General features: G+C 40.7%; 5 protein-coding genes and 1 long non-coding RNA gene across 10 annotated transcripts; 2 read left to right on the top strand and 4 right to left on the bottom strand.

Annotated features, from left to right (window-relative positions):
• Positions 1–11,653: 11,653 nt before the first annotated feature.
• Positions 11,654–48,817, top strand: LOC119731115. The gene is made up of 3 exons (XR_005271431.1): positions 11,654–12,024; positions 35,321–35,402; positions 48,250–48,817. It is a non-coding gene; the product is annotated as an uncharacterized LOC119731115 (long non-coding RNA).
• Positions 48,818–111,818: 63,001 nt separating this feature from the next.
• Positions 111,819–130,432, top strand: LOC119731354 (netrin receptor UNC5C-like). Its single transcript, XM_038204533.1, has 14 exons — positions 111,819–112,092; positions 113,129–113,248; positions 118,779–119,057; positions 120,885–121,052; positions 122,276–122,437; positions 123,355–123,462; positions 123,967–124,113; positions 124,229–124,873; positions 126,184–126,452; positions 127,262–127,498; positions 127,880–128,026; positions 128,587–128,757; positions 129,191–129,384; positions 130,114–130,432. The coding sequence occupies exons 1-14, from the start codon at positions 111,819–111,821 to the stop codon at positions 130,283–130,285; spliced, it is 3,093 nt and encodes a 1,030-aa protein (XP_038060461.1). The 3' UTR covers positions 130,286–130,432.
• An 8,625-nt stretch (positions 130,433–139,057) lies between these two features.
• Positions 139,058–141,345, bottom strand: LOC119731099 (carbohydrate sulfotransferase 3-like). The gene has a single exon (XM_038204115.1). It carries the CDS (start codon positions 140,704–140,706, stop codon positions 139,165–139,167), a length of 1,542 nt encoding a protein of 513 aa, XP_038060043.1. The 5' UTR covers positions 140,707–141,345; the 3' UTR covers positions 139,058–139,164.
• Positions 141,346–142,639: 1,294 nt separating this feature from the next.
• LOC119731098 (cell division cycle and apoptosis regulator protein 1-like) lies at positions 142,640–169,174 on the bottom strand. Of its 2 annotated transcripts, none has more exons than XM_038204113.1 (20): positions 168,991–169,174; positions 165,884–165,998; positions 165,388–165,608; positions 163,743–163,954; positions 162,152–162,266; positions 160,384–160,531; positions 159,869–160,241; positions 158,901–159,126; positions 157,657–157,937; positions 154,550–154,808; positions 152,938–153,015; positions 152,335–152,559; positions 151,449–151,637; positions 150,720–150,818; positions 149,119–149,226; positions 148,014–148,098; positions 146,861–147,054; positions 145,882–146,038; positions 144,562–144,750; positions 142,640–144,292 (listed from the first exon to the last, which is right to left on the bottom strand). In XM_038204113.1, the coding sequence occupies exons 2-20, from the start codon at positions 165,948–165,950 to the stop codon at positions 143,985–143,987; spliced, it is 3,534 nt and encodes a 1,177-aa protein (XP_038060041.1). In that variant the 5' UTR covers positions 165,951–165,998; positions 168,991–169,174; the 3' UTR covers positions 142,640–143,984. The 2 variants fall into 2 exon arrangements, with proteins under 2 accessions (XP_038060041.1, XP_038060042.1); XM_038204114.1 differs by having other exon boundaries at positions 154,562–154,808.
• Positions 169,175–172,966: 3,792 nt separating this feature from the next.
• Positions 172,967–258,693, bottom strand: LOC119731276 (neuropeptide FF receptor 2-like). Of its 3 annotated transcripts, XM_038204409.1 has the most exons (12): positions 258,340–258,693; positions 240,969–241,053; positions 226,836–226,887; positions 213,323–213,430; positions 204,061–204,141; positions 202,390–202,463; positions 181,728–182,659; positions 177,969–178,085; positions 176,508–176,821; positions 175,721–175,816; positions 174,510–174,671; positions 172,967–173,521 (listed from the first exon to the last, which is right to left on the bottom strand). In XM_038204409.1, the coding sequence occupies exons 7-12, from the start codon at positions 182,116–182,118 to the stop codon at positions 173,447–173,449; spliced, it is 1,155 nt and encodes a 384-aa protein (XP_038060337.1). In that variant the 5' UTR covers positions 182,119–182,659; positions 202,390–202,463; positions 204,061–204,141; positions 213,323–213,430; positions 226,836–226,887; positions 240,969–241,053; positions 258,340–258,693; the 3' UTR covers positions 172,967–173,446. The 3 variants fall into 3 exon arrangements, with proteins under 3 accessions (XP_038060337.1, XP_038060336.1, XP_038060338.1); XM_038204408.1 differs by lacking the exon at positions 202,390–202,463; XM_038204410.1 differs by lacking the exons at positions 202,390–202,463; positions 226,836–226,887; positions 240,969–241,053; positions 258,340–258,693 and adding an exon at positions 213,560–213,654.
• Positions 258,694–268,008: 9,315 nt separating this feature from the next.
• Positions 268,009–281,320, bottom strand: LOC119731211. 2 transcript variants are annotated; one of them, XM_038204290.1, is made up of 11 exons: positions 281,219–281,320; positions 276,113–276,276; positions 275,082–275,195; positions 274,076–274,211; positions 272,873–272,967; positions 272,490–272,606; positions 271,120–271,987; positions 270,562–270,641; positions 269,982–270,050; positions 269,756–269,830; positions 268,009–268,918 (listed from the first exon to the last, which is right to left on the bottom strand). In XM_038204290.1, the coding sequence occupies exons 1-11, from the start codon at positions 281,262–281,264 to the stop codon at positions 268,817–268,819; spliced, it is 1,866 nt and encodes a 621-aa protein (XP_038060218.1). In that variant the 5' UTR covers positions 281,265–281,320; the 3' UTR covers positions 268,009–268,816. The 2 variants fall into 2 exon arrangements, with proteins under 2 accessions (XP_038060218.1, XP_038060219.1); XM_038204291.1 differs by having other exon boundaries at positions 268,444–268,918; positions 270,562–270,638.
• Positions 281,321–288,358: the final 7,038 nt, after the last annotated feature.

Below are 288,358 nucleotides of genomic sequence, written 5' to 3'. Positions count from 1 at the left end.
TCTGGATTGGAGCGCGCCATTCAAAACCAATTATTCAAACTGTATAAAGGCCTGCAAAAACATGTTTGTTACAGGACATTATGTTCCTTTAAATTTCGTTCGGCAAAGAAAATTGAAATTTTGAAAAAGCACGTACAATGTATATACCAGCATTAAATTGTTTTTATACTCTTAACCCTTGGGGTAGTAATTCAAATCAGCTAGGGTATAAGTTGAGTTTGTAAAAACCATGGAAGACTAAATGTTTCTAAAAAAAATCACTGGGTGACTTTCTGCAGTAGGCTTACCTTATTGAAGATGTTGGTAACGTGAATTTGAAATGTAGGCTATAGGTAGTATTGTCTCGAACTAAATCTTCATTTTTGTGTGTTTAATTTAAATAGATCCTATTTGACTAGTATATTATTCTCTTTGCATGTCATTGCAGTCGCTATATACCTAATTTTGTTTCTTGGGAGTTCCAAATTGGCAACCTTTGTGCTTACATGCATACCAACCGTCAGTGTTTCCGCAACGCCTTTTGGGATGTACTGTGTAATCGGCTTTTTTTCTCCCCTCGTAACGACGCGACTAGACATCTATCACGAGTCATAAGGCCATCTCGTGTTGCGACTCCTACGTCTTATCTTTCATCTTTTAATATCCCACAACGCACAGAGATGGAGCCCCTAGTTTCCAACTGTCTTCGAGATGCTAAGTAGACACATAATATTACCTATGCGGGAACCCGCACCATAGAGCAAAGATGCCTTTTACCAATCTAATTGCTGCAATTAGGTGGAATTTGATTACTTCTGGGTTTTTATTGAATGTATATACGTATTGACCCCTTAAAAACTAAGTGAATTTGTCCATGTTTTTCTCGTAAAGGTATTTAGTTTCCTTGTTGGAAATTGGCATTGTGATGAATAAGGCCCCCACATCACAAGCTTAATCAGTTACAACAAATCTCTACGCAAAGTTCGGTGATACTCTTTACAATAATGGAACGTGCGTACTTGTGAAATGAAATCAACTCATAAGAATATCACCTAATCGCGAAAAAAAAATCTGATTATATATTTCAAACTATGATATCGTGCTTTGCCGTCAGTGAAGGAATGTAAATTGAACATTCGTGCGCTTTGAACCGGAATAACCTCGTCGTTGAGAAAAAAAAAAGTTTGCATGCAAAAAAGCCCTTGGGAATAATCAGCCATGTTCACGTGAATGAGACCGAGTGTGGTGCTCTGACTGGACTGTGTATGTTTTCACTGTGGTGAATCACTACGTCTTGGCGCCTGGCCGACTGAAGAATAGTCTGTGCCCCCAAGACACCCAGCCGTGCATCCAAGAAGCCTATGACTTAATAACCGTACTTCATTCAGAAAAATAGACCCCTACAAAACAGAATAGAACCCCAGTCCGTTCCCACATTACACGTGCATCTATAATCACGCATTTCATCACCTTTTTTCATCTCTTCCAGCTATCTGCGTCTATTATACGAGTTCACAAACCCATAACACTCTCTTGATGGCTCCCCAGTACATTGTTAAAAAGTCCCAGACGTAATTAAAATCCGAATTTAATTTTCCCATTGAATTAATAATTGCTGTCAACACATATCTCGGCGTGCCCGTGCAGGAATTCCGCTCGCGCGTCTGCTTTTTTTGCCTCTGAACTGGAACACCCAATCAGAGGACCGCTTTTACCTCTTTCACCCACAACATAGAAAAGACAAAAGGCCGCCGTGTGGTGGGCTCTGTCATCGAATCGAACTAATAGCTCGCTCGAACTTTATGCACCGGCAAATTCGGGCACCGCGGACAGACATGGAGATTAATTGCGTCGACTTCACATGGCCAGCCTCTCTAGATGCGTCTGGACGCGGCTTAGGCTCCTGCCTTTCATATACCCGAGGCTTCAGTGCAATACTACGAGCCAAAACTTTAAAGAAATGAAATGTAAAGGTGCCTCGAGATTCAAATCCTGCCTCGATTTTTTTGTCCCCCATTTTTTGAGGGGGGGGGGGAGGAGGTTAGCGAAATGTGAAGGTATGATAATTTAGTAGGTCCTACTCCGACTGAAATACAGGGTGACCCACAAAATTGGGCAAGCAGATATCCTTTGATTTCTCAAAAAAAAAATACTTAACATGAGTATTTCATCTTGATGGAGCATATTAATTATACTCTTGTGTATAATCAGTGAAAATGCCATGGAAATCCGTTCATGCAAACCAGAGCTCTAACAGATTGTAAAAGGCTATGGGTTTTTCACCCATTCCAATGGGGTTTACACAGTTAGTGATCTAGTGCATTAGATTGTCATGCATGGCATTTTCACCCTGATGTAACTTAAGTTAACTGTGTAATCCCATCCCATTGGAATGGGCTAAAACAAATGGCCTTTTATAATCAATTAGATTTCTGGTTTGCATGAACGGATTTCCATGGCATTTTTAAAGAGTATACACAAGAGTATAATTAATATGCCCCATCAAGATGAAATACTCATGTTAAGTAGTTTTTGAAAAAATAAAGGATATCTGCGTGTACAACTTTGTTTGGGCCATCCCGTAATGCGTTGTGGTTTCATCACAGGTTTTACGTCATCTGGAGAAAAAAAAGCTTCCTCAAATCTGACTTTCCATTCTTTGGCCGGTGTTGACTATTCATCAACATTTATGCAGGATATCACATTGCACTTTTGGCGCCACACCGTAAAATCTAACGGAAGTGTCAACCCGAAAATGCAAATAATTATGTCGGCTTGTTGACCTGAGCGCGTATTAATAGATTCTGCCTGGCAAGATAGTCATGATTCACTGGTGATAATCGCGGTGAAAGGATGAAATGAAAAGTCAAGCCCTTATCGTGCATGATTTTGGTATTCCGATGATTAAAATCCTTATTTATTACAAAGACTGTTCGAGTTATACCATTCGGTACGTTATGTTATAGAGAATGGACGAGGAACTGTAGATTCGTGCTAAAAATGCACGAATTTACAGTTCCGAGTCTATTCTCTGACTTAACCTATTTCTTAAAACAACAATAGTTTATGCAAATAAGATCCCTGGTTTACCACCCTGGTTTACCACATTTTGTGAATAAGTGTAGATTCGTACAATCTAGTCAACTTTGCCTGGCCCTGTGCTTGCATCGTAACAAGATCCTATTGTTAACCCTTCGGATGGGTGCATATCTTTTGTTCCATTTATCAATTGCACAGTACATTTATCCTCATGGTAAGTCACACACACACATTCACGATCAGAAGTGTTTAGTGCGAACACACTGTCTTTCCTTACTCCCAAAGCCAAATGGAGTTCGCACTTGTATGTTACACCTAGGAGATTATACCGGAAAATACTTTTTACGGGATTGGTCTGAGGAGTTTAAACACCAACCACAAGAAAACGTTGGAAAGCAACTCATTTGTGCATAGAGCTTTTTGATTTGTGGAACCACATGTCATTGGCCATTCAATCAAGAACCACATATCTTTACCTTGATGAGTAGGCGACACATCGGAATATGCCCATCTCGCTCAGCACAGGAAATAATTTTGCTTGGAAAATGATTACATTGGAATATATTCTGAGACGTTTGTGATTGGGTAAGAATCATTTGATTTCGTTAGTTATTCGTCCATTATATATGATTGTCATTTTGATAATGAAAGATGTGTACATATTCTTTAACCGAGGGGTATCCACTGATTTTTTATAATGCAAATTTAAAGACAAAAAATAAAATTGATCTTTTAGCATTAAAAACAATTCAGCATTAACATATAGATAATAATATAAAATTAAAAATAAGACTTAAAATAAAATAAAGGGAACTGCAAATAACATAAAGAGGAATATTTTACACTGCGCTTTAGGTTAAAATTTATAGTCGCCACCGTTTATTATATTAAAAAATATCAGCACGGCAAATTAAAAATCAAACGAGAACATTTTGTGTAAAAATTATAAAAAATAAGTATAGTAAGGTATTTATTAAAATCAGGTACACGTCAAATGCTTTCGGGAAAAAAACAACAAAATTCGCACATTTTTGAGTACCATTAACGTTTCTTTTTCTTTTCATTGTAATGGGCTGAAACTTAAAAAAAGAAATCTTTAGTGCCAGAATTAAACATGGAATTATACAGTGCCGGAATATACATGGAATTGTTCACAACAAAAACTGTGGATTCTTAAAATAATCTACAGTTAGGTGTGGATTCTTAACTATAATCTACAGTAAAGTGTAGATTCGTGAAAATAATCTACACTTTCAACAATAGTGTGACGTCACAGAAATAGGTTAAAAAGATATATACGCATAAGACTTGAAGAGTATGCATGATGAAAATCACTGGAAAAAGACTTGTGATGTCTCGGTCTTGCCATCTAAGACAACCCACTGACCCCACTGCTCGTAACGTCGAGTAGACAGGTGGTTCTCAGACCCAGACCGTACATAACTCCAGAAAGCGCGATTCATTGTGCAATCGGTTTGTTACTCATAGTCTATTTATATGTTTCACTACGTTACAGAGGACACATACGACGTACTTTTTTCCCGTCAATTAACATCATGCTCATTTGCTATACAACATTTGTATGGTTCAGTTTTCCTTCCGTGCATAAATTACCAAAGACGTAACTTAAACCAAACTTACACCACATTCGCCCATCTTAACACTCCTCCGACTCCGCAACATAAACGCATTCAACATTTACAACCGAATAGAAAAGAGTCCAAATGCAAAGTTCACTTACTGCGAGGATTATATGCAAAGTACCCCTCTCATGGGTTCTTTCCAAAGGTTACTTTAATTCCACACTCACCTCAAGAATGCCCAGAAGACTTCGCAGATTTTGCTTGTCGAGTTGAAAATGTACGGCTTATTATTTGCACCGTATAATTGTAGTCATAATTATATAAGGTCTCAGCAAATCTTCTCTGAATTTTTAATGTTAATGTATTGCTGCACATCAAGACATCTTCGCCGTCTTGTGTCGTGCCTTTAATATTAGTGAAACTAATGAAAGCGTCCGTGGCTTTGTTGTTGGGGATAGTCAGTTGCTTTGATTCAAACATCACGTGTTTGACCTTTGAGAAGACTTGCTTGTATCGCCGGGAGGAGAATGATAAGAAATCGCCATATAATCGCCCGGATTCACTCTAAAAGATTACCGACGATCTCTAGGTCAGTGGCTGTGTGTCTGGATACTATCGCAGCAACGGGGACCGCGAAATGCACACATCAAATTAGAATTGGAGTCTGGGCATAGAATCTTGTTACAGATAATGTAGTAAGAAAGTTTTCAAAACATTTTCTCACTTCCCAAACAGAACAGTATTGTAGCCTAGTCCATTTATTTAGGTCCTAACACGTTCTTATTTGTCCAGTACCATTCCATCACAAATCCAGGCGTCACAGCGAAACATTAAACCCTATGAAAACCTATATTTAAACTCGGGAGCCTCTTTTTTTAATAAAAATTTACAAATCAATTTGACCCACAATTTATTTATGCCAAAATAACCATACCTGTCTGTAAGATATTTTTTTTACAAGTGTTTCAGAATTAGGCCGTTTGCATGAAATTGGTTTTAGGTAACTTCATGTCGTGTACAGAACTCGAAATAAGCAATATGCTGTACCTTTTGCCACCACATGCTGAAAAATTACACGGCTTAAATACCATGAAAACCTATAATTGCCTTCATTACGAAAAACCTGTAGTTCAATTTTCATAACCAATTTATAAACACATAATAATGAAGACGGGCAGGCCTGCAGGTCATCCAGACTCGAGCCAAGTCACAAGCTATATTCAAATGAGCTTAAACAGAATCATTCCTCTGTAAGTGCTCACCCCGTGTCATTTATGGCTGGTGTCGTGAGAGGACTTGTGATGTCACATGGGACCTAACTTCATTTGTAAGTAACTCAACTACAACATATATGAGCATAACAGAGTTTTAAAAGATGATATAAAAATACATATCTGGATGGCAATACGCTTTCTTTGTATGCCAATGCTGAATGGGAATGCTGAATCATGCGTACTTCGTTCTATCAGTTGAAATTTTTCATGACATCACCGTTCCGTAGAAACATCACTTTTACTTTATGTGGAGAACACCCCTTGAGATATCCACTTTCTATGAACCGAGCAAGTCTCATGAGACTGCCGTATGCGACAAAAGGAGTGCTCTGCAACCAAGTCCAAAAATAGCTCCCCTCGAGTTCACCGGAGGTGAACAATGTTAGGAAAGTACAACTTCATTGATGACTAGATCATACTGTGATTTGCCTAACGAATGTCAAGTACCTGCTGTAAGCAGTAGGCCTGCGGTTAGGTCTTCATTGTTTGTCTACACATTATTTGGATGTAGAGTATTTTGATGTGCCGCCAAAGAACAATGTGACAATAGATCAGTAAAAGCAGTGATAGCGAACATAGTGAGGTGATTGCACTATCATAAAAAGGACGACAATTAGGTTTGGCGAGGTGAAGGGTAGGCTAGGAGTGAGGGTAGTGGGGTGAAGTGGAAAGAGAGGGTAGGTAAGGACACGTTGGAACAGGTTGGGCGAGGTATAGGGTAGGGTAGGCATGTGGGTAGTGGGGTGAAGTGGACAGAGAGGGGTACGTGGGAACAGGTTGGGAAAGCCGGAAATGTATATGGTAGGGTAGAATTGAGGGTAGTGGGTAGAGGTGGAAAGAGACGGGGTAGGAAAGGACAGGTTGGAGCATGTTAGGCAAGGTATAGGGTAGGGTAGGTATGTGGGTAGTGGAGTGAAGTTGAAAGTGAGGGTAGGTGAGATACGTTGGAACAGGTTGGGAAAGGTATAGGGTAGGCTAGGATTGAGGGTAGTGGGGTGAAGTGGAAAGAGAGGGTAGGTAAGGACACGTTTGAACAGGTCAAGCAGGGTATAGGGTTAAGGGTAGTGGGGTGAGATGGAAAGAGAAGGTAGGATAATTTACACATTGGAACAAGTCGATCAAGATGTAGGGTAGGGTAGGATTGAGGGTATGGGGCGAGGTTGAAAGATAGGGTATAGGATAAAGGACACAAATTGGAACAGGTCAGGCAAGGTATACGGGGTAGAGTAAGATTGAGGAAGTGAGCGTAGAAAGAGAGGGTAGGATTAAGGACACGGTCGGGTCGGGCAGGGTAGGGTTGGGAGGGGCAGGGTTTGGTAGAGCTGGGTAAAGTCTAATTGACTATCATAAAATCAAATGACAAATATGTTAGTAAGCTTCTAAGCTTCTAAGCTCAAACATTTGCTAAGCAAAGAGGGCATTCGTTCAGCTATATTTGGTTACCAGCACATACATTATGCTTAGCGATATCTTCTGCTGAGAGGCTCCATAAAATTGGGCCCTGGCAAATTCTAAAGAAAAAATAATATAACCAGACGAACAAGAAGCGTTCGCCATCCTCGATGTACATCATAGCTACCACAATTCCCTCGTGTCAGTCAGCGGCTCTTGAGACGGTTTTACGTGGGGCACTGTCACTCTGGCGTTGACCACTGTGATGAATTCGCAATCAAATTGTAACCATATACTCTAAAAATATGACCCTTCGGTATAATCAAGAAGTGTTGGGTTTATCATGATTGCTCTGGTTCGGTCATCAGTGGCGATCCGAGGCGGTGGCCATGCAATCTCCCATCTCCATCCAATCAGTGTTACGACTGAAGGAGTACACCTGCAAAACACTTGTATTTGATATCGATTGTCTTGTCTGCATGCGATACCTTCGCATACCTGTTTCATGTGAACGATGGGGATTTGTAAATATGGGTACTTGCCGTTTTCCTTCTTATATCTTATGAACGCTTGTGGCGCTTGTTATGATGCCGTTAGCAAAGTTGAGTTGTGGCATTCCTACTTGATTGACCATTTGTAAAGAAAAGGATTTGTAAGGACAACAGGAGCGACAAAACTGCCTATAGGCCTAGACGATGCATGGTTCATGATAACATGTAAATTGTTGCATCAGATGGAATCTTTCTGGCTTTCAAAATCTCACGAGTATTTCCAATTTCTAATATTTGTAGGGTACATTGGGGAGGGGGCTCGGCGCCTAGATTGTTGTCCCTTAAAACATAGATATCAAAAGTGGTCCGTTTTTTAGGAGATAAAAAGAATAAAATCGCTTTATCGAATGTGTCGTACGTTTTCCTAAACAAATTCGGTGAACCTCAGCTGGACCCGCGTCAAAGATCCATCCACGTAGGCCTATATCGTTAAGGCAAGATGATTAAATAGAAGTCATTAAACAACCATATAAGAAAACCAACGGTTTATAACGGAATGATGTATTGCAAATATTGCTATAGAATTAGGTTTATTAATGTAATCCTAAAATAAATATCGCCCCTGCATTTAGATTGTTAGCAAAGTATGATGCAATGATGGCGAGGAACGTGATAGTAGTTGCAACGGTGCTTTCATAAAGCCTACGTTCAAAGCACGTTTGATCCTCGAAATGTTGCACGAATGACCGCTAATAACATCGTAAAGAAATCTAATTCTTCCCCAAATGTTGACTGCTTCAGCTACCCCTCGGTGCCATTTTAGAATGATAATAATATTTCACCAACAATATAGAAAAGATTTCAGGCGAGAATCTCTCAGGAAAAACCTAGATTGGTGAAAAAACTGCGCAGCGCCGAATTCTCACGCGATTACTGCTTAACAAGGTTAGGGGGTTGTACCCGCCCGGCGAGATTTCAATTACACTATACAGCCGGCCACTTGCTCACACTGGTCTGGCAACCGACTCGATGCGAGTGTACCACATTGTCAACGACGATGCACCTATTGGGAAACACTGTCCAGGGGCCAGACGTTCGAAGACCGATAATTTTTCGTTGAGAATCTTGGTTTACTTGCATTGACGTAGGCCTATAATAGTGAAAAAAAGTATTTATTTTTTGTTGTGAAGAAGAAGCTGCGAGTTATTCATGCACAAAGTTCTGAGATAGTAAATTGTTCATATTTCCCTCAAGCATTAATTGTAAGAATTCTGCTCCAATAATCGCAAGTTCAACTGTGTCGGAGACAAGATTCTTCGTGTACTGTGCATAGCTGGGAAAAAGTATGTTGTGAGAATGTCTGAATATATATTCAATCTAATAAATGTTGCTGCTTGAAGATAGTGTCATAACTGTCATTGGAAAACAATGAAACGATTGTTTATAATGGTGCAGTGACATTTTCACTGGGCACATTGTTAAACCATACCTTATTCATATATGGAATGTGATAAGGAAACACTTTGAGCTAAGTGGGAGATGTTCACTCATGTCAACTGATGAGCAGGAGACCTCACGATCATACCTTTGTGACTTGTGTTCCTTTGTGGAGTTGCCTAGGTGCCGGTATTCAATATGGCAGACATTGGCGTCAAAATGTCGTATATTCCTCACAGCGGAGAATGTATCTAATAGATTGCTGAAAAACAAAATTGGTAACGTGATTACGTCAAGCACCTCGCATGTGCATGTTGCCTAATTTTTGCAAAAGGCTGGGCACAATATCGCCCATAACTTGCCTTGGGTTTTCAGGAATGTTGAGATTTGTTGTTACGGTTCGCCATTGATTAATGTGATTCCGAAGCCGATACAGAGACGCTTCGACATCGTGAAGTTAATAATCCCTAATAGGCGAACCGAAGGATACAGATGGGAGACATTTACAGCTGTAACTGGCGACAGCTGATTACAGACAGACAATCAAAGTTCTTGAGTACTTTCGTCAAATCAAGCGTGAAATCTAACTCTGAAATAAACCAATTAGTATACATGTGCTGCGATGTGACACCTCACTATAGGCCCATGCTTCCGGGATTAAATTGGATAATGACCTAGAACACCACCCTGTATTTTCTGTCAGAAACTTCAAATCAAAAACAGTATAAAGAAAAAAAGGAGCAAACAAACAAATTGTAGGACATATAAATGTCATGCAGTGTGGTCACACCTCTCAGTTGTGCAGTGACTGTACCAATATTCACATTATAGGTTTGCGGAGTGTTGACGAATCCATCACAAGTTATCCACTTAAAAAGTCAAGTCACAAAGTTTTCAGGATAGTCACTGTGACAAATACCGATCCACTGTTGGTTGTAACCTGTGATTTACTAAGTTACTATAACACTTGATATTTTGTTCTTAACCATACAGGTCGTTTTATTGGTACTTGTTTCCGCCTTCCAATCCCATTTCCTTGGTTCGTCCGCCGCGATGGCCAGTGTTTAATGTGTTTCTTATCAAAACCATGCTGTTTGACTTTTACATACACTTTGATTCCCAGGTTTTTTCCCTCCCATTTATAAAAACTGAAATCTTCCTTCTCTTTTAATTGAAGGCTCAGACGTACATTGCTGAACTTTGTGCTCAGTATACAGAAGATATAAATAACAAATGAATAAATAGAAATAATAAATTACAGACCCTGCCACTAACGATCGTTAAAGTGCCGTGGGCTCATTTGTTATCCATGGTTTCCTAAACAAAAAAAAGCTGGCTGGGTTTTAAGTGCATCTCCCATGACTTGGCAAGTGTTTCGCGTACAGGCCGTTTGATACTCCGCTGTCATATTATGATGAATGGCGATTGTTTGTGCAGTCGTGCGCGTTTATTCCGTCGTGCGTGGATGAGTAGCACTTTGGAATCATGAATGTATGCTTTTAGACCCTCAGAACCGGTTGAAGTCACGGTCTAGGGGCGGGAAGGTAAGTAAACGGGAGTAGAGCCATCAACCCTTGTTTCAGTACACACAAAAAAAATGTTTCATAATGCTGCCTTATTCAAAAGCAGGCACTTTACCGGAGTCCTTTCAAAATTGAGAGAATGCATGTATATGTAATTGAATTGTAGTTTTAGCAAGGTTGGAGGCAGGAGATATAAAGGCCGCGAAGAACTGAATGACACGCTCCCGAACAAGCAGGAATCAATGTGTAGCCTAGTATGCATTGTGATTCGGTTGGAAAAAAGAGTGCCGACTAGAAGTACAGCCAAAAGTACAAAATGACCTCTCTGTTTTAATTTCATCTTTTCACGATGTATAAAATGAAGTGGAACTTGTAAAGGTCGAATTTAGATGCATGTAGGCCTACCTTAAAAAATAAAATTTAGCACCGAATTGTTTACCCCTTCGGGAGCTGGAGGGATATAGAATGCAAGCTCTAACTCATTGTTTTGAGGTCCAATCAATCTTGAAACCGACTTCCTGTTGTCCCCCATTCTGAGACAAGAATAATGCTGAACATACAGACTGCAGGTTTATATTGAAAACCGTCATTCAGTTCAGCAAGACCCCAATGTACCCAAAGACATTTATGGAACAGACCGCCCACAACCCATTTCGTATGCAAACATGGCACGAGCTCTTTTCGTCTGCTCGATCGTGCATGACTTTTCTCCTTTCCAGTATCTCCCTTCTGATAAGGTGCTTACATTATTAGACTGCAGATTTCAGCAGTCACCGGCGTTTATCAGTGTTACAATGTACAGCCGCCCTTCGAGTCCCTACCAATGACCGTGAATACACGTAAGGACAAATCGTTGCTCCCTCGTCCTAATTAATGGTCAACCAGATATATTGTGGGGGCGCTCTAGATAGTCACTCAGCGGTGAAATCGGCTCAGACTCGCCGCGCAGTCGGCTCACAGCGTGCTCGACGTGAAACAGCTGGGATGCCCGCACACACCGCGCCGTTGATGAACTACGTACGGTTTGTCTATGGAGTGCTGCAGTAGATGTGAGCTGCGTTGAAAAGCGTACCAAACCGATAACCGCATTGCACGCAGCATGCTCAATTGGCCACACTGTGTCCGTGACGGCGATGTTAATACCCGCATTTGCTGCCCTCCTTGAGTACGGGGAACCTTTTGGGATTGTTAAACCGGACAAACTCTCACGAAAAATGCTCTGAGGCTGAGATTCATTGAAATTCTCGATTCGAAGACTTCATTCCTGTGGAGATACAGAACTTCAAGCCTATGGATTGTCAAAAAGGTAAGCAACCTCTTTTCCCCTCTCTGTATATTTCATTGAGCGTTGATAACGACCTGAGAGTCGTGGAAATTGGTTCTTGTGCGAGGAATGTTCGCGCTCAATGAGGCACAACCAATCTTGGAGATGATCAATCAATGACCTTGCGCTCTCCGCGGTGCTATTACGATGGCGAAAGTTGACCGGGAACTCTCTTCTTTCGTCCCCCTTCACGGACGGGGCCTCGTATTTTCATAAATAAAGAAACGCTTCTGGGACGGAACCTACTTATGGGTGATATATTGTCTGGCTTTCGTAATTATTTGTAACTGCTGTGACGCAACTGGGGCAATCTACATCGAAATGAGGGAAGGATCTATATCACATGGCTAGTTTTACCATGGTTTTCATTTGCCAGCATCACCTGTGTGATATTCGCAAGGCTACACCATCTCTAGGTGTGATCAGGCAGAAAATCTAACCCTGTCTCTTGAATGAAGGGGGGAATTCGGACCTGCTTCAGAAATGCAATCAAACCATGGCACTTACTCGGGATTACCGCGCACTTAAAGGATATCATATGCGGAGGATATTACATCTCTGGCGCTACCCGTAGCTGCCGACACTCTAAAGCCCAGAGATTTATTGGCTATGTTTCTCCTACAGCCGGGCATGTTTTACTTACAGGTAGGAGAAATCATGTCAATATTTTCTCACCTCTACTGATTAGTGCACTTCAGTAATGCCATGAACCCTGCATGTATATGTACGCGAGTTGGCAAGAACTCAATAGTCTCCGTTAATATTGAATTTAACAAAAAAAAATCGTCTTGAGTTTGATCGCGGTATAGTGTACGTATCGTAAAGCGCTGGAGAAATCATGAAATTTATTAAAAGGGAACGTGTAGTGAGAAGGAATGAGAGGACCGACAGCTTCGTAAACATTCGGGCCTTTGTCATGAGTAGCCTTAGGCGTTACATGTACCGGTGCCATTCTTCAGAGGAAAATCCTAGGCGCCACAAAAGGCTAAATAAAAAGAAAGAAAGAAGAATAAATACATATAGATACCAAATGACATTAATGGTAAACAATAAGGAGAAGACAAATGTTCTCATGGTACGGTCTATCAAACAATTACGGATCATGAAAAAAAACATGAAGTCAGCAAGCAGGCATAGGACTAGACATTAAAAAAAGACGTCAGTCTAAAGTAAAAGACATTTGCAGGGTAAAATGCAAATAGCGAAGACGTCTATAAATTAAGGGACAGACACTACGTGCAGTTGGGGACAGTATTGCCGGAATAATTAGAAGAAAGTGATAAAACACTGGGGGATGCGGTGTCAATTAACAAAAGGTTATACATGGACTGTATTGGTTAATATAGATGTACTAACCATGATAGATAAAGATCATACTTCAGTGTATAAAAGGCTATGCACACCTGCAATATGAAGGGTGAAGACTTAGATTAGAATAATGAAACAAGAAATGTTGCCATAAGAAAGAGGATTTGCAGAGGAATTTACGATAATATCCTAAATGGCCTTAAGATTGTAAACAGGAAACGGATAGTGTGTGATGTAAACAACCCGGCCAAATATTAAGGTCGGCACGACGCGATTCATGTTCTATTCCCACTTGACCACATCACCTACGGTCTCCCCTCGATTGTTATGAATTGACGGCAGATCTTTCCCCCTTCACAAGAACAGAATCGGGTAGCTCCCAACGGAGCCTTGCACGTTATACCGGAGACCCGCCCGAGGGTACGTGAAACACGAGAGAAGTATGGACCAGCCAGCTCCGTTGGGATCGTTTATGAAGAGAAGAGGGAAAATATATAGCCCGGGTGTGGTTGAAATAGCGAGGCACCGGGTAGTCTCTGCGAGAGAGTTGGGAGGAGATAATAAACCCGGCAGCCTCGGCAGAAACCCGGCAAGGTTAGGCTCCTGTGGCTCTGCCGATGATCCAAGGTTGAAAGATGATAAGTCCTCAGGTTCCGCGGGTATCCCCCCTTTTTTGTCCACCCCCCTTCACCATCGGTCAGAATTGATTGTCTACGATTTGCTTGGGTAATAGCCCGCCGTACACGCCGTCACATCGCATTATTCGCTTGTCAAATCAAAGATGACGCGGTTGAGGAAGTCGGTGCTCATTATCCGATGTCGATCCGGATTCTCGAGAAAAACCGATGGATTAAAAGCAACCCACGTTGCTTCGTTTCGTCTCTCGCTCATCCTCGCTGGATGGAGCAACTCGATCGCGGGGAATTAAACGCTCACAGTAGGGAGCGCGCGTGAAACACGCGCTTCGCCCAGTAATTACACTTGTCGTAATGTCGTTCTCTCATTAGTGTATTGTCACTATGCATTTAATGGAACTGCAGGCGCTGACGGGCGAAGGATGGGAATTAAAAACTCATTTGTCTCAATTTATTTTGGAAGTAAAGCCACACAATCCGCTATGGGTGGTGGGAGTTATTTGCTCATAATGTGCTCGGTTTGTGTTATTTTCCTGGCATGCTGTGACCAAAACATGTCTTTCATTTCCACACGGACGGTTAAAGCATTCCATTCCATTGCTTTAATTTAAAATCCTCTGGAGTTCCTTTAAAATAAAATAATGCAACGTTTCTTCGTCATATAGCACCTATAATAATACAATTTTTTATAAAGATACATGTTTTCCTGAAATGCATTATGTGCTGCAAGAAGGAAAGGATATGGCCCTATCACAACCATCAACAACAGAATATAATCACCATGAAATGATCATTAATTCAACATCATAAGTACGTTTTAATTTGTTTTTCTATTTGTCGTTTTATTTTATCAATTGTGAAATTAGTTACCAGTTGTCAAAAATATTTATCACTTGAGGCCTTTGGTTACATCACTAACCACGGAGAGTTGTACGATGCATACAACTATAAAATTCGTATAAGAACAGATAGAAACAGGTACAGAAATGTTATTCCCAATTCAGATAAAGCACTTGCTATAAATTGAAACACCCATGTGCGACGATGAGCACCACGAATCATGACATGCTCACGGGACTGTCAAGTCTTATTCTCAAGACATGATTTGCTTATTACACAATCAAGGACATCTTCAGATCCTCGCCACCTCAGAACTCCAAGACATAAATTATGAACACCATGCTTTCTTATGACCGTATAGAGGCATTTTCATTGTCCAGCCGGACGCAAACGGTCAATTACCGGCGAAAGATGTGAAAGGAATATAAAATGATGTGGTTAGATGAATAAATTATGTGATTGAATACGTGACATTTTGTCACTTTCAAAAGTCCAAGTTTATATTTTTGCTGCAAGAATGACATATTCGAATGATAAGATGTTCAGTTTTTCCTCCAAAGAAAATAGTATCAGTCCGTGTGGTAGAAATCATTGAGGCAATTGGAAAGATCAGCTGTAGTTAAGAAAACGTTAAATGCAGTTGTTGAAATATGTTCAGTTGTCTGTCATGATTGAACAAAATATCTCACCAGAATAGCCCCGAAACTCAATGACGTCACGCTTTGTTTGCATATACGCTTGCCCTCTTCCCCACAGTGGCCTCCCATAAGAAAGCGAACATGTAAACAAAGCGTGACGTCATTATGTCACAGGGCTATTGGTTTCAAGGCATCCTTCTCTAAAAAGACAAACTATGTAATTGTAACCATCACTGTATTTTATGCTAAATTTTCTCGTACATTTACTGTAAAAACAAAATAAAAACGTTCCTAAGTTGTTTTGTCATTTCGAACGCAAAACTTTGGACTTTTTGGTACAGTCACAGGTAAAATGAAAGCCTTATCCCAAGTTTCACTCGATTATTGTGCTATTCAATAATGCAACCTACTGTAAACACTTCGTTGGAAAATATGCCCCAATATTTATATAACAGATGATCCGGGGATCGAGTTCGAGCCAGGCATTTAAACGGACACCATTGAGGAAGCGGCGGGCACCAGACTAACATTTAACGTGGCATTTATACATGCTGCAAATCTCCCGGGCCGCACAATACGAGTGGGGCCGGTTATATACGCGCGCGCACTAAAGAAAAACACAAGAGCAATGGGCAAATCCGGAACTATCGCACTGGAAAATATAGGGGCCTCCGGGTGTTAACTCTGCACTTGATCTTAGCTCCGGACTATTTTTCATTAATAACTCTCCCCCTCCCTCAACTGGATTCCGAGGCTTTAATGCTCAGTTTATTCATATGTAGGGGCCGGGACATTAAATCATGCCAATCGTATACAGAGCCATTGCCTCATCGTGGATGACGTGTGCGTGTATGTTGGGCTATACATGTATAGCTGATGGACCTGAGAGCTGTTTAAGCCGCCAACACGGACGTTTGATAAATCACTCGTTAATTATCCACGATTCTTGCCAGGCTGTTTAGCGTTCTATTTAATTAGGATATAAATTCACAACTAGGGGTTTGATTGATGGCTCCTCAGTTCGAATGTTTTGAGTTATGATGTTCTTAACCACGGCATCGTTCTCGGTCCTTTGAATGATGAACACTGTTGAAACATTCAACTTTGCTCTATGTGTGCATTGATTGACAAAGATGTTTTTCCCCATCGTTTATTAAGTTGTATGCACATCACCAGAACAATTTGAATCTGAAATTGTACGCTAAATTTGCTTCACCTAGTCGTTTGTAACTTTCCTGTGTATTTGGTACTTAGGTACATGGAATCATTGAGAAAAACCATTATGACGGAAGAAGGTGGAGGAAGAAGGGCCAAGTTCTTTCACTATCGACCTAAGGAGTCAGTTTTGCGTTGTAGTTCTTCCCTCTACGTCCATCTGGACTTAGAATCCCACCCATAGGCCTACTGCGCAAGCTTGGTTGGTTAGGTTGTCCACAGTCCCTACCGTATACCGTGGGATTTCCCGAAAATATATCACACTGAGGCTTTCCTGCCACCTCTTCAACAGAGCATTGCTTGATTGCACTCGCCCTTATTATAAAAAAGGTTGTTGAGTAAAAATTCGAACATTTTTCTCATAAATGGTCTTATTAAGAAAAATTGTCTCATTAAATGGTTAATTTGAGTGAAATGGTATCAACGTTGTCAAGAATTTACTCAAATATGTAAGCACTCGATCTTTTGTTCAACGATGGTGGGCATGCGCAAGAAGTCGAACTACAATTGTTGTTGCCCTTTTTGTTTTTAAGTTTAAGCCTTCCGAGCTACCGTGTCATAATGTGCGGTTTTTTTCTTCAAGAATCCATGGATGTCATTTCCAGAGAGACGTCATTGCAAGTTCTTTCTGCTGTCATCTGTATTGTATGGCTCCCAGACTCCACGTCTGTGTGGAGCCAGCGTCATGCGTATGTCTGTCATCTGGGATAGCTTAATGTCTGTCTGATATTCTGCCGATGCTGCATGTTCTATATGGACGGGCTGCCTGTGTCTGTCTGTCCGTCGAGCTGTCTACGTTTCTATCGACTTGTGATGGCCTTGCATGTATTTTGGAGGCCAACCATTAGAGGATCAGCATCTCTTCTGAAAGTTAATTCATTTTTTCGAGGTCTGGCTTTCGTCCTTTCATCTTTACGGTAATGTATATCTTCATTCACGCAAACTCTATTTTGTTTGAAGTCTTAATCTTTCGTTGAGACATCTTCCATTTAGCAATATGACCCTATTATGCCAACTAAGAAAGGAAGTTCCTGCTGTATTTGTTCAGAAGCAAATCAAACTCCAGTTTCCTCTTTCCAAGCCCAAGCCTCCCCAACCGTTTTGTGTTGAGCCTTTTCCAGTGATCAATAACTACACAACAGTGCACACGACCAGAGTCTTAAATCAATGGCAAGCCCCATGCCTCGTTCCCAGGTCATATTATTGCAAGCACCGGGGCCTAGTATACATCCAGAACGTGCCAAGACGTTGTCAACGAAGCCTCGCCAATTCCTGATGCGATAGCACGACTGAAATTATTATCAACGCCCCGGCGATTTTGAGGCCTGTATACAGCCTATACAACTTGAAAACGTGTGCTATCAGTCTCCCAGAAAACCCATTCCAGTTATATTTCAGAGCGGAATCTCAGCATGAGATCGCCACGACCTCAGACAAAACACCCGTCCCCTGCTTGGGATTTCAAAATGCTGTCGTGTGGTGTTTTTTTTTTTTTTTTTTTGGCTCTGTCACGATTCTGTACGACATGGGCAGGTGTCTAGCGGTACATGTTTTCAGCCCCGTGTAAATCGTACCAGAACCTCAGCAGCGTAAGCAGAAATCTATCAAGGGGATTGAGAACGGCTGCTAGCGCTCGATCAGAGTTTTGATGTTTACCAAGCCATTGGCTAGTCAGTGATGCCCTGCTACTCCTCAGGGAGGCAGAGAGGACAAGAGAGGGGCTGGACGAGGCAAGTCCAAGGCAGTGTAAAGAGGCAAACGACGATGGATGGGATGCCTCGGAAAAAGGGCCTTTGCTGTAGACAGAGAGGAACTCTGATTGTTTCACGAGAGAGACTGATGACGAGAGAGGTGTATACAGAGGGCAAATAGAAGGGGAGATGAGGTACGAGAGAACTGCCCCAACGAAAGACAAACTCGACTTCGGGAGGAAACTGGAGAAAGAACAGGGCGAGACGGAGATTTGCTGAAGAGGAAAATGAGCCAAGCGTGGAGAGAGTTTCTTGGTGAAAACATCTTCCACTGGGTAATCGAAAGTTGAAGGAAATAAATCAGAAAGTACTTGAAGGAAGATGGAGTAAAACTTCTAAGAAATGGCCGGACCCCACCTCCCCCCCCCCCGACTTACGATAGATCCTTAACCCCGTGATCGAAAGCGTACATGCTTCTATTGAACTATCTTGTAATATTGAAACAAAAAGTCTACTTTCATGTTGCCATACCCATGATGAATTGATAAACACTGTGCAATACTTTCAGTTTGTTGATCATTTGCTGATTTTATTTTTGATAAAAAGAATAAATCGCTTACCATTGGAATCCACGTTTTTGCTACAAAATGCACCCAGGAAAAGTAATCCTAAAACCCTTTTATGCTGTATAGTACTATCAAACTGATACAACTATTTGCATGCATACCTCCAATTCACAGATACAACGTTTATTAGCATTTACATCAGACCGTACTAAGTGTTTGAAGTTATATTCGCTAATGCCCCTTGCATAATGCAACGAAGATCAAGCAATGAAATGATTTTAAAGATGTGGCAGATAAAACGAATGCACCAAGGAAAGCTGTAATACAACGTGGAAACTCGTTAATGTGCTTCACGTGACACAATAATGGCGTTCATAATGGCGTCCCCTATGCATGGTAAAGTAAACATTCGAATCACCTCCCTCTCAGAGTTGCTGACTAAAAATTCTAAAAATTTGTAGAGCATGATCTTGTCAGAGAAACAAAACAAGAAAGAAAATTTCACTTCGGAGCTTTTGAAAAACAAGGGAGGAATCAGCTTCTTTTGCTGGACACAAAGGTAGAAACGCGGACAAGGTCACGGGACGAACTTAATTGACCTAGATGAAGCCGAATTTGACCTTTCGGAAAATTGCGGCGCGCTTCACCTATTTTCGCTGGTATCCATGGCAACCCTTCCCTCGGCTGTACTTTTGAATTGTTGACACTTCTCTGCGTGGTTACTTCTCAATCTGCTCTCTCTTCCTGTCTCACTCTTTATCTCCAAGACTGCCCACCTTGATCCTGTGTTTAATTCCCTCATACTTTTCTGTGTTTGTCTTCTCAAGTATCAGTCAAATTATAAGAGCGCGCTTTTGACTGAATTGCTGCATTAGAACAAGAGCAAAACTGCACGAAGTCATGCGGACGCCTTGGCGTTGTATGGCCTCTGTAGGTAGCCTGAACACAGACTCACAATGGCGGACCATTTCAAATCTGATAACGGCCAACGCGTAAATTGCCAAGTTGACCTATGACGTAGGGGTCAGCCTACCAACGCTGGCACCAATATGGTGCTGCGTTAAGCGTGAAGCATGAGTGATGCGCAGAAGTGGGCCAAATCAATTTAACAGGGGGCGGCGCAGTCAAGACGCACAGCAGCCAATAAAGATATTGGAAGCGCTGGGCCATGAGGTCGGGTCTTCGGTCGGTCGAATATGTAGGTTGTAAAGCTATGACGTAACAGCACATTCAAGTGGCCGAAGCTTGCCAGTCGAGCCTCTCTCTTTCAACCAAAACCGTGCGTGCGTCCTGTGGCTATTTCGCCATAAGGCGGTAAAACACCAAACTTCAATCTGTGATATTTCTAATAAGTCCTGGGTCAGATTTGACCTGGATCCGGGTCCTATTTGGCCTGACTTTTTTCCGGGTCAAAATGACATTTTCTCGGATCAAAGTGACACTTTTTTTCGGGTCAAAAGACACTTTTGGGGTCAAAATGACCCGGACAATGAGTCTAAGAAGAGAAACTTTGACCCGGAAAACTGTTGTTATTTTGATCTGGCAAAGTGTCATTTTGACCTGGAAAAGTGACACTTTTCTGGTTCAAAGTGACCGGAAAGTGAGTCAAAGACGTGTCATTTTGACCCGGAAAAGTGTCATTTTGACCCGGCAAAGTGTCATTTTGACTCGGAGAAGCGTCAGGCCCCATAGGACCCGGATTCCGGTTCAAATTTGACCCGGAACTCTTTAGAGTGATGAATGCAAACGAATCGAGCTGGCAGGAAAGTAGCTGAGAGCTAGTTCTGATGTCTGTATGAAAAAGTCTTCACATTGACCTAGCCCCTGTTGCTACAGTTTTAACTGCTTTTTTTTATCCTGAAAATCACATTGGTTTGACCTTAATAAAGTTAGTCGGACTCGCATTTTGAACAGCTGAGGTGGGTCCGGGCGATGATAATGTAATGGAATTTGGTTGGTTAAATGAATTTGGTTTACAAATTATAACGAAGTTCATTTGAATCTTGTCAGGGAGTTGTCAGGGTACAATCTGATGTCGATGGCGCCTGTAAAGGAATGCGTATGTGATTTCTCCATTTTCATCGTACCAGCACCAACTTGGGCATGCTCAAGGGAGAATTAATCTCCATATTCCCAGCTTAACAGAAAAGTCTTCAGATTCATTGCCGTAGCGCTCACCTGACCTCAGGAATCATACAGTAAAACCCATTCACTCCTTCCGTGCATGACCACAAAAAAATTGAGAGAAAAAATATGAACTCCCATGCTTAATACATCTCCCCCTGGAGCATGCGGTAAGTGCCAAGCCTGGGCCCGGGCCTTGGTTGCTTTCTTTATCTTAGGAGAATTATATTAGAACCCATGGGCTAGAGGGATGCCGCGTCGATACAGCACGCCTGGGGAGCCTTTCATCATTAGAAGTCCAATTATACCAGCGGGGAAAAAAGGAAGGAATTGGAATATTTCCCGTCCATGTCAGTCTTTTAACTGTCCGGTGCGAGAACAGAAAAGAAGAAGGAGCAGGGGGAAGCAGCACACTCGTGTTTCTAGCCCTGGGCAAGGCGTAGGGTGCTGCATATCAAAATCCCAATGGACCAGATCGCGGTCAGCCAGTGTGTTTTTCCCCAACTAACATCGACGCGGATTACGCTCTCACATTTCGGCGGGAATCAATCATAATCGATGTTTGTTTTTTCCCTCCAACCGAACGAAAAAAATTCACTTCATTTCTGCTTGATGGATTTCCTTCACCCTGTCTTTTCCCTTAAGGAGAGTCTGGTAGAAAATTAGCGCAATTAAACGGTTCTTTTGATAATCGGCGGCTGTGTTTGTCACGGTGTGTGACAACATTTGCATTGGTATAGCGGGTGAGTCACAAAGTGTCGTCTATGGCTGGACCCGCCCTGTACGCCACCGCGCGCGAACCCGACCCTTCTGCTTTGGCGCCGAATGAAAACGGGGGTTAAATTCACCTTGAATTACGCGTTGTTTGGAGAGGACGGTTGAGCGGTGTCATCTCGCTACACAACCTCTCAGGGGACTACAGCTGATCCCTCACCGTTTTTCTTTGTCAATCCCAGATCATCATCTGCCGAGTGGTAGACGGGTGGTATCGAGCTCGGCCCTAGGCCAGATGAGCCAGTCACGCATGACGTTTTAATAAGGACGGCTTATGACGCCATATGAAAACATATGACAAACCACTTTTGCAGATTTCCTATCTGGAGCTTTGTCTACACCCATCGGCGGTGTTTAAATATCGGCATCTGGACCACGTGACCAGGGTTTTACAGGTGGCGATTTCAAGAAAAAGTTGTTTAACAACTTCACAGCCATCGTGCGTTTTACAGTGTCGCGGCGAACCAAATTATTCCAGCGATTTGAATAATGTTCGAAAGTATTAAACAGGAGCAAGGACGTCGAAAGATACACTGTCCATGCTGTCGCAATCGTTCCGACGTACTGCTATAGTACAGCAACGTGCATGAAACCAAAACGTGTTTGCATCGACTACAGTCGGAATTTTTTGTGTGTAAGCGCGATTCTGGAACGCCAGATTTAAAATCAAGGTCATGAAGAATATGCTGATGTGATGGGCCATTCGTTTAAAGCAAAATTCGCACGATAATGAGACTCGCCCGTTGTTCGTTGTTAATAATTTTTTTGTCAACCATAACAAGTAAAAAATATTCCAAATCCTTCCTCGAAATGACATTTCCTAATGCTTCTAATTGCTTCAGCGCCATTAGGTAGTAAAGAGAATCAAAGACAATTCGGCAACACTGTCTCTTCGATAGACAATGCCAATCACGTTGAACGGGCGCACAACCTGTACGATGAAGGCAAACTCACTTGCTCACGGGGGATTGTAGGTTCAGGTGCTCAAACTGTCTCCAAAAAATTGTCTTATTTAGTTTCCCAGTGCCAGCAATAATTTAAAGTACGGGCCTCTCCTCCCAAAAGAGTCTTCTTTGGTGTAACTACAGGGGAAAGCGATTTAGCTATTTACGGGCTTTTGAAGTTCTGAGTAGGCGGAAGCTCTCTTGAAAGCTGCGAACGTGATGTCTGGCCTTCCAACCTCGAGTCACGTATATCTCCCATTATTTCTGCTCTTCTACTCCCGTTCATTTCATTCGTGACCAGAGCATACATAACATGCCCCTGCTTAATGTGCAGGTATCAACGCTTGCACGCGCCATTTCTACAGCAACGGGTCCTATAGGACTTACTTATTCCTAACCCCAAACGTACAGTGCTATACCTGAAAAACAAGAAAGTGATGTATCGAGTATTACGCCTGCTGGACCATTAGTGGTTCCTGCTGGATTCGTTTAATATAAATAAATGACTTCCTCAGATCGCTTTGGCGCGAAGTTGAAAAAATGGCAATAGGTGTTGAGTACATTGCGTCAGGGCAAGAGGAGCATGACGTCAGAGCTTAAGTCGGTATTCAGACATGTCGAAACATTCAATTCTTCGGCACTGCCTCTAAACGACTTGTAGCTATAGTGCAAAATAGTGTCGGGCACAAATATGATAAACTGTGCGGTAAAATAACAGTTGATTCTCGTTGAAGTCGGAAGGTTTAAAGTATATCTAGGAAAAGAGAACGTGTATACCCATGGGCAGTAAACCTCTGCCCACAGCGCTGCGTACGTCCACGCTCATCGTCCTTTCATCGCTTTCAGCGCACACCATATACCAATTCGCGAACTTCTTGCACTTCAAAGAAATGCATGCTTAACCCGCAAGCGAGTATATACCTGAACTATACCACCCCAAACCGACTGATAAACTCCCCCTTAAATATTGAACACCGACTCCCCCAAGAACCCTCTCACTCCCCCTCCGGAAAGGAATTGTTCAAGCCGTTCTCCTGTGCATCAGCCCAAGTCGTCCGATAAGTGGCCTCTTGCCGAGGGTTGAGCCTACGCGGTAACTGCCCTTTGCGGCACTTGAGGCGAGGCTTCAGAAAGCCTCAAGAGCTTTCCACAGTCCTTGTCCGGTATTTGAAGGGTTGTGTAGCGGTAGTGCATAAGAGGGGTGGTGAACACACTTGCCACACCCTCCCCCTCTTAGCCGTTCGGTGTACGAAATTAAATGATTGGAAATCGTCGCGTGACGTCAAAGGGACCTTGTGGGTATAGTTACGAATGAGCGCCATACATAATCGTTTCACACGGGAAACGGGCCAATAAAAGAGCGAGTGCAGCGTACCAGCGAAATGTAAGCGCCCTCACTTGCCCTTGTTATCAGGCTAAAGAGCGCCCTCTTCTGTTAGGTTACGAGTGCCTGTAGTCGAGCGAGAGTCATGAAATCTTACTCCTATGAAAACTGGTCTCTTAATACGATGGACTCTCAGCTTCACACGTGACTTGTAACTGTTCTAATTCTATACTGACTGAGACATGCGCAAAACAACAAATGGGTCTATTATTTCATGAAGTCCATATGTAACTGTACACCGGCATGCTCTTCATAGTCCCCGGAATCGTTGTCACGTGATCTGTCATGTGTTTTGAGTGGCGTGTGCTGCTAATATGTTCGCTTAACATTGAATGCGAGCGTGTACGGTAATACAGTTAAGGTGATGAGCATATTTGGCCATTACTGGCGTTCTACAAACAGTCCATTTACTAACTGACCGGAAGACGGCTAAGTGTTCTCCATCAAGGCTTTTATTTCATTAAAAGACCGCGCAATTTACAAACCACGGATGACCAAGTTGCTAAGGGTTCATTACTGTGTTAACCACAAAAAAGACAGACGTATATCTGTAATAATGAATGCTGTAAGCAAAACCCGTGGTTTGTGCGAATGCTTGAATAAAATTCACGCCGTTGGTTGGAATTATTTGATCTATTTACGAGATCCAGCACAGAGCATGCCTTCTCACAGTGTACGATAATAAAAGCATATCCGTGTAGACTATTGTGCCATCATGCGGTAGTGATTTTGTACAATAGCTGGCACGATGCTTTCGCCATTAAAGGGGGCCTCTGTGACACAACTCGGCACTTGAAATCTGGGAGCGTTTTGCCGTAGTATCACTTTGCCGTATGTCACTTTCCGGTGTTTGAAGAGTTGGAGAATTGTCGATGACGTCACAATGGTGATGGTGGTGATGATGGTGGTATTTTTGCTGTTGGTGGTGGTGAAGATAATATTAATCTTGATGGCGATATAGTAATTTGTCTAACGACACTTGCATCAATGTGCAAGAGGTCGGTCGGTCTCCCTCCGACCGAATTATGACATCTGTAGAGCGGAAAACAAAATGCATTCGAACACTCCATCCACAGTTGGCCCAATAAATAACTCAAGTTCCCCCTGTTCCTTCGGTGCTGCCCCCGACGCCCTCAAATTGGCAAATTGTTCACTCTCACCGGAGCTGCGAGGCGGCCGTGTGATGTCCCCACAACGTGGGTCCGGGGACCGCAACGGCGCGGGGGAAGTCGCCGCGACTTTCCGCGGCGAAAATCGGGGTAATTGCCTAATTACAGTCGGTCTGGGTATGGGGTTACTCCATCTCCGGGGACCGACGAGTATCGAGCGGGCGTGTACTCGACATCCCACGGGTGTAAACGTAGATGCCAACCTGCCTTAACGCGAGGGCCGAAAATGAGCCCAATTATATTACCTGAACCTCTGGACCTCTTTCCCCAAACAAGATCAAGGCCGGATGCATTACTATTTTGTAACATGGGTGTTGCAGATTGTGCAGGGTCTGATACCAGAATGTCTAAGATGTGCTAAGATTTCCTTATTTATATGCAGATACCTCATGCGGTCATGCGCATTAAGGTAAGCCGACAAAACCAGCACAGATCAATTTCATCACGTCACGTTCGTAATAAGACGTCTAAGTTTAAGTCCCCTGCAGTTCGTTTTAATATTATACCACGGAGGTAGACTTGTTAAAAGGCCGGGGATAATAAATGTGTGGACATACACGTCAGGAATAGCCGACCGCGCGCCCGTACGTCTATTAACGTGATGATAAATAATAAACGCAATCTCCAAGCTGAGTGAAATGAAAACCTCGCGGCTTCTTTCATATCGCCCGCGGCGTTCATGACTCGTGGAGGAAAAAAATAAAGTGCGCGTATACAAGACGTAATAACCACAGCGTAGATGAAAACAGGCAAACATTCGAACATCAGTGTTTCTTTTACCTCAAATGAAGACCCAAGCTGTCAGTTTTCCAAAAGAACTCTTATAAGGCTGGATAATGGTCTGAGGTTTTTTTTACAAACATCTATAAACCTCCTTAAAGTCATCAAGTCACCCGTCTGGTTAGATAACGGATGTTTGTTTATCTCTTGTGAGCATCGCATATTATATGTGGATATCACGCCTTGAGTTGTCAGATGCCGAAATTGGAAACGCGCTTCGTTTGCTCAACAAATTAGAGGTTGTCGAGAATTAAAAAAAAAAGTTTTGATAAGTGTTGACTAACCAACTGATATCGTACCTGGATGGTCGCTTTCTTTATTACTTTTCAGTAACTGTAAATGAGTGATGTATTAAATTGATAATATCACAAATTATGTCTCTAGACCGGATGCTGCGAAGGTAGATTGTCTGAAGTCCCATGGGTTCAATAGTATAAGGTTGTCTGTCTTTAATGGTTCCTTAGTCTCATCATTTCTTCCGGCGCACTCTACGAGTTTATCATCCATTTCCCGTAACGCTTTTTCGAATTTGGGAACCCATTTTGTACTTTCCGACGTTGGTATCGGGGGTTTTTTGGATTGGAAAACAGAGAATGGTTGAAGCTTTTAATGAAAGAGGTACAGTGTGTGTGGAAGAGAAAAGAAACTGTAGATGAAGAAGAAAATTTAGGCCAAGTGATTTGAAAACCCTGGGGGTTTCTCAACTCAACAGTGTCACAAAAACATGTTCGATAATCCGGACGAGATAATGGATTCTAGCGCCTCTCCCCGCTTTGATGTTTGGGCAAAAAAATTGGCGGGCATCCGTTGCAGAGACCGCAGCGATATCCGGCGCTTTGGCGCGTGAACCAAAAAAAAATGCCGCGCGTAAAAACATTCAAGCGCGCGTGACACCGGCCGACGCGCACGCGGGGATTTGTGAGCTGGAACCGGTTGGGTGTTTTTGTCTTTTGCCCGGTTCACCCCTTAATCGTAGCCCAGGGGAGGGATCGCAAACGTTTAGGTTCGTGTAAGGGAACACCCCTGCCGGATTGGGCGGATAATATCCAATGTTTAAAGGGGCCCTTATTGATCCAGGGGGATGATCAGGAACTGTCGAGATTGTTTAACATCAAAATATAATACCGCTAGGCAATTTAGGGAAGATAAAAATAAGGGGGGGGGTTACTGTCTAAAGGGGGAGATTTGGTAATTTCATTTTGTACCGGCTTAGAGTGGCCGCCCGTTCTTAAAATATTGCAAGACTTGTGGTTTATGTTTGGCATTCCTGTCTGAGAATTTATAATGCAAAACCCATTACTGTAATGACTTGGTGCGGGAAAATGTACAGGGAAGGCTTGAACATGAGCTGTGAGCGCAAAATGTATTTTGTTAAACATGTACCTTAACAAAACTGCATCTAAATTCAATTCCAACTGTCAAGGAAGCATGATGAGGTTGTACATACATTAATGGCTATTTCTAAAGCTATGAATGATTTCTGTCATTAGATTTTGTTACTGTATTTATCATCGCAAAGTTTTATGATATTACTATAAAAAAATATGATATTGTAACCTCGTTGTGTCCCACAAGGCGCGCAAACGTATCTATTAATTTGTATAATGTATTATTGAGCCGGATTAATTTTGCATTTGATAAAACTCACGTTGGCGTTAAGTTTTACCTGTACTGCAGCGTACTTTTGCTATTTGTAATTGTAAACCACTAACACCAATAACGCGTTATTAATCATATTGGTCCTCACCTCGTGTCATGACATTTCGACTTAACTTGAGCGCTGTTTCGATGTGCATGTGTACGGAGGCAACGGGCTCGTTAATATTCTGCCCCGACCCCCAAACCCCGTGTCAGTGAATTAAAAATCAATCAGGAAGTTGCTCTATTGATCATTTTGGGAGGAGGAGGGGGGAAATCCAATGAATATTCTGTGGGATTTTTTTTTCATCTGTGGTACATGATCAAATAAACGCGCACGATCGCCGGTACCGCGTTTCCTGAAATCCCACGATTGCTGCGGGCTAAACTCGCATTCCTTCACTCTCTGCTAGTCTGGCTTCGGGCAGTTGAAGGCGAAAGACGTGCACGTCCGTGTAAATAGGAAACGCGTAGATGAGGCTGTATAGAGGCGGTTCAATGTCCCAGCTTCACCCTTTTAAAAATAATATTTCAGTTTCTGGTCTGTTGGCAGTTATGGTGCGATATGTTCTTCCCGAGTAAAACAATAAGAACAAACTTTGATTCTAATACCTGTATGTAACTATATAAACAAAAGCAATAAACGATGACAACAAAACCAACAATTTTCAAAACTTCCGAATTAAACAGCAAAAATATCAACAGCAAACAACTCCAACAACGGCGGATGCATACACAAAAACAACTGCTAGAGTAACAAACATCTGCTCCAAAAATGTAAACGAATGCATTATTCATTTCCAGCAAGAATTCCGAATTTTTTAAGAGCAAAATTAAAATGCATGTATAGCTTAACCAGTTAGGAGCTGCAATAAGGGAATAAATGTGTGCTTGGTCGGTTTTAAAAAGTCTATTTAAGACCGATTGGAGTCTGCTGATAATTACCCGAGCCGAAGGCGAGTGTAGTTGTCAGCATCTAGACTCCAACCGGTCAAGTTAAACAAAATGTTTAATACCGGCCAAGTACATATTTATTCCAGTTCATAAAATACCTTTTCGGTCCAAAAATCAAAACAAGTCAAAAATTACAAATTTCCCACGATTTTGTTCAACAATTATTATACCTCATGTTTTCGGGACACCCCTCTAGCTATATTATGGTATGGCTAGTCTCGCGATTATCGTAAATAACTCCTTATATGGAGATTGGCGCGCGCGTTGCGCATACTGCGCGAAGTGGCGCACAACGCAGCTGTGCCGGTGTATTGTGAGTTTATGACTATGAAATTTTGACTCACCGTTCTGGTAGTATTTCGCATATCTAGGTGAGGATTGTGAACGTTCAACTACTAAAAAGTTAAAAAGTCACCGGATTTGATATCCAAATTTCATGTGACACTGGAAAAGTGCTTAAGTCTGCAGCCAGCCGGTCTTTATCAACCGTTAAAGACCGGCCACGTGACGGGCCATCGAGCAATAGGAATTGGTAAAACTGTCTTAGGTATTTATGAATAAAGATTTAAAACGAACTCCATTTCGTCATCCTTTATAAAACGAGAAAATTATATCTCACCGTGTAGAAAAGCTGTAGACAGATCGAAAGGTGAAAACAACTTTTTTTTTCATAAAATACATCCATCAAACTGCACCCAATCTCAGCACTCAACGGAGCCCACAATACGGCGTGATGGATCGTGTACACATTAATAGATGAACGGTTCCCCTGGAAAAATACTCCGTCACGAATCCGGGTCAGCGCTGAGGGCGAGACCAAAATAGCGCACGGAAAATAATCGAGTATAATGACAAGCCAGGATATTTGGACATAAACCAACGACTTTGCATTGCGTATACTTTAGGCTATAATAAGGCAGTCATTTTGTCGAATTTGTGCGAAGCCCCAGCTTTTAGGGTAAGCATGGAAAAGTCCGTTGCTGACGGCATTGGCAGGCAAGACTTGGCATGGAAATGTCCTTTGCTGAAGGCATTATCAAGTTTAAAGTTGGCATGGATAGGTCCATTGTTGCAGGCACTAACAAGTTCAGAGTATACTCGAAATCAGTACCAAGTTCAGATTGGCATGGAAAAATCTGTCGTTGAAGGAATGACTAAGTTCAGAGTGTGCATTGAAGTCCGTTGCTGAAGGCATAGACAATCTGTACATGGAAAATTCCGTTGCAGAAGGCATAACCAAGCTCACTGTACACATGGAAAAGTCCATTGCTGTAGGCATTGTACCGAGTTCAGAGTGGGCATGGAAAAGTCCGTTTTTGAAGGCATTTCCAAGTTCAGAGTGGGGATTGGAAAGTCCGTTCCTGTGGGCATTACCAAGCTATATAATATGTACATTGAAAAGTTTGTTGGTGAAGGCATTGCCAAGTATGGGCATGGGGAAGTCCGTTGCTGAAGGCATTACCAAGTTCAGAGTGGACTTTGAAAAGTCTGTTGTTGAAAGCATTTGTTCAGCGTGTGGGCATGGGAAAGTCCAATGTTGGTGAAGTCTGCATGGAAAAACTTGGTGTAGGCATATTACCTCTCATTTCTTGGAGCTATTAGGATAGACTCTGGCGGCGCCCGTATAACTTGGCTATGGATTGAAAATGCGCATTCTTCCCGTACACACGTGTAACTGCTGGCTGTGGCCACGTAATTCGGACGCGACCATTGTTTAAACGGTGACCTTGGGTCAACACTTCCGCTTGCGCACGAGACGTGCGCACGGTATGTGTGTGCGATATCATGGCGGTAATCTATGTACCCACAATTCTCTGCGAATTCGGCGTTTCCTTCCGAATTTGCTCGTAAGAGATAGTTAACGGCAACTGGTGCTTTTGGATAAGACGGTATGAGTGCGTAAGAAATGCATTTAGCTTTCAAACACGCATGCTCAAGAAAGTTCCGTTCGTAAACACCACCACCGTGCGTGCAATGGTACGATTACACATTCATCACTGTGGCAACTACAGCTCATTACACCTGCAAGTGCAACCGGTTCACGATGTCGGTGATAATGACTCCGTCATGATCTCACCTCATTCGTGATTGCAGGGTAACGAATCACAGGGAAGAGTTAACGAAATGGACCGCGACTGTAGTCGGTATGTTCTCTAATCTGTTCAGGCATGGAGCCGTGAACATATGCCGCCGTCTCGTCATTGCCCACTGTCCTGGTATCGATCTACTTTAAAGGGCCATGAAGTTAATTTTTCATAGGAACATAATTTTGTGCAACTTTCTACTCCTCTCAAATGTATGAACAATATTTGACATCCCATTTTGGTTCATTTTATTTAAAAGTGCACTTATTTAGACATTTAAAATTGTCCATGCTTTTCCGGACAACCGAGAGCGCTGTTGCTGTGATAGCAAGCTTGTAATTTCTGGCTTTACAATAGAGGACAAACACACAAGAACAAAAGCTCCTTTCAGTCCTCGAGCGTTGGGTCTTTTGATGAAAACGTCCTCGATCGTACGGTTATGTGCTTAGTCTATGGGAGAGTGTTTCATTACAGGAACAAGGGAAACACAAAGCATTGTCCTCGGGCGCATAGACTTCAAGACTGTATGTGTTTAATTGCTAAACACATTTTTTTTCAGAGTGTTCGCTTGCTCAGCTGATGTATGTTTTGTAATTCAGCAACGAGACATGCAATGGCAGTTGCTTAATTTCTATGCAATTGAGTGAATGGAAGAAATTACCAAACAGAAAACTAACATTGGGGTTTAGATTGACCAATGGTCATGCTCATTCCGCACAGCGCGCCAATGTTATGACCGAGGTTTCCTCCGGGAAAAATTAGCTCGGCTATACATAGGCCCTTTAAGTGTTGATTACCAGGCCGGGTTTTGCGTCACAGTCCGGGGCCAACAACCTCGCCGTGCGGAGCATCGAGATGCCATTATTAATATCATGTTCCATGCTCGTGATCTAAGGCAGGCTTCGTGTTCTGTCATAATCATTAGCCTGGAAAACAACACCGGTTTGTTTACGCTGGATTGCAGATTCCGAAGTCCACACACACAAAACTGCGGAGTGGTTATTAGCCAGGGCCTTTTAGTGCACGGCAAAGGGAAAGTGTTCATCATATCGGGTTTTTTTTTTTTTAGATACCTGATTTCAATTAAAAATAGGGCCCGAGGAATACGTTTATAATCGACTTTCCTGTCTTCTAGCTTAAGGAAACGACATTTGTAGGTCTCTGTGGGTCGTGCTATGTTTATGACTGTACAGTCACAAGCTGCCTGGACGCTTTCATTCGATGAATTAGTGAAAATAGGCCTATTCCTAACCAACCTTGGGGCCTTTGCATGATGATTTCGTTTACGGGTGGGTTCGAGACACAACTGGTTCAGGGAAACAAAGTATGGGACATTATTTTACAAGCTTCTAAAATGCCATAACCGATGCCCAAATATAAACAATAAGCATGCCATACCGTATATGACTGCGTGTGCTTCGACTTCCCCACCACCTTATCCATGGTGGCCGCTAATCACCCTCACAAAAAAAACACTGTTTGGAAGGAAACGGAACACTACCTTCGCAAAACATTTTGAGTGGGTCACCTTCATTATAAATGTACGTACATTCCCCACATGCGGAAGTATTGACCCTGGGTCACTAAGTAAACAAAATCCGTCCAATGAGAGCTCAGAGAAGTTATTGCAGGTCACCAGCACCCAGGGCGGTAGATTCGGATTCATGAAGTGCGCCCTCTTTTGTCTGAAAAGCAGACAGAGACCTAAATCCCCGTTAGACTGGATACAACACACATACAAAAGGTTCTGAGAATGAGAAGATCAGAGGGATCAACTTTTGAAGTGTCTTCAATTTTCGCAGCGCACTTATCGTCACGTGTGCTCACATGACGGACTTCGATACTTGAGATACCGAAAATGTCGAGAGTCGTATAATCCTTGCCATCGAGTGATCGAAGTAAAACGAAGCCATGCAGCAAAAGGTGTCAGCGGCACGAACGACAATGAAAGGAAAACACCATCAACCCGAAAATGGTTTTCATCAGTTAGTGACAGGAGGATTAGTCCCGAACCACCTCTCAGAGCAAGCCATTCTCTTAAGAGAAATCCTCCACGGCCATTCGGCTAACACCTTCAATAAATCCTTCACTTTTCCCACCTTTTTATGGCTCTGCTGATAGCGGAACGGGATTGCAGTGTCATGTCTTGCCTGGAAACGAATGTTTTCTTCGTCGTGGATTTCATGCTTAATCTCAACTCCATTTTAGGAGGCTCTGTGGGGGAGGAAATCCGGGGCTGAATCTGTAAACACGAAAATGATTCAAATGCCTCTTGTTAGATACCAGAAGGTTTGCCGTTCAAAATACTGTGTTGACTTCTACTGAGTAGTAAACCTGTGGTTCAGTTCATATCGTGAGAACGTGTACCTAATCAGGGCTTAGCATTTGAGGTATTAATCAAAGGTATAAGAACACTGGTCGTAGTTTTTCATGCTCATGCATGCCTCGCAATTCACTTGGTCCATTTTGTTTCTTTGATTGGCATTGTATTTATCCGGATGTTGTTTGTAGCCTGAACATCCACTCGCACAAAAATAACTAAACAAATTCCTTGGTCGGAATTTGAACCAGCGACCTCCGGGGGTCGTAGGTTCAAACCCCGCTCCAGTCAATTTCTTCCTTCAACCTTAAATTCATTAAAAAGTGAGCCTAGACTCAATTTCCATCTGTAACTTGATGATCTGAATACGAACTTGTGATGTACAATGTTTGCAAGGTGGGAAGAAAAATGATTACAGGAACGACCTCGTTGGGTTTCTCTGTATCTCACCAAAGCCGTGCGCCAGCTTTTCCTTGCTCTCCTTATTTGCTCTCGTCTCTGTCGTACACGCGGACCGGTCAAACAACTGCTAGCTCTTCATCGAGCCCTAAGACAACCGCCTGGCACTCTAAAAAAAAAAAAAGCCTCGACGTTGTTGAAACACAACCAGCCCTTCGTCTGGAGAATTTATCAAGCGGAATTGAGATTGCGTGGTCGGTCGCTCGGGTCAGGTAATTCTGAAGATGGGGGCATTGTGCTGACACCAAGCGTTATGGGAGGTTTTAAAGCGATTTTGTGCAGACCAATCAATGGATAGTCCCTAGTCGTATCAAACATTACAATGCGCTCAGCTTTGTTATCAAGTTCGGTTGAAATTAAGCAGCCTGTGGGGTATCTGTCTTGCTAACAATTTCACAAAAAGACTAGTTTAAATACCGCACTCTTTCAGTTGATTATGGTAACGATGACAACGAATGGTTTACGCCAAGCTTTTGCCTGCAAAGTCTAGAAGTCAACATGAGGCCAACACAGGGCATTCAAGGGGTCCGTTCCCATCTAGCACGTACCCAGGCTGATTTTGAATCATACTCATTGCCAAGAATTAACAACTTTATGTTGACGTCACTGGCCAGCTACGACGTGATTGGTTGTCGAGCGAGCAGGTCAATGCATGAAGTTCAAGTCCCACTGACAGTCTTTGCCTCTGTCAGGGATTGAACCAAGCGTGAGCCACAAGCACTGCACTACAAAAAGCATATTTGCTTTCAATGTGACCTCAACTGGCCTTATATGGCGCCCTCTCGCGGGTCAAGACCATTTTTGTCAGGATAATGATATACTTTCCTTATAAAAGCTAATTATGCATCGACCCGAGCAAGTTAAACGCTGCATTCGTAACATCCGTTCTTTTTTCAGGGTTATGTCAAGCATTTTCTCGCCTTTTTTGGGTTTGTTTGTCCCGTGACGTAGATTCTGTTTTAAGCGCCCTTTACTTTCCTCGGATGTTGACCTTCCACTCGATACATGTCATTCGATCAGTCTGTTATTGGTTTTCAGTGCGTGAGCCGAGTTTCAATACGAAGGAATCGATACTGAGAAATGCGTTTGACGGTGTAGCATGAATTTAGGTTTTATGAAATACGGACTCATTGGTGGTATTGCTCATGCTCATGTATAGATAATTAGGAGAGGGAACGGTCACGTGAGAGGGTTTAACCAATAAAAGGGAAAAAGAGTCTGATTTTTATACGAGTCCGATTTTCACTGTGACAACGGCAGCGTTTTCTGCAGGCGTCCAGATATTTTCTACTGAGCAACCCATGATTATATTCGTATTTGTTTTCAAATTGCAGTTCACGCACAAAGCCTTGAACCTTGGAAACAAATGGAGCCAAAGCATCGCAGAGAGTATATTGTTTTCCGATATGGGTGTCAGTTAATGATGATAAGAAATCGTGTGACTCGATGAGGGCGTTACCATGATGAGTGAGCATGCGCAATCGAGGATGTTTCTTCCGAGTCCAAAGTCTATAGGGGGCGCAATTCCAAAGGCTATTAACAAACCAACAATATGTCGCCCTGTCGACGACTTCGTGTGTCGACTATAGTTAATGGATGCGTTGTTTTATGGAAATTCCAACTACATGTAGTTCCTGACCTCGTGCTTCGCCGTTGGTGGCGCTTTGGTTGCATGCCAGTTGCAGTCAAACTGACATTGATCAGCGTGAAGATATTACTAGACGTGAAAGTTTGGCTTGTTTCCTTCACCCACAGAAAAGACAGAATCCATGTAGTACAAGGAGCTTCGATCGATCTTGAAGAGCTGCAATATACCCGTATGCTATTGGGATGTGAGGTATGTATTAGTACAATTTTTTTAAGAAGTATACGTTTTTAAGAGCTAAAGTTTAGATTAAGGTGGTCTTTAAGGGACTTTCCAAGATGCGTTATTGGTGGAAGTTTAGAAAACTGCGTCGTAAACTACTGAACTTGGATTTCTTGGTGATGCAGGGAAGTCTCGATAATTTCTGAGTCTCATGCTAGGCACATTCACAGCAATATTTGCTCAGTTTTTGCCGTTATCAAAACATTGCACGACGTGATGCGACTCCCCCGACATCTATAATGCGAAAATCTCACGCAAAGTAATGAAAAAATCCCAAGATAGGCCTACTGCCGTCTGTTTTTCTGTCAGGGATGATAATAAGACAAGAAATGGACTAGCTTTTGGTACTTATCGGGTTTTTTTTCATTTGGCACGATTTCTTTACTGACGTAATTGGTTCTTCAAGTTGCTGTGGGTTTTTTTTTTCAGTAGAATCTATCATATTTCTTTTCGCGGTAATTACGCGAAAACAGCAATTTTTCAAAGTTCACTAATTTTTCTAGAAAGTCATATCTTTATGGGGGAATTTTAAAACGAAACATGACATATCCGTGCCTTATCAAGTGATTTATGATATCTTTTCATGAAATGTTTTGTTGAGGAGGGTGACCAGAAATTCTTTTTCAAAGTGAGTGACAGCTTTAATTCTAAAAGAAAAGGGGATCTTTATTTGCTTCTGTAACTCAAGAGCACCCAAGGGAGCAGCGAAACATTGACTTTTAAGTACATTATCCGGTCCACTGATCTCCAAACCATGCGTGAAGAAAACGATATGACTAGAGGTCACAGGGAACAAAAAGAGCCATGAAAGGTGTGCCAATGCTCCAAAAACTTGATACATTACCTATACAAATATCCACCCGTTTGCGGTTATTGCGAGCGTTGTTGAGGTATACCATACCGCTGAGCTATACTGTACCCGGAATACCCGAAATATAATCACCGCCCCAAACATTGGGCCGTTTGGGCCTAGAGGTGCGCTCCCAGTTCCAATCGCGGTAACTTCTGAAATCTTATCCTTGAAAGTCAAACCTCATCAAAATTGACACTATACCAGGACAATAGGGTCTTTTTTAGCGTCTGGAAACGCCGGTGCTACGCGAGGGGCTCTTGTGTTCGTTGGGAGGTATTATTTGATGACATAAAACATGCTGATGTCGCCGCGGGAGACCTTTGTTCAGAGTTAGTTTTGATCTGACGAGTTTGCCAGTTGGTGTTAAAGAGCTAACCACCTGTAGTGAAAACAAAATAACGTCTATTTCCCCCCGAAAAATTAAAATACTGATTTTCTAAAACTAAACAAAAAGTTACAATGAATACAACTAGAAAGCACTTAGAGAGCGCAAACCTACGCCAAGGCTAAACAGTTTCCCGCCATTATTGTCAGTACAACCAAAAGAAAGACTTGCATAAATGGTGAATTATCCTTTAAAACAAATCCTGGATCCAGACCTAGATCCGGATCACTTCCAGAATCTAATCGGTTTGTACTCGTACCAAGGACCCTTCCTTAAAAAAAAATCAAGCAAATCCGTCCATAACTTTTTGAGTTATCTTGTCAATAGACAAACCAAGCAATCAACCAACTAACCAAATCCGATGAAAACATAACCTCGGGATGATTTCGAATTTGTGTAAAGAGCGTACAATTTTACCTTTCAGAATATTCAAATTATTCCTGATGTTTGGATCCTAGCAGGATCTTGAAATGAGAGTGTTCCAACAATCGTCTGCGTGTCGTGAAAGACCGAATATTTTGTGCAGAAAACTGCACGGAAGGTATAAGAGCCTATGACATCACTCTGTACTTCACAACGAACATTTGCGAAAATGTCGCTGCTATATATTGATATGGGAAATCTGTAGAAAATTGTGACAGTTACAAAAGACTGAAGAAATTCTCGGGATAATGTAATTCATTCTAGAAAGAGAGAAAATGAGAAAGGATAAAAAAATTCAAGAATATATACAATTTTATTAGTATTATTACGTCAGGTCAGGAGGAACAAAAACTCCACTTAATTTGGCGAGTATTACTCCGCACCATTATTTCAATATTGAACTATTTCATTCCCAATACACTGGCTTGCATGTATACCAAGTTAGCATTCTTCGAAACTGTTTCAGTGTTGTGGAGTTTGTCAACGGTCTCAAATGTTAGCCTATCTCCCCCCCCCCCCCCCCCACCCGCCCGAGATCAGGCGAGGGTCTCGAGACCTTGCTGTGGGCTATTTGTCTAGCAGTAATTTGTGGTATTTCAGCAAACTGTAAAAACCATAATTTCAGGTGGTAACTGTCAAAACTAATCCTTTCAAGGAGACCAGAGGGTCAATTTTTTCCCGGGGGAAATTCCCAAGGGATATTAGGAGATTATTACGACTTAACACAGTGCAGGTTAACCAAGGAGAGAAAATGGGAACCACTTATTGTTGAATGAGATGGAAGAACCATTTTTGTGTGTGTGAAACCACATGTTGAAATTCAAATACCAGAAAGTTCGCCCTTTCCCGTTTCAGAAATGGACGATAAATTTAAAGGAAAGCTTTCCCGACCTACAAAAGAGTATAGTTCGCTGGCATGAATGGTAATTTTCTGGTGACTTGTAAAAACAGCTACTGATTCAGTAACTCATTAAGTCAAACAGCGACAAAATAATGTGACAGGAATATTTAGGATTGTGTGCGCATGCTTCTTGACATCAGTGCAAGCCTATGAAGGTGGTAGCTGTATATTATAAAAAGTATTGCTGGAATTAGGGTGTTTTTTTTAAATGAGGTGGAAAAATAACATACAACATTACAGAAAAGGAATATCGACAAGCAAGGACACTCAACACAAGCATTAAGTCAACGCAAACATACATCGCAAAATAATATTTAAAGGCCACAGGGTGATTGTTCGTTGTACTATGCACGCACCAAGCCGTAATACATCTTTGTAAGATTCACGTACCGATGACAACAGCATATGATAAATGACCGCGGGGGCTATTCCTCAAAAACATAAATCAAAATTAAATACTCCTTGGCCTTGTAAACTGTCGCGCAATATTGATGAATATCAACATGCAACAAAAGCGCGTCCAGATCAGTTTCTTTAAGCCGGCAGGCTTGAACTTCCGTTCTCCCTCATCGGGCTGGAACCAATTTAATTAAGTGGAACCAGAAGAGAGAAAAAAAGTAAGATTTCAAGGGCTATTTACCAGATAATGTTTTGAAATCGGAGATTTTACTGTCATGGCTTCTTCCTCTTGTTGCCATAGTGTTAAGCACGGCTTTTCTTCCATCATCATTTTCTTTTATGCGAGAGGCTTCATTTCACCTCCCCGACCACAGGGTCAAGAAAGACTGGTTATTGTTGCTCTTTTGGTGCGATTTATATTGTCAGTCTTGGAATTCCGTTGCCCGGAAACAAAGATGAAGAGATGTTTAGAAGTCGGAAAGTAATCGATTCCATCTTGCGCATCGATATCTTCCTTTTCATCATTCATGCACAAAATAGAATTCGAAAGCTTCATGACATAGTGGATAGAGTATCTCATTCTAAACTTAGTTGATAGTATCAACTAAGTTGATGCGTTCCGTGGTACGGTCACTTAGTGAATCAAGTTAACGGCCAACGTGACGGTTGAGCGCTTTGTTAATGATTACCTTGCTCACGTGAATGTGCAACTAATCACATTTAACTATAATCTCATTAAATAACATTTACGTGTACTTCTGTCATTAATCTTCTGTCATTTAGAAATATTTCGGTTTCCTTGAATCGTTATAAGACACGTTACTACAACTTGAAGGTTTTGTGTTGATATGATTTTAACGTGGCGCTTGGGGCCATGATATTGAAGACACGAACGACGAATGTGTGTGTTTTTTTCTTAATTTTACCAAATTCGCAAACGAAGAGTTTCCATTCTACATGTATTTGTTCTTTTCGTCAGACAGTTGCATATGAGTGCCAACTATTTGTTCGAACGTGCAGACGTGATAGCAACAGACGAATTTGTTTTCCGCAGTGGGGAAAAAAACTTTAATCCAAGATAATGCATGACCGAAAAAACTACGCAGCTCTGTTCTTGTTGAGTATCTTTCTCGTCGGTTCGTGCCACTGCGGCCGCGACGCCATCTTGGGCAGACACAGAGTGATTAAGAAAAGGATGGATGGGTCCAGAAATAGTTCCCTTATTTTTTTCTCTCTCTCTTGGTTTGTGTGCTCAAGAAGTTGAAATGAACACTAGTGAATGCTGATGCACGTATAACCATCGCCCTCGCAGTAATCGCAGTCCCAGCTATTACCCTCATCTGCGCTGAAATTGATTGGAGTCGTGTTGCCGACGGCTGTTGCGTGTGGGAGAAACCAGGTGTCGTAGGAAATGTCGACACCCATTAAACTCAGTCCCTTTTACACGTAACTTAATCATCCTAGCTCGCACGTGACTGCAAATTGTTAATGTTCTTGTACACCGAAACATGCGCAATACGAACGATGAGTCCTTTCAATGTGGAGTCCAACTTCCCCGACTAACCGCAGATAAAATATTTTCTTAATGTTGGATTTCTCTGATTATACATTTAACCTATATATCGTTGTAACAAAAACCTGTAACATCAACGTAATAATGTGTTAGACAGGTTTTCTGTCTCGGCATCTAAAATGGTTCAATCATGGAGGTAGTTTAATGACTTCTGATTCTACCGCCATGGTTCATTTAAGGCTACCTTTTCACGCGAGTGTAGGGTCTTCGAACAAAATTGGAACGTGTCAGCATTGAAACATGTTGACAATAACTTCAAGATTGTCTATGTGCAGTAGGCCTATACCTCTGTTGGATTTGTTGCCCTGCTCCCGAAACTAAAAAAAAAAACAATCCAATATTTAGACGTTACTGCAAGAATTACGAGATGATAAACCAAAAGTAAATTCTGTGGACAGGAAATGGCAGTATGGAGCAGGCAGCGAACTTTGTTGTGGCAGTTGGAGGCGTCACTGGGCCATCAATTTGTGGAAATGAGCCCAGCGTCCAGCAGAAGACGACTCTGAAAAGGACTGAGTTGTGACTCGTTTCTTTCCCGTGTCTCGTCCTGTATTTGCCCACCGTTACACGCCACGGTTTGGGTATTAATCAAGTTGTTTTGTAAACGGATACATTTTTTAAAGAATTGAGAGCTCGTCTTTTACAGATTTATGGGAGGACAGCATAAAATGATAATTCAGAATCACTTGGTGATTGTACAAGTTGTTTTGATAGATATTTGCCGCCGCTGAATGTAAAACTTTGTAGTAATGCAAAAAATAAATAATAATGTATCGTCTATGATTCCTTGACGCAAGATCATCTTTGTCTTCTTTTTTTATTTAACTGGCAAATTTTCACAGACTGGATATTTTCTATTTAATTCAAGTTAAGTCGTATATGCGGCCCGTGCTTCATTTATGGGGCCTGGCTATTGCCAAGGCTAGTTCAAAGCCGTATCACAAAACGTTACGAGGCCATAAAAGACGAGTTTACGACCCAACCGGCGCCCCATACCTGGCAGATTTATTAATATCTTTACCCCTGGGCTTCGCCAATGAAGTCTTTCCATACACACACGCATTCGGTTTATGGCGGGCCAGACACGGTCAATTTCGAGTAATGTGGTCAAATTGTAACATTTGACGTGTTTTACGCCCGGTGCGAGCACTGGAAATATGCGAATGTGTTGTCTGCACTTGTCTGACAAGATTTAAGATGGGGTTGGGGGACTTGTTGGTTGTCACACAGTCAGAAACACTTGAAAGCAAATGACTCCAACTTTGAAGATGTTCAAAGCAAGAAAATGCTCTTTTTAGTTTGTAAAGGGGAGTACTAGGAAAATCACAGCGTATACGACAGCATTAGAAATCACAATTTTCTGAAGATGATCTACAGTATTGCTCGAAACATCGACTGTAAGATGGGCATTATATACTTGCTTAACGCGATGTTGCCCGGCGTGCAAGTAAAAGGTAGAGTACAATGTATATCAGTTGCAGCTATCCAAAAAGTAACTGACGAAGATTCACTTCTTTAGATTTTGAACACTTTTGTTGCTTCAGACGAAAAAAAAATGCGCAAACGACAGATGATATACTCTACCTTTAATGTTGTTCAGTTGTTGAAAATCATGGATACGTGTTCCTTCGCTTGAACAAAACATGTTGCTGTCCGCATTACAGAACTCCCAAATGTAGTTTTTGATGTGAGACCATGCGATGGACCTTTTGGTTGACCAGACGTTCTGCTGGAGGGTACGATCGCCAGCTGGTTTACGGACAGCCATGAAAGGAGACCGACATTGCCTTACGTTGTGGTTTGGGTCTGAGTGAGGCTCTGATGTGAAGTGTATCGGGGGAATTAGTGTGAGCTCCGGGGTACAGTACGGTACCGTCTCCGCTTCAGATCCGTTTGTATGAATTGCTTTACAAGCCACGGGTGTATTTGGGCCGATGGAGAAAATTGTGCCTGGGAAAAGTTGCACACAGAACCACACCAATTGGCTTGGCACACTGTTTGAAAGTAAAACTCATCAAATCAAACAACAGTCAACTCGTTTAAATAATAAGAAATGATCAAACAAGTAATTAAGAATCTGCATAATGAGTTTGTATTGCGTTGTGTTAATTTAAATACATAACGTCCCCGTTGCTTAAATGACATCAATATACTTGACATTGATCATCGGTATTCTCTCCTTCTTTTTTATAACAATAAGACTAGTATTATCATCTGTTTTCAGGCGTCCAGGTGAGGCAAACGATTATTTCGTTTTAAAATATATCATCCGGAAGTTATGCAGTTTACAGCATTATTTTGATAACAAGTTTTAACCGCAGACCTATCTATTACTGAGACGATAAACAGCCCCTTATTAATCCTTACTACTGGTATCGTGAATACATCAAAATAACTACGGCACAATTTTCGAATTCCGATACGTACGGCATGCAACTATCAATATTATATACAGAAACCAAGCGTCGGAAATGAGTTACAAATAATTTATGAAACTTCACTCATGAGTGTCGCCCAATAAGTATGTAACTTGTTAGCCAGCTGGGTACCTGAAACAAAACCCAATAAACCTGTAGGTGATGGACCTTTTCCCAAGCATTCCTCTTGGTTGAAGATCTAGTGGACCATTTTCCATCACTTCGTAAAATGATAACGGTTTTTGACATAAATCGCATCACAACCATTGAACTGAAGTTGAATCCGAAGGCATGCTACGGTGGTCCCGAGGGGACATTGGAATAATGAATTTCTATCACGACATCAGGATTTGTTTTCACACGAAGAAAACTGTACTGAGAAAAAGTCCGAGCGAAATTCACGACGTCGTTCAGAGGCCTCCATGTTGTGAAATGAATCCGCGACTGCGGCGTCCCTTCGGGGCCACCGTATCATAGCGATTGATTTACCGACCACATACACCCCTGCCTCCTAGCAATTTTGCAAATTACATCAGAGTAGGGGGAAAAAAGAAGAAGAAAGGTCAGCGCTGTAAGGCCTTAGGGACTGGGGAAAGGTCGATTGACTCACCTGTGGCTGAACATGGATTTAGCCTGGATTGCGGACAAGATACCGGAACAGACAAAGTTTGTTTGGCTGAGAGTATTGGCCCAGTATTCGTCTCTTTTCCACGGTGGGACTGGTGCGTGCGTACGTACGTCAGCGATGAGGGTCCTGGAGTCGATTTGGTTTGGGGAGGGTACGCCGATTTTGATCTAGGAGCACGATTTGGGTCCGCGCTTGCACGGATCGGAGCTCGGTCACGAAAACGCCTGCTACGTGCTTCGTGCAACCGCGATCCTCTGGCGGCCCTCAATAGTCATTATTCAAATCACGAGTCGGCCATATTAAATTGCCTGAAGCGAGGTAAACTGCTCATTTTTGGAACTTTCGAGTAGAAATAAAAGCACTGAATTAAAGTTCATTACCAAGTAATACCAGTCTGCCTTGATGAATAATTAAAATTTTTGGTTAAACATATCCCACTGTTTTAAGCCACATTTAAAAAAAAAAGTTAAAAGTGAGGCTTGGAACGCACTCAAATCATAAAATAGTCTGGCGCCATCCCATTCAGCAGTTTACAATTTATAGAACAGAATCAGGGAACACGATCGAAAATGGCTTCCTCGTGAATAAGGTCTATGCACGGTCCCATAGCAATAGAGAGCTTGCACAGAGCGCCCTCACTGCATACAGGTTTTGTTGAAAATGAAAATGCAAAATCTACCATCATTATGCGTATCACAGAGGAACATTACCTATCCTCGGCGAGGGCGCTCTATGGGCGAATTGCATGGTTGGGTTGAAATAGGGGTTGCATAGGCAAGGAACGAGTAAAAACAACACACGAAACAGTCGTAGATTTGCCTCGCTGCTGCTTTTATTGTAGTAATACTGGCGATTCCGTACGAACGGCGAATTAACGAAGGAGGTCCGTGTCAAATCAATAATATTAAGAATAAAAAAAACCTATAGTTCGAATACTGTTTCCCCGTTCTCTGAGTAACCTTCAGGTAGTTCATTGCAACTTTGGAACTTAGAAAGACTAACACAAGCAATTGCCTTCAGAACTAGGAATGCTTCGTTGGTTATATTGGCGAATGACTTAAATCGTGGTCCACTTATCGCCGTTTTGCCCTCGAAGTTTTGAAGACAAACTACCCCTTGTCAATTTTTTTTGTCCGCCAGTGACCAACTAAAAAAACGAATGTAGCACTAAATGACTAACTAAAGAAACATTTGTGCATAAGCTTTCGTAGTAACAACTACTTCATCAGATGCAATGGAGAAAAACAACTTCAACCAAAGTTTATATACAGTCCTAGTGACCAACTAGACATTATAGTCTGTGAATTCATTTTCCGTTGTATTTACATGACATTGAAATATTTTGTTTATTCAGCCGTCGGAGTGTAATGTTACCCCACTGTTTCAAATATTTCCGAGTTGTGTACGTTACTAATTTCAGCTCAAGATAAAAAGTGGCCTCGAATGATATTGAGCCAATACTACCGCGGGCCGCAACGTCTGGAAGGAGTACACAAACAGTAACAATTTGCCACTTTTGCGCGCCATAATCACGTTCTAAAACAGCGGGACTAATTACTCAAATATGTAATCCATTCGCCCCCGTTGGGTGGAATAAATGAACACCCCGCCAGTGTCAACATACGGGGAAAAGTCTTCGTTACTTCATAGACTTCGAGCACACAACTTTTGTACACCAACAATTCTGTGATGATAGGACTCCAAATCGTCTCATCGGCCGCGTCAAAACTTTCGGTACGAATCCTGTGTTGTGTCTGTCAACTCAAAATTTTCACACGTTGCTTCCGGAGTGCATTGTTTTCTGTAACTTTGGGATCTTGTATGAAGGCTAAAGGGCACCAAACATTGATTTGACGCTTTCATAGAAGGTGAAGATAAAATAAACATATACCACATTTATTATGTACAAATTCAAGTGTTAGTTTGCAATTCCTGTTGGTAAACTCAGTAAACTGTTCAATGTAGTTTTTTCTTTTTCGGACCCTGTCCATATGGTATGGGTTCACTGGCAAAATATCAAGATAACTTTATAACGAACACGATTATGAGGCTGTTCCCCCCCCCCCCCCCCCAAGGATAACCTGACAATTTTACTGGTCCCAGAGGGCTAACCTATGAAGTGTCCTCAGTTATAGTGAGGACAGGGCCTATACCTGTCTCTGACTGACTGACTGACTGACTGACTCCCCGACTGATTGACTGTCACTTGTGACTTAATAACACACTGATTGTGGGCTAGTGACGATAACCAGGTACCCGTAATTGGCAACGTGTTGTGGTTTGGGGAAAAACCCAAGAAACATCAAATGCTACCGATCTGGATCCACACGCTGCAAAAGCAAACAATTGCATTGATAACGACAGTGCAATAGGAGTCGATGCGTATTTCTTACTAATAACATTTGCATGTTTTGATCACAAAATTCTTTGAAATGTGTAATGGAGTGAGTGATTACCTTCAAATAACGTTTTATGGTAGAGACTTGTAGTTTCAACAACTCCAAAAGGGGAACAATCGCGTTGCTAAGTTTTGACTCAAAATCCGACCCATTGCTTTGTGTGCATGAAAAGACTTAAAAGCCGTTTTGATGGAATAAACTTTCTGCGCTCTGGGTCCAGTTTTACTTAGCCCTGTTTTGTTATGATGAAGTCTTGCGCGAACGGCATTAAACCGTTAAAAGCATTATTGGTTTCGAAGGAAGAAGATCGTCTGTTTTCCTTCTTTTTGTAGTAAAGCGGATGTCAACCATACTCGCAGACGTATACTCATGATACTACATCCGCCGATCACGCGGCACTTTACCACCCATGGTTAACGACCTGTGCACCTAATGGGGCCGGTATGAGGCCCGGTGACAGGAAATAACCACCTGCTCGCCCCCCCCCCCCCCCCTTAAAAAAATGTCAACAGAGGAAGTACATGTACTACACTCCGATTATAATGCATGTTACAATGCACAAGATTATACGAAAAAAAGAAGATACGAAGAAAAGAATATTGTCTTTGCACAAAACCATTCCGAACCAGACACTTTAACTTAAAACGAATTAGGCCCTACGTGAAAACAATACGCTCCCTTAATTACCTGAAAAGAATTTTAAATATACTATTTTGAAAACTTTCGAAGAAACTGCATATTTTTGCAAGAAATTTGTTAACATTTTTGTATGTTCCAACACTACGATTCACATGTGCAACTATGCGAGAAATGCACACCATCGTCACAGACAATCACACACCGGCACCATCATCGGAACGTGAAATCTCTGAAGTTTGTTCCCTCGCAAAGCCAAATGGAACAGCTGTAGAAATTTAGGAAATATTAAGACAACTATTTAATTTCAACGTGAGCACATGGGATTGAGGACTTTTAAAGTGAACGATTTTGTTTACGGTGTAACTGTGTCATTGTAAACATTTTGGTGAGCTGGTCATTTTGTAAGACCATAATTATTAAGTCATTGGCCATCACTCTGCTGTCCACTCAAAATGAGGACAACGTCGAATTTTATTTTTTATCTAACTCACAGGAAATAAGTTGGTATGGAAATTGGATCTATATAACTTTTGAATGATATTCCATAAAGTTTGAATTGGCAAGTTTTTTCAATGGGTTTCTTTATTGATATGAATTAATTGGGTCTCTTGCAATTGCTTCAGTGTCTACAGGGAAGTAATGATGATATTGGTAGTACCGTGAACAGAAGAGGACCTACACAAAAGGGGAAGAAAAAGAACTAAAATACACAAACACAATGCGGTCGGATAAAACCTCTGATACGGCTGTCGATACGAAGTTTTTATCTTATCTTGTTATGATTTTGCAAAGTATTAAGTTGCCGCGTGGATTCGGAAACAATTCCGGAAGTGTTTCAGCCAGGTCGTGTTTATATAGCGGTGTCCGTCGGGACACGTTTGGTCATTGCTCAGGAATTCCAGGACAACACCGCCTTTTATCACCTACCATTAAAAATGAAACGGGGAGGCCACAGACGCAATAGGAGGAGAAAGATTTACGGCTGGAGACATTGGAGGCGATCTCATCATATGGAGCTTGTGATGTTATGGTGCATCCAGACCCTCAAAATTGATCAGAAATAAGATGGCGGCGTTTTGACCTCTGGGTCAGATCTATAAACTGGTGGTTTGTTGTCATTGCCAATTTATGCTCTGTGAAAGTACCGATTCCGCGATTCGGTTTTGCAAATAGGTTGGGAAGTTGGACAGGGTGTCTCGGATCAGCTGCCTCTGTTAGCCCTTTTACACAAACACACACAAAAATAGCAGCGAGGACCTTCCCGTGGGCCCAAACAGACGGCATTTCATTTTCAAGTTAAGACCTATCAACATCTCCCCTCCTAAGCGATCTTGGCAAACCTCTTCGTAGACAAGGGGCATTTTGTTTACTAAAAAGGAAAAATTATGAAAACATATTGGGTTGCCGCGTCATTTTGCTCCCCCAGAATTCCTTTCGAATCATTATCTCGTATTACGTTTATTTTCACATTTATCATAATAGTTATCTCTTGTTCATTTTTTTTTTGTGTGTTAAAATTCCAGTTGTGCCCAATTTATCAGTTCAGGTGGTACCGTACTGTTGTGTTGCCGACTAAAATGTCGGTAAACTTGTCTAATTTGGCGACAGGGCGTCTTAACAACTGTAAAAAGTGTCTGTGGGATTACATCAGTGATTATCCTCCATTTCGCATTTTGATAATAATTGCAAACAATTCCGTTATAGTTTACTCTCATTTTTTGTGTGCAAACGGCGCGCCATCTCGTGTTAGCTGTCTGGCGAATAAACATTGTTGAAACAACTACAAGACTACACCATTATCTGTATGGGGTTTATTGTAATCAGTAGTTTATTTACAAGTCCCTAAACCTCAATAGGTTACAGATATTGTGCAAGATAAATATACAACAGCGGGGTAGGTATAACACGCTAATATCCTCCATGTCACCAAACGATTTAGATATAATCGTTTTGATTTACATAATTGCATCAAACCCCCATCTTTTAATCGAAGAGTCTAAAAAATGTCACTGTGTCTCGCGCGTGTGCATGCGCAGTACGGTCAATTCTATTCATTCACACACACGGCGCGCCGTATTGTGTACACATTGTATATGGACTGTTCACTATGATGGGATTGTGCGCATAATATTCTCATTTTCAGAAACATCCCTGAATTTTAACTGCCAATTTTCTCGCTTTCTGTGACGCCATGCACCAGATCCTTGCTCGCCTCCGGTAGAAAAGTCCTTCGGCTAGCCTGATTGGAAAACTGGTCGTCATCCGTCCCTGGAATTTGGAGAGAACAGCCCTGGACTTTTGTTGGTACTGCGAGTGGTGGATGGAATGAGGATGAAATTACGAGGAATGCATACAGAGCGGGCTGTTGCAACCAGAACCATGGGACATACGTCGGCAGCCTGCCCCGGGAAAATGCGCCGATTGACATCAACCGTGGCTTTTTGTCTCCTGAACTGTTTAATTCCAGTGGCCTTTTCTCAAGGTAAGTTCAGTAACAAGATCATAAAATGGCAATATTCTTCTCATTTTCTCCCACCCAGTAAGCAGGCATAATCACATTTTCGTTCAGCTATAGCCAGGCTCAGCTGACTAGTTGGTTGAAATGGTTCGGCGCGTGTTGGGATTGTTCTTCCCCGAGGGCAAACAAACTCGGTTTGACGCAGTTCGAGTTTTGATATCGTCATGGAAAAAAATTGCTTCGGAATCCGAAAGGATGAAAGCTTATTCAACGAGAAAAACAGCTGATCGCCGGGAGTGGATGAAGGAAGTGTTGATCCCCGGAAATAATTTCTTCTCGGGCGGCGTTCTTTTTCCCCATTGGTTCATCTACTTCTACTGTTCTACTTCTAGGGATTTTAGAATACTTAAATTTCTTCTGCGATAACTTGAAAGTTGCAGCATTAAATACATAACTCTGAAAATATGTAACTTTCTTTTTTTGTAAATGTGAAAATGTTTGCAGTGAAGCTACACATAAATAATTTGTTGTTAATAATATGGTTCTGCCACTGATGACTATGTTTGCTTTTATAATTAAAGTTGCTCTGTACGTGCTTTCTTCGAGGTTCATCCCAAAAAGTGGAAGTTGTTTTTAAATTGCCATTTGTATTCTATAGCAGTACAAAAGGTATTGAAATTTTGAATGAGACATCTGCATAGAAATCCGCCTACGTCATGAACGTCAAGTTATGGAATAATCACATTATATCGAATTGTTTTGAGGCCGGACAATATTCAGGCATTTGTAGTTGTGTGCGTCACGGGCGTAAAAGGAAGCCAAATTAAAGTATATCGAAAACGTCCTCAATAGAAAAACCTACTTTTTTCACATAAGTAAAATATACAAATTAAAAATTCGTTAGGGGAAAAGAATCGGAACATGTGAAGTGCACGGGAAGAGAGCAACTTGGAGCAAAACATTATTTTTCTGCAGGATTTTATCTACGGTGTTTTCGTTTTCCTCGCCAGCTTGTTTGTTTAGTTCCAGTGGTATTTTCCGAAAAAGAAAAACACCAGAATCAAATCAAGCGGCTTGAGGAAACATCGGACTTCAGGCCCAAACAATCCGTGAAAACCTCCAGGCCCTGGGGCTAGGCTTGGCAAAGGCTTCCCAGACAAAACTCTGAAACCCCCTTGAAATCGGCGTGGTGTGGTTTCGCGATCGACTTTTTCAACACCTTTGTTTCCGCGCGGCGAGTCGTGAGTTAAAAAATAAAGCAAAACAAAAATCGGAGTTGTGTTGAGCGAGTTGGCCTGCGTTGCACTGCGCTGGTCCCATGAAAATTAAGGAACTGCGACCCTCTTGTCAAAATGGCGAGTCTTTCAGCGGAGGGCCGGGAACAGGAAATCTTTTCTCCCCGTGAAACGAACCATGAACCAGCCTGGGCTTGTTTTTCACCAATTAATTCTCGGCATCTGCCCCGCGACCTCACCGTGTGGTCCTGCCAAGTTCCGCCGTACTTTCTTTCACCCCGGCCCATTGGTGTATTTCTACTTTTCTAGGGCGGACTGGCCGTACAGCGTACAGGGACTGAACATTTTGTATTTGAAACGCCGCCTGCTGGTTTTCTCTGGGGATTTATTCATTGGATTTGGTGGTTGAATCAAGCTGAAAATCGCGATTGTCTCGTAACCCTATAAAACTTGAATGCTAAGTCCACAAAGAGAAGAAGTTTTTTGTCTGAGATTTCCAAGCGTGTGGTTACTTTCGTGAAATGTAATCCTCAAAAGTCTACAGCGTGACAGAGTTTTTTTGAGGATCCGGGGGAACTTCGTCTGTGCACTTTGGGGCATTGTGGCGACTTGTAACATGGCCAAAAAAAATGGTTCTTGATTTTGGGTCTAACATGGGTCTAATTACCGTGAGAAATGGAGCAGTTTTATTCAGGATTTTGGACAGTTGTTGTCAACGGCACGGCCTGGTTTTGTCAAAAAGACCACTTGTGCACTTTTCTTTTTTTACCGTCAATTTGAGTTGGCAGGTGGGTTGACGAATCGACGACCGAATACCTCAAATCCCAATTGTGTTGTACCCCTCCCAGACAAAAAAGCCACCGCCAGGTGGGCTCAAAAGGGACAGGGCATCAATCCATGTCAAAATGTACCCATAAATTGTGGGCAAGTTCGGTATAACAGGTATACTTCAAGGGCTTCGGACTTTTAACCACACTGATCAATCCATCATCGACTTCATAAAAAGCTGTTTAAATTGAGGCAATTGGTCCCACAGCAAATACTGATGGATGTATTGGTTTACCTGCAAGAGAAAATTGGTCTTGGACTAATTTGTGTCCAGTTACCTTCCAAACAAGAACGGCATTAGGTGGTTCTGATCATAGAGAAAGGACACATGATGAAACCATGTGTTCGTGACGTGGTAACACGTGTCTAGAGTGTGTTTAATTGCTCCGCGGGTGCCCCAGGAAAGCGCAAGCGGCGAACGGAAATAATTTTTGAGAAGAAACCATTTGGTCTTCATGTTCTCCGCGGTGGGTTTGAGGTCCTTTTTTGTGATTCCTTCCTCCATGCTCCAGGGAAGGACTTGGCCGTTGACAGAGCTGTTCTGTAACAGTTTTTCTTATGAAATTATAGAGTAAATACCTGGAGGGATTTTTCTTGCACTGTCAGCAGGGGTGGTGTTAGAGATGGCCTGGGCAGGCTGCAAGGAGCAAACTTCTTGCTTTTTCTCAATCTTGTTGACCGTTTGCTCTAGTCATATTATCAAATCTGGTCCCTGGATTTAACTGTGTGGTGCATACAGATTTTTCAATTAAATTTGGCTTTGCCTTATCTAAGTCTAGGGCATAAACTTTATTTTTTTACTGGTAATTTTATGTCGTTGAAAAGTGAACACTATAAAACCCTGGAATTTGCATCACGATTGTGGAAAACTTGATTTGGTTCAAGAATAATTTCAAGTCTTCTGTTGTACTTTTTATACTTCACATCATGGAGGAAAGAGTTTTTAGGAAAACAAACACTGACACATTTACAATCTTTCCCCTTTTTCATTAACAATGCCAGATAATCAATTATGAACGATTTATGAAAAGACGTTATGTGGAGTAAACCCTTAAAGCAAATAAGTTGTGAACAGAGTTGATGGGAGGGGGGAGGGCATCTGATATCTGCTTGTTAAACGGCCTTACTGGGCTTTGAAAGCCTTTAAGACCTGTTTACAAGCTCACAAGCCTGTGCCAATATTTGACTGAATTACAAAACTCAGAATGGTTGTAGGCACACACAACAGAAGAGAGATGTTGTCAGTGCATTAAGTCATAAATGGGAGCAAGTAAGCAAATATTTTGAAGGGCTGTGAGTGTGTGCATATGCCGTTTTATCTTGGAAAGTTATGAGAACTTTGGCAGGTGTGTTAAGTTGAACAAAAGTCTTAACAAGTTCAAATTTGACTGCTATGTTCCGGTAGAAATACAATTCATATTGTTATTTGCAACAGAACTAGGACAAAATTGCAGTAGCTTAGGAAAAAAGTGATTTGACAATTTTGCCTGACAAACTTGAGGTTTAAAAGTACATTGTACATGTAACAGTCTTCGGTGCACACTGTGTATGATGTTCAATCCATCAAATTCCTGTCAACTTGTCAAGGAAACAAATGGCAATTGGCAGTAAAACTTAAGCCTAAGGTAAGAATCACCAATCCTACATGGTGTACCACAGAAGGGTGATGTGTCATGTGACCTGGGACACAGACTCGGTTGGCCAATAACCATTTTGGAGTATTCTGATTGGTCCGCCATTATAAGCCACACCCCTGCCCCACAACACCAGATGCCCCTTATACCAGAAATGTCTTTGCAAAACATGTTTAAATCATGTATACCTCACAGTCTGTGTTGTTTTTTTCTGAGAAGACATTTGAGCACAGTTCAAAGAACCCTGGGCCCAGGCCCTGTGGTTAAGTTCTCAGACACTTGACCCCATACTTAAACAGCACCGCATCCGCTGTGGAATACAATTGAACACAAAGATCAAGGTATTTTGTGGATTGGTAGTGTTTGATTTCTACTTGTTTGTATCAATTTGTGCGGTGATAAGCGGCAGTTTTACTTTATCTTGTGTTTACTTTGGTTTATTGGATTCTGTGAATTATAATGACCATTAAGTTCAAGTAAGTCAGTTTGTGTATTTAGCCTCATGACATTTAATAGTGATTTCCACTTTGTTTGTATCAGTTTGTGCCCTGATAAGCTGCTGTTTTCCTTTATCTCATGTTGACTTTGGTTTATTAGATTCTGTGAATATATTATAATGATCTTTTTTCAAGTAAGTCGGTTTGTGTATTGAGCCTCATTACATTTAGAACAAATTGCTACTGAAAAATGGTAGTATTCGCAATAACCAAGATTCAATGTTAAGGTTCGTACCCAGTCATGAAACTTAGCCAGAGACAATTATCGAGGAAAACTTTCTTGCTCATTCAGCTTGCACACTGCAATCTCCACATTGGTGCTTTTTTAATGTGTGAAAATTAGTGAAAATAAAATGAGTAATCCAAATCATTCTTCATGTCATTGGCTAAAGAAATCAAATTGTGGTTACCTTCAATGTCTAAATAACATAGTCTTCACTCAAAGTGCACTGTAAGGTTTTGAATGCTTAGCCTGAATACGTGTAGGCACTTGATTTCAACAGTCGTTTGCTGTCAACTTGATTTCAACGGTCGTTTGCTGTCATAGTACTTTCCAAGATTTGCAGTTCCATTTTTTTAACTGGCAGGCCTTGCAAAGTACAAAAATTGCAAATACAGAGGAAAAATTGATAGTCTTCTGGACAGAAATACATGTACCTGCTTTGGGATATATGTGCTTACGTACCTTGCTTTCAGTTACAGTTGCCTGTGAAATATGAACTCCATGTAGCGGTTTTTGTAGCCTGTTCTTTATCTTACATTTTGTGCCAGTTTTGACACTCCTAATCCCACTGAGGATATTTCGCCACCACATAATGGCATATCTGTCTTGTGTTGGTCAGCAGAATCCCTGGAACCCAAACATTTTGGAGTTTTGTTTACACTTCCCCAAATGTTGGAAATTCTTCAACGGGGTCTGGAAAGTGTTAATAAACTTTAAAGGGGCAAGCACTATATAATAGGTCTAAAAGTTAACATTATTAATTGCAAATTAATGACTTGGACTGGACTTGGCGAGTACATACTTGGCAAATCTTAAGTTAGTGGGAGACCCAGTGACACATATTTTTTTATTATTTAATTTTTCTTTTGCTATTCCTTGTTTTAAATTTCAATTCCGATAAATATTGTCAAGTTTGGTTTGACTCATTCTTAGGCATGCAACTTTTTCTTGGAACAGCTGTATGCTATTGCAAATTGAAAATTTAAAAAAATCATTAGGAAAGTCTTGAGTAACTTTGTTATACCTTTTGTTGCCTCCCTTTATAGTATGTCGATATATGCATTAGAAAGCAACTAATAAGCTGTGTCTGAGTTGAATACTGAAATTTTGTAAGCAAGAATTTAATAAAAAAACTCCTGATCCCAATTTCAAAGAGTTGGTACTAATGTAACAGTTAGCTAAAACTTTAAAAGCACATAAAATATTTACATGCACTTACCAAAACAGGTACCAGCTGAAAATTCATGCAATGTAAAATATAATGGCTAGTGACTAGTTCTCTTTTTTGGTAAGGATGTAAAATTATAAGCACTTTTCCTGCCTTACAGATCTATGCAATTGGGCCCCAGTGTTCTACACACAGAATTAACTGCATGGGACTTGATAGGAGACATAACTTAAAGCTTATCTTGCAAATCACTCATTTGTTTCTCCCTGATGCATTCAATTATCACAAGACTTGCCCAATTCTCTGGCAGCAATAAAAACTGGTTTTATGGGCCATTAAATCACAAATATTTTCTTTACATTATCTTTATTGGGTCATCAAAGTATATTAAAAGTGAAGGTATCTTTCAGCATCGCACTCCTTGCTCCTAAATCTGCCTGCATCCTGTGGTGAATTGCTTCTATATTAAAAGCTGCTTACCTTTAGAGCAGAAGGCGATTCCATTGCTGTTTGCCTTTCTCTAAACTTTCATCTTTATGCAGGCCTTCCCATACCCGACCCAACCCTTAACTAGTCAGACAACTGATCTTTGATACTCATACTGGTATCCTTGTTCTTTTGGTAACCCCATAGCACAAATTTTTTCTCCCAAAGTTAACCAAGAAAGAAGTAAAGTGGCAATTCTGTGGAAGATTTGTCCAAGGCTGCCTCCACCCATGCCATGTGGACCAGATGGGCCATTTATTACTCACAACCTTTTACTGTGATCAACCTGAGTGATTTACGGTGATCGCAACAGATTAGAAAAGTGACTCAGGAATAAAGGGTTTTAAGAAATATCGTTAGTTTCAATGGGCTTCTACCTAATGCCCCATGACAACCAGATCACTGAATGTTAAGTGCAAGCCTTTCTGGCCACAATAAGGCAAGATTGAATATTAACCACGTTCTTAATGAATTTAGAGTCCATGAAACTTGACACCAACAGAGATGCTTTACAACACAGACACTTTATTCAATTGTCGCTCTTTTGTAGTGTAAGCCAGACCCTTAAGCTTTTTATTCAGGAAGGAAGGTGCGATAATCTGATAGGGTTGTCATCATGGACATAAAATTAGTCATGGTCTTTGTTCCCGGAGTGAAGAAAAATTGAAATTTACGAGCATTAGTGTGGAAACAAAAGCTGGGAACCATTAATGTAAGGCGACACTATAAAAGGGCTGATTCATTATTGTACCCCAACCACAGGGCCTGGTCTTATCTGCTAAAGCAATTAACTTCCACTTTGTTTCTGCCAAGGGAAGATTCTAATTTGTAATGGATGGTGGATGCATGTCTTGTGTTAATTTACAATGAAGAGCATCATGCAGACAAGGTGAAGATAAACAATCAAATTTATTAATGGAGGAAGGAACTGTAGGCTATACAAGACATGTAGTAGGCTGCTAACGCCAAAACAGGATGCATTCGACTCACAGGAACAGTGATGGCTTTTCTGCACATCAAAAGGATAAACGTCGTTCGTATCTTTGTGAATATATTTCACAAGTTGTGCAACGTTTGCGTTAAATGCGTGAATGGGCCCTCCCCTTATGAAGTGCCATGCTATGGTGGCTCTGAACAGACACAACAGAAAAAAGTTTCTGTTACACATCTTGATTATACAATGAATGTAGTTAATGATATGTTAATGATATGCTAATGATAAATACAGTGTAGTTAAAAGTACACCATTCCTACATTCGATTTCTATTGTGACATACTGACATATGGCTGGTTTTATTTGATTATTTCCCTTGTCAGTTCAGGTGAATGGGCACTCAGTCTTTTTTTCCTTATCAAAACCAAAATATTGAGATAATAACTGATCATAAGTGCAATCAGGATTCATGTATCTAAGAACACTCAACATTCCTTTGGCGTTCTGTAACCCGAAAATGTCAACCCAAACAGGATTCAGTATCATATGTTTACACTGCCAAGTGTTACATGAACGTACACACACAGTTTTTTTTTTTTCAAATAAAGAAAAGTAAAGAAGGACAGACCTGTTTAATTAAATTTTTCTGTTACCATATGCTGAGCCCCGATGATGGAATTACGTACGTGTCTGACGTTAAAAGTACGTCTTCGTTTGATACCGGCAGCTTCACTGATAATACATCATGTGAAATAATAAGGGGGCACTATGCAGGGAGATAACAGTGAAGATACGCAACTAAATATTCCGGAATTAAAGCGAGAAAGAGTTAGATGTTCAGTTCATTCAAAGGAGTTACTAATACTCGGATACTGTTTCCCAAGCCAATGAACTTTGACTCTCTGGTGGATCCAACGATTGGGTAGGCTGTATCAATTTCCATTTTTTTTTTGTATGGCTTTATTTTTTGCCATTGTTGCACTGCAGGGAATAGCTGTAGCCATAGACGTAAGTGTCCAATTAGGTTATGGCTACAAACCCCACATTGGCTGGAAGTACCATATGAAATAAAGTTGAGAGTCATTGCAATCTCTGACAATCATAAGTTGGGGGCTCCACTCTCCACTTCCCCTCCTTCACGTCCCCTCTCTCCAGAAATAAAGACAAGAATTTCCAAAGCAACGTTTAAAACAGAACTCTCTAAGTAATCGCTGCTGTTTCAAAGTCAGGTTTGTGATTTTAAGAAATGGTGTGATTCCTGGAAAGTTTGAGACCCCTTGTTTTTCATTAGCAAGATTGCATACATGTAGGGCCCATACAGCCTGTCTCAAAAAAAATGGTACAGTCGAAAACGATTTTTTTTTTTCAATATTAAATCTCAACATTAGTAAGTCGTTTTGAGCATCACATTAGAGAAAAAAGACCAGGCTTTCCAATACTTTTTGTTTCATCTCATTTGCTTTTGTCAATCCAAAGATAACTCCAGTTTACTGCGGAACACAAAAATCGAGTTTGTTTCTTTTGCCAAGTTGCAATCTTTTGTGAGCTTCAAGACAGCATGGCACAGTACTCGAAACAACTCTGCCCATGCATAAAAGTGGCACAAAATCGATTTTGGTGTATCACACTAAATTGATTAGGCCTATATCTCTGAATTGACAAAAGCAAATAAGATCAAACAAACACTATTGGAAAGCCCAGTCTTTGTTCTTTAATATTATGCCAAATAAGAATGACTTATTTTGAAATTTCATATTTAACCAATTTTTTTCTAATTGTACCATTTTTTTTGAGACAGGCTGTACATGTTCAAGATAATGTACATGCATCTGTAGAAGAGGACCTATGCACTTTTAAAAGAAATGTCTTGTGTTGATAACCTCATTGAGGCCTCTTGTACTACTCCAGCATCAATCTCCACGTCCCATTTCATCATGTGACAGAGGCTGGGATTGGATTAATTTGCATAAATGTCAAGCTCTGTTTGTGTTTGTATTTATGGTATGCATTACAGCGTCCAGAAGACCAGCTAATTTAAGTTAGCTCTGTGATGGGAATTGAGCTGCATGTTATGTGCAATCTTCCAAATCTTTCTTGTGCAGTGATTATAGTATGGCTTGTACTTTATGTGTTCTAAATGAGTAGGCGAATCCTTGGCCTTTGTGTATAATAAAAGTCCCATGGTGACCCTGCACTATATTGAACATGTGCTTTTCGGTCCATTGGGTGTACCATGTAGCTAAAAAAAGGTCTTGGTTAATTAGCCACGCGCTACACAACAATGTGGGCAAATTTGTTAGCAAGTGCACTCGTGCGTCAACCATTCCACAAGACATTACAACAGATATAGCCCACATGCTCATTAAAGAATTAATTAGGTTATTGATTCTTCTGACATATGAAAAGTGCAAGGTAAGAAGAATCTTTAACATGCATTAGTTGCTATTTTTACTCCTCAAATATTTTGAACCATATGTTATCTGGTTGGCTGCTGGTGCTAGTGCAGTGTATACTCGAAAGACGCAGTCTGTTAATCCTAAGAACCCCTTTAATGCCAAAGAAAAGCAAACACATCTGCCCGTGTGCAGACTCAAACATAAGATAGATTGCTATGACCGAAACACACAAGTAATATCTGTCGGGAGGCACACGTACTGCATGTTCATTTCAAAACGAGCTGGCCTCATTTTTCTTTTCTTCAAATTTCCATTGGTCCCCTGCTGGACCATGGCGTCTGTTCTTATTGATTTTCCTGTATCTCTGCAGTTGTTTCATGCTCTCCTGAGGTCATTTCACTGTCTTTTTCACCAAATGGATTTCGCTGTTTGTTGTTGTAATGTATGGATTTAGGAAATTTGAGAGCCAGCCTGCATGAAGGGAACATGGTAGGAATTACAAGTAGATCTCAAATGAGGTCGACCTGGTACATTGGAATTCCCTACACAGTATAGTTTGTGTGGACACTATCAAACAATATCAGCTGACAAAATGGGGAATACAGAATGTGTTTACTGATGGATGTTTGGTTAATGTTGTGGTAATGTAGTTAAATTTAAAGGGAGTGAAGTAGACTTTGTAGCTCTTTTCATTAAAAATATTTTTAAGTGAGAATTGCAGGAGTATTTTCACATTAAAAATGAATTGATATTGCTACTTTTTATGTGTGAGTGCATGTGGTAGAAAATCCAACACAAAAAAACTGATCTTTAACCAAAACTAAAATTTAATTTATTAATTTAATGTAGTATTTAATAATTTTTGACATTGCTCAAAAGGTTGATTGCTTTAACAAAATTGCATTGTATAATACTTATCATTGATCAATGTTTGTGTAATGAAATTTACAGCCATTAGAAAACCTCGTGAGGAAATTGTTAAAATGTTTTTGAGAAAAACAACTTACCACGTAATTAAGTTTAAAACTAATTACCAGAACGTCATATGAATAAATGCGTTTGGGTTGTGGGCATCTGTGTATGCATGAATATAGTTGACATGTAGTTGAAATATTAAGTAGATTTCATTGATGCATTTGCTTTTCAAGATATGAAATAAGCTGATTGAAAAATCACCCGTTTGAACGACAAATAGCCATTGGCAGTATCGGCATTGTTTGATTAGAGTAATTTACTCGTTGTGGACAGCACCAAAAGAAGCGCATTCAAAACTAGACTGTTACTCTCCGTCAAATATGATCTGATTAAAATATAAAAAAATGTAATTTAATCACTTAGCTAATAAGCTTTCATTCAGGGGGTCTGTGGAATGTGATGGAATTTATTTCAAGTGGCCTGTCGGAAGCATAAGGAGAGGAAAAAAATAAAATCATTCGCTGAAACCAAAAGCTTTGCTGGAGGGGGAGATGGGAATACACTAGCTAATCTCTGCTGGAGCCACTGGGTAAAAAGATGTTGTTTGTTGGTGTGATTGAGGTGCATTATTGTGCCAAGATGTGAATTGTGTTAAAATTGATGTCAGTGTTTTAAACCGGAAACATTGAAATTCAACTTAAATTTATGGCTTTCAAAATTGGTTGCAAGATGGAGAAAAGACGTATAATTGATGTTTTGTTTACTTTTTACAAAGTTGTAGTTTTTTTCTGTGTATTAAATTTGAAAAACAAATCATTGCCATCAGTGTGAGCAGAAGTTGAAATAAGATGCAAACGGCTGAAATAATTTATATATTATAAGTTGCTGTAGAGTGCAACATTTTGTTCACTGACATAATGCACTTATCTCTAAAAACATTTGACCAAGCACTTCTGTTCTGTTATTGTTCTTCTCACTTAAATGATAACAAATTTCTGTTTGATTCTCAAGGACCTTTCAGTTTTACATTGAGACAGAAAAAAACCACCATGGACTACTTAACAATCAGTAAATGTGGGAGGTTTTGGAAACATGAGACAAAAGTGGGCACAGGTGGTATTGGAGAAAAATGCAAAAAAAAACAGAATGGGGTGATTATATTTTTGATTTTCAGATTTAGTGATATTTGTCATCTTTGATATGTCTTCTGCACAAATTTAAAAGAAAATTTATAAAAATCATGGAATAAAGGTGTTTTTAAGGAAAACAGTTGGCACCTTTAATTTTCACGACTACAGAAGTCAAACCTTTAAAGGCCTTTTTCACAGTATTTTTTTTTTCCAACGAGTCAAAAATTGCAAACTTTGAACAGCCACAATGAACATTATTTTAAGTTAAGGAGAATTGTGTTCTCTTTTCTAATACCCACAAACCCTCATTTCAACATCTGCCCAGTTCTGTCTCATTTTCCAGATGTCTAGACCAAATTTCATTCTGGGCAAGAGCTTTTTTTTTAACCGGAATATTACAAATTTTATTTCAGTTTTGCACAGAAAGAATTGCTGAAATTTCTACCATCTTTATACTACCAGCAACAAGATCTTTATTTCCTTCAACTGTCAGTTGGCTGAACACCGAGCAGCTAGGGTGCCCTGCTTGAGTGCATGGTTTCCTAGCTGGGGGCCATGACCTGGTTGGAGTAGGCACAAGAACATGAACCAGAAGCTCTATATCTCCCTTCACCATCTCCGCTCTGTCCAGATTGTTTTGAAGGGGTTGATCTCTGTTGCCCTTATGCAAATATTTGGTAGGGTCCGGTGTTGTTGTTTGTGAATGAAAAAAAACAACCCAGACATGCTGGTTACAGGCTCAAACACTCGTGAGACATAACAATCGTCAATTTGAATGGAATTGTATTTGAAAAGCAGCTTGATCATGACACCATTTCAGTCATTTTTAGGCCCAAGAACATGCACCAGAAGACCTTCCTTCACAATCTTTTACTTAATGGAGGGAAAGAGTCCTTGGAATATTCTGAAATGCTGAACTTGGTTTACTTGCACCTGGACATTCTCAAACTGCTGTCCACCAGTGTTAAACAATCTTTACAACCCATAGAATAATAAACAGATTCTGATAGGAACAGCCCATTAAAATCCTCCAACAAAATACCAAATCTTGGTACTGATAAGAGGTGACAAATGACTGTGGTTTGCACACCTGGTGTTGGAGGATGGAGGGAGGTTAGGTTGTCTCAATTGTGGTGCCAAGGACAAGTCCCAGCCTGAGAAAAGTGCTTCAGTGGTGCAGTGTGGAAGCGTACATCAGTACGAGGCAGCTTACATGGAAATGCACTCTGTATAAAAGAGTGAAAAAAACACTCAAAAAAAAAAAAACTTGTCCGCCATAATGGCTCTTAAAAAGAGTGGAAGTTTCACTCTAGAGTGAAGTTATCATATTTTAGAGCAGTTTTTCACTATAGCCCATGGTGAATAACCACTCTAAAAGATTATTATTTCTTCTCTTTAGAGCTATATGGCGGACAACTACATGTATTTTTAGATTGTTTTCCACTCCATACATTTACAGAGTACATCTTAATTCCATGACTTAAGGTGAAGGTGACTAGTAAGTTATGAAATGTATCACCAGTATGTGAGCAGTGATTCTCCAGTCATAATATTTTTACTAAGTTCTGGGACACACCAAAACTGTTATTAATCAGCATGCAGTCTCCATGTGTATAAAGTTCCTTGTGATTCATTCAGAAAACTGTTTGAATTGACAATTTTACATATGTTTTTACTTCGAAGTGTAAGAACCAGGATGTGTTGCAATAAAATACCAAGTATGATTTCCTTGCAAATAGGCCTATATGATGCACACAGCAATTCATCTAAGCTTCAATTTCTAACAAAATATTAGGGCCAACCAAAAAGTCTCAATAAGTTCATTTATACTGAATAAAACTAAAACTCGAAAGGTTGTTCAGACTGCACTTTTAAATACCTCTTGTTACATCTGGAAGCAGATGAAATGTCTTAGAAACAAGACCCCAGAAACAAGCAGTGACCACATATGGAAAACCAGAAATGTAATAAAGTTGAGAACAGTTGTTATTAATAAGAAGAGATATGCCCAGTGTAAAGGAACTGCATCTCTTGTGGGGGCAGGATAAAGTTCCTCGGGCAAAGAACATGTAGTTCGTGATTGTGTAAAGGCCAGTGCACACTGCCAGAAGTAAACTGCTGTGCAGGGTTGATTGGAATATAAGCAAAAACAGTTGGGAAGGATATCGCATTGAGATCACATATCAATTTCATTTGTTCTGATATATTGACATGTGCTGTGAAAAGTTTGTTATATTTCAATAGAATTAATTGACAGTCGGAAATGGTGGTTCTAAAATATAACTGTGATTTTGAAGAGAGGTCAATTTAGTAAAATTTATACTTGGTTCAGACATTGATGTAAGTTATTTGAAAGTCAACCAAAATACAAAACAAATGTACATACATTTACGTAAAGCTCTTCTTACCGTTAGTGAAAAATGCATGCTTACTGTAGCAGAAACTTCTGTGCTTACGGTAAGCGTATTTCACGGGTTATCAAGGAATTCTGACTTTTGTGCATGTGTATATCCGGTACTAAGGATTTTGTGCTTACAGGGTTAGCATAGAATTTTTCTGCTAGCGCGGTTAGCACAAAATGGTGATCGTAAGCATAGCTCAGTTGATGAGGACTGGTATATCATTCAGGAGGTCCCAGGTTCGAATCCTGCACTACTTATCTATTTTCTGATTTTGACAAAGAACTGTTTTAAAAAGCATCTAATGTGTACTTAGTGAATTCAGCCCAGCCAATGGGAGCATATGGCATGGCACAAGAGTACATTCATCCATCCCACGCACTCTCTCAGAATTAATTTTTCTCCTTTTTTCCTTGGTCTTGCTTGTTTTTCTCGAAAGTCTAATGTTTTTCTGGGTCAAATCTAGCTCGGAGGGACATTGCGAGATCGTGGCAGTGTAATCTCGCATCATACTCCATCGACTGTTTACTTTTCTAAGACTTGATCAAGGGAGGATGGGAGCATTCGTGGTGGTTTGCTTTTCATGTCGTATTTATATGGTTAAACCAATAACTGGGCTTTACCCAAAAACCAATGTGCAACATTAGCTGCCAGACGGGTGTTTATAAATTCTTGACGTTTTTCCGGTTTGAGGCGGACTTGAGACTATGCAAACAGATTTGTGGGTGGTTTAGGGGGGTGTTGCCTGACCCTGCAATCCTAGGTCATGTGTGCCCATTGGCTGGGCCATGTTTTGTTCCGGAAACGGCCTGCGGGCAGCTCAAACGCCCTAATCCTGTAACCAATACACCTTCAATTTTGATAATTGGGAGGAGTACAGAGCTGGGGATCGGGCCTGGGGAATTTAGACCTGCCTAGTGAAAGGGGTGAGGGGTAGGGTTATGTGGTATGAGTGGTGGGGTAATATCATGCACATGTGGGGACTAACAGCTGGGATATGGCATTGAGATAAGAATGTAAATTGTCTGGACATAACAGGGTTAAAATTGAAGGTTTCTACATTGTTCCATGTGTGCATATATGCAGTATTCTATTTGTACACATGGTGCAGGTATTTTGTTCATGAGTGGTGGTACATGTACTTCTACAAAATAAAAGAAAATGGTTTAATTATGCCATTCTTCGATAAAGATTGAAGTATTATACTTGATGTGTATAACTGAGCAGTCACATTGACAGAAGTACATGTACACTAATATGAGTACTACCGGTAATCAGTATAATTTATTGTGTTTATATCACTGAAGCATCAATAAAACCATATAGTGGTTGTGTGGTTTTGGCCACTTCAGTGAGTAATGGGCAGGGCGGTTTGGGGTGCTACAGTGAGTAATAGGCAGGGTGGTTTTGGGCGCTACAGTGAGTAATAGGCAGGGCAATTTTGGGCGCTACAGTGAGTAATAGGCAGGGCGGTTTTGGGCACTACAGTGAGTAATAGGCCGGGCGGTTTTGGGCACTACAGTGAGTAATAGGCAGGGTAGTTTTGGGCACTACAGTGAGTAATAGGCCGGGCGGTTTTGGGCACTACAGTGAGTAATAGGCAGGGCGGTTTTGGGCGCTACAGTGGGTAATAGGCAGGGCGGTTTTCAGGCACTACAGTGAGTAATAGGTAGGGCAGTTTTGGGCACTACAGTGAGTAATGGGCAAGGCGGTTTGGGGCACTACAGTGAGTAATAGGCAGGGCGGTTTTGGGCGCTACAGTGGGTAATAGGCAGGGCGGTTTTCGGGCACTACAGTGAGTAATAGGTAGGGCAGTTTTGGGCACTACAGTGAGTAATGGGCAAGGCGGTTTGGGGCACTACAGTGAGAAATATGTAGGGTGGTTTTGGGCGCTACAGTGAGAAATAAGCAGCGCAGTTTTGGGCACTACAGTGACTAATGGGTCAAACAATACCGGTACTTCAGAACTATTTTTGGGCAAAACTTTATAATGATATTTTGGATGACATAGGCCTACATGTTTATTTTACAAATTTAATGACTTTTTTCTAAAAACTGTGTTTCAAGTGCACAGTACACAATATACCATTCAATCTCATATTACCCACAACCTCATATTATGCCCATGGTTTTCTCCTTCATTTTACTGTATACATGGCAGCTCATGGCAATTAACCTCAAAATGTCAATGGCTACATGCACTTGATGGACAATGAAAGCTTCTCGTCTTTAGAGAAAGCTCTCCATGACGAGAAGATGCATCACTAAAAGACTTTAATTTCCTTCCCCCAATCCAACTCATCCAGGGACCCAAGTTTATATTAAAAACCTGTCATATACAACAAGATGTGCTGCTTCGTGTAAGGGAAATTCTTGTTGGTGATTAACCAAAGTTTAATGATGCTAAATCCATGTAATTCCTGAGTAAAAAAAAAAAAAAAATGGTTCCCGGAAGTTGTCGTTTGAAAATGCACACAGAAAATCACCGGTAACCCATATGAGAGGGGCTGAGTCCCCTAGTCTCGCTGGGTGTATCAAGCGTTTGAACCGCGCCGAGAATGCTATTGATTCAAGCTGCGAAATGGACTTTGATGTCGCAGCCATGTAAATCACTCGAACCTAAGTATTTACTGCCGTACTTAATCAAATCTCATGCCAAACTGCGGAGAATATTGACGACAATGATTGCGGGGGATACCATCTGATGCAGATCATTTATCTTCTATACGCTGCTCGTGAGTAATACTCCAGAGTTTTTGGAGTGATTTTTGAAAGCCGGGAAGGGAGAAAGGTTTTCTCTCCGATGCTCATGTTGCATACGTGTACATGTACATCACATACCCTGAAAATGTGCGTGATGATACATGTGTGATTGAAATGTCCGTCCACCTTCATGTTCATGTAATTAGCAGGTACCGTGATCCTTCAAGTGCAGCCTGCTTAAAATAACAATTTATCTTCGCTGTAATGTGCCACCATTTCAAGTGACAGAAATAGGATAAACCTGGTGAGCGTTCAAAAGGATTAATATTTAATCCAGTCTGTTCTGACTAATGGCACTGGTTTTCCTACAACATGCACCTGTAACTGCAACCTCCTCCCCATGTAGCGGATGAGGCATAAAGCCTTTTACTCTTTAATTATGTGGAGCAAAAATCAGCTGTGATGAATCAGACGCATGCAAAACATTCCCCTTGGCTGATAATTTGTTTTGTGCTTTGCAGCTCCTTGAGAAAGCTAAAAGCCAAATATTGGAATCATGTCCATCCACAGCACACTTTTAAAAGCACCCAACTTTTCCTCGGATCAGCTGATTTCCTCGTTTTTACTGCTCATGAATGCCATAACACATTTTTTTGTACAAGTCTTGTGTGGTTTGGAGTTTCCTTGTTTTTTTCCCCTAAAAATCCCAGTTGCATGCCTGCTTTTAGAAAACCCTTTTTTTCTGTGTCAAATTGATCAAAACACATTTATGTGACTGTCAGTAAGGCAGTGAGATCAGGTGCAATGATCACCTCATACTGGGGAATTTCAACTGCTTGGAAGGCTTTAATCAAGGTGATGACCATCGTTGGAAATTGGAATTCAGATCGGTCGATAACCTCAGATCTCAACTCCAAACAGGAACAAATCAGAATACTAGGCTAAGGTTTTCATTTAAAAAAATGGCGTATTGGTAGGTTCTTTTAATGAAGGGGTAGATGATGTCATTCCTGATTTTTAACCAAAAGGACTTGATTGAGAGAAGGTAGCTGACGAGGCAAGGTATCTTTTTTGGACTGAACCCGTGACCTGCGGGGGATTCACTCCAGGTAGGAGCCAATTTGGGGAGTAGAAAGGAGGAAGGTGGTGACAGATTTTTGATTTGTTTCCCAGATTCATTTCAATTTCTTTCCCTTTTCTGTTGGTCTCGGATGACGCCAAGTCGGATCTCGCTGGTGCACTTTGCTTCTTGCAATTTTCTTAATGATGTACATGTAGCGTAGACCTGTGCGTACCATTAAAAGTAAGATGACAATTGTACATGCACATTGATGTTCCTGGTCAAAATTACACAGAAGATTTTTTTCCTTCAAATTTAACATTCAGTGTTTATAGCTTGTACTGGGAAATTCTCCAAAACAAAATCTGGTATTTTTGTGGAAATACAAGTTGTGCATTATTTTACGTAAGTCTCCTGGTTAGTAAAGCATGCAATTTCCATTGAAGAAATTAGCTTGGGTATCCCTTTAGCTACCGTATGTAATCTTGTAAATACTCTTTTTAAGGATAAATGCCTGGAAGATCTGCGGGCAGTACGAACGAGCTTCAGGCTCTTGTCGAGCCTGTACACAGGAATATCATACAAAAACACAAGTGCTTTGGTGGAATTATGAGCTGCCTGTCGACACTGAGTCTGTTGTGCCATCTGGAGAGATCCCCACGTTGTCATATTTGTTACTGGAGCAAATGTTTCAAAATCTTATTACTTTTTGCCTGCCAGTGTTCTTGAGAATTTTTTTTTAACGGAACTGCAGTGTTGCACACCAAACCTTACTGTTAGGAACCAAAGGTTGTGTTATCCCTGCAAAAATTTTAAAGAATCAATTTGCAATTCCATTACATAATACTGTACAGATGTATCATTCATAAATGTAGTGGTCAAGATCATGCATAGGTTGAACCAGTGTCAAAAGAAAAGTATGTTTTAACCCTGTCATCAAGACATTTTTACAAGGAATCTTTTAAATCCTGCCAATTTCAACACTGTTCAATAAACATGGTGACACAAGCTTTGTGGGTTTGTTCACAGTCCAGCTTTTGGCTTTCTTGTTAATGACAAAGGTCGTGTTTCGGCCAGTGAATATCACATTATTTGAACTAGTTGTGGGATTAAAATCCGGATTTTTTGAAAGTTGGTTTGAAGTGAATTTCACTATAAGGTTTTGGTTAGGCCTGTTGAATCTGGATATTCGAAACCAACCTTTAAAATATTGGGCCTTACATTTTTTATGACGCAAGCTTAAAAGATTTGCTTCATAGTCTCTGATTGTAACTGCATTAACTCTCTCTAGCAGTCATGTCATCTCGGGCCCATTCGTCTGATCAGAGAGTTCCCACCTATTTTTTTTCAACATTATTACCCTGTAGGGCATTGCATGTAGCACCATTTTGTATTTTTGTTGGAATGTGACTGTGCACTGAATGGGAACTTCAGTTTGAAAAAATTACGATATCTGGATTTTTGAATCTCTGATTTTTCCCCCACTAGTCTAGTAGTCTGAACACAGTAAGGTAGATGTTTACTTGCAAAATATTATTTCTTTGTCAGAGAGGATGGAAGGATATTTTAAAATGTAAATCAGTTTATTTTTTTAAGGATTCTCAATGTACATTCTAAAACTCAGATGAAAATGTACCCAGCATGTTTCATCTTTGGCACCATTGGATCTGCTTTACTTCTTGGACCTGTCCCTGGTTTTTCTCATCCCCAAATCCCCAGCTGTCAGTTCTCCTAATCCCTTAGCAATTACCCCCTTTGTTGGGGAATTTCTTTGGTTGATAGCGCCTCAATTCCCTTTCTTGATGTCGGGTAAATCCCAGTGTTTGTGTAGCCCATTGTGCTAGCATTGAGGTGGATGATAATGAACAGGTAATTGCTGGGTTTTAACTGTACTGTGAGAGAGAAAAGTAACAGATGCCAAGATGCCAATCTTGTCAGTTCCACTTGTCTTGTGAAGTAAGTAAGATCCATTGAATATTAACAGAAATGTGTCATGAAGATATCTGAGTGCCAAAGCTGGTCTGGTTTCTTTGAAATTTGTTAAGAGTGGCGGATTGGTTTACGAGTGCTTTTAATCATGTGGCTATTAAATTGAGAATAACAAGTTTCACAACCCTTTACTTCTGTTGTACTGGTACGTGAATCTCAAATGTGTGCTGTAATTATAGGTCTACAAAATGCACTTCTTAACAAATTCAATTCACCTTGCAATTACTTTTCTCCCAATTGCACTATTTTTTCCGTGTCCCAACCACAATACCTTAGATTCTCTGGACCGATGTTCATTTGGCAAATGGAGTTTGAAAAACAGGTCCCTATTAGGCAGGTAAAAATTACATGTCAGAGCAAGTCATGCTGCAGCAGTGTGTGATGCACTAAGTGGTATCTCAGGGAACTAATCACGTCTGCTGTTTGCCTGGGCCAACTTGAAATCTTGTCAAACTCTGGAGAAAACTTGAGGCCGTAGAGGAGGTCTCTGTTCATTAGGCCGGCCGAGACAATCTAGAGATTGTGGCATTCCCTGTCTTAATCATCACAACTGATGCTGCAAGTCATTGCTGGGGCCCTTGTTTGCTTCTTAGAGTGCCAAATATGGTCTTTTCGCCGCAATGGTCATCTACGCAACTGAGCCGGCTGGACAGTTTGTTTAACTTTGAAATTAATCCACCCCAGATGATTTTAATGAAGTGTGGCAACAATATCAGCCGCTCTGATTAAAAACCACAAAATTCTGTAGATTTCTTGCACGTTATCTACTCTCTGACCAAAAAAAACAGGTTTCCAGGCAGCATTATCTGCGGCCGTGTGCCCAATCTTTTAATTGCGGGCCCCAATTTCTAGCAAAACATTCCGGTGCGTCCGGGCAACTGGCAAGCGGTATTGTGGGATGAAACTTGCCCTGTACATTCTCTCCCAAGGAATGGCCTCATTAAACCTTATCTAATCTTGATTATTTGTACGAGATAGAAATAATGATACCGAATTAAGTGGGTGTTTGAGAGCACACATTTAAACTTGATTGACAGAAGCATATTTACATGAGGGTTTGTGTTTCCTGAATGCCTTCTAATCAAAAGAAACTTGCTGCTTGTTCAATTTGCTTCCTGGACAACATGAAATTCAGTTTAAACTCAACAAACTTTTTTTTCAAAGCCATTCATAAAAGAGGTTACAAGAATAACATTGTCAACAGAAGAATGCACAAGCCCAAGCATTATAGTCATATTTATTTAACAAGACTTTATTGTAATTAAAAATTCAAACAAAATTGACTCAGTGAATAATAAATACGTACCACGGTTCACTGAATTTATGAATTCCTAATTATACTAAGTAATTTGCTAACTACCCTTTTTTTCACAGGCTGCTTAATCAGCCATCCATGTCTTACTTACAATACATAATTCACTACAGAGAGAGACAAAGTAATGCTTTGCATTCAGTGAAATTCATTCTTTAACAATTTTTACCGTGGAATTCTAGACATGATTGATACTGCATTAAAAAAACAGGTAGATTTTTGTAATGAAACTGTTACATAAAAAGCTAACTCGAGTGAATTAAAGATTAAACTGAAACATTAACCTGCCAGTGCCGAACTCCATAGCTTGAAACAAAATTCCTGGCAGTAATAGCATTGCAACCTGGACAAATAAAGCTGGCTCAAGGGCTGTAGACACTAGGAACTGTTACCAACTGAAAACTCAATTGGTCTTAGCTGGTTAAGCCAAGGCTTTCAAAACAACCCATAGGGCAGCTTTTGTGCTAATGATTTCAGGGTACTATCAGTCAAACAATGTTCAGTGCCTGTCAGGAATTGCATACATGTACATGTAGGTCCGGACATCTAGGCCTTCAATTTTTTAGGGAGCCAAATTTTTCAGGCCCAGAATTCACATTACAGTGAAATCTTGATAAGTCAAACCTCAAGGGAACAGGTTCAAAATTTGAGTTAAGCAGAGTTTTGAGTTAAGCAGGGTTTTGTGTATCAGTGTTATACTGCTGCAGGCAATGGATTCTTGTTTGACTTAACAGTTGTTTTGAATTATCAGAGTTTGACTTATCAAGCTTTCAAAATAATTCAAATGAATGAAGTATTGCACAAATGGATCAGACGGAATGAACATTTTGGGGTCTTAAAAATGGAGAGTGTGTGGATTTTAGCCCTAACCACCCCGAATCCATCGAAATTCATACCCCGTTTTTGGAGTATTTCAGCGGATTCACGATACCTCCATATTAAAAATGGGGGAATTTTGATGGCTTGAGGATCGTAAGCCTACAGCCTAGCGTTACTGCAAGATTTTGATGGATTCAGGATACCATACTGAGCAGTCACCAACAGCAACATTTTTGTGCATGAAACAATAGGTGGATTTTGGCGGATTCAGGATACTTTCTAGTAAAGATACCCAAGGTGTTAGGGTTAAAGTACTGGATGTTTTTGAAATTTTGTAGACAATCTTACAATTTTTTTTTTATATATTTTAAGTGTTAATACATTTTCAGAAATAATAGATGTGTTTATTTTGTTTTTCAAAAATTTAGAGCTGCCCCTACGGCCTAGTTACATATTCGTATATTAAATGACAAAAGGAGTAAAAGGCTTTTGTCCGCTAAAATTATTAAAATTTCGATTTCCGCCTCACCGAGTATATAGTGCATATATTCTTTGTTAGTCTGTTTATATGTGTGCATAGAGCACACACAATCTTGCTATGTAAGCAGTACAATGAACCATCTCCCGCCAGTATGATTGACACTCGGTACCATTGATCCATCACTAACTAATCATCACCTAACAATTGCCCCCACCTCTCATTATATCACTGATCAGCTCCCAGACATAATACCTGCAGAAAATTACAAACCCCCTGTGAAAAATTACACCCGGGACATGCACCCCTGTGGGCTGAGACCTGCATTATTCTCTCCCACTGTCCCCCAAGCTGAGATTACCGGAAATTTGGCAGATGTGAATTTTTTTTTGGTATTCGTTGGAAAGAATTGGATGATTGTTCAGGGAAGCCAGGTCTTTTGTGGTGGGTTTTGGTGCCGTAGGGGGTAATAAATGTCATTGTGTCTGTGCAGTGCACCAGAAACCGGCAAATGGGGGGGGGGGGGGGGATTGGACTCTGCCGACTTGTGCTCTGTGCAGTAGGTGTGCGGTATCTACTGATTCGGGCTGTTGAAAATTATTTCGCCTGCAGTGAATTCGGTGTGTAGAGTGGGGGCTTGAGTCATTAAACACCGGCTAGGCAAATTAATTTCTCCCTAAATTGCTCCAAAATATGGCTCGTTAAGTGCCCTTAGGCGCCAATGGTAATGTTCACGCGGGTCCAACCGATTGTAGGTAGCCCGTTTGCGACAATGTGAGTCTGGATCTGTTGAGGAGAGCTCAGTCGGATCTTTGTACTTTTATGACCGCTCTTGGCTCGAGTGTGTGTCATTTGTATAAAGTTTAGGGTTTTTGTGCGCGCAGGGGGAGTTAATAATTAGCGAATGCCATTTCCGTTGTGGCTACCCTTTGTTGTCTGGTTCAGAAGCGCTTACTCGGGTCTTAATTATGCTGAGGATTGAGTGCACGAGTTAAAGAAGGAGCGTATCCATACGGTGTAATTGATTGATACACCTTTAGCAGTTTAGGGATTGTGTGGTTGTGTAGACCTGTACAATTGAAATCTCTATAAAGTGGAATATTTTAACTCAGTCATAACCCTGTACCTAGATTGCAGGTTAGCGTTCACATATATGTTGCTCATGTTGAACTGATCAGCCCCTTTTCCTTAAAGGTAGGGCCTAATATACAACATTTGCTAACATAAAAAAAAAACACTAAAAAATTATTATGAAATACCTCACTTGACTGTAAGTGAATAATAGTCTCAAGCATCCTGTGAAATTCTGGCACCTGCATGGTGACTGTGCTGTCATTTTCAAGAAAAGTGTAATTTTGTATCAAACTGCCTTTTTTTTCAAATACTGCGGCCAGTTTACCAAATTTAATTAGTCCAGATGTGTGAATTGTCAAACATTGCCCTGTTTTTTTCTGATACAGTATGCTCACATCAGCCATCAAACAACCAAAACTTGGGCCAATTCCTTTAATTGCCCCCAAAAAGAACTCTGGTAAATTACGTGTTCAAAAATGTTAACACTTGAAAAGGAGATAATTTTTGAGATAAAATATGTTTGGAAATTCAGTGTTGTTCGTGTACACATACTTAGCAGATTAATTTGCAGTATTTGACCACTCATCCAGCATGTGACCACTGTGCTAATATTGACATTTCATGGTCAATCAAGGTTTTTAATTCTGCGCTCTTTTGTCTAAGCTGTCAATCCCCGTCTCCTTGTTGACTCCAGTAATTAGGTTGCTACAATGGCAGGTAATTTCATTATGTAAACTGAAGAGGCTTACGTCTGTCTAGCCTGTTTTTTCTAAGTAATGATCTGCTTAGGTAAGGCCTTCAAGTGGCTCATTAGAATTCAAATTCTACCCAGTCTACATGTAGAACAGAGCTGGGGAAAACTGATTGGACATCTATTATGCAGCACAACAGTTTCAAGAACACTTGTAAGTTACAATTTGCATATCTCATCAATGTTTCATTAACAAAAATTCTGACTTTACAAATTTCTGATGGTTGTTGCTAGTTTGCCGTGACACAATGACGGATTGCCTGATGGCTTTATTGTCGGTTGACTTCATTCAACGGTCTATTTTGGATCAATTTTTAATTCATGCCCATTGAGCTGGTACACGAGGTCAGAAGTTGAGGGGGCTTCTCTGCACAGAAATAAACTGTTGAAAATGCATTTCAATAGGAGTTATAAAATTTCATGAAACAGGTCAGAATTAAGTTTGCTTAGCAGAGGACTTCTCTAGTCTTAGCACTGAATGAATGTGCTTAGCAAAAACAAGTAAAAGGCAAAATATCATACATGTAGAATATTCATAAGATGGAATTTTGAAGCAATGTTTGCTGCTTAGCCGTTCAAAGAATACATGTAGAATGTTTACATACATTGCTGAATTTGCTTAATTTTGCTGAGTATTATAGCAATGTTTGCTACTTAGCCGTTCAAGGAATTTGGGCCTGGTGGTTTAAGACTCTGTGTTCAATATCTGTACCATGAGTATTGTGGCCCCTGTACAGATTTTATAGCTGAAAAGTCAGATAAATGACCTCAGGAAACCTCAAAAGCAAAGCAAAGAAATTTGCTATAAAAACCCTTTTGACAAATTATCCTTTCTTTATTCCAGCAACCACCCAGGGCTGAGGTGATCGACCATCCAGTTGCCTATTTGGTAAACTGCCAGGGCCGATAACATCAAGCCGAAGCCCCCTCTATTGATCATGTGACCTTATTTTTCCATCCAATCCACTGAGAAATAAAAATTGCATTGTACCGTCAAAAGTTTATTTGTGTTCAGTTCAACTTCTTCAAGATGTCAAATAACCTGTCAAAATATAAAATAGTCACCTAACTCTCCACAGGTTTTACTACAGGTTTGGTTTTGCCAAAATAAAAAAAAAAAGCTTACAAAACATTTTCGGCAACTCTTCTCAGCACCCCTTTGGACAAAGCGGGCCGCCCAGTTTCCCCCCTCCAGGGGTTAGAACTTGGATTAGTATTCATGTAACCTTCACAATCAGATCGCAGTTGGCTTTGGCCGCGGTTTGCTTAAGGATTTGGGAGGGATTTGGCCCTATTGAAAGGCCGTGCAGTTACGCACAAATTACGGGAACAGAGGAGGGTTTATCTTAGCCCTTCGGGGAGTCTAACCTCAGTCAAGGCAGGCTGAAGTTCCTCTGTACTATTTGGGTTTTCCGTGGGTTATTGTGATGTCTGGAGAGTGCGCTTGACCTCTCCAGACAGCAGAATGTTTGTCAGTGTTTGACAAGGTCCTCAATTCCTCCAAAGTTTCAAATGATTTGTAAATATAGTTGAGGTTATATCTGCATGTAGACTTACTAGTTTTGAGTCTCTTCACATGATTGCATGAAGTAGTATTAGATCTTATAGTTTCTTCACTCAGCTATGGCAGTGTAGAAGGCTAGGAGATGACATAAAAAAGTACATGAGCATTTGTGAGAGAGGTCCACGATTCCTGTAAGGTCAGTTGGACATCATCTCTAAAAAGGTCCAGGTGTGAATACAATGTTTATTTTTCTTTCACCACAAGAATTGTAGACCTTTACTCTGGTGTTAGTTGACAACAAGAAGAATGATGCCGAGTCAAGTCACATATAATAATAATTTCACAGGAAATTCAATTTGGGCATTAAGGTGAAACAGACATTAAGGTGTAATTTTCTGTGATATTCATTTGGACATCCACTTTTATCCTTTCATGACCTCAGTTTTTCTCAGTGTGCCACGCACTTTGTTTGGAGCTTTTTTTTCTGAATGAGGTAAAATTTGTCACTGCATTCAAATTTTAAAGGAGGCGACATAAATTGTTTGAAAGCTTCATATCACAACTGTATTATAAGGCCCCCCCCCAAAAAAGTTGGTGCCTGGTCAGCGCGTGCTCTGATTTTTGGTCGTGGTAGCTACAACAGCGCCTGCTATTGCTGCACCGCCTCAAATTTTCGTCGGTAGCTCGACACGAAATGATGAAGGGCACCAAGATAAATGATAGAGAACACCAAGATAAATGATAGAGAACACCAAGGTATATGAGACACAAAAAAGCAAAATAGTACCCACCAGCTTGTCTGTACAATCCAAGCTTGAAAAAAAGCCAAAACAAATAAACCATCGCCGCATCAGTTCCGGAAAATTTGGTCTGACCGGAGACCGACCTTTTTTTTAATAGATATAGATTTAAAATCTCCAGGTTTTTTTTGTAGTGGTGCCTCAAAGCAGGATGAAAATGCTTTCAAGTGCAAATTCCCCAACCAATCAACAGTTTCATGTGTATCTGTTTCAACTTGATGCCCAAATTGAATTTCCTGTGAATTACCTGTCTTTATTTGCAGAATTACCCACAGGAAATAATAGATCAAACCATGAATATACACAATTAAAGTAAACATACAAGTCAGCTGGCACAGCTCATTGGGGATCACAACAAGTTATACAACTTGCTTTTCTGTGTTAAATATTTACGCCGTCGTTTCGTCCGTGTTTATTTTGACGGTTGTTTGACGTCAGGTGTGTAGGACTAAAGTGTCTACGGTCTTTTCATGTCGCAGAAATTCCAGAGCCTTAGACAATGATGCAATGATCTCGAGTTTTTTGGCTCTTTCAGCACTCACATAGTCACATTACAACATTTATTGAAGCATGGGCATTTCTGACAAGTGGAACTATGGTATTGTTGTACTTCTGATGAGAAAATGCTAGTGTTGATTTGATGTAAAAACTTACTTGTTTTTGACAGGCAAGCAACAAATGAGAACTGACTGTTTATTTTTGCCAAAGGTGACGCCTGCAATTAAAAAAAAATGGTCAATATCCAGGGATTTTTCTGAAACACCTATCGTGATAAAAGCCAAAAAAATGTGGCAGTACATAGTAAACATTTAACCCTATGCCGTAACGGTCCCCATCCCATCAAACTCCAACACCAGGGTTTGTTGGAATCTGTTGGAATGAGGACTGCGCTAGTAAAATGATTATGTGCTTTACATGGGGTTAGGCATACCACCAATAATGCGAGTCCAACAGTTTGGGTGTAGAGTTACCATTTTGGTGTTGGAATTTGCAGGAGTGAGGAATGTTCCTATTAAATCACTCAAGGGGGTTAGGGTTAATGTATTCAAAAACAAAAGTTGGTACATGAATTTAGAAAAACCTAACGTAAGCAGCAATCACTGTAATTGGGAACCAGTCACAAAAAAGCAAGACATTCCGACTGGTTAGCAGTTTTTGCTAAGCAAATAATGTCAGTGCTAAGCAAATACTGTCAGTGCTTAATCTGTGTTCAGCCGTGACGGTGGAATTGGCTGCTGATGTGGGTGTCGAGACTGTTGAAATAGAAATGACATAAGCGTGAAGAGATCGGTATTGCCGCATAAACCATCCCTTTAAAGATCAACAGTCAGGCAAGTCAGTCATCGCTTCCGTGAATCTGGCAGAACTTTGGGCCTGTTAGTTTAGAGGAGAAATATTGTGGCTGAAGAACTTTTCATAGGAGAGGTGATGATGGCCAGAAAAAACTGAAGGTGAGAAAACTGACGATTCCGAGGATTGGTTTCGGTCAAGCAAGTGAGAAATTGACCAATGAGACTGACAGGGTGTGAAGACATTCCAAACTGTTTGCACTTTCAGCTGTGAAAAAAAATCACAGTGAAGAAAGATGTGCTTATTGACAGAGATGGGCACTGAAACCTAAATTAAAAAAGGAAGAAACTTCAAGGTTTATGTAACATTTACTGTTGAAACTAACATGCATGTGTCCTTTCTCTATGGACGTACATGGACGTCATGTTAAAGGGGATCCCTACTTGACAAGCTCCGCTTTTTGGGGATCCCCTTCCATCATCTCTAATTTGAAAATGATGCGCCCAAAGTAAATAAATATATTTTGTAAACCAGTTCTAGTTTCTTAATATCTAAAACTACATGTATGTATTTATGCCTTGTCACTTAATGAAATGAGATGTGGTAAAAATAATGAATGAATGAATGAATGAATGAAAAATGTGCATGTGTACATGCACATCAATTTAATTTTCTTATGCAATGGACAGTACCATTTAGTGTTAGATGACACACGACCAGCCCATCCTCTCTTTAAAAACTTTTTTTAGACTTTTCCTCTGCCTTCATTAAAAAGTTTTCAAGTGTTGCACCTGTGCCTGATTCTAATGTTGGATTGAGTTGGACGTTTCCGACAATCATGTATCTAACTGCCGAGCTCAGATAGGATACAAAAAAATTGTTGGTCTCATCAATGCAAGAATGTGAGTTTAAGTACCACATGATTTATGACGGTCTTTTGTAAAAGTTCTACATTCTTGTAAAAAGTCAACGTGCAGCAAGTATCTCGGTCTTCTGAAATATGGATGGCTAATCTTTGAGATGATTCATCAAAGATGGTCTGAAATAGTTCAGCAACATTGCGATACCGTTTGGACAATAGTGTCTCGTAAATCACATCAATCTGCTGGGCGGGAATTAGATTACCGCACATGGTCTGTCGGTGTCGGTAAATGAAATACGGATTGTGATGGAGCGATTTTCTTGTCCATTCAAACTTCCTGAAATGTTCCGTTAAGTTACTTCAACTTTTTTTTCACCAAGCACCCGCCGGTGAGAATACCGGGGATGGATCTTTAGTCCGCACCATCATGAGCATATCACATGCCATTACATTCTTCGTCCCTCTTCCGAAGTCTCAGACAAGCAAAGCATGCGCCTCCGCTTTCCATATGAGACCAGAATTTGTGATGGAAAACCCACGTGGCTCCTATTTGCTACCGAGCTGTATTTTGAGGGAGATTTAGAAGCAGTTAGTCAGTTATGCCGTGGATGTTTTTTTGCAGGGGTATAAAAAAATCTGGTAAATCAAAGAACGGAAGGGAATTCTTTTCGCAGATGGGAAACGGGGCTTGGGTCTTGTTTGTTGGTGTTTTTCCAATTTTTGGGAGCAAAACATTCTTTGTCTGAGCAAAATACCTTAAGATTTAGGCATACTTGTGACTCCAAAGTGTTTTGTAGGGGCAACCTTTTTTTGGTTTTTAAAACATGCTGGTAAAGTCGTAAAGTCTGGACAACTCTTTTCTGGACTGGAAAGATACTTCCATTTCTAGACCCAAATTAGGCAGATCAGATATTATAATTTGGAAATTAATCTAAAATATATTATGTTTTTAAATAAGAATACTGGTACAAATGGAATTGACTTGTGGGTTGCAAAACTTAGTCCCATCGATAAATTTCAAATTTGCACTGAATCCAAGGGGGCCTTAGTACAGACAAACCAACCAACCAACAAATTAACCAAATCAGATGAACAGTTTTTGCTTAGCAGATGTTGGAAGAGCGTTGCAAATCTGGTTAACTGCTTTTTTCTTAAACATCTTCTGTGATGCAAGCATAAAACTGGAAAATGCAAGCTTTGCCTGTTTCTACTCATTCTCTGCATCCAGTGACACATGCCCCAGAAATGCCAGACCCAAAATGATATTGTATCATTTACTTTGATACCATATCCCACCAGCCCGTGGCAATGTCCTCCGTAGAAACTTCAGCCTGGGCTTAGATTTCAAGAAGAAAATGTATGTAAGGATTGGAGGATTGATGTCTTACAAGGCTGGAAAATGCAGTCTGTAATGCAGTGTTGGAATTCCGGTTGCGTGTCCACGTTTATACGTATCTCTCACGCGAATTCTCTGGAATAGGCTACAATTTGTATATGACTTTGTGACGTTATTAAAGTGCAAACCAGATGCTCTCCGTTAAACAAATGCTTATTTTATTAGTGCTTGTATCCTTTTAGTGTTTAATAGAAAAGTTATTTTATGGTTCTGTGCTGCAGTCCAAGCTGTTCAGACGCTCCTTTAAATTTCAACCATTTTTTCTTCCGAGATTGATAGAGTAATTTCTCTGCAATACAGTTGAGGTATTACCTTTTTATGCCTCAGTGCCTACAGTCATTAATGCCAGAGGCCATTAGATTTATTTCTCAGTATGACTTGTGTTTCCAGTCGAACCACGAGGAAATATGCGCTAATGCCGGTGAGAAGATTGTGTAGTTGTGATGGATCTGAAATACATATTCTGGCGTCAGAATCTTTGCCAATGATGAGCCAATGTATCAATTCTAAATTGACCCAATTTCATACAGCTGCCAGTGCAATACAGGGTGGTCCCAAAAAAAGTTTGCACTTTTTCAGAGGCAGATTTCTCAAAAGTAAAGAGACATGTTGAAATTGTTTTAAGATATTCCTAACTTCAAGATCTTGGTCGAATATGATGAAAACAGCGTTGAAAAGAATGCTTATAAGTTAAGAAATAGCGGCCATTTACAGAAGAATGGTCAAAAACTAGTTTGTCCATGTCTATGGCAGTCATGTAGAGCTAATTACAATTATTGCAGTTCTTTGTGCGTGCAGTGCTATTGTGTTGACCATTTCTCATAGACTTGAGTGTGGACAAACTCATTTTTGACCATCTTTTTTTAAACAATTGCTATTTCTTAACCGAGGCTTTATTTTCACGCCATTTTCACCATATATACCACAAAAATGCTGTAGTTAAGGAATATCATGAAACAATTTTAACTCGTCTCCCCAATTCCAAGAAATCCGCATCTGTAAAAGTGTAAATGTTTTTTTTTCTTTTCCGGACCACCCTGTATTGTTTATGAGGTGCTGGTTAGCAAAAATAACATATAAGCTGAGAATAAGGCATAAGATCGTATATTATTTGAAATTTGTCTCATAGCCTAGTTTGCTTTGCACATATTGTGTGCTTAACACGTTTCAAACATCTATAGGTAAATAATTACGCAAGCAAAGAGTTAAATAATATAGTTCCAACTTCCAGCTCTGCCTAACTTAAAAAGTTCAATTTTTGAGAGATCTTGTTTTAGAAACACCAGCAAATGGAGTATTAGAGCCTTAATCATCGTATCCTGAGCTTTGTTTATGCTCCTTAAAGACCACCGAGACAGAATTTGGCTTGGAAAATAAATAAGGGTTTTCACTTCCTAAACAAAGTCCCACTGGAGGTATCGAACTACAAACCAACACACAACTGAGTCCCTTTAGTCTCAGATTTGATGAAAACCATCCCTTGTCTTGGGGATTTGGTCCCTGAAAGCGTAACTTGCTCTGTGTTTTAGTAAATGTGTTCAGAACATCTGTACTCTATCAAGAGCTGAAATATGTACATAAATGTCCCTGAACAAAAACAGTAGGATAGTAATAACAGAAGTATATTTGGGCAGACAAATAAATTTTGTTTTAAAATTTTGTTATTTCATCTTTAAGAGTCTAGTTTTTATAAGCAGGTCGTACACCTTTTTACATTTGAGACCAGACCCATTGAAGAAACCTACATTGAGTATGTGTGCAATGACCTGCATGAACCACCTCAGAAATGACAGTTGATTGTGGTTGCCAGATTAATTCATATTGTTCCTGACTGCCATGCGGTTGCGTAAGTTGGCCCCCTCCCCCCTAGCTGATATCCCGGTGCCCTCCATTTAAAATTTTGAATTGTAACAAATGTAATGGTGAGATGATATCTCAACATACATTGGTTCAGCTACATAAACAAGATTGGCTAGAGAGAAGAGAGGAATGGTACATTTATGAGGAGGGGTTTGTCCAACAAAATGGATGAACTCTAGCCTGATGGTGATCATGATGATGATGATGATGAATGTATCAGCATTGTCTTCCATGCCCCCTTGAAAAAAGTTAAACGACCCCCGGGTGCCCCTCAGAAATGTAACCCTAGTTACACCACTCCTGCTATATCATTGCAACATGGAACAACAATTAAACTTTGAGAATCAAAAATTCCACCAAACCAGACATTTTCTTCTGGATTCAGGTGTCCATTCCATGCAGGTGTGATTCACTCAGTGAATGAGTCATAAGGTTAATGATTGAAAAATCTGATTTCAAAATAAAAAAAATTTCATTGAAAAAAAATGTTCAGATGTCGCAAAGGAGTTTTTGTAGACAAAACAGCAACATTGGTTTGATGCCTATGGAGGTATATGTTTGATTTGAGGAAAGAAAATGGAGTCATTTCTGGCCTGTTTAACCATCATAGGGTTAGTTGCTGGTTTTGCTAAGTTTCATTTGAAAATATTTAAATTAATTTTATAAGCACAAGTTACGCGAGCACTTAATCGATACACACAGATGTGCAGTTTCTGCACCATATTTTGTTGCTCTTAAAATGCTCTTCTGTGTTCTGCCGTCTCAGTGTTAGTGTCTTTAGTTTGGCCTTTTAGTTGGTGAAGTATGTGAACATGAATGTTTTTTTCCTACCTTCCCTCGTTTCATTGTGAGTTTCAAAACCCTCTAGAAAAGTCTGGAGTCAAATGTTCCCCTTCATGATCAGACACAGCAAAAGCTAAAAATGTAAATTTGCTACCAAGAAAAGAGAGTGATATTGTCGCAAACATATGAACCACCCCACTTAATGTAAGCATACCCCTCTTACAGTGTTACAAATTGGTTTGGGTTGGTTACTCAACACCCATTTAGGGTCAGTGGGACTCCAGAGATGCCAGTTGCTATGGCAACAAGATCCAACCGGACCCAATTGCTGCGGAGCCCGACTTGTTACAGCGAAGTAACTTGAGGTATCACATTGCTCGCCAAATGTCTTCAGATGTAATTAAGTCATCCGGGGGATTTCCGCAATTGCTCCTTATTAGACAACCCTGCCTCTTTCATCCCGGGCCCTCAGCTTTCAAACCCGTGACAACCAGAGTGGGGAAAAAATTGTCCAATTTGAACCAAAATTGGCTGGAAATCTGCTTAAGAGGTTAAGCTGATAAGTCAACTGCCCCTAGGCGACGGCTTAAAAAACAAATTCACAGTTCGTCAGCTCAGTCAGTGACATCCGTCATTTTGATAGATTCCGACAGACCAGTTAGCAGCAGTGCTGTAGAAAAGTGGAAATACTGGGAAAAGAAGTGGCGATTCATGTTCGAAGAAAGCCAACAAAATGTCAGTCTAAATTTGGATGATATCATTATGTAATGTTGCCAACACGTTTTATGTCTTTGCACATCTGTTTTGAGGGCAGAGAAATCCATTTCAAATTTCTTTTACAATTGTATTTCATTCATGTTTTTGAGTTAAAGTGTGATCTGCAGTCTTTCGGACTAACAGGTCTTAAAGAATCGGAGCGGAAACTTTCCAAAATTCCTCTGAAATGTACGGTCTCCTACTAGTCATTGAAACAGCGGGAAGCGTTGAACACCGGATGTTGTTACGAAATTGAGTGTCCTCAAACACCTGGGATTGTTTTATCCCTGGTGACCGTAGCAGCAAGGAACGTGCCCACGTAAAAACCGTTTTGGGTCCCGGCGAGATTTTTATTGGCTGCAACTGGGACAAAATATGTTGGATCAGTTGGAGGTTTGGTTGGCAGGCTGTACAACATGTTGTTGGTTTCCTGTGTGGAATTGTGGCCTGTTCAACAGATGGGATCTTGCATGAACTTGAACTACCGTGCCCTGTCTCTATTGGACCACCTGTTTGGAATATCCCCAAATTGAAGTCCACAATCAGTGAATTGTGGGAATATGGGAAACAATGAATATGGCTGTCAAGTTGTAAATCAGGGTTTTGGAGTGGACAGATCATGATAGAAAGTCCACATACAATTCAAGGAAATTGGCACTAAATAAATCAAATAAACCACAAGGATAAAACCTGACTCTGTGCTAGTTGAGATCAGTGGTTAGTGCCACATATGGCAAGGTGAAATATTTTCTGTGTTCAACTGAAAATACGTATTTATGGATTTGTGGTGTACAAGCATTTCATGGTTTTGGTTGGTTGGATGGGGGTTGATGCCCCTTTTTTCCTGGATTCAGCACCAAGCTAAGGTTGTTTACATGAACTTTTGACAGGTAATCAGTCAAGCTTTCTATTGTTGCTAGTGCTCTGATGTTTACCTCAGCAAAGGTGGGCCATTTACCAATAGATCTTGTCAACTGCATGATTGGAAATAGCAAACTATTATAGCCTGTGCTGGCCCGTCTCTGGATGTCATTCTGTGAAATGTGGAAATGTTTGTTTTATCAATGAGTCAGCCTTTGTTGCAATGATGTAGAAACACAAGAACAACAGACCGGTGCACTTCAAATCTAGCCGTCTCCACCTAGCAAAGGTTGTGCACTTTCTCGCGCTAGTTCAACCCCGCCGCACAAGTGCAACTCCGCTCTCTTATGCAAGTTTGTTCTTCGCCTGTGTGGCAAATAGCCAATTTCCTCTGTTATTAGCTTAGCCTTATATAAAATTAAACATCCTCCCACGCTTCGGTGAGCAGCAGTTCCATAGATATCATCAAGGCCGGCAATGGCAAATGTTGATATAAGAAATTACGATCGACGTTCAGAATGGTACGGGTGAATGACATCGGAGAGTATCTATGCGCAGTCAGTTGTAGAGAATCGTCAGATGATTAATTGCATTGTGAGTGATATTTCCTAGGCAGTTATACACTGGAGCAATTTCAAAAGGCCCTAGATTTGTGCATCCATGCAGGCAAGAACTTTGAATGGAAGGGTCGATCTATGCTTCAGTGATGTAGTTATATGCTCAATACTTCCCGAGGGCTTGTAAGAAATACTTCAACCTCCTGCAAGTGTTATGCCGGAACAACTTTTTAAACAGGATCACGTATATCCAATATATGAGTTACAAGTCTCTACACTAAATGCTTGAAACGTTTAGGGATTTTGCTGCCAAGACGGAGCAATAATGAGTTTTCATCTAAGGTCAACTCCACAAGTTGAGTTACGCAAGTCAAGCCGAGTCCGAGTCATCGTTATTGCTTCCTGCTAGTTAATTCTGAGTTTTAAAAAAAGGCATCTTGAGGTTTTGATAATGAGGTTGGCTTCTTTTGTTGACAAAAGGTAGTTTCAGAAAGAGACAACATGTTTACCATATGGCATGCCCTTTTTAATAGAAGTGTCCTATTTTGCGTCATGCAGCTTAATAAATGAGCTGGGCATTTCCATCAAATAATATAGACCGAACGAATGGATCCTGAGAGTTAAGCATCATCTATTTATATTAGACTTGGAAAACCACCTCATTCTTGATGTAATCCATACATCACAATCACAATGCTTCAGCTTCGTATTCTCCTAGGTCCACTTATGACATGATGAATTGCCCGACAGCGATAAACAGTTTATAGATGGAATAAATACTGGGCTCTGTAGAACTGTTACTCATTTATGAAATTTCTGAGAGGCATCATTCACGGTGCTTTTTCTTACCTCTGGATTGGAAACCGCTGTTTGTTATGTTTATCAGGGGCAATTGGTTTTGCCCAGTGTTTATCTTTAAAATGTACATTTCAAGAAAATAGGTACATTGTTTACCGATGAGTCATTGTGGAAACTGTGGTGATAACGGTACTTTATGGTTTCAGCACTCCCGCCCCATTGAAAAAAAAAGGAAGATAGATCTACATGTATGTATTCTGAGTCATTCTACTTTTGGCCAATTAGAGTTCAGCTTGCATAAGCCAATCAGTTGCTGACATTGTTAACATGTTAGGTAGACTTGGTGGATGGAGGAAGTCTGGTGTCTGACCCAGTCTAGAATGTGCAAGTATGGAAAGTTCAGGCTGATTTCCTGCACAATTGTGCGCATCACAGACTGAGACTACGGGCCTGTTTGTTTCACTTCAGATCCTGATCGAGATCATGTGATCCAGCGCCGTGCAGAAACAAATAACCATCACTCTTGTGCATCAAATCCTTTGGGCGCACGAATGTTCTCTGCTTCAGATTTTGTACGCCGAGGGCTATTTTTATGATTATCTATTAATAATTTCCAGAAAAAGTAAATTAGTCGTGGTATTTTTAATCACGAAAATGCATTCCAAAAGAATTGTGAAGATAAAATGTCACCAAAACTCATGTGATGTATCAAATCTACTAAATTCTCCGTCCGTTGCACTTGTCGCGATCTTTGATCTTGCAAATCCCCCTCACGAGCACGTTGAAACGTGATCCAGAGCAGCTATCTACCCGTCGGATCACTGATCGCGATCCGGATCTGCTGATCAGGCCCAGATAGACAACATAGGCCTATGCAGAACAGCAAATGAAGTTTATGACCCTATTATAAAATTACATGTCAAGTTTGAAAGAGGGTGGATTTTTGAACATGCCATAACCACCCTCCCCCTCAATCTCTGTTTAGTGCCTCCCATAATATTAATTAAGTTTGTTTCATAAAATGGTCACATTTTCTAAAATGTCAAGCATACATATTTGTATATTATAAGTTGGCAAACACCAAGTCTTTCTCCAAAGTGATTGCACTTGTTTCTCATTTGAGTAGACTGTTCACTTTGCCTCATATTGCTGCATAAAAGGGAGGGGGGGGGACCTTTCAAAGTTAAAATCATCAAGAAGTACAATCATTAACCACCATCACAAGTCAAGCTTCTTAATGACTCGGAGGCCTGTCATAAACACGTACTTGATCTGTGTCAGAGTACATGTGATACCGCGAAGAGCACTATACACTCGAAAAAAGAAAAAAAAATTATGCCTGTTTTACCCCGGCCTCTAATGCACCGAGAACTCAAGATATGGCTTCATTAACAATTTTGCACTAGAAAGGATCACTTAATGTCGTCCTTCAATCAGAGACCCCCTTTTAATAACATCCTTATGATGGATCACACGAATGGCCTAGATATATCCCCTATGATTTTAGTGACTGACTAATGTATTTGCTTAATATCTGCTAAGGAAGCGTAAACGTCTAAACAGCACCCCACTCCCTGAGCCATTCATGATTTTTTTTTTTCGCTCAAGAAAGGTGGGGGTTGAGTGAATTGATAGAGTCGAGGGGGTGTCTATTCTATTGTCGGGTTGCTAGCAACGCCGCGTTATCGCGTATGTTGCTACGATCAATCAACTATGAATGTTGCCGTGAGTCATTGTGCGGTGGGCAAGGGATGGAGTGCACTTGCACTTTTATTGTCTCTCGGTTTCTGTTCATCAAAGACGCTACGAGTCCCACCAACCTTCTCCCAGATTCATGTCTTTTATCCTTTTGTCTACAATGTCAATATCAACTGTCTTCCCCGGCTGTTCTGTGCCCAACTTCATGGCGCTGCTTACCACAGAATTCTGTGTTTATATGCTCACCATTTTGTGCTAACAGCGCTAGCAAAAAAATGTGCGCTTACCCAGGAAGCACAGAATCCTTATAGTTACGGGATGTATGCATGCGCAGAAGCCGAAATTCCTCACTAACCTGTGAAATTGCTTACTGTTAAGCAGGATATTTTCTGCTAGAGTAAGCAGGGAATTTTATTTTGCTAACCATAAGCAGAGTCATGAAATTGGGCCCAGGTTTGTGCTGAATAACTCAACCCTGAATCTTTGAAAATCTCCAACCTGCTCTTCCTCCTTAAAGAACTTTTAAATTATTTGCATCGGAACATTAATTCTGTTCGCACGGGGTAGACTGGTTTCCGCCCCTCGTCAGAATAGATGACGTACGGACAGGGAACCAGTGTACTTGCAGGGCGGATTTGTTTGTGCGCAAAACACAAATAATTGGTTAAAGAGCAGGGACAGCTTTTGAATAACCTGTAAAATGTTTTTATAACATTCCAAAAGACATGATGTATCAAACCAAGATGTTTGCACAGATGATCTCTCCAGATAGTTTTTTTCCTAGTTTTTTTCTACAATGATTTCCTCCTCCCAAAATAACCTTCTTGTACATGTAAGGCAGGTGTTTCAGAAAAGCATGACATAACAATGAGTTGCAAGAAACAGTATGTGCGTAATCAAAACCTTTGTTGATCTTTGAAAAATATCAAAGTAACCTTGTCTGTAAAAAAAAGTTTTCAAAAATTACAAAAAAGGGTATATTACAAGACTATTTTTAGACTACTCCAGCAAATCATCTGAGATCACTCTCCTCATCTCCCGGTGTCTTCTGCCAATTCCTTCCCCCTATACTGTCAGCGAGAATAAGACGTACCCTCCGCAAAGATGAGAGAGTTGGTTCCGCTTATTGGAAGATCTCACAGGGTGAGGACAGACGCCAGCTAAAGGAGGAATTGCATTAAAGGTATTGCCGCCTCTGCTGCAGTTCGGTGCTGTCGAATTCAAATCCTGAAGAGAAATGAAATCGTCAACTTTTTGTTTGACTGTATAAGATTGCATGTATACGGTAGAATGTATAGCTAGCATTGTGTGTTGATGTTGTTACTTTTTCAAACTTCAATATGCTTGCCCTTGGTTTCTTTTAAAGTTGCAGACACAGCTTGCAAATTATGTATTTAAGAAAGGATTCACTGTATTCATCATTGATCAATGGAAAGTCCCTTTAAGAGCAATGTCTTCATAATCGTGAGCCTGCGGTGCGTACAAACAGTTGCCCCGGATTTCTTCTCTCTGTCTTGACTTTTGGTGAAACATTGACGCAAGAATGTTCTCACCTCGGGAACATTCTCGCAGGTGATGACAAACGAGTCAAATCTCCACCAGGAGAGAAAAAAATAAGGACTAATTTTGTGAGCGTGTGATCAGCAAAACTGTGGAAGGGGGGGGGGGGGGGGGGGTTAGTGTCTGAAGATGTACTGTGGCGAGTACTTCCTCATTCCAAAACTTCATCATATCCCTTCGGATTCATTACCTCTTCAATTATCAACTGGATGAGTTGTAGGGGATTAAGGATAGGATTAGCCTTAATACCATTGTGCTAATCAGCTCCATGGAGAGGTTAATCCATTTAGCCTTATACTGATTTTCCCTGGCTGTGTTTACTAAGAGGCTAATCCCATTTGAATTGTGCTGTGTGAATGGGTTGTATGGCCAGGGCTGGGTGGATTAAGGCCAGTAATGATTTTAAGCCGCTTTAAAACCTTAAGGGGATTACAGACATAGGCTGGGTGAGGTTGAATAAATCAGCAGGGGTTTAATCAGTATTCTGAAGTGAAGATTTCTTTTGAAGCACAATGCGAAACGGAAAACACAACAGGAGAATTTCATGGTTTATTATTAAAACCACTAGTTGTTTCAATGCCTTGTTTTTTTTTTAAATGATAACATACTTTTACTTAGTGACTGTTGCTATATTTAAACTGGACACTTCATACAAAAAACATACATTTTCTTGTGTCTTCATATTTCTGTTCATATTCAGCGCAAGTTCAACTATGGTCCAATAAATTGTGACGAAGGCAAGAACCTTAACGCCACATTATACCACAAGTTTTAACAGAATCATGAGGTAGCTATTGTGTACTAGTGTTGGGATTTAACAGGATTTTTTAACATTCGGTTTGAATGTCAGTATTCGGTTTGGATTGTAGAAACCGGATATTCGAAACGGACCTTGAAAAAAAAATCAAGCCTTCCATTTTTTTGTGACACAGGCTAAAGAAAACAACTGGAACATCCTCCAATTTGCTCCATGGTCTCTGATTGCAACTGCATTCACTTGCTAGTGGTCTTCTTGGTATATGAATAGCCTGCCCATTCGACTTATCACAGAGTTCCTATCAATTTTTTTAACATTATACAGCTCTGGGATGTTTTTGTGAAGGCCCAGTGGTCACTGAATCCTTCAAACTATACCCAGTCATTGGGAGGGCATTTCATGCGGCAACTCACTCGTCACTTTTTGTTGGCTTGACTGTGAGCTGGATGGGAACTTCCAGTGAAATCAGATAACCGTTATTCCGGTTTGACAAAAAAATAAGGATAACCAGAATTAGAAATCTCTGATTTCTCCCAACACTAACCATGAGGCATGTTTAGTTCTAAACCTTAAGGGAGCAGCAATGCGTATTTAAAGCAAAAGTGGCCGGACTCTACTTCCCTGCAAAATACTTCCCAAAACCTCCTTTTAAAGTATGGGCTTGGGTTAATTTACATTTAGCAGGTTAAGGAGCACACCTTATGCACTATAGGTCTGGGCCTGCAGTCTGCACCAAAGTGTGACATGACAAATGATCTAAATGGGTTTCTGGGCCAATAAGTGATCTGAAAATAGTCTTAGATATTGTAAAAATATTCATTGAGGTAGGAAAAATGTCCGGCCGTTTCCTGGTGTGTGTACATTTTTTGGTACCCCACCACAGGAAAACTGTTTATACAGTGGTTAAACAAATGGGAGGCACTTCTCCCCGCCATCCATTATTGTGTCAGATCCCTCTTAAAGACCGAGAGCCAAATATGCCGCGGGTCAAAAAGTGCAAGCTTTGAGCCGTATTTCTCTCTACTTTTTAGTGTCTTCGATGAGTTTTTCTTTCAGAGTGAGAGATGGTGGTAAAATATGGCTGATAGAATTGAAGCAACAAATAACTGTCTTCTTGAATTGAAGTTCTTTTAGCCTTATTGCAGATTGTCATAAAATGGGACTAAACAACAATATTGAGGAATCAATCAACTTAACTATTTTAGGGGGGGGGGGTGTACATGATAAAATGCTCGTCCCCATTTTTGTCAACCCAAAGAGTCCAAAACTGTATACATAAAAGTGCTTGTTCCCATTGAATTCTTTATTAACTCAATGGCACCTGGAGGTACATATTACACTGTATTTATTAACTGAAAATTCAATAAAACCATAGAGTACTCACAGCAGTTTTGGGCAGTTTTTGTCTACAGTACAGAGAGTAATAAGCAGGACTGTTTCGGACGCTACAGTAAAAAGGGTTCACATTTTCTTCCAAAATGAACTTTATACAGTGTAGTTTTTTTGAGTGGCTGAGATTTTCTTTCAGATGTTAAAAAAAGGGGGATTTTGTCCAAGTGACCGATCTCCCAATTTGCTCTTCATCAAAAATGTAATCCAATCCTTTCAGAAGTTACAATAAAAAAACTGTTTAGTCCTTGACTTTTTTTAAATTGCTTATCCAGCACCTCAACTTCAATGGTTCAAGTTCACAGTCCCTGGGTGATAGGTTCCACAATGAAATCCATTTTAAGGTCAAGAGCCACATAGTTGTCACTGTGCTTATCTTGACATTTGACCTTTATCTGACCCTTTCTCCATGCTGGGGTCACAGTTTCAGGCAATCCTGTACCCTGGGAAAATGTCCCACAAAACAGGGTTCTTGACTTCTATTTGAACTCTTTTAAGTGTTGGGAAACTTTGTTTATCAACAACTTAACTTGTTGAACTTCCTCTGTTGATATTTCAACTTTCCCTTGCCCCCTGTGCTCTCTCTATCAAATGTTGCTTGTTATTTCGAGTGTGCAACTGAGATAAGGTTGATTTTTTAAAAGGGGTTGGAAATCAGCTGTTGGCGAACGACTCTCTTGACAGTGATTTTGATAAACAACAGGCCATTATCTACATGTAAATCATAGATGTGTCATGTGTTTCCCCCCAAATTTTTTAAAGGTCCGACCTGTGTATGTTATTTCAGTACCACATATTTGACACAAAGTTGACCTCAAATAAAAAAAAAACCTAGGTTACTCTGGATGTGTAGCATCTGAAGGGGAATACGTAGGTTTTTAGTTTTTCTGGCAGAATATGGCCTGAATTTGGGTCCCCTTTTTGCTTTTCAGTTCACATTAAATCTGAAGGTTTGTACTTACGAAACTCTTCAAAATAATTGAATTAGTTCCTTGGCAGAATTGTCACAAAGACAAGACAAACTTGTGAAGTTGCATGAATAAGAGGCCACCACTTTTCCAACTCCTCTCGGCCAACCTTCAAAGAAACAAAAGTTATCCCCCCCCCCCTACGAACCCCACTTTCGGGAACACATGACACCACTTTGGCCAATCATATAAAGCAGAATAGATGTTTGAGTAGGTCAACCTTTGGAGTGATGAACCTGTCGTGAACTGGAGACCTACTTAGCGGGTCTTAATTGCCACAGTTACCAATTCCTAATAGCCAATTTTTTCTTGCCAAATTAGCTCAGATTGCAAGTGTTTCCAAGTGTAGATTTCGCACATATCGAAGAGAGAGCCCTGCTAGATGATCACCCGCCCACGTTATTCTCATTAAAAAAAAAAGTACACCCGATGATCACGAATCATTCTTGCATGTCCCGCGAGCCGAGACCCATGTATTTGCGAGGATTCTCTCCCACTGTGATTCCAACAGAACCGTCAGAGATGGTGGCAAGTGCACTTTTTAGACAGCTCCCAGGAGATTTAGCAGCAAGGTATGGTCGATACACCCATAACGGTATAGGAGTGTTCATCGCTCGGAAAGAGCCTCGAGAACTGAACAAACAAAAGCCCGTTCCCCCCTTCACCAATCTAAACTCCACTTTATGCCCAAACACCCTTTCGGACAATTTCTAATCACAAATGCACACTGGCTTCAGATGAATCTTTATGGCAAACCTAATTGGATCATATGTATTTTATCCGCACGGACGGCGCAACTGACACCTATGTTGTGCAGATGGATAAATACGGAGGGGTTTCTTCGCAACCGTTCCGAAGCTGCAAAGCCTGAGTGCTGTCAGTGGTAGCGGATGGCGCGGACATCTTATTGATGCGGCATGTCAGAATAGAGCGTGTGACTTTTTACCTGATGGAAACCAGAATCAAGGATGGGAAGGGGCTTTCGCTGGAGAATCACACAAGAGGAGAGCGTGAGCTAATCTTGGTTGCGTCAACACATCGATCACAGGACCAATTACTTTTGGACATAGAACATCACGAACATTATGTTTATTTAAACGGGAGAGTGCAAAATGCAAAGATGAACCTGACAAAGCTGTTATTTTAAAGGACAGTGAAACTGTACATGTATATAAAAATTGATACTTTAATTAATTTATTAATAAATTAGGATTTATACTTTTTTAGTAAATTCATATTATTCCATGATGTAACAGGCATGGAAGTTTTCCTCGGATCAGCTGATTTCCTCCTTTTTTTACCTCCCATGTGGGCCATTAAAAATAGAAATACTGTAGAAAGTCTTGGAAAGATTTCAATTTCCTCTTTTTTGTGACCTCCTAGTTGAATGCCAAAGATAACTTTGAATCCTGCAACTTAAAAAAGGGGGGAAAACTGCTCAGTGGACAGAGCACTGATAGAGTATTCATAACTTGACAGGTTTTGAATCCTGCTTTGGCACTTTAAAAATGAAATTAGGCGTTATGTTTCTTCTTCTGGTGTAACAGGAAAAATTTCAAAAAAAAATAAACCTTGCAGTGGAACTTCATCTTTTAGAAGAAAAAGAATCAAATCTGTTAGTGAAAGGCGCAGCTGGTTTATTGAAGAAAAATATCATTTAATTTAGCCGACAAGCCCCGATGGTTTTTAGGGAGATTCTTGCACATGGTTTATTTTACTGTGGCTGGGATAATAATATTCTATGGTCGGCATCAAAAGAGCTCTGGTAAATCTGGTCAAGCCATTAGTAGTTAACTCTGTTTTGAAGCTTGTTTTATCCAAAATGCGATATTTTAACTCATAAAACACCTGACGGGAAATTAGAAAAAAAAAAGATGTTATTAAGTATTCTCTTTCTTGTTATTCCTATACCAATTTTCATAGGAAATTCAGACACATCCAGCTTGATTCTAGAATGTCATTCCCTCCCCAAAAGGTGTTGAACCTACCCTTTTATACTGTTGGTCGAGGCACACATCTGGAGAATTTGTTTGGACGTGCGTATGCGTATTGCAGACATCGCGTTTATGGTAGACTACTTTTAATTAAGTAGGAGAAACGGAGGTTTGGAAAAAGGATGATGAGATGCCGCCTTTAAGTGCAAGATGGAATTTGCCGACATTGTTCGACAAAGTTTCTTTGCAAACTCCAGGATGTGCTGTATTAAAAAGTCAGCAAGCTCAATTGTAACAAAAGTGAAAAGACAAACTCGCATTGAAAGTATGTTGACCAAGTCATGACGTTATTTGGCATAATCTCTGAGGTCTGGGGAAGTGTTTGTCACAGAAAAGTCATCAGTTTTAGAATTAAAAAGACAAACTCTTTAATGTTCCTCAAGACTACCATGCTATATCCAACAGAGTCCAACCGGAGTTTTCTGCTCAATCCACTGTGCCTTATTTTCAGTTGTCTGCTGAATCCAACAGAGTCCAACATGGCGTTATAATGCGGTTCAGTTGCCTGCTGAATCCAACATTTTGCATGAGGAATGTACACAAGGGGGTTTACTGCTCAATCCAACAGGCTCCATCGGGTATGTGACATACATTTGTAGTTGAATCCTGTTGGATTCAGCAGGGTTAGGGTTAAATGAAAAGTTCAGGTTTACAAAAAATATCTATGAGATAACGGCTTAAAATTCCAAGTATTAAAAGTTTACCCGCTAAATAAGTAAGTTTACTTGCCAAGTGCTGTTGTCCAATACTATATACAGCTGGAACGAAATTCCTTTCACAGCACAATCCTATTTTTTTTTTTATTTATCTCAATAATTCATGTAGTTAATAGGGATGACACACAGAAAGGGTCATATTTATTGAAAGGATTGTTTTTTCATCAGTGCCCGTAAAATATTACTGAGCTGACTGTTCATGTGGTCTTGTAGAGTAGAGCATAAAATATACTACAGACGCAAACACGAAAACAAAATCTACACAAGCTTTTCCAGCGCGATGGGGCAGAGATTTACGACCAGTGGGACCAGGGCTTGTATTTATAACTGACAAATTCACACAACTGAGAAATCTTGCAGCTCCCAGTGTAAACCGCACATCACCTGCTTTCCGTAATCACGATTTATATTTCATGAGTGAAATGCGCACAATAAACTCCAGTGATTTTTCGCTGTGACGTTCACGTGTCAAAAAGTACAGTGACTATTTCTAGCACAAGTGTGTAAAATTCTAACATTGTTTGTAGAGTTTTTGTACAGCTATTCATTTTTTTCCCTTTTTTGTGGGAGGGGGCGGAAGTTCCTGGACAATTTCCGGAAAAGCTAATATGCTTGCACTTTCTCCTACTGTTTTTGTTTGTTTGTAGTATTAAAGTAGTATTTTTTTATTATGATTGAAATCGTGTTCCCATTTGACTTTTCTTCAATCTTAAATGTATTGCAGCTCACTTTAAATAGTCCTTTCCATTATTTTTAAAGTCATTTAAGAATTAAAGTTACGATTTTAGAAGTGAATTAATATTTAAGTGGAAATTGAGGGGAACACGCATACAACATTTGCTTTTGCTGTAAATTTCAGAAATGGACAACACACCATGTGCCATGATTTTACAGGATGCTTTAGACTGTTATTCACTTACAGTCCAGTAAGGTATTTCATAATAATTTGGTAGTTTTGTTTTGTGATGTTTGCAAATGTTGTACCTTTAAGTACAAGTAGACTAAGGAGACACACATTTGACTTGTTTCTTTCGTAGTACCGCGGTTCCGTTAGTTCATGTTTTACCACACGAAGCGTCTAAGCAGCTAACTTCCGAATATGAAGACTTCCACGCCTCAGTGAAGTGGCTCTCCAAGATGCAATAAAAAATGTCCCACCAATCAATGCTTTCTATTTATGCAGCAGGATTCCAACCAAGAATCACCCTCGTAGATCCGACACCTTAGTTCTGCATCCAATTACCAAGCAATCAAATCAGACATGCTAAACACTGTAATAGTCTGGTAACACAATCAGTCCCCATCGCCTCAACTCTAATGCAAATCGCGCCTCTTTATTAAAAACCCCCCTTCTGTTTTCAATGACCAAGAATCTAATTTAATTTGCCTTTACCTGTGGCAAAGCATTAACATTCCTTCACATAACTTCCTGTGCTGTGTGAGCTGTTGGAAAACCCAAAGGCGTTGGAGTCCTTCCAGTGTAGATGGCGGGAAGAATAATCAAAGAAATAATCAAGTTCATAGGCCTAGTCGTCCCAGTTCCTTCTGGCAAAGAGAGTTGAAATGAATTTGATTTCTAGGGCTGGGCCTGTGTTTTATTTGCTGCGAGCTAAAAAGCAAGATTGCCAGTGAATTCAGATGAATGTAATACAGTATTTGTCTTTGCAATATTTGTTTAACGGAGCCCTGTAACGCTTTAAAGTGCCATGCAGATTTCAAAATTATTTTGTAAAAATAAGCGCATATATGATACGTACAAGTCACTGTGGTTCATTACCCTAATATAAGACCTGTTCTGTCAAAATCAGACTTTTCTGGGCAGCCATAAGGTCAAAATTGAGATATTTGCATATTGTTAAAATATGTACTTTTTCTTTGAATAGGCCTAGGTGGTTTATTTTTTGAAACTGGTCATTCCATAGTTATGCTATTTTGAAGTTCATCGTGTCGAAAAGTATAAAATGGAGAAAATGGCCACGAACATCACAAAAGAGACATTTCTTAAACTGATATACCAGTACCTTAACAAATTATCAAAAATACTATATTTAGAGTTCAAATTAGGGTTTCAAACTTTTATAATATATTTTAGACATGTTCAGGATTACAAATATGCAAAAATTAGAAAATTGAAAAAAATCACCCCACATCGTTTTTTTTTTTTGCCCTATCTCAATTTCAACCTCTGCCCAGAAGCCTCTGCTTTTGACAGAACAGATTACATATGTGTGTGTAAAGAGGTTTCGAGAACATTTTTGTGTGGTCAAGATGCAAAATATTTTTGTCAATTACGCACATACACTTAAATTATAAAGTTGATTGTTTCTCATTGTTAATCTGCTATAACCTCAGACACAAATTTGCACAGTGCTGCTTTTAACTCATAAAGTTGATTGTTATTCATCTCAAATCTGCTATAATCTCAGATACATTAAGTTTTAGTTTACAATTACATAGTTTCATTCAGAGTGATTCAACTTGGTTTGTCTTTTGTACTGTGAATTGGAAATCATGACGTGTGTCTTACTCAGCAAATCAAATTGTCATGAAATGAGCACGTGAATAACAAGTTACTGTTTACGTTTGCGCCAACAGTTTCTCAAGCTACATGTACATGTATGAACCCTTCTCCCCCCGCCTCCTCCCCCCCCCCCCCCCGACTTGCTTATATTTAAATCAGTGTATGCACATGTACATGTAGGTCCACAAATAGATTCTGTACATTGCAGCTACATTTGAGGTGTTCTGTATCAATACGAAAGAGATGAGTAGACCTCTTAAAAGTTAAAAGGTAAATATACAACATTTGCTTTTGCCACAATTTTCAGAAATAAATGGATTTTGGGGTTAGTATTTTATAGCAAATATTGTTACACTTACCTGTTTTTTGTGTTCAGTTCATGGATGCTGGGAAAAAAAACAAGAAAAAAATGTTGTTCCTGTATAGTCTGGTTCCCTGACCCTACTTCAGACGAAACGGAGCAAATTAACAGACATTAGGGAATTGTCAGGTCAGGGAACTAGACTAGCTGGCTTGCAACCGTTCACGGATGTGTAACCGATTGCAAACAAAATATGGACTAACTGAATTTAGTCAATTGGGGGCAGTACTTAAAAAAAGTCAGTTTTTTTTCCGACTATGGTCGGCCAACCATCGTTGGAAATTGATACAAAAATTCCACTTTTCTTAAAATGACAGCACACCGGGTGGCGTCATTTCACAGGATGCTTGAGACTATTGTTAACGTACAGTCAAGTAAGGTAGTTCATATTGGTAGTTATGTTTTTTTGATGATTGCAAATGTAGGCCTATGTTATTATTACTTAATCTTTAAGTGTCACTTAAAAAAAAAAAAAGCTTAAAGGGTTTTCTACTGAAAACAGAAATAAATGTGAAATTTACCACTTTCAGAAATCTGCCCAAACAATCTGTTAATAGAACAGACTACAGCTAGACTTGGTTGCCAATAAACTATACATGCAGCTTGCACTGACCCGTACTTTTAATAGCCAGACAACAATGAGTACCAACCATTACTCAATTTCAAATCCAACTATTCATTTTCTAAACAAAATATAACGGTGCACTTGTCTGCAGGTGTGCATGTAGATGGTAGATATCCACTTTTGGGAGAAAAACCACCTTCCCTTTGGGACAAGCAAAGCTCTCCATTAAACAGCATGATGCCTCCTCAATTTTCTCATAATTTTCTTGGAGCAATGGCTTGTGATTTGCCAGACCACACAGACAAAGTAATTCAAGTTTTGTCTGGTCCCTGCAGCAGTTCCATGGGACACCAGGCTGAACCTGTTCAATGTGGTTAACTTGAATGATGCCTTCTGTTTACAATTCACCTGTTGGCTTTCCCATGCATTTGGAGGATACCACACTTGTATATATTCACTATATGTTTCATTTATTTGGCACTTTTTTTGCTGAATTGTCATGCCTTGTGGCATTGTGTAGTTTCACTGAATTTGTGATACTGGTATTAATTATTTAAAGGGATACTGCGTGCAGGAATGAGCCCAATTGTGCTGCAAAATGCGCTTTGAACGAAATGCTGTTAATCGGAAAACACATTTAAAAGTAGGATATAAACATCCACACATCTATCCTTAAATAACCAGGCGTTTTTGTTTTATTCTTGTGTTTTGCGTATGAGAACGACTTTCAGGGCCTACTTTTGCGACCCCAACAAGTCGGGCTGTTCATGCTAGTTGTGATTCCAGCCATAAAGTGTTCGCCTTTTGCGGACGTGTAAGAAACCACATTTGTGCATTGGTGCTGTGTATAATTTTTTGTGACATTCACAACGTATATCGTACATTGACTGAAACAACAGGAAAAACGTATGCGAACTCCGTCGTGTCTGATGTAAACAACCAGGTTTTTTCTTTTCCTTTTCTCAGGAAGGGTAAGACATTAGTTTGATTTCCTTTCAACCAGATGTTTGAAATAGGATAAGTAAACAATCCACAACATACAAATTTCGTGGATTTTCAGGATGCAGTGCCCCTTTAAGCTCCAAGGATTTTTTTTATTCCTTTTGAGATAAACCATTTGGCTTCCCCAAAAGTTTGGTAAACACCTTTTTTTCTGACAAATTTCTGGTATGTACCTTCATTGGTCCAATGGATTCTGGGCAACAAAATGGACTTTAGACTTTAGTTTATTTATAGACGTACACTGACCTTTGACCTTTAAAGGGGTAGAATGTGGACCACCTTGATTCTCTTTTAGTTGAGGTTATTCACTCATCAGTCATTGCATAGGACAATTAAGGCAGTGAGGGTTGGAAGTAGTGCCCTAAGTGTTGGCAGATGGAGGCAATTCAAGTTTTAAAATTGGTTCCTTGATTGAGGTTTGCCAGAGGGGTGGGGAAAAGGTTTGACTGTGAAACTTTTGTCCATTGCTCTAATAAAAATGTTCAATATGGTAAGAAGTAGAAATTGGTGCCACACAATTTTGAAAAGTACAAAGTTCAGAAGTGACCATTTTCAACAACTGAAAATCTTGCCATTTTGAAGGTCACTTTTAACTCTTTGTAAAACCAAAGCTCTTTGGTAAAAAAAAAGCAACTCCAAAGATGTCAATTGAAATACAATTTTAAACTAAAAAAAATATGTGTCCTTCTTGTAAGACCAAATTAAAAAACAAACATGTTTTGCGTCCTGCCTAAAAAAAAGGAAGCGAGAGGCCCTCCCCCCCCCCCCTAAAATTGCCGCCCAACCTGGCTTTTTTTCAAGATGGCCGCCAGGGTTCGAAACAGTAGTAACTGAGCATCACAAGCTTGATTTGCATGAAACAAGTGTGAAACGATGCGGGGTTGAATGCGGGGTTGAAAAATCAAAAACTCAACCTGAGTGCAACCCAGGTTGAGAGGCTCTAGCGTGAAAAGGGCTTTTAAAGAGGCCAAAATGATGTCACTGTTAAACTTGTTTTTGAAAAGCCTCATTAGTTCTGTTATTTGTCCAGCAAGATTGGTATGGTTACAAACAAGATTGAGCATGCTGTCTTTAGTAAGTGTTAATAAGGTGTGAATTGAGCTTTGTGGGAGGTGTTAATATAGTCTGGTCCCAATTAATGACTACAAGGTCACCTGTTCCTGGGTCTGGTTCCATTATACACCTGTCACTCACCTGCATGTTGCTCTAGAGTTATAAGCCTGTGGAACCATGGATAGAAAATGCAGTGTGCCAATTGCTTGTCTGAAGTGAATAGACTTTTATACTGCGGTGGCTTTCTGTGAACGGTTGCACAATAACACATTCATATACATGTAGATATCTGATATTGTGCACATGCCATATCTACATTAATTAGTGCTATATGGTGCCTATATCACAAACATTCATTCATAGAGCAAGAAAGATTAATTCAACCACAGACCTGGGCTCAAAATGTGCCAGCAAATCACTCTGGCGTCAAAATTTCATCTGCAGATCAAGAGATTGCAATTTAATATTTTCCATAAAAAAAGTGCTCAAAGATCATTAGAGGTTATAAAAGCCCTGATAATTTTGAATTACCATCACAAATATGTAATTTGTTTTTCTTTATAAAACTGCCAAACAACTGTTAAGAAAAAAGGTTAAGTGGCCCACAAAAGTTTTGATAAAAACGTAACCCTAAAAACATTGTGACACCACGTGGGAGGCTGTTTTATTGGGCATCATTCAACATATTTTTAATCGCTTAAAATTCTGCCGAAGAAAGTCAACATTTCTTGAAAATAAAAAGGCATTCCAAGGATGTGTACGAGGGTAGCTGGAAATTACATTCAAACTAATCTTGTCCTGTCTCTTGGCCGGAACTACACACAGTTGACTTTTTGGGCTCTTATCTGGCAGTGCTTAGCGCCAATATTAAGTTATATCTTCCGTAACTTGATTAACCCCCCTCGCGACCCCAATCTGTTGAAAATCTTGACTCGCTCTCAAGTCGATTTGGCTGGCGGGTCGAGCTGGGGCCAATTTGGAACGTGTTTCAAATTTAGGGACCGGTTTGGCCAAACGATCCTTCAACCTTTTTCTAATTTCACGGCCTAACTTTGACAGGCGGATATATCGGAGACCTAGGTGTAAAGGGGAAAATAAGGAGAGAAAAAAGTTGTCAGTAAAACCAAGCAGTGTTGAATGACTCCCTAACTTGAGATAAGTTCTTAGCCATGTGTGTGAATGTCCGTCATTGGGTAATCAAATTCCAGGTGATCAGATTTGTCTACAGGGGGACAAAAATGCTAGTGAATCTGAAAAAGAACAATTTAAAGCATTGTCATGAGAAGTAATTATTGAAGTTTGTGACAAATGCAGTAGATGAGTGAGAAGAGAAGAAAAGTGTCTGAGGTGTGTGGAGGATGCAAGAACAATTTTCCTCAGTTTTCAATTCTTTCAGTTCTGGCAAGTACTGACGCTGTTCTGCAATTTCTCGTACAGCTACATGTACCAACATGAATGTTCACCTCCAGCCTACATTTCTGAGTTTTAATCAAGACTATAAGACATGTATCACAGGCTGGATATGGCCATGGCCTAGTAGATGCCTCCCTTTTTCGACAAACCAGGGAGACAATAATTACAACCATACTGAAACGGGGTCTGGAGATTCCTGAGAGGTGACTCTTCCGTAGACCTTGCTGGTTACAACCTCACATCAGCTCATCACCGCTGTCCCAGCCAGAAAGCCAAGGTCAAGCTCCCATCTCATCATGAAGTTCCAATTTTCATCAAGTAAATGGGACAGAAAATATGAGAATATTCCAGGTTGGAGCAAAGTAACAGATGAGAGTATAACTGTTTCTTTTCTCATGGCATAAACTAGCTAGTTTCAATTTGCGATGGGAACTTGGGAGTGGGTTTACATTTTCTTGCCATAAAACAAAGCTCTTTCTGTTCATCTCTTATTAAATTCTTACAAAACAAGCTTAACTAGCTAAACCTTGAATTCAGAGAGTGTTTATCTTTACACACAGTGTGGGTTACTCTCTTCAAAGGACTTTCGTTGAAACATTTACCATTTTCACATGAAGTGAACTGATGAGAACGGACCCTTTTTTTAAACAAAGTTAGCTGTTAGTTGTGCAGTCGCAACAACATTTAGGACTCCAATGTTTGTTTGAATAGTGAAAACACTTTCAAGATACTATTACAAGCTGCAATTTCAACAACAAACACTTTTCCCAGAGCCAAGGGTTTCTGGTTCTCTAAACAGAAACCGAAAGTTCCATGAGGCAGTGGACAAAAATACTTTTGTGTTTGAGAAAATGTGGAACAATGGGGAATACTTTTTGGTTTGGCAGAATAGATCCCACTGTTGACATTTTTGAAGAGCACTGAGAGCAGATGTTGAAAATTCATGAATGTACACTCCAATACTCAATAGTGGGAATGGAAAATCAAGGGGCTGTGAGAACATAAATTCACATCAGGGTCCATGTACTTTATTTTGTAAATAAAAGTTTTTTATTTCAACCTATCTTGAAGCAATCTTTGGCGTGAATGGATTGGCTTAGGTGTGCTCCTCACAAAAATAGCCACACACACTGATTAAGCATTATATACATCTGCAAACCACTGCTATCTGCCGGTTGTCATGAAGTGTCCCCTGTCAAGTTTTTGTGCTAGACATGTGATTTTCTCAGTATTTTTCCACCTCCACAGACTTCACTGACTTTGTGTGCGAAAGGCACGAGGGATAAGCGTGTTTAGACATCACCCAGCTCTAGGCGAACTTGAGGCAATCTTGACATCTTAACCCGTCATCCGTGCCTGTGTAGATAAACAGCCAGTGCATCTGACGCGAACTGGTTAAAAGGTTTTTAATGAAATGTTTCTGTAAAACACACCAAATACACTTATGGAGTAAATTTGTCTCAAAGCTTTCAAAATGTTTTTTTCTCCGAAATTGTATTTCTGCCTCATGCTTGCGTGTCAGTTCGTGAAAACCAAAATTATTCTAATCTATGCGTCAGTGTACAAAGTGCGCGCGCAAACCCACATTTCAGTTCGTGAAACCAAAATTATTGGTTACTCGGTTTTCACAAACAGAAAGCAGTTGGGAGGGGGGGTGGAGGGGGGGGGGGAAACATTTGATAGGCGCATAACAGTAAAAGCATTTTAGTCTGAATCATGATTTGGCTGTGGCTTTCATTATTATGCATCATATATGGAAGCCACTGCAGAAGCCAGCTCCTCATAGAATTGTGTGTTTCTGCCGGACATAATTGTAGCAAAGTAAGTTGAACTCGGCCATGAAACCTTTCTTCTCCTTCCTGACAAGTGCAACCTTGGCCCAGGATTTTCTCGTCACTGCCATTGTTGACATAGGTAATGCCCAAGAACAATACCACAACAGCCTTGGGCGGATATGTGTGGTCTGCAGTGTTGAAAGATCAAGTTTGTAGCATATGGGAGTCAATGACAGTATAACCTTATGGCTAACATCCATTGCACACAGTGTTGTGGGGCATTATGGCAAGTCAATCACAAGTCGGTCACAAGTGGGCCTGGGCTAGTACAGTACTTGGGACATGAGTAGTCAACCGAATTCCCATAAAAGCAAAAAAAATGACATAGATGTTAGTATGACGGGAATTACCTACAAGCAAATGGCATGCAAGTCACACCATAGTCTTCAGCACTAAGATCCATTTTACTTGATTTTTTTTTTTTTTTTTTTGACAAATGGAATCCTAGGGAGATAGAGGTGGAGGGAGTGATTCCCTGTTTGCAGGGGACGTATTAAGCTGTGAACCCTGAACCCCAAATTGCTACTCGCGAGTACCTGCTTCTACTCGCGTAAGAGAGGGCACTGAAGTAGATAGAAAACCACAAGCAGAACAACGGGTAGCATAAACTACTCATGAGTCACGAGTACTCGAGTAATCAAGTTACCTGCCCAGCGGTAGTCACAAGCTATCCAGTGATTCCAGTCCCCAGGCATGCAACTTTTCCTCGGATCAGCTGATTTCCTCTTTTTTCACTTCCAATGTGTGCCATTGAAAATAGAAAAACACTGTACAATGTCTTGGAAAGATTTGAATTTCCTCTTTTTTTGTGACTTCCCAGTTGCATGCCTGAGTCCCAAGTCATGTCAAATCTCGAACTTCTCATTTTTATGTAAAGAACAAAGTGACGCATTTTTGTCATTCGTGAAAGAGAAACCAGTTTTAATTTAATTGTTTTCTGCACATTTTCCTTCCTTCGTTTTATATTTATAAATGATTTCTTTCCTGAAAAAATATGCCTAACCCTAGTCCAAACGCAAGTCAGATAATAGTAAGAATAATATTGACTCAAGGGATTATAGTTGTGTAAAGCTAAAATCAATGCCAACAAACATGGCCATTGATTTGATACATAGCTGTAGTGTAGTAGTAGCGGCTGTGTACAATTATTGTATGTCCACAACAACTTGACATACAATGTGTGTATATAGGTTCTAATGGTGTAGATGTACATGTACATGTATACCACACAAAAACACAATTATTTTGCACTATATGAATGCCCTGTTTGTGTCCATAACTTCAGATTTGGGGTGATTTAAAGGTTTTGGCTTCGAATCTAGCCATACACTCTTGTGCTTACTGTCATGTAGTACATTGTACACCGTAAGCATGGGCGTTGCGAGGCCCCCCCCCCCCCCCCCCCCCCCCCCCCCCCCCCCCCCCCCCCGGTTAAAAAAAAAAGTGACAGAGAGAGAGAAACACAAAAAAAAGTGGTAGAGAAGCCATATTGCTGTTAATTTGATGGGAGGGGGGGGGGGCAAATGCTCTCCTGCTCACGCTCGGAAAAATGATAAATTGAGAATATAATGAAAAAGTTAAGGAATTTTGGGATAAAATTGCTTTGCCCCCCCCCCCCCCCCCTGGAAAAAATCCTGGCGATGCCCATGACCGTAAGGTCAACATCTTGCGATTCAATATAGTTGGCATCACATGACTACAACCTGCGATTTTTTAATAAAGGTCATCTTCTGCATTAGATCTCTTACCACCGGTGTGCTCTCAGCTCCGCTGAGAGTAACACTTCTTGAATAACACCGGACGGTACAGTAATTAACTCTCCGGCTAATTAGCCTCAATGGTAATTGGCCGCTGCGGGTGTGATTGTTACTAACGATCACCCAGCACAAATCCATAATGAGCCTTGAAACAAATAGACTCATTATATTGCACTCTGATGCGCAGTGATCCAATCAACTGAAAAGCGTGTAATTACGAAATAAATTTAATGGACTCTTCCGGCAATAGCTGACCCAATAGTAAATTTTTTCCTCTGATTTTTTCGCCCCATGAGTCGGTTCCCACAGCACCAGACACTGACAGCTTGCCAGCAGCTCAGGATGTCTGTAGCACTAGCAGTGTCCTGCCAGGCCCATCCGCCTTTATGCGATGCGATATAAAAGAAGAATTTCTTGAAATTGCTTCTTATAAGAATCAAATATCAACTTCAAAAATCTCTTTTTCCCTTCCTGAAGATTCAGTTCATGCTTTGAGAGTCATTTACCAAAACCCTTGTTGCATTTGGGCGACTTCTCTAAAACTACTCTTTATTCATTCAGAAACAGAACGCATGCATTTGAAATAAAAAAAATATACATGACTTGACACTGTGATTGGAATTGAATTTACATACCAGTCTCCACTGATTTCAAACATATTTTAGCACACGCACGTGAAGTGATTTAGAGGTCGGACACAGTTTTGGTTAATTTGACGGAATTCGGTCAGACTTCTATGTATCTCCGCGTTAGGCTCCCACTTGTCGCGATGTCTGACATCGAACTGAGCTAATCAAACACACACAGGCCTGCTGCTAACAAGCCACCGACGATGCTCCGTGCTAATTTGCTTTTCTGACGTTTGTTTATGGTAATTCGCTGGGAAATGACGGTCGTTTGTAACCAAAAATCTGACAGATCGGGCCCCAAAAATTAATAGAAAGTGAGTCAGGCTTGGTTGCCGTCAGCCTTTTTTGTTTTAGGATACTGGTCAATGAAGGCAACGTCTAACCAATTTCCCATGTTTGTATATCTTTGGAGGGTTCTGAAGGTATTACTATTCAAGTTGATTGGCCTCTGTTTTCCGTTCATTTGTCAGAATGGTGTCAGCTTTGTTAATGTAAACGTGAGTAGTAATCATTGGAAATGATAAGCCACATTGAGTAATTTTGCCTGCTTGGAGAACTTGCAATGTCCATGTTCAATGTTCAGATTGGAACTGTGTTTGTTTCTTGGTTTTTCCAGCATCTATTAACACAAAACTTTCAACGAAAGTCACAAAACTTCTTTTTTTTAAAGTCAGTGAAACAATATTTGCTACAAAATACTAACCCCAAATCCATCGATTTCTGAAAATTACAGCAAAAGCAAATGTTGTATTTTACCTTGAAGGGTTCAATATCGTACCATTAAACTTATGACTTGAAGAAATTTGTACATGCAGGTACATGCAGCATTGGCAGAAGCATAACAACACATTTTCATTTGCAAATGGAATGTATTCACATTTAAAATGCAAGTGCAATTTTTCTTCTGGATAGAAAGTCACGTCTGCATATAGCCAATAAAAATGGAAATTCTCTGAAAAGAATTTGAAAATTCAGTTATTTTTCTATTCATTTTGTTTGTTTTGAAATGGTTTTGCTGAAAGGCCGAGGGTTTGTTCGTGTGAGTAGACTTCACTTGAATACACAAGTTAATGACGTTGACAGATATAGTTTCATTGTACAGTTCATCGTCACGGAAACAAATCTGATTTGTTCAAAAATTTGCATGAAGAATGAACAGACCTCTTGTTTTCACAAAGCACGTAGCCATCAAAATTTGCATCAGGCCTTAGTTGGCTTGAATTAACAAACTTTTACAAAATGCTCGGCGATAAAAACAATTCTTGAAAATTCATATCAGTTTTCCCAACTGATGAGAATACGATGCATCAACGTGTACTGTGGCACCACTGTCACAAAAATGTAAAAGGTTCAAACCACGTTATCTATTATCTTGAAATTTCCATTATTTAAGCAAGTACAGTTTATGTGGCATGACACTGCATTTTGTATTTCCCCCAATTTACATACACCTGAAACAAAAAAATGCCTTTTTTTTAAGCATAAAACACAACTCAAGCACAGAATTTTAAGAATCTGAAAATTTTGCCAACTCCTGCATGTGTTGTGTGCGGTCATCAATTTTAAATCAGCATGCCTTGGCCTGGAAAATTCATCAAAAAAAAACCTGTGTGTTGCCCTGGGCCATTGTGTTTTTTCAAGATAATACATATTGGCCAAGCCATTAAAAACTCCTTAAGACAATCTCAAGGGCTTGCGAAAAGCCCGAGAGCTTCAGTATCAAGGGGCTGGAACAAGTGTTTTGAGGGATGGAGGGGCTAGGGACGGTCAAGAAGGGGCCACAAGATGGCAAATGCCAGAGTTGATTAGTTTGTAGCTCTCAGGGGGGAAGGGATTTGTGGGGGAGGTTCTCAAATGGGCACAGTGAGGGAAATGTTTCTCAGGGAGTAACTCAAGTTTGTTGTTAAGGTGGTAAGGCTGTTCCGAAGCTGTTCCAACTTTAAATAGGCAATTCTCCTACAGGAAAATGTGAAGAATGATTGAGCCACATCTGAAAGAGAAGAAAGCACCTTAAAGGCCCATGATCGTGGGTTCTGTTCCTTGCTCTATGAACTCTTTTTAAATATTTTTTTTTAATGAATGCAAGACATGCAGACCATGCAAAGCCTCAAATCTTACTAATGAAAAGATACAATATGTACCATTCAAACAAGAATTTCTCTCTTCCCCAAATTATGACACCAAACATGAAAAGCAAACCATTCCCCAAGCCTCTCATCTATCAAATGCTGACAGAGAATACAGGCATGCAACGTTTCCTTGGATCAGCTGATTTCCTCATTTTTAACTTCACACTTATACCATTAAAAAAAGAAAAAATACTGTATAAGTCTTTAAGTATTGTAAAGCTTGGAATTTCCTCTTTTATTGTTATTTCCCAGTTGCTGATGAGCCTGGTGTAAAATAACATTCAAGACATTGAATTTACTTAAAGTAGCTTCTTGTTTAAGGCTTCAGACATGATTTTGGAAGCCTCTTTTTAAAATCACTTTCAAATATTATACCAGGGGATCTCCCTGTTCAGTTACCTCACCTTGTCACTGGAAAACAAAAAATCCCCAAAATGCCAGGCAGCTTTAATGGCAGCAGAATGCCTGAAACCCGAATGCTGTATCGCCAGATGAGTCCTCTGTTGTTCCTTGCATATGTCCACAGTTGTGATTGACCTGCAACAGCCAGTGCTCCAAAAACCGAATCAAATTGACCAAACTTGGCCAAGCCAGGTCCCACTTGAGTCTTTCAGGATGCGCTGGACTTAAAACAAGAGCTTCATCAATGTTGACTGCCGTGGATCGGGTTGTATTTGCCCAATCATTAGGAGGGTCCTAGTCTAGGGTCTTGATCAGAATAGGCTACTTCCAGAATGGCCCACATCAAATGGTTTATTTGAAGTGCTGTTAGTGCTTATTGCAATTTGATTCAAAGTCCTGAGTTGTTTCTTTTAGCTAAACATGCCAGTCTTGACTCTCCCATCACAAACAAGACGTATGCATTGGTCAGCTAAATGTAAGAGTGTAGGTATGACCGGATTTTTTGTCTACCCCTGTCTCCCCCCCCCCCCCCCTACAAACTGTCCCCCCCCCCCCCCCCCCCCAGTAGGCCTATATCCCATGGGAAGGATTGTCCAGCCAGATCAGATATTTTGTCCCCCAAGTTTCATGTCAAATATAGACCATGCCAGACTGATCAAGATTTTAAAGTTGACTCTTTTTCAAAACGACTTATTGCGATTGGTCTACTTTAATATTTTGTGAGTGTGTAATTTTAATGGTAGCGAGAGATCTAGTTTTTGTACGCTTGAGAAAATTCCCGTGAGAATCTCTCAGCCGGACGCATAGTAGTAATCACAATGATTGTATCGGCGCAGCTTGGCCATACACGAGTGCATGGACTATACTACTATTCATCATGGCTGAAGCCAAATTGGCAACAGAAGTATGTCAACTTATGTATTACTTACATTTGCCATATAGGAGACAAAATATGGGGGACAAATCCCATGTTGAAGCAGGGGACAGAATATCCTAAAGGAGACAATATTTCCTGGGAGAAATGGCCCGGGGGGGGGGGGGGACAGAATATCCTGCCAAAACGGGGGGGGGGGGGGGACACCAGAATATCCTGGGAGACAGAATCTCTGTTCACATAGTCTTTCCAATGTCACTTCTATCGACTCCTTGCTTTGTGATATAGCGAATGGCATCACAGAATCCTGAAACTAACAGAATTAGCCCCTCAAATACATTTACACCTTAAATTTTGTAGTCTTATTTCACCTTTAGAATTTCTATATATAGAGTAATTGTGGAACCTTTTTTTGGGGGGGGGGGGTTGCAATGTTTTAACTTCATTTGTCAGGGCGGTTAAATCTGTGAATGATTGCTTGGTAGTTTGAAAATGATAAAAGATAGTTGTAAGATTTTTTCTTAATTTTGTACAAGTGCTCCGAGAGCATTGCTCGAGAGACTGTGCGCATTTCTTGAAATGTTTCGCTGTGTAGCAGAATCTCTCTCGTCATCTCACTTCAGGTCTCCTTCCTTTCCGTCATTTTTTCTCTTCCTGTCATTTCCCCACAAGTTGACTAGCCTCCTGCCTGCCCATTTATCATCAGGTCCTCCACCGCTAATCCGGCGCACACACAGTCTGCGGGACGTCAGTTGCATACCAATACTGCTGTCCTGGAATGCTAACATTTGTCCAGTACTTCTCACCACCCACACCCGACATGCATGACTGTTAAATACTGGAGGTCTTGAGTTTTTATATTATCAAACAGGAATATCTGACGCTCATGAAATATGTAAATCATATCAGCGCTCTTTTTGTAAACAAGCCAAGCATGCAAACACTGCAGAGTAAAACTGCTGATTGTGCTGTGGACTAGTAGAGATTAACTTTTAAGTTGTTGCTTAAAGGTAGAGTATATCATTTGTGCATTTTTTTTCGTTTGAAGCAACAAAAGTGCTCAAAATCTAAAGAAGGGTGCTTAAGAACTAAACTGATGAAGTTTTAGCTCTGTGAATGCTGTATATTCCGAGAAAACAATATTCAATTTCAATTCAAAAGTTGCTCAGTCTTGTTTTGAATTGTGCCCAAAATCAGCGTCCGGGACACGTTCTCATTCAGCAGTTTGCAGCTATGCAATGTCACGCACTGAACCGACAAATTATAGCAACCACGTGCACATGTGCGACGTGTCAACACTTGGCCGCACACATTCACAGCTTCGAATTAAAAACGAACTGCCTACGTGAATTTCCAAAAATGCGTCCTTACACACATCTTTGGAATTGACCTTCTTTTAGTGTTTTCTTTAAAATGACAGCATGCCAGAAAGAATAATTTCACAGGGAGGTTTAGTCCCATTACTATCTTTAAAGCAAGTATGCTTTTCAACAATAATTGCATCAGTTACTTTTTGGTTAACTGCAAATGATATACCCTACCTTATAACACATATAATTTTGGAGAAAACATTTAAAACTAATGGTTGACTGAAAAATCTGAAATAATTGAAATCTAAATGTTGAAACAATGTTTTTCATGTTCCACAAGCTCTGCTGAACTTTTGGGGTTCAACTAGCATTTTGTGAATGCTTGAAGATTTTCAATCTGGGTCATAATGGAGCACTAAGTTCCTTGAGAATACTTAGCACCTGTTTTATGGATATCGGATAAAGAACTCCAGACATCTAATCCGGAATCCTGAGGTATCATATCGCAGAGTTTAGATAACCATTAGCCTGGCCGACTTGTTGTTTTGATGTCCGATTAACTCATATTTAACGACCATCAGGATATGATACTTCAGTTGATCTGGGTATATCAAGATACCAGGGCTAACTTTGACCTTTTGGGATTAGGGGTAGGCTCGCTACTGGAAAGTGCAACAAAGCCCTTGGCTACTGTGCTATGACCTGACTCTAACCTCCTTAGTCTTTGGGAGGATCTGGTTCCTTTCATTCCTAGCTAGGAAGAGCTCAACTCAGTGATTTCAGTCTCTAAGCAAAGAGCTCTTTATCTCTCACCACGCGACTTATGGCCAAAGTTGAACTGGTGGTTAATTGCAATACCAGGGCTGTGCCGCTTAGCACAGAAATTCATTAAGCTTTGTGAACAATTTGCCGAAGGGGCACGAATTACCAGTTAAAATGTCATGTTGTGTTAGTCTGTTAGTGGTTCTCGATTTGTTTTTTGCTATACCACATAAAATTTCAGTAATTAAATGCATCACAAAATTAATGTCCAACATCAATATCTTTCACAGGATATTAATCTTTTTTTTTTTTAAAGTGCATGAATTCAGCGTCCTAACCTAGGATTTTCAGCTCAAATTTTGTATTCTTTTTCCTGAGGGGTTTGTGGCTGATAGAAATGGTATTAATCAAGAGCATCTGTCCGCTGCAGTTTAATATTATATCAACAGCCTGGTACTATCTTCCAACATGCTGTTTTCTCATTGCTGTGGCATCTTCTTCCGTGGTCCTTCAACTTGTAATTTGGCCGTTACGCTTGCCGCCCGCAGCTGCTTGCCCCTTCTTGTTCAGACAAGGCAGCGGTAGTTTTCAACATGATTACCGGCATCATTGTCTGCCCGGTCAAGCCAAAGAGTTATACCAGATTTAGAGTCTACGTATATGTGTTGGTTACTTGTTAGATGTTCATGTACATACATGTTAAGGCGAATCATGTTCTGGGTCAAAAGTCATGTTTGACGATTCTCAAATGAGACAACTCATTGGACAAAAGTTCCCCAGAGCTCATGTGCAGCCGGCAGGCGGGGGAAACATTTCAAGTTCACGTTTTCGGCGCCCGTTCATGGCTGGGTTGAATCCTCATTTTTGAGTTGGAGACAGATGTTGCGCCCTGCACCGCAATCTGTTGTGAATTAAAATCGGTTCTGAATCGACTGTCGGAGCATAGCTCTCGCCAGATGGTTAATGAATCCGAAGCTGTTTTTGCCAGATAGAAGCTTTAGTGAGTTTTGCAGTTGGGCTGAAGCTTGTATGCACATCATGAACGGATCATTTACTTTTGGTCTCTCCATGTATGTAATGTTATTAAATGAATTTTAATGACTTGCGCTGAGTGACGATTTCAGCTCTGGTCTGGTTCGTACATGTTGATTAGATTAAGGACGGATTCTGTGCAAAAGGCAGGACTTCGCGACAACAATATGGTGTTATTTCCTTGCAAGTAAAAAATTGTTGTTAAATGAATATCAGTGAATTTTGTTGAGTGACGAAACTGGGACGGGTGCTGTCTTGGACGTGGTCTAGTTTTTGCATCTTGTTTGCATTTGGAGGTTTCGTGCCCTTTTTGTGAGACATAATACAACAAGCAAAACTAATCCGGATCCGGTGACGGCTTGTTCTAGTTTAAATTTTGATCCATATTTGTATTTTGTGTCAAATACGCACATACATTTACTCACTCCCTAATCCCAGCAACCAGTTTTGCAGTCTAATTCTTTCCAGGTGCCAGATAGTAACGGGGTGGGGGGGGGGGGGGGTGGGGGGAGTAAAAAATAAACTTCTAAACTTGACTTGGTCCCAAGTCGGCAAGCCCCAGACTTTACCCTGGGCTCAAAACTAAAACTTGGTTATGGTCTTGCACATCTGATGTCTCAAGTCTGGAGGTGAATTTTGGACTGTTAAGACCTTACAAAAAGTATGTCAGAGTCTAGGGTCAAGTATGGGCTGAAGTTAGGACCCAAGTCATGTTCACACTTACACCCATTTTGTAATACACATGACCCCCCCCCCCTAAAAATTAGTGAGTAATCCTTTTGTGAATCTGTATACCCTGAAAAGTATAAGGCAACAAAAGCATACTTTTTAGGCTATTCTCACACTACTTTTTTTTTACCCACTTTTCACGGATTGTGATACACCTGCTGGAAAAAAAAATGATACACTTCTGATGCACCCTGTCAACAGTTTGACACACCAAAGCATGGCTTGATGCATCCTTCTGCGTCAAAACCGTACAAAACCTGAACTACATGCATCCTCAATGCACTATTCCTTGAGGCACAGATTTGTCTTACAATTGACAAATGCATGAGACTTGTGAAGTTTTTCTTTCATTTTGCAATGCAAAACGTCATTGTAACCATCAGTCTTCTTTCTTTACTCTTCTTAACAGAAGCACTACCAGCAACTGATTCTCCCGCCGTTCTTCCAATTTTTTCCGAGGAGCCTCAAGATGCCTACATCATCAAGAACCGACCGGTGACGCTCTCCTGCCGGGCCCAGCCGGTCATCCAGCTCTACTTCCAGTGCAACGGAGAGTGGATGGCTGCCCAGAGACTAGAGCATCATGAAACATTCGACGATATAGAAGAACAACTCATGATCATTAGCATCTGTAAGATCAAAGATTTATATTTTTTTTTAAAGCGTCCAGGGTGGTTGTATGTGGTAGTATCGGTTACACACCGATGCTCCGACACACCTATGTTCTGACACACCTATGTTCTGACACCTATGTTCTATGTTCAGACTGCTCATATTCCTAACCCTAACCCTAACCCTAAACGTGAGTAACACAATATTATATGCAGGTTGTCGGAACATACATGTACATGTAGGGGTGTCGGAACACAGAGCAGTCACCGCAATATCAGGGTGGTACTTCATTCAATCACAAATCAAACCGAAAGTCAATCACAAGTCAAATCACTCCAGAAAACACATTTTGACAATATTGAAGAGCATCTCCTGAATGATCATTGACAAGGTATCTTATTGAGATTGGAATCCAGCCGACGAAAAATGTACTAAAATGTTTCCAGTGCTTTGCCAATGTTTTAGGTTCACAGGCATCCTACGTTCTTTAGTATTAAAAATAAACCCGGAAGGCAAATCGCTCAAATACAAGGTTTTCCGTAGGGAAAAATAAAGGAATAGATTTTGATTATTTGAGTGTGTGAAAATATTCAAATGTCTAAACGTCTTGTCTTTATGACAAAGGTGGTTGCTGAGTGCACTTGATCAATAGGCTATATTCACGTGTCTGCCAAATTAAATTGAAAGCGAGGTAAAACCTTAATTTTTGGAACTTGCGAATAAAAATGACAGCAATGAAATATATAGTTAATTAAAAATGAGTATTAGTCTGCTCTGATGAATAATTTTGAAATTTCTGATTAAACATACCCTGTTGTTTTAAACCACATTAAAAAAAAATTTAAAGTGAGGCTTGGAACGCATAAAAAGTCTGGCACCATCCCATATATACAGTTAACAATTTATAAAAATGCATTCAGGGAACAAGATCAAAAATGGCTTCTTCCTGAATAAGGTCTATTTTAATGGCTCTCTACAAACAAAGAGTAAGGAGGATATTGTGTTGTAATCCTTAAAATGCGCTAAATATAGCTTGCACTGTTTCGTTGCCATAGCAATCACCAAGGAAGATGTGGAGCAATACTTTGGCGTTGAAGACTACAGCTGCCAATGCGTTGGATGGAGTGATGACGATACGCACACAACGAGTAGTAAAGGATACGTGCGTGTTGCAAGTAAGTAAATAATAGTGGCCCTGACGTGGCGCACTTGAACAAATTTTGGAAAATCCGAAGTGAACGTTTAATAACTTCTTTAAAGTTCTTCGGATAAACCATTATTATTTCCACTCACATTCACAACTACAAGTTTGTCAGAAAATCATTTTCTTATTTTTGGGGGCATTTTAAGAGATTGGGGACATTGTGCACTTTAAAATAAAAAGTGGAAAATCACGCCAAAAGCAGTTTCTCTGTTAACTTTGTAACGGGTAGGTAAACTCAAGATTTATGAAAGGGAATGTTTAGAGCTTGATGAAATTTCACTTACTGTGAAATTTGAGGAAATTTTTTTGATTTAGCAAGGCACTAAAAATAAAGTGTGCCACGTTGGGGGCCGCACCACTTTAGTGGACATCAACAATACTTTGTGCAAATATACTCAGTAAAATAGGTCCTGCAGATTTGTGCATAATCTTAAGGCAAAAAAATGTACAAACTGAGGCGACTGGGCCCTTTTCATACATTGGACCTGTTCTCTGGAATAAACTACCAGATTCTATCCGGAACATTAATTCTCACGAAATTTCAAAACAGAACTTAAGACGGTTACACCTCTATGTTCCCACACTCCTATGTTCCGACTGCACATATTCCTATTCCTAACCCTAACCCTAACCGGGAGTAACACAATCAAGGTTGTCGGAACATAGGGGTGTCGGAACATAGAGCAGTCACCCTTAAGACAATGCCATTTACACAAGCATACTGAGTCTAACTTGTTTTGTATTTGTTGATTTCCGTTTTCGCCATTTTTATCATAGTGCATGTATTGCTGTATGTGCGCTTTGTAAATCCATATATTCATTTTACAATGTCTGTCAATGAGTTCCTACTTAGAAGCACAAAATGTCCCCTAAAAAAAATTCTAACTGTGTGTAAAAAAATACCATTGTTTCTCTGTTAATCTGTTGGATTGTTATATGATACAAAATGCTTCAGAATCAGAGAACCAATGCAGATAGTCTTTCAATCATAAAGAATCAAATTTTCAAAATCAAGTTATTCCAAACTGACATTTTATGTGTGTGTGCGCACTTGAGGATTTTCTGGCAACACTTTCCGACATTCAATATCAAAATATCCCGCTAGCAGTGATCACAGACACTTCAAAATCGTCTTGACTTTCTCCATGAACCAACAGGGTCTTCACCTCGCTGTGTTATTGCTGTTTACGGACGTTTCATCGGAGTCCCAGATCTGCAGAAATGACATGCTGGTCAACCTTATCAAAACTGTACTCAATAGCCCCTTTGTGCTTCAGTTGTATACAAAATATTGTCACCCTTTCTCAGTCAAAATTTATCCTATTTAAAAGATGGCCTCTTTAGAATAGTGGGCCATTTTTTTGGGTCAGTTTTCCAAGCATTTGTTGTCCATTTTCTGGGTTCCCAGGAGGTATAGTGATCAGAAGCAATCGTTCAATACGCAGTGGATTACCATCACTTTGTGTTAATTGAAAACAGTGTCTATTTCGGGACGCTGTTTGTACGGCCGGGTCTGGTTACCCATTTTGACCACGCTGGCATTGACAGGTGGAACAATGGGCCTCCAACGGCGCGCTTCAATTAGCCGCTGAACACTGGGAAAAGTGATACCGAGCAGCTCTCGAGTGTTGGCACACTACGGAACCAGCCCAGATAGACTCCGTCCATCGCAGGAGCCGGATTGCATTTCCCTCTTTTCCATAACAATAGGTTTCCAGGAGATAGCAAGCCCTAACCCCCTCCCCAGCGAATGTGTAATCTGAAACTGTACTCAGATTTTTTTGAGGGGGGAGGGCGGGGGAAGGATGGAGGTTTACTCACAGAGCAACAGCGGAATGGCCATAGTTGAAATGAATGTGCCAGTAGGCGTGCTTGTTTTAGAGGGAGGGGCAGGAGGGTTAATCCAGGCTTAATGATTATCTGCGACCACCCCGAAATTAGCGCGGTGGATGAATAGCGTCCGAGCCAGGGAAAATATTTGAACAAGTGTATTCCATGACTCAGAGTCTATCAGACTGCGTGGTTGGGGTCTCCTGGTAGGCACGCGCGAGTAAATAAACACGGGAGTGATTGGGCCACTTACATGGGGTCCGAGGAGAAAGTGTGCGTTAATTAAGGTTTTAAAGCCGTCGGAGACACCAAGAACGAGGAATCCATTGTTCGTTTCTCAGTTGATGGACGTCGGGGGTTTGTTTGGATGGATCTCTCGCAGGAGCTGTGAGAAATCCTGCCGCGGCCTTGAAATTGAGTCCTGTAGTCCTTTTCAGTGTGCTGTGCAGCGTTCATTATGGGGACAATGAAAGCAGATACTGTTGAAATGTGCTTGGCCTGGGGCATATCACAGATCAGCGGAAGGGGGTGGGGCAACATGAGCAAAAGAAGGGGGGCTGTAGAACATCAAAAAAGGGGTGCCGGGAGAGGGGGGGGGGTAATATAATAGATTTAGACACTTTGCAATTTAGCAGCCATCTCTTTCACACAGTTGAATTTGCATTTTGACCAGTTCGCTCCCGATCATTCAGAAATGGTCGCCGATATACAAACGTTCTACGCGTACATACAGCATGCGCTGTATCGAGATTTGACACGCACTTTGGTCACGTACACGTATTGTGCTGTTCTAAAAAGGACAAATTTCCATCATGATTATATTTACAAACGTCGCGAAAAAAACTGAACTCGGTGACATTCAAAAAGTAAAACTGTATAAGTAAATCAGATAAACCATCTACCTATAAAGACGGCAACTTGTCCTTTATTGATCACCAGCCGGTCTCTCCAATATGGCTTCAAATGGCTTGCCGTACGCTATCCAGTCTTTTCATAGACATCAGTTAAGCTTATGTCCATGTGGGAAAAAAACATGTACCTCAAAGATGGCTGCAATGCAAAGAATCTGTTGCAGGCGTGCAACTGTACATGACATCACTTCCCACTTGCCCTGAAGGGCAAAACCTAATATTGATCACTTCCCTTGAAAATGTAAACGTATTCCATTCAAAATTTAAAGATGCCATATCAAAGGTTCTCACACAGCTTTTGAACATTCCTCAGTTTTTACGACCTGCAAGTTGCATGTGGAACATTCTTAACAATATGGTTGCAGAGGAGCAACATCACTTATGTGTTGGTAATTTTTAATAAGGAGGGATATGGATCTAGAAATCCCGGGCAACTAGCTGTTAATTTTGTCAATTTTCAGGCACAGGCGCCTTCTTTTTGTCTCGGAAACAACACCGTCTGCCCCTTGACAAACCTTTATCATATTTTTCTCTCCTCGTATAATACTGGAGTTCTGTAACCCCTCGAGCTCACTCGCATCGCAGTTCAACTGTGATTCCCAAAAAAAAAAACACACACATAAAAACCACAGTATATGTTTCCCATTTTCCTGGCTGCTTCAGACACTTCACGCCTCATTACTCCAGTGAAGCCAGACCCAATTATCACGGTGCAGTCAAGAAAGACATATTTTCTGATCATTTATTCATTGCGTTGGGGATAAATTGATGCTTTGACATTTAGCTTTTCACACCAGGAAAAGAAGGATGCCGAAATGTATCTGTTTGTTGTTCGTGGCCCATTTGGAAAGTGCAGAAGAAGGATGTTTTATGTAGCACTCCGATTTGACGAAAAAATCACATAAATTTGTTTGACGACAATATCTTAAAAGCATCACCATACACGTTCAGTATTGAATCCGGGGTTTTCGATGCCTTCGACACTTGTAGATATGGGGCTGTCCATTAAGTATGTACTAGAAATGCTGACTTTTTAGAACCCCCCCCCCCCCCACGCTTGCCATATGGCGTGGTTCCAACCCACCCCCCCCCCCCTACACATACGCATTTCATAAACTGATGCAAGAAAAGATACATGATGTATTGTACACTGTACGTTGCGGTGTGCGCGCACTGTAGATATTTTAATGTACATTACAAAGCGATATGAATGCCTTACGCGTGCCGGGTTATTGAAGCAGTCTTTTTATTTAGTACCATCGCGGTCTGTGGGAAGATAAATGGAAATGGCGGGGGTGAAAGTTACAGTATAAGGATTTTTCGATGCATGCAAACTGGACCTGGTATGTATGAAAGTACATTGATTTCATGACAATTTATTAAAAGCAACTTATCACTTAGCATATATGCATTGGCTTGGACCCCCCCCCCCCCATACGCATGGTTTACGCAATGTTAACACCTCCCCCCCCCCCCTTTCATGTGTACGTACTTTATGGACAGCCACAATTCTTGTGGATGTCCTCTTCACTTTTGCAGGGTGATCAGTAGCGCATGATGTAGTTATTCCAGGATTTTTTTTCCTTTTTTTGGGGGGGGGGTATCAGCTTCAGTGTAGAATATAACATATGATCTCATATCTTTTCAAGGTCGTGATGATATTTCGCCAAGTCTGACAATTTTTTTATCACCCACTTCTTCAACATTGACAATGAGGGATGAGTTGGTCAGATCATTTGACTGTCTGACCAGTCTTGCATTACCTCAATATGAACGACCTGTCAATCGCGATCAGACACCGAGGCACAGGGATATAGTAACTGAAGGGCAAAACAGGTGAAACTTTGAAAATCTATGGGCCTGGCAACAACGCCACTTGACTTACAGAGAATATTTCATCAAATTGATGGGAGCTTGGTTGTGAAAAAAAGACTTTCTTGGGTCAACTGTTTCACAAGGAACTGTTGCATCAGCGTATTTGGAAATGTAATTGGCTGACGGCGCTCAACGCTCACACGAAGACATTATTGGTTTGTGTGGATTCAGAATAAAATTGGTTGTGTGTAAGCACCGTGGATATCAGATTTTTCAATAATCGATACGGAAATCCAATATCGAGAATATTTGATATAATTATCCCATGTAAAAGTTGAAGACCATAAAGCTGACACTTTGATTTAAAAAAAAAAAATGTTAAGTCCCAATTTTCCACGGCCTCCTCTTATTGCTCAAACTTTTTAAAACAAATCTCAGCACTGACAGTTTGTCCAGAACAGGCAGTTTCTTTTTGAGCCTTTGCATTGGGGAGACTGCAAATTCCAGCAAACGCAGAGCACAAAACGATACCACTTGGCAGTTCGTGATGTTTTTATTTTAAGTCACAAGCACAAGTTGCCGCAGAGTTTAATTTCATTTTACAGCAAACGTTAAGCACAAAGTAAAACACAAATGGGAGATATATTTTGACGATAATCTAACGCATTTTCAGTATGATTCCTCAATATCAAGAATATCGATATTTCAATAAGATTAACAAATTCCTATCAGCAATATCGATATCAAAATAATATTGAATATTCGGATAATATATCTATATATCGCCGGTGCTTATATGTTGTGTGTGCTTCACATACAGGCACCAGTAAATGAAGTGGTGTGTACCCGCCCACTGGAGCTTAGGAAAGCATACTCTTCATGCACACTGGCCATTTTTTACTTTTAATAGTGACCATATGAATTTACTGTTTTATTTTGTTCCAGGCCTGAAGAGACTTTTTGACAATGAACCTCTTGGACAGCGCGTCCAGCCTCAACAGTCCATCCAGTTACTATGCCGACCGCCCTCTGGGGTCCCTGATCCAACGGTATACTGGGAGAAAAATGGCGCCCGCATCGACACGTCCGACGTGCACTTCCTGCAGACACAGGAGGGGTTGATACTGAACCAGATCAGATTGGAAGATAGCGGCAACTACACGTGTGTAGCAGAGAACATCGCGGCAAAACGAGAAAGTGAAACCGCCCAAGTGATCGTCTACGGTAAGACAGAACAGCAGATCAACTTTCACGATTTTATCTTTTTAATACCCTGCCAGATCCATGAATACCTACCAGATTTTGGAGGATTTTGTAGGATTGAGAAAGTACATACAGGGCTGGGTTTTGCGCACCATAGGTACTAGTCGCCATTGTTCCATAGGCCCTAGGCACCAGTGTGTTCTGTATGCCCTGATTAAAGCGAAATGCTGCTTAAAGTGAAATTTAAACAGCTGTAAATTGTCAATGGAATGTTCGATTGAAGTGCAACAAGCAGTAAGGAGAAGTTTAATTGTTCTTTTTCATGATACCTGCAAACCCTCGATTCGACCTCTGCCCAGTTCTGTCTCATTTGGTCAGAACGCCTCATATTTTACAATTGATTCAGTCACAAAAGGAACTATATTCCTGCTCAGCGCAAATCCGGAGCTCTGTTTTAGTGACCTGTTACAAACTACCAGCCCTGTCAATGTCATGGGAACAAATCCCTCCCAACCTCCAATGCAACAGGTGGTCAGCTGATTCCTGGCATTTGTCTTATTTCCAGAGAGGGAAAGAGAGAGAGAGTTGTTTGTCAGCGGCCAGCACCTGTGGAAATATTTCATTCCCTAATCATCCAAGGATCACAAACGGCCCCCTGAGTATCCCAAAAGTCCCTCTGATCCAGAACTTCTTTTTTTGAGAAACTTTGTTCTGGGAGATGGATAAAAGAGAGCAATTTGAGTACATGAAAATATAGTTGACAATAAGAAAGACTGACAATAATGAAAGACACTTAGCAAGTTGAATTTGTTTTATCGACTTGCATGTGTAAAACGTTCAGATTTAAAGAAGTTAAAACAGAAAAAAAATTCAACAGGCCTGATCAGCACCATTGTAAGGTTGTGCTGCCACAAGCAAACATAATCCCCTCCAATCACAGTGGAAAGTTCGGCACCAACGATTAGTGTATTTTAACTGCTCAGCAAGCATGCATCTGTGTGTTGTACATGTACTAATTGTCCCGGATCAGCTGTTCTCCAAAATTTTCACTTCATACAGCACTTAAGGCATAACTCTAGAAATAAAAAAAAATTGTTTAAAGTCTGTGTAAAGCATGAAATTTCCTCTTTTTTGGTTACTTCCAAGTTGCATGCCAAGTAAGTTACACCACAAAAAAGGCAGCCACTGTGTACAGCATTAATATTGTGACACCATGTACCAATGCCATGAAGAGTCGTGGTGCCCCCCCCCCCCCCCCCCCCCCCGCACTTTTCATATTAAACTTGCGAAGGAAAAGTTTTGGACCCACTTTTTCGAGGAACAAAACAAATTTTGGCCCCCCCCCCCTTGTGCCTGGTTGCAGTCAAGTCTATCACAAGTCCATCATAAATCCAGTCATAATTTAATGTGAATCACAGCCTGAGATCAAGTCACAGGTAACGTACTGGTAGTAGCAATGGCAAAAAATGCCTTTGACACAGTTTATTTGAATAGCTTGTGACTTGACTTGGTACTTGTGATCGGCCTGTGACAACTATCCGCTCCGTTCACAAGTACCCCCTCACCGGCAAAGAAAGTACAGTTGGGGGGTGACCGACCGACGCCATCTTGCCTGACTGCAATTTTGCCGCGACGCGCAGCCGTACCATATCACTGCGTGTATATAGTACAAATCCCCTGGTGTACGTGCAGCACACACAAGGAATGGTGTGCGTCAACCAGCTAATTGTCCCGCCCATGGGACGTCGTTGCTAGGTTTAAAGGGCGCCCTCTTTTGTTAGCGCACAGAGCCCATAGAGGTAATATTGATGGACTCATGATTGCAACACTCTCTGTCTTTTGATTTAGTTGATGGCGGCTGGACATCATGGAGTCGCTGGACAGAGTGTGACGTCACCTGCGGCACAGGACTCCGGGAACGCAGACGTTCCTGTACCAATCCGCCAAGGAAGAATGGTGGTCAACAGTGCGGCGGGCAAGACATACAGACCATCTCATGCACAGAAGATTGCCCAGGTAATAGGATGAAGGCGACCGTGGTGGTTTTAGAAATCTTGGCTTCGACTTTGGGTTTTTTGGCCTTTCTCTTGGCTTCAGAATCCACAGCATTAAATGTCTAACCAAATGGAGAAAAAAAATCAAAAACTTCAGCCTCATTTTACGGGACTTGCTATTCCTGAAGGACCTATATTGAGCCAGTTTTTCCCAAGCCAGGAGCTTAAAAATCTCCTAAAGCAGGACCTGGAGACAAAACCAACTTCTGGAATTTCCTCAAAAGAGAGTTGAGGAATACTGAAGACTATTGGTGCCGGGAGCTTCATATACCAAGTTTATGCATATTCATAAGAAAATTTGTACGTGTAATGCATTTGAACCAGAGCCCAGATTGACCTTTTTATATGGTGGACACAATACGAGGGCGCTGTTTTGTTTGGATAAACACATTTATATTTACCCAAATCAAATAGCAGCACCCTCTGTCAACCATATCGCAAAAAGGCTGATACGACAAAGCCAAGATTTTGGCAAAAAAAGCCATCTGTGTGTAATTATATCTCATATAGGAAAACCAGTGGTAGGAACTTTTTTGAAATGACATCATTGCCTGCATGTAACTCATATAGACAAAGAAAAGTGAACACCGAGGGCAGCATGTACATTTACTAATAATGCAGTTCTGTTTTTTGTTTTATTCTGTGATGTACAAAAATTATATTAACTGTTGGATAGCTTGCCCAGCATTTTTTTTTGAGAATAATACAAACAATATCTGTCCTTTCTGTACAATTACCATCGCAAGGAAGTTATATTTTCATCAGATTTTGTTGGTTGGTTGGTTGGTTGGTTTCTCTGTTAAAAAGATAACTCAAAAAGTTATGGACGGATTTGCATGAACATTTTTTGAGGGGTGTTCCTTGATTCAAGTACAAATCGATTAGATTTTGGAAGTGATCTGGATCCAGGATATTTTTCAAGGATTCTTCACCATTTATGCTACCGGTAGTATTTCTTTTGGTGTACTGACAATATGGCAGGGAATTATTTAGCATTGACGGTGGTTTGAGCTCTCTGAGTGCTTTCTAGTTTGTAATTTGAATGAATTTGCATAAATTACAAAAGATTTGTTAACGGCATGACAGTACATAGAACTAACACTGATAGAGAATACATCTAACATTGCATCTCAATGGAGCCTTTAAAATAAAATGAGTTTTGTCCTCATTTTTGTTGTTGGGCAGTTAATGGTGAATGGGGGAGATGGTCGGATTGGTCGACATGTAGTGGCAACTGTCAGCAAGTTAGGAGTCGTTACTGCGACGACCCACCGCCCAAAAATGGCGGTCAAGACTGCTTTGGCGAAAACTTTGAACGGAGGAACTGCACTGGCGGACGCTGCAGAAGTAAATATCTAAAACTTGTTCTAGAACTTCAAATTTTCAATTATAGTTAAGGCAAACTGGCACAACCCTGGCTGCCTTTATACTATCAAACATTTACCCAAATTCAACTTCTGCATTTGTGATACTCATTCTGAACCTTAGGGATACTGTCCAGCCACTGTTACCCGGCATAGCCATTATTTTTTACCTTAGTTACAAGGTAGAGCAATTGGGTAATTGCTCAATGTTGAGTTCAGGAAAATTCATGGTCAAAATTCCAAGGAGTGGGAGTTGACTCTTGATTTGGTTCAACATAAGCTGCGTTCACATTGGACTGCATTTCACATTGGACTGCATTTTGCAAAACGTCACCACAGTCAATTACGATGTCATTCTTCCTCAACCCAGTTGGCCCTGTGAAACTAACTGATGCAGACCGTAAAACTCAGAATCGACAGTCGACACTTGACAATTTGGAAGTTTGATGGCTGTCCGCACTGGACTTAATTTGGTTAAGTTGACACCAGTCTCGGTTAGTTTTACCATAAAAAGTCCAATGTGAACAAAGCTTTTGTAGTTAAGTGCAATTAGGTGGTAAAAAGGTGCCAAATGGTACCACTCCCCCCCCCCCCAAAAAAAAATGTGTTAGTTTTCCTGACACTATGGCTTAAGAATTTACATGCAGGCTTTGGTATCATATCATATTCTGGTATCTTCAGATTGATTTGATCTGTCGAAAGAATTCAGAAATAGTTCTTGCAAAGTTTGAGATTTGAAAACAAATTCAGACATTAAAGTAACAAAAGCTGTTTCAAGAATTTTAAACACGGTCCATTCTGGTGCAGATTTTGTACTTGGAACAGTCGTACAGTATTTCAAATCTGTTGAAAAAACTTTTTTAAAATTTGAAAATTTGCTGTTATTTATTTGTAATCTAGGTTTGAAAGTTTCCACAACCACCACAGCTCATCCACCTGTTGCAGCTTCAGGAACAGACAACAATGGCAAAGGCCCCCCTGTCGGTACGGTAAACGAGGACCCAAAAGGTGAGAGGTCTAACATTTGGCTGATGAAAAAGGGCATCATGAGAAATACAATTTAAAATTAATCAAATTGAATACTCTGATTTGAACAGAAGATAACTGTCCCCCAGCCAACTTTGAACATTCGTTTTAAAGTTACAGAAAAAAATGGTTGTGCCTCTTTCATAATTTTAGGTTTATAGCTACCAGTTAATACATGATTGTGTTTTTCAGGGTTTGAGGATTTTTTTTCAAGACATCTGACAAAAGGCGAGTGGTGTGGGCTTGGATTTGATTATTTCTCCTATTAAGTAGCTTTTTCAGATTCTAATAAGCAAGTTGCATTGATCCCCTCTGTGATTTTGTCGTGTGTAGTCCATTCATTTAGAGATTTTGACATGGATAACTATGGAAAACTGCACGTAGACATTGAAAGTTTCCGTAAAGCTATGCAGGTTCAGGCCTGAATATTTTGAGATTGAATGGTGCAATTTTGAAGTATATTTGTTTGTGACTTCTCTCTTCCAGTGAAAGACCCCAGTGAGGATCAGATCCCTCTGTACGTCGGTGTGGCCCTGGCGGCACTGGTTTTTCTTCTCGTCTTTGTCTTTATGATTGTCTGCATAGCAACGCGTAGGAAGAGGCAAGGATCAGGTTTCGCAGCTACAACTAGAGGTAAAGCAATATCTAAACCTGGTCAGAAATTTTTGGGTTTTGGGGTTTATTTTAAATAACAATACTTTTAAAATAGAAGGCCTTGATTCTCATTTTTTAGATTATTTTGTTCTAGATGAATGTAATTTGGCGATGCTGTCCGTTCAACCAGATCTGACGCAGTCGGCGCCTCACACCATGTGCACACACGTCACCCTCCCCAACCACAATTCAGAAAAGATCCAGATGACGCCATCGCCCATCTTCCCAACAGAGGCCTACTATGAAGACCCCAAGGACATCAAACCAAATGGGATGACGGTGACATTCTCGGCCAAAAACGGCGTGATGACCCACCTGAATGATTACTCCTCAGACTCGTCAAACTATGCCGTGCCGAACGGGAACCCAATAATTGATCCCTCCATGCACCAGTATATACCCCTTGTCGGGCCGACGCAAGACTGCTGCCGCCAGATACTCCACAACAGACCCCCCATGGACTTGCCGTGTCGCAACATCCTCCACAACGCGCCTCAGCAGCGTTGCTCTGAGCCTGACGGCGAAGACAACACCACAGCATTTCACGAGCGACGGCTCAGAGACTCGGCCGTCCATTCGTCCGAAGAGGAGAGCATCTCGCCCGGATCACCGTATGGGTCCGATCAGGGAAGGGCTCCCTCTATTGTCAGCGCGGGGATCCCATCACACATAGACTCGCACTGTATGTCATGGGGCATGGTGAGCCATCGTGGGGGGAGACTTGTCATACCTGATGCAGGTGAGATTTGGGTTTCATTTTCAGGTTAGGAGGCTTTTAGTGAAGATCTTAAAGGGAAGGTACAACATTTGCAAACATCAAAAAATGAAAAGATCAAATTATAACGAAATGCCTTACTGGATTGTTAGGGAATGACAGTCTCAAGCATCATGTAAAGTTGTGGCTCCTGGTGTGCTGGCATTTTCAAGAAAAACTGTATTTTTCCAACACTGGTCGGCTGACCAGCATTGGAAAAAACTGGCTTTTTTCAAAACGTGCTCCTAATTTTCATATGTAGTTCGTCTGCATTTTCTTTGCAATTGATTACGCATCTGTGAAGACTACAAGCCTGCTAGAGTGATTCTCTGACCTAACAATTCCTCAATGTCTATAGATTGCTCTGTTTCATCTTAAGTGGGGTCAGGGAACCAGACTACAAGAACATGATTGGTTTTCTTGGTTTTTCCAGCATCTACAAGCCCAAACGTGAAACAAGTCAGTGTAACAATTTTTGCTATAACATACTAATCTCCAAAACCATTAATTTCTGAAAACTGCAGCAAAAGCAAATGTTGTTCATTCCCTTTAAACACGTGTTTGAGACTATATTTTTCCAGATATGTGCTGAGTTCAAATTGAGTTTTACTTATGAATTATTAGGAACGACTTGAAAGATTAATTGTTTAAAAGGAATATACAACATTTGCTTTTGCTGTAATTTTCAGAAACGGATAGATTGAGGGGGTTAGTATGTTATAGCAAATATTGCTACACTGACTTGTTTGATGTTTGGGTTCTTAGATGCTGGAAAAAAAACAAGAAAAACAATCGTGTTCTTGTAGTCTGGTTCCCTGACCCCACTTAAGATGAAAAGGAGCAATTTATAGATGTCAGGGAATTCTAAGGTGAGGGAATCAGTCTAGCTGGCTGGTACCCATTCACAGGTGTGCAATCGATTGCCAAAAAAATGTGGACTAACTAAATATGATAAATTTGAAGCAGTATTTGAAGGAAAAAAAACAGTTTTTCCAACGCTGATTGGCCGACCAGTGTTGGAAATTGATACAAAAATACCACTTTCCTTGAAAATGTCAGTACACCATATGCCATGATTTTACAGGATGCTTTAGACTGTCATTCACTAACAGTCCAGTAGATATATTTCGCGATAATTTGGTAGTTTTATTTTTTGATGTTTGTAAATGTTTCATATTCCTTTTCTTCATGAATGACTCCAGGGTCTAGTCGATGGAAAATTAATTTATAAAAGTCGTGTATTTGGTACCAAACTTTCCCTACGAAGTTCATGTTGTGTCTATCCTTATCCCTAGGTATCAGTATGTTTATACCAGAAGGGGCTCTTCCAAAAGGTCACTCGGAGGACCTTTACATTGCGGTCAGTCGGGACGTCAACGACCGTCCCCGGGTCAGCGGCAAGCAGACCATTCTTAGTCCGGTGGTCATCTGCGGACCACCGGGACTGACCTTTGCTAAGCCGGTCATTATCACCACGCCACACTGCGCCAACGGGATGAGAGGGGAATGGAGATGTTCGGTGTACAGCAATATGTGCCGATCTGGAGAACAGCAAGCTTGGGAGGTTGGTTTAATCACAAGTCATCGCAAATTGATCACAAGTTAATCACTACTCAATCACAAGGCATCGCAACTCAATCACAAGTCTTACATGGGTGGCAAGTGCGTAAAGTGATCGCCACTCACCATTGTGGCACGGGTTCGATTCCCAGCTCGGACCATATGTGATTGGAGTTGTTCGTTGATTCTCTCCTGTGCCATGAGGGTTTTTCTCCAGGCTCTCTGGTTTTCCTCCCTCCGCAAAAATCAAAACTTTTGATCTCTGGCTGTGCTGTGTGATCAGACAAGGGTTGACAGTGGCTGCCTAATTATAGCCTTGACATGCATTCAACTTGACCGCATCGAAGCTGCATCCTTCGCAATTCAGCTTCTTCGCTGCGAGTAAGGATAATTAGGCCACCATAAGTCATCAGGTCGTCATTACAACTTGATCTCAAGTCAAGTTTACCTGTCAAATTTGTAAGTCGGTCCCAAGATGAATTCACCAGTCAATCAAAAGTCAGTGGCTAGTCGATCACAATTCATCCCTCGACAGATACACAAGTCATCACAAGTCAATCAACCATCGATCACAAGTCATCGTTAGTCAAGCAGAAGTCAAGCAGTAGTCAATCACAAAGCACTCACTCAGCGATTACTATTTTATATCAAGTCTTGACTCGTAAGTGAAAGAAAGGATGGTAGTATGATTGTTTTGTGTTTAGTTTGCATAGGCTTGTATATTTTCCTTATGGAGCCATGAAATTGATTCTAGGCTTAATACTGGCTTGATTTTTACGTTCTGTTTGCAATCACGGTTGATCTCTCATCCAGAAAATTGCCATAGTGGGTGAGGAGACGATCAACACGCCCATTTTCTGCCAAGTTGACAAGCGGCAGTGCTCAATGGTGACCGACCAGCTCAGCTGGTTTGCCTTCCTGGGGGAATCCCTGCCCAGCAAAGCTGCCAGTAAGGTGCTGAAAATTGCCGTGTTTGGCCCCATCCTGAGAGCCATGATGGACTACAGCATCAAGGTCTACGTCATGGAAGATACACCTGATACCTTAGAGGTAAGTGGGAAGTTAAATTTTACATTTAATATTGGATTTTTGCCTTTTTGTTAATCACTTTAGTGAATTGTGAAACCCAATATGGATTTTACATTTTGCCAAACACAAAAATATCCATCACATGTAATAAAGTGTTTCTGGTAGCAGAGAACAAGGTCCCGCAAACTGTTCAAAGTTTTGTAGGTTGGAAGCCTGACGAAATCTTAAGAGAAAAGACGGAGAAGAAATGTTCAGCTTTAAAGGTGGGAGGAAAACCTAGTATAAATGATACACCGGTAAAAAGTAGTGGTGGGAATCCAGACTCATTTTTTGGACAAGACATTTTTGTGTCTAAGATTTGATGTTCAGCACCGTTGTGTTTTTCCCCTTGTTCTTTGGCAGAATGTGATCCAGATAGAGCAGAGATTAGGCGGTCGTCTCCTGCACAGACCCAAGCAGCTTCTCTTTACAGACACTGGCCACAATCTGCGTCTGTCAATCGAGGACATCATGCCTGGCTGGCAGTGTAAAGTTGCCTCTAACTTCCAGGTAAAGGACTCTACAACCCTTCCTCTCTTTCAAAATGCAATCAAACTAACAACAGATTTGCTTGAAATTTAGAAGAAAGTTCCATCCAAGAACTGTGGCTAATTATTATTTGACAGAAGCTTCACAAAACAGTTGATTGTTATTATTATTATTATTATTATTATTTCTGGTACTGAAACCAAGGATTCCTCAAAAGCGCCCTTGGCACTGTAGCTCGAAAGTGTGAAGAAACCTGTAGAGAGGAGACAATGAGAAGAAATCACAATTTTAGAGGTGGGAGCAAAACTCCAGAAGAATATTCATGGGAAAACCCACGGAATCAAGTAGGGACTAAAAACCCAATCCACATATTGGCCACAGTGGGATTCGAACCTGGCCATATTTTTTGTGGGCCCCAAAAAAATGGGTTCTGGATCTGCCCTTGTACTAGGTTGCGTTGTCTTGTTTCATCATAAAAATACTAGATATTGAAACATAAAGGGGGGGTTCACTTGAGCACAAAGTTTGTAACACAGTCTATGATGGTGTAATTGTAACTTCATTTACTTTTATATTTGCAGGAAATCCCTTTCTACCATATTTGGAGTGGCGCGTCCAACACCTTGCACTGTGCCTTCACCCTGGGAAGGGTGGACCCCGCTATCACCATGGTGAGATGTCGCATCGAGGTCATGCAGGGGTCATCGCCCAACAACCGGCAGGTCATCGAAATATCCAGATGCGTGGATGATGTAAGTAGTGCCTACAAAAATGTGAGCGTTGAGAAAATTGTGGTACGAGCTGCAGTAGCAAATGTTCTGTCCTGAACTGGTTAAGTTAACATGTTTTTTGTTCATAATTATTATTGTTATTAATCATTTCTGGTAATGAAACCAAGGATTCCTCAAAAGGGCCCCAGGCACTGTAGCTCGCAAGCCTGAAGAAACCTGTGGAGAGAAAACAATGAGAAAAAGTTACAGTTTTAGAGGTGGGAGGAAAAGCCCAAAAGAATATTCTGGGGAAAACCCACGGAATCAGGCAGGGGCTGAAAACCCAATCCACATATTGGCCCAGGCGGGATTCGAACCCGGGTCACAGCGGTGGAAGGCAAGGAAAGTACCGCTACGCCAACCTGACTCCCCATGTTTTTTGTTCATTGACCTAATCTTTTTTTCTCTTTGTCAGATGTGTGACCACAGTCACTCGGAGCCTGACGTTGCAATCTGCACCTCTGGATATGGCTCCATGACCCTGGAAGCACCCAACAAAGCCTTCCGCTTGTCCAGACCATTCAGATCCCAGCTCTGCACGTTGCTGGACCCACCGAGAAGCAGAGGAAACGACTGGAGAATGCTGGCCTCAAAACTAGGGGTGGATGGGTAAGGTTTCAAATTCAATTCATTGAGTTTAACCGCAGCTGGCCCTTTTGTATGCAGTAATTAGCTTTGATCATCAAATCGAAGGCGCATGTTTGTCCACAGCTCATCTCACAGTATCTGGATGTTCTTTTTTCGTTGGGTCATTTGAAGCACAAATGTTCAACACCCCAATGCACACAGCATGCAGGATTTGCGTAACAGGATTCAGCGAGAAGTGGATATTTTGCGAGAAGATCTAGATACCTTGAGACGAGCTGTTAACGACATGCGCTGTCGATGTCTACTGTGTTTGAAGACGGGAGGGGGACACGTGGAGGGTCTCGGTGAATGAGGAAAAATCAGAAACTCATACCTGAAAATGTTTTACTCATGAACAAAAATCCAATGATTGAACAAAAATCTGAGTGTTCTTTAAGTTGTTATGCTCTTGTGGTATTTCACCTCGGATGTCCTCTGGCACACTGTGCGGACTTTGTTCGACATGAAAGGGTACAAACCCCAATTTTGAACCATATTTTCAAGACAATGGTGCTCAGTGATGCGTGACCCTGAATTGTCAACCAAGGTAGCATTGAAAAGCATGTACCTAATTCTGCTTTAAGATGATACCATACGTTTTACTGGTAAACGTTTAGTCTGGCCTTTTTTTTAAATGCCCGGTATTGATTCTTGGAAAGAAAAGGTTACAAAACTATTCACTCTGCCATACTGTTCTTTCCACTTTCACAGCTACATCAACTACTTTGCCATCAAGCCCAGCCCGACTGACCAAATCCTAGACCTCTGGGAGGCTAGACATCGTGAGGAGGGCGCTGTCCTAGACTTGGCAAGAGTCCTGCAAGAGATGGGCAGGCAGGACGCGCTGGCTGTGGTTGAGAAACAGTTGGGAGCCTGGATGTAATCTGAGAAGCAGGTGAGTAGGACAAGTGCAGGTGGTATCTGGAACACATGTAAGTTAGGACAGCAATAAACAGCTGTAGGTGCTCAGAGCAACTGGAACTACAAGGTGTATGGACTTGAACAGGTGCTTGGAACACATTCAGTTGCTGAGAACAAGTATCTTGAATACCAGGTGTGGTTGAGCTATAGGTACAAGAATGTAAAACTGATCAGAGGCAAGTGCAGGTGCTCAAAGCACCTGTAGTCGATTGGAAAAAATCTGTCTGGGAAACCTTCAAGTGTTGCACAGCTCTAGGTGCATGGATGTAAACTGTAGGTGGAGGTCAGAGGTGCTTTGGACCTATTCAGGTGTATGGAAGAGGGAAGATTCTATGAGCACCTGCAAAAACAACACCTGAAGGTGCTTAAAGCAACGTGACAGATGCTTTGCTACTAACTGCAAAGAAGTGGCACTGAATTAAGGTAAATGGGATTTTTCCAGGCAACTTGTAATCCCTCTGCAAGGAATTCTGGTTCAACCATATTGTTTGTTCAGCATGTTATGGAATATTGAATATACCGATGTAAATGATACTGAATTAAGTTGTCTTTTACGCGACATGACCTGCAAAGTTTGATAGGGTAAATATTTTTAAATGCTGCTAAGATATGCCTTTCATAGTGTTGTTGAATTCTGCGAAACAATAGCAGAGGATATTCATTTTTGATGTTTAAAATCGTTTTCCTTCCATTTTCCTCTTTATTTGGTTTAATTTGTTGGGTTCTGCGTTGTTCATTAACTTTTTTTGTTATTTGGTTTTGAAGCAGCTACACTGAGCTAATTCATCAGCATGTGGACGTTCTGAATTAATTTCCACTCATGTTCAAGTATTGTTGTGTCTGCAATGTTTATATTGCAAGTGCATGTAGTTGAATACATGTGTGTATTGGGCATTAGCTGTCGCTTGGCCATCAACGGCCAACTTTGGCCCAAAATATAATATCTTTATATGGGGTTTGAAATCTGTTTTCCCTTCGAAATATTCATGCTGGACAGAAGACGACCCCTACTTTTATTGAGTGCAAAACAAGCTCTCAACAAGCACTTGGAAGTAGTGATTATAAATTTTCAGTGAACGGGAAATGAATAAAATAAATAGACTTGTGCAAAGAGCAGGTAATGTCCTCAATAGCTCACCACAACTTAATTTACTATTGTAGCAAAAAAAGACAGGCAAAACATATTTTTTATGAAAATTATAGCTCCTAGTGATTTAATAGAGTCATGGTTTTACCACTATGCAACTCAAGCCGTGTACAGTATTTGTAAATATGTAAAATTGGAACAATCATATTTAATAACCAATAATCCTACAAGACGGAAAGAAAAAAGTATCTGTTAAAAGGAGTTGGAAAAGCTGAAAAAATGAGTAAAAGTGGTCCTTAAAAAAGTGAATATGTATGTAATTACAACATTAATTGTAGGTTTTTAAAATGTTTACGAGGTAATGTGTTAGAATTGATTAAAAAAAAACTGCGTGGGGAATTTTTTTACCGAAAATATTTTGAATTACACAGAATAAGTTCTAATTCACGTGAGCTTCCCAAGCATGTTCAGTTTTTTCCTCTAAATTCTCTTCACGTTAGCCAACTGAACAAAGGAAAATGTACACATTTGTAAATAATGTATTTGATTGGAAATTTATAAATCGTAGTAATTGTTCTTTACGAAAAAAAAGTAAAATAGCTCCTGTTTCCCATTACCGTAGAAATAATGAGTGATTTTTTTTCTCTGTAAGTACAACTTAATAATTACTATTTTTATATTTGACGCTTATTGTAACCATGGTTAATGTGGTGTTTTATGCGTATTGCTACCTTGACAACGATTTTGCAGTTGCTGCAAGTAAAAAAAATGAAGACAATTATGTTACACTGGACAGACTATATTCTGTATTTCACCTTTTTATTTAGTGGTGTTAATTTTTTATTTTTTTTGTAGTTGAAGAAATTTCTGACACTCCTAAAACTTTTCATGGTATTGTCTGTAATTGTATTTATCAATAGAGTGCATGAAAATAACTGTTGGTAACTTTTTGGTGAAATGTCGAACTGTGGAACATATTGGAGAGTTATATGAGAATGCCTCAGAGTTTGTTTATTTATTGAAATCTGTGTCTTTTCACATTATGTTTTGATATTAAAAGAACCGGAAGATGCCAGTGTGTTCACATTATGGTGAACCCCTCTCTGATTTGGGTTGCAAAAAAACGTAAATCAAGAAAAAAAATGCTTCTGAGCGTCCAATGGCGTCCAGGACTCTGTTGCGACTTGTAGACCATCTCTTAATTTTAAATTAGCTTTTTCTTTTGAAATTTTGGTCTTGCTTCAAAGTTCCATAATCGGCATGTAACTATAACTGAATGTTACTAGGAATGGGAGCCTATGATGACACTATAGAAAAAAATCATGTCTGTTGAAGCAGTAACTACCACGTCTGTTTATACGTGTTCTCCCAAAATGGGGTCGTTGCAGCGCCCTCGTGCACTTCAGAATAGACCTTATGCTTAGAAGCCATCTAAGAAGACAACGCCTTGTTTTGCTGGGATATGCATGAGCGAGTCTTTTGTGCATGTTACTGAATCAAAATAACAAACAATGCCCTCTACGATGGCCGCTACGCGTATGGTCTCTAAGGCCTATTTCCAAGTCACATGTACATTGCTTGTTAACATTTTGATAAACTATTATTTGAAGCATGCTAGTTGTACATTTTTGCTCTACTTTAAGTTTTGTTTTCATTGATTGTTGATAAGTTTTCTTTCGTTTCATTGTTTTTGTTAAACATTCTCTGGCTTAAAAATGATTGTATAAATGTATGAGAGTACGCAGATAACGATTATATGGTAATTTTGTTTGGAAATACATTTGTACTGTAAAAATGTCAATATAACAGGGAAATAGCTTTGATGTTTTGGGCTATCGATATCAGAATTATATTTGGTTTACACAAGCAAAATTCCAACTTTTGATTCAATTTTTTAAAAACCAAAAGTTTTTAAAATGTGGAGATCTTATCTATTAACTGCATTTTAAAGAAGGTGGCGTTGTCATAGAAATGAGGGTAAGAACGTGGCTTTGATACGTTTTAAATTCAAAGGATGCAGTTGTGTTCAACAACTTTCAGAGCCTTTACGATTTGGGCAGAATTTGTCTTGTTAATATTTTTTAAGGGCTTGTTTTGTATTCATGTTTGCTTTAAGTATTTTTAGTACATGTATGCAAAATGTGCGATTACATTTCAGTTTGTGTTCTGCTGAAATTAATTACGCTTAAAACGTTTCATTTTGTTTGTTTTATTGATGAACGCATATGCTATAGATATCAGCGTTATAAATATTCATAACTTATGAATAATGATAATCTACAATGAGCACATACTTTTTTATCAAGTGTGTTTGTTGATTGAGAATCAGTGTCTGACATAACTGCTGTAAATTATTACAAAGGAGACAACCAAACAATTATTTTAAACTTCTATTTCAATTTGGAACAAAACTATATTGGACTACTTTTGCCAAGATCAATGAATATATGTCACCATATTTGCATATTATCACCACTTTTTTTCAAGATTTGAACCACAAATTTTGTTTGAAATAAATCAGCTTTTACTTTTAAAATTTTTAAGGGTATTTTTGCCTACTTAAGTAATGGGTGTTGGTAATATTACTCGCAATAATCTTCAATATGGTTATGTATGAATATTCATGACAACGAGTGATCATGTGACAGGGCTGTAAAATATGTGGATGAGAACTTTGAAGAAATAAAAAGACGAAATAATTTAGTCATGCGTCTGATGTAACAATGTGTATGTATTGTCCAACTAATCATTTTGTTTCAGTAAATCACTTACTTTTGTTCAATCATCCAAATAATGGGTGCATGAATATTAGAACACATTCCAAATCGATTTCTGGACAGATGTGCTATTAAAGGGGAAATTTCGTCGAAAATTTCAGGTAAAATCACTCAAAATCTGCTTTCTTTTTCTAGAAAAATTGATGATTTCTGCCCGAATCTTCGAAATTGTGCGTGTAAGAGTATTGATTGATGATCCTCTTGCATCCAGAAGAATTTCTGCCTTTTTTTGAGAAAAGTCAATTTGTGGCCAATTTTGACTAAAAATGTAAGGCTAACCCCTTGTATTTTTTTCAATTTTGGCCAAAAAATGAAATTGCTTGAAAGTTGCTAGAAAGATGCTTTAAGGGCCCTAGAACACATTCCAAATCGATTTCTGGACAGATGTGCTATTAAAGGGGAAATTCTGTCGAAAATTTAAGGGTAAAATTACTCCAAAATTAATTTCTTTTTCTAGAAATATTGATGATTTTCGCCCAAATCTTCGAAATTGTGCGTGTAAAAGTATTGATTGATGATCCTTTTGCATCCAGAAGAATTTCTGCCTTGTTTTGAGAAAAGTCCATTTTTGGCCAATTTTGATTAAAAATGTAAGGCTAACCCCTTGTATTTTTTTCAATTTTGGCCAAAAAATGAAATTGCTTGAAAGTTGCTAGAAAGATGCTTGAAGGGCCCTACAACACATTCCAAATCGATTTCTGGACAGGTGTGCTATTAAAGGGGAAATTTCGTCGAAAATTTCAGGTAAAAATCACTCAAAATCTGCTTTCTTTTTCTAGAAAAATTGATGATTTCTGCCCGAATCTTCGAAATTGTACGTGTAAGAGTATTGATTGATGATCCTCTTGCATCCAGAAGAATTTCTGCCTTGTTTTGAGAAAAGTCAAATTTTTTTTACTAAAAATGTAAGAAGTCAATGCAATGTGTTGTTTTGGAGTTAATGTCTCCACAAAGAGTGTTGTATTTTGTTCATCTGACCAAAATTCAATTCAATGCTCCGATTAATTTTTGAGATAGCATGTCGTCGTGGACTATCGTTCCTGTGCAAAAGTGAGGCAAATGCTCTGTTTTGACTGCCACTGCAGCCCATCTTTAAGTGTTGCTACGTGTCGCGACACATAACACTGTTTAGGAAGAGAAAAACAATATTTCGTTTAAATCTTCTGTCTAGTTTGTCTTCTTTTCGTTACCAATCATCTGGCCAAAATTCAATTCAATGCTCCAATTAATTTTTGAGATAGCATGTCCTCCTGGACTAGTGTTCCTGTGCAAAAGTGAGGCAAATGTTCTGTTTGGACTGCCACTGCAACCCATCGCCAAGTTGTTCTCCGTGTCGCGACATAAGACACTGTTTAGGGAGAGAAAAACAATATTTCGTTTAAATCTTCTGTCTAGTTTGTCTTCTTTTCGTGACCAATCATCTGGCCAAAATTCAATTCAATGCTCCAATTATTTTTTGAGATAGCGTGTAGACGTGGACTATCGTTCCTGTGCAAAAGTGGGGCAAATGTTCTGTTTGGACTGACACTGCAGCCCATCTTTAAGTGTTGCTACGTGTCGCGACACAAAACACTGTTCAGGGAGAGAAAAACAATATTTCTTTTAAATCTTCTGTCTATTTTGTCTTCTTTTCGTGACCAATCATCTGGCCAAAATTCAATTCAATGCCCCAATTATTTTTTGAGATAGCATGTCCTCCTGGACTATTGTTCCTGTGCAAAAGTGAGGCAAATGTTCTGTTTGGACTGCCACTGCAACCCATCGCCAAGTTGTTCTCCGTGTCGCGACATAAGACACTGTTTAGGGAGAGAAAAGCAATATTTCGTTTAAATCTTCTGTCTAGTTTGTCTTCTTTTCGTGACCAATCATCTGGCCAAAATTCAATTCAATGCTCCAATTATTTTTTGAGATAGCATGTCCTCGTGGTCTATCGTTCCTGTGCAAAAGTGAGGCAAATGTTCTGTTTGGACTGCCACTGCAGCCCATCTTTAAGTGTTGCTACGTGTCGCGACACATAACACTGTTTAGGAAGAGAAAAACAATATTTCGTTTAAATCTTCTGTCTAGTTTGTCTTCTTTTCGTTACCAATCATCTGGCCAAAATTCAATTCAATGCTCCGATTAATTTTTGAGATAGCATGTCGTCGTGGACTATCGTTCCTGTGCAAAAGTGAGGCAAATGTTCTGTTTGGACTGCCACTGCAGCCCATCTTTAGGTGTTGCTACGTGTTGCGACACAAGACACTGTTTAGGGAGAGAAAAACAATAATTTTTATTTCGTTTAAATCTTCTGTCTATTTAGTCTTCTTTTCATGACCAATCATCTGGCCAAAATTCAATTTAATGCCCCAATTAATTTTTGAGATAGCATGTCCTCCTGGACTATTGTTCCTGTGCAAAAGTGAGGCAAATGTTCTGTTTGGACTGCCACTGCAACCCATCGCCAAGTTGTTCTCCGTGTCGCGACATAAGACACTGTTTAGGGAGAGAAAAACAATATTTCGTTTAAATCTTCTGTCTAGTTTGTCTTCTTTTCGTGACCAATCATCTGGCCAAAATTCAATTCAATGCTCCAATTATTTTTTGAGATAGCGTGTAGACGTGGACTATCGTTCCTGTGCAAAAGTGGGGCAAATGTTCTGTTTGGACTGACACTGCAGCCCATCTTTAAGTGTTGCTACGTGTCGCGACACAAAACACTGTTCAGGGAGAGAAAAACAATATTTCTTTTAAATCTTCTGTCTATTTTGTCTTCTTTTCGTGACCAATCATCTGGCCAAAATTCAATTCAATGCCCCAATTATTTTTTGAGATAGCATGTCCTCGTGGACTATTGTTCCTGTGCAAAAGTGAGGCAAATGTTCTGTTTGGACTGCCACTGCAACCCATCGCCAAGTTGTTCTCCGTGTCGCGACATAAGACACTGTTTAGGGAGAGAAAAGCAATATTTCGTTTAAATCTTCTGTCTAGTTTGTCTTCTTTTCGTGATCAATCATCTGGCCAAAATTCAATTCACTGCTCCAATTATTTTTTGAGATAGCATGTCCTCGTGGTCTATCGTTCCTGTGCAAAAGTGAGGCAAATGTTCTGTTTGGACTGCCACTGCAGCCCATCTTTAAGTGTTGCTACGTGTCGCGACACATAACACTGTTTAGGAAGAGAAAAACAATATTTCGTTTAAATCTTCTGTCTAGTTTGTCTTCTTTTCGTTACCAATCATCTGGCCAAAATTCAATTCAATGCTCCGATTAATTTTTGAGATAGCATGTCGTCGTGGACTATCGTTCCTGTGCAAAAGTGAGGCAAATGTTCTGTTTGGACTGCCACTGCAGCCCATCTTTAAGTGTTGCTACGTGTCGCGACACATAACACTGTTTAGGAAGAGAAAAACAATATTTCGTTTAAATCTTCTGTCTATTTAGTCTTCTTTTCGTGACCAATCATCTGGCCAAAATTCAATTCAATGCTCCAATTATTTTTTGAGATGGCATGTCCTCGTAGACTATCGTTCCTGTGCAAAAGTGAGGCAAATGTTCTGTTTGGACTGCCACTGCAGCCCATCTTTAGGTGTTGCTACGTGTTGCGACACAAGACACTGTTTAGGGAGAGAAAAACAATAATTTTTATTTCGTTTAAATCTTCTGTCTATTTTGTCTTCTTTTCGTGACCAATCATCTGGCCAAAATTCAATTCAATGCCCCAATTATTTTTTGAGATAGCATGTCCTCCTGGACTATTGTTCCTGTGCAAAAGTGAGGCAAATGTTCTGTTTGGACTGCCACTGCAACCCATCGCCAAGTTGTTCTCCGTGTCGCGACATAAGACACTGTTTAGGGAGAGAAAAGCAATATTTCGTTTAAATCTTCTGTCTAGTTTGTCTTCTTTTCGTGACCAATCATCTGGCCAAAATTCAATTCAATGCTCCAATTATTTTTTGAGATAGCATGTCCTCGTGGTCTATCGTTCCTGTGCAAAAGTGAGGCAAATGTTCTGTTTGGACTGCCACTGCAACCCATCGCCAAGTTTTGCTACGTGTTGCGACACAAGACACTGTTTAGGAAGAGAAAAACAACATTTCGTTTAAATCTTCTGTCTATTTTGTCTTCTTCTCATGACCAATCATCTGGCCACAATTCAATTCAATGCTCTAGTTCATTTTTGAGATAGCGTGTAGACGTGGACTATCGTTCCTGTGCAAAAGTGGGGCAAATGTTCTGTTTGGACTGACACTGCAGCCCATCTTTAAGTGTTGCTACGTGTCGCGACACAAAACACTGTTCAGGGAGAGAAAAACCATATTTCTTTTAAATCTTCTGTCTAGTTTGTCTTCTTTTCATGACCAATCATCCGTCCACAATTCAATTCAATACTCCAATTAATTTTTGAGATAGCGTGTAGACGTGGACTATCGTTCCTGTGCAAAAGTGAAGCAAATGTTCTGTTTGGACTGCCACTGTAGCCCATCGCCAAGTTGTTCTCCGTGTCGCGACACAAGACACTGTTTAGGGAGAGAAAAACAATATTTCGTTTAAATCTTCTGTCTATTTTGTTTTTTATTCGTGACCAATCATCTGGCCAAAATTCAATTCACTGCTCCAATTAATTTTTGAGATAGCATGTCCTCGTGGACTATGGTTCCTGTGCAAAAGTGAGGCAAAATGTTCTGTTTGGACTGCCACTGCAGCCCATCGCGAGGTTTTGCTACATGTCGCGACACAAGCAAGGGCGGATCCAGAACGTCCTTAAACAGCGTTATTTATTATTGTTGTGTGTATTTTTCGTCCACGGGCGACATGAAACCTTGTCGCCCCCCCCCCCAACTGAGATTTTTGAGTTTCTAAACAAGTTATCATTGATCTACATGACGCCCCCCCCCCCTTAAATGGTAAAAAAAACGGTTGGTTAACAAATCTTATTGTCTGCAAAATGCAAAGAAAAGTACATGTAGTGCTCCCTACTCGCCATCACGTCCAATCCTTAAAACCAGGCCCAGTCATATTTGCCGTCATCAGTTGTCGGTGGAATCGGGCCCACCAGTTCTCGAGACAAATTTCTCAAATGCCACCTGTCCACCAGGAGTTTGTACCCCATCCTCCTCATCATTCCCTCACACCGTCCAATCGTCTGGATGTCCATAGCTGTCGAGACGGGCATGGTCAGCCGCCACTTCTGGTACACCTGGCTCGATATTCTCGCTGTTGAATACGTTCCCGGTCTGTAGGACCCGGTGTTGAAGTCGATCCATTTCAGCACCGAGTCCGGAACTTGGCCTCCGCGGCCGAGAAATTGGTAAATTCTCGAGGCGGCAGTTTTCGGATCCATAGCCGCGTCCTCGTATCGCAAAAACATGTAACGGTACTTCAGTGAGGGTCGGCGGGTCCCCAGCTCCAGGTTGGCCCAGTTGTACCTGCAGTAGATGCTCAGGTCATCCTGAGCTTTCCTGGAGATTCGGGTGAGGCTTTTGCCTTCTAGGGCTCGGACTCGAGATGCTATCATGGGGCGAGGGTCTCTCGCCAAGTGTATCACCTTTAGGTTCATCCGATTCTTGTCTTCGATCATGGGAAACAGCAGATTTATGTCTGGGACGCGTATGGACTTGATCACGATGTACTTGCTCTCTTCACAAATCTCTCTCGCCATGTCCTTCGTGATCGGGCACCGCGCCTTTCGAGGATGCTGGCGCTGGTACTGGGAGCAACGACCGTAAAACCGCGGCGCAATCTTCTTTAAGTTTCGCCAAGGGTGTCTGGATAACCACTGAAGGTAAAACTCGAGGCTCTCGAAATCGCACAGAAGCAGCTTTTCCAGCATTTTCAAGTAGACGTTTTCCTGGACCGCTGGCGTCATGGTGTACCTTGCCAGAGTTTCAGAAACGCTAAGCCCCGGTTCGAAGAGATAGAAAACATCACTGTTGCTGCCGAAAAATTCCCCAACGAAAGATGAACCGGTGCGCATGCTGGCCAGTATGATCACGCGCACTTTGCTGTCGGGGGTAGATAGCACGTTGGTTTCGGTAATTTTAAGATCAGAGCTTACTCTGGATGATTGTCCAAGATCTGTTTGATTCGTCTCAGTCCCGTTCATCACACCGACCTCTTGGAGAAGGGCGTCCAAGTCTAGCTCAGTCTCTCGTGAATTCTCTCCAAATGTCAAGCCAGACTGTTGTTCAGTAACATTTTGGTTCATGACGTTGAAACGATCTGTACTCGGCGACACTGCGTTTTCAGGTGCCCATACTTCATGTGCTATAGAATCATTCACCCACCTACTCAACGAAGACTCATCGGATAATTGTAAGAGAAGTTCGGGAGTTGTCTTAGTATCAGTTCCAGCGACGTACTCTGAATCATTCCTTGTCGGATTTTCGGTTGCTCTAAATCCTGCGTCAGGCAGATCGTTCTTCCACAGCTGGACCACCTTGGATGACATCCCCACATGAGCCTCGATATAAATAAGAGCGACCCAAGCAGCAGACGACAAGACCATCCCCAGAAGAAGAAAACGGCGGTTTGATGTCATTGTGCAGCGTAGATATCCAAATGCGTTAACGCAGCATCACAAGTTATTGTCGATCCAACGTTTACGTGCTTAATACTCTTGTAAGCCTAATCCGTGAAGTACAGTATAGCTGCATGTGCGTAGATGCGGCTTACATGTACATCTTTTTACTTTGCAAGCCACTACTGCAGCTCCAGTTCTCCAGACCCATGCAGTCTCAAGAATAAAAGTTTGAGAATACGATCCTATCCGCGCCCATCATATTGAGTAAGGAAAGTGCATCCTCAGTGCAAACAAGTTCTATGTGTACACACCTTTGTTAATAATGCTCTAAACAATCAAAACACGGAGCTCCGGTCGTAGCTATAAGGGGAAGGAAAACATCTTAAGTGGGTCGACACAAAAGATGGCAATCACTGGACTTGTCACACACAGCTTCGCCATAAAGGCGATGTACATCATACTTCTTCTTTGGAGCTCAGTTTTGCATGAGTGTAACACCAACACCGAGTGTTGCCCAGTAGGTGTCCAGGACAACGGGGACGAACATTTTAAGAGAAAAAGTGGCCACCATCGTTTTACAGAATAAACATCGCACGCTCATAGCACACACTTCCCTGACGACATCCTGGACAACATGTTTCTTACGTAATGGATTACCAAGTCTACTATGAGGCAGATTAACCCCGTAGCTTGGAAAGGATTATACAAACACCGGCTCCAGACGCTCAATATAGTAAATCTCTGGATTTAGGCGGCCAGTGGAGGATCAAAGGGGTTAGGGTTTAAACCCCCCTTTCTAGGCCGCCAAAAAAGTAAATACAAAAACACATACCTGCTACCCCCTCCCCCGCCCCTCTTAAACAAAACCGGGATCCGCCCCTGGTTGAGGGTGGCAGATTTCAAAACAGGCCCTTTTGCCGGGTTCTGCATGTTTTACATTTTCCAGAGAAACCCTACAAGTTCCTTTCCTGAAATGACGTCAGACAATGAAGCGAATCTCGCTTCACTGCTTGTGGCATTTGGTACCCGTGTAGAATACAGTAATATGTTTTCCTTCCTCTTGTAAGTGACTTCAGCACAAAAGACCACTCTATTTAAAAAAAAAATCCTTAGTCCGCTGGTGTCTTCGCAACCAACACAAACAAAGCAACGACAAACACTTGGCTTCGCTCTGAGCAGGAGCATATTCTGTTGACCGTCACTGACCCCTCATATTGGGCCAGCGTCAGTTCTGACATGGTTCCGGATAATTTTGGTTTTACCAGTGAATAAGTCTTGGTACATGTAACAAGACTGATTTTGGAGGTTATACCTTTTGATACAGGGTGACCCCCCAAATAGAGCCCCGAAATATTTGCCTTTTTCAAAATCTGTGAAGTTTTCTGTTTTAGATATCAGATTAAAGCCCAGAGTTAAAGCTCTTTCAAATACTGAAGAAAAAAATCATGAAAACAGCACAGTGGTTGCTGCAGAAATGAAAAGAACATCCTTTCCAATGGTGCTTCAAAAAGCTTTCATTAATTTGTGCAATTTCTTAAATATTTTGACATATTTCTGATGCTGAAAAAGGTTATAAAATAGGGCTAAAAGGATGATACCTATTCAGGTGGAAAATAAGAGGTATTTCCATCAAATTCATTTGTGCTCGTCATATTATGTGCCGTGTTGTTTGTAAGGACTGATTTTTTCCATTCAAATCAACGTAACCAAAGCGAGACTGGAAGGAAAAATAGTCAGGTTCCTTTTTGCACAAAAAAAACACATTATCATTCAGTACTGTTATTGGATACAGGGAACATGACTGAAATGGTGGCAGCATGATAAAGGTCTATGGTCAACAGGGGAAAACTTTTCTCTACATTGGAAAAGACAACACTTTTTCAAGGCAACAAAAATCTCAAATCACAGAAACAGCACTTGACATAACCAAGACTGTTGGAACAATTCAATATTTGCATTAAAGGAACAAGAAAATGGTCGAAATTTTAATGTCATAATGCTTCACCACTTCCATTCCTATACTACATGTACAATTTTTAAATACATACATATAGAAATTTGAAGGAAAAAAATGAATTAGTTAATATGCAACGCATTAGATCAGCCACGGCTGATGATTGGTCGACACTGCCTGGACTGGTCCATCGTAGAGAATAGGTGTGCTCCAGGGAGGTTGCATTGAGTACATTCGTGATTTAAACTCATGCCGTGCTCTATATAATTTTAATATCTACATAACGTATTGTGTTTTAGTAAGTATATTTTCTTGGTCACTGGCTTTTAAGTCTCAGCGTCTGAATACTTGGCTGCGGCTTACGGTAACACACATATCTATGGAATGAGGCTGTAGCCGCTTCCATAGTGTATGTGTAATTGCAAAGCCGTACCACATAATTCAAACACAGCCTGAGAAAATCCAGCACTGCTAACAGATTAACTGGTATACCGCCTTACATAACATGATCAAGTACACAGACTGGGAACCAGTGCATACCTGCGTTGGTATGCCAAAACGTCCTGCACTGACAACACATACAAAGCCCTAACGGCAACCAGTCGAAATACTCCATATAGAGACTCAGTGTCAAAAACACATGTAATATATCCCATGAAAAGTGTATTGCAGTCATACAAAATCCGGGGCTACGTGTACAAACTGCATCTCAAACATTTTTTTTAGAACCGGAGGGGAATAAATGAACCTAATACAGGCCCACGTTAAGATGATCAACACACTACAAAGAAAACTACAAAGTGTACTATAAACATGTACAAATCGACATGAAAAGTTTTTGGTCAATGCTGTTTTTTTCACCTGATCAAAATGCAATCCATGCTAAAACAAACACGCAATGTATATTAAGCTGTCAATACAAAAAGAAAGCCCGTTATTCTTCCCCCTGAAACTTTACAGATTTTGTTTTTACAATATGAATTATGCGAGGATGGCTAAATCAATGTTGTATACCATCAATGTGCGTTGCAGTTTAAATCTTTCATCGCATTTCGAACACATTCTGTGAGTACAATTTATTCGGAAAATCTCTCTTAATTTCGGATATTCTTCAATCAATTTCCCCCCCCCCCCCACCCAAATACCAAATACAAGCACACAAATTGTAGAGACGCTCAACTTGGCTTCCGAATCTCGCAATTACTTTTTTTTTTTTCAAATTGCAACTCATGACGTTATTTTTACAAAAAAATTCTAACAGTTATTAATCAAACAGCTTTCTTCCTTTAAAACATTACAAGAGGAGTTTAAAGAATAATCACAAGAACAATCTCTAAGACAATCATTTCTCCTCTTTGACGGGTTTGGAGTCTTTCTCTTTGGTTGTTTCCGATTCTTTCTTGACCTCCGTCTTGATCTTGTCCTTGTCCGTCTCCAGTTTCTTTTCCGACAGCGCCTCGTCCAGCTTAGCAGCCACCATACTCAGCGACTTCTTGGAGGAGACGATGGTCTCCTTGTAAGCTTGGGCCTGCTTCTCAGATGCCTTGAACTGCTTCTCCGTGGTGTACAGGCGCTTGCGTATGTCATCCAGGTTGGCCACCATGCCTCGGGCGTTGGCCTCGGACGAGGTAGCGTTGGAACGAAGGTTTTCTTTTTCGGAGGAAACAAAAAATTAACAAGGGGTCATGAAGGGAGCAACTAGAAGGGAGCAACTAGAACGGGGCCGAAAATATAGACTGTTCCATCAACCACTGAATATTGGAATAGCATTTTACCAAATAGAATATTTGAAAAACGTCTCGAAAAGATCTGTCTGTGATATAAATTTATTAATATAAGTTGATTGGTTATATAGCCCTTCGTTGATAAGTGCCCCTTTCTCTGTTTTTCTTTTTGGAGAATGTTAACGAACAACTCACCAACGATGAATTCCATCTCCTCAATCTTGCGTTCGGCCGTCAGACGATCCTGGTCGCTTTTCTCCACCTTCTGCAGGAGATTGCGGACGTCGATGACGCTACCCTGGAACGTGATCAACCCTGTCTCCGACTCGGCGTCTTCCGACTTTGTCTTGGCGGACGTGTCGACCTTCAGAAGCTCGTAGTTGCCTGTTGGAGGTGGAAATAGGAGTGACGAGAATTCAAACTGGAGACTAGAGAAAGTTGGCAAGGGTAAGGTTCAGGGCCTATGGACAAGTAAAACACCTACTGGGATGGCGAAACTCTGTGACATACTGGGTTTTGCCACCGGTGAAGGGCGAAACTGATTTGTTTTGATGTAAGCATTGTTCATATATATCGTCACCGACACCACGAAGTAACACTCCATGTGTTAAACCATATGTTTTTTCGAATTTCATTGTTTTACATTTTTAAACAATATTCATCAAGGCCTACCATTACACGAAGTTTCAAAGCTTCAAGAGCTTTACTTTAATAATTACGCTAATTATTCATGGCAACTTTTGCGCAAAAGTGATTTTCGTTTTCATGAAGTAACACTGAAGTTCCATTTACCATTGTAATGCATGGCGCGCTCTCTGCTCAAATGTGAGCAAAAACTTTTTCACGAAGTAACACTCCCCTTGTATGAGCGCGCGCGCGCTGACCTGAAGTTTCACTTTCCTCGTGTTGTATACATTGAAGAGTGTTACTTCGTGAAAACGAAAATTTACAGTTTCGCAGCTTTTTCGGTTTCACGAACTAACACTCACCCTTTTTCTCTTATTTCTTGTTGATAAAATACACAAACGGGTGAAAAACAGCAGATTTAATAAATTCAATTCATCAAGTGTCCACAACGAGAAACCCAACTGAAAATACTCTGCCGTTTTGATGTAAAGTGTTGTTTTAGAAGGTGTTCTAAATATAAACAGAGCAATCCTTTGGGGAATTATAAGGTTAAAGAATCAGTCGTGCAGGCTTGTACCCCTTCATAAGTGCGTAATCAATTGCAAAGAAAATGCGGAATAACTACATATGAAATCCAGGAGCAGTTTTTGAAGGGAAAAAACAGGTTTTCCAATGCTGGTCGGCCGACCATTGTTGGAAAAATACAATTTTTCTTGAAAATGTCAGCACACCAGGAGCCACGATTTTACAGGATGCTTTAGACTGTCATTCCCTAACAATCCAGTAAGGTATCTTGTGATAATTTGATCATTTCTTTTTTTGATGTTCGCAAATTTTGTATCTTCCCTTTAAACGGGGTAATTAGGGAGAATGCAGTACTCAATTTACCCTTGGCCAACTCTGCATCCGTGGCCAGGCCATTGACCTGCTGATCGGTTTTGCTGCCCTCGCTGTCATCTTTGGATCGGTCTGTCAGCTTGCGATAGCTGAAGATCTCTCTGGACATAGAATCTCGCGAGACGACTTTCTGAACGATCTTACGCACCTGGATTAAAAGTCAAAATAACGAGAGGAATTTATCCATCGTCGCGCCGTTCCACTGCGTAATTCCAATAAAAGGCAATGGGGCGTACAAGACCCAGCACTTGGAAGATAGAATGATTATAAGCTCCGTGCATGAACAAGAGAGGGCGTGTTTGACCACTTTCGAGAGCCCGTGCAGGGTTTGACGTTAACTTTTTCTTCACGAGCCAGCGGGGCTGCTGAAACAGACTCTTAACTAACCCGCGAAATTCACTAGCCCGCATGTTTTCCAGTAATAAAGTGCCTCATAAACAACAATGTGCATACATCTAAAACGTGTATCCTGAGACAATCTTGTCAGTGTCTTTAATAAACAGATCTAATAATTTAACCCTAAACAGGTTATAAAATTAGACCCAAAATTGATACAGGTTTGCTTTCTGAATTTAATGATATATTTCGTCCTGTCCTTTCATCTTTGCCATAGCCCAAGAATTTTTGACTCGCCAGTCGGGCTACTTAAGGAATAGTTTGACTAGCCTGCGGCTGTTTTGAATAGCGTTTGGCTAGCGGGCTACCGCTTATGTCGAACCCTGCCATGGACGCGACACATGTATGATGTGAAGTGCACACGATTGTGTTCTGAGCGTGTGCAAAGCCATAGCGTCTTCGCGTGAGCGTCGGGCGTCATCGACAATGTGTCTGAATGCATGCGGTCTCCCCAACTCTCCCTTTCTTACCATTGAGGGGGTACTTCTGAACCTAGCCCATTAATTGAACTACGATCACCTCCTCCTCAGAGACCTATGGAATTTCGGAAAATAACATCCATTACTGTTTGTACCTGTGATCTGGACAGATGCAAGCCAATGCTGTGGATGATTTCCTCCACATCTCTATCGGCAAGATAGTTGGTGTGATTCTGATCAAAGTAGACGCAGGACAGGAGCAGGGTAGGGTCTATTGTCTCCAGCTTGGGACGTCTTGACTTCTTCTTGGAATCTCTCTTCCTGTCGTCTGATCGCTTCCTGTCGTCAGCTGTGATGATGGACAACAGAAAAGTTCGATTAGCAATTGTAATGGATTTTGTTATTTTTTTTTTATTTCCAATAAGAGCTATTGTCACAGATTTAATCCAGCTGTAAATTAATAGGTTAACATAAAAGCTTAATTTAAAGAAAAACTTTTTTTTTAAAAGATGAGTCACAAGACATAGCTTTTATTTTATTACTGTTAGGTGCAAACACAGATTACAGAGACCGTTCAAGTACCAGTGTCATATGGGCTCCGTGCGCCAACGAAAGAGGGCGCCCTTTTACCTAACAACGACGTCCCATGGGCGGGACATTTAGCTGGTCGACGCGCACCGTTCCTTCGCACGTACACCAGGGGATTTGTAGTATGTACACACAGTGGTGGTACGGCCGCGCGTTGCGGCAAATTTGCAGTCAGGCAAGATGGCGTCGTTCGGTAACTCCCAACTGTACTTTCTTTGCCGGTGAGGGGGTACTTGTGAACGGAGCAGATAAAATTTGGACTCTTATTAAATCTGGTTCTCTTCACATCATGGACTCTAACACTACACACGTGACCTGTCACTGTCCTAATTATCTTCACTTGGGCAACCAATGAGTCCGCATTTAATCGAGTTCAAACTTCACACAACACCAGCCCAGATCTACTTTTAAGCATATGATCCCAGCAAGTTGTTACACAGAAAGATACTGGGCTCTCTTGGGTGCACTTCTGCGACCAATTTCACCAAACAGTGCGTAACTTGTGTGTAGGATTTTCACAACAAATTTATTGCACAGCTGCGGAATCGTGCGGCAACTCTAAAAAAGTATGTCACGAGTAAAATAGCACTTAATTTACTATAGGTACAAAGTACTGTGTAAAAAAGGCTGCTGGACACTTGGACTCTGAATGAAGGTCTGGTCGCAACTTTTAAAGTAACAAGGTATTTTTACAGGTTTTTGAGATGCAGTGATACATACTGTCTTCATCTTCGTCTGCATCACTTCTCCCGTCCTCTTCATCATCATCGCCTGCATCATCATCTTCATCCATCTTCTCATCGTCCTGTTGTAAAACCAAAAAAGACAGTTGAAAAAAAAGACGGCAACACTTTTAATAACACTGGTTGAGTGTGGAGTACCTTTCCCCCAGACAAAATGCAAATAAACCCCTGCTCTTCCTCAATGTTTCCAAGGAACTTAAAGCCCGAGTCCATCATTTGCAGCTATCCAAAAAGTAACTGGCGTAATTATTGTTGAAAAACATACTTGTTTGAAAGATAGTAAGGGGACTAAACTCCCTGTGAAATTATTCTTTCTAGCAAGCTGTCTTTATGAAGAAATCAACGAAAGAAGGCCTTTCCAACGGTGCGTCTTAAGAAGCACCGTTGGAAATTTCTGTTAGTAGTTCGTTTTTTTATTCGGCGAAGTGCGCGCAAGCATTGGCACGATGCACACGTGTGCGCGCGGTTGCTATAATTCGTCGGATCAGTGCGCGACATCACGTAGCTGCTATCGGCTAGTGAGAACGTGTCTCGGACGCTGAATTCAGGCCCAATTGAAAACATGATTCAGCAACTTTTGATTTGAAATCGAAATCTTAGAATGTTGTTTTTTCGAAATATACAGCTGAAGCTGAGCTGAAACTTCATCAAGTTAGTTGTTCAGCACCCTGCTTTAGATTTGAGCACTTTTGTTGCTTCAAACGAACAAAATGCACAAATTACAAATGATGGACTATACCTTTAAAGGTAGAGTATATCATTTGCATCAGAAGGAACTGACAAAATTATTGTTCAAAACCATTCTTGGTTTAAAAGGTAGTTATGACACTAAACTCCCTGTGAAATTATTCTTTCTGGCATGCTGTCATTTTGAAGGAAACAATAAAAGAAGGTCATTTCCAAAGATGCGTCTAAATATGCAATTTTTTTAAATTTCAGGTTTTAATAGACACAATAAGCAGGAGGATTGGAGAGCTCACTGGAAGTGATTTCCGGGGCTCTTGTTGAACATTTGTGTTGTGTTCAAATCTTGGTCAATTACAAGAAAACCGGTGACTTGAAGTTCTTTTTTACGCTCTCACCTTGTCTGCTTCTCGGTCTTTCCGGTCGTCTCGCTCCTTGTCGGATTTCTCGTCGGTCGTCTTGCGTTTTTTGGCTTTGGGCTCTTCCTTGTCCTTTCTGTCCTTCTCCTGGGAAAAAAACCCCAAAATTTTGTGCAACACTTTGAGTAAGAAGTTAATAACCTTAATTAAGCCCTTTTCACACTAGACAAATATCGGGGTTGACGCAGGGTTAAAAACATGCATCGTTTCACACTTGAAGAATTTCAACCCTGCGTCAACCCTGCGTCAACCCCGAGATTGATTTCGCCCCGGGTTGAACTCAACCCTGCTCTAGACCAGGGTTTAGATTTTCAACCCGGGTTGAAATTCTTGCCAGGGTTCAAAACAGTAGTAACTGAGCATGATAAGCTTAATTTGCATAAAACAAGTGTGAAACAATGTGGGGTTGAACGCGGGGTTGAAAAATCAAAAACTCAACCTGGGGCGGCACTGGGTTCGCCCAGGGTTGAGTTCAACCCGGGTTGAGAGGCTCTAGTGTGAAAAGGGCTTTAGATAGAATTCAAACAATAGGAAATATGAAGTCAGCATCTCCAGCGGTTGCCATTTCAAGCCAATGACAGTTACAGTTAGTGAACCGGATAGGCCTTCAGTTTGTGTGGTCTTGTGACGTCATACGTTTTAAACGTATGCGTCACTTTTACTTGTGGTAAACTGTCAATTGTCACCATCATGTATGGTTTGGGTAAAAGAGGATGAATATCTGAACACGGATGTGTCATTCTTCTGTGTTTCAAAGCAAGATAGCACAAGATACGGACATAGCTGCCAGCTTTTCAAAATCCCAATTAGTAATCAACCCGCGCGGTCATTTTCAACTGCTCGTATATTAACAGCGTATGTACCAGCTTTACCAACATCGAGTACAGGTACATGGTTTACATGTACACGTACATGTGCATACCCTTCTTGTTGTGATTAATAATGTACTGTAGGCCATAGGATAATTTTAATTTTTTTTTTTTTTTTTTTTAATTAATTTTGTTTTAATACTGTCTGTATTTGTTTGTTGAAGTCAAATAAATAATAACAATAATAACATGGGCGCATATGTTTTTGAGATGCATGCTATCAATGTTGAGTTTCGAGTTTGTATCATGTTTTTACACACAATGATTTAGGGCCACCGTATGCAATAGAAATATCCCGCCAACATACCTTGCAAACTTGAAAAGTACATGTATTCAGTTCACACGACCACACATCCACGAGGTGCACACAAATGACACACCATTGAGAAATATTTTTAGTCTGGTCCTCAAGTACTCCACTGCGCACACTGCATTGATGTCTATCAGGTGCTTGACCACATTGCTTATTAGACTTGTCACCAGTCCATCCATTATCGTAACATTTTGCCAGAAGTTATCGGGAAAAAAACGATACTTTACAACTATATTTTTTTCATAAGGTACAAAATGGGAAATTCGTAATTTTTTAGAGGCAATTCGTATTTTCGTAATTAAAAAAAAAAAATTCATAATAAATTAGGAAAAATTTGTAATAGTTGACAGCACCTGTGCACGCCAATCTTTATAACAAATATTTAGACAAAAATTCACCTTATCCTTCTTCTCAGGGGCTCGGTACAGAGCCTTGTAGATGTTGAATGCAAAATCCCTCTGCAGCATTTCATTAAAGAGCTCGGCAAACAGAGAAACCTAAAAATAAGAAGACAGAAACTTTGCATAATGCACTGACAGGATGGAATGAACGAGAAATGTTAAGTGGCTTGCATGTAATGAAGCGTAACAAACTGTAGCAGTCACTACTGAAGCAAGACAGATCTCTGAGTGACATCTAGGTTATGACAACCAATCACTGTTAATACAGTATGGGCTCCGTGCGCCGACAAAAGAGGGCGCCCTTTTACCTAGCAACGACGTCCCATGGGCGGGACATTTCGCTGGTTGACGCCCACCGTTCCTTGTGTGTGACGCACGTACACCAGGGGATTTGTACTATGAACACGCAGTGGCAGCACTTCGCGGCAAATGAATTGCAGTCAGGCAAGATGGTGTTGGTCGGTCACCCCCAACTGTACTCTCTTTGCCGGTGAGGGGGTACTTGCGAACGGAGCCGATAGTAAAAACGAGCTGGGTGTGTGGGTGTGTGCGTTCATCCATTTGATCAATTGATCCATGCATTCTTTCCCAGCGAAGCAACAAGGCAGTAAAGCCTCCATGTAGCAGTAACTGCTTTGTGAGAAATTTTGGAAAAGCATAATACTTTTTACAATGTCAAAAGGCAAAAGGGAGGGAATAAAACAAATTCATGTCCAGATGACCAACCTCAAAGGAATGTTCTTTATTGTCCTCAATCCTGTAGTCCAACAGAACGCTGAGACAGACCACATTGCAGTCAAACTTGCCACTCTTGGCGGTCGCTGACGGGTGGACTAAGATCACGGGATTGTCGGGCAGAGTGGTCTTACGCTCCAGATCGCGACGTAACTTCTCGTCGCTCAGCTTTCTCTTGTCCTGAAAATCAGAAGACAATAGAAAAATCCTTACTTCAAGGGAAAATACAACATTTGCAAACATCAAAAAATAAAACTACCAAATCATTTGAAATACCTTGCTGGACTGTTAGTGAATGACAGTGTAAAGCATCTTGTAAAATCATGGCACCTGGTATACTGTCATTTTCAAGAAAAGTGGTATTTTCGTATCAATTTCCAACGCTGGTCGGCCGACCAGCGTTGGAAGAAACTGGCTTTTTTTTCAAATACTGGCCCCAATTGACCATCGCACTTGTTTGCAATCGATTACACACCTATGAACGGGTACAAGCCAGCTAGACTGGTTCCCTGGACCATACAATTCCCCAATGTATGTAAACTGCTCTGTTTCTTCTTATATGGAGTCAGGGAACCAGACTACAGGAAAATGATTGTTTTTCTTGGTTTTTATAGCATTTTCGAACCCAAAACCTCAAAAAAGTCAGTGTAACTATATTTGCTATATATTTCCAACCCCCCAATTCCATCCATTTCTGAAAATTACAGCAAAAGCAAATGATGTATATTCCCTTTAACCACTTGACGCCGGTTTTGTTCGGCCACAGACAGCTGCACTGATTAACGTCTGATTTTACCAGTGTAGCGCCGTCAATTGTCTATGAAGAATTTTTTTCTCTGGGCAGACTTAGGATAATTTGATTCCAAAACAAACTGACCTCCTTTTGTTGTTCCGTCTCCATCTCCTCATCGTCTTTGGTGTCTTTGTCCCTTGACGTCTCGTCTTTCTCGATTCCCGGGGGGCCGTCTGAGCCCCCCTCCCCCTCTTCTTCTTCCTTCTCCGCCTCCATCTTGACCGCCTTGGTCAGGCGGGCAATGAGCTGTGACTTCAGTCCCTTGGAGTTGAGACCGCGGCATTCCAGCTCATGCCGCAAGTCATTCACCTGTGTGGGGAGAGAATTCATAGACATTGGACTTTGTGTATAACATTAGGCCATCAGCCTGGGGGTTTGGTCAGTATCAAATCAGGGCATGAATGATTATAGTGCGCATGCGCAAGGTATACCGCCCCTAGAGTGGTAACAAGCATTTTGATGGACATTTTGGAAAAAAGGGTGATTACACCCAAACAGCTGCCACTGCTGCAATGCTATCACATATTTTACAATGAGTGACAAAGTGCCTTGCCCAAGGGCACACGCACCATGCCCCCGGCTGGACTCGAACCCACAACCTGCAGCTTTACCCGCAGACCACGAATCCAGTGCCCTTAACCACGAGGCCACAGCACTCCACTAAATTGATAGCAAGACCTACGTTACCTTCATTGTTTTAGGGTCCAGCAGACGATAATGTGTCGGGGTCATGTTCACTGAAGACTCAGAACCATCCTCGTCATCCTAAGAAGAAAACACAAACATAAGAATGTCAGACATCGGATCGTGGTAACATCGGAAATATACACTCAGTACAGTAGATGAACTTTTCGTGTTGGATGAAAAGTACGTATCTAAATTTTAAAACCTAACTTTAAAATAATAATTAAGAAAGTCCTGACGTAACCAGAAATATATTAAGCTTGACTAAAATTTTGTTGGTCTGACTTTGGGTCAAAAAGCCTAGGCTGTTTTGCCGATCAATGCTAGGAGTTTGTGGTAAAATAGAAATATTAAAAAAAGAAAAAATTTAAATAGTAAACTTTTAAAAAAGAAAAAATGATGCAATTTCTGAAACTGCATCCTGATCGTTCTGGTGTTTTCGTGGTATGATGGTCTTCGTTTTGTTTCCAAGAAGCCAGAGAGAGGGTTGAGCCTGTGTTTAAATCTGTGAAACGGATATAAGCGTTGAGGTTAAAGGTCACATCCCAAAGGATTATGGGATGCTTTTTTTCCGGAATCAAATCGACTTCGCTGGTTGTACTTTTTGGATTTTTTTTTCGCCTCCTTCCCTGTAGAATACCCGTTCCTTTTGAACGTACTCTGATTTTCAAAAGCCCAGTACACGATTCTGAAAATACAGAACCAGTCAGCGAATGATTGAATTGTGAAACCTTGACCCATGTGCTTGATCTCCAACAAAAAAAGAGGGTCCGTATTTTTGCTTTCAATTTAATTCTTTATTTAAAACCCAACTATGACTGTATGGGTTGGGTGGCTCTACGTAGAAGAATGATGATAATGATGGTGCACTATGAAGTGCCCCCACCCCCCCCCCCCACCCCCACCCCAAAAAAGGCAAAAATATCATTATTTTATTAATTTTTTTTTTTTTAAATGGGGAATAAATGAAGTCTTGTCGAGTTGCACAATAAGCTCCAGGTAAAAGCCATAAGCTTGGTACTCACTGCTACCGAGAAAACGCTGTTTGGATACAAAAGGGTGAAAAAGTTCAACTGGTATGGGGGGAAAAAAAGGGTTGCTGTTTTTGGTGATGTAATGCGTGTTGTAACAAACGTTATAGGTTTAATACTTGTTTGTTTTGGTGATTGTTTTTGCTGTAGATGTAGTTGTGCTTGAACTGAATATGGAAAAAATCAAATGTTGAAAATATCTCAGGAAAACTTGGTTCCAAAAACTGATTAGTTGAAACAGAAGCTGGGATGCGTACTGAATCCTCGAGTTTAGCAAATACTTTCTTTTCTGGGGTGGGCCCAGAAATTGCCGAGAAATTTCTCAACTCATTTTTAATTTTTTTTGCTGCAAGAAAATGGTGTCTCTAATGAAAGATTAAAGATGGACAAGCTGCCAGTGGGTAACACTGAAAAGCTGGTCATTTGTTGGTGAAGTTCATCTGGCAGTGGCGTTGCGAACAGCCATGGGGGAAAAAAATAAGTTTTTGAGATATATATTTTGTGTGATGAGGTGATTTGAGAATGTGTTAATGTAAGGTGGGAGGGTTGTGTTTCGGGGGTTAAAAGTGAGTCTGCAGAAATACTAGTCTCAGTGCCTGTGTGTCGCCGGCCCCGTCCCCTCCAGTGCTGGAGGATTTGCCCGGAGGCTGGCGCTCCTGCGACGCTAGTCTCTCCTCCAGCCGTTTCTTGTAGCGGGCTCCCAGCCCCTCGTACTCCGCCCTGGTGGGTAAAAGATGCCATACATCCGGAACGAAAATAACCACAGTTTCAACACTGGCGGGGACCAGTTGACCCTTGGAGATGCGCTCGGGCCGATGGTAATGGAGGTCGAGAAAGCGGTACCTGGTGGGGGTTTGAATGATAGTGCATTAACGTAAACCCGAGCCAAAGGCTGCGAGTTGGTTTAAAACCTCGAAAACCAACCACCTTAAGATGTACCATAAAAACTAGAAGTCAGGTTAGCGAGAGATGATTCATCAAGTGAGTTTACAGAAATATTAGAAAAAAAAATTATTTTGTGAGGAGGAGGTTTTAATGAAGCAATTTGAACAGATTGTGTACGACCACATGCACAGTAGGACAGAATGCAGATGGGGAGATTTTGTGAGTTTGAATACAAATCAAAATTTGGGTGTTACACTATTTAAAAAAAATTTACTAGAATTAAAGTTGAATTTAAAATCTACTGCCAAGACTCTATGCACTAATGTGAGACAGTCATGAATGGAATGCAACTTCAAATTTGAAAAGATTTTTTTTAAATGTCAATACAAATTTCCAACAATTTCACCCAAAATTATATTTCGCAAAAAAAAAATTCTTCTTTGAAATTCCCATTCCACTCCTAAATAAGAAATAAAAAAAAAACCAAATATTGAGGTTTTTCTTCCATTTTGGGTATCAATTCCATGTTTTTTTTATTTTTATCTTTTTTTCTTTTTTTTTGGCGTAACCAATTCCAGTTTGAACCAGTCTTAGGTAGTCCACTTCCTGTTTGTTGTGAACGTAAATTAAATTGTGGATTTCTGAACATAAGCTTTGAGAGGCACTCATGAATTAAAACAAAACAAAATTATCATTGCAACAAAACTGTTAGCTTCACACTACCACAACAGCAAATTGCAATTCATGGCCGAACTGTTCCCTTGTAATCATGAAAATGTATCCACAAAAAACCTACTATCTCAAAATTTGCATAAATTCTGGCCAGGTAGCGTATCTTCCAAAGGCACAACCAAATAGTTCAGACCTTTACATATTCTCAAACCTTCTAGTTTATGAAATAGCTGAGAGTTATTGTAACTAAACTGATGGAACATCAAGAATGGGACCCAAACATTCTCCCTCTTTCTAAAGAGTGTTGCCAGCGAAGGTCCACAGTGATTTGATAGATCCCAACATTACAAAACAAATTTCCCAAATGGTCATGTTCGTTACTTGTCACCTTTTAACAACAGTGATTAGCAGTGTATGCACCTCAGATACAAACTCAACTGAAATCTAGACGCACCAGCGCGTCCCCACCCCACCCCCGCACCCATCTCCGAGTCAAAGGTAAAATGTAGGGCCCTCTGGCAAAATCAGACAGAACTGCGCACAGGCCGTAATGCAGAAAAAAGCCAAAAACGGAAAGAGGGCGACTATTTTTCTCAATAGTTTAACTCCTTTTGCTATACATGTATGTTTGGTGTGCATGAGGTATATGTACTATACTGGTGGATTTTGATGGACTCAATGGTGGATTCTGATGGACTCACTGGTGGACTCTCATGGACTCAGGACACCAAAATTGTTTGCATCACAAAACTGGCTGATCTTGGCGGATTCAGGATACTTTCTCGTAAAAGTGCTCAAGAGGTTCAGGTTAAACATCCCTAACTTGTCAACGGAATGTCCCACTGAAGTGCTACAAACAGTATTGTAAGAAGAATGTTATTCTCTTTCCTAAAAACCGCAAACCCTCATTTCGACCTCTGCCCTGTTCTGTCTCATTTTGCCAGAGCGCCTCACAAATCACACCTTCATTACCGTCTCAGCTTTGAGGTATTTGGAAGTGGACACAGACTATACAAGGAACAGACAGACCCATTGGGCCATGCACGCTGCGCATGTAGGCAACCTCACGTGTGCCTCTCCAATGAAACACTGCATATTCAAAATGGTGCGCCTCACCCTCGTACGCCTCGTAATTTTCAAAACGTTGAAATGAAACCCAAATTATAAAAAAAGGACCTAACCTCACGCGATCTTCCTTTGAGTTAAACATGCATGTATAGCACAAATAATTAACCATGTTCTCAAACTTGTTTAATTTACAAAACCTTAGAAGCACCGCAGTGCTAGATTACAAGCAAGGTACAAGTACTGAGGTTTTTACTGCTGGTCTGCAGACATGCATGTAATAGGCAGGCCTCAGCTTTTGTGTAATGGCTAAACATTTAAACGGCTAACAAAAAAGTTGTGGTACATGTACATATGCACATCAATAGTGGGTTGACACTACCTGTCGCAACCCCATGCAAAAACAATCAGGAATCTCGCAGCTGATGATGTCGGATCTCGAAGGCTTATGTCCCAACTTTTATTATGAGCTCGAGAATACGTCACTGGGTCAGCGCTGTGTTGCGTTTTGACGCATCAGCGAGGGCGCCAAAGCATTTTGCTCAAGCAATTTAACAAACATGTCTATGTCAATTAAGGTTAAGCGATGTTGACTCATATTAGGTTTTGCCCTTTACCATGTTTACAGACGTATAAACACTGTGTACTCAGTGTGTTACCTCCCGAATGAAAGTTGGACAAATCACTCGGGTGGGACTCGAACCCACGACCCCCTGCTTTCTGTGAAACCACTCCATATTTACTGCCTTACCTTTCACATACAGCCAGGCTATGTCCACCAATCAAAACAAAAGTTCACAAAGGTTCTCTCAGATGCCAATTTCCTCAAAACCAATATTTCTTTATCCCCAAAGGCGCCGTGCTTTCCCCTTTTCAATATTATTAACGCAATCCTCGACCACTTACCTCCTCAACTAAGATAAACTACACACAATACAAAACTCAATATTTGAGATCTAAAATAGACTACAGTACTTATAATTTAATGATTTTAAGGATGCTCCTTGACTTAAGATTCCTGCCCGAGTTTTGATATTAAGACATGCATGAGAGATTGTAAGAGACATACCAGTGTAAGCATTCACTCAGGTCGACTCCCGTCAGTGCCTTGGTGGTGCGAATAGCCGTCTTGATCAGCACGGTGCTGTCGTTGACGGGATCGGGACCGTCTAGCGACGGGGACCAGGGACCCCCAATGGCCATGGCCTCGTTCTTGCCCTTCTGTCCCACCAGGAAGTTGATGAGACGCGTCGGGTGTTGGAAGTTTTCCCGGACGTCGCTGGCGTCCTGGGGCCGAGAGCAGCACTGCTCGTACAAGTCCTCCAGGGAGGACGATGCCATGAGCATTACCTTCAAATTGATCAAAAACAGCAGGCGTGAGTTAAACCAATAATCAGGTGTAATAATAATGTAAAGTGCTTTGATCTTAGTTAAAAGCATTTTAAAAGTACCTGTAGTTGTTATTATTACAGTAAACTCCGGCTAAACTGACATCGTACAACTCGTCAAATCCCTAATCCGTTATGCATTTAAATTGGATTTTTTATTTCTAAGTTGGCTTTTATAAGTCGCCATTTCGCTCAAGTCGTCGTGTTACTCTCGGTCCCCTTTCCATAAAAAGCATTACAAAATCCTTTGTGTAAGTCAGCATTCAACAAATCACGCATTGGCATCGACTTCCTGTACTGCGGTTGGCAAAGTGTCAAGTGAAAAGCGGTTTCGCATGGCCCGTGATTGCTGCATGCATCGGTGTCGAAAAAGGGTGTCCTACTGCATACATCGCATATGCATTGTGAGCATATCAATACCAGTACCGCCTCTCGGCTGTACGCATGCGCTCTGTCCATTTTGGGGGTCGTCGTATTGAATAACTGCTGCTGCAGTCAATGCGTGCGTGGTATATACCGGACCACGCATGCTTTTCATTCCTTACTGTGCACGTACATATGTATCGTGGTCTCCACTATCCATGCCCCAAACGTGATGATACAATTCGAGGATTAATTTGCTGGATTCAACTCAAGCATTAAGGAGATAATCCAGGGTAAATCGAAGCCAATTAGTGCGATGAATCATGTGTGCAAAAAGGCCATTCATGTAAGTCGGCAAAATGACGACTTACAGCAGATGTCAGCATTCGCGTAAGTCGTCACAAATTCTCGGGTCCCGAGAGTGCCGGTTTAGCCGGAGTTTACTGTACATGCTGAGGCTTTTGGTCATGTTGGTGTGAACGCTTATTTGAATTTCATCTATTATGGCTAATATTTCCAGGTGTGCTTTCTTGCACAGAAATGAACAGGGGGATCTGACTACCTTTGCAGAGTATTTGTAGCTTGCGTCTGCAGGCTCCAGGACTGTGTCGTTCTTGTCCAGGGCCTCGACGTCTTTGCTCATGACGTGGAAGGTGCAGCTGTTGCCGATGCCCAGGGGCCTTGAGAGAGGGAAAGCGTCCTGCCAGGTGAAGGTGGAACGGAAGAAATCGCTGGGGATGTACATGTTGTTGTAACGCTTACGCAGCTCTATCACATTGGATTGGTACCTGAATTATTAGAAATGGTAACAACACAAGAATGCTGCAGACATCTTGGTCTAGTTTCTGGAAGGCATGTACATGTACATGTATAACAATCATAATCAACTGTGTCACTATCTGGCAGTGGTGAACCAAATGGTTGTTAACCCACCTAGTCTTATGCACTTAGGCCAAAAAAAAAAAATATTCGGTCTCTGGTCAGACCAAAGTTCCGGAATTGACGCGGCGACGCGCTTTTTTTCTTTCTTCAAGCTTGGATTGTACAGACAAGGTTCGGTACTATTTTGCTTTTTTGGTGTCCTCATGAATATTGGTGTCCTCCATAACTTGCCTTAATGCTTTCGATCATTTTCCTTGGTGCAATTTCCCTTTCCTTGGTGCTCTTTGGCAAAACAAATTGAGGAGGTGCGGAAATAGAGGGCGCTGTTGGAGCTACCGCGGAACATTTTGGAGAAAAAAAAGGTCGATGCGCATGATTAAAATCAACACGCACGCTGACCAGAGACCGACTTATTATTTTGTTTGGCCTTATCTTCAGGTTTTGCAAAGACACTTTTGCCTATGGAGTTAACACCCACAGGTCAAATTCCTTCAAGGTAAGCTTCTTTGGAAAATGGAAACACTTCATATCCCTGCATAATTCTTGTGTGTGGTTAAGCTCAGGGCAAGCAGGATTAATGTAAATTTGATTAACCGTCGCCAACATACTTTTAACACTTTTGAATTTTTTTTGAAATTACACACTTACACATCCAGCGAATGTTTAGCAATCTGCACCACGTAGCGTGGGACTGGGCGACGACTCCTCTTTGGGGATCTCCGTGGGGAGTACGAGCGATGATGCACTGGGGGAGACTTCTCCCGCTCCTGACGTCTCCTCTCGCGTTCCCGATCTCTCTCCCGTTCTCGTTCCCGTTCGCGTTCCCGATCCCGTTCACGTTCGCGCTCCCGTTCGCGTTCCCGTTCGCGTTCTCGTTCTTGCTCCCGCTCCCGCCTGCGCACTTCGCGTTCTCTCTCGCGTTGGTCGTAGGATGAGCGCAGTGGGTCGGCGCGGACTGGATCCGGGCGACGCTGGACTTGGAGGGGTGGGCCTTGGGGATGGGCTAGTAAGCCTGGTCCACCTGTTGAAGGGAGCAAGAGTAAATAAAACTGGAATCCTGTTTCAGAGTAATTGTCCTTGTTTATTAACTCAACAAAGAATCTGAAATGATTCAAATTTTGGAGAGAAAAAAAACGAAGATCCGAAGGAGAGGAGCTACTCACCAGGTCCAGAGGGCGCTATCACAGGGGCCATTCCCTGCGCATGTTGGGCCAAACTGACCTGGCCTTGCATTCCCATGACTGTCGGGGGTGCCTGACCCATCAAGCCTTGGCCTGGCGGGGCCTTCAAGAGAGGAACGCTCTGCTGTTGCTGTGAAGAGAGAGGATGGAAAAAACAGTCAGGAGTTAATAACAAGGGGATAAAAGTGTGATGAAGCAGTTATAAACGTGTCAGTTTCCCGGAGTTTGTGGTTTATTTGAAAATTTGTCATAGAAAGCCATATCCTCCGTGAGTGATCCTCGTTTGCTATTTCCAAGGTTTCGTGACTTTGGGCGTGATCCCTGGCTGCATGGCATACAGGTTTATGACTTCTGACTAGCGTCCCTTGAACAAAGATATTGACAAATTGGGAAACTACCAAATAGGGCTGGATAGCTCAGTTGGTAGAGCACCGGAACGGTTATCTGGAGGTCGCAGGTTCAAGCCCGCTCCAGTCAATTTCTTTGTTCAACTTAATAAAGGGTTAAAAACCGGTGAGGGGGCCCGAGCCGAAGGCCAGGGCTATATCAGTGACCAGGCCCCTAACCGGTTTAAAACCACTCGTTTACAACTGCTCAGTTACACTTTTATCTCCATTCATATAGGGTGCAGACCAGTAAATCGGTCCGAAATTGCCTGCGCCGGCCAAATCACGATTTGCATGCCCTCAAAATCTTCGGTATTTGGGCATGCTGTGGGCCATGAACTTGAGGGTTTGTAAAAAATATGGGTGGAAGCCGTGCACAGGACTGGGAGCTTGCAGTTCTGTGTTATTTTGATGTAATTTAGACCCTAAAAGCGCTCTATTTTGCAATGGAGTGTAGACATCGTTTTCAAAATGGCGATGGCTTCAGGACTATTTTCAGCGGTGATCGTCTTCAGATGGAAATTTCTCCTAAAAGTCATCAGTTGACCCCCCGAAAATTGAAAAGAAAATGAAAGTTGATGAAATAAGCTTTAATTTGATGTGTGTCTCGAACACCTTGGAGAGTTGTGAGTATTTACCATTGGGGTCTATGGAAGTTTATTTACTGGTCTGCTACCATAAATACCTTTTTGGTTAAAAACCATAAAAAGTCGAAAAGTTGACAAAGCTCTGACGGTTTTGTGCTCCCATTTTTACTCCGTGTCCAGGACTTTTCTATGGTGCGTGTGGTGTAAGGGTGCAGACATCTCTTCTTTTATGGAGATCATATCAGTGGCTCTCAAGTTGGCGGAGCGAGGAGCGTGTACTGCGTGTATGTGGTGCAGAGCGCGGGCCCTCGTGACTGGTTTTAAACATCACTGACTGGTTTTTAACCGGCAGTTTAAAACCACCCAGGTGATGGGCTCTCAACCAATAGGAATGGGAAAACTGTCTCATGTATTTATAAATGCCCGTTTCAGAATAGCATTACAGATTTGAGCCAAACCTTGGTTGCGTTTTCCGCTGCTTTATCAGATTCGAACCAGCCAGCTGATCCCAACAAACACTGGTTGAGTGGTGAGATGTCTGAACTAGCAAGCAGGAGGTTGTGGGTTAGAATCCCACCGAGTGAGCTTGTGAATATTTTCTTGCATGCCCTTGGACAACAAGTCTAAAAGTGTGATCAAGTGATCTACCACGGTCCTTAGACTAAATGTCTTGATGCAATTGGTCTATGCGCACTGGGGTAAACCATTTTTCATCCTTTAGCTTTTGGGGAAGGATGTGAATTAGGGGTGGGGGGGTGGGGGAGGGGGTTATCTTACCTGACTTGGCAATACTTGTATCCTGGTAGCGTTCCACTTGAAGGGCATGTTGGGATTGTAGGTTGCTTCAACTAACACTCTTTCCATTACTTTGGGCATCGGGCCTTTCACTGAACTGTTTACCGGGAAAGCAGATTTGCACATTACAATTATTGTCATCATTTTGACAAAGTGACACAGCTGTCCAAAACTGAGATTTTCTGAAATCTGAGATTTTTGGATATTCTATCATTTTATGATGTCCTCTACATGATTACCAAATTTCGAGACACAACATTCCATCGTTTGTTAATTACGCTAATTGCACAAAGTGTTGAAAGTGCTACACACTAAGTTTTTCGTTTTGACTAAGTGACGGATCTCTCTGTGTCACTTCTGTCTCATTGATTTTACACGTGTGCTATTAGAAATATGAAGCCTCTATGATTTGCGTTTTGACGAAGTGACGCATCTGCGTTCTAAAATGTATAAACTTAAGTACGCGCACGCGCTGTGTACAAACACATGCCTCATTTTTGTGAAGAAGTAGATTTTCCGTTTTGACGAAGTGACGGATATCTTTAGTAATATATATTTTCTAATTAAACACGATTTTATGAACAGAGATAATTGTTTTTGGCTATTTAACTCCTGGGCTATTGTCTCAGTAACCACCAACTTCAAACGCCATTTTCTCAAAACTTGGTTTTGCATCTGCGTGCACAGATGTGTCACTTCGTCAAAACGGTGACATTATGCCTAACATGTTGAAAATTTGAACATGAAAAAAAAAAGGATTTTAGATAAAGTACAGAAGTAATTTCCAGACCTACACATTGATTTTTCCCTTCCAAATTCCAATAACCTAAGAGTTTTGTATGCAGGATGGAGCAAAACTCACAAATGTGATGGGCTGTAGTTTGTATACATGTCAATTCTTTTGGACAAAAAATAGGGAAATTAACCTTAACTCCCCAGCATGATTTACTAGGAACCATACCCATCCTGGCAAATTCCAACACCATATGGGAAACTGCGCACGCATATTTCTGACTTTTGATTCTGGAGGTGTGCCAACCCAATGTAAAAGACTGTCAGTTTAGGGGTACTGTACCCATCCTGACAGATTCCAACAAAACATGCCGTTGGGGTTTGATGGGTTGAGTTCTGTTAGGGTTAAATTTGTCATCAATAATTACAATTTTGTTGATTGCAGTATACCACTTAACATGAATATGTGCTATATACTTTTTACCCAAAGGAAGATTGTGTGAATGTAGGTCCTGTTTATATAATTTGGGTTTTGTTTAAATGTTTTGGAAAATTTGTAAATGGGTTAAGAATTTTGTTTCTTTATGAAACGTGCAACACCACACCCTTGACACTAAACACGCTATGGTGACGTCGACTCGGCACAGGCCTACGTAACTCCATGTTTAATATAGTCAGCCTGTCACAAAAATATTTTATGTAAGATGTTCAATATCAGTCCAATCTTTATTTTTTTCTTGGTAATGCTATGTAATTGGGTTATTCACATTTTTTTTTTGGGGGGGGGGTTTAATTGCGAATGATTCTTTGGAGCTGATCAAAGTTCAAAAGGTTTACTTACGTCGTCTGGAAGAACACGTCCTCATCCACAAAGCCAAACGTGTCGTGCATTTTGGTGACCGTTCCGGTGAAGACGCGCTGCTTGGGTTGGGGTGCCTGGGTGGACCGGGGGGCCGGGTAACTCACCGTCAGTTGGGTGGCCGACACGCCCACTGCGCCTTGGGAGGTCTGGGCGAGGGTGGGCGCGGCGATGTTCGATTGAAGTGCATTCATCTGGTTGAACCAGCAAATAAAATTTACTTTACAAAAAATACTTCATGAACAGCAATTTTTTTTATAAAAAACCAAGTAATTTAGAATTGAATGTCGCCTCGATTGCTCACAATCCGCTAATTAAAAGTTGATCGTGGTAAACTTTTTACATTGAAAATTTGAATTAAATTTTTGGAAGAAAAACTACCAAGCATGATAACGGTTCAATTGTATAGAAACAGCACAGAGTATTGACTGATCTACATGTAGTTACAAAACAGTTTTGATGTAAGTCAAGTGAAAGTGCTCAGGCCAAAAAAACATAATAGTTCTGCTTCCGATTACATTGCATTCGAAAATAGGGTAGGGTAGGCAGGGAATTTTTTATAATTTTTTTTGGCCAATTTTTTTGTGTTACGGTCATATGAAGGCGTCTGCGTGTAGTCAAGGGTAAAAGGTATAAAGTGATGGTTTTGGGTGTTTTTTGGTCATTTTTCCAATAAAAAAAAATAGGGTAGGGGCTGTCAAATTAGGGTAGGTAGGGAAACCGGAAGCAGAACTATAATTTTTGATGGCCGCAAAAGTCATTTTTAGGGCACTATAACAAGCTTTTTCGTAGATGTGTCATCTCGGCTTATTGTCATTGCTGCACAAAGCATTGTGGGACATGTAAGGGCAAACCGAAGGATGAAATGAATCGTTCTACTTCATGGATCTTCAAAACTCTAATAAGCTTTGGCCACAGACGTCTTAAGTAAAGTCTGTCACGAGCAAGTAAAGTCTGTCACGAGCCAGTAAAGTCTGTCATGAGCCAGGGTATATCTCTGATTTCATTTGGCATGAAATGACGGAGATAATTTCTACTCCCCCTGGATGGGATGCTGGTCCATCGCAGGTTACTCCCCAGCTAACGCCAGTACCCATTTATACTCCTTGGTGGAGAGGGGCAAGTGGGATAAAGTGGCTTGCCCAAGGACACATGGCCAGCAGCTGGATTCGAACCCCTGACCCTCTGATCATGAGTCATGAACCCTAACATCTTGGCCACACTCCCCCTCCATATACTCCCACTGGCCATGCATGTATCTGCCCCATACAATTTATACCAACTTGACATTCAGCCAGCTTTGTAATTATGAGTTATGCCTTGAGGATGGTGTTAAAACATGTGTAATCATATGCAGAATCTGGTATTTTGTGGCTTTGTCTGCTATTTTTGCAATTGCTGTTTCACAAGGGACCTACGGCTTTACATCCCATCCGAAGGACGAGGCAATTATAGTAAAGTGCCTTGCTCAAGAGCACAAGCACCGTGTTCCCACGGTCAGGATTGGAACCCATGTACCACAGCACACGAGTCAAACACCGTAACTATTGGACCACAGCACCCCATACAGCCTTTGCTGGATTTTGAAAGTCTTGCAAGAATGTTGATTACTTTTGAACTGAATTACCTGGTTGACTTGAATCTGCTGCTGTTGGGCCAGCAGCTGCTGCTGCTGCTGTTGTTGCTGTTGTTGTTGCTGCTGTTGCTGTTGCTGTATTTGATAAGCGCTGGCCTGGGATATGCTCTGGGGCACCCCTGGCCCACCGATCTGGCCGTAAACGCTGGCTGGGGCTGCTGCCTGCGGGTTACTGATTAACGCCGGTCCTTGAGCAGACATAACTGCATGACCTGGGACATAGTAAAAACACAAGACCATGCCATATTGTTGGAACACAACATAACATAACAGCGACAGCAATTTCAGGTTACGGGTTCAGCATGTAAAACTATAATAAGGCTGTGCTCAATATTTTAAAATATGTGATCATCAACTGAGTATTTGAACATTGCACTCACAAATATTCATTATTTGTTTAACATTTGCACTCATTTCGGCTTCCTTTCAAAGACCTGCTCATGTTCGGAGTATTTAAAAGTTGACGAAATTAATAGATTGTACTTACCCATGCCGGCTGCACCCAGCTGTGTCCATGGGGGGTCCTTTCGGGCTGTGGGCCCAAAATGTGCCATGTTTGCCGTATTGTTGCAGTCAAGGAACCATACGCAAGACAGCAGTCACTGCACAGTTTGAGAAGGATGAAAAAATATTTGTTTGATATTTTGAACTCATGCCCTAGTTCCCGACTCCCTTTTATCGTTCAAAATGCACTTGCGTTTACAAACGTGATCCAGTCCACTCATTATCATAATCGATGCATCATGCGCGATCGGTAACGGAATCGCACTCGGGATACGGGGACCATCGAATGAACGCTGGGCATGATGACCACATCGCAATTCCAACGCGAGTCGGAAATTTAACGTGTTAACGATCACAAGGGGAGCTCTCGGAATTGAACGGGAAATTTCACTTTTTATCCGGATCGTAAGTAAACTTCAATACAACCATCTTAATCATCGATGCCTAATTGTACCTCAGGTGGCGTATCTAGTAATTTGGAGGCCGTTTTGAGGGTGAAATCTGATGTTTTTTGGGGGGCAATGTTGGGTTTTGGGGTAAATGACAGAATTGTGTTTCTTGGCATATGAATTAGCTTGGGCCCTACTATCGCCAGACCATGTCCATGATGTCCGAATGTTAAAAAAGGCGATAAGTTGGGTCCAAGTTATTCGGACTACACTGAACTAAGCCTACAGGGGCGCATTAGGCAGTTTCAGGACTGTTTTGGGGGTGAAATCTGAAGATTTTGATAGGGGGTACGAGTGAAAATGGTCAAAATAGGTTATTGGTATCGCCATGTACTCTAAGATCCAAGGACCCTACTATCGCCTGACCATCTTCAAATGTTTAAAAAAAGGCGATTCGTAGAGTCCTAGTTACTCGAACTAAATCTGGGACTAAGAAACATTACCAGTTTTGTAAGAAATACTTAGAACATTTTCTGGACACTCCATAGACGTACAGCGGTTGTATACAAAGACAACCGCTGAAGTGTAGCATCAGGTTGCAACATTCTTTCCAACATGTCCAACATGTCCAAAATGGTAAAATACTTCAAAGTATATTTTCCCTGCTAGTGCTATTGTGCTAAATTTGACTTTTAGGACATATCACTCTCTGACGGCTGATACTAAGGTCACTGAAGAGAAAAAGTAGTGACGGCCAGATATGAGAATCTTTCCAGGTACAACTATAGAATACAGGGCCACTCCATTCTATCCGCGCATCCATGGCTGCGTGGACGCGCAGTCGGTTTTCTATAGCGCCCTCTATTTATTAAATTTACTTCATGCCCACTCCGCATCCGCGCATCCAGGCATCAAATAAAGCGCCCTCTATTGATTGAAATTAACTTCATGCCCACCCCGCATATCCACGCATCCAGGCATCCAATAAAGCGCCCTCTATTGATTAAAGTTAACTTCCACGCATCCGCGCATCCACGCATCCAAGACGGAATGAGACGGTAGGTTGGGGTTGGTTTTAAATAAAGCGCCCTCTATTGATTGAAATTAACTACATGCCCACCCCGCATTCGCACATCCAGGCATCCAATAAAGCGCCCTCTATTGATTAAAGTTAACTTCTGCGCATACGCGCATCCACACATCCAAGACAAAAAGAGAGGGAAGGTTGGGGTTGGTTTTAGATAGGGAAATAAAGCTGTGGGTCCTAGGGTAAATACAGTAGAGGGTCGTGGGGTAAATAAAGCGCCCTCTATTGATGACTTCATGCTCATCCACCCCGCATCTGCGCATCCGCACATCCACGCATCCAAGACATCCGAAGCCGTCTCACTCGGTATATTATACTACATATTTGTCAATAATTCACTCTTTATACAGCCCTCAATTTTTTTTTTATACATATCTACATTCATACCGTTCCCAAACCCACGTACGCATAGAAGTCTCATATTTCAACGTTGCTTCGCTCTCCGCCCTCTATTTTTTTTTATACATAGATCTACGTTCATACGCATAGGAGAAGTCTCATATACCAGCGTTAGTTTGTTCTCAAAAGAGTGCCATTCTACTCAACGACCCCACTCCTCACATCGCATCCAACTACAGAAAAACCCTTTTTCAGCTTGGCCCTGCATTCTATAGTTACTCCTCTTTCCAAGACGTGAGTCTGGGACTGAGAATTTTTTCCAATTTTGTAAGAAAATACAGTCGTTTTCCTAGTTCCGGATTTTTCCTAGTTCCGGATCGCTTCAAATAAAAACCTACCTCTTTTTGATTAGTCTCCAATAAAAAAATCTGATGGAGTGCATTTTGAAAAGGAAAATGTAAGCTTCTTGATACCCAAAGATCTTTTCGATAAAATCTTTAGAAAAGGAATTTTGGCCAGATTTCTGACTCGCACTCTGACATGTTTTGGACGGTTTAAAGAAAATCACGGGAGCTGCGAATCGACGATAAATTTTTTTCTCGGTATATCTCTCGTACCGTGTGGTTTGGAATATTTTTGTCATTCACTACAATCGTATAAACTCTTCCATCGAATGTTTGTTCAATCAAAATAAGTTGTAGCGTCTCTAATATTTGAAAATTCGCCAACGAATGACCGTGTGCTTTTGCCTAGTTCCAGATCACGCGTGCACATACGACCCAACTACACACGCGTTAATCAATTTTGTGTGACGTACTTCTGTGCCGTGTGCAAAGTTCTCGGTCTGTGCGGAGTTCGTGCCGTTGCACTGCAGACAAAAGTTTCAAAATTATTTACGTTAATTCTCTTTTGAAAATTTGCTGGAATCCTCTTGAATGAACTATTTTTGGAAAATTAAATAATACTTTATCAGAAAATGTGTTTGATTCGGGGTGGTTCTGGCCGAAAAATAGATTTTCACGCCCTAGGCCTATCTTCATCACTCAAGGTAAACTTTTAAACCAATGTCACTGGAATTCGTGGAGTAGTTGAGCCGAAAGCAGCCTGAATGATGTTTGCTATCCGGAACTAGGAAAACGACTGTACTTTGAAAATGCACTCGACTCTCCATAGACTTTGTACACAACCACCACAGGGCACAGAAGGAATTCCGCACAGAAGTGGCGTCCGGAATTTGGGCAACATAATGGTGCTACAAATTAATTGACTTCTTACCTCTCAACGTCCGGAACGTTTCTTTATGATTTCGAAGCGCTCTTCTGTAGCAAGACTGATCGATTAGAAAACTGATTTGTCCTCAAAATTGTGTAAAATTTGGCTCGAAACGTGACGCACTTTCACGTGAAGGCAGGTAGAACGACCATTATGCATTGTGTAGCCGGTATGCAAATTAAAGCGCAATGCATGGTGGGTAGATTGACGTTATAATTAATATTCATAAATGCAAGTTGCGTTCGATGACGTGCCATGGTATGGTGCACGTGGTCCAGTATGTTCCATTTTCTCCCCGCTTGACTAAATATAATAAACGATAAATTAAGAATCCGTTCAGAAGTCGTTTGGAATTATTTTGTCCTTAATTGGATCTTTAAAAAAACGCAGGCAATCAAAACGTCAAATTCTCGCCGCATGGCGCCCCCCCCCCCGGCCCCATTCAGTTCAGCGGCTGGCCCTTATGATTCTAGTAAAAATGATACTTGAAAAATAGAATTAGCTGTTGCAAACTACTTACCAACCAAAAGGACCTATGGTATAAATGCAAAAAAATACAAAAGTTGCAAAAATGATATTTGTAACATGTCGGAAAAAATCGTAAATGGAATGCTGAAATTCCTAAGTCCATTCTCGAATTGCCTAAGAATGAAGGAGAAAGCATATCGTAGATTTTCGGGGTGGTGGGGGGGGGGGATGTACACCTCCCCCTTGCAGGGCGTGCCTTATTTTGGTATGCCTTCACTCACCCCCCCCCCCTCCTCCCTACTTCATATCCCCCCCCCCCCCGGGTTATGAACCGATCCGCCCCTGTTCCTCACTTACTGTCATGCTGTTCATCAATTTCTTATATTTTCTTCTTGCGAATATATTACCCCCTGCCCTCTACTAATTCAATTACTTAATTATTGTCATTATTATTGTTATTATATACAAATATATTTTGGGGGTGGGTGGGCCCTGGGGTGGGTCGGGGTGGGGGTACCACGTTTGTCGTATCAGTTATATCGTCAATGCATGTTAGTACACATCACTCACTGCGTTTTAGCAACAGCGCCCCCAATCCTCCCCACATAAATGCCTAAAAAAGTTTGGTCCAGACGAAACGTACACATTCAGGGTGAATATAAAAACACAAGTGCATGGGTCAGCTTCCCCCACCCTAACCAACCCTTCCCTCAGCCAAAATATTTACGTTAACTTATAAAAACAACGAACCCACCCTTCTAAAAATGTGGAACGATATGTTTTATATTTTGTAAAATTTATAATGAAACTGTGACAGGGGAAAAAAAGACGACTGACGCGGTCTACTGTTCTTCAGAAATATCTTCTTTTAATATTTACAGTTTGTTCAAGTGCGTGACCGCAATTGCGATTTCAATATACAAGTATCATAAATAGACTAATTATACACAATGCGAATTCACAAACACGAAACACTGAAAGTCTTTTAATAAGGGTGGAGTTGCAACATGGAAAGCAATATGACCAGACACTGCCATGCACATCAATCTGAGCTGCTTCGATTGGAACAGCCTATACAGCTTTAGCTCATTGTTTGCATTATTCTATAGATCTATATATCTCTTTCTAGTTTCAACAGAGATATGGAAAGATTACGATGCTTTCTTCAAGTGTTTACGCATTCGGCAGCGGATATCAGTGATATTTTCGATATCCAGTTCAAACAAAAATGGCCAATCTCATTGTAGGCCAAGTTAAAAACGCCCTTTGCACGCTCCGCCATAAGCATGCAGAACCTCGATCTGGCAACTGTACATGATAAAAATAGCCGGTTAACCCCGACACGGGAATCACTGAACCGTCTATATTTATTGTGTAAATCTGCCCGATCTAGGCTCTGCATGCTTATGGCGGAAGCGTGCAAAGAGCGAATTCCCGGTTGATCGTCCCCGCCCGCATCCTTTTTGGAAGCCACAGGCTTCTATGTTCTATTTTTTGCTCACCTCAAAATGCACTTTTTGTCATGCTTAAAACATGCATAAATTGGGTAAAATACATAGAACGTTTTTTAACACTAAATATTTTGACTCTACTTACGTTACTAGTAAGATAGCTAATAAAACGCTTGAGGTCATTTGACCTGAAAAGTTGGCGGCCATTTTGAATTTAAATCCATGGCGGCAATCTTGGAAAAAAATTATTTTAAAAAGCCTGCATCTTCCTCTTTTTGAAGAAACCCGGACGATCAACTGGTGCGTTTTTTACTTGGCCTATAAGATTATGACTCTTCTCAAAATTGGTTTAATCGAGCTTTTCCATTTCAATATATCTTCGAACCTCGGGAAAAAGCCGTGCCGTTGATTCGTGCAGTGACCGTTGGAATTACTTGAAAGACAAATATATAAATTCTTAGGTCTGCTAATACTGTGCACCTCCTCTTGCTCGACACAATGGCATCGAAATTTCGCAAGCATTGGGAATAAAGACAAAAAGGACGAAGGTATTCAATGCCAAAAATTGAAAAGTCGTAAAACTATATACTATTCGTACATCACAAGTATGACAACTATTCAAAACGGGTTGATAAGGGGGCTTGCATTGGACAAAGGTTTAGAAAATTATCTAATTTTGCGGTGAACAATTTAATCTTTATAATGCAGAATTCCTAGTTTCTACATTCTCACTGCGGAAAAACTCAGTTTACGGAATAATTATGACATTGTTCGAACACTTTTAAACATCAAATAAACATTTTGTATTAGGAAGAACAAAGTTTCATATACGATAAAGAATCAGCCTCATAAGTAGAGTAATGAGATAGACGCCCTTTGCGGACACATAGACGCAAATAAGACAGTTTCTACACTAATTAACCTTGTGACAGAAGGCTTTGTTTTAAAAAGCTTACATTAAAAAACAACGCACACATTCACGGCCACTACACAGGTGACGTCACGTATCCGTATAGTTTCAGTCACTCGTCCCAACCGCCCTAAAATCCAAGAGCACTCGACCTTGTCCCCAGGGCCTACCTTGTTTGCATCCTCGTTTCGAATAGTAAGCTCTATAGGATTTGGACTTGCATCCTGTATCCTGATTCGATAGCACAATTAGCCGATATCGTGTAATTTGGTGCTCTTATTTCCAATGTGAATTACGTTGGGTTTTTTTGCACGTTCATTGGGGCGTGGTTGACAGAATTCGGGCGATTCACAATGCAGTTCGCCACCAAGAGTTCGCCATGGAGAGTCCATTTTTCTAGTTTACGGTCGACAAAACATGGCCCATTTGAATGAGTGTCAGTAGACAACTTGAACTATTTTGTTATACATGTAGATTGGGGCATAGCGTTCTGCCGCCTCAAAAAAAAAAAAACACATTGATAAAAAGAAAACAAAAGGGCAAACAGATACTCGAATCAATCCTTTACGAAATTACTGACTGGAAAAACGAACAATTTCAACGCTTTGAATTTGTCGACATTCTCCCACAATGCACTGGGAAAAATGAAATCTTCGTGGCAAACTCTTGGTGGCGCACTGCATTGTGAATCACCCGAAGTTTATGGTTAATTGTACATTATTTGCCTGCGTATGAGCTCACCGTTGTAACTTTCAACGTAATGTCTTCATGAACGACCGGTGATGATAAAAGGATGCATCTTAATGAGCAACTCATCAACATTATATAATACCTCGAGTATCTGCGTAATATTATTACAATATTATAGTATAAATAATTATTTTAAAGCAGGGTGATCACTAGATCATTACGTTTATCATCAAGTTACAGGCCTAGATTCAAATACTATTGAAATTCAATATACGGGCGTGTTATCAGTCACATACCTAATTGGTTTATAAATCCAAAAACGAGTTATAATTTCATCTATTTGTATTTGAAATTTTGGTGAGTTGTACAGCTTTTTCCTTTAAAAGGAAGCACGAAATATATGTTGAAGTCCTGGCGTATTCGATGCGAGAACACCTTATTTTTTCTTATTTTTTTTTTGGGGGGGGTGTCTTTTTTTTCAAGCCGTGTTCACTTCCTGAAATGTTTTTAATTCTGGCCGCATTCGTTTTTAATTTATACATTAGTCAAGAATATAAACCCTTGGTTCCCAACACCCTTTAAAATTGAGGAAAACGGCTGATGGGACAGTATAATTGTTGACAAGGGCAAAAAGAGGAAACGCCAGCAAACGAGCATTAGAATGAATGTCAGCGTATGAAAAGTGTGGCCAATCAGTTTTGTCACATTTCAAAATACCGGAGTTTCCATCAGACTTTAATAACTGGCCGAATTCCGGCCCAAAACCGCCTCAACTGTCCAAGCTGGGCCTCCGTCGTTACGGTATCCACTTGTCACATAGCACCAAATTGGTAAGACAAATACAACTAGCTTTTGCTTTCTTGTGACCAACAAAATACATCCGTTGTTCTACTGTTGTTCGTGTATTTGTCTTTCTATGCGTGGCTTGGTGTGTGTTTCATCAAAGCATGCTGGTGCTCTCTACAACGGTGCCGTCCGTTACCTGTGACGAGCAGACAGACTTATTTGGCTTCACCTACAAAACAATCAATCAATATTAACCAAACTTGATAATTATTCATGACAAAGGGACGTTCGGGGTTGTGCCATAGGCCCGCCCACCATTGTGGTTTGTGTACATTTCTTCACTGTATACGTGTGATCCAATTTCATCGAGCAGTCCTGGTCACCTGACCAAAATGTCGTGATCTAATTGGACAATGCGCAAGAAAAGGTCATGAGCACAAACAAAAGATTGATGATGAGGAACAATAGAAAATCATCGATTTACACCATAAACAAACCAGTGTGCATGTGGCTTTGTGTTTGCATTCAACCGGGGTTGAACAATAGAGGACATCATAAGGTCCACAGTTCCCGAAGGTCCACAATTGACGATCGTGTACAAACCATATGGGAGGTTTGCCTAAAATGTTAGAGTAACAAAAGAGGGACAATAGGGGGTCTACGATTGCAGGCAAATGCACACTTGTGTGTGTGTGAGCAATGCGGGCCGTCAACGCGTTATGGAGAAATGTTTGATTGTTATACAAATAAGGACCAATTTAATGGGGGACTTTCGGCAGTCCCACAGCGTCTTCGGTCCCCATAGTACAATGGGACAACTTTAACCTTGCATACTCTTTGCGGGCCCGTGAACAAAAGAGGTCCACAGAATGCATGAACGCTGTGTGGACTTGCCCACGTCCACACTAGGTTCCCCCTCTCTGGAAAACAGCTTTAGAGTCATTTTGGGTTTATCCGTCGCAAAATGAAGAGGAACACTCAAGGAAATCATGATAAAAAAAATTGGGTTGGAAGAGTGTTTACAGTGGGAGTAAATTGAGTTTTTTTTCTCCGGTTTTCTTACCAACACAAATACAAAGGAATGTCCACAGTAGATGTGTGAGGTAACGCTGTGTGTAGTCCCCACAACTACGGAACATGTGTGTTTAGCGAAGCAGAGGTTTTGCATGACTATTTTTTTTTTTTTTGCCTTTTTGTTTGATTTTTTTTTGTAATACCTGCCGTTTCTTGCCGGCGCACCACCGCCCCGTGAAAGCGTCTCGGAATCCCCGCCGGAAATTCTCGTTGAAGCCGCAGTAGACGAACGGGTTCATTGCGCTGTTTGCGTAGGCCAGCCAGGTACAGATGAACCACAGCTCCTTGGGGATGCCGTCTGCCTCCTAAAAAATTAGCATCCAAGGAAAGACACCAAGGAACGGGAAGAATCAAAGGAGGTCGGTAAATTATTGATTTCTCGGCTGTTGGAATCTCACCCATTTATGATATTATCGTAAGGTCAGTTTGGCACAGCGGTGCTTCAAGTCTTCGACTTCCACCTCTATGGCTCGGGTTTGAGTCCAACCAAGACCAACATGTGAACTAAGTTCTCAGTCCCCGCCGGGCTCCGTAGGTTTTCCTTGTAGGCCTATAGGTAATATCCTTCCAGGGGACAGTTATTTCATACCCGGGAGGGAGATATAATTATTAGATTTATAAATGTCGATCAGCAAACATCGGCCGGTTTTTTTTTTCGTTTGATGACTCATTTAAAAGTGAAGAACTTTTAATATATTACTAGAAAATGAGTGATCTAAAAAAAATATCTATATTTCGCAGTCAGGTTGATAGCGTGCCTGACGGGTACGTTTTAATATTACCATTGAGGAGTCAAGCATAATTTTATTTGTGCAAAGAATCAATGGTTAATTTTAACCCCATGCGTACGGGAAGCGGTCATGGCCGCGGCCGCTTATCCTCATTGGAACGCAGTTGCTAGCTGTGGTATGCCGTGGCAGACGGCTAGTGGGTAGTTCCACAGCTGCTGTTTTTGTGCAGTCCCGCTACCACACAAAGGCTGTGCAGTCATGCGGGCCACTTGCTCTATGTGTGGAGGAATGTCCCCATTACACCCCGTCCTTAAGGGGTTAAAAAGGGGTCGCTCTGGAACCTGATTGGCTATAGCTCGGTGATGTCAGGTAAAATTGCGCGTAAAGTCCATTTATAGCAGAGATCGCTCTGGAATTTGATCAGCTAGTCCCATAATATAGCGTGGTGATGCCAAGCATCTTGGGTACACTTGGGTACAGTACCCATTTTGTACCAGAGATCACTCTGGAATTTAATTAGCTAAAGCGCATGATTGTAAGGCTTTAATGCACAGAGCCCGCGACAGCAAGGAATCGCTCCGGAAATTGATTAGTCAGGATGGTCGTGACGTAGTAATACTTACAATATCAGGCGACCAATCCTGAATGAGATTGAGGATGTGGAAGGGCAGCCAGCACAGCGCGAAGATACTCACCACTACCACCAGCATCTTAATGACCTGTATGACAAAAAATACTGCAAGTTAAACATGCGCGATCCCCTGGCATGCTGGCAGTATTTATACAGTCAGTGTATCTTTTCAGTGTACCTAACCAAAATCAACAATGACCTCAATTGACCCCTAGATGACATTTGACCTCAAATATCTCACGTCATCTAAAGTCCCCCCACCGAAATATTATTGTCACCAAGTTTAGTTGAGAGTGAAGTCTGACTTTTCATATGACAGCACTAAACAGTTAACCTAACCAAAATGGAAGACGCAGACACACAGACAGATCGCAATACCCCCCTTTCTTGGCTTAAAAAGCCAGGGGATAACAAAACAGAACTTTAGGCTAGCTTACTTTTCAAAAAATAACTCAAGAAAACTTGTGGAATGTCGTGTCGTGAGTTCGTCTTGGTATGGACAGAATGGTGAAAGTCTTTCTCCTCGAATGAAGAACTTTTCATTCAATTCACGCAAAGATTCTTTAGGCACGCTAAATCTATAATATAGTAATATGGTCAGGAGACAGTAAGCAGTAAGCATGTAGCAATAGGCAAGCCACCTCAAAGGAATATTTGGGTTTAATAAGTGACATTACGATACAGATTTCACAATTTATCTGCCATAGTTTATTGCTGCATGTGAAAAAAATGCCATGAAACTGGGCACTGTTCGTGAAGGGATGGTTAATTCCCGGTACCTTTCTTTTGGAGCGCTCCTGCGTCGACACCTTGCCTTCCACCTTCACGCCCGGCCCGTGCGTGCTGCGTGACTTGAGCGTGCAGCCGATCCGGATATACGTGACAGACATGAGGAACAGCGGCAGCACGTACACGCCCACAAACAGCAGCGTGGTGTAGACGGCCCTGATCAACTCTTGATGGCGCCTGTCTTCCCCTTCCCAGTACTCGTAGCACCAGCTGATGACTTGGCCGTCATCCCACGTGTGGGTGGTGTGCTTCATGTTGAGGAGCATAGGGATGTTGATCAGGAAAGCTATCAGCCAGACAATGCCTGGTGGAACGGGGGCAGGGGTGGATAACAAGACAATGTAAGCCTATCAAAGATGGTCCAAGAGCCGACACAAAATTCTATTTAGGCCTAATTATTTTTTTCAGTGACTAATCGCTGGAGGTCTTTTCATACATCTGGTATACATAACGAGCAAGTATTAGCCCAATTCGTGTGAGTTATGGGGTAGTTCTTTACAATATTACTGCCCGGATCAGTCAGGCAGTAAGTCAGTGAGATGGACAGGCATACAAGGAAAACACTATTAACCTGGCCCTCTAGGACAGCAAAAAACGGTCACAAAATGTGAAAACCTTCAGTCATGGAAGTGTTACCTTACGCATTAGGCCTACTTGTGTCTGTACGGTTGGCATTAAAGTGACTGTGTCTTTTACACGCGCGCGCACCATGATTACTAGCGCCCATTGACTAAATGCTCGAGCTTCCGGTTAACTTCCAGTTCCATTTGCGCTATGCTACACCGTGTGTTGTTGAATTGAGATGACGTCACAGTAACGAACCGGCTGGTCACATTGGTTCCAATGCTACAACCGTGTGCAGTAGTTGAAATGACGTCACACTTACGAACCGGATATTAAGAACGTCTGCTGGCTCATACTAGTCAGTGTCCCCTCACTGACTGAGCAACTGAGGCCAAGTTCGGGCAAGGACCATTAGTCGACTAGTGGTTGATTTGTGAAGTACCTTATGCCTGCGCACTGATAGCAAAGTGCGAACGTCTCTAGTCAAACGCTGGTCAAAATGTCATCGCAAAACTTCTGGATCCTGGCTCTCTGCTAGCGTTATGAATGCGCGCGGCTATTGGTTACCAGAGATGCAACCAGCCCCAGTAGGTTGGTTCCAAATAGTCGACTAGCGTAGTCAACCACCGTCGACTAGAAAGAGTTCGGGCAATCGTTAGTCGAACTATGGTTAACCATTGGTCAACTATAATCCTTGCGCGAACTTGGCCAATGTCACTGACTGATGAACCCGTTTAACTTTAGGCCGTGTCCGAAACGGACTTCAGGAGCTACGGCTACGTCTACTGTCAGTGCGTCCCCGCGTATTTCAATGGGCGCAGACCTAGACCTAGCTCTAGACAGCTGATTCGGATGCAGCCTAATTTTTAAATCTGTATATCTTTTACCGATGACAAGTCCCGCGTTTCTCTTGATCACGCGAGATTTCAGCGGATGCAAAATGGCGAAGTATCGGTCGCCGGCCACCACAGTCAGTGTCAGGATACTGACATGAATTGAAACACCTGTAACAGTAAAAAGAAAGCATCAATCAATACGGGCGATTCCCAATAGTGCGCCTCCAAGAGTTTGCAACGCGTTGGCCAATCACAATGCGCAAAATCTGTCGACCCAACGCCCGTTTGGAAAAGGTCGACTGATTTCGCGCATTGTGATTGGCCAACGCGCTGCAAACTCTTGGAGGCGCACTATTGGGAATCGCCCGTATTGGAATCGGGGTTTTGTTTTTGTTATACACAGGGGGGATCCAGGAATGTGTGCAAGGGGGTTTAGGCCCGTCAGATTTAATTTTTTTATGTCCGATTGTGGCGGACAGGGGCACACAATAAAGCAGTACATTGGGTTTTTTTTGTTATTTTTTTGCGTACTATTATAGCTGCCCCACCCCTCTGGATCTGCGCCTGAATTCGGGCGATTCACAATGCATTGCGCCACCAAGAGTTTGCCATGGAGAGTCCATTTTCCAAGTTTACGGTCGACAAAACATGGCCAATTTGAATGAGTGTCAGTAGACAACTTGAGCTACTTTGTTATAGATTTGGGCATAGCGTTCTGCCGCCTTAAAAAAAACCACCATATTGATAAAAAGAAAAAAAGGGGGCAAACAGATACTCGAATCATACGCTTACGAAAAAAACTGACCGGAAAAACGAACAATTTCAAATGTCCTTCGCTGCGAATTTGTCGACCATCTCCCACAATGCACTGGGAAAAATGAACTCTCCGTGGCAAACTCTTGGTGGCGCACTGCATTGTGAATCGGCCGGTGGCAAAATGATCAAAGAATATTCGACTCAGGTTGAACATGAACCACGAACCTCTAGATCGGCAACGAAGTTAATCCGTCACAGATGTAAAAACTGAGGTTTGATTTATATAGCAGATGAATGTGAATTCGTTTGAAATCGCAAACTTTGCAGATAATAAATCAACTGGGTAAAAGCACTGCAGCTAGTTGTAATTCGAGAAAATGGAATGTGCTATACTTGACACTGATTTAATGCCAAAATATGGTCTTTCGACTTTAGTCTAGGTGTTATTAACGCAGTTCGAGCGCACATATAAACATAAATCTATCACGTGACGTACATCAGCCAACCAGCGAGGAGTGGAAGTCACGTGGTAATTGCGACAGACTTTTCAAATACTTTCTCAAGTCTTGCTCGCTTTGTTTGGAGATTGACGTTGGCTCCTTGATACTCAATCGCGCGCAATTCAAACCGTTTATCTTCTACCTTGAAATCATCTGCGCAATCTTGTCAAACGATCGGTCTGTCTTAGCGCATCCGATCCGTTTCGAGGCATCACTTTCATCATTCAGCTCAGCTAAACGGAGTATGTAAACACGTGCGCCCAGCGTGCAGGCATGCAGTTTCAGCCCTGGCCCAGATTTGTGTGTTGAGATTTCAATTAGCCTGGGCTACCGTGCCCCGATACCCGATATGTCACCCGATCGGGGCCGTCTTACAACGCGCGCCGTGGATAGGCCGTTCTGGACCCGCGGGCTCGATCCGGTCCGCGCGTCCGCTCGCTGCTCGACTATTTCACCGGATCGCCAGCCGTCCTTCGCCGCTCACGACAAATATTTACGAGGTTTTAAGCGCTGAAGCTATTGATTACGGGGAGCCAGCGTGATTCTTAGTACTCGCACGCTTTAGAAATCTGGCAGGGTTTTTTCCACTAGCATATGTCTGGAATTAACCAGATCCGGCTGTTGGGGATTTCATAGCCTTGGTATGTGATCACAACGTAGAGAAACATCGAGGACAAAAGGACACACGATGATCTAGAGGGAAATTAGCGCAGTGTAATGGGAGCCAATTTCCTGGCATGATGTTGCCACTTTGCCAAAAGAAGTACATGTATACTTGCAGGTCTTTCGGATTCTTAGGATAGTTTCAAGAGTAAAGCAATCTGCACCCCCCGCAAGAGATGCTGATCCAGGCTTCAAGTTGGCTTCGTCTTGTTCGTCTTACACAACGGGTTGGTCCAATCACGCCCGAGGCTTAAGACTGAGGAAAGTCGAGTTTTGAAAGTGCATCATCTAATTCTTGTGTTACCAAAGTTGGCTGTAGTGAAAAACTTGAGCGTGGCTTGCAGCATGTTAAAGTCAGACTGCGACAAGGCCACTGTAATAATGTAAACGAGGGAGTGGATTACTGCGTGAAATATAGATGGGATTTGACTTGTATATTGTCCTGGGGAAAATAGACATGCATCCAAGTTGTATTAATGCATTGAATTTGTTCCTTTTTTACACGAAAAAAACCCACGCTCTTTATATACAGTATGTCCACAAAAAGTGTCCGTCAGATTGGTTTTGAAATAACTACAAAACCGTGAAGTTGATTTTGAAAATGTTTGGTTGTGCAGATACTCCTTATCCTTGGCCTAAACCCCTACGAGATCACTGTAAAAATGGTGCTTAGGATTTAAACACATTTCTTAACACTTATTCTGTACCCACTTTTTCCACACGTTTAGCATCATGACATGTTTAGATGTCCTTTTTCTGTGACACGCATTATCCGTTTGACATGTTCAATAAATAATATGTTTAGCATTTAAACACCTTCCTAAGCGCATTTAGATAGACAATCCTAAGTACATGTCCAAAACGTAAACACGTTTAAGTTTCACAACATTAAAAAGTGGTAAACGTTTAGAATTGAAACACATTCCTAAACGTTTTAAACTCTAAACACGTTCTTATGTGTTTAAATGCTAAACACTGTTTTTACAGTGTAATTTCAGTCACGCATCACTACACAATTGTCAATTGATCACAACAACATTTTGGACGCTGTGACCACTTTCCATGCCTTAATCAATTTCAGTGCCATCTTATGTAAGCTTTGTAAAATCCTGCATGTTGTGAAAAATAAGACTGAAATGGTTTAGACTGGAATCAATTGCCAATTGAGCAAACTCATGTCTTGCTATGATTCCAATCTCAACCGCAGCCCTTTTCACAACATGTAGGAGTTTACACAGCTTACATTTAAAAAAAACCCTGAAATTGATTAAGACAAGGAATTTGATCACAGTGTCCAAAATGTTGGTGCGTTAAAATTGGTAGTGATGCATGACTGAAATGTAAACGAAAGTCATAGGGGTTAAGGCCGAGGATAACGAATATCTGCACAACCAAACATTTTCAAAATTGACCTCAGTGTTTTGAAGTTATTTCAAAAATTGTCAGACGGACTCTTTTGGGGGGACATACTGTATATGTACCACTGTCAATGAGTGTTTTAATATAAAGGGCCAGTAAAAGCTATAAATTGGTAACGACAACCCTATAATATAGTGTTGTGGTCAAGTCCGTCACAAGCTTTCCAATTTAAATGGGACAATTTTGTAATATCGTTGGGTTCACCACAAAGTGACGAATATGATAGTTCTGCCGCATCACTAAGTGGAGGATCGTCTATGGACTTCGTGCACACGATACGTCACTATGTGGCGCGGCAATTATCCACGAAAGGCCTATGCCACTTCGTAGTGCGACCTACGAATTGTTCACCAAACTTGTGATTGGACTTATGACTGCACTTGTGATTTACTTTGGACCGGATTTGTGATGGCCTTGTGGTTAACTTGTGCTAGACTCAACTTCGACACTGCTACCGACTAGTTAAACTCACCTTGGAGTAACGCAGAAATCTTGCACATTGCCGCTCCAAAGATCCACCTCTGCATCAGGTGGTTAGCCAACCAGGTCCACTCAGAGATGAGCGCTATGATGATGTCAGCTACCGCCAGATTCATCAGGTAGAAGTAGGTGGTGGTCCGCATGTGCTTGTTGGAGAGGATGATGGTGATGACGATGCTGTTACCTACCACGGTGATGAGGATGATCAAAGCGACAGACACGACCTTAGCGGCCAGGACTGCGGGAGGGACATACGGGGGAGTGTAGGTGTAGTACGGCATCGGCTCCATGGTGGATGACTGGTTGCCAAAATCATAGTCCGTGGAGTTTGGGTAGTCATCGCCAAGGATGGAGTAACCTGGACGACTTGATACCATACTCATTTTGAGAGTCTCACCGTTCTATTTACAGCTTATCATCATTTATCTTTCTTAAGAATAGAGCAATCGTAGCGCTTGCCTCGTGAAACAAGTGTCCAATTCACAATGAACTGCACGTTTTAGGTTCCCGAGATTAAAGCAAACATTACCCACGCGGACATCTAAGAGATACTAATCCTGTTTCTTTTAAGGACGTGGCAAACCTCCCGAGGGACGGGACATCAACAACCAGGTGCCATCACACGGGTACGAGGAGCTAGAGCGCGCCGTTAAGCACGTGCTGTCGTCGGTGGTAGCGATTGGTTCGTTGCGCCCTGCTCCACTACCACGGACCAGATGACGTTCTTTAGCTTTCCCGCCTTTTGGGGTCCGAGCTGCGATGAGGGAGATCAGGACGCCGACCAAAATGCCTCTCTCAATATCTTCGGTAAACCCTTTCGTCAAGGAGCGCGTGGCGATGACGTAAGCGTCGCGAATCTCACTCAACGCGCAAAGTGGACACCGTTCGATAATGAGAAATTACCATCCGTTAGAATTGCGAATTCTGAAAAGACAAGGGGGGAAAGAAAACCAGAAGGTGGTAAACGTACAATTGGATGTAATGAAGCAAGCTGTGTTGGATGGGCTGTATTATTGAGCTGGTTCTTGATTTGGGGTAGTCTATACTATCTGTACGAACGACACATTTAGGAGAAAATCATCTTTTAATTTTGCAGAGAAATGGTGGGATTATATCGTCACACTATGGTTCTATTAGACATGTGCACGTGAGAGACAAAAATTGGCATTTTGCTACGAAATCGTGCTGAAAGTGATGAGGAAGCATACACGCAGAGAGCACAAACGAAAACGTTCACGTCAACGTCCAAATTCAAGGTTATCGGTGTCTTCAACTCGGGAGAAGTTTGCGGACAATCCATGCATTTAAAAAATGACTAAAGCTGATGCAAGGGGCTGCTAACAAAATATATCGGCTAGCAAATTTTAACGTGCTAAGCAAAAAGCAGTCGGGAACCAGTCACAAGTACACATAACATGGCATTTCTGCTGGTAACCGATTTTTGATATTGAAAGCAAGTTGTTTCTTTGTGGTTTCAATAGGAACTCCGTGAAATTGCAATGGCCACTGGTTCCCAGACATTCGCTTCTATGTTAGAGTTTTTGGCCACGTCACATTGGGTATCCACAAACTTCTCTGAAGCTTTACTCTCCATCATGCAAAGCCTCAAAATGTTTTTATTCACATTTGCGTCAGGCTTTGTAGGAGTGCGTGCCCACAATCCTTTGCGTTTCCGTATGGGGTTGGATCAATCGAGTGGAGTGGATCAGCCGGCGGACTTGTTCCAGACTAGACCAGCCGGGCACGGACTACAGGAAGACTTTACGCACTTGTTTGGCAGACATGCAACCTGTCAATGTGTTGGGATTGATAGCCCAATGCACCACAGCAGGCCTGCGTGACCGAACTACAAAGATAATTGGCTCGCGTGTTGTCCACTGCAGATTGAGTTAGCGTTATTTAATTCCAAGCGTGTCTTCCTGTCCCAACTTGAAAGCCCCAGCCAGGCAATAATTCACGGCCGAGTGGTGGCGCAATTTGATCGTCGAGGGGCTCTTGCTAATTGGAGTACCCGTCACGTTAACGCACAACACACAAATACAGCCCTGTCAACACGAAGCCGTCAATATCCTCACTACACTCGTGAAAGTGTAGAATCGAGTATACCACACGGGGCTTCGGTTTCTGGCACAAAGGGTAGATCTTTCCAGGATCCAGGATCTACAAGTTTCGAGAGCAAATGTCCCTAGCATCACATGTGACTACCATGACCTTAGCAGCCCCAAAACAATGAAGTGAACATGCCATTATTTGGCAGTAAAAAGTTCATCGGATAATCAGGTTAGGATAAAAGCCCTAAATTTCTTCGTCCAGCCGCGCCGTGCCGAGCGGTTAGCGCCACAGGGCTCCCCAGCGCGCACTCAGGCGCGATCTCGAGGGCCCGGCACGGTACAATCATTGATCAATATAACAAATTCCACGCCAGACTGGTCAAAAGATGATAGGTGAGAGTGAGGTAATTTGAAGACAACCGGTAAATTAACATCCTTTCAGAGAAGGAAAGGAACGATGACCGACGTGTTTCCACGCTAGATTTCGTCGGGCCGTGGTTTGCTTTTGGTACGGTTGAACTAGATGATGGCGGTATGCACGTCCTGAGCCAATCTGTCAACCCATCAGTGAGTCAGGCCAGGCTACGCGGAAGACTGGGCCAAACCTCAGCTGCAAATAGATTATCTTATCGGCAAAAGGGAGAGTATGTCGATAACCCACGAATCTTATTTTCCTGGTTTGTTCTAATTATTGTAGTTTATTTTTGGGGTAATCTCATACAGTGGTTTCAAATAAGAGGGGCCTTAAGTTGTTGTTTTTAACAATGGAACAGATATCTACGTTGTTTACTGAAGATGAAAAACACAGTGATAAGTTGTCTGCCGCCCCCAAGAGTCTTTAATTTCAACGAGTTTAAGTTTCTGGGATGGTCTGCTAAGGTGCTACGTCGGTTGGAACAGTAATGGTATTCTAAAAGCAAATTTGAAGTATCATCTGTTGTTAAAGGGAATATACAACATTTGCTTTTGCTGTAATTTTCAGAAATAAATCGATTTGGGGGGGGGGTAGTATATTATAGCAAATATTGTAACAACGACTACTTGTTTGGGTTTTGTGTTCGTAGATGCTGGGAAAAACCAAGAAGCACAATCATGTTGTTGTAGTCTAGTTTCCTGACCTCACTTAAGATTAAACGGAACAATTTTTAGAAGTCGGGGAATTGTAAGGTCAGGGAATCAGTCTAGCTGGCTTGCATCCGTTCACAGATGCATAATCGATTGCAAAGAAAATGCGGACTTACTAAATATGATAAATTGGGAGTAGTATTTGAAAAAAAAAGCTTTCTCCAACGCTGGTCGCCCGACCAGCGTTGAAAATTGATACAAACATACAACTTTTCTTGAAAATGTCAGCACACCAGGTGCCATGATTGTACAAGATGCTTTAGACTGTCATTCAGTCCAGTAAGGTATTTCGTGATAATGTGGTAATGTTGTTTTTGATGTTTGCAAATGTTGTAAATTCCTTGAACTGTATGCGATTTGAAATCTTTTTTATAAAACATTTAACAATTTTTTTGTTCAGATAATGGGTAATTAACGTTACCGAATAGGTAATCTTGATTAACAGTTTGAAAAACTCACTGTATCTAAAAATTTCTTTTTAGCGATATCTGCATAGTTTGACGGGATGTGATACCCATACTTATTACAATACACCTTTACGGGTGTGCAACGTTGCCGGAAGGACGTACTATATCAAGTATACCATGCGGAAACAACTCTATACTTGTAACCTAAAGCTATACTAGACTGAAGTCTCAAAGCACCGTACGATTGAAACGAATACGCCACACAGACTTCCATAAGCATCCGTAATTCTTCTATTGATGCCTGCCGATGGAAATCTTAAACCCCATGGCGAGATGGACGCCCGTTGCGTTGCAATATATACTGGTGGCCTAATTACACATGATTATGATAATGAAGCTCACTACTGGGTGTTAAAAAAGAAAAACAAGAAACTGGATTGACTACAAAATATGACGCCCTTTACGGCAGTCTACCAAGCCTGAACAGTTCGGTTAATGTGAAATCTAAACTGTCCCACCATCGGCTTTGGCGGTGGCCGGGGCAGGGGATGGCTATTACTGGCGGTGAAAGCTGGCACACCGTTCCATTTTACGCACGGACGATTTGGATGATATATCAAATTGTCACCGGGAGAGCTTTATTATCAGAAGCGAAATGAGCTATTGCTCATTTCTAGTTCTGTTGCAATCGTGAAATATATCATTATTACCCCCACCAAGGAGGTAATGTTTTCATCGGCGTTGGTTGTTTGTTTGTTGTTGGTTGGTCTTTGTTTGAACAGGATAACTCAAAAAGATATGGATGGATTTTCATGATATTATTTTTTGGGGGTGGTCCTTGGTACAAGTACAAATCGATTATATTTTGGAAGTGATCCGGATCTGCGTCTGGATGCAGGATTTTTTTAAAGGATTCTTCACCATTTTGTATGTGCCAATATAATGTGTAGAGACCATGAACCTCTGTGTACAACTGAGCAGCTTCGTGTGCGTGCACTGACCGGCGACCCTTCACCGACCTAATCGTACCACACAGGTCAATGGACTAGACCATTTTATACAATGGGGGAGTGGAGACGTACGGCGACACAGACATTATACATGTAGACTGCAAAGATTTTAGTTCAAGGATCTGTGTTATTGAATAACTAACGATATAAAGATGCCAACATTGTTATTTTTCGATAAATTCTGAATGATGAGCACTCCTGTTGATATTTTAAATGTGCAATAAACTATGGAAGTCCAGTGGGTATATGCGAGTATTTCTTTTGAGTGTAGTGACAATTATGGCGGGAAATTGTTCAGCCTTGGCGAGGGTTTGCGCTCTCTGAGTGCTTTCTAGTTTTAGAGATCATGTTTGGAAGACATTATTTGAACAGGAGATATTGAAACTTGTGTGGCTCTATTTCCCGCACTGGATGATGTACAAATCATACTTCGATAAATCGGAATTGTACTCTTTAATTCTTTCAAACTTTGAACTTATTTGGAAGCCATTACCTGTATAAGAAGCCATTATTGTGGTGGTACACGCGCGCCTCAATATCTTATGAGCATAGATTATTTCTCTAAATTTATGAATATGAGCGCGTGCGATATGTGCGCTCGCGTGGAGTCACTTCAGTAAAATGGCGATCGTCACATTAGTCTTCCCTCTCTGCTTCCGTATGGAAATAGAAACAGAGACGAAATCAATGTAAAATCCCCAAATCCCTTTATTATTGCAAATACATAACTGCACTGTGCCGTGAAGTCCACAGATGAAATCAGAATTAATGAGCCCTCTACGCTCATTTATCATCCGCGGTTCGATGAACAAGATTTGTGATTCACGAGTCCATTTTCTGAAGATAACAGCCGCAATATTAACCATCGCCGTGCTCTGTATACCACGAAATAGAGGGCGAGCCACGGGTGAGTACTGTCATTATCTACTTGTATTATGGGGGCTTGACAAACCATTAGACATGGGGTCAATATTAAATGAAGCGGCTAATCAGAGAAATATCTGCGTAATAAGGGCAATATGTCAAGGCTATTGCCTAGTTGCTACCATATGAAGCAGTGGAGTGTGATGGCCTAGCGGTTAAGAACACTGGACTCACGTTCTGGTGTTTCAGAGGCAACAGTGACGTGGGTTCGAGCCCGCCGGCGGACACTTGTGCTCTTAAGCAAGGCACTTAACCATTATTGCTTCGTCCTTCGGATGGGACGTTAAGCCGTAGGTCCCGTGTGTTGTATAAATGCACGTAAAAGAACCCAGTAAACACTTATCGCTAAGAGAAGGGGTTTGCCCCGGTGTTTCTGGCCTCCTGTATAAACTCCCACGTGGAGTATTTAGGAGAAGAACTAACCAAGAACAAAGTTGAGCAACATTTCTCCTGCTCGACTGCTCCGTGAAATCAAATAAACCGATATCCATTAAGCCCCGCCCTAAATGGTGTTTTGACCAATCACAGCCTTGATTCATGTCCGACATGCGTGCGCAAAATCTGACACGCGTGCACGTGCTTAAAGGGGCATTACGGTCTGAAATCCCGAAAAATAACATGTTTTTACTTACTATTGTATATGTCTGGTTGAAAGGAAACAAACCGTATTCCTAGAAAGAACCCGGTTATTTGGCCCTAAACAAATGCCAAAATGAACATTGAAAATACGGTTTTAAGTACACAAAGGTGCATTTCCAAGGACTGCATCAAAAACAATTACATAACATTCTCTTTAAACACCGCAGACTTTTCCACCAGCAAAGGTTGTTTTCGAAACCGGGTCAAATCGAAGTCGGGTTTCTCACTAACGCGAAATTTCCCCCGATTGGCTTTTCATCGAGTCTTAATTTGACACTGTGTAACAGACCCGTCGCGGAAGGTGTCCAATATACTTGCAACACAATACCCTCCGCTGGTTCCCCAGCGCGATGCTGCATGTGTACCCCTTCATTTTGGCATCATAGGCTACTTGCCATTTTCCCCTTTAATTTTTGGTGACCATGTGCTCACGCGAAATACAAGATGAATTCTTGCCGTGTGCTGAATACTACCGTGCGCATCACGTTAGGGGGACCGTAGGGAACTTAATGTAATAAAGATTGGCGTATCATTCCGTTCTGAGGTGGGATGTACGCCTAAGTGAAAAGTTCAGAAAGGCCATCGGAATGAACAATAGGGAGAAGACAGAAAGGTATTTTGAACAAAAATAGACAAAGGATGCACTAACAGGCGGAAAAGAGAAATACGGCTGTACTTAGTGGCGAAAGAAAGAATGAAGAAGAAATAGACTGGAATTCAGTAACCAGATATGATGTATTCGTATGTTTTGACAAGATGTTGGGTGAAAAACACGAAAGGGAAAGGACCTAAGCGAAATATGTCTTTGCCAAAATAAAAATATTGTCGCCAGATTTCGCAACTTGGACTCAGCACCTAAGGATGCTTGCGCTGCCCCATTCGGAGATTTCCCAGGTGATGCTTACCTAAAATTTGATGCAATTATATATAAAGGGAATCTGACGCATAGAATTGAATACAATGTAGGCCTAATATTAGCTAAGTGTTGCTGGGCATTCTGCGTGCTATCGAGGATGGATCGCAAATGTAAGAAATCAGGTACTTAGCTGCACAGTTGCTATAAACACATCTTTTCAACTGTATTGACATTGCGTGCCCATACAGGAAGTCGCGAAAAGTCGACGAACTCGCAAGACGGCTCCTCGAATTACTGCAGAATCGTAAATTGCGTTATTATACGACCTTCAGATTCAATTTAAATTTCCCCGACACATCCCAAGTGGAACGTTCCCGCAATCTGCACACGTTCGAACAATATTTGACGGGAAAACACGGCAAGTTTAATACACAGTGCCCAAGGAAGGTATAACAAGTAACCTTCAAATTGGCTGAACATTTCGTTTGGCCAATGCCCGGAAATTGAAAGAGATTGTACTTCAAGATGGATTGTCTGCGCTATTTTCGCATCATTCACCCTGAAATATAGATTGTTTAAAATTGCTATTTTTTTTCTGGCAACGCGAGAGTTATTCACTTTTGAATTAGACATCGATCAAAAAACAATCTGCCCGTGGAATCCTGTATATGAGATCATACGCTGTCTGTCTGTCTGGTGTCTGTCTGTTGTCTGTGTGTCACATTTTTTTTAAAGGCCCAAGGCATGTGCGGAAGCACATATGAAAGAATTAATGGTATTCAGGTCCTATGCTCGGATTTCACTGTCCTCTGAAGTCACGGTTGGCACGTGGAAAAATATATATTTAGTTGTTTTGTTTTGTTTTGTTTTGCTTTTTAGCAAATTTGTTTCTTTGAGACTTTGAATTGTTAAATGAAAACAATCCAAAACGGATCGCTATTACGCAAAACATAACGTTGATAATGAAAAATGTGGCAAAATTGCTTCGCCGAGGTTTACCACGCCCACGTGGGGTCAACATGCAAATTGAAGTCACTGAAGTAATACATTAGTATTATGACACCACAAGTTACTTTACAAATTCTTTGCGGACGCATAATAAATCAGTTCGCGTAATCTACTACTGGTTCCCGCCCCTTTTAGACTCGATAATATGAGGTTTGGAACTAGGAATTTAATTGCGCTCAAAAGTAACCCCCCCCCCCCCCAAAAAAAAAAAAAACCCACCAGTTTTCTAACGGGGGTTTCAGACCCCCCAAACATACCAAAAAGTGGGTTTTTTCCGTTAAAAAAACCTCAAAGGTGAACATTCATTAACAGAAAGAAAAACAAATTGCTGAAGGGCACAGACAGTATTTTTTTTAAACATAGTTACGGTAACCCATGTTAACGAAGCGTCCAGAGTAAGTATTAAGAAAATTTCGTTTGATTCTAAGAAACAAGTTTAAACAGTAAGGGCGAGACAACTATAGACATTGATGCCGGGTGGAACTGTTCTTTAGAAGCACCCAAACCTATTGGCATAGCCACTTCACCAAAAATACTTGAAAAATGCTATTATGTCGTGTTACAAAAACAACTTATATACTCAACTCTCCAATCTCTGCAGAGTCTTTCCTGGAAAACCATTTTTTACGGTGCTCGAACTGATAGCTCGAGCAGGCACTCGGGAATACTTGAATTAACGGTTTCTTAGATTCACTTCGAAATAAAACCAACGAAACAGCAGTGGAGAAAGGAAATAGTTGTATAACTGATTTTCGGAATTTTCCAGAATCGTTGCGAAAACAGGACGACGAGGCACAAAGACTGGCTTCCTGAAATGAAGTCCCAGTTCAATTCATATTTCAGTGCTTCAATCGAGTTTATAATAATGAATTTTCCTTATCAGCACTCAACTATATCCATTCAAGTAATTCACCTTTAACGACAATTACCGTTCTAACACACTCTTCAAAATGGGAAAGATTTCGCACGACATACTCAAACCAATAAAAGAAAATGTCTTGTCAAAAAACTCTGTTGAATTTCTAGTCCATTTTTCAAGGACAGATTCAGCAAATCAGCATTTTGAAATTGTTGTTTTAGACATTGGTTTAGACATTGTGCACCACTATCTTCAAGTTACAAAATTAGTGTAGAAGTTACACAGAGTGTTTAAACTCTATTCTGGTCGTGTAAATAAAGGCAAGACATAACCCAGATTTTCATATATTTGTGTAGACTGAGCCATTCTTTGTTCTGAGCAGATAAACAAAAAACACTATTTGCAACACACTGAATGCCATATGTTTTGGATGTTGAATTTCCGAGCGAAGGGTACAAGTTCAATTAGCCCCTGGCAAGAGGCAAAACTGACAAAAGACGAGCACGCAGCGAAATCAAAAACCAGAAAATAATCTTATTCAACCCCGGCCAAACCTTACAGACCAGGCGGCATTTCACCGGCCCTGCTGATAAACCGGACGAATGGCGCTAGAATTAGGATTTGATTTCAATCCTTTGTGAAACCAGAGCAGAAGCGGGAAAGAGTGAGTGGACGCCGAAAAGGCGCGAAACTGGATCCGTCAATATTGTTAGAAATGGGACAAAATGCATTTGGCTCGCGAGTCTTTTTTTTTTTTTGTTTCTCCCGCCTTTTGTAAATCCTAACACGTCCTATAGAAACGTGACTTTCAACAACACGTAAAGTTGTTCTTTAACAGGGACAGATCGCAGGAATCGGTAAAATAAGTAGCGAGTTCTGAGAGCGAATCCCGCAATCAAAAAGTTTGACACACATTGGAGTCATTCATGGCTGAGAACCAAAAATAGAGTTGCACTATGATGATGGCCCGAACCGATGTAATCCGCTCTATGTTTCGACACCCCGATATTCCGAAACCCCTATGTTCCGACTGCTCAACCTATGTTCCGACAAACTTATCTTCCGACACACCTATGTTCCGACACCCCAATGTTCCGACATCCCTATGTTCCGACTGCTCAACTTATCTTTCGACACTCCTAGCCTATCGTCCAACAACCCGCACATTATATTGGGTTAGCCCGTTAGAATGGTGCGTTGGGGCCGGAGACCAGCCTCTGTTAACGTTTGTAGGGGTGTCGGAACACAGAGGTGTTGGAACATAGGTTTGTCGGAACATACACCCTAAAAACAAATTGGTTGAAATAACCAATATATCGGTAGGATTGGTAGATATGTGTCAACCAAACCGAGATTGGTTTGACACATTATCTACCAATCCTACCAATACATTGGTTATTTCAATCAATCCGTTTTTAGAGCGTAGGTGTGTAACCAATACGATTGTGTCTATTTATTTATTACAGGAGTTTAGCTCTATTCGTTTCCCGGTAGCCCTGGTTGTGAGAATTTTGTTTTTGTTTTATACCGATAGGATGTCCCATTGGAAGAACGCCTTTGTACCGATACATTACCAAAGCAAACACCTTTAGACAAATTGTACCAGATTTAAGGCAACACCATCACACCAAAACAACGGCATAAGTGCATATCCTTTATATGAGTTGTTCCTTACCCAAACATCGATATGATGGGCCGTAGTTTGTGCCAACAATTGTCCCCTTCAGGCCAAACATTTACACGGCTTCATGACAAAACCACTTACCGGTAATGATTACTGTAAGTGCTGCTGTTTTTCCCCCAACAGCTACCATAGCTCATAGTGGAAGTGGATTCGCTAAATCGTGCCTCGGGTCTGGTTCCTGGTAGCATTATCGTTATTTACAGGTCCGAGGTGGGATGGGGTGGCTGTTTAATTAAATCACGTGACTCTTGCACTTCGCGGTTGTGTGGCCACACGCAGCAACAAATTTGCGCGCGCAAAATGCACCGCTAGCATATCCTAGAAACGGCGCGGCTCGCGACTATTTTTTGAATTATGAGTGGTGCGATAATATCACTGGAAAACGATGGAGATCTTTTCCCGACCGGTTGCTGTGATTAGCTGGATCATGTTAGTCACCGTCTGCGTGTCATTAGGACACATTCAAAACACCACAAGAAAATGTTGAACAACCAATTTAAAAGAGGATTAATACGTAGCAGATTCTTGATTTGAAAGAATTTTTATTTCACTTTGTCAGACCAATTCTAGCTGTAATCTTCACACCTCAGGTCCCTACGTTTTTAAAGGTAGAGTACTGTGTGCAGCTATCCAAAAAAGTAAGTGACGAAATTATTGTTCAAAAGCTTTAGAATGACACTAAACTCCCTCTGAAATTATTTTTTCTGGCAAGCTGTCATTTTGAAGAAAACACTAAAAGAATTGCATTTCCAAAGATGCGCCAATTGACGCATTTTTTTTTTTTTTTGGAAATTTCCGTTAGCAGTTGGTTTGTATTTCGGCGAATCCGTGAATGGGTGCGCGCAAGCGTTGACAAGACGCACACGCACGCGTGGTTGTTATTATTCGTCAGTTCAGCGCGTGACATCGCGTAGCTGCAATCGGCTGAATGAGAACGTGTCCCGGACACGTTCCGGCGCAATTCAAAACATGACTCGGCAACTTTTGAATTGAAATCGAGATCCCAGAATATTGCTTTAACTCGGAATATACAACATGCACTGCGCTAAAACTTCATCAGGTGAGTTGTTAAGCACCCTTCTTTAGATTTGAGCACTTTTGACGCTTCAAACGAAAGAAAAAGCAAAAATGACAAACTATCTTCCCTACCTTAAAGGTAGAGTAGGCCTACATCTTTTGCAGCTATCCCCAAAAAACCTGACGAAATCATTGTTGAAATCATACTTTAATTAAAGATGGTTATAGGTACTAAACTCGCAATTCAAAACGTGACTCGGCAACTCTTGGATTGAAATCAAGATAATGGAATATTGCTTTAACTCGGAATATACAGCATTCACGGAGCTAGAACTTCATCAGGTTAGTTGTTAATCACCGTCTATAGATACTGAGCGCTTTTGTTGTTTCAAACGAGGAAAAAAATGCACAAATGACAAATGATCTGCCCTATCTTTAAGGCTATACAGAATCTAATACGCCACGCCGGATTACATTGGGTCCGCGGCTTACCCTGCCTACTCATTGTCTGCTGGGTTCGCAGCCAACCAGTACAGATCTGAAAACTGTCTTCACTCCCTATGATGAATCCCCCAGCCCCGGGACTAATTTCGATATCCTCTTCCAAAAAAGAAATGATCAATTCTCCATTGTCTTCTCTCCACGGGTTTCTTCAGGCTGGCGAGACAGGTAAACGCCAGGGGGCGTTTAACGGGAAACTCTAGTCTCATTATCCCGCAATACAATAATGAAATCGTAATCAGAATCCCACTGAATCTCGTCGCTACCGACGAATTGAGAGGAAAAAGGGAAATTGGAGAAAATATCAATGCACAGGAGGGGGTCATATTCTGAATACATTCGGTGAAGGATTGCGGTACCATAAACGGTGACAGACAGAGACGGGGATGCAACACTGAGGTGGGTGTAATTAACATCACAGGGGTGGTGTTGAATAAGACAATTATTTCCACAGAAATAATTTGAGAGTGAAATTGCTTGATGAAACATTCATTACCGAAAGCTCAATCAATCCTTCATTCAAACCTCTCTAGGTTTCTTCAGGCTCTGGTATGCGCTATAGTAACCCGTCGAAATAGTCCTTGAATTCACTGAATGAAAGCCTTATGTGTATGCCTATATATTGACAATAAATTGCATTATGTGCCTGATATCTTTTACCATTGTTAAGTAAGATTTGAGGCTTTGCATGGTGGAGATACTAAATAATAAAAGGTTTGCGGAATCACCATGTACGAATAATTTCTCAACTAAGAGAATGGTTCTGAAAAGAACCAGAGGTATAAACAACTTCTGGGACAGAAATGCGCATTCAATGAAAAAAAAATGAATATCTGAAAAATGAGAACTATTTTGCATACAGGGCGAGTCAAAAAAGAAAGGAAACCGATATGTCAGGACCATTTTGTTTTAATGAAGTTCTGCAAATAGCACTTTCAAAATCTAGGATATATGAAATCTCAGGTAATAAGCTTTCTTTGAGTACAAGAATCATTCAAATCATTCATACACTTTTCAAGTTAAAAAAAGGTAAGTGTTCTTTCAGCAAAACAACAAAATTCACATAGGGATGTATGTGAACTGACATGTACTTTTCACGCTACGGAATTTTGAACAAAAACCCCGTTTTAAACTTCTGTCCACGGATCACCAAAAAGGTAAGTGTTCTTTCAGCAAAACTAAAACAATTCACATCAATCACTATGGTTCTTTTACCTCTGGTTCTTTTCAGAACCATTCTCTTAGTTGAGAAATTATTCGCACATGGTGTTTCCGCAAACCTTTCATTATTTAGTATCTTCACCATGCAAAGCCTCAAATCTTACAAATCACTATGTGAATTTTGTTGTTTTGCTGAAAGAACACTTACCTTTTTTTAACTTGAAAAGTACATGAGTGATTTAAATGATTTTTGTACTACCTTGGCTTTCATATCCTAGATTTTGAAAGTGCTACATGCAGAACTTCATCAACAAAATGGTCCTGACATTTAGGTTTACCTTTTTTTTGGACTCAGCCTGTACATTCATGATCTGATAAAATAAGTTGTCAAACTCAGACTAGGGTGCGTGGAAACATGGACTGCAAGTGTTTCCTTGGGGAACTTTGAAACAGCTCAAGAGCACATTGTTTAGGCGAATCCTGGAAAAAGTAATAAATGACTACTGTTGTAGACACGAAGAATCTCCAAGAAGTTTTTATCCGTCATCCCAAGGGGACATAAAGCCAAAGTTGGTTTGCCAAATACGTAAACAACCTCGGATGAAAAATGTCCTTTTTGCTGAATACGTCAGTTCTCACTAACTACATTTTAATGGGCCGTAAGTAAAACGCAAATATATCATCCGTGTGGCAACGATTTGGCAAAGTGTTCCCCCTTTCGGGAACAACTATTGTCCCTTCAGAAAAGAAGATGTGCCTTTAGAGTGGTTGTGTAGTGGCTAATGGATAGGCGGACAGTGAAGATTTCGTCCCACCATTTGTGGCTCAACTTGCTAGGTGGTGGGGCTTTGTTACGGCAACAAAAACACAGGAGGTAAGTTGGCCGTCGGTGGGTTGGATTTCCGAAGCACTGACAAAACCTGTTTATTTTCGGTTTGTTGAATCTGATCGGTCGTATTGATTAATGGATCGGTTTGGTGGGACGGGTGGCCTTTTGCTGGTTGTCTGGTTTTCCAGATGTCATTAATCTTGTCTTATAAACGGTCCCGTTTTATACTCAAACAATTGTAGGCCTACCTGATTTTACAGATCTGTGGTTCACAAACGTTTCTATCCCACTACGCACAGAGCAGCAATAAACAACTCCACAGCGCATATCCGAGGATTTTGCGATTTTAGAATTCAGCAATTACAACCAAACATTGGAGCAATGGATGTTTCGAATTACTGTTTGATTTCTTGTACCTGTTTTTCCCGCCAATTTCGTTCGACTGTCAAAACAAGAACGTATTATATTCAAGAACACAGTGCTGTCTGTCCGTCCGTCTGTCTGTCTGTCTGTCTGTCTGTCTGTCGTGATGGACGTTCTAGCCAGACGGACTTGTGGGGTGATAGCATTGTGTTCCCATTATCCCTTTTTCTAAAGATTCCCTTCTGGGGTGATGTTTTTCCATTGTGTAAAAAGTGGGGTGATGTGTTCTGAAAGGAACATCACCCCACAAGGGTGGTCTGGTCAGAACGTTTGTCTGTCTGTCTGTCTGTCTGATGGATGTGTGTCACGTTTTTTGTAAAAGGCCTAAGGAGAGTGCGGAAGTACAAAATGCAAGGATTAGTGGAGAAACATCCAGTGTATTCTACGATTTTACTGTCGTCTAATGTCACGGTTGACACGTGAAAAAAAATGATTTCGTTGTTTTGTTTTGCTTTCTTAGCAAATTGGTTTCATTGCAACTTTGAATAGTTAAACATTACAGCTTTATCTCTATGAAAGCAATACAAGGCGTATCGCTATAACTTGGTACGTTATATTTTGGTACCCAAAATATAACGTTGATGATGAAAACTGTGGCAAAATTGTTTCACGAAGGTTTACCGGTACCACGCCAATTTGGGGTCAACATGCAAATTGAGGTCAAATTAATACATTAGTATATGACTCCACCAAGCTAGCGGGTGCCGCGCAAAGCGCGGCCTCCCGCTAGTACATGCACATAAAAAGGAATCTCTATCAGTATACATCATACATCAAGGCTCTGAGAATGTTTTCATTCAACATGATTTTCCGGTCGCTGCATTGAATGTCTTCAGTTGCCAAGAAATCTAACTACATACTGTTGACTGATCCCTTGTTTTCCAACCAAAAAGAAATAAAAACAAGGTTATTTTTAGCCCTGTTCTGACATCCGGAGTCCGTCTACAACATTCTCTCGAAGTATCGAGACTACGATTAGTAGGCCCAGGTCATCCACATGTCATCACACGGCTCCCTACCTTTTTAAAGGTACTTGACACCATTTGCAAGAACTGTGTTTTTGCCGATTCAAGGAACAATACAATGAAAGTCAGGCAGCTTATTAAGAAACTAACCTATTGAAATATTGGCTCAGTAAATATACTTTTTGAAAGAGTAAATATACTTTTTGAGAGATCTGTGAAAAATGAATCTCCATTATTTTTCTCAACGCAAAGCGTAGGTGACAGTTAAAGCGCGATGGTTTGGTCCAAACCATTGCGAGGAAGTGATAGTAATTTCTCTTTTTTTCGAAAATGACAGCATACCAAACGCAATGATTTCACAGGATGTTTGATCCTTTTATTAACTTAAATTCATAAATACTTAAAACAGTTAACCCATTCCTATTGGTCGAGAGCCCGTCGCTTGGCTGGTTTCAAACGGTTGATAAAGACACTTATAGACATTTTTTATAGACACTTTTCCAGTGCAACATGAAATTTGGACTCCTATGAAATCCAGTGCCTTTTACCACTTTATTTTTATTGAACGTTCACAATCTTCACGTTGGCATGCGAAACACGACCAGTGAGTGAGTATTTCATAGTCCTAAATTCACACTACACTGGCACAGCTGCGTTCTGCGCAACATCGGCTCGGGTAATTATCAGCATTCAGACTCCAACCGGTCTGAAACAGAGTGTTTAAAACCGGCCAAGCACACATTCATTCCCTTAATCAAGTAGGACATTTCATTATATTTTGACTGTTTCATTTTTTAATATTTGCACATGATGTCAATTACCTTTAAAATATTCCCTGGTCCGCGAGTCCCTCCCACGGATCATGATCTGCCCTTAAAACAATAATCCAGGCTTCGCCCTTCACTGCTTTGCTTGTTAGCGAAGCCTGACACATGTCGCTCGGCATATCGGATAATAAAGCGCGAGAGACACGTCCAACAGCCGTTTATGTCACCTGGGAGATGACGTTACATACATCCAAGACTGATAAATGTTACAATAAGATAAGAGTAGCTCGTCGTGCAGAAATGCCATTTTTTTCAACAACGAATTACTATGGTCGCCCTAAAGGGCCATCAAAGATGTAAATATTTGTTTTTCAAGAGATCGCAAAATATTGTATTTATTTATCATAATTTCTCAGGCAAAATATAATACAATTAAAATATATAAATATATGACGGGTTTAAAATGCAATTACATAAAACAATTACAAGACACGACAAAGATGATCAAAAGGACAAACTTCACAAATTTATGATACAAGAAACTATCAAGTCAAAACATTAAAAAAAAAAAACATTAAATTGTATCATATGCTGTCCTGAGGGATTGCCTAAAACGCTATTTAAAAATGCTTGTCAAGAGGCTCTCCAACTACAGCAGTACAGTTTGATTAGACACAGAAACAAACAAAACAAAGGACGACAAACAGACAGGCACAAGCACACAGAAATTAACAAACTAGCAAAACAAACATATTAAAAACTAAATAAAAGACAAACAATTCAGACTAATAGCAGACAAACACACAAGGCAAGACATGCATTTGGCAAAAATAGACAGATCTAGGCACATAGAATACAAACAAACAAACAAACATACAAGAAAACAGTAAGCAAAAGGCAAACAATAAACATTACGACATCACACATTTTTCCACGACATCACAAAATATTTTGCGACATGAAATTCACAACATGCATTGATGTCGTGAATTTGTTGTCGCGAATATTCTCATTTTCCCAACATGGTACCTATCCTAGCATGCACTGGCGGATCATATTTCACGTACAAAATGAATGGGTTATAGTGCGGAAGTGAAATTAAACCGTCGGGATGTCTGGACAACGGTTGACGAATATTATATAGGCCTAGCTTATATAACTATAACGCGAACTATATTGCACGAACTATAAAGCACGTGCATATACGAGCGATGGGTCTTAGTGATTTACTCACACGGCCATGGAGGAAGTATTAGTTGCACATCCACTATTAAACTACACAAGAGCAAATGTATGCTTTGAAAAACATATATTGAGCGCGCAAGGTACTGTTTAAGACTCTCTAGGGTTGAGGGAAAATATTCACGACAAAAAAAAAATATGACATGTATGCCTGCTGTGAATTTTATGTTGCGAAAAAAATTGCGTTGCATTGAAAAATTGTGTGATTCGTGAAAAAAAATTCCGATAAAATAAATTCGAAGTCGTGAAAAATAATGCGATGTCGTGAAAAAAATGATGGGATGTCGTGAAATAAATTATTTTAGTCTTTGATGTCCCTTCGGGGCCACTATATGATTACGAAAGCTTTGTGCCAGTGGAGACCACCATTCCTATTTTTCCAAGAAGAGCCTCAGAGATGGCGTCATAAATAGCGTCCAGTTACTTCCAAATGTCCACTGACTTATATTTCGGGAGTTTGAGGGAAAATTTATAATAAAAAAAAAATTACTCCGGAAATTTTACGCTTGCAAAAAAAGAATTTCGTCAATGCCGTTTATATCATAACAATATACGGAGCAACGTGCGTCTAGAAGTTTTGATATGTTGAATTTGTTTACACTGTCATGACAAGACAAGCGTTAGACAAAATGTGAGTATTTAATACGTGTTGGCTAATTTAAGACAAATGGCTGGAATTTACGCCCTTACAAGTTTCAATTGCCAGAGTGATAGAATAAAATTCAACCAACGAAATGTTTCAAAGATGCATCCCGGATCTCCCCCCCCCCCTTACGGGTGTAGACCGTTATGCACTCCCTATACTACATGCTAACTTCAACCATGCACTCACAAGCACATAACTTAACATTTTAAACACACTTATCCTTGAGACTCGAAGCTAATACGGAACGAAGAGGGAAGTGTTTATGTAAACATGTCCTCCTCTTTCTGATCCTTACAACTGAAGAAGAAGACCTTCCCAGTACACAAAAATGCTAGGATCAAAGTAATCCGCTGTAAAGGTCCTTGCTTACATATGTAATGCATTGCGTCGCACTGCTTGTACTTAGAATTCTGTTTACCTGTACTTCGAATTCCGTCTACCTTGAAAAGAGTCTTCCCCTTAAAATGACCGTCTTCGCCATCAGAGTAGTGTTTTGCCCACTCCCCAGAGATAACCTCAACATATGGAGTTCAAGATCAGATATGAGACAAATTCTGCCACAGCACTTTAGATTAGTCGATGAACTCTTTAGATACGCTCGTCCGAGCGTATCGACCAATCACTGTCTTGGTACTTTGCAGGGGGTATAGCAGATCAGTCGTTGGTGCGTGGAGGGAACGAGGTTGAAGGGTCAATATGTCTGTAGGGTCCTCCGGTTGACCCAATTCTGGCAGGGAATTTGCTACAATGTTTGTCCACTTTGATTCGCTTATTGCAAGAGCCGTGGGGTTTCATTATAGTGGGTGATACCCTATTTTCTCGGGATAACGTTGGCCTAGATCTAGGCTGAGCTCGTTCAGTTGGGAAGATTTGAAGATTTCACATCGATAAGCTGTAATTGAGCAACATTGTCAAAACAAATCCATCGAGATGGAAAGATTTCGCGGCGCAGTTACGCGACGATGGATCCAGAATTGCCCCAGTCTTCCCACATACAACACTTGCCTTCCTCTTCAATGAGTATTTATGTACAGAAACGAAAAAAAGCAAAAGGGGACTGAAATAAACTTGGAGAAGTCTACGGATATAGTTATGACAAGTTTCTGACTGTCAAACAAGATAAGCCAAGCCTGGTAAAGTAATGGCCCTAGAGACCACACAATAATGTTCATTTGAATGGCTGTTCACTGCAAATCTCTTCGTGAATCTGTGCACGCGGCGGGTATTATCTAGGTAATTCTATGCAATAGCACTGCCCGCGGTTCACAAGTGCATGAGTCAGTCAGCGAGGTAGCATAAAATAGTGAGGGTCTGCAGTGACACCTTTTGAGAAGATAATGTGTTCTGAAAAGAACGATCAGAGCATACTGATCGGAACGTCTTGTTTCTCAACCAACCGATCTTTTCAGAACCGCACATCTTCTCAAAAGAGATTCTTCCACATTGTGTAACCGCAAACCCTTACACCGCAAACCCTTTACACTACCGCCATGCAAAGTTTCAAATCTTATTTTGAGGTACAAAATAGGTTAGAGGACTATAGGCCGGCTCAGCCAAAGCAAACAAATCTCCTTGACTAGAATTTAACTATTCTTCTGATGACGGCCAGGGGCCAATTCCACGGAGTTGCTAAGCACAAAAATTTGCTTAGCACAAAAAAGTCTGGCTTATAAAAGCAGGTTACCAGCCAAAACTCCACGTGATGCATATTGCTCGTGATTAGTATTCAGCTGTTGTTTGCTTAACATGAAAATCACATGGAGTTTTGGCTGGTAACCTGCTTTTATAAACCAGACTGTTTTGTGCTAAGCAAAGTTTTCTGCTTAGCTGCGCCGTGAAATTGGGCCCAGGGCTTTATAATGCCTCTGGATATTGTCCAAGTAAAAAAGAAAAGCCTAGTAATTTTGAAGAAAGTTAGTTTATGTTTAAGTTTCCTCATTAGTTATAAAAGAACCGAAGTTGTGCAGCTGTAAAATTAGTCCTCGATTGTGTTCTCTGGGTTCTCTAGCTATGCAGTTGGCGTGCATAAACTACCTGGGGCCTAACATTAAACACTTCGATTTGAACCGAATAAGCACATGCATAGACTCGAGTTGTAAGCTCTCGTCTTCAGAGTGTGTGTGGTCAAGCTGACGTGAGGGAAATAACATTCTAATCTCAGGCACTTAGGGGGCCCTGCGTTCAGACTCAGGTGGGCGCCGCCAAACAGATGTAAAACCAACAAGTGGATTCCTGAAGGGTTTTCCTTGGGACTTCCATGGGTCCTTAAGAAAGCAAAAACCTTGTCATAGTGCGTCCGAGTCAACATTAAAAGGTTCGGTGTTGTTAAGGGCTTATTTTATCTTACTCAGTAGTACTGCTTGGGCAATTCTAATATTTTATAGTGCACGATGTACCCGATTTTACAAAACATATTTGATATACAAACATTAAGAAAAACATATTTTTTTTTTGAAAGAGAGTGCAATCCGGTCCAACCAATAAGATCATTTCAGATTTACTCGAGTATCTATTTGCAATATCAACGGTGTCGCACTTACATATAGGTTGGCAATGTCGTCCATCGAAACCAGTTCACACGACCACAGCTTTTCATTGAAGAACCTCGATCAACCTGCAGTGGAAACAGCCCACGAGACCATTATCAAACAGCTGGTTACCTTCATACGGTGAAGATGACCCTTGAATACTGCCCGAAACGTCAGTATTCCACACCACATTATATCGACATAATGCCATGAGTGGTTTGTCTGACCTACACTGGTGAGCGAATGACGTGCGCGTGGTTCTCAAATGACTTTTAAATAGGCACCAGTATAAATTGTGCGGGTACGGGATAATAATGTATGCGAAATGACTCGGAAAATGTGGCCTATTAAATCGACATTTTGTGTGATAAATACAACAGGCCCAGATATCTGCACATCTCAATATATTGATGTCAGATGTGTATTGCTGATGATGTGTTTGATAACATAACAACGCTAAATGGTGATTTAAATGGCGATTTTTTTTCCCCGAGCTGCATACGTATCACGTAGACGAACCATTTCTAATGGTAGAAAGGATGTGACAACGGGAGACGCATACGGCTGGGGGAGGTTGCTTGTTTAACGCATAGTTATTTTCACGGGTACAGTATAATGCAATTGATAGTTAACCTGGGAATGGGATATTCTAGTCACACTTTTTCTCCTCCCTGGGAATTCATTTTCATTTCACAAAGTGTGAAAACTTTCCCCACATTGGGAAAATATACCACACCTTCTCACACGCAAATACTGGGATTTGTATCCTTGTGGAGTCATTTCTTTGTTCTCGTGAACTAAAATTTTGAGTTTGAAAATGTAGTTTCAAAACACTCATATTTCAACCACAATTAATTTCCTGGGCTGAAATTCGGACTTAATATCTCTTATATAAAATACTTCAATTTGCTATAAGTCAACACACCTTGGGAATTCCTATTTTTGAGTAAAATCCATATATCTATTTCGTGATGTACCCTGTGGAGACGTATTCACCTATAGAAATTGCTCCAGTGCGGAGACGTGTATACAATCTTGTGTTGCCTATTACACACATGTCTCCACAGGGTACCGTGTACCAAATCAAATTGGAAAACATTTCACCTCTTTTCACAGTATGGAAACATTTTTCACACCTTTTCAAAAGCGGGAAACTGTTTTCGCAGGTTTTCACACAAGTGGGAAAACATGTTCACAAAATGGGAAATACGGGTGGGAATGCGAATGCTGATTCATCGCACAACATTCCCCATTCCCATTTGCAGTGTTAACTTTCAATTGCAATGTACTATACATTATGGAATTCTAGGCAATGCGCATCTTACATCAAAATGTTGAGAAGTTATGTGGGTCTGGTTTAATCACCACAAAAAAACTTGGGTTTTTTTTCATCTGTATGCCTAGGCTATTCCGCAGGCACGTTATTACTAATGGTCCCTAATGATTGAGAGGTGAACCCAAGCACCGAACCAAGTTATCAAATGTCATGATTTCTTTACCTTCATTCTCGCGTCAAACTAAAATAAATAAACGTCGCGTGCTTGGGCCAGTTTTGATTATTTTATTTTCCCCATATCCCCCTGCAATGCGAAACCTATACGATATGAGTACGCAATGGTCGGCTCTTTTGGAATTGGAAGGGAAATTATGAGTAAAGAAAAAAAATCAATTTGGAAAACTCACCTTAAGTCAAATGATCGCAGTTTGAAGGGACACCACGCGTTCGTCGAGGGACTGAAACTTGGTATCAACATCAACAATCCTCTGAAAACAATAATTTCGAGGAAGAAATTGGTTACGACAACTCCAAGGCACACGGCCAAGCAATTTCTCCCACACTGACACACACACAAAAACAGAGCTGGATGTCTGTTATGTTATGTCGCGCTCGCCAGGTGTCGACTCGCGGAGGTTTCTCCGACGATGTCTCGTCTTGCCTCTGGTGTGGAAGATATCTTCGGTGAGATGGAGAAGATGGAAATGCTATAGCTCGTTAGGACTGGTCCTGCCTGGTCGAGCCTCTCTACTCCCCGCGGAGACGTCTTATTACCAACCCAGGCCTGCCGCCAGGGCACGGTGCTCAAGTGAGTCGCTCGCCTGGCACGCGTGAAAACAACTGACGCCGGTCCGTCACTGCTGAACTGTTTTTGAGCAATGAAGGCAACGCGACCACTAAAGGACTCAGCGCATTGGTCAAATAATAATGTGTGTTGTGGCGGTGGTGAGCGCACTGACATAGAATGCACACCTGCCATCGATCAATGGTCGGGACCCACTTACCCAAGAACTACTGAGCAAATTAACTTAGCAGAAATCCTTGCGCGCTTAACATATTTTTTTTTGTTGGTTAGGCCAAAAATTCATTGTAAATCAGCCGTCAAACAAGCTTCGGTAAAATTGATGAGCATTATTTTTACGGATAGCTCGGCAGAAATTCTAGCGCGCTTAAAATATTGATTTAATTTTGTTTTTATTTACTTTGTTTCCCTCTGGTTAAATGTAAATCGGCAGTCAAGAAGCTTGGCTAAAATCGATGAGCACTTTAGAGATTGCAGAAGGACGAGAAAAACGGAGAAAAAAGTATTTGAAAATGGTTCTGATTTGATTGAATCAACTGACAGAAAGACTAACTGTAAACAAGGATACTATGATGTAAAACTGTCCTGATTATTTATCAGGTTGTTTTAACGGCTGGAAAAAATATAATCCAAAGGTTAATGTACACTTGTCATTCATTAATCGATAAAAAAAAAATGACTGAGTTAATTATTCTTTGAAACGTGTTCATTTTTTTCTGACTTTGCTATTGTTTTTTTAAAAGGCCATATTTATCTCCAATGAATTATTGCGCGCATAAATTTGAAAATGAACCGAAGACAGAACTCGCATTGATTAATCTAATGGACCTGCCGGTTTACGAGGAGTTTTTACTCTCCATACACACATGAAAAGAGGGCTGCAAATTAAACTTGACTCAACTGGACTTTAGTAACACTTACTTGGAGATTTTGCCCCATTGGTGTCGTTAACTGTTATATTTGATATACCTGTGTGCACTTAAAGTTGTACAAATGCATCTATATGCCACAGCGCAATATAACTGTCAACATAAACGGTATACGGCAATCCATTTTCTGCGCTCTCTATTTACACGCGCTCGTGTGTAATTGTTATATATCAGCAAGTTCATTTCAATCTGGAGTGTTCAACTAATGTAAAGGTATAAAAATGTCACTACTGTTTGGAAATGCTCTACTTTTAGTGACAACATCGTTTTGCCTGCCACTTTACCGTTATAATGTCTAATTCATTCTGAGTTATGTTTCCGCGTTGGGGATCCGATTTAATCTAGCCATTCTATAAATTTGGAAAAGTTCGAAAATCCTGACAACTGGAGTCATTTTGAAGCCACTTGCAAAGGACTTTCTGACCCCAATGTGTGGCTAAGCAACTTTGCTTACGACACATCGACGCAGTGATACCCTCCGTATTCCAGCGCATAGATGCGTTATTTTTGAGCAGTGACACATGCTTAAGTTAAGCTCAGAACAGATGAAAAAACAGAACATGCTAAGAACACTGTGGGGGTTTCATGTGACAATGTGTCAGATTACAACGTGTTTATGCTACCGTGCTTAGCAACTGTATTAGTGGGGCAGATAGGGGCAATGTTTGGGGGAACTGTGCCGTTGATAATGCAAGCATGGCATTCGGAACACAGTCAGAGAATGTCGTAAGAAAGATATATGGCTATAGGGCCATCGCAGATTTGTCATTTGAAAAAAAAATATTGGTACACAAACAAACAATTTAAAACAATTTCAAAATGACTGCAGTTGTTTGTTAATCTACTTATATTTTTTGAAGGACATATCTGCGATGGTCCTAATCCAAATATCTTTCTCAAGACATACTCTGACTGTGTGCCAAATTCAATGCTTGTATCGTCAAAGGCAAAATCACATCACCTATCTGCAGTACTCTAGTTATTCTTTCCTATTATGCTCACTGCATCCCTGGTGAACTTCACCCCTTCGCGCATGCGTGTAGCAACCCCTTGTCATTATCTCACAAAAGCTCCTCTTCATCAAGAACAGTGTTTGTTCTATTCATTAAGTTCTTTACAAGACTTCATTAAGTCTTACTGATTCCTGGAATCAACCAATCTCGTTTTGGATAATTTGTTGCTTAACATGGCTGGTTAATCAAGAATAGCAGGGATTCATCTATGAATCGATAGCCCAGAAATGAGACTCATTTTTTTTATTCTTTATTGTATTTTACTTTATTTAACTTATTTTGCTGCATTTTATTATAGTTAACTTTATACTATTTTATTAAATTTTTGCTCGTGTTAAAATTTAAAATCTCCAAACCAATTTTGGTAAGATTTTACAGCTCTTTCAGCTCTAAAAGCTTTCTTTAAACTGGGGTACTATTATACAAATCTTTCTTATAAAAAAAATACCATAACATCATTGAGTCTCATCCATCTCATTGAGAAGCGCAATCTCAATTTATCCATGCGATCTTAGGTAACAACATAATCTTTCCCTTAGCAAATATCTCCAAATTAATAAACCTCAGGATGTGAGCCCATGCCTTTGATGTATTAATCTACCAGTGAGACTAAATTTACTGTTCATCTAAATGTGACTTGAAATGCATCAGTGGTTGATGAGGCGAGACGTACGGTTGAGCAGACGCACGCAATCTCTACAGCCGTGATCAGCAGCGGGACGCCTAGGCGATAATAAAACATGACAACACGCTAAACTACATCCTGTACCGTCTGATAATACGGAGGCCCAGAAAGTTAGAATGACCATGACGATCAAAAAAATTGCCTGAAATTGTGGCTAAAACAAATACGGAAGCTCACATCAACCACGACATTAAAACAAATACCCGAAATGCTAAAATTAAAATAAATATGGAGGCATGGACCTCAAAATGGCCATGACAGTCCACATTTACCTGAAATGCCACTTAACGAGAATACGGAGGCTTTGAGCGATCATGCCTATTCAAATTTACCTAAATACAAACTAAGATACGGAGTCCCGGTGCATCCATTACCATAATTGAACTGAGAAATACACGTGCTTAGAACAAACGCATCTTCGAACAGTCACCTCATCTCGAAAAATGTCGACAGGAATGATTTCTATTTCCTTACCGAGGCTCATAACGACTACGGTACAAGTTACATATCACGAAATTGCCACACAAACATTTGGAAGAGTTCGCCCACAAAGGGGAATACAAAGTCTAGGTTTACCACTGTAGGGTTTCAGTGAAGTGTAAATCACCACAGTTAGTGGCTGTTGTGAGGCATCGTATAATTCTATAATTGGAAATTAATCCCTGTATGAACCTCAAATTGGCACAAAGCTGAGGGCCTCAGTGCCCAGTGTCTTTTATGTCCCCTGTTCATACAATGGCTAAGCACTGTGAGAGCTAGTAATTGAAAGCTTAGCCTTTCAATGCTAATTTGAAATGTGTCTATTATGATACCAAAGAATGCCCTAACCTTGCGTCAATCGAAAAGAGTGGAGGATACTTCCTGGATCTTAAGGGCCAGCCTATTATCCTCTGACTAACCGACTGACCAACTGACAGACTGACAGACTGACTCTGAGTCACTGGGTATAAAACTATCCCCGACTGAGAATTTCGGGTGAAGCAAGCTTAGTCTTGTTTTGATGTAAATGGGGCAAGCTATCGAGAAAAACGAACAAGGAGTACGAGCACATATCACTGTTATTGAACCTGGGTCGCTTCGATTGATAGCAGCGGTAAGAACATCCCATCTGGTCATCGAGAGCCACTGAATGGACTTGAAGTAATGGGGATCCAATACAGATCGTCTTCCGCTCGGGTTCCTGAGCGTGGGTTTAACGGATAGGAGCAATCAGAGACTGGAGCTGAGCGCGATAGTATAAGACGGACGAGTTGAGATGCTAGACGATTTGCGGTGGATCTAACGGGGCCAGCGGGGCCACACGTGAGATGGGCTCGCTTACACGGGAGGGTGTACGGGTACAGGTGCCATTGAGAGGATCTCGGCCGATAGCGTGGAGCTTATCAGGGCCCGATCCCATAGCAGAATAATATTACTAAGCCAATTTCAGCCGATGACTGGGAACCAAACAGAACCAATGTACATTTCGTGGCATGTCGGCTGTCAACCTGTCTTTGTCAAAAGGCCCATGGCATGTAGTTTTTTTAATGCAATTTTTGCAAATGCACCTTTGTGTCCAATTTTCAATTGCTGTTTTGCCATTTTTAAGGGTATTTTGGTGCCTATTTTAGGCCTTTGTGCTTATACGATATCCATATTCATGAGCAAAAGTGTAATGTCAGTTCAGGCAGAAACCTCAATGTTATTTCAGCACCAACATTTGCTAGAATTGAAGATATTTTGATGTCGTATATTTTCTTTTCTGTGGTGATTCCTTGTTGTTTCAGTACTTGGCAGAAAACCAATGAGTAAACTTTTCTCACAGATGTTTTCAATGAGCACATATTAATTGGGTTCACAATTTGAACAGAAAACTGTCAAAAGAATAGCAAATCATGTGTGAATGTGACTGGTGTCCGGTCTATGGTTGCTGTGCACATGGAGTTGCCCAGCAATATATTCTGCTAAGCAGCTTCAGGAAATTTGGCCCATGTCATCGGGTACCAGCGATCTTTTTTACATCCGAAATTGCAAATATTAATATAGGGATACCATGAAACCTGATATATTATATTTTGTTTCCCATACAAACTACGCAGGATTGCATCTCAATTTGACATCATACATAATTGGAGGAAAATACGCTTACAAAAGAAAATTCCAAATATTGCTGCGTTGCATGGTTACTCCAAATAACAAAATTCAAGAGAATTAGATTTTGTTGTAAGCCATACCGCAAAAGCGTGTCAACGCGCTTTCATGTCCGTATCAGACGTGGCTTTTGACTGCAACTACATCCTGAAGCTCATATTTACCAGCGAGACGGTTAATGTAATTATAGGTTCGATTTTCTCACGTCTGCCCAGCCACCCTCAAGACGTAAACTGCAAATAGTGCCCTGCCCGTTCGAAGTTCAAACAAAAATCCGAACGCCAAACAGTGTCTGCGAAGATGTTCAAATGGCGCGAAGTCCAAGACACAGTGTGATAGGGCTTAACGGTTGATGGTGACGAGAAGGAAATATTATTACTCCGTTCACTGTATAAATGAGAAGAAGGCGCGAAAGGTGATACGAGGGCTTTGAGGCGGTCGTCGCAAAACATCATCAGCGGGGCAAATCTTCGTCGCTAAATCGATTTTCGTACGTTGCTAGAGCGCTTTGCAATGGTGTTCTTTTACCACGAGAGACGGAAGGTGAAGTTTGAGCGGTATATCGCTGTGTTGTTGTGGGTCAAGACACTCTCGAGGCTTCTGGGTCGGGATCAGAAGAGGATTTGTACCCTGGTCTTTTGTTGATTATTGACACTCCGTGTCCGATATCTCAATCCGAGTGACGAGCTTACGCGGTCAAGTGCCACATCGACGGGGAGAATATGGCTCAACTCCCCCTCCCCCCCCCCCACCACCAAAAAGGGGCAACGAAAAGTAAAACAAGGAGAGCAATCCAGAAAGGACTTAAGTCAAGACTTTAATGTGGCTGATGCTGAAATGGGCATAACGGCCTATAATCCCCGAAAATATCATGTTTTGGATTGTTTACTTATCATATTTCAAAGGTCTTGTTGAAAGGAAACTAACCTAATGTCTTTAATACCGTTCCCGAGAAACGACGAAAAATCCCGGTTGTTTACAACGGACGCGGCGAACAATTTGTGGCATAAGCATACGTATTTGAAACCGTCTCTATAAATTCGATGAACTGTACACGTTGTGTGTGTTTTACATAATACACACAGCACCAATGCAAAAAAAAATGTTTCTTACACTTCTGCATCAGAATGCGACTGTGAAGCTGGATGTACAACTAGCACTGAACAGCTCGATTTTTATGCGTCAAAATGTGACCTCCGAAATTCGTTCTCGCATGGTTCTCGGAACAACAACACAAAACGCCCAGTTTTTAAAGGATGGTTGTGTGGTCGTTTATATACTACTTTTAAATGCTCTTTCCAATTAATATAAGTTCGTTTGAAACGCGTTTAGTAGCCCAATTGGACGCATTCCAGGATGGTAATGGCCCTTTAAAAGTATTATTAGAAATGCCGGAAACAGCCTCAAACGCAGCAATTATGTTTCCAGACAAATCTGTATCATAAACAACGCCCTCTAGAGTCAAATGGTCTCCTATGCCTTGCGAATTTCCACGGACGGCCTGACAGTTTCTCGCTATTGTTATTAAAAAATAAACTACCAACAAGAAGGGAAAGGTGTTTAATAAGTTCGCAGCTTCTGTGTGAAATTGCTAAATTATTGATTTCCATCAATTCAATTAAGCAGGGAATTCGTGTTTCGCATTGGAAGCAACGTCTGTTTTATAACTTTTGAAAGGTCAGGTTTATCGAGGCTGAATCGTGAGCGTACGTTAACCCCAAAACTGATCAGGTCTTCCAACCACGCTCCCCTGTACATATACGCACGAGGACATGACGAGACTTTGGATAGCGTCTCTCGAGATTTCGCGAGGATGCATTAGCTTCCAAGTACGCGGATAGTCCTTCGCGCTGACAACCATGGTATAACCAACGCGATTTACATTTGTCACACCATTGACGTTTACCCATTCAGCTCAGCGTCAGAACAGTCCCAGGGCTACCCGCCTGAATATGCGTTCAATTATTTGCCCAATGTGCCTCGTGGGCACGAGACTAGCCGTGTGCGTGCTGCTGGTACAATGTCCAAGTAAAGTGTCGCTAAACGGTAAACTTTACCATGCTATCTTTGGTACTGACAATATAGTGCGTCAAAAGCGCAGGGACTCTGGGGAAATCTGAAGACAATTAAAGTCTTTAGTTGATTTAATTCCTGTCCAAATTTACCACAAAACCTCAAAGTTTAACACTGGAAATATTAAGACGTTTCGTGGTTGTATTTGCTCTTGTTGCTCTCATGTGTGATCGGCATTTTTCGCTTCCTGTATTTCGCTCTTACACATTTGCATTCTCCCTTCTTGAATACGCACATCAAACCTCACGAGGTTAAAGGGAATGTACATCATTGGCTTTCGCTGTAATTTCAGAAATGAACTATTTGACAGGTGAGTATAATAGATTAAATATTGTTACACTGACATGTTTGAAGTTTTGTGTTCAAAAATACATGAAAACCAAGAAAAACTAAAATGTTCAAGTTGTTTTGTATCCTTACTCCACTAAAGATAAAATGGATCAATTTATAGATGCCGGAAATTTGTTAGCTATTAAAGGGAACCAGTTTAGCTGGCCTGCACCCGTTCATGAACGTGTAACCAAAAGCAAAAAAAATTTGGACTGAAAAAAAAATATGGTAAATTTGGAGCAGTAGTTGAAAAATAGTTAGGTTTTCCAACGGTGGTCGGCCGACCACCGTTGGAAATGTATACAAAAATACAATTTTCTTGAAAATGACTTCACACCAGGTGCCAGAATTTTACAGGATGCTTTAGACTGTCATTTACCAACATCCTAGTAAGCTTTTACGTAAAAACTTTGTCGTATATTCCCTTTAATGCTTATAAAGTGGGTGTCTCTTGGGTCTTAATGGTAACGCCCGGGGCTATAAAGAACTGGCCATCCCTTTCACAACCGGAGAGAGCATTCTTAATCCTCGGGTACCAACCATACAAAAGGCTCCCAGAGAGAGTTCTCCCTAATCCCTGGATGAGTTTTTCCGTGTCATTGGACGCATACATTTCGTGTTGGTTTTGCTCAGACACCTGCAGTACTTAGATCTGTTTTCCCCCTTACTCCGAGAGAATAACAACGAGCTGCATAAAAAAGGGTTTCCCGTGGCCGTCCAAAGGAGAGACTCGACCGTGCGTGAACTGATCACTGCCCGACAAAAGACGGACTTTATATATCTCTCAGTGGCCGACATGGGGCTGGTACTTTAAGTGTTCGGGTCCCATTTAAGAAATGCCAACTCAATCATGTCAACTGCCGCAGACGGTATGGTGACAAGATATTTTAGGCACCTAGATGAATCTTTTTAAGCTCTTGCAGGAGCTTCAACATGTCACTTGGTGGTCGGTCGGTCGGTCGGTCGGTCGGTCGGTAGGTCTGTCCCCGGAAAATTGACCAAAAACGTTTCCCCAAAATATAATTACCAATTGACCACAAATTGACCAAATGCAATGCCGTCGTCAGTAAATGCACTCTTGGCGACAGTTTTTCGGAACACGCCTCATTGTCTCGATCGATGCACATGCGCGTCAACTTTGCATTTGAAGTGAGACATTCCGGAACGGGCCAGAGCTAATTATTGTGCACTCGCGCTTGTTTTTATATTCAGACCACCACACCCAGAGTTTTCGTCTCCAAATTTAAGATGTCGGCCTACTGTCCGTGGTATTCGAGTTCCACGAGAGCACAAAATTCTTTAGGAGTGGCTATTTTCTGATAGTCTTTATAGCACCTGATCTACAAAATTATTGGGCCAATTTACCCCATCCATTTGGGTAGGACAGGTCTAATAAAGCTGGCCACAAAGCGCAGGAAATTCTATTCAATTGATACAAGAATGTCCTTACGAAAGTTCTTTCGTATACATCTAGTCTATACAATCGCCCGGACTTAGCCCATTCATTAACATTACCGGGATGCCTATACGAGCGCACTGCCCGGATCACAAGGGGCAGTCAGTCAGTCAGTCAGTCAGTCAGTGAGATAGGTACAAAGGTGTCACTAGGCTGACCTCTGGGACATACATTCCCTCTCAAAGAACTGGGAAAGGAACCTTGTGAAAGTAACAATCTAAAATTGTACTACAAATTTTTGATTGCCTTACCTCTTTTATTCAGTCGTTTCTTTACAGTCGTCTTCTTGTCCCTATCACAACAAATTCACCAGCTTGTCCTATGAGTTGGCCATTGATTCGTCATTGATCAGTTGTCTCCTGTACAAATTGATAGAAGAACGGGAAACAGAATCAATCTTCATTTCCAAATTGGTCCTCTGACAAGTCTTTCAAATCATTTGATGCCTCCGAATCGCTTTGAAGTACATGTAGGCCTACACTACTCACCTTACGAGCATAGAGCTAGCTCTATGGTACGAGGAGCAAAGTAAGCCATGGTCTTTCGTTTCTGCTGTTCCGATTGCGTATGGTCTGAGCTTGTCTGTCATCACCGCTAAAAACAGAATCCATGCGCCTTGATCCGTTTTACCGTACAGACCCCAGACATCATTTTGCCAGAATCACCAATAACACAAGCAGGGCACCCGACTGTACTATTACCGCAGCAGTCAGTAGGAATGTGTTTTGAATTGCTGTTGGTGAACTGTGGAGGGCGTGGTTTTAGCACCACGTGACGAGTTGGGAGGGCTGGCTTAAGCTTGTAGCTTTCAGTCCTCCCCATTAGGTCACTGGTCCCGCACTAATAACTTCTTAACACCCTGGCATTCTCTGGAATTCTGAAGCCTAGAGCAAAGTGTTTAGTGTGACTTGGAAGCAAAGTGCCTGTGATACTCAACTTTGGAACTGAATTTCTCAAAAACTAAGCAACTCAGATGCACACGGATTGCATACAATAAAAGTTCAATCTATAATTTACTAGCAAAAACGAAACAGCTTGAATTCTTACACAGGGAGTATATGGAATGAGCCTACAAAATAATGACCAACTTTAAATCTGTTTTTCTCGAAACACAAAAAAATGGGATACGTCAGTTCGTGGTGCAACCGACGTCATGTGACCTGCACGCGAGTAGTCTACGCCGTGAACAAGCATCTGTTGAATCGGATCAACTCGGGCTTAAGGCCTTTTTGTTGCAAGATGTACATGCTAAGTACATGTAGAGTATACAAACTCGCCATATAGTAGGCCTATAGATGTATTGTGCTGACCAAATCTACTGGTGTTTTTGCTTTCTGTTTAAATTGGTTAATTAGACACTGCCAGAAACACAACAAAAACTGGATTGCGCAATGAAATCAGTCCAAGAACATACACAATTTTACCTTTGACTCAAAAACTTCTGAATTTGTTTAACGTTTACTGAAAGTCGCACGCGCTGTTGCTGAGTAACGCCCAAAATAGCGCCCTCTGTTGAATTATCGCATTTGAAAAGGGCGGCTGTGTGTTTAATACAAAAGACATTAATTGGAAGTAACGATACTGCTCGAATTAATACAAAGTGTCCTGACACTTCTATCCAACACACGGAACAGCACCGCGCAGCGCCTGAAACTTTCTGATTGAAGCAGTCAAAACAAAAGTGTCAATTGGTGATTTACGGCGACTTTGTTTAAGCGATAGGGCCGTTTGGGGGCATCCGGCGATATGTCCCGCGTGGCCAGGCGGGATACGGCAATCCAGCCCGGTCAGTCGGGTCAGTATATGAGTCCGGTTGATTGTTCAGGTGTTCCGGGCCCTGTGGACTCCTTGACGAGTGCTAGTACAGCCTCAACGTAGCTGATTAGCCTTTGTTTCAAATTGTGTCACTTGCTTTTTACAGTTGCGTATCAAGTTTCCAATTGCAGTTGGGGTAAAGTGGATTTAGTACACCGTGTCCTCTGGAGACATGCACACAATAGGGAACAAAAGATTGTATACGTCTCCACAGGGCAATTTCTACAGATAAATACGTCTCAACACGGTTTTCACGCAATAGATATATGGATTTTACTCAAAAACTAGGAATTTCCAAGGTGGGTTGATTTGTCGCAAATGGAAAAGTTTTAGAAAAGGGATATTAAGTCCGAATTTCAGCCAAGGAAATTCATTCTGGTTAAAATAAGAGCATTTTGAAACTGCACTTTCAAACTCGAAAACTTTAGTACACGAGACCAAAGAAATGTCTCCACAAGGATACACATTTCAGTATATATGCACTGATACAGTATCGATTCTCTATAGGAAAGTCAAAATGACGACTTTATTTAGTTTCCCTGTATTCACGTAACAAAATTGCCTCTGGACTGCTTGATAATCAACTATTATATTTCCCGGTGTTTATACAAAAGGACGCAGATATCTTCTCTCTCTCCCCAAAACAAAACTTTGGAGAATTCTTGTCCATTCAGATTGTAACCGGATTGTACCCTAAAAAACAACCTGGAGAACTTTTTAATCCCATTTGAGATGCAGGTCAAAACAGGAAGCAGTTCTTTTTAAACTTCATTTCTTTCCCTTCCTTACGTTCCCCGGGCGATTTTCCCAGCAAACTTTCCAGCTAACTTTAGTAAGTAAAAAAAAAAAAAAAAAAATCTTCCTCTAGTAAAAGGAAAAAATATTTTCAAAATTCGTCAAAAACTGTTTGTTCAACTTGGCTGTGCAAATTAGGTAGGACGACTGATTCCCCAAATCTGATGAATGGACAGTCTGGGCGATTGTCTAGAGACTGGTGCCGTAAGCGTGTTGTTATTCCACAACGCATCTGCGATACGAAGTACCAACTCCCACCGGAGCTGCGAACAGACAAAGCGAACGGCTGTGGGGTAAGATAACAGAGAAACTTGACGTTTAATACCGAGCGTCTTTCTTGTCATATATACCAAGTCGTCTTGGGATGCCGCCGTCAAAAACCTGAAATGACAGCCCAGCAGGGACTGTGCGTGAAGAAAAAAGTTGATTTCCAGAAGGAATAATGTCTCTCTTTCCTGCTTACACTGCACTTCAAAAACCTGGTCTTTGTTTATTTATTTTTTGTTTATTTTTTTTTTTTTAGAAAACGGATCGAGCTCAAGAGTCGTATAAGGTAATTTCCAATTATTTTCTTACTTTCAGTCCCCAACAATAAACAAACGGGGGTGAGTTTGTCTTACATTCACTATGTGGACTTGTACTTGTGAACAAAAGATGTCCATAATTATAATGCAGGTTGTGTTGACGTTGTGTGGACTAAGCCGTGTCTGCATAACGCTTCGCCCTCTCTGGAAAACAGGTTTAGAGGCATTTTTGGGTAGGTTTATCCGTGGAGAAATGAAGAGAAACACTAAAGGGAATCATAGAGAAAAAAATTGGGTTTAAAGAGTTTTCACAGTTAAAGTAAAGTTATTTTGTACAAGTTTTCTAAACTACACGAAAACAAAGGAATGTCCACATAGTTTATGTAAAACAAACATGCGTCACAGGGGTCCTATCCGTTATTACACTGCCCGGATAACATGTGAAAGTCAGTCAGTCAGTTAGTCAGTCGGGGAGTCGGGGAGTCGGGGAGTCGGTCGGGGAGTCAGTCAATAAGCTTGCCCTCGGGGATTACAGAAAACCACGCCCATATTTCTATGTGTACATGTACTGCAAACCTTTTCAACATGACATCCGCTCGTTGAAATCGTGATCCCAGTTGCCCGAAAATAATTTCCCTGCCCTGATCTCCATCATTCAAGCAGATAAACTTGGATGGGAAAACGTGCCAAGCAACAAGTGTATCTTATTAATTTTTGTGTATCAATTTCTTTTCTGCAGCAGAGAATTTCTGACCTCCTGAACTCCAATTTGTAATGGGGCTTTCGTCCCATTAAAGGTACAGTATGCAACATTTGCTTTTGCTGTAATGTTCAGAAATGGATGGATTTTTTTTTTTGGGGGGGGGGAGTATTTTATAGCAAATATTGTTCCATTGGCCTGTTTGAAGTTTTGTGTTCATGGATGGACAAGCCAACCATGGGTGGCATGGTTGGCTTGTGCGTAAAGCGCTCGCCTCTCACCAAGGTGACCACGGTTCGAATCCTTGCCGCGGATCGCATGTGAGTAGAGTTGTGCGTTGGTTCTCTCCTGTGCCACGAGGGTTTGTCTGGTCAGGGAACCAGGCTAGCCGGGTTGCACCTGTTCACGAATGTGTAAACGATTGCAAACAAAATGTAGACTGAATTTGGTGAACTAAATTTGGTGAATTGGGGTGGTGAATTGGGGGCAGTATTTGGAAGAAAAAGCCAGGTTTTTTCCAAGGATGGTCGGTCGACCATCGTTCGAAATTGATACAAAAATTCAACTTCTCTTAAAAATGACAGCACACCAGATGCCATGATTTCACAGGATGCTTCAGACTATTATACCGTCAAGTAAGGTATTTCATAATAATTTGGTAGTTTTGTGTTTTGATGTTTGCAAATGTTTGTATATTAACTATAATTCAGGGATAAGTCCTTACTTAATATGCTGCACGGTTGAGAGTAATTTTGGATTAATTTAAAATGCACCACAAGGATTAAGCTTCCAGAGGTCGGCAAATATCAGGACACTTTGTGGGATCTGCATCGTATTAAACTTGTTTTATCAACCAAATCTTTACTATGATGATTTGTGGGTTGTTTTAATTAGCATATCTTGAAATCACAACTGGATGAACTCGCTTATATGTTGAATTCACAAACATCTGCACAGAATTTTTACATCCTAATTATGACAGGTTTTACATCTCAAACGGGATCAATTTCTAAATTCACCATCCATCATTCATTAGTGAACGATACACGAGGGGTATTATACGACTGATATTACAAAAACACTAATTTAACTTATACGTATTCGCCCTTTAATTTACTAGAGATTTATTGGATAACGTGTATGCAAACCCGGTGTAAGTTCACTGTACAAATATTTAATTACAGCTGCTAAACTTAATGCGTTACACGAGTAGCTTCAGTGTCTTTTTTTCTTCTTCTTAACTTTTTAGATACAATATCAGCACTTTTTCAGTTTCGGAGTTCTCATAGCTTGTCTCAACAATGAAACAATATATCCATGATAGAACAATGACATTTGTCTTGTTCGAAATGGGTAAGGTTATTTTTTTCTGAAAGACGTGTATCGAAGTGGTGAAATACACCACCGGAATTAAAGAGACAATCTGACTTGAATAAGCCTCTGTACTGATGACGTCACACTTTGTTTACATGTGCACTTTCCTATGGAGCCGGTGGGGGCCCATGGTCCACTGAACACCATAGGAAAGCACACACGTAATCAAAGTGTGACGTCAGCTGTACAGAGGCTTATTGCGGAGGTCGAGGTTGAAGAACTCAGAGGAAACACTGATGTTTCCTATGGTTATCATCAAGCAGAGATAGAAAATAGTTCCCGCTGTTTACATGACAACAATAATATGCAAATAATGAATGTCTGTGAGTGCAATGGTAAGAATAATTTCATGAGGTGACAGATGAAATGTTCCATTCCACCTGTCACCGAATGAAATTATTCTTTCCATTGCACGAACGTGAAACATTCATTATTTGTTTTATATAACACCTGAATAAATCCTTGTCATCTGATTTGTTGACTTTTAATAGCCAATTAGTCAGGTTAAAAACTGTTTGAAAGTTTGACAAGGAAGTTCATCATATTTAATTTATGCAAACTGTTCAACAGGTTGAGAACCATCATATTCAAGTAATTTCGATTTAAAACAGTGCCACCGCCAGTAGCGATGACACCGTGCACTGTGCGCTGCGCGCCGCGCGCGCGCCGTGCGTTGGGACGAATAATTCAATAACATGTGATCAATGATCAACCAATCAGATGACAGGGATTTATTCAGGTGTTGTATAATATTGCCTGTTTGCATTGTGTGATTTATGAATGCTTACACGTCCGATCGACTGCGATGTTAGTTCGATGAGTGTTCGACAGTTGTGGTCCTTTAAAGCGATGGAAATGCTGACTCCTTCTTTTCGCGCTCCTTCTTTAGCCTCAGCAGATTTTCGATTTCGACTGATCTCAATTAATTTCTGGATGCTTTATCTCCAAAAATAAAAAGTGGGTAACAAATGAAAACGATACAAATTTTTTTTTGAGGACTTCTGCCTTTAAACAGTTCGAAATTACTGTTAATTTTATGAAATTGAAAAACAGTTTCTTTCAACATCGGACTCTACACCTACGAGTCACCCACAACGCAATAAGAAACTTGAAAAACCCATTTGTCTTTTACACTTTACACCCGGACACTTCACTGTGCGCCAGTCGGGGTTTATTGACATACCACTGTTACCCTTTGCGACAAATGATATTTGACTACAAATCGCATGCGTTATGATCGGTGTTGAGGGGTCGTTCTCGTGGGTTGCAACTTCGTTAAACAATTATACTGTCACAGCTATCAGAAACGGATTTCCAACTTCAAAAATAGGGACATGTGTTGCAACTCTTTGACGTGTTTCACCTGCACACCGAGTAGAAGATTAATAAGTTTAAGGTACGGTACTTTGTGGTAAATTTTGGGTAGTATTCCTCTCAAAGTACGGTTGTATTAAAAGCAAGAAAACAAGAAAGCAAAATTATACGTCAAACGTTGCCTTACGTGGAGACTTCTCCTCCACTTCATACTTGAAATCCCTTCAAAGGCATTTCTTTCCAATTGCCCTCAGTATACGAAACTTACAGTAGTAGGATTGAATAACTGTGACACGCTTTCTACAGTCCACCAAAGTCATAATGCTTGTCAAAACGCTATACAAACAAACTGTGGGTTTTGGAAAATGTTATCACGTCATCGTAAGAAATAGGTCTGTCTGCTTGAATGGCATGCAAACCAAGGGTGTGGAATGGGACAGCGCGACTCAAAGTCCGATGACAATGGGAAAACTTGAGACGCCCCCTAGCGCCTTCCTACACCCATCCTGTCATGGTTCGAGTGCTCTCCAACCCTCTGTGCCTCGTTCAAATTATGTCTGACACTTGGCAACGTTTGCTGTGCAGTTCTTGAAAACAAACAAAAGCCGTTTGGCTTAATTTTTATCACCAGAGGCAAGAAACCGTAACATGCAACTATTGGTAACTTCTTCATGAAAGGTTCTTCGTGTGCGCGTGGGTACGGTCTGCAGGGCCGGCTGACGTGCACGTAGGCGTCCGGATCTGTGCGTGAAGGCGCGCGGGTCTGCGCGTGTACATGCGTGGGTCTGCGCGTGTAGGAGCGTGGTTCTGCGCGTGGGTCTGCGCGTGGGTCTGCGCGTGTAGGCACCAAAGATATAGAATAAAGAGACACATGGGTCTATCCATTGATCTCCATATACACAGACGTGTATATGGAGATCAATGGGTCTATCATAGATATAGAATAAAAAGACGGCGCACGGGTCTACGCGTGTACATGCGTGGGTGTGCGCGTGTAGGAGCGTGGTTCTGCGCGTGGGTCTGCGCGTGTAGGCGCGTGATTCTGCGCGTGTAAACGTGGTGTGTCATAATTAACATATTTTGGTGCCTTTAGGTAGCCTCCGATACCTAAATCACTAACGCAATTCAAGACAGTAAGGCCGTAGCTGGTGAAGAAACCTCCGTCAGCAACGAATCTGTTGCACCATTCCAAATGTGATTACTTATAAACATGATGAATGTCCATACACTATAATATAGACACATAAATTATAAACACATCGAGGACAACTCCCGGACAAATGTTTCCTAGACTCTTCGAAAGGTCATTCATCAATTTATTTATTTTATTTTGTTTGCCTATGAATACGTCAAGCCAGATGTGCGGTCGCTTCTTTGAACAATACCACAATTTCAGGCGAGGGGTCGAGCGCTTAGTAAAACTCGTGTCAAACTCGTTACCAAGCAATACTTTTTCTTTTCATGTTACCGAACGCAGAAATAGAAACACAGTCAGCATGGGAGATCGTAACCTTGCAGAACAAAATGTACTGCGCATTAACTATGCACGACAAAACGTGCTGCGCATTTTAATAACACACACGTTTTGATCATTATGTTAAGCTTGCGTCTTGCAGACAAGCGTCCTTAAAACCCAATTTAGTGGAAACCAAGAGCATTTATTTTGAACGACACCCAAAAATGCGTATACAACTATATAGGATGGAAAAAAATAGCTGCTCTCAAATTTCGCAATTTTTAGTTGCAGATTTTTCGTGGAATTTATTGTGTTTTGAACAGTATTACTTGATGTGGCACTTACACTGAATTGAATTGAATGGAAAACCGACAAGCATCATTAGAGTCTCTTGTAGAGTATAGGCCTACTCAAAACAATATTGTCTCTGTTGCTTGAAACTTATTACATCTTGGAGAAAGAAAAATGAAAGCTCTTGTAATGGAGTGCATTCGTAATACATTACATACAAAATGACAAATTACAATCTTGGAGGACGCGGATCTCTTTAATTTTGATAATAAACAAACATTCTGGTGAAACCGCCTATATTAAGCCGATGTGGAAGATGCTGTGGAAGATGATGAGATCAACACTTTACAGTGGGGGAAAATAATATATAACCATGATTATTCTGTAATTCCCGAAGTATGTTGTTTAAAGGGCCCATGTAATGTTATTCTTTTCCTGCAGTCCTAGCAAATGCACCTTTGGGTCCCATTTAACCTTATTTTTTATTTTCATTTTGCCATTTCTAAGGGCATTTTGGTGCCGTTGTGGTTTTTATGCTAATGTAAATTTGCATATTCATGAGCAAAAGTGTGATACCTGGCAGAAATCTCAATGTTACAGCTGATTCAGCAGCAATATTTTCCAGAATTTTGGACATTTTGCTGTCGTTAATTTTCCTTTCTTTGGCAATTCGTTGTTGTTTCAGTATACGTGACAGTAGTTGCATAAAATGTGTTCACAGTCAAATTCATGCTAAGGGCCCTTGAAACGTACTGATTATCGCGAACGGAAACCGAGCATTTGCCAACAATTTCATGAAACCTCCAGTGGAGAAAATATAACTCGACAAATTAACATGGCGAAGAAAGATATGCCCGCAAACTGTCACAACCAACATTACAGAACAGTTGGGCCTGATGGTTTAGATAAATCCATAAGCTCGGCAGCTCTGTGCAACTCGCCTCTCTGTTACTGTCACGCGGGAGGAATTTACACCCCAACGTTGAAGTATTCCGTGCAATTTCCGCCGGCCCGTTCGCTAGTATCAGCTTTAATGTGCTGCCGATGGTAACTCTGTCAGCAGCGAGCTTTCGGGTGCGCGGTGAAACATCTATCCGGCCATTACTGTAATAAACGGTTCAGCAGGAGTAAAAAAAAAAAGGGAGGTCGGTTGGCGTGAATTGGCCTGGCTTACAGAACCTGACAGTTGCAGGGCTTAGATGCCTCAGTCGAACGTATTGAGGTTTTAGGACAGGGATTGGTCGTTGTGATCACAATGGGTAAACTTGAAATAACCGAATAATCTATAGACCAAGCCGTTCATAAGATGGAATTTGCGTCGGGGTGATGTAAATCAATATTAAGTTTTGCCCTTCATCTTATAAATAGTTTAACTGTGGTATACCGCTGCTACATGTACACCAGATTCGAACCAGCCAACCGACCCCGCAAGCTCGGTGGTCGGGTGGTAAGGCGTCTGCACTAGAAAGCAGCAGGTCGTGGGTTCGAGTCCCACCCGAGTGATTTTTCGTCCAACTTTCACTCGGCAGGTAACACACTGAGTATACAGTGTTTATTACCAGGGGTGTGAGTGACCACTGATAAAAAAAAACAGCTGAAAAACGTGCAAAAAGCTGAACTTTGGAAATCTTCTATACTTTTGTACACAACCTAGTGAGGAAAAAGATGAAATCTAAAACAAAAAACCTGAAATCAGCTTTAAAGCTGAGATGTCACACCCCTGATAAACGTCAACTACGGAGCCACTGTCAACTAATGAAACAATTAACTAACAATTAACCCGACAATCAACTAAAATACCAACCAACGACCAATCAGTCAGCCAACCTTTGCAACTAACCAAGAAACCAAATAAATTAGCACTCGAACAAAACTGTCCAACTACAAGGCACAGTGACCAGTTCATTGATCTTACCATCTGATGAATGGCAAGACAATCAATCTGACGGCCCTCTTGCCTCGTAATTTTAAACCAAAAAATATGACAACCTCACAACCAAGATTTTTCGGTTCACAACTTTGAGCCTAACCAAGCTGGCCCTTTAAAAAGTCCTTGATCGCTCCGTATACAAGTCTTGGCGCCAGTTAAGTTGTCAACGCGGACGTTCGTATCACTGACATTCTTCGTCTGTTCGCGCGCGATCGGAAACGCATGCCTCAAATTTGGCGGGAGAGTCCAAAATGACGTGTGTCGGACCCGCGTTAAAATTGATACACACAACGCGCGCAACACATCGGTTGCAGGGAGCTGGAATTCGCAAAAAAAATCTCCCTCGATGAAATATATGATTAAGACAGAGGTAAACTGTGATTGGACTTCGGAATTACCGATGACTGAGCGGCAAAGCTTGAGTTGACTTTATGGTTAGCGCTAAAGTACACAACTACGCGTCCGCTGTATCCACCTGTGTCAATTAATGAACAAGAGCTTAATGTATATAGAGGCGCCGCAGCATGTAAATTTGAAATGACTACAGATTTTACATAATGGGACTTAAACTAGAGTTAACAAAATAACCGCTATAACTCTATTAGCATTACCTCAAATAAAATATTACTTTTAAGAAAGAACAGATAAATCTGTTTTCATTATTTTTTTTTTGGAAGGATATTTTTGGTTGGGTATTGTTACGTCTGCCGTAGCATCAAGTTTAAGGAAACGAGCAAGATTTTTGTTAAGAAGTTTAGAATCAATAACATCCATTAAAATCAATTAAATGAACCACGCAATAGACTGAGATCTATAAGAAAGACACTGTATGCTTCCATGACGGGATGTCTTATCTCAAAGGTCATTATATTTGTCATCCTATATTAAAATATCCTACGCTGTCTGTCTGATGTCTGTTTGTCTGATGTCTGTTTGTCTGATGTCTGTTTGTCTGATGTCTGTTTGTCTGATGTCTGTTTGTCTGTGTCTGTTTGTCTGATGTCTGTCTGATGTATGTGTGTCTGTGCTATTTATGATGTCAACAATTGTGCAGGTGCTTAAATGGTATGTATATATGCTCCGATTTCACTCTCCTCTGACGTCACGGCTGGCACGTGAAAAAAAAAAGATTTATTTATTTTGTTTTACTTTTTTGGCAAATGTGTTTCTTTCAGACTTTGAATAATTAAATATCACAACAGTATCTCAATGAAAACACTCCAAAACGTATCGCTATTACGAAAAACATAACTTTCATTGGGGAAAATATGGCGATGATGTTTCATCAAGGCTTACCACGCCCATTTCGGGTCAACATGCAAATTGAGATCAAAGTAAAAACAGTAGTATATGACTCCACCCAGTTAGCGGGTGCCGCACAAAGCGCGGCATCCCACTTGTATATAAAATTATCCTATGTTTGCAAGACAACTTGTCTTGGTTTCTAAAACCAGGGAGACTGTTCCAATACGCCATTTACGAGTAACCTATACCCTTTGGGATTTACATTTGAAAAACATGTGGTACACTGACTTGCTCAGAATGCTTGGCACATTTTAACTTTGAATTTTCCAGACCAAAGACACTGTTGCTAATCACATGATTCGGGGCAAGCTCTTGCATAGTTACGTAAGAGACGCTCAGCACCAATACATTGTTCACAATGGGTGAGAATGGTACAAAGACACCAGACCATGCCGGAGCTGGGGGTTGCTAGCATAAGGCTTGCCCCAAATCACGTGATATAGTAACAGTCTCTTTGGTCAGGAGAATGCTAGGTTAAAACGTGCAAAGCATTGTATTAAGTCAGCGTTCCAGATTTTATTCAAATTTAACTCGCAAATGGCTTATTCAACTGTGCTATACCTAATGATGTTTAAACTGTTTCCGCCTGAATACCTTGCGTATATGTACACGGCGTGGTCGTTGCGGAGACGCAACTTATAAGTGAAAGTCATCAATCGAAGTTACGAACCTACTCCACATCAAATTTATCAAAATGATAAAAATTTGTGTGGCCCTCGATCTTGTTTGGCACGTAGGTACCGTTTGCTTTTCTCAATACACACAATTCAGCTTTTTTGTATCTCCTTCAAAGTCTTTCTTGTGCTGTCAATATTTGTTCTCGACACTTTGTACACAGAGCGCCATTCCACGTAAATTGCAATTTACTGATGGACTGAGTCAGGTGTAATAATTTGGCCTAAGGAGATGGGTATTCACCTAACTTGTCAATGATGACCGAAGATTGGAGAGTGTGCAGTGATGATTGTGAATTATAGGCAATGTATAACCGAGTGGACAATACCCAAACAAAAACAAACCTTACATCTTCCTGTATAAAGGCTGAACAGGGAATATTTTGTTTCAAAGGACTCAATTTTACGAAAACGTTAGCTGTTTAAAGGTAATATTTGCAAACATCAAAAAACAAAACTGCCAAAATATTATGAAATACCTTACTTGGCGGTATAATAGTCTCAAGCTTCCTGTGAAATCATGGCACCTGGTGTGCTGTCATTTTCAAGAAAAGTGGAATTTTTGTATCAATTTCAAACAATGGTCGGACGACCATCGTTGGGAAACAAAACTGACTTGTTTTCAAATACTGCACCCAATTTACCAAAATAGTCCACATTTGTTTGCAATCAGTTACACATCCGTGAACGGGTGCAAGCCAGCTAGTCTGGTTCCCTGACCTAACAATATCCTATACGTCTATAAATTGCTCTGTTTCGTTTGAAGTAGGGGAACAACAGCATGTTTTTCTTGGTTTTTCCAGCATCTATGTACGCAAAACTTCAAACAGGTCAGTGTAACAATATTTGCTTTAAAACACTAATTCTCAAATCTATCCATTTCTGAAAATTACAACAAAAGCAAAGTTGTAGGCCTATGTAACCTTTAAGACTGAAAATCAACTTGATCGTCTTTGAGACCATTAATGTAACAAACCAGTCATGGCAGCTGCAAAACGTGTACATATAAGTACCTTCCTCAATCCTCCAAAGTCCTCCGGGCGGTTTTGGAGGATTCTGGAGGATTGAGGATGAATGCAACATACAATTTTGAAGAATTGTGGAGGATTCAGGGCACACTGACGATCAGTATCGGTTGATTTTGGAGGATTGAGGCTGAATGGTGTTTCAAGAAGAGGAGGATTTTTGGAGGAGTGAGGCTGAATGCATTGTGAGAGGCAGAGCTGTTGGAGGATTTTGAAGGATTGAGGCAGTGGGTATCCTTCACTTAAATATGTGCACAAGTTTTGGAGGATTTGGGAGGATTGAGGATGGCTCCTCGCAAACGGGCCTATACTAGGTGTTAGGGTTTTAAATTAAAGTATCTTGAATGAAGCATAGTTTACAATAGAACATACAAAACCAGTTTTTATAGTATAGGGAGCGGTCTAAAAACCTTATCAGATTATGATTTTGCTCTTACCTTATACCATAGTATAAAACGCTGGACGAATGGAACGAAACCGTCGCATGCTGACTAAATTGTTTATATTGTTAGGGTTGCTGAAACCACAACACATAAATTTCACTACTTTTACTGGTCTCACCTTCAGTGATCCTGCAGTCTTTTCCAGCTACAAAAACTCATACCAATGCGACCTGCAAAAAAAGAAAGAATTAAAACAACAATGAGTTTGGCATCGATCTTCATCAAGCGGACGGATGAAATCTCATTGCGAGTCTGGTCCGTTCATTAAGGAGTTTAAATTGGCAAACAGTGATAGACAGTAATTCCCCCGGGCATTTGGCCACTGGTCACGGTGGGAAATTAAATCAGAGGTATAATACAGAGGGGAACTCAGGCTTAAAGCCAAAATGGCCTTGTCACAATTAGCAACTGATTGTGCCACATCAATTAATCAGGTGATTATGGCATTGAATGCTTATTAACAACGGGATTGCAAATGACGATATTGGAAAATCTGTGAGGGGTCAATGATATAGGGGCATTTGTACGATGCACAAAAAAAGGAACACTTGTCGATTTTGAAGGGGAAAAACTCGCATTTACAGCTAGGCCCACATCTTTCTGTTTTGAGTAAACTATATTTTGCGATGAAGTTTTTTAATTCTTCTAATTTAAGAATTGCTGAAATATATTTATCAATCTGTTAACGTCTAAACGCTTCTTTCTTTATATTTTAATCGATCATCATACACGATGGCCAAGTGTAGCCCTATACAAAGGTACTGAGAAGTCCGTGTTCTTTTTAAAGGCAAATGTGTGTAGAAGTCCTTTAATATTTGCTTTCTTTGTATTTCTTTGTATAGTTCACAGCTTCATTTCAATACGGACGCTTGTATACATCTTAGCGAAAATAGCAGCTGAAATTCAGTCTACCTGTTTGCCACATCAATATGTTGTTTAGAGAGTAGAGTAACAATGTGGGTCTCCTCTACGTTACAACTTAACGTGCGATTTGTGCCAGTCTCAGAATGTCAGACTGGTGTCTTCATTGTTAGTGACTGACTGACACACTGACTGACCTCCAACTTTCACTAGTACAACTGTCATGTGAAGCCTAGTTTCCATATCAACGTGAAGCTTATGCAGACTGCGCAGACTGCGCAGACTGCGCCGATCGTCTGCGAGATACTGGGTTGTCGTGACATTTGCGGATGAAAATGTTTCCGTATGAGTCTGCGTTGCAGTTTGCGTCTTGATTGCGTTACTCTCTGCGTTTCTTACCTCGATACTGAAACTACGCCTGACTTACACTGCATGGTCTAGTTGTTTTTCGTATATACACCACATGTGGATTAGTCTGGCGCCACTTGTTTTGAGGTACTACATAATATTATGTGTGGGCAATATGTCAGGTTTTCACTTGAACGCGAAAGTGGATTTGTTCATTTTCCATCAGTTACCACTACAGCTTAATCCAAGAACATTTTGGCCATGCTTAACCAAAAAGAATAGGCCTACATCAATGTCGTGAGCTATCGGACAAGCTACTATATATGGGCTTTCCTTGTGAAGTTGCAGTCTAGCCAGATCTCATTTATTTTCTGACGGTGGTAAATGCATTGGACACGAATTCGTGCCAATACATTTTTGAATTCATGGCAACCGACACTGAAAATTCATTAGTGTAACTGCCCAGAGATCACGGTGCCACTGTCAGATTGCTGATTTCAAAACCAGTTCATCCCCAGACACCTCTGGAAAAACGATGTTAATTAGCCTCGTGAAGTAGACATCAAAAAAAGGTTTCTTGAAAACAAGACCTCCATCAGCAACCAGTGAGGAATATGACGTAAGTAGAATCTCGAGTCTGACGTGCACGAAATGTGTGCGCATGCGCATTTTGTACAATGGTCATCACAGCACGGAGATCGAATCTTCTTAAACGCACGTATCTTTATCAAAAACACCACAAGTTTCGGTTTGTTTTTAGTTTTGGTTAGAAGTACATACTCGGACAAAGTGGACATTACAAAATCCGAAGGCAAAGAAACTGTGGTAGTACGTCGTCCCATCGTACTCCTGCAAATATCCCAGCAGACAATAAATTTCATTATATAGTCAGCAAACTTTAAGTTTCCGATTTCCGTCAACTGGCTTAATGACTTCCGTCAGCTTGTATGAGAGGTGCAGTCTCATGGTTCATTGTCCTTAATTGCCTCAAGAATAGATCGTTCAACTCTAAATGATTTTCACCGGCAGCTCAGAGCAATTGAGCGAACCAATCAGGTCTTTTTTTTTCACATGCAACCAGAAAGGGAGACATCTTGGTATGTCAAGAAAAGCCTTGGCATCATTCTGGATACTTCCAAAGAGTTCCAGTCGGCAATAATGAGCAGCTGTTAAATCGTAATTTAGGGCAGAAACTGGCTCGGTGTGAAATGCATTATTTTCTGATCATCTTTCCTGACCAACAAAATGATCCAGACTTTCTTTATTTTTTTAGGCATTCAAAGTATGCCCCAGAGAGCTACTGTCCAGAAGTTATCATTGCCATAAGTATATATCACACACGTAAAACCTATCTGTATAGAAAATAAAGCTAATTTGCGGATGCGTTATGTATTAAAGCTTGACTAAGCTCATACAGAAGAACGCCAATTTTTCAACATTTTCAAGTTTCTAAATTTATCATTTGTGTGAGGTTTCTCTAAAAAGGTGGGGTTGTTGGGGGGGGGGGAGAAAATGACGAAACAATCTGGTACCCAGACTCACGAACAACTTTGTAGTCTTATATGTGACATGTTCCAATTTTAAATGTGTTTAATCTAAAGAGTCGGAATAAAACGGAACATTATTCGAATTTGAGGAGTTTTTTTCGGAGATCGTTTACAGGATTTTCTTGACAACAGATTGAGCGACACTCGATTACCTTTGTGGATTACTTCGGTGTTCTACCGTCTACCCTACGGATTTCGCGTTGGCTGATCTGAACGTGCACGTAAACTAAACAAAAGAGGGAATACGCTGAATCTTCCCGTCCGACTCATGCAATTACGATTCTTGCCGCAAGCGTTAAATCCCCCGCCGGATCCCGTTGACAAAACCGTCAGATATTGGCCATTGTATACTGCATGGTCAGTCAAATGGCATTACCTACTGTGAAATCATATATGATTTGCGGATTTGAGTGATGATACGCGTTGATGAAACTAAGGCTTCGGTATCTGGCAGAGAGGATATGTGATGACGGACGTTTTTGATTGCGCCACGCCAAGACACCTCGGCATGCACGGCGATTGCTTCGTCCGACATAATTATATGGTCATTTCGGCTGAATGGTCAATACAGCTGGCGTTTTCAAAGCTCAAGACCAGGTCACGTTTTCATCCGACGGTATAAGCTAATTACCATACTGTGTTTGAGTTTTTTCTCTAATGAATTAGCCTATATAATGCATCCTCCAATTCCTCATTCTCAGCTGCTAATTCGTTTTTCTCTTTGGTTTGAAGTTTTCTTAGTCAGAATTTAATGCAGTCAGAGATTATGAAATCAAAAGTGCAATCCCATTTTTAAAAGTTAGAAAGCACTCGGAGAGCGCAAACCTCCGCCAAGGCTGAACAATTCCCCGCCATATTGTCAGTACGCATCATTGCGAGTAGGCCTATTTCTTTTTAAAGTGAAGAATCCTTTAAAGAAAATCCTAGATCAAGACCCAGATCCGGATTACTTCCAAAATCTAATCGATTTGTACTTGGACCAAGGACTTCCCCTAAAAATATGTTCCTGCAAATCCGTCCATAACTTGTTTAGTTATCTAATTAACAGACAAACCAACCAACCAACAACCCAACCAACCAACCAACAAACAAACCAACGCCGATGAAAACATATAGCCTCCTTGGCGGAGGAAATAAAAAGTTAAAGCACAACTGCATGTAACTGCAAAGAAGTAAGCTACGAGTATCTGAAATATGAGGGAAGAATTTGAAGGTGATGGTTATATACTTGGACTGACTAAAGGCCTACTAATTGACCTTGTCTCGTGCTTAGACAAATTTTTCCCGCCAATTTCGAATGTAATCCAGATTTTGGATGCCGCAACTCTATGGGTGCGTTCGAGCGTGTTACTCTTGGTACTCCCGAGTGCAAGAAAAAATTGCGTGCGCATTACTCTCGGTGCAAGAGTATATACTCCCGGTCTGACCGAGAGTCAACCTCGTCCCCAGGGTTTCGACCAATACGCGCCCACCACTACCTGCTCTCTCACCCTGGTAGTGGATCAGTTGCATGTCCAAAATTTTGAACACGTTTGCAAATTAGGGATAGTCTGGTGCCTGCCTGTGCTTTACGATAGCGGTTTTTTTTTTTGTATGCGGTGTCCGGGATAAAAACAGAATCAATTCGTCGCGGCGTGATATAAATCCATTACTTGCTGATTGCGGTATCGAATCAGGATACAGGAAGATAGTTTCCTATCCAGTTCTTACTATAGGGAACGAGGCTGAAACTAATGTAAGCCCTGGGGATAAGGTTGGATCGAGAGCATACTGTTGCTAACCCGCGGGTCGTATATACTCAGTCCTGCCGTTCGCGCGCTCAGGAGTATACTCGTGTTAACACGAGTAGCACGCTCGAACGCACCCTATAATTTTGTTATAGAACGAAGTCCAACATGGCACGCCGCAAGACAAAATGGCGCCAAGCCGATCAACACGCAATAGAGTCCTTAAACGTCAGCCAAATCTGGAAATGTTTCCACTCTTAACATGATTGGGGGAAGTATTTTGCGCCCATTACAGAAAATATTTTGGAGCAAACAAGAATGTGGCGTGGCTGGGAGCAATGTTAATTCATTCCAGGCATGACAAAAACATCATTTCTAACTTTCCAGTGCGACTATGTGTAGACAGAGTCATTACTGAGTAAGTGACTTATTCGAAGGAGTTACTGAGAATCGAATGTCAATCAAAATTTAATGCAAAATTCAGTACATTTTTAACAGTGAAAGAATCGACTATATCCAACATTTTCTTCAAATGCATGTTTTTAAGAATTCGTAAATAATTTAAAGTTTAAGCAAATTAATTTTAAGTAAATTGTAAATAATTCAAATCATTCTAAGTTCATTGCCAAAAACTCCTTGACTTCGATCCTCATTCAGTTTTAGTGTTTCCTTCCCAATATTTTGATTTTGTCTGTCATGTTGTCTGCTAGGGTTTGAAGAGGCTTCGGAACAAAGTAAATAAGATTCAGTCAAAATGAAAATAACAAAAATTCACTTCCAGTTTTGGAATTCGGGGAAAAAACTTCGAATCATGTCGTAGATGAGTCTTTTCCAGATATTCCGGAACTGGTTTTTTTTTTAATCTGTGTTTTTAACGTGCTACGAGACTTTATGATGGTGTTAAATTAGCGACGGACAATGGAGGCCCACAGAACGTGATTGGGCCAGGTGCAGAGCAATTTCCGCGGGAGACCACAGCACCGCGTTCCAAGTAACGCAATTTGCCAGAAACAAACACCGTGTCTGTTGACCGACTCTCTTTGCTTTACTCTGGCTCAACAAACCATCCCCTTGTTCAACGCTACAAAAACCAAGTGTTCCATTCTCAGGATGGCCTGTGCTGAAATTACTCTCCATGCAAACACGCATGCGCGTAGAGCTCGGGATCGTGTATAGGTGATAACTTCCACGAATTTGCGGTGGCTTTTGACATCAGGTAAACGCAGCTTGACGCCTCGTGGGCCCACTATGATAAACGAGCGAGACGGACCCACGCGCCACACTTCAGAGAAAGAAACGGAGACGCAGTACAGGGGATGGTTAAAAGGTTTAGAAAATATGGTAAATAATTCCCGCCTTGGATTCAGGGAGGGTTGCAGCTGTCCGCGAATCGAATTAATTTCGACTTGTTGTCCCGGCTTGCGGACGGGCTTAAACGCGGCGTGGAGGCAAATTGTGACAAGGGAGGCCGGTCTAATGTGGTTTTGCCGGGATTAACGCGGCAACGTTTGCCAGGCCTGTACTTTGCGGAGCTTAGCACACGTCACCGTAGAACGCAAAGCCTCTTGTTCCGGTTTTCCTTATTGTTTGGGTAAACAGCGATCAGTTAGAGGAGGGAAATCTCGCTTGTCAGTTGACTTGATCGTCCGTTCGTCTTTTTTTCCCGGTTCGATCGATTTTCTTCTCGTTGAAATTTCTGCGGACCGAAGTCCTCGCGATAAAATGCGCACGGCGCGTCATCGGAAGTACGGCAGTGTTTTCGCTTTGCAGTAGCAAATGAATCTGGTTAGAGTAATGAGTGACCAAGAACTTTTAATTGAAAGGTTTGGGCCACTTTTCAGCAAAGTTTGCGTATACGGCAGGAAATTTGCATTGAGTAAGCTGAATGTTGAGTTTTCGGAATGATACAGAATTTGTTTTATCTTTGAGCTAGATTAAAAAGCTTACTTAATTGTGGATTGGAGGCAAAACCCTTATTTTCGAGTCCTTATTTATTTCAACAAACACCTTCGGAAATATCTCGGAAGCAGCGGGCCAACAAATTCATGTTAACCCCATGGTGACCTTTGACCCCAGTTTGGTCATGTTACATGTTGGGGCTGGGTCCTGAAACTCTTGGTTGAAATCGGTCAACAATATGTAGGAGCAATAGACAATGTCAACGTTTGTCACTGACAACTAACTAAAGGAATAATGGAGAGACGTGATGATTTGTTGAACTGCTATTCCGCAGCTGTAAACGTGTGACAGATGTCCTCTTCAGAATGTTTTTTTTCGGAAGGCTGAATGAACATTACCAAAACAACGACCTCTTACGACGTCCTAGCAAAAAAAATCATTTTACCACCTTATTTGATCTTCACAAGGTCTTTTTAGCTGATATATTATTCTAAATATCGGTCCCATGGGGCTGACCTAACACTAAGTAAGTAAGGCCAAACTTGGATAATTAAATTTGGCACTGCAAAAGAATCTCTGATAATCCACACGGTCGTCAGTCAATTTTATCAATCAGTACCAATCAGGAAGATTGAAAATTCCTTGGGTTTTAGCACCAAATGCTCCGGTGGTAAATCACACATGCGTTGAGCGTTAGCAGCGGGTCGTAAATTTCATGTCCGATACGCGGCATCGGCACCTGGAGAGGTAGAAGACAAGTGCATTAACCAATTAGGACCTTCGTTCGCACGTGGTGTAAAGCTTAAACTTTACCTAACCTACCATTTGCTCAATTCGTATAACTTTCACAGTTCAAATGTCATCGGATTCTCTGTCTTTGTAACTTTCGTTTCTATTTCTTGTTTGTCATTCAACACCTTGGACTTGCATTTGGCAATTTGTATGTGTCAAATTCCTTTGATTAACCTTTATATTTTGATGACACCACACCAAATTCGAATGGCGAGTGTACGACGACAGTGTCAACCGTATACCACCCCCAAATGAAACGCACGGGTTTTTGGGTGATGCCTCCCACACCATCTTCGTGACGTACACAGACTGGATGAAACATTGGCTTGGTAATGCCCTTATCGTTCAAAGTCTGGACACAGTCTGGTTCCGTGTGGCTAGCCCAGGCCTTTGCCTCAAGACATCCTCATAAATCAAGTAATGAAGCTCACGTACTTTTACTGTAACCCATCAAGCCAAAGCGAAGACGCTAAACGAGTATCCTTAAGTTGTTACCAAAAGTGACAGCAGATCACTTGAGACGGTTTTTAAAGGCTACTTTTTAACCACGTATCGCCGAGTTGGCCTAGTAAGGGTTTCTATTTTGGTTGTGATGTAGGCCAAAATGGTATAAAATGAAACACTGAGGAGTTAAACGGGGCACTTTGGCGGGGAAATGAACGATCATGCATTGTTTCAAACATTCAAGTACTTATACCGAAAATTAATGTCAACCAACACTGTAAAAAAGTTTAGTAAAATGGACGATGTTAAACACTATTGGTCAACATATTATTAATTTTATCTCAACTGTAGGTTGATTCGAGTAAAATGATCAATTTTGGGGAAGAATTTGCCCAATGTAGGTGGTTGGTATGGGCAAAAAAAATAAAGCAATGTACCCAACTTTTTTTCAGTGTAGGTTTGCGACTCTCTTAAATGGTATGTTGTTTGATATTGAGGAAGAGAAAATTGTTTGGCGGGCTACACTTCTGCTGTAGGTGGTCCATATTTGGTTGTTTGTCTTTCTTTTGGTTTAAAATCAACCATGACCAATAGAAGTGACTGATTTAATTCATTCTAGTCCGTTTTCCTTTGAAAATAAGGTCACGTATATATAAGGCCATTCTGTCCCCCTTCTTTGTCATCACCGACACGCCCTCTTTTGATACGATAATTTGCAGAGGACCTTGACTCCAAACTAGCTCATCGGTGATAAACACTGTCAAAATATAAATGTCAAAAGAGGGCGCCATGCCACGCCAGTATTCTAAACAATATTTCACAAAAACCAGCAAAGATGCCGCAAAATAGGAAACACGTAAAACAGCATTACTTTCCATTTAAATCCATGTATAATCAGATGCTGTGTATTAATTGCACAAAAGAACACCATAATTAAAAAATGCTGTACAAAGTATGCATTATCGTGTCTTTGCGATACTGAGTTTCGATCTATTTCTTCGAGAGCAATGGTTGAGACGTGAAGATTAACACGAGTGAATTGGCCCTACAGGGTGACTCAAAAGTAAGTGGCCCGGATTAATGATTTCTTTTTTTCTGAAAAAGCAATCAAAATTAACACACGAATGAATGTCTTAAAAGAGCATGTTCTTTCACTCATCTGAAAAGAGAATTACTGCAAATGATTCACGCTATCAGAAGTTATGCATGGTTTAGTAAACCTGTTTTCATAGTTGTCCATGGAATGCCATTGGAAGCTTTTGGGCTAAGTGAGAATTACAGATTATGCACACGCATTCGAATACGATGGCATTTTAATCATTTTGAGTCAGGACTGCAACGTTATTTTTACTGTCAGATTTTGTGTTTTGAATATGGGGAACAAGCCCATTCATGTTTCTGAAATATTGATGGCGATTTTTGTCTGTTTTCCTTTGCAAGTTTTCGTTCATTTGTGGAGGTGGGAAAACGTGTATGTTTCATTGTATTTAATGGGTATTCATCAGTTCGTAGAACGGTAAATGATCAGTGCTGAATTGCGTGATCTGTTTTATTTTAAAAAGTCATAACTTGGGAAGGGAGTTTGCAAATTAAGTGAAATTTGCACAGTTACTAGTCAAGAACAATAACTTTATCCCTTTGTTTACTTTTATAAAATAGAGCGAGCCATGTATGCTTTTAAAAAACTTTTTTTCTTATTCAGTCACTTTCTTTTTGACTCACCCTGTATGTTTACAAGTGATTTCCTCATCATCGCTTCACATATCTCCAATTCCGTCAATAATCTATAGACCATTATCATGTTCGGCCAACGTGATTTTTTTCCCATTCAAATCAACGTAACCAAAGCGAAGCTATTAGGAAAAATAGTCTGGTTCCTTTTTGCACAAAAAATATCATTCGGTGCTGTTATTGGATACAGGGAACAAGACTGAAATGGTGGCAGCATGATAAAGGCCTATTACCACGCCCGCGTCGTACAAATTCACAGTCTTTAGTTCAACTCTCCCTGGATCATGCTTTCTTCAACCATCATGAATCGTTTTCACTCTTTTTTTTTTTTTTTTTTAGGTCAGTGGTCCCAAATTATTATTGATTACGGTCACATTTATGAAGTAGGGCGATGCTCGAATTGCCAGTAAAACGAATAATTGGCGCTCGCTGGTGAGAAAAAGAGCAATGGGGAATTTAAAAAAATGGACCGGTATATTCATTTTCAACTGATCAATTTTTATTTCGTATTTACTTTTTGGCGGAAACTGGCAGACATAAATGTCTTTGAATTTGCACAGCGACGGAAGGTTCGCGTACACAGGCATGCGGTGGCCTGCTCTCTTCCTCATGAATTATATTATTTATTTATTTTGAAAAAAAATATAGAAAGCTTATTTTAATGATGACAATACATTTACAATGATATAGGTATAGGCCCACGATCAGTAGCACTACACTCTAAAACAACTTAGTCAAAATATTGACTGGTTTTCCTGAAAAAATGACTAGGAATCTAGTTAAACATGCAAAGTTTTCATACTACGGCTAGAAAAGTAGTCGGATTTGACTCCAATTTCAGTTACTTGCAGTAGTATTTTTCAATACTGACTGGAAAAATCTAGTCAGATTGACTGATTTTCAGTTGCACCCAGCTGACCCTGAATGGCTAGTCAAATTCAACTGGTTTCTAGTCACATCTGACATGTATTTTAGAGTGTATATGCATTATCAAAGTACAGAATAATGAGGAAAACTATTACATAACTGGTTGGACAATGGCCTTAGCTCGGCTTAAAAAAAACGAAAAGATTCTACTACAGCCATTTTGTTTCAGTCGCAATAAATAAATAGCATTTATAAATTCAAATAATTAATAACATGATGTATTTCAGGACAACAAGAGGGAGTAAGCTTGATAGTTCAAACTTCACGATTGATTTCAGCTCTTTTTAAAAAATTTATCTCCCCATCTACGGGTAACGAAAGAGTCTGTTTTTTATTACGGTCATCAGATACTGCCTACCTGATAGGCTCTCCGTGAAAAGTTATATCTGGTGTGGGTTTACCCCTCAGAGAGCGCTAACAGATCTCAACGACCATCGACGCGAATTTCAATCGAGATATCAAATTACTGGGGATTGGTTTCATTTACACCAAACGCAACCTTATTGTACAGTTTGGTGCAATCGTCTTGCCTATTACAAGATGGTATAAAGCCAAATTTATAGCTCACTAGTCCACATTTCCACATGAGGTATTATCTGTAGCTGGTATCCCGTTAGTGTTATGCTCAATTGGCTTAACAAACTTTCCGCTTAGCCATTCGAGAAAAAATTTGCACTTGTTATACATGTCCAACTGATGTGGACACAGCTGGCCTAGGCCCTGCATTATTAATGACCATTTATCCTTCAATACACAGTTTAATTCAACGGCTAATTGAAACTTAACAGGAATAATTTTATTCAACACTCAATTCAGAAAATTAGTTTCGGATTTAGCAATGTCTGTCGACGACTGTTCTGTGCACATCTTTTAACCAGAGTACTGTTAAGTTGGGTTTTTTTAGGTTAACCGTAGCCACTAGAGGGCGCTATTGAACAACTACACGAATACTTGTAGTGTAAGGCCGTTACCGAATCCGTTTTTCTCTAGGGCTATGACTACATGGTATATATTATGCTTGTACCCAAGTAGTTGTACTGGTTGAATACCTAGCCATTAGCCGTAGACGAGAGATTCGGACGCGGTCTAAGTCACGCCTATTTGTGGCAGGCCTCGACCGGATGCTTGGAGATTTCCGATTCACATTTTCAGAAGGGAACACAAAACAGCCGTCGCATCAACAACCAGGAAACAAAATTGCGCGGGAAATTCCAGTGGGAGGAATCGTCAAAATGGCAGTTGAAAGGTTGCATCGACCGCAACGGGGGAAAAACGGAACAAATCGAACGTTTTACGCTGGCCTTGTCAGCTAGGAATATAGGCGAACAAAACGACGTGTGTCCCCCGAAGTGGTGAAGTGGCCCATTTACACAATCATTGTAAATTGCTGGAATGAGCAACCGAAAGTCGTTTCTTTTTGTCAGATGATCACACTTGCTCTAATTACTTCTGGATTCAGCAATTAAAAGCCTTTTTGCCCAAAACATTTCTGAGTGCTTTCTAGTATTAAAATATTTAAGTGTTTTTACATATAGACAAACACTTTTGAGACTTTTTTGTTTTTCTTGCAAAATGTGACCCAGGTATTGACTGAAATCTTCGCGGGATCGTGACGTACAAGCCAAACTGGTGAACACAATTTGGTATAGCTCCTGCGGGAGTAAGTTAGTAGAAAATCAATAGGACAAATTAGTTGGATCAAACCTTTTTTCTCTATTGTGTTTATTTGACAGTGGCAAGCGCGGTCACGGGTCGACTGTTTAAGGAAGTCATGAGGACGATACTTAAAGAGCAACCGAACACTCCAAACTGGTTCCCCGCCCACACTGGTAAACAATGAACCGCTCGTGCAGGGCAGCGCGATGTCACGGGAACAAACATAGGGTAGGATAAATCTGCTTTCCCAAACGCAATCAAAGTCTGGAGTTTCACAGCACGCGGCAATTTGCCCGCAAATATGCCACTCTCTCCATCCAAGGTCTCTTTAACTATAGACCCGGTCACTATTTGTTCAGGCGTGCGAAAACCGTCACCTGACATTTTGCAAATGTCACATGACCGAATGCATGGCAGCCATCTTAGCAGTCTGAGTCTGTTAACATCATTAATTAGCAAGTTCAATCAAGGACCAGATGTTAACTAGTGGTTGGTTTGCGACGTACCTATAGCGCATGCGCACTGATGTTGAAGTGCGAACGACTCTAGTCGAACTATTGTCATGTCAACCACCGTGAGAAAATGTCGGATTCACAATTTTCAACACTTGATGTTTCCGTTCATTTACACACATATCAGTGATTGTGTTGTTTAGAACACCTTACATGATCGCCATTATTATTGTACAATGGTGACAAAAGTGACAGAATCGTGAACTTACATGGAAAATGCAATGAAAATGAAATTTATACACTCAGTTTCGTTTTGCCGCCGTTTTTGTTGACAGTTGGCCCCCTCTGCACTCATGCCATGGAAATTGCTCTTGATAACCAGCTATAAATCGTTGCGCTACCAGCCGCGGTAGGCTGGTCCTGAATAGTCGACTAGACTAGTCCAACCGTCGTCAACTAGCGTGCGTTCGATCAGAGTCAGTCGAACTATGGTAAACTACGGTCCTTGATCAAACTTGCCCAAGACACGGATACTCCTAATTGCTTCATCTTTTTGTGTGTTTTTTTACTGTGTCTTTTAGACTTCAGAGCTTCCGTATCAAGGATAACAGGAATCTTTTCTCTCTCAAAAAAATAATAATCTCGAAGTCAACAACACAAAACAATTTCAACGAATAAAATAACATTCTCTTAAGAACTAGTTATAAGTATATATTGCAAACGTTGTGTGTAAATCAGTGTCATACTTGGGGGGAAAATGAGCGTTTTCCCCCACAAAGATAATTTGAATTTGTCCCCTGTTTGCGTGTCCCGCCTCGACAATTTATGCATCGGGGCCCAGTTTATTGAAGACGTAACATTGGCAAACGGCAGTGAAAATACAGGTTGTTGACTTCTGTCCCCATGCGACCTGGTTCGCTCATGTGAGTTACAGAATCCGATATTCCCCGTCCAAACACCAGTCGCTATGTTTCTGCTCATGCATGTGCCTTAAGTGACGTTCTTCCATTCGAGAGTCGAGCCACGTGTTTGTTGAACAAATTACGCGCGCAAACAGACCTTTCCCGCCAAATTACCGCACACGGTGAACATTCTGCGCCAGAAAATGTTCTCGGTGACCATTTTTAGCCCGTCGGTGAGCCTCGGGATGTGGCAAGCTGCCACGTTTTTCCTATTATCTTATTTTTTTGTCTGTGACTTGAGAATACATGGAATTGTAAATGTTTCTTTAACACAGTCATTATTCAAACTAAGAAGAATTCAATTTCGAAACCAGAGAACGGCAGTAACGTCATTTGACGCATCATTTGTGCCACATTGTCCTCCCCAACGCTAAAAAAAATATCAAATTAACCTCATTTTATTTTCTGAAAATGTTATTGATAGTATTATTTTCGTCGCTTTTCTTCCTATTTCATCAAGTTTGAATAAAACATGTCTTTTATTAATTTTGATATCATTATTTTGATCTTGATTAAACACCTGTGTGTATTTTTAAGGGGTATCTTGACCACTTTGTCATCTGAAATCCCATCCCTCATCTCCTGTTCTGCTCTGAGGGACTATCAATTCCCCATCAATCACCTCAAGTGGTCATTTGTCAATATTTCCCTCAGAATTTCTCGGCAATAACAGAAGCATCGGGTCTTTGCGAACGATCCTTTCGAGTACATTGTTTTTGCCACGACACCAACCAAAACGAATCTAACGTTTCCGATGAAACATTGACATTGTATTAATTCGCCCTGCAGGAAAACAGTTGTCAGGGTGTCACTTTGATTAATCGTCCAATCACTTTGGACGTCCTTAGTAAAAACTAAAAAAAAAAACTGGTAAAACAGAAAAGAAAGGAATACATTAAACTTACCGTTCATTCAACTTTGCCGTTAGCCAATATTTTGGTGTGGTAATTGCAGTGGGCTCGAGGCATCAATCGCGTATCAAAATTGAACCTGCGACAAGCATACATTTCAATATTAGTCAATGTCCTTCACCGATGTAACGTTATAAGCAGCTGTTTGCTCAATAGTTTCCGGATGCTTGTCTTCGCAAGTTTACTGAGTGGGAAGTGTTTTCTTGTGAAGTTTCTGATCCCCACAAGCACTCAGCTAGCACAGAGTAGGCCTATAGACCTTATTCAAGAGGAAGCCATTTTGGATCATGTTCCCTGAATGTATTTCATACATTTGAAACAGTTGAATGGGACGGTGCCAGACTATTATGTTCGTTCCAAGCCTCACTTTCCATTGTTTTTTTTTTAAATCTGGCTTAAAACATTAGGGTATATTTAATCACACAGTTCAAATTATTCATCAGAGCAGACTGGTATAAATTTGTAATTAATTGAATGTCAGCGCTTTCATTTCTATTCGTAAGTTCCAAAAATGAAGATTTTACCTCGCTTTCAATTCCATATGGCCGACTCGTTAATAAAGCCTATACAGTGCTTCAAGCATTGCTTCGGAAAAGGCAAACCTCACTTTTTTACATTTTTTTAATGGTAATCGCCCATCACAAGGCCAATAGAGGGCCACTCAAGGTGCGGGCTACAAAGGAAAGTAAAGAGCAATAAGGTTACAGAGAGAGAAGATATCTATTCACATTTCTTTTGAACAGTGATAGATTAGGCCTATAAGTTGGTGGAAAACAAGTGAGAGCCCTTCTGAGCATACAGGGCGAGTACAAAAAAAACCGAAACCCAAACGGCAGGACCAATTTTTGAATGAAGTTTTGCAAGTAGCACTTTCACAATCTAGGATATGAAAGCCCAATCAATGAGCTTTCTTTTAGTACAAGAATCATTCTCACAGGGATGCATGTGAATTGTTTTCGTTTTGCTGCAAGAACACTTCGTTGTTTTTGTGATCCGTGGACAGAAATTTATAATGGTGTTTGTGTTCACAATTACATTAGTGATTTGAATGACTTTTGTACGAAAAGAAAGCTTAATAAATGGGCTTTCATATCCTAAATTTTGGGAGTGCTACAGGCAAAACTTCATTCAAAAATTGGTCCTGCTATTCGGGTTTCGGTTTATTTTTACTCACCCTATATATTATCATGATACGACAGACGTCAGTGCCAATGCGGTAAACTTCCCAGTCAGTGAAGAAAGAGTTCTCACTTCCAGTCTGGTTCCCAGCCCTCTTTTTAAAGCCTATAAAATAATGATTGAGGAACCTCAAACCAGCCTAATTAGCTCCTGCTGTCAGCGACAGCAAAACTCCAACTTCCCTGGAACGTACATATTGATTTCCAAATTTAAATGGAAAACAGCACCACAAGTAGGCTAACAAAGTGTGCCCTTCATTTACCTTCGTTGACAAAAACGATACAAAAAAGATACCAACGCCGCACTATCAGGAAAAGTTAAGAAAAACAACCGACCGACCGACCAAGTGACATGAAGAAGCTCCTGCCAGGGCTTAAAAAATATACCAACGGCGCACCATCAGGAAAAAGTTAAGAAAACCAATTGTGAACATAAAACCTTTGTCTGCCTAAAAGTCCATTCGTGACCCGCCCTCCTCAAATCTGAAAAAGCCGTGGATCTTACAATTTGAGAATATCTTTGTTGTGTTTGAGGTACTGTGACATAAATGCGAGATAGCACAGTTTCACAATTCAACAGTTCATGTTCCAGTTTCAATATCAGGTATCAAAGTATACTGACCTACTTTGGTTGTGTTTCAAAGCGCCTTGTGAATGGAAGGCAAATATTTTGCAATTTTTTTTCCAAAAAGCATGAAATTTGACACTACAATTAGAACAAAAAAGTAGGATCCAGTATGTGACAGGAGAAGCCTATTTGTTTTTATTTCAGTCTAGGTTTGAAAGGCTGTAGAAACCTCAGGCTCCCACAGGAACATGTATACATTTCCGTGTCTTGATCTCGCACTGTTGATGTTACCTATAATTTGCAGGGAATGGTCGATAGGGGGAGGGGGCTTTCTAGCATCGTCATTTAGTTTAAATCAACAAAATAGTGTCATTTGTCCGACTTCTACGAAGGCGAATTGGTATGCCTTGGGATTTCATTAACTTCAATATAGCTTACTCCATAATTTTATAGAAAAGCAATAGCAGATTGGACCCAGAGTGACCACGTGGCCCTTTCTATGACTTTCTATACAGTTCACAAAATGCACACTTCCAGAAGCGGCCATTTTAATTGCACTTGCCGACAGCAACACGCATGCGCTTGCTTGTGGCGTTTGCGAAATCAAGAAATCAAATGGCGGGAAACGGACTGACATCATCAGACAAAAAATATAGAACTCTTTGTTTTTAGTCATTGGGGAAAAAAACGTTTCTTAAAAATATGATCAACTATTTATCAAAACAAAAACTCAATCAGCTGAAACCAACAACATATAATGTTTCAATGCCTGTTTTGAACTTTTTTGTTGTAAGTCACAAGGCTAGAGTTTGCGAGGCTAACTTCTGCCGTCATACAGGGTGAGTCAAAAAAACGAAACCCAAATGTCGGGACTATTGTTTTAGTGAAGTTCTGCATGTAGCACTTTCAAAATCTAGGATAAGAAAGCTCAATTCATAAGCTTTTTTATAGTATAAGAATCATTCAAATCACTTAAGTACTTTTCAAGTTATGGAATTTTAAACACAACCACCGTTTTAAAGTTCTGTCCACGGATCACACAAAAGGTGTGCGTTCTTTCAGCAAAACGAAAACTATTCACACACATCGCGAAATCAAATGGCGGGAAACGGACTGACATCATCAGAAAAAAAAATATGGAACTCTTTGTTTTTACGCAAGGGGGGGGGTTGTGGAGATCAACTATTTATCGAAACAAAAATACACTCAGCTGAAACCAACAACATATAATGTTGCAATGCCTGTTTTGAACTTTTGTTGTAAGTCACAAGGCTAGAGTTTGCGAGGCTAACTTCTGCCATCATATAGCACATTCGACAGCTACCAGCACACTTCAAACTCATGTCAATGACGCAATGGGTAGATTTATAAATTACCAAATGTTATTGAGATTTAAGAGCATTCCAAAAATGTTCACCATTTCGCCTCGATCGTGCAAACATATACAATATTGGCGTCATTCCTTTCGCTGCAGATGACTGTTATGATTACAAAGGAACGGTTTCTGTGAATTTATTCATGTATTCATCTTTCTGCACTTCAAATATTTTCTAGATCTGTATAGCGATTTGGTTATTCTTTAACTACTTAATTTCCTTTAAAACATTGCAGGCCTACTTTGCCAGCGATTGATTAAACTTGAGTGTTGTGTTATATTGTTACCAACATCTGCACCCCAAATGAAATTGGCAAACTTGATCTGTTTGTATATTATTCATGGTAATGTGGGAAAACGTTCACAACATGAGGTCAAATAGACTCATAATGTGATTAATTACTTCTTCAAAGTGAGTGCAAATTGTCTTCTTACGCGATTGAACAAAGTTGTTCAGGTCTGACTGGAATTAAAAAGGCTACCATTGGAAAAGGTGGATTTAGTTTAGGAACGCCAGTGGGTTTTTTCTCCAGGGCCTAAACAACTTGTCACGGAAAGACGGCGAAATGCTCTAAAGATTACAATACTCCATAAACACATTGCCATATCACACATGTGTACATTATACACTGTATGTCTACTTTGAATTAACAAAATTCATACATTCGTGTATCGAGCCCAATTCATACATTCGTGTATCGAGCCACATGTAGCATGGCGATTGCCATGCAACATTGCATGCACAATTCAACTGTGCGTGCTGAACCGCCGTCCTGTGAAGGGATGGCATGCCCGAGTTTGTTTTTCCAAACATGAAAAAGCCTGAATTCAGGTTAAAGCCTTTTTCTGGAGAACACACAATGGGTTATGGTCATACTTTTGAATGTATAATCCGAAGCTATTTAGGCCTTTTCCAAATTCTGAGCGTAGGTGCACAGGTCCCGAGCGGGGTTAAAGGGGTGGGATGCCCCTCAAACAGGGGGGCGTGCCACTCCCCTTAGCCATTGCTGTTTAAACTCAGTTTGGCGTGTTTCCATTTCTGAGTACCCTGTGTGGCTGTGTTCGAGGGTGTATTTCCTTAAAGGGAAGATACAACATTTGCAAACATCAAAAAACGAAATGATCAAATTATCACGAAATATCTCACTGGATTGTTTGGGAATGACAGCCTAAAGCATCCTTAAAAGTTGCGGCTCCTGGTGTGCTGACATTTTGAAGAAAAAGTATAATTTTCCAACGCTGGTCGGCCGACCAGCGTTGAAGAAAACTTTTTTTTTCATATTTCGCTCCTACTTTTTCATATAAAGTTCGTCTACGTTTTCTTTGCAATTGATTACACACCTGTGAAGACTACAAGCCTGCTAGACTGATTCTCATGATCTTACAATTCCCCAAAGTCTATAAATTGCTCCGGTTCATTTTAAGTGGCGCCAGGGAACCAGATTACAAGAATATGATTGGTTTTCTTGGTTTTTCCAGCATCTACGAAACCAAAACGTGAAACAAGTCAGTGTAACAATATTTAATATAACATACTAATCCTCCAAATCCATTTATTTCTGAACATTCCCTTAATTAATCCATCTGTTGCACACAAAAACCTGTACACTATTTATTGATCTGCAACAAAATTATATTGTCAATTCAGTTACTTCTGTCGGCACTTTACTGTTCACTTCCAGTGGTGTAAATAATTAATAATGTTTTATGTGTATTTGTTTTTCTTTGCATTGTTTGTACAATTTTGTTTTCGTTTTATCAGCAGTTACCAATTAATTTTCAAAAACGAAAATAGCCCGATGAGTCATTATTTGTTTTGATGCATTATATTCTATATCAATATATCCTACGCTGGCTGTCTGTCTGCCTGTTTTTGTGTCACGTTTTGTTTTTTGGGGTGTTTTTTTTCTTTTTTATTTTGGAAGGCCTAAGGAGTGTACGGAAGTGGCAAATGCAAGGATTAATTGAGAGGTATCCGGTGTATGCAGGCCCTATGCTCCGATTTCACTGTCCTCTGAAGTCACGGTTGGCAAGCGAAAAAAATGATGTTTTTGTTTTGTTTTGCTTTTTTGGCAAATGTGTTTCTTTGACACTTTGAATATAGTGAAATATTACATTATCTCTTTGAAAACACTCCAAAACGTATCGCTATTATTGCGCAAAACATAACGTTGACGATGAAAGATGTGGCAAAATTACTTCACCAAGGTTTACCACGCCCACTTGGGGTCAACATGCAAATTGAGGTCAAAGTACTACATTAGTTTATAACCCTTAACCCGTCGATAATGCGAACTTGTACGATATGAATATGCATTTCTAAACCTGACTGTATGAGCCCCAGTCAAAAATACGTCAATTGAGGGCTATACGACTCCACCCAGCTAGCGGAAGCGCGGCACCCGCTAGATAATTTAATGATTCATATCACTTCTACCTTTCTACTACACACATGGATTTTCTTGTCCATGTATACTTATGTCTGTAGCTCATCATATTTGTTTGGCAAAAAAAAAACTTGATGTTTTTCTTGCTGGCCAAACGCATATACTCATTCCACGCTCACAGTGACGCCTGGCTGCCTGAACCACTCGAAGCCACGCAGAAACGCACCCAAAGGCCCTATACACGATGGAATTCGGACCCCATCGATAGCGGGAAGCAGTTTTAATTTATTTTTACAGTTACGGTTTCTTGGCGTCAGTGTGTGTTTTTCTTACATTCATGTTCTGCAAGCAAACACCCAGGGCTAGTCTCAACGTTTCAAGTATCGCGAATTCGAAATGTCAACGTTTGTTTAGACCTTGATCAACGTCCAAGTCGCTCGCACCTGAAAATTAGAATGTAGGAGTGTTTCATATTTGTAGATTAAATTGACAGAAAACCGTGTACGCTGGTACCAAAATGTGAAGAAATCTCTCCTAAACACGGTGCAATGGTTCGACCGTAATTAAATGTTGCTTGCGAACATGCTTTATAATGTCATTACATGCTGAGTAGGCAGCACTCGTTGCACAGACATTGTCAACTACAACTTTGCGAGATAATGAAAATATACACATAGATCATTGGACTAGCTGATTTTTTTTTAACGGCCTACAGGAGGACATACTCATATACCGGCGGAGTGGAGTTTATTTTTGTAATCGTGAAAGACATGTATATAATAGTTGAATATGTTCCTTTATGCGGCAACAGGATTGAAGCTGAAGAGGGATTTCAACTAATTCCTTAAATGACAAAAAAAACACTGGTTAAAAGTAGTTTCTAGTAAAATTGGTGTCACTTATTGACATATTAAAAGGACACTTAAGTCCAAAATGCGCATTTTGGGGCTCTAAAACAGTTGAGATATGGTTAAATAGTACATATAAACGTTCAAACAACTTTTCATTGAAAACGTACAGTTTACTTGTAATTATCGCGCGAATGAATTTCGGGGTAAATTTTTCTCCAAATCGAGCCGTTGGAGCGATATAATCGTCATTAGGCCTACAGTCACAAGATTCATTCCAAAATGTTGCTACAAACGCTTGTGGATCGACATGTGTTGAGTCAGAAACAAGCGTTGGACATGGCAATGCGTGACATGGATTTTATAAGCGCTGGTCTTCGTATGTCGACAATTTGAATCAAAATTCGTTGGCAATGCAAAAAGATCTCTGTAGTGTCAGACGTGAAAAAAAACGTTTTTCGCCAACAATATTTTCTCCGCTAATGTTAGACATTATGTGGAAGCTATATGTGGACGCTACTATCGGAAGTTTTTTCCCCAAACAAATGGTTAGACACTGTAAACACGCTACCGCGACAGGAGTTGCCATAATTCTTCACGATTCAATATTTGAAAACTGTTTTGATTTAATTTGGCAAGCAGATTCAATATTGACTCGCACTGTACCCGTTGAGTGTATGATGCATTATGGCGTTATTTGCTCACTTCATTTCGACATAAATCAAAATATGCAATAATTAATTTCCGCGCGTGAAGGCAAGTCTCACCAAGTGACACCGAAAGAATCCAACTCCGGTTGCCCTGTTGCCTTAGCAACTGACGGTGGGTACACAATGAGACGATGTACACTTTTTCCCACCATGTTTTCAGTTTACTTAATTTGAAACTTGTTTTATTTTCCTTAATTGGCTATAAATTGTTTTCCCCCGGAAATCACTACGGTTGTTAACATAATGGCGCTACATGTAATGACGTATTTTTTTAAGCCTGTGTAATGCCTTTCAAACACTCTTTCAATTTAATTACAACATCTATAACTACAACACAAGAACTTCTACTAACATTCATCTTCCTTAACATAGGACACAACTTTTTCAACACGCAATTCTATACTGGCGCAATCAACTGAAACAATCTTCCCAATGATATCAGAAACTCAACTACACTTAATATATATAAAACTAAAATTAAAATGTACCTGTACAACTGCTCTTTGTAAATTACTTATCTGTACTAGTTTGTTCTGAGTTTGTTTAATCCTTATGATATAGTTACCTATTTAGGCCGGTAATAATGTTAAGTTTTTTGGGGTTTTTTTTCTTGATTCAATGTTTAGTTCGTCCGAATGTCTTGTCTGTTGCTGTTCGTCTGTCTGTTTGTCTTGTATATGGCATCCCCAGCTCAAGCAACCGCTAACCGGGACATGCCTCCATTTTCACCTAATTCAAGTTATTACTTAAATACACTTGTTTAAGTATACACCGAGTGTTAATCTATATTTAGTTGTATTTTATGATCTGTGAAATGTGACTGAATGTAAGGAGAGAGTCCAACAGCTTTTTTCGTTCGACGGGATTTATTTATAAATAGGCCTACTTATAAAGCTATGATAAATCACGCCCACCCGCAAACGACATTTTCTGTGCAACAAATATTAAGTGGAGATAATATCCCGACCGTGACCAAGTAGGGGGAAAACAGATGTGATTATTCTGAATTTTAAAAATTTATTTCAATATCGAGGAATGACACGCTTTTTTATTGCAATCCTCCCCGAGAAATTTTAACAAGATCCAGATTTTAGTTGCGTGGGAGAGTTCAAGTGATGGCCAGACACCAACGCGTAGCAGATAACCTAAATTGACTCGTACCCCCAAAGATTGTATACCACTAACCGCATGCGCTGGACGAGAATACCAGAGAGAGCGGGGAGACGAAGTGGTGGGGGCCGATGTTTATCGCCGTCCTCAGCGGTGTTATAAACACCTCAGCCGGCATGACACGACTATTAGACGCCGGTGATTATTTGCTTCTAAATCTTCATTTTTTTCTCACTGGCATCCAACCGCTGGATGATATTATCCGATCGTATCAACACATGACACTAGCAACGCAACAGCACGAAATGACACAAGATGGGTTTTATATTATACCGAAGTCTTATATAGCGCACGTATCTATACCAACAATTAGGTATACTCAAGCCGCTTAAAATTGTATATTTTTTAAAGACAGGTAAAATGAAGATCATGAAAAATATGAGACCCATTATGTAGCACCTTTACAAGGGTTAACAAGGTGCTGCGGCGCATACTGCAGCCACTGCCAGAAACACCGGGGCAAACCCCTTCTCTTAGCGATAAGTGTTACTGCATGGGTTCTTTTACGTGCATTACAAAACGCACGGGAACTACGGCTTTTAAAATGTCCCAACCGAAGGACGAAACAATAATGGTTAAGTGTCTTCCTTAAGGACACAAGTGTCAAGACCGGACTAAAACCCACACTCTGCTTATCAGAAGCACCAGTCTGGTGCTCTTAACCGTTCGGCCATGACTCGCCGACATAGTGTTTTAGATAATTAACGACATGCAGTGATTTCTGCGACAGAATGGTATCTGAGTTACGAACTGTTATATTGGTAACTCAAAATAACACTTCAGTCAGAATAAAATTGAGGAGTAAATTTTTTAAAAAGGGGTGCCATGCTTAAAAATTAATAGAACAACTTTCCAATGATACTATACCTGGAAATCGGCAGTGACAACTACAAAATTGAAAGATAACGTTTCCATGAATGTCAATGGTCCGGCTTCGGTATGATGAGAAACGTAGTCAGGCTTCCCTTTAAGCACAGCATATTTCGGGTTCAAGCCCGTGGTGAGGTCTGCGTCCGATTACGGCCCTTTCGTTAATTAAAAGACACGTCAGAAGACAAGACAGTCCTTTTGACTTAACTTGTCAACAGTATACGTGTGAATGTTATCAAATTATTAACTCCACTCAATTGTGACCATACACGCGCGCGTGAATTGTATCGATTTAATAACTCCACTCCATAAAGAAAAATCATTTTCCTGCCACCTCCTTTATGCACTATCACAAGGCTCTTAATTTGTTGCCATGTGTGTCATGTGAAACGGTCGCAATATTGAAAACGAAACGTCTGGGGGAAAAAAGCTATGCTGCCAACAATTAACATGGTAATATTTAAAAGATTCGAGCAAGGTGTTAATGACAACCTGTCAAACAAATCTACATTGCAACCGAACTATGTTATCTCTCAAACGCAGGTAACTTTCCCGGAAAGGTAATAGTACACACGAACCACGCACTTGGTATGTTAATTTGCAGAAAGATCTAGAACGTTCTGTGTGAAAGAGATATATCGTCATTGGTGTTACTAAATTTTGTTTTAATGCAAGTCGCCCGTCATCACAAGGCACAAATGCCACTCTAGGTGGGGGCTACACGAAGAAAAAAAATACGGGAAAAATGAATGGTTTGTTTTTCAGTTCATGCACAAGGATGATAATTGGAGTGGAACGTTCTCTTACGGTAAATTCTGGTGGTGGTAATATTTTAAAATGTCTTTCGAACAAGGTGTTAATTACAACATGTCAAACAAAATCTAAATTGCAAACGACCTATGTTATCTTCGAAACATAGGTAACTTTCCCGTAAAGGTAATAGTACAGACGAACCACACACTTGGTATGTTAATTCGCAGAACGTTCTGGAACTTTCTGTTTGAAAGAAATATATCGTCATTAGTGTTCTCATAACTAAATAGTTATTTAATGCAAGTCGCCTGTCACAAGGCACAAAGGCCACTCAGGGTGGGGGCTACAAATAGAAAGAACAGAAAAAAGGTGAACGGTTTGGTTTTTAAGTTGATGCACAAGCATGATAGTTGAAGTGGAACGTTCTCTTACTGTAAATTCCGGTGGTGGTAATATTTTTTGGATGTCTTTCAAACAAGGTGTTAATTACAACATGTCAAACAAAATCTACATTGCAACCGAACTATGCTATCTTCCAAACATAGGTAACTTTCCCGTAATAGTTCATACGAACCACGCACTTGAATTCGCAGAACGTTCTCGTCATGTGTGTGCAAATAACTAAATTACTTTTTTATGCAAGTCGCCCGTCACAAGGCACAAAGGCAAGGTGGGGGCTACAAGAAGAAAATAGCATGAACAAAAGGCCACTTTACTGAAATGAATTAGCTTTAATTTTCAGGAATAGTCGGCGCCTGTTTTCAACGTAATCTTAGGTCTAACCTTCTTCAAAAGTGACTTATAATTATTCTTCCCTTTTATATCTATCCTTACTAATGTTATTTTAGCAGTTTGATCAACCACTGGAATTGTTTGTGTACTTATTTTGTTTGTTTAATGTGTACTGTTTGACCTTTGTCAATTTAGTCTGTACTGTAGTATTTGTAATTGTATGGGCAATCCATATACCAGAAGCTTAGCCTCTTTGGATGTGCCTATAATTCTTTTCATTATCCCTATTGATTGTTGGAATTGGAAATAACTTTCAACTTGACCTTGAAATATTGAAGCCCAAAAGGTACGGGTTTCATACTATACCATTCGCATCTGTTTTTCATAACCGAGTGCCTCATTCCTATACTCCAATGATATCGACCGAGGAGCATGGCAATATCGTCATCTAGGGGGCGCTATATTATTTTTATTACCAACCTAATTACAAGAGAACTTTAACTTAATTCGATTTAGCCGTGTTTCTTTTGGATATCCTATCTATACAATCCATGCTTCGAGTGAGGAAAGATAACATCGCCAAAGTTGTTTCAAGCCACTTGCACACCTCGTGTCCATCCTGTGTAATTCTATTATACTTCCGTGCCCTGCATTCCAGATTTCCCGCTCCGTCCGGTTTCGGGTGTTTTCGGATTGTTTCATGTAATGTTAGAATTTCACAATTTAATCATGCATTGACAAGAGGATAGTGCACTCACTGGGGATAACATATAGCCTCATTCAGGCCTCGAGGGACAGTTCTTAACTCTTCCAACTCAGATGTGGTGTCAACAATCTCTCTGATCGTTAAAAGTGCAGTGGCAAGTGAGGTGGCGTACGCAACGTATATTGTTGGGCCTTAGAATGAAGTACAAATATTTGTTTGGCAAAAGGAGCCAACTATGACAAACAAATGTATTATGTTCAACCACGATATTGCTTCTCTTTGTACTCAAAAAAGCAATGAACGTTCAGTTGCTTAGGGGCTCAGACCATGCAGAAAATAGGCCCAAAATTGCCTACGCTGGTTCAATAACGATATGCACGCCATCAAATTCTCCAGTATTAGAGCATTTTGAGGGCCGTGAACTTGAGGATTTGTAAAAACGACGGGTGGAAGCCGTGCAGAGGACTGCAAGCTCGTAAACAAGTGAAATTCGAACGAATCTAGGCCCTAAAATAGATCTATTTTCCAATGGAGTGTAGGCGTCCATTTTCAAAAAGGCGATGGGCTTCAGGACTGTTCTTAGGGGCGATCATCATTTAATGGAATTTTCTCCCAAAAGTCATTGATAGTAGAACAAAAATTGAACAGAAAATGAAAGATGATGAAATAAGCTTTAACTTGATATGTATCTTGAACGCCTCTGAGATTTGTGGGTATTTTTAATACTATTAATAGTATTGGGAAGTGCGCGTAATTAGTACTGAGGCCTATGGCAGTCTATACTGTTCTAGGTCCGGAACCTTAGATCTACATGTAGAATTTTCAGCGACCATTGTAGAAGACATTAGTGAGATTACGTGGTACCACGCTCACGCGCTTATCACCCACTTCTTTAAAGGGCCATCACGTCATGGAATGCGCCAAAACGTCTTTTAAACGAAATTATGTTCATTGGAACGAGCATTTAAAAGTAGGATCGTCCACACAAGCATCCTTTAAAAACCGGGCGTTTTGTGTTACTCATGCGATGGCGCGCGACTATAACGAATTTCGGGGGTCAAAATTTTGACCCTCAAAAATCGAGCCTGTGGGTGTTAGTCATGATTCCTGCCGCAGTACATCGCATTCTGCGGACGTGCAAGAAACAACATGTGTATTGGTGCTGTGTGTGTTATGTGTTGCACACACAACGTGTAACGAACATTGAATGGACACGGCTTGAAACACGTATGCGTATGCCACAAAATGTTCGCCGCGTCAGAAGTAAACAACCGGGATTCATTCGTCTTTTCTCAGGAACAGTGCGACATTGGGTTAGTTTCCTTTCAACCAGACCTTTGAAATGGTGCCCCTTTAATTTGACATGAGCGTACACTTTGAAAATTGTAACCACGCTATTAATCGGAAGAGCATCGAGTGCGCGCGTACTAGACTTTAGACTTTTCCAACTTCCTACAAAGTCTCGAAAGTGGTAGAAAATCGCCCTCTGTTGTTCGCGCACGGAGCCCATTGAGTCCGTACTTTGAACTGTATTACAGCAGAAAAATATAGCTAAATTAACACTCAATATTTTTAATTCGGCTCGCTCAATCGTACGCAATTTTAGAAGCTTCCAAGTACAAATTATCTGACATCCGTTCCACCCAAACCACTCTGAAAGACGTTTATTCAGCTTTAATACCGTACATAATAGGCCTACCATTGCAATTCAAAAGTTAGTACCATCACTGACATACATTAGTTTTACTAATGATTATGGCCTAAAACCGAAAAAAAAAGATATTTAGGTTTCTTTTAGCCTATATCCGTTTCTGCGCCTACGCGTCAAAGTGAATGATGAGCTATGAAGAGCGCAGTTCTTTGATGTGTTAAATTGAATTATAGGTGTAGTTCACCTCGTGAGAATTACGGCAGCTTTTGGTTGTTGACACAACGACTGTTTAAGTATAAATTATAGTGTATTTCAAACAAGTGTAAAGATTATTTAGCGCACTATGTGCATTATTTTAATGACTCTTAATAGCCTATGTTTGAAGATACCGACACTGCGGTATAATCAACTAGTCTGAGCTGCAGCTCAAAGGTTCAATGTGATATAAAAACGATTATGCATTCGAAGTGATATAATGAGAAGAAGTGGCAGTTGTATAAGAACATCATCTGCATGGTTTATTGAAATCCTCGTCCTAAACTGACCGGGAACTGGTATCTTTAAGGTGTTAAAATTAAACATTAATTGCCACCACATAAAAAAAACAAGATTCATATTTTGTATTTCTTCTTAATTGCATGTGAATTCAATTTCCTGTATATTCAATGCTAAAAAAATCGACTACATATTCAGCCCTTTTTTTATACAAAAAATAATTTTATTGCAATTGTAAATTAATGTTTCAATTTAGTGAATAAAATATACCGACATCAAAATAATTTAAAACCCACTTCATCCAACAATGGTCTCCAAAATACTAGCGTGAATAAAAGGAAGAAAAGAAAATCATGTGACAGTGACCCAGAGGAAATGCGTACGCGCAGTTTTGAATGCCTTTTCATTCATTCATTTAACAGTTCGGCATCACTGAATACATTAAAATGTGAAATACCGCTTGTGTATGAATTGTGTATAAGGCACCCCATAATGACGGTCCTTAGAGGCTTTCCTTGTAGTATGGAACAATGATCAGAAAACACTGTCTGCCATATGACATGATTGAAATGTGCACGATGTTTTCATATTTCATGTATATGCAGATACATCCAAAACAGCAGAAATAAAATGCAGTATACGATTCTTTAAGACGGGTGCATACCTATGTTCCCCAATACCTATGTTCCCCAACCCTAACCCTAACCCTAACCCTAACCATCTTACCCTATAACCCTAACCCATTTTGGGGAACATAGGTATTAACATCGGGTAGACCCCCTATAAGGCAAGCGTGGACTGCTCGCTCAAATATAGGGGATCGGGTAGATTTTTTGCTGAAATGTTGCATGGGATGTCCCCAGAGTCAAACGTAAAGCAATTTTAAAGCAATTTGCTCTGGAAAAGGGGACAACAGATTGAAATTACAAACTATACCTCTAATACCGTGATCAACCGACAGCCATTTCTGTATCATATTATTACAGCTACCTTTGCGCAAATAATAGATGACAGGTGTTAAGGCCATGTGTTTTAGCTGGCTGCAAATCGATAATGTAAAATTAATGTGATTGTTAGGGAATTTTTCCCCCGACAAAAGGTCCTATAGAATGGGAATATAATTTCCTCCCATCAACTGTCTGCGTATATCGAGTTGTAGACCGATCGATCACACGGGAGCGCCATGATTACTTCCATCGGCATGGCAACATTTCGTTAATGACAAAGGGTTCATATTATTTTAGTGTTGATACAAATTCCCGTTACTATAGATTAAATTTCAACCTCGAAAGATAAGGAAGGTGGTGTACAAAGCGCCCGTATGGAATTATTATGCCCGTGGGTTCGAATCCTGTTGGAATCCCAACTATTAATAACAAACAATGAATTGAACTCCTATGAAACACACTGTACGGCAATTACTATGTATAGATGAATTCAAAGTGATTGACCGATTATCTTGTCCAAACTAAAACTTCTGTTTCTAAGTTTTCATGAACCATTCTTTTGGTCGACTTCGAGGCTTTTCATTGATTTTTTTTCGCATTATGCCTTCTCGAGCTTGTAAGTGGTGTCTGAATGTTGGTTTAAAGGACACGCAATGTATTTTTTTATTCAAACCTTGAAAATACACCTTTGTGTTCCATTTAACCTATTTTTTAATTTTAAAGGGTGTTTTGGTGCCTTTTTATGCTGATAAAAATTTGCATATTCATGAGCAAAGCTGTGATGTCATTCCGGGCAGAAGCCTCAAATGTCACAGCTATGTAAGCAATAAAAGTAGCCAGAATTTGGGATTTTGTGCTGTCACAAATTTTCTTTTCTTTGGGGGTTGTTGTTTTGCCAGTACATGGCAGTAAGCCAATGAGCAAACTTTCTGACGGATGTTTCAATGAGCAAATTTGTGGGTTCACAATTAGAACAGAAAGCCTTTAAACTGAAGTGCCTTCCTGACATGACATCACAGCAAGAACGCCCTCTGTTGTCCAGAAATGCAAGAGAAATATTAAAGATTTAAAGAAACGTACTTTTGAATAAAATTTTAAAAACGGATGTCACATAGTTTTCATACATTTAAGATTACAAAGTTGAACAAAATAATTATGTTCTTAATCAAAATTCATGCCATGGACCAATTTAATTGTATCCGTCTGACAACATTTGACTAAAATATACAAAAGTAATCCTAACGCGATACATCATCAGTCATAACTCCGACGTCTTAAATTTATATCTCGTCGAAGTAATAGACATTTCCTGATAAATATTTGCCGACTTTATTACAAAAATTATCAATAATTAACTATACTGCGTATACCTCCATTTTTGTATCGGTATATTAATATTCTTGCACCGTCGATACGCAGGAATTGTAAATTTGAATTTAATTGAAATAGAAATTGTCGAGCGCCCGTGATTGATTGGAATTTCGTGCATATCAATACTTCTGAGATATTAAGATTCGATCCGATAACTATTATTATATCGTACTTTCCCTAACAAAGGGGAATATAATTATGCTGTACGTTTAATGTTCGTGTTATTGAAAGGCATCTGTCTCATATACTATCCGCCGTGCTTGGAGAAAAAAAACTTGCCATTTCAAAAGTCCATTTGCCAATTTTCTAAACTGACTAAGAACACTACAAAATCTATCCAGAGAAATGTAAGTGATGCTCTGCAGTTCACACGTTAGTACTGTTAACTATTTTTATAGGTATCTTTAGTTAAAACGATAATAATTACATTGTGTAGGTGATTCGCCGATATCTTTATCATCCCACTACCTTTTTCAAACCACTCCGTCCGACATTCAGATTTCAACCCTGTTATGTGGGGCGAGGGTACTCAGGGTAGACCTATATGTGTTATTGGAAAAATCTCAATGGCCATTGAAGTGTTAATTCTGAACTGTTGCAAAAATATAGCTCGAGTGAATCAATTTTGGCAAAATTTTGAGTTGGCAAAATTAAATTCAGACATTCACATATTTATGCAACTGTAAGAGAGGCTCGATTTGTTGCTAATACGCTGTGCTATGCATACTCGAACCGCTCGGGAACTGTCACTTCATTGCAATATGCTATCTCCGTGCACTTTTGACCAAATACTAATCCCCAAAAGCGGTCCGCGGATCGCATGTGTCGCCTTTTTCCGTGGTTAAAAAGTCAAATGTGTACATTTTTAAACAACATCAAATGACCCCTAGATGACATTTGACCTCCGATTTCGGACGAGTTGTAATGCATGAACCCCCACCCAAGGATCACTCCATCCAAGCGACATTAGAATCCATCAAATTCTCCAGACAAAGAACACTTGAAGCATATTTGAACAATGACCTCTAATGACCCCTACATGAACTTTGACCTCAGCAATCATCCGATGAAGAATTGTGTCTACCGCTCATGGGTATCATCAAACTACATGAATGTTGTAAACTTTCCCCCAAAAAATGTGAATTACATCATAATTAACCTCAGTTGACCTTTGACCTATGATGACATTTGACCGAAAATATAACCCTCATTATCTTTGCTACTCAATAACCCTTGTGTCCAAGTTTTATGGAAGTTGGGGTGAATGTTTAGGAAATGACAATTCCACAAACTTTAACATCATACATACGGGGCTACGGGGCTACGGGGCTAGGCTACAGGGCTAAGCTGGTCATACAGAATGGGAATCAAACCTCGTTATAGAGACACGAAAATGTTTCCCAAGATAAGCTGAAAGTTATACCTCCCGTGTGCTTCACATTGTATCGTCCACATACATAACGAAATACCACCGAAGTGTGCATCATGAGTTTGAGTTAGTAATGGGCCAGCTGGGCTGACAGTCTACATTGAAACACATTGAAACAACAACATTCTTTTGAACAATGGCTGCCGAAAGTATACGCAAAGACATGTACACGTACCTTGTGTGTTGAAACGTGCAACGCAGTGAACGCAGTGTAGGCCTAGCCTGCATGCTCAGGGCCACAGTCAAGTCCCGAAGAATACTGACCCAAACTTTCCGGATAGAATAGGCCTAATGTCCAGTTATTACCAAAGTCGTGTGCTGTCTGCTTGTCGTTCCCCTCCGTACGTACGGCTCATGGGCTTGTGTTTACGTTCCGCCACTGCCCAGCGTCGCCAGAATGTGTCTGCACAACCTCGCTACGTGCAACGCGTGTGCTGTTTCACATCAAAATACGAGATTCGTCGTTTCCCGCCAAAACACACTTGGTGCAGTGTCAGAACGTCTGCTCGCAGCGTGGCTGTATACAGAACGCATGACGTAGAACGTCGGCCGTTGCTTAGCACGTGGAAATGTGACGGTGCTGATTGGCGCTTTTCGTCCGGGGCAGATTCTCAAAAAGCGATACGCATTGTTAGTTTCAATTGGACCATAACAGCATTGGAAATCACCATCATTCAACATAATTGTCTTTATCATCAAATATTACCAGCAGTCATAAGGTTATTATTACATGCGCAATAATTAAACTCGCGACCAGTGGCGGCGCTAAACGGAGGAGGGGCATGGAGGACATTTACCCCCAAGTTTTTTCTTGCCCCTCCCCAGTCCCCCCCCCCCCCCCCACTGTTTTCCCTCAACAATTTATCTACAAATCGATTAATTATGTTATTTTCTTCGCTGTTAAGATTCATAACAAGGTGCAGATAGAGAGCGAATCCTCGGTTCTGTGGACACATTTGGAGCCAATGAAAGCACTATTTGGTAGACAACACACGCCACACATGCATTTCTACCGCAGTCGATAGTGCAGCATACGTCTTTGTACATTAAAAAAAACTCTACACCATTCTGCGGTTTGATACTTTTTTCATTCATAAAAACGACTTCACTTCTTCTGGCTAATTTCCAGACCACAGAATGCCATTGACAATGGGAACGCTCGGCGTACTTTTAGTTGCCATTTAATATAACTAGTGCAGTGCCCGTCTAAAATGTGCATGTTCGGGAAACGCAAATTGCTTTGCCGCTGGTATAGGTTGCATACTTGCAGAGTTTTGGAGAACTGCTCGTGCAAACAACGCACGCGATTCAATGGTGTTGTTTTCACAGGTTGAACGCACACTTACGTCAAAGTTTGTGCCAAGTTTGAAGTTCGACCACCTACAATGGTCGCTCAGTCGACTGCAAAAATAATGTGCCCGTGTACATACGAAAACATGGTATGCAGTGCTATTCACCCATACTGGAAAATGTATCGCCCTACAATGAACGTGCGCGTGCCCGTCCTTTTTGCATTGTTTGCGTCATATTGAGCACGCGCGCTTTAGCTTAAACATGACGTAAACAATTGAAAAGAACGGCAGTGCGTGGTGTTATGTTCTAAGCTGCCACGTTTGCCTCCAAAAATACTGCTTTTTTGCAGCTTTTTCGAGAACCGCTCATCCAAACCACTTCAAACTTGGCACTGCACATTCTGTGGCCCCGAGCAATACACCCGCCGATTTTCAACTTCATACGGTGCCCGGTTCTGGAGATAATTGACGGACAGACAGACAGACAGAGATTCCTGGAATAATAGTAAGATGGGCTCTTCCCCACTTTCCCCTTAGATTTTGGATATCACCGATTTTATTTTGACTGCCCCAAAAATATTTCCTTGCCCCCCGGCCCCCCATTCCCCCCCCCAAAAAAAAGCTTGAGTACAATGTTTACTTCTGAGGGGGTGTGTTCCCAATACTGATGTGCCCCAAACCTAACCCTAACCCTAAGGATTTCGGGGAACATCGGTATTGGGGAACATATTGGGGAACATCGGGTTGACCCCCTTTTGGGGCACCAAAGTGTGGAGTGAGAACTCCATGAACTTAAAAATCACGCTAATTTTGAACCATTATAACTCTCACTTAAAAAGGGGGCTTTAAAATGTGATCTTTAGCTGTGGTGATGGAAACAGTTTCACCTTGACAGAAGAATGTTCAGATTTACGTTCAGTACCTGCGGTAGCAGCAGCTCTGACATAAATCAACAGCTCGGAAACAAATCATGCGCATCGGCTTAACAAGCGATTTGTAAACAGTAGCGAGCGTGCACTCGAGATTCGAGAGATGGGTGTAGAGGCAATTTATAGCCCGCTGTCATTTCGCTCCAGCCCCGGTGGGATCGGGCCCCCCGATTCGGGGGTTATATGGCTCGTGGTGAACGGAGAGGGCCAGGGAAGCTGGAGATATATTTTACGCCTTAAGGAGTCGGCTTAATGTAATCGTCGAGGTGTACACCGTTCTTGGTGTTTACTTGGCCATTCTGCAACATGACTGAACCAACAAACAATGATTTGCCGGCAACTGCCGTTATGAAACTGGAACTAAGTTATCTTTTTATTTTCTTCAAGGAACGTCATATTTGCATCCGAATGGTTAACCAAAGTGTATTGCGACACAAATCATAACACACTCGTTTTAAAATAATTTTATTTTATTAATTTCATTCGATAAAAAGTTGGTCTTCTTGATGATGAACGTTTCATCAGTCAGATTTCTAGAAATGAATGTCAGATGTATCGTAGCTTTTATTTATATACTGAAATACAGGTATGTTTTGTGAAAATTTCGAAAACCATATGAGACATTCCTTTTGGGTAAACTTTAGGACAATTTTTTAAACGTTTGTAAAGTGCAATTTTTTTTACATTTATGATGTTCCATGTTCAGTTTCCTGACAATTTGGGGCTCTTGTTGAGTGTCCTTTAAGGTACACAGTCTTCAGTTTTTAGGCGTTTCCTGATCAAATTGTGTACCCAGAAATGTGCTCACGGAAACTGTTCGTGTATAAAGTTCCGGTGTCATATGAAAATCCGACTTTTATGAAAATCGGACCCCTTTTCTCTATTATTGGTTAATCCCTCGCACGTGACGGATCACTCTCCTGTATGTGCTCCTGAAAAATAGCATATTCTCGTACTTACGCATGCGCAACACTACCAATGAGTCCACATTTCATGGAGTCGGATGTTCACGCTACATCGGCTCAGTGCCTACCCGTCACGTCCTGAAATAACAAACTTATAACACAAAAACAGTAATATTTATCACAGCGATAATCCCAAATTCTGGCAGCTTTGGTACTGAAGCAGCAACACGTTTCTCCCTTGAAAAACATCCTGTTTTCCTCGTAAAAATATGAACATTTGGATCGGCATAGAAACCAGAAAAGCAAAAAAACACCCTTGAAAATTATGAACAATTTAAAATAACATTTAATGGGACACAGAGATATACATTTTCAAGGATTGCATAAAAATTCTACTTCATGGGCCCAAGCTATATAAACATAAAAATAAGCAGTGGCCTCAAACGGAAAACTCATGAAGAGGTCAGTGGCCTCCTCTAGCATAAAAAGCTAGCCATGTGCCTGTAATTACGATCATGATGTTGATATGGACATTATCACACTGGAAAAAACCAAGAGTAAATCTATCTTGAAGATGTTAATAAAAAAAAAAGCAAGAACACACAACTGACGAGAAGATATTGCAATCTGTGATAGTCGGAATTGACGTACATGTCCATAGTTGTGTTTGTTCTGTTGATTTCTGCTGTTTGTTTAATAAGATGCAATTAATCAAGTAAGCCCGTGTGTTTCTTGCACCATGTTGGGCTAGCATCACTCTAAATGGCAGATGCAGGGAATTTTTTTCTCGACACATTCTGTGCAGCCTTTCTGGCAAGAACCACAAACTACACTAAAAAAAAATATAATCCTTTTCAATGTTGACTGCTTCAACTTCTCTGGTTGGTTGGTTGGTTGGTTTGGTTTGGTCCCGTCATGACTAACAGCTCGTATACCTCAACAATGTTTCCCAATGGAGGACGATCTGCAGCAATCTGAGCTGCACCTCACGGACAGAGAACATCCAGTTAGAGCTTGATTCTGTCGATCAGTCTTGTTCTGGGTCCTCATCTCCTTCAGAATCCTTTTGTCTTGCCCTGCAGCATATCACCTTTTCAATTTCTGTACATTCGCAAAAAGTCGGGCGATTCACAATGCAGAGCGCCACCAATAGTTTGCCAAGGAGAGTTCATTTTTCCCAGTGCATTGTGGGAGATGGTCGACAAATTCGCACCTCGGGACATTTGAAATTTTCGTTTTTTCCGGTCAATATTTTCGTAAGCGTATGATTCGAGTATAATATGTTTGCCCTTTTATTTTCTCTGTATCAATATGGTGATATTTTGTAAGGCGGCAGAATATGCCCCTATCTATAATAGCTCAAGTTGTCTACTGACACTCATTCAAATGGGCCATATTTTGTCGACCGTAAACTTGAAAAGTTGACTCTCCATGGCAAACTCTTGGTGGCGCACTGCATTCTGAATCGCCCGAATTTATAGAAAAAATTTTTTGGAAAATCTGAAGCAAAATCTGAAAGAATGTCGGTCTGTGCGTTATGGGAGGGGGGCTCTTCGAGGCTCAAGATAACCCTTATACCTAAGCAACATTTATGCACTTCGCAATTCGAAAAACTATCGAGATTCACCGCGGGAAATATAATCCAGTTGTGACGCTCACGATGGATCTTTTATAACACCTTTGCAAGACGGAGCCGTAAAGTCCGAGACTTGTGCCAGAACCGGCCTTGATCATATCTTACTGATGCAAACATTTATCAACAGTATATATCCTAGAGCTATCAATACACACATTTCAGAAACAAAAGTCAGACCCATCTCTTAATTTGGTCAAGTTGACAACAATCTCCGTACGTTTTACCCAAAAAAAGTCCAGTGCGAACGCGGCTGTAGGCTAGTTTCTTGGGTTACAAAACCCGGATGCGCCAGTGCGTCGTAAGCGGCAAATATAAGGCTATAGAATCAACAAGTGTACAGCCTGTTGGCAATGGAGATCGAGTTCTGTATAAAAATCAATATCGATCACTGTGTTTATGACAGATAATGCATCGAGCACAATCACAAAATCCAGACGTAGGATTTCTACACACGTTTTATAAAGGTCAATGCACTGTTTTTCAACCTCCTGACATGTTAACTCGCCATCATGTTTCCCGCCTCTCTCTTGGGCACGAGGAATTTGAGTGACATGACCTGTAATCACCTGCAGACGCCGATCATGTATGTTTTCTTTGCATGTATTATCTGCTCTGGGATAAACCATGCATTGATGTGATATTTCAGAAGCTTCAGAGATCGATCCATGTTTTTTTTCTGGTCCCATCAGAGGGCCATTGATAGGTCATTTTCTGTATACGGCCCCAGAATCTGGAACAGACTTCCAGAATACATTAGAGATACCACCTGACTGCATACATTCAAGACACTCCTGAAAGCTCACCTGTTTCAGGAGGTGTACCATCAATAAGTTTTCTTCTTTTTGGTGCCCCATCAGCGCCTTAGAGCAAACCTTTTGATTTTGGCGCTTTATAAATTTCTTTTGATTGATTGATTGATTGAGGGCCAGCCTAGGGCATACTTTCTCACTGGCTGACTCACTGACTCACTGATTATCACTTGTCAGCCGGGCAGTGCTATCGTATAGGATCACCTTGTAGTAGTAGTGCAAATGAACGGGCTATAATTCCTGCCAATAGACACGGTAGACCAGATGTATAAAACAATTTCCAGTGAAAAGCCATTCTGAAGAATTTGAATGGAAATTTGTGCCGGTGTGATGTGAAAATCGGACTCCTGGGAACATCGGACTCCTTTTTCTTTTATTGGTCAAACCCTCTCACGTGATCGGTCCCTCTCACAGTTATATATGCATGAGCATGCGCAATACCACCAATGAGTCCGTATTTCATAAAACCTAACTTCACGCCACACCTGATTCTGGTACCAGTTTGACGAGGTTCACCTTGTTTTGTTTTCAAGCCCCCTTGCTCCCTCCACCAATATAGGTCACCTTGACGACAAGGCCAAAAACATATTTCTATGCATTAATAACCATTCAGTAAATCCATTAGTATCCCTTTCATAACGTTTTTGTGATAATTCTTATACTAAACATTTACGGTGTAATTCTTAGAATAAGTTGTATACGCCTTTTCGTTTATTAGCTTTAGAAATTAGTAATTCTGATGGTGTGTGCCAATACTGACTGTTTTAAAAAGATGTCTTAGTTATTACTCCTTGATATGAAGACGGTTTTAATTTCAGGGTTTTTTTTGTCGATATGATTCGTTTTTAGGATAGGCCTGCAGTATAAGTGTCATCTGAGGACATTAATGTCAACAACGGTATCAAATTCCATGTTTGGAGTAGCTCGTTCGATCTAATCACGGTGCTGCCCGTCGCGTTTTTAAAAGGACGTCTTATCACTTCATGTTGGAAACGTTGAAATTTCAGTTCCATATCATTCGTTTGTCTAATATGTTGCAGTATGTGCCCGTAGTGGAAAACTAATGTCAAAAACAGTATCATATTCCATGTTTTTATGTAACTCGTTATAGCTCCTTCTTCCTGAAAAAAACCCAAAACGAGAACACGCTATTTCAGTATGCGAAGTACGAGGCGAAAAGTACGCCAAGCTGGGTGAACTTGGTCCAGATTTTCCGGCCGCACATCGGGCCATCCGCACTCACGCACTTACCCCGGTCATAGAGTTAATAGAGCGAATCCACGTTTCAGGTTTGAACCTTTCGGCGATGCTCTTTTACTCCCCCGCCGCGCTTTCAAAAAAAGAAGAAGCGATTCTGCGTCAATTCACGGATCGTTCGCAGGGCATCTGTCAAAATAACCCTTCCTGTCAGACACGTCAGACTCTCTCTCGTCAGGTTTCCATAGAGCAAGGAACAGACCCCCAAGTTATGAGTCACACGTGTTTATTTAAACTTACATGACGTACTTCGGTTTTTTAAAAATAGCTGATCCGCCAGTTCCGGCGGAGATTGTTTGGCAATTTCTCGGACTTTTAGTTGCTGAGGAAAAAAAAAACCCGAGGTTCAGTGACATATTCCGTTCTTACGGAAATTCCATAACACAAAAGTGCCACGGATGAATGCCTAGATTCAGGGAAGCATGCGGATTAGAAAGAGAAGCGCCCTCGCAATTTAAATCTGTAAGTGCGTTTTCAAGAAAGTTGATAGGCCAAAGCGGCCTTTGAATAATCTCGTCAATCTAATTCTTCCGGGAGCTATTCTCATCATTTTTTAAATACGTCTGAGGAATTCGCCTGCGGAACGGACATGGCTTAAAATATCCTGCTTCGTTCCAGCTTCAGTCTGACGAAGGGCAAGAACGGAAGGTTACAGAAATGTTCTTTAGGACCGGGGGCATCGAGGGGGCGCTGTTCAAAATACACATTGTGTATAATGTTTACTATGCAAGGTAAAGTATGTCCCTTGGATACGTTCTTGTCTCCCGCAAAAACGGAAAAGGTTACCAATGTTTTTTTCTTCGGCCAAGATTCGGTCTGTCTGTAAAAGTTTCACTGATATTCAGCTATGCATGAAAAGATGCAGGCCTTTCTTTGTGACTGCCAAAAAAACACAACCAACACAATGTTTTCTAATTATTTGTAAAGGGATATTTAACGTTATGGCCAGCACACTGCAAGACCAAGCGTAAATGGCAAGGCCACAGTTTAGTGCTGTCCAAAGGGCCTTGATGGTCAGAACGTTTTATGAAACAGGTATAGGGTACAAGACATGGTAGGTCAATTGGGAGAACACTTTCCAGCGGTACGGCTGGCTCACGCTCGGCCGGACAGTGCGCAGAAATGTTTTAAAATACGGACGAAATTAAACAAGCAAGAACCTGAACAGGACAGTGAAAATGTGAACCTTATCTATAAATTCAGTTTCAAGTTATGTAATTCCATTTAATTGATGTCATGTTCTGTTGTTCTTTTTATTTCCTTCATTGTCCAGAGGCCCATTGTTGATATTGTGTTGATAGCGAAAGGCCTATTCTGAGCATTGTATTGGTAGCGTTTTGGGGCAGTCACAAAGAAAGGCTGTATCCTTTTCATGCATGGCTGAATACACGTATCAGTAAAACATTTACAGACTGTGGTCAATACGCAGACATTCGGCCGAAGAGAACAATTTAATAACCTTTCCTGTTTTTGTACGGGAACATTTTTTTTCACTGTTAAAATTAATTTAAGCTAAAACTGCCATCAGACCTCTTCGGGTTTTTTTTTAATCATTTTCTTTTTGCTCTTTTGTGTTCGGGGTTCAAAACCCCGAAACCAACCCGTCGCCAAGTCACCGACAGTGCGCGTGAACCCATTTGAGACTCACACAACACAATCCTCGATCAAACTCCCCAGCTTATCAAAATATCCTATCCTCACCTGAATCGAATTTCACAGGGGATAACAAAAAAGCATCTAGAGTTCTTCTTTTTGATTGTGCTAAATATTCCCCTCTAATGGCGTATTGTTTTTACACCTGCGTGTTATGAAAGCTCAGGTAAAACACGATAATGCAATCAAAATTCCCGCCAACGGATGTTTGCAAATTTGTTTAATTTGACTCGGCTGGATTTACCGATCGAGACGTCACGGATTCAGGCAAAATCGGATGGGTTTCGGAGACATTCGGTAAACTGCCTGCGATTAGCAGCCATGCTATACTGTAAAAAGAACTTTGCGTTTATATTCAGCGTTAAAAAACTATTGAGTGGCTCAGAGTGGAAAGGGAGGAATATTATCGCAAGGTAAAATTTGGACCTGTCCATTTCACAAGGTGAAGCCGAGTGAAATGGAAAAGTCCAGATTATACCGAGCGATAACATTCCTCCCATTTCACAATTTCAAAGCCATTCAATATTTGTTTTATATACACGTAACTGACTTATAGACCTTTGTGTTTTCTAAAATCACATGTAGAATATCTGCGAGCGTAGCATCACCCGATCGAACCGCAATGCCACACATTTCAGTCTGCGATTGTCTTAGGATACTTAGGATTACCGTACATGTAATTACTTCCGGTAAACCTTCACACACATACTACTTGGGTCGAGCACTATAGGAGATGAACGGTATTTCCAATATACATGTAGCACGCGAAACTCGGAAACCCGATACTAGAAAAAAAAATGTCCATCTTCTGTACAAATAAAGATGTTTTTGCAGGAAATTTGATACACTGTGCTTTCAGATGAAGGCAATTTGTTATAGGGTTCTGACTACAGGAGGTATACAATCATGTAGTTGTTCGTGGCACAGTTTATAGTGAGAAATACACTGTGAATTGTCGTTCATTCTTTGGGCATAATCCATCCTGGGGGGCTTTCACCAAAATTACCAAACCTAAGGCTAGAATGCACCGCAATTTCAGTTCTATCCTCGGGCATGCAATAAACAAATAAAATAACTTCATGTGATTGCATTTCAAACACTATTCCCTCGCTCAGACTAGCTTTGCATAAGTTATTGCTAAAGGCCTTTCAATTGACTTCTATAACAGGACAAGCAAAAATAAGTCCGATTCCCTTGCTACTTTCTTACAATCTGAAATGTGTATGAAGTCTATACGATGTACATATACCGCAGTGATGGTTGTACCGCTCTCGGCGACGCCATGTAAGTTTCTTTGTTGAATATTCGATGCTGTGAGCAGCAGCCGCATAAGCAGTTCAATGATCATGCAGCATACAATTCGAATTATATCATTTTGCTTCAGTTTTATTTTATCAAATTAATACAAAGTTTGGTAAACATGTAATACAAAGGTGGAAAATGTTCAAAAATATAACTGTTGGCCTTTTGGTTCCGACCTACTTATAAAACAATTGTAAGGCACCTTAATGACGTGGGTCAATTTCTTACAAAAACCCATTATGAAGTTTATGTGAAAGCTGTATAAGTTTAGTGCAAATAGATGAGATAGTTACGTGGAAGATCGAACTCCATTCGGCTGATGTCTTGAAGTGGAATGGACAAAGGAAATGAAGATAAAGTGTAGTAAAGGCTAGTTCCCTGTAGTGATGTTAGATTGTTGCTGCACTTGTAACTGCACCATAGGTACCAGACTATCTCAGTCACAGACTACACCCAAAAGACACTAAGTAACGTATAGACTGTTAGTACAATGTGCTGTCATTAATTTTGGTATTATGCGTGTGCAATGTATATCTATTGTAAATTGGAGTCCAGTGAGTTTTTAATAATAAAAAAACATAATAATTTTTACAAAAGAGGTGAAGGTTAGACTATTTTGAATTAATTATCTGCAATAAAATATATGTTTCTCAGAATTGTCTGTGTAATCCAATAATCCGAGTCATCCGTGTAAAATCAACCTTCGATTACTATGAAAGGTCTTATAATCTTACTGTTTAAAAAATTGTACTTGTAACGATCAGTTCACACACGAAACCAAGCTCACTCCTCAATGGTTACAGGTGCCTGTTGGCACCTTTTCTTGACCAATCGGAGGCCCTGTCTGATGATAACGCCCGGTGTACTATCTAGCAGGCCTTGAGGGCGCTGCACACGGTGCTCGGGGTCAGGTAGGTATCGATGATCATGTCGACGATAGGGGGCAGCAGATCTGCAACCTCAGTCTTGCACTGGCGAGAAAAAGGAGGGAGGTTGTGTAAGGAACAACTCTTTGAGGTTTCAAAATAAAAACGGTGAATACATTTTATTTTTTAACTGGGGCTTGATAAGGTGACGACTTAGTGATTGTTTCCTCTATATTTCTCTAAACTGTATTTTAAATTTTGGAGATCTTCAATATTTACTGAATTTTTCAAATAATTAATTTCTCATTAAACTAAAGAAGACACTCAGAGAGCGAAAACGGTACCTCCATCAAGGCTAAACAATTTCCCACTGTTACACACAGCACCAATGCACAATGTGGTTTCTAAAACAAATCCTCAAACTCAAAAAAATTGTAGTTTACATATATGCCTGTGTTGGTCGAACCTTTCTACTCCCCCGTTGTATGAAATGGTCTAGTCCGTTGACTTGTGTGGTTAGATTAGGTGGGTGATAAGGCATACAGGATAACGGGGTCAGTCCCACGCTCCCACAGGGTGACAGTTTCCCATGGGTGAAAAATCCTTTAAAAAATCCTGCATTCAGACACAGATCTGGACCACTTCCAAAATCTAATCGATTTGTACTTGTACCAAGGACCACCTCTAAATAAAGGTTTCATGAAAATCGGTCCATAACTTTTTCATTTATCGTGTCAACAGACAAACCAACGCCGGTGAATACATTACCTCCTTGGTGGTAATGTTTGGTGGTAATGTTTAATGGTAAAGGTAATAGACCTTAATAATGATCCAATAACAATATTGAATGATGTTTTTTGTGCAAAAGGGAACTTGACAATAAAATCAAGATGGCCGCCGCATGACAACGTTCTATTTTAAAGCCATGAGCTTTCAGCTTACCTCAGCAGTACTGGTAGCAGGAAGTCGGTCACAGAACAAAGCAGCAAGAGAAAGCAGTTTCGCGTTGATGGCGTCCTGTTAATCAAGAATTAAAAAAAGAAACATGAATATTCACATGTGCAAATTTCCATATTTATAATAATAATATTTTGTCGTAGGACTGAAGCATGGTGGAAAATTTCATGGGTCGATTTAGAAACGGTACTTGGCAAGAATGGATACGTACCTTATTGTCTTCCATGTACTTCTGGAGTATTTCAACCTCGTACTCACAAACATCGCACTGCCAAGAGAACTGCAAAAAAAACACATCAAAACATAATATTATATCCATGAACATAGCCTAATCCTAAGATTTATAACAAAACCAAGCTATCGTTTCGGTTTGCGGTAACACCATGTGGTAATAACTACTGCTTAGAAGATATTTAGTTCTAAAAAAAAACTTGTCCTGCTTATTATCAACTTTCACTAAGTAGTTTTTGTTCTGATAAGAACAGTCCTGCTTTCAGTTCTAAAAGAACTTGTCTTTAGTCTCAACGTTTCGACTAACCAAGCTACATGTTTTGTGGCATGTTTTGTAGTTTCTTTGACAGAACTACCACTTTTCTTCTAACCGCTACTTTTCTTCTTCAATACATGTATTGTTTAACATTGTTCTGATCAATGCGCGCGCACAAGCGAAATTACGCCCTCAAGAGTTGTTATTTTCTATTTAGAGCGCCCTCGTCGATGCGAATGCAGAGGCGATTTGCATATTATGTGTACATACACGTAGTTGTGTTATTTGAAGTAAAGATTGGTACCTGCACTGGCTCCATCGTGGGTTTTTCCATTGGCTCGTTCGTCGGTTCGACATCAAAGGTGTTAGCCTGGTCAAAGTCTGCTGAAATTTCATTTAAAAAGAAGGACGGTTTCATTATACAGTGTATGTACTAGTGGTACAATGTAAAACAGAAAGGTTGTCATGAGGTTTTTATCACCGCTGTGTTGCCTCGTGTTGCACTGCATATATCGGACAATTCGCACTTATCTAGCTACCACCGGTGATTCTGCATTGCATGCGAAAACTGTCCTACCATAGACCATTATCATGTTGCGGCCATCTTGATTTTTCCCCATTCAAATCAACGTAACCAAAGCGAGACTGGAAGGGAAAATAGTCTGATTCCTTTTTGCACAAAAAATATCATTCAGTACTGTTATGGGAAACAGGGAACATGACTGAAATGGTGGGAGCATGATAAAGGTCTATTCAGTGCAACATTATACATTGAACCTGTAATGTACCTTGATTCCGGTCTGTATCTGGCGCTGACCGTTAAAGGATTGCAGTTTATGGGCCAAGTTGTTGGTGTACTTACCAGTATTGATGATAGTATTGATGCGGACTGCGGATCGCTGTTTCCTGTTTCCCCTGTTTGGCCAGAAAGGCTTGGCTGGCGATGCACCCTTACGGTTGGCCAAGTCAGGCTTCTGCCAGGTGTTTCTACGGGGGCCTGAGCTGCTGCCTTGTCGGTTGGGCCTAGGGCCGAAGGGATTCCTGGGGTCTGGATGGAAGTCAACGCCGGGGACTTCGACATTGGGAATTTCGAATTCTGGGACCTCGACATTGACGGGGATTTCGACATTTGGGATTTCGTCATTGATTGGGATCTCCAAGTCAGGGATTTCAGTGTCGGGAACTTCAACTTCGGGAATCATCGGCTCTTCGGGGAGGGCTGGTTTGTTACCCCAGGGTCTGTACGGCCTCATGTCAGGCTTCCACCAGGGTCGGATGTCCGGACGGGGCATGTCTCTGTCGGGATGATGGTGGGGTCCATGGTGGGGGCGATCACGGCCATCGGGACGGTGATGTGGGCGGTCGTGGGGCTCGTGATGATCCGGACGGTCGGGGTGCTCACGGGGCTCGGGGCGGGAGCCGGAGTGTGGGTGATGGTGCCAGTCGTGGCGGCGGCCCTTGTCGGGTCCGTCCATGTCCGGCTCCTCGGAGCTGTGATTGTGGCGGCGTTCTCCGTCATGCCGGTCCCAGTACGGTCTGTACGGGTGGCGTCTCGGCTCCGGCCCGGTGTTGGGGCGGGGACGGGGTCGGGGTCGGGACCAGGGGCGGCCGGAGATGAAATCCCCGTCGAAGTTGTCAGGAATGAGGCCCGGGAACAGACGGCTGAACATGTTGAAGGGGTTGTCCCGACCACTTGTGCAAAGGCCGATGATCTTGCAGGTTTGATTGTTCTAGAAAAGAATTAAGGGCCAAAAATCAAACAAAGATTTGTTTCAGTCACGATATCCACATTACAGAGCTTCAATAAATTCCGGGGAAAAGATCAAATTCAATATATAAATGAGTTTTAACGAAACGACAGCTCTGAAAAAAATATATCTCAGTTGAGTACAGGAAGCATTAATAGTCAATTCTCTTTTAATTTTTCATTTTATGGAAACTTATTTTCAGCAAATTTTGTTGGTTCAAGTAGGCCTAAATACACCTCTCTTACGAAAGTATTATTGAATTTTACAACAACAAAAAAACACATACCTTTTTAAACGATAAATTTCTCATCATCTTCGAGATAAGGTTAAGTTTCATTTGCGTGCTTAATCATTCTTTTTCCCAACCCGCCTTAAGTTCCAAACAATACCGATGTTTCACCTCGCTTTTGATTCAGAATGCCTGGCTCTTGAATAAATTTCGGTTATGTTCATGGAAGCATAACTTTGGTACTTTGTTACTCACCAGATACTGATCCGCAAATGCCGCAATTTCGGCGGGTAAATTCTGGAAGTAGGCCCGGCACTGAGCCTCAACTGGGCACAGGGAGCAACCCTCTGCTAGCAGTGTTGCCAGTTCGTCCTGCACAAACATATAATTCAGATGTTTATTTACAAGTCAAACAATACTTGTAGCCAGGCCCGTTGCCAATGGGGGCCTGGTATAGTAGTGGTCCCCCTAGTTGGTATGGCCCCAGACGCTCAGGGCTGGCGACGGGCCTGCTTGTACCACGACGCGACGCAAAGTAAGATCAAACTTCTCCCATCTCAATCCTCACAATGGATGATTAGTTAAAACATTATCATCGCATCAGTTTAGCCGCGAGAAACAAAAAGAGGTCCACTTACCAGAATTTGTTGGTTGGTCAGTTCATCATGCAGCAAAGTAACGACCTCATTACACCCATCGCACAAGAAGTTGTTTCCCAGGGCATTTCTGATCACTGCATGGACGAAAGAAATTAAACAAAATTATATCATTTAATGTAAACACTAATATCTTCATTAGTTCAGCGTATACGTTCGCTTTCTCTTCCTTATAAGATATTCCCACTTGTTTCCAGATGAACGTGAATTTGAATTTCATTAGCTCTCTTTCTGAACAAGTTCCTTTTCGCAAGAACGTTAGCTTTCCCGCGTAAAGGAGTTTTAAATTAAAGGTTTTATTATGAAGCGCACTCATTGACACTGACAGATATGAATATTTTGAAGTAAGTTACAAGTTCATGAACAGATTATGCTGCTAATTACAAAAACGTGCGATAGTTACAAAGACAATAGAAATTTGAAGAACTTTCAACAAATATTATCGAATTAAGACTACAAAAAGGTATAGTTACTTTGAGACGGTCAAATTGTGTTTCATTTATAAATGTATCTGATGTATCAAATCATTTAATAAATAAACGATAATAATTATGTACATGTACATAGTAATTGATTAAAGTGGGTGTTTACGTGCTTCCTGGGTGTGGCACCTTGAAAAGTAGATTTTGAAACTGAATTGATAATTTTCTAGCATTATACATCAGTTATGAGCTTTCAAATGAGACATCGCACGAAAAAATCGGCACATGACAAGAAATCAATTAATTGTAACTTTTGAATTAAGAGCGGGACGCTGCTAATTCGTTCTACAGGCATGCAACTGGGAAGTCACCAAAAAAAAGAGGAAATTCAAATCTTATTAAGACTTTGTGCAGTGTTTTTCTATTTTAATGGCACACTTAGGGAATTAAAAAAGAGGAAATCAGCGGATCCCAGGAAAAGTTGCATGCCTGATTCTGATTTCTGAATAGTGTGCACAATTTCTGAACTAGAGCGCGCCATTTAAAATGCATTTTTAAAACTGTATAAAGGCCTGCAAAAACAAACAAGCAAATTTATATGTTACAGGACATTATATTCCTCTAAATTTCGTTCGGAAAAGAAAATCGAAAATTTGAAAAAGCAGGAATAAACCAACTTTAAATTGGGAAACTTTTATTTGTCCATTTTTCCTTTTTTAAATCTAAATTGGCTTAATGGCATTGTATGGTGTGCTTCACGTACTCAGTTTGTTGAAGCTTTTCTTGAAGGACTTATGGAGGTAGCGCATCAGATGACCGAAGCCGAGGCGGGGAGTCTCGGGGCGAGTGACTGCAGCCGCGCTGCAGAGCGTCAGGTCTTGACAAACCTCCTCCGGAGTCTGGAAGTCGTAAAAAAAGAAGATAGAAAAAACATTATCAAAAATCAAACCTTGGACTCCCATGTATAGGTCCACACGAGAGGATGAAAAGCCTGCAGAAATGTATGTTTTTTATATCATCATTGATGAAACTTTCGTGACGAAGACTTTCTAAAGTTAATAAAATAAACGATGTAATATTTAACGAAAGGATTATATTTATGATTAAATCTCAATGCAAATGAAATACAGAATTAGAAATTAAAATACTATTATTTATTTATAAAAAAAAACATATCAATAAAGGTCTATTACACGTGACTTTGTGAACTTAAAGGCAGCCCATGAGTTACAGCGCCAGAATTTAGAATGATTAAAAATATGGTCGATCGGATCTCGGAAGCTGCGGGCCACGAATTCGTGTTCATGCATGAGTCACGTGATTGTGCCATGTAATTTCTGGAAGGAGCAGTGTTTTGAGTTTTAAAAATATCAGGTTTTTAAACCCCAGTGAGCCAATGATGACCTTTGACCCCAGATTGGTCATGTGACATGTTGGGGCTGGGCTACTGATACTTTTGACAAAGTTTAGTTGAAATCGGTCAAAATTATGTAGGAGCAATAGACAATGTCAACGTTTGTTACTAACTAACTAACTAACTAACTAACTCCCCAACTAACTAACTAACTATTTAACTAACTAGCTAACTAACTAAGTAACGGAGAGACATGATGATTTGTTGAGATGCTACCTGCAGCAAAAAAAATCAGTTGTTTTAGAGGTTCCATGCCTCGAGAAATCTTTATGCATTAACCGAGAACAAACTTGAATAGGAAAAGGGCTTTCTTTCTTTTGTACAAAAAGGAAATTGGATTGGGAAAGAATCGTACCTGATTCTCAAGGAAGTCGATGATAATTGGTGTCCATTCGTCCACGTACTCTTTGCAGGTGGCGTTGTAAGGAGCTGGCAACAGTGCACAGACTTCATCCAACAAGGCGATAACCTGTGAGGTATTCATTTAAAGTAAGAAATTAAGATAATTTTAAGACGGACTTCCATCGGTATTCCTTTTTTTTTTTAGGACAGTTTTGTGCTACGGGGCCAGACCATTTACCGAAATCGAGCGTCACGTAATGCTGTTTACTATTTCAGGCCCTGAAATGGACTGGTTTAAAGCTCAGTACATTTCGCACACCTGGATGAGGTCCGAACTCTTCGTCAAATTTTGCGTCTTAAAAGTAGAATGGACCATTTGCAACTATTCAAAAAGTAGGCCTAACCGAATTAATTATGGTAAAAAAAAAAGCTTACTTGGTTGAAAGATATTTAATGACACTAAACTCCCTGAGAAATGATTCCTTCTGGTATGGTGTCATTTTGAAGAAAACAATCACAAGAGAGGTCCTTTCCAACGAGACACATTTTTTGGAAACGTCCGTTTGTAGTTGGGCGAATCCGTGAATGGGTGCAAGCGTTGACACGACGCCAGGAGGGCACGGTTACCATTATATGCCGGTTGAGTGTGTAACTACAATCGGCTCACGAGAATCATGTGCCCATTGCTGATTTCGGGATTGTGTTACGAGAGGGCGCAATTCAAAATATGTGTCGGCAACTTTTGAATTGAAATTGTGATCTATAGGATATCGTGTTTTCTCAAAATACATGTTTACAGCATTCACTGAGCTAAAACTTCGTCAGGTTGGTTGCTAAGCAACCGCCTTCAGATTTTGAGCACTTTTGTTGCTGCAAACGAAAAAGTGTTTGCGCACTTAGGCTACAGCGCCCCGCGTCTACGTTTTCTTCGGAGTAGGCCAACAGCCAACCAAACTTCATTCCATAATGCCATACAGTTTTCCACTCTTAGTTGTTCATATAGCGCCCTCTGCTGTTATTGGAAAAGATATTAGAGAAACGCACCTTCTTGGAGTCATTTCCCAGCAGTGACTGCGCTTCCTCGACCAACACTTCGCAGACCTCGCAGAGGATGGGATTGGCTTCAGACTTCTCAACCTCCATCCCAGGCCTGGGCATGACAGGCCAGTCCTCCCGCACATCCGGGATGTGCCGCCTCCAACACAGGCCTGCAATGATATCCCAAAAAATAACATGTACTGTATTGCTTTAGGTCAGGTGATGGGCAACCTCGTTTCCATGGGTACAATCTTGCTGCGCCATGTTGTTTCCCATCATGCCTTGCGCGATCTTACACACGACCATGGAGTCGAGGCTGGGTGATGGGGCGATGTATTGGTTTATTACACTATCTACAGAGGGCGCTTTGCATCCCAACATCAAGCATGAAGATAGACTGGTACCATAATTCCATAATTCTCGCCGGGGCAAGAAAGGGAACCAGACCAGGCTGCCCAGGCAGCAGAAGTGGAATTTACATGGCTGCTCCGCGTTTACTGCCATAGGGCTACGAGAACGTCTACACATTGAATTTGCTTTTTTGTTCTTTCTCCAAACACCGACTTGAGCAAGTCTAATAATTCAGTAAGTGCCCTTTGACCTGAGTACAAACATCACATTCCTGTGGAGGTTAAATGTCGGTTTTCTTTGCAACATAACAGAGGAGAATATTTTTCCCAACTGAAGTCACAAATGCCAAGGAAATCTTTGCAACAGAGGAGAATATTTTTCCCGACTGAAGTTACAAATGCCAAGGAAATCAACATATTTCTATGTATAAAAAACACAGATAAGATTTCAGTCAAATTGTTTTGAGAAAATTGGTTTTGTTTGTATGATAGCCGACCGCCAGTGGTTATCGATATAGCATGAGTTTAGACATTCCATGGTAGCAAGATCTGTAAACAAATAAGGATTTATTGTTCGAAGTTATCAAAACACAGCTGCATAATTGCACCTTTGCTGAGGCTGCATTTTTTTACTTTTAAAACATTTTATCTTCTTGTTTATCTTGTACAAGTCTATCAATATTGTTCTACGATATAGATGATTTACATGCATGTACATGTATATGTTTCCTTCGTTTCGTTTCTGGGGTAACCTTATTTTCATGTTTTCATTATTTTGGAGCGTATTCTTTGCAGGGTGGGGATTGTTGTTTTCACTTTTCATTTATTATTTTTTTAATAATTGTTACTTTTATCTTTCCTTGTTTTAGTTTCCAATGCGAGTTTCGTATATATGCATGTATTTCAGACCCACGAATCACATGTAAAATCTCTATTGTATCGGACTGAAAGGAAAAGTGAAAATGATTTATGAAAATAAGCCAACAGCTAAAGACAGTAGAGACTTGCGAAATTCAATCAACGTCTCGTTGGGATAACCTTTGGAACAGTTTTGTTGTTCGTCATCACAGTTGAACAATGGGTTTCGTTTGTCGGTCACGCCACTTTTGCACTCAAAAAAACAGCCTCACCGGATGTGAACGCCTGCTAGTTCGTCGCACGCTATCCATTCCACGCAAGAAAATGTCATTGAAAAAGGACATGCTTATATCTTTCATTATCGATCGCAGGCCGTCAAACTTATATATGGAACTCGAATGGATCTTATCCAATACTTGAACAAAAGAAAGTATCTCCTTCAAACTTGGATAAAAGCCAAAAAAGGTTTTGTCAAGACAGCTGCACACATGTCACGTGCACCTGCGCATAGGAAATACCTCACAGGAAACAGGTGGCTTCGAACAATTATTTTTCTAACAGTTTCTCAGAGTTTATAGACAATGGTTCAAAAACCAGCAGTACTTTTCAACCCACGACAACATCGATTTTGGCCCTGGCAATTTCCTTTGAACTTAAAGTTCGCTTGGTACCAAGTTTGATCATTCCGTGAACTTCTGAGTTCACTTGGGAAGTAGTTGCAAGTTCAACTCTGCGAAAACCATTACTCAGTATGAAGATGCTGTACCGAAAGGAATACTTATTGTGCAAGGGTGAGAATTTTACGTTCGATTTCACTTGCGAATTGCATTTCATTTTCTCCTTACTAATAAATGATCAAGCTAGATCAGAAATATCTCGGAAGCTGCGGGGCAACGACTTCGTGTTCACACTGATCATGTTCCTTCCTCCATGGTTGAATGACACTGACCTCAACCATAAACCAATGCGCATGCATGAGGCACGTGATTTGTGCCATGTAATTTCTGGAAGTAGTGTTTTGAGTCTTTAAAAAAATCAGGTTTTTACCCCAGTGACCCCATGATGATGACCTTTGACCCCAGTTTGGCCACGTGACATGTTGGGGCTAGGCTACTACTTTTGACAAAGTTTGGTTGGTCGAAATATGTAGGAGCAATAGACAATGCCAAAGTTTGTTACTAACTAACTAACGGAAACGGACTAACGGAGAGAGATGATGAATTGTTCAGCTGCTATCCCAAGCTAAAATTAATATGGAAACTGCATTATGCGTTTCATTTTGGTAAACATTGTCCCCATTCACATACTTGTGAACATTTTTCGTGTTATTTACCCTACACATAGGTCTCAGATAAACCACACAGATAAACAGACAAACCATAAACTTCTGACCCGGTCACGATTCTTCAAGTTCAACGGTGGCCAAATCCAAGGAAACACCGCAGACGTTTTGTTAATGTAATTGCACGTTCGGAAGTTCAGACAGTGACTACCTCCATGCTGTGTCTGACAGCAAATTTTCTGTGAACTTTACGTCCTCTATAAACATAACTGGCTTGCATGGGCTATTTCCTAAAGCAGTTGGGGTGACAATTAATTTACATACTTTCTTTCTGGGATGCATGTACAATTTCCGGAAATTCCGGTCATAAAATCCACATTTTGGTAGAACAAAGAATTAATCTTGACATTTTTCAAAGCATTTTATACAGTAGCACTGATTTTCTTCCGTGGTTTCCCGACCGCCCCTACAAAAAATCGCACATCAAAAATTTAGCACTTGAAACACATTTTCTTTTTTACAAAAGCTTCATAAATGTTAGCGAATTGTTATTCCCAATTCCAAGAAACTACATGAATCGTAGAGCCTTAACATTTAATCAGTGTTCATTTAGCTACTCATACTCCAACTCCAAAGTCCAAACATAAGGTTCAGACTGTCAATCACAAGTGGCACAAGTCTTGCAAGTCTCAACTGACGAGACATTCAAATGAATTGTGACAGCCTTCCTAGTTATAATTTATCCCTGTAGGGCTCCTATACTTGTGATTTTACTGACTGACTTCAGATATCTGGTACCTTAATTAAGAGTCCCTGCTGCTAGGAACCACTTGGGAAAGTTTGCGAGGTTTTTCCACAAAATCTTCCAGCTGTTGTTGCTTTAGGCAAACTTTGTTTATTGACGTAAGCCCGAGAAAGCCTGAGTACGGGGTAAACAAAATTATGGGTCACAGAATGCGCCCTACTTTTGGAGAGGCAAGGTTGTCTGTCCCAAGGGCGGATCCAGGGGGGGCCAAAGGGGGCCATGGCCCCCCCCAAAACGAAACCAATTTTTTTTTTTTTTAATGTGACATCGCAATAAAGGCAGGCAATGAGTACACCACCATCTTTTCCTCAAAAAAAATTGGTTAAAGTGGTCAGAAATTGCCTCAGATCGCACCACAGAGCATCTAGAATCCAAAAATTTTTCGGGGCCCTCACGGGCCCCGAACCCCACGCCGTAATTTTTGAGACCCACTTTTTTGGGGGGGGACCAAATTTTTTTTTGGCCCCTCCCAAAATTGTGTTCTGGATCCGCCCTTGGTCTGTCCATGGTTAGTCCATGTTCGGCTCACTTGAAATCAAAATGAGTTTTGCAGTTACACTACGGTTCAAATGTATTCTCCAAGGCCTCAGTGCAGCTTATCGATCATGCATGATTACGGAGCGTGTTGGCACACAACTTACACAAACCATAGAGCGCTATGCACAAGCAAGCAGCCTTATCGGTGCTGAGAAAAACAAAGAGAAATCCTTCAACGGTAAACAAGCTCCAAATCAGCAGGCATCGCCAGACCCGATAACAAGAAAACAATGGGGCACATCAGGTGGCAATTACCCGAGACATGTTGGGTAACATGTGGTTATTATATGTTTTCGTTGTCTTATTACTAGTAGGTCGTTGATAATGTACTGGGTTTTTTTTTTGGTCTTGTCTGAGTTGTCTTGAACTTGAAGTAAACGACTCATACTCTTCCCAAAACAGGCACAGAACTAGATTGGTTGAGAGGCAGTGCTACAAAGATTTTCTATAGTTGAAGTTTGTTGAATCATTGTTCAGATCTCCTTTGGCTTACTACATTCATAGAGCAAGGAGGTAGAATTCTACCTCCATGCTACATTGCACATACGACATTCCAAACACGGCATTATATTCTTTGACGTGTAACATAATTATGCCTTTAACTAATTAAGATAAACATGCCAAAAGATCAATACTACTCCAAAATGTCCACATTGAACTGACAAACTTCAAGCAGTTGCGGCAAACAAGCAAGTATTTTGGTCAAATCGCTCATTAAAAAGCAAGTGATACGTATTTTTTCTCTATGGCTCTACATGCATTGCATGTCTAGCATCGGCGGTATATACGGGTGCAATTTCTTGCGCACTACTCGCAGTCGAGTCACGAGATACAATTCCATCATTATAAAGCAAACGATACCTGAGGTTGCCTGGAAAAGGTGGAGTGGGGTGCATTTGACACGAACACATGCTGAAAACATTAAATCTACACTGAACAACAAACACCTTCACAAAATTGGTCCGTCATAGAACAGACGCATGTACCCAATTAAATGTTCACGATTCTGAAAGGAACAAGAAGCATGTTTCACAATACATGCATATGTACATATCAACAACATAAGGATAAGAAGGAAAACATGAAGGAAGGAAAACTACATAACACATCCTTTTTTCCCCAGATTTTTACAGCCATGAACATTAGAGAATCGGAAACAATATACTGGAGCACATACTTTCACATCTAATATAGACTGATACTTAATACAGGAAAGAATTCATCCACTTTTCTTTCACCACAAAATGTAAAACTGTGCACAGAAGAATTTGATAACTTACCGCATCCGACGAGCGAAAACAACAGCAGCAGGGTTCGGAGGGCCATCTTTGTAGACAAACTCCTCCCTCAGTGACTTAGTAATAAAATGATAAGGAACCAAAGCCCACTGTTTTTTATACTATACGCTCTACTCTGCCCCCGCGTAGTCTGTTCAGATAAAACAGCTGTTGACCGGGTACCAGGGGTCACTGTTAACCAATCAGGGGGCGCGCACGAGCTTAGAGGTCGGCCCCCTTGTGGGTTGCCGTGATTGGATCTAAGCGCGTGATCACTGTCTCTGTGGGTGACGTTAAAGTGATGTCTGGTGTTTCGAACTGTTTCCTACCTCCATGTTTCGAAGAAGACAAATCCTAGATTTTGTTTATGTTCATCAGTGCCTTAGCTTATTGATTATACGTGCTTTTTATCACAGATTTCAAAAGGTTTGGCAGTCATGCGCTTTTACATGCACAGGAATGCTGGTACATGTACTACTTTTTTAACACTACATGACTCTGTTCCTTGCTGTATTATATGACGTAAACCGGATTTAAGAGTGTACAGAACAGCTGTTTGGAAGGATTTATATGCTGGATCCACTAAAGATTGTTTACTTAACACGCGTAGAGGTTGTAGCGGGCAAGTTCAAAGGGGATAACCCCGGTCGTAAACAAGTTCGATCAAAAGCCCCGAGTTAATGCGGCAAGATTCACAAGCCGTCAACAGACTGTGCTCAAACAATTAAAGAGCGATTCCTTGGAAATTTTGTTGATCCATCTCCGTGCATATATTTAATTTCTTCGTCCATGCATGGTCCCGGTGACTTTTTTTCAGAGCGTCATTATCATGTTTCATCATTACATGAACCACATGCAGGGTCCACTGAGTGCAAGATATAACAGGTTATCACGAGTTCGCGACTTAATGTTTGTGTTTAGTCCGTCTGTCAATGGTGGTATCTTCAAAGTTATGTAATCGCTTTTTATCAGAGGTGCTCCGTGCCATTTACAGACAAACAAATCTTACGATGGTATCCATCCAACTTCTGCTTATTCATGATATTCTCGATCTTTCTTGGATGTCACCTGATGCCAATTTTCGGGAAACTTTTTTGTTCTTCACTGAATGTATATTCTCTTGAAATAGAAGTGGTTTAATTAAAGGGCCATCCAGTGTTGTTGTGTTCTTATTGCAATGGTTGAAAATGCACCTTTGTGTCCCATTTTAACGCTATTTTAAATTTTCATTTTGCCATTTTCAAGGGTATTGGTGCCTTTTTGTTTTTTTTACGCAAAATGTAAATTTCCATATGAGCAATTGTGATGCCATTATTTTTAGGCAGAAGCCTCAATGTTACAGCTATTTCTGCAACACACGTTATCAGAATTAATTGTGTTGGATACTTTGCTGTGGCAGAGTTTCTTTTCGTTGGTGATTCGTTAATGTAATTCGTTAATGTACATGGCAGCATGCCATTGAGCAAACGTGTCTCACGACTGTTTTCAATGAGCAAATTGTTTGGTTCACAATTTCAACAGAAAGACCCCAGGCTCAACCGAACAGTGTCTTGACATCACAGCAACGGCGCCCTCTGTTGTCCAGGTCAGCATGGAAATGCACTTTTGAATAGATATAACCAAAAAGGGATTTCAAGTGAATTTCAAACATTTTAAGAGGGTTAGAAAGTTGTGTTCCCACCAATTCATTGCACGGACCCTTTAATATTAAAGTGGGGAAAAGCTGCACTGTGCATGTGTATTTATGAATTTGCCGCATGACACAAGGTCTGCCTTCTCTACTGAGGCTTGATCCACACACATGTCGCCTTGCACCTTACACCCTAAAGTACACTTGGCAGCCAGATTTTGATGTCACGGTCGTAAGATCAAACACTTTGTTGACTCTGAATGACGTCACTCTAGCTATATGACTAACTTCCTGGAAAGTATAACACGCAAGCTAGTGCGTGGAGCCACTGTATAGTTTCTTCACCCCCCCCCCCCCCCAAGCTTCAAATCCCCGGCCCCCTGCCTGTACTTAAAGTCAGACGGTTTGTCTTACCCCATGGTCCCATGGTGGGATTACGAATCGAACAATTCAGGGGAACTCCGAATGAATACATTTGTAACGATATAAATCTCTAAATCATGCCATAACAATTTATAACCAGCTGGGTGATTTAGTACTTGCTCTGCGCCCACCCGTTTTAGAGAAATGGTTTAAGTAGAATTTCAAGCATTCTGCAGGATATTGTGTTCGAGTCCTTTTGACCTAGCTTTTTTGACCTGGCGAACTTAGACCAGCTAAACATCTCAAACTAACGAGCAATTAAGCAAATTGTGTGAGACGCATTTTGGACTGATTAATCAATTATTATTAGGATTCTTGACATATAATTATTATTAATTTTGCCATTATTAAGGGCATTTTGTTGCCTTTTTGGTTTTTATGCTAATATGCCAATTTCCTTATTCCTGAGCAAATAGGTGATGTCATTCCATCCAGACAGAAAGCTCACTAATAGTAATACAGCTATTTCAGCCCAACAATTTGCCAATTTTGGATACTTTGCTGTCGTAAATGTTCTTTTCTTTGGTTGATCGTTGTTGTTTCAGTAATGACAGTAAGCCAATTAGCAAACTGTTTGCCCTAATTGTTTTCAAAGAATACATTTTGGGTTCACAATTTGAACAGAAATCCTCTAAAAAAGGTCTTTCTAAAATGACGTCAAAAGCATGGAAAATCTTTAATGTTTGAAATAAAAAGTGCATTTTTCAAAAATTTAACCAAAAAGGGATGTCATATCAACTTAGTTTATATATTTAAGAGGAGGAGAAAGATGCACAAAATATCATGTTCCCAAGGAAAATGTATGTCATCGGTCCTTTAAAATGGAAGCTGCCCAGTGTTATTAATTTTGTAGGTTGGGTACATCTTTACATGGTATAAAAACGTGATTGCAGAGTTCAGTTTGTGGAAAAGTAAAAATCGGTGTATGAAATAACATACTGCTCTTTAAAATCATCCTTCACTAAAGAACGGAGTAAACACGATATGAAACTTGCTTCCCATGAAATCCCCGTTGCTGCAAGAACAACACATCCCGGACATTCATCTTGGAGACTGCCCAATACCACCAGGATGTCTTGGCCTATTTCTTAGAAGTGCTGTTGAGCTGGAGCTGTGTCCTTGGGTCACCCACTGCCAGAGGCATGCCATCAGCACAGTACAGTTCTGGCAATGAACTGATATTGATATTGGCCCTGCTGCTCTGTGATATTATGTAGACTACCGTTCACTTGCATGACGCAATGAGTCATAGATTTCTTTTCAAGGATGCCGGTGAATCTGTTTTCTTGCTCATGAGTCAACAAATTAAGGAACGCTATTGAGACTTTTCCTAGAAAGATCTCGCATGTGGGTTTTCGAGTTTAGAAATTGAATGATCAAACCCAAGGTTAACTTAAAGGTTTCAGGTTTAGAAAGTTCACTTACCTTTCGGCAGCCAAATGTAAGGGTGAATAGCTCCATTCTATTTCCAAATGGCCAGGCTATTGCCAGGATCCGTTCAGTGCGTGTGGAGGCGGAAGCCCGGTGGTAACTGGAATTTATGGGGAAAGTACCGCTAGCTGTCAAAGAAAGCGACTACTATGAAATCTGAACTCGTTTGACATGTTATTGAAGGCTCCATGCAATGCAATTTGTTTTAAAGGGAATGTACATCATTGGCTTTTGCTGCAATTTTCAGAAATGATCTATTTGAGGGGTTAGTATAATAGATCAAATATTGTTACACTGACATGTTTGAAGTTTTGTGTTCGAAAATGCTGGAAAAACCAAGAAAAACAAAAATGTTCAAGTAGTCTGGTTCCCTGACTCCACTAAAGACAAATTGGATCCATTTATAGATGCCGTGAAATTGTAAGGTTAGGGAACCAGTCTAGCCGACCTACACCCGTTCATGGACATGTAACCAATAGCACACAAAATTGGGACTGAAAAAAATGGTAGATTTTGAGCAGTAGTTGCTAAATAGGTTTTTCCAACGGTGGTCGGCCGACCACCGTTGGACATGTATACAAAAATACCATTGTCTTGAAAATGACTTCACACCAGGTGCCATAATTTTACAGGATGCTTTAGACTGTCATTTACCAACATCCTAGTAAGGTATTTCGTAAAAACCTGGTAGTTTTATTTTTCGATGTTTGCAAATGTTGTATAGTCCCTTTAATACAATCCTTGAAAATGTATCTTTGTGTCCCATTTTACCTTCGTTTTGCCATTTTCACGGGTATCTTGGTGCCTTTTTGGTTTTTATGCTAATGCAAAAATCCATATTCATGAGCAAAAATGTGATGTCATTTCAGACAGAAACCTCAACGTTACAGCTATTGCAGCACCACAACAAGTTGCCAGAATTTTGAATATTTTCCTGTGACCGTTGTTTTTTTGTGTGGTGATTCGTTGTGTTAGTACATGGCAGTAAGCCAATGAGCAAACTTTTCTTACAATTTTTTTCAATGAGCAACTTCTTTGCTTCACAATTTGAACAGAAACCCCTAAACTGGAAGAGTCAGCGCCCTCATTTTTTTCGGATAAGCATGGCCAATTTTAAATGTCTAAAGAGGTGCACTTTTCAATAAAATTAACCAAAAAGGGATGTCAAATTGTTTGCATACATTTATGTGGAGTAGAAAGTTGCACTAAATGTGTTCCTAAGTAAAAAAATAAATAAATAAATAAATAATGAAAACAAAATCTTCTCATCGACCTTTTAACCCCCTCACGTGCACCGGTCACTAATGAGTCCGCATTTCACAGAGTCCTAAATTCACGCTACATCATCTCCACATTTAATAATATGGGAAATTAATACATGCAGTTGGATCATTAGATAGACCCCGTCCATCCGACGTCGCATCTGAGGGCAGGTTTTTGTTCCCGTGTTATATACGCACGAGAAGACACTATGTACATTCATTGTCACTCCAAGTAATTAACAAAAACTGCCGCCAAGTTCAGTGAGGGCGCACAACGAAACCGGTCTATATCACAGACATATAAACGCATATAGACCGCCAGTCGTGCGCGATAATCGTGATTTGAAAAAGTATGGGCAAAACCATTGATCTCCATTATAAGGGGGTCTATTGTGTTTATCATGTCTGTGGTCTATTCTCATCTAGCGCCTATAGCTGATTGCGCCCTCTACCAAAGCATCAGATCGTCTTCAACTCACAAAACCTTACTTAAAGGGCATACAATGGACAATTTGTAACGCAATCCTTGAAAACACACCTTTGTGTCCCATTTAACTTTATTTTCAATTTTCGTTTTGCCACTTTCAAAGGCATTTTGGTGTCTGTTTGGTTTTATGCTAATGCAAATTTCCATACTCATGAGCAAAAGTGTGATGTCATTTCAGGCAGATACCTCAATGTTACAGCAATTTAGGCTTTGAAAGTTGCCAGAATTTCTGACGTTTTGCTGTCGTCAAATGTCTTTTCTTTTGTGATTAGTTGTGTGCATGGCAGTAAGCCAATGATTAAACTTTTCTCGCAAATGTATTCACTGAGCAATTTCGTTTGGGTTCACAATTTGAACAGAAACCCCCTTAAACTGAAGAATGCATCCTGAAATAACATCACAGCAACAGCGCCCTCAGTTGTCCGGAAAAGCATGGAAAATCTCAAATGTTTAAAGAACTTGATGCACTTTCCAATCAAATTTACTATTAAAAAAAAAAGGATGTTTAATTGTTTTCATACATTTCAGAGGAGTAGAAAGTTGCACAAAATGTGTTCCTTATAAGAAAAATTAATTGCATGTACCCTGTAATGACGTACGGTGTCACCTGATCACGGCATTTAATACATGTATACATGCTTATGGCATATTTGCTGTTTTGTACTGATAGTCCTATCAACTTTCATTATGCGCATTAGAACATTATGTTTATGCATTTTGCGCAATATAAATACCGTTATTATCATTCACATCAGTATCAAATGGTATAAGCGCCAAAGTGTAACTACGCCATATGTCACTCGGTTCAACTTCCAAAAACGATATCTACCGCTGGTGCATTTTATGACGATAAATTATTAACAAATTTTTTGCTGAAATGAATTAATTCCGTAAAAAAACTGATACAGATGGTAACACATAACATGGTGAAAAGAGGCAAGTAGATGGTTGCACCGGGGCTTAAAAAGGAAAAAAAAAAGAGTACATGGATGCCAGATGGTTTAGGATATTTTTTGATGGCCAGACGTTCTTTTGTGAATTATCGTAAAAATGTTTACTTGGAGGTTTCAAAGGTCTTGTGTTGTTTTATGACTACATGGATATCTGCCATTTATATTTTCTTAATTGAGATGTTTTTGTTGATATGAAATTCTGTTGTGCATATAATTCACAACAGAAATATCTTTATTGCAGTTTTTAAAGGTAAATATTATTTTATGACTTGCTCTGTGTTCGATCTGACTCAATCTTTTCAGAAATTTTGGGGTTTGTGGTCTGCAAATTTTGCTTCTTGGACTGATAACTAATTCAACACACTCACTTTGTTTCAAGCTTTGAATACAGATTCACAATTGGTTTAATAATACCTGTACATTAGTAATGATACGCATTCCCACACATTAAACTAACACCCAGCTATTACGCAAGTTTAAAAAAAACGGTTTAAAAGGTACATGTTCAAAAACATTTCACCTGTGATGCCTTCAACGTGTGTCTAGGCAGATCTTAGATGGAAGCAGAATTTGAAAATTTTCTCAGGAAGAGATTCCAGTCTTTGAGAGACAGTAGGCTGCGTTATGTGTGTAGTCAGCGTAAAATCATAAAATGGGTACGGTACATACAAAAATTATCAATACATGTATACAACAAAAACTTCCACAGGATTGCAGTTCATGTTTAACCCCAAAAAGCATGATTTGGAAAAACATCATGATGGTTTTGTGCGGAGGGGGGGGGGGGGGGGACTACCCTACCCCTCCCTTCAGACACACATGCCCCTGGGTTAAAAAAAAAACATCCATTCCAACATAAAATTAAAGACTGCTTTTCAAAAGGCCAGTTATTCATTTCAGTCGGTGCGTGTAGGTTTGTTTTTTTCATTCAATAGGGGACATTATATAACCGACATA

Source organism: Patiria miniata, unplaced genomic scaffold (genome assembly GCF_015706575.1).
Source record: "Patiria miniata isolate m_02_andy unplaced genomic scaffold, ASM1570657v1 HiC_scaffold_23, whole genome shotgun sequence".
NCBI lineage: Eukaryota > Metazoa > Echinodermata > Asteroidea > Valvatida > Asterinidae > Patiria > Patiria miniata.
The sequence above is the reverse complement of the archived record's forward strand: the minus strand, read 5'-3'. Positions and strand labels throughout refer to the sequence as shown.

Excerpts from the sequence above, each read along its gene's own strand:
- LOC119731354 (XM_038204533.1), top strand. The coding sequence starts at position 111,819 with ATGCAAAACGTCATTGTAACCATCAGTCTTCTTTCTTTACTCTTCTTA. Across the intron at positions 128,027-128,586 it reads AAGTTGCCTCTAACTTCCAG|GAAATCCCTTTCTACCATAT; the intron begins GTAAAGGACTCT and ends TTATATTTGCAG. Across the intron at positions 128,758-129,190 it reads TATCCAGATGCGTGGATGAT|ATGTGTGACCACAGTCACTC; the intron begins GTAAGTAGTGCC and ends TCTCTTTGTCAG.
- LOC119731099 (XM_038204115.1), bottom strand. The coding sequence starts at position 140,706 with ATGACATCAAACCGCCGTTTTCTTCTTCTGGGGATGGTCTTGTCGTCT.
- LOC119731098 (XM_038204113.1), bottom strand. The coding sequence starts at position 165,950 with ATGGCACATTTTGGGCCCACAGCCCGAAAGGACCCCCCATGGACACAG. Across the intron at positions 165,609-165,883 it reads GCTGGGTGCAGCCGGCATGG|GTCATGCAGTTATGTCTGCT; the intron begins GTAAGTACAATC and ends ACTATGTCCCAG. Across the intron at positions 148,099-149,118 it reads AAGACCGAGAAGCAGACAAG|GACGATGAGAAGATGGATGA; the intron begins GTGAGAGCGTAA and ends GTTTTACAACAG.
- LOC119731276 (XM_038204409.1), bottom strand. The coding sequence starts at position 182,118 with ATGAGTATGGTATCAAGTCGTCCAGGTTACTCCATCCTTGGCGATGAC. Across the intron at positions 178,086-181,727 it reads GATTTCTGCGTTACTCCAAG|GTGTTTCAATTCATGTCAGT; the intron begins GTGAGTTTAACT and ends TTACTGTTACAG. Across the intron at positions 173,522-174,509 it reads GCGCCGGCAAGAAACGGCAG|GTGAAGCCAAATAAGTCTGT; the intron begins GTATTACAAAAA and ends ATTGTTTTGTAG.
- LOC119731211 (XM_038204290.1), bottom strand. The coding sequence starts at position 281,264 with ATGGCCCTCCGAACCCTGCTGCTGTTGTTTTCGCTCGTCGGATGCG. Across the intron at positions 276,277-281,218 it reads GTTTTCGCTCGTCGGATGCG|GCCTGTGTTGGAGGCGGCAC; the intron begins GTAAGTTATCAA and ends ATATCATTGCAG. Across the intron at positions 272,968-274,075 it reads GAAAAGCTTCAACAAACTGA|TGATCAGAAATGCCCTGGGA; the intron begins GTACGTGAAGCA and ends TCGTCCATGCAG.